At 35.9% G+C, this 227,666-nt stretch overlaps 3 protein-coding genes across 4 annotated transcripts; 2 read left to right on the forward strand and 1 right to left on the reverse strand.

Annotated features, from left to right (window-relative positions):
- Positions 1 to 67,214: 67,214 nt before the first annotated feature.
- Positions 67,215 to 218,405, reverse strand: KCNK13 (potassium two pore domain channel subfamily K member 13). 2 transcript variants are annotated; one of them, XM_031952360.1, is made up of 3 exons: positions 218,279 to 218,405; positions 216,340 to 217,631; positions 67,215 to 69,698 (listed from the first exon to the last, which is right to left on the reverse strand). In XM_031952360.1, exons 2-3 carry the CDS (start codon positions 216,677 to 216,679, stop codon positions 68,821 to 68,823), a joined length of 1,218 nt encoding a protein of 405 aa, XP_031808220.1. In that variant the 5' UTR covers positions 216,680 to 217,631; positions 218,279 to 218,405; the 3' UTR covers positions 67,215 to 68,820. The 2 variants fall into 2 exon arrangements, with proteins under 2 accessions (XP_031808220.1, XP_031808221.1); XM_031952361.1 differs by having other exon boundaries at positions 216,340 to 217,634; positions 218,279 to 218,383.
- On the forward strand, positions 97,605 to 102,631 carry LOC105750241 (zinc-alpha-2-glycoprotein). Its single transcript, XM_012547381.3, has 4 exons — positions 97,605 to 97,746; positions 100,298 to 100,540; positions 101,648 to 101,923; positions 102,369 to 102,631. The coding sequence occupies exons 1-3, from the start codon at positions 97,683 to 97,685 to the stop codon at positions 101,911 to 101,913; spliced, it is 573 nt and encodes a 190-aa protein (XP_012402835.1). The 5' UTR covers positions 97,605 to 97,682; the 3' UTR covers positions 101,914 to 101,923; positions 102,369 to 102,631.
- On the forward strand, positions 111,747 to 120,087 carry LOC100932919 (zinc-alpha-2-glycoprotein-like). The gene is made up of 4 exons (XM_012547351.3): positions 111,747 to 111,829; positions 114,322 to 114,582; positions 115,099 to 115,377; positions 119,759 to 120,087. Exons 1-4 carry the CDS (start codon positions 111,754 to 111,756, stop codon positions 120,037 to 120,039), a joined length of 897 nt encoding a protein of 298 aa, XP_012402805.2. The 5' UTR covers positions 111,747 to 111,753; the 3' UTR covers positions 120,040 to 120,087.
- Positions 218,406 to 227,666: the final 9,261 nt, after the last annotated feature.

A 227,666-nucleotide genomic window follows, 5' to 3' on the forward strand; every position in this document is an offset into this window, starting at 1 on the left:
GAAGGGATTGGTGGAATCTCTAAAAGCCCCCACAGCTGTGAATCATAACACCACTGAAGGAATTGCAAATCAGCCTTTACTTGCAGAGATGTTGCTTGGAGATTGGGAATGAAATAAATCAGAGGCAAGAGGGAAGAGGAGGGAAGTCAGAGAACACAACCGCCTCTCAGCCTCCTTGTATCATTATCATCCTCTCACATGAAGGGATCTATTCTATTAGATCCCCAGCAGCCACTAGCAGGTGGCTCCTGTAACATCTAGTACTCTATCCACCATTCCAGGCTAAGCCAAGATCAGGGAGGCAATGAGTGGCCACTTTGACTGGAACATGGAGTTCATGAAGGAGAGAGAGATGAAACAAGTTTGGAAAGGTGAGCTAGGATCGGATTGTTGACAGCCTCAGAAGAATTTGTTTTTTTACTTTTAATTAATGTATTTTAATTCAGTCTCAAGAGCCTTTACTTGGTAGTTTCATAGCTTGGGTATAATATGGTCATATTTAAGCCTTAGAAAGATTATTTTGGTAGTTATGTGGTGTTTTAAAAATTTTTTAAAAATACATGCATTTCCCCCCCAAGAGAACCAGAATATGCTTACTAGGATATTCCTGAGTACAGTTATTCCTTTTACATCATAGGGATTAGGGACATAGCACTCTTTTGATGTGGAAAATTAATGTTAAATGTTTTGGCCCTCCTTTCATAATAGAGAAATCTGAATTATTATAGTATTAAAAATAAAATAATTATTTTATAATACTACACATATTTTATGCATTTCTGAATTTCTAAACTTTTTTTTGGTGTTGTCTGAAGCTTCTGCAAAACTCCCTCCAAATTCTCATTTAATTTTTTTTGCCGACCTACAATATATCAAAACTATATTGGGGAAAGTTGCAATGTGGAAGGGATAATGGTATAATGTGAGGCAAATTGAGTAAGATGAAAGAATCTTGAAGCAGAGAAACCAATTGGGAGACTATTACAATTGTCCAGACAAGAGATAAAGAGAGACTGAATCCAGATAGTGGATAGAAGAATGGATAGAAGGGGAAAGGTATAAGAAATCTTATACTATAAAGTCCCAGTCATCATTAATCTTAGTGCCTTCTGCTGTTTCCCCTGTGTTTATATTGTTGGTACATGGCTTCTGCATATTATCTCTGCCTTTAAACCATGAATATGTTGAGAATAGGAACTGTGTTTTTTTTTTCAATTTTATTTTGTGTCCCTGGCACTTAGTGCAATGCCTGGCACATAATAGGTGCTTAATAAGTACTAGTTGACTGATAGGCAAGGCTTAGCAACTGCTTACATATAGGGGTAAAAGGGATATAAGTGTGAAGAATAAATCCAATGTTGCAAACTTGAGTGAATGGTAGGTAGTAGTAGAAATGAGAATTTTGAAGAAGGTTAAGTTTAAGGTGGGGTATGTAAAGGGGTGTGTAAAATCCCATTTTTGACAAAATGAGGATATCTAAGAAGAACTATCCAGGGAACAATCTATGAAGGAAGACTAGAATTGGAAAGAGCAAAGAGGCTTAGATATCTAGATGAACAGTCACTATTACAGAGACAAAAATAGATAACACTTATAAGAGACTTTAAAGTTTTCAAAGTGTTTTATAAACATATTTTTACAAACATTATCACAGGAACATTGAGGGGTGGTTTAGGTTATACTTATTTTAAATATGCCTCCTATTTTATTGAGGAAACTGAAGTAGACAGAGATCAAATATCATATAGGATCACACAAGGGAAGAGACTAAATCCAGGAGAGAATGATGATATCAAAAGTTGGAAAAAAAGGAGTTAAAGGAAGAATTTAGCAAGTTAGACATCATTGGTGCCCTTGGAGAGGGCAGTTTCAGTCAAAAAGCAGGACTTGAAGTCATGTCCTCCCTATTCTAGGACAGGTTCACTATCTTAGAAAGGACATTGCCTCAGACAAATTGAGACTGGAAAAGATTTTAATTTAGAAAGACAAAGACCACTGCATCCTAGGATATTGCTAGTTGCTTTGACTTAGGTCTTATCACTGGTCTTTTCTGAGTCTGGAGGAGAGTAAGATTGATGGTTTTACTCAGTTCTGCCTCACTTAAATCCAATTCACTTGAAAGTCAAGATGTCACCCTTGTGATGCCATTGGTCCTCTTCAAGAACCAAGGATGAACAACAATAACAGCTCTTTTCTATCCCATATTGGCTTTGATCAGACTTTATCTAAGAATGAAATGAAAAGTGGTGTAGTACTATTTCCATAAATAGGAGGCAAAAGATGAGGGGATGAGGAAACTATTTCAGGCTAAAGTATTTGTGTAGGTGGTAGGGCTTGAGCTGAGTCAGGTGAGATGGTTTGAATTTGAATAAATGGAGGGGGACTAATTTGACAGACATAATATTTGTCTCTTGGGTTCCAGCTGTTCTCCAAGGCAAAGTGCTTGACCTTTGAAATTGCAAATCTCGGTGGAAGAAGTAGTTCATTCTGCCAACAATGATACAGGAAATGTCTAGTGGCCATTAAATACCCTACGATGATCTGTATTCTGGGTTGTATTCATTATGATCTATTAGTCAAATAATGGCACAATTAATTGTAGGCTACTAAAGTGGCTGTTGAATCCTTTTAATCCTAATAGTACCTCCTATCAGCTTCTGTTTTTTTGTAAGACCTCTCTGGATCTTTAAATAGAAATGAAAATTTATCTGAATAGCAGTCCTCTCACATTCTGACAATAGACTTAATAAATACATCTAAAATGAATTTAGTACTTAGACAAAAACTCAGAAAATGGAAGAAATTCTAGAGCTCTGCTTTCTCCCCATTCCTAAAGTGGAGAAATAGGGGAAAAAACTGACTTCATTCTATCTGGCATGAATAAGGATGTTCAAAATGCTGTTCAATGAAAAAAAAAAAGCAAAAAATTGAAGAGCTAGAGCTAAATAGAACTTGAAATGACACAGAATGTACAACACAAAACCTAAAATGTTAGAAATTGCTTTTTTTATTAACAAGTGGTGGAAGCTAATTGAGGGGAAAGATGGGAGGGAGGAAAAGCTGAATAGTAAACCTGGCTATCTCTTTTCTGATATTGAGCAGTTTGCCAAGAAGTGCAAGACCAGGTGGTCAAAACACTCCATTTCTCTAACCAGGGCTGTGCTGGAGCCAGTTCTAACCACTTGCCAGAAACTACTTTTAAGTTTTCAGCATGAGTTTTCACAGCTTGGACATTGGCAAATGCTATTAATTTACTGTTTAATTAACAGCTTTGTTGGTGTTTAGACTTAAGAATTGATGGGAAAAATATTAATAATGGAAATTAAACTTTAAAGAGTTTCCTTGGAAACTTTTTTTCTAGAAAGCGAATTGTTAAATATTTTTACCAGCATCTCACAGCTCACTGAAGAAAGAATATTTCTATGTAATCCAATTTGCGAGACCCAGGCATAACCTAGCTAAATTTCTAGAATTTTTAGAATACATATGTGATAAAACGATAGCATATCACTAGCTGAAAAAAAGGAAGAGAAGTCATTGCACATGGATAATTTGAAATTGCTTTCAGAGTGGTTGTACCCATTCATATATCTGACAACAGTATATCAATATCCTTGTTTTCTCATAGCATCTCCAACATGTATCATTTTCCTTTTTTGTCATCTTTGCCAATGTAATGGGTGTGAAGTAGAGTCCTAGATTGACTTGAATTTACTGTATATGGAGTCAAATGAAAGCTGAATTCAAATCCTGCTTTAAATGCCTATTAGCTGGGTTTTTATGGGGGAATTAAATCATTCTGCATCTGCAATCTTATGTTTTCTCTTTTGTAATTTGAGGAAAATAATAGCACCTACTTCATGGGCTTGTGAGGATCAAATGAGATAATATTTGCAAAGCATTTTACATGTTAAATTTCTATATAATTATAACTTATTAATAATAATAATAACGCAATTCAATTAATGTATAATAAGTGTCTACTATGTGCCAAGCACTGTGCTAAGCAGTGTGAGTACAAAACTAGGCAAAAGATGTCCCTGACCTCAAGGAGCTTACAAACTAATGGAGGAGACAACATGCTAGGAAATATATACAAAGTTATCTACATTTAGGATAAATAGGAAATAAGGAAAGAAAGGACTGGGAATTGGAGGCTTCCTCTAAAAGGTGGAATTTTAATAAAGACGTAAAGGAAGCCAGGAATATCAGAAATTGGAGTGGAGAAGGGAAAACATTCCAGGCAAAGAGGAGCTGAGAGATGGAATGTTGTCATTAGTTACAAGCTATAGCCTAAATTCACTTCTCATGCATCTTTCCATTGTCATTGGGATTACCAGCAATCCTGATTCTTCTGATACTATGACATTGCATGATTTGCAGTTATATAGCATTAAGCAGGGGCAGCCAGGTGGCACAGTGGATAGAGTACTGGCTTGAAATTAGAAAGATTTATTTTCATGAATTCAAATCCAGGCTCAGACACTTCCTAGCTCTGTGATCCTGGGCAAATCATTTAATCCTTAAGCACCTTACCCATTTTTAAAATTTTTATTTATTTTTTAAAGCCTTTTATTTTAAAAATATGTACATAGATAGTTCCTTGCAAAAATCTTATGTGCCAAATTTTTTTTCTCCTTCTCTTTCCTCCACCCCCTCCCTTAGGTGGCAATCCAATATATGTTAAATATGTGCAATTCTTTTATATATCTATATATATATATTTCCAAAATTATCATGATGCCCAAGAAAAATCAAATGAAAAAGAGAAAAAGTGAGAAAAAACAAAAAGCAAGCAAACAACAATAAAAAATGAAAACACTTACTACTGGGATTATATCCCAAAGAGATTATAAAGAAGGGAAAGGGACCTGTACGTGCACGAATGTTTGTGGCAGCCCTTTTTGTAGTGGCTAAAAACTGGAAACTGAATGGATGTCCATCAGTTGGAGAATGGTTGAATAAATTGTGGTATATGAAAATTATGGAATATTACTGTTCTGTAAGAAATGACCAACAGGATAATTTCAGAAAGGCCTGGAGAGACTTACATGAACTGATGCTGAGTGAAATGAGCAGGACCAGGAGATCATTATATACTTCAACAACAATACTATATGATGACCAGTTCTGATGGATCAGGCCATCCTCAGCAACGAGATCAACCAAATCATTTCTAATGGAGCAGTAATGAACTGAACTAGCTATGCCCAGAAAAAGAACTCTGGGAGATGACTAAAACCATTACATTGAATTCCCAATCCCTATATTTATGCACACCTGCATTTTTGATTTCCTTCACAAGCTAATTGTACAATATTTCAGAGTCTGATTCTTTTTCTACAGCAAAATAACGTTTTGGTCGGGTATACTTATTGTGTATCTAATTTATATTTTAATATATTTAACATCTACTGGTCATCCTGCCATCTAGGGGAGGGGGTGGGGGGGTAAGAGGTGAAAAATTGGAACAAGAGGTTTGGCAATTGTTAATGCTGTAAAATTACCCATGTATATATCATGTAAATAAAAGGCTATTAAATAAAAAAAATAAATAAATAAAACAAAAAACCAAAACAAAACAAAAAACAAAACAAACAAACAAAAAAAATGAAAACACTATGCTGTGATCCACACTCAGTCCCCACAGTCCTCTCTCTGGATACAGATGACTCTCTCCATCTCCAATCCATTCAATTTTCTTGTGAAGAGAGCAACAGCCATCAGAATTGCTCATTGTATAATCTTTTTGTGGCTGTGTACAATGTTCTCTTGGTTCTACTCACTTCACTTAGCATCAGTTCATGTAAGTCTCTTCAGCACTTTCTGAAATCATTCTGCTGATCATTTCTTATAGAACAATAATATTCCATAACATTCACATACTATAACTTATTCAGCCATTCTCCAATTGATGGGCATCCACTCTGTTTCCAGTTTCTTGCTACTACAAAAAGGGTTCTACCAACATTTTTACACATGTGGGTCCTTTCCCCGTTTTTGTGCTCTCTTTGGGATACAAACTCAATAGAGACGCTGCTGGATCAAAGGATATGCATAGTTTTGTAGCCCTTTGGGCATAGTTCCACATTGGATCAGTTCACAACTCCACCAACAATGTATTAGTGTCCTAGTTTTCCCACATCCCCTCCAACATTCATCATTATCTTTTCCTGTCATCTTAGTCAATCTGAGAGGTGTGTAGTGGTACCTCAGAGTTGTCTTAATTTGCATTTCCCTAGAGCATTTTTTTATATGACTAGAAATGATTTTAATTTTTCATCTGAAAATTGTCAGTTCATATCCTTTGATCATTTATCAATTGCAGAATGGCTTGTGTTTTTATAAATTTGAGTCAATTCTCTGTATATTTTAGAAATGAGACTTTTATCGGAAGCCTTGGATATAAATAGATGTAAAAATCCATATCTAAAATGTTGGTCCCTAGATCCTAAATTCTGAAGCCATGACAACCTACAAAACCAGGATAGTAACCTTTCAAAAAGAAAACCATGATTAGTTGAGCTTGATTTGTGTTTGACATGAACACATTATCTCTTAGCCAGTCAAAAGGCATTTAAATATCTACTATAGTTTCTATAGAATCCATCTTTTATTTATTGAAAATTGGGATATCTGCCTGCCTACTAGTCTTTCTTCTCTATATCATATTTTTCTACCAGAAAACCTCTTGACATTTTGATTTACTTCTGCCTCCTCAAAAACTTTTTTATTTTTGATTTCTTTCTTCATCCCTACTAAGAAGTCAGAATGAGAAATTTTCTTAAAACCATTTCATTTTCACTCACAGGGAAAACAACTTTTGATTGGTGCTCACTTTGTTTAACTTCCAGGAAAAACAAAAATATCAGACAAATTAGCTACTGGAATATTCTCTCCAGTTATATAAATTCTTCAAATCTCAAATCTTCAGAGTTATGTATGTGTGTGTGTGTGTGTGTGTGTGTGTGTGCAAGCGTGCACGTGCATGCATACATACATGTCTTCCTGATGACAGCAGAAAATGAGCTTCTAGGTAGTATTTCATTTTTCTGGCACCTAACAAATTTCTTTGTACAACATCTTTTTTGATAAATATACATTGAATTCAATAACTCCTACTGCTTATTGTTTGGGGAAACTGCTATGTATTAGACTTTTTCTTTTTCTCTGTAGTCTAGTCTAAAACCTGTTAGGTGTTAAACAATGATGTTGCAAGTTGTGTGGGCAAATTTTCAGTGAGAAAATTGTTTGTTTTTTTTCCTCCTCACCCTAAGAGATTCACCACTGTTCCCAGAGTGAGAGATTGGAGTCACTCTGTGAGACTGAAAATTCACTCTCTTGAACAAGTTAAACATGAATCAAAATCTATCCATGCATTTAGCTGATTCCATATCTTTGAAAGTGATGCTTTCTTTTCAAAACAACAATGAAAAGGAATTTTATCAAATGGTAAATACTATCTGTTGGAGAAGAAAAATGATATTATGTATTCTCCTTCCCTTTCTGGCCCATAAGAGATTGCCTGAAAGATAGTTACTCAATGGGAATTCCAAACATGCCCTTATGAATGGCAGATGTAGAAACATTGGGATAAGGGTCCAACTTTCTAAGGGGTTGATTATGGAAATGACAACATTAATTTGGATGGGCAAGTTAATACTCATTCATTTAAAAAGGAACCCAGTATTTCCAAGACTATACAGTCGCATTATGTTGAACAGTAAATGAACACAAATCTTTCTCCACTGCAAAGAATTTTTAGAAGTCTCATTCCTCTATTTCAAGGTAATGAGGGGATGGAAGGAAAGGGGCTTGAAGCAGTCAGGGTTACAAAAGAGAAGGCTGCTGACATCCTCATCATTCCAAAAGCCCAATAAACATTCAGTAGCTTTTAGGTTTCATTAAAGCAAAGTTCTGGGAGGGGGAGAGGAGAGGGCTGGGAAGGTCACCACACATAGTGCTGTTTTCATGATAGTAAGCTAGGGAAATTAGTCGGGAATCAGATCTTCTTTTACCCTGTCTTTCTCCATGGAATCGCCTTTGCTCCAGCTTTCATCCTTTGGGGTCTGTGGGATGCGTGAATGCGGTCCACAAGGCCTTGGAAATAATAAGACAATATAGCCTATGGTAGAACAGGTTTCATTCTCAGCTTCCAAAAAGGTCTGGGACCTTAGAGGTCAGCCCTGGGCACCCCTGAGGACCTATGGGCCTCGAGGTGGATGTGGGGGAAGTGACAGAAAAGAGACCCTACTGGGAAAACTTCAATAGCTCTGAGTTAGAAGGCCTGCATTAATGTCCTTACCCTGCTATGTGCTACCTGCATGACCTTGAGCAAGATGCTTCATGTCACTTTCTTGGGCTTCCATTTTTCTATCTATATGATAGGAAGGTTGATTCTAGGTCTCTTCCAGGTCTAGATCCCATGATTCAGTACTAATTGCTACCCATGTTGTGTGTTCTCTCCCTTTAACCAGTAACCAGGTGACCAGGTACATTGTTCAACAAGGCCTGACCCTCTGAAGTAGCTCATCCTGGAGGGGTTTTGATGGATGGCAAGCACTGGAAATGGAAATCAGTCTAGCATAAAATATAATAGCCTTCAAAAAGCTGAGGAGTTATAGAGAAAGCCACAAAATCAACAAATTAATAGGAGAGAAGTTGAGAGAAGGAGAAGATGGAGAAGAGACAAATGGGAACAAAGATGAATATTCAATCCAAATCAACAAATCATTTTTAAGTGATGAAAGTCAACCAACAAGAATTTACTTAGCTCTTATCAGTGATACAAAGACAAAAACAAATCAGTCTCTGTCTTCAAGGGGATTAGAACTGGGGGAAAGATGGACGCATTTAATTACATATTTAAAGTCATAAAAAATAAATTCAAGGGAATTTGGGGAGGGACAGGAATTAGCAATTGGGAACATCTGAAAGGGCTTTGTGTAGAAGATGATACTTGAATGGAAGTTTGAAGGAAACTAGAGATTCTGAAGAGAGATAAGGATGGAGTGGTTTCCAGGCATGTGGAAACAGCTGTGCAAAAGCAAAAGCAAGCAAATGGTAAAAGGGATTTTGTGTATGAAGAACAGTAAGAACAATTGCAGAATGTATTTGGCTGAATTATAGAAATAAACTTATTTTTATGTATATATGTTTTGTTTTTATATTATATTTATATTATACATACAAATATAATTATATTTATATCATATATGTATAAATATAAATACACACACACACACACACACACACACACGCACACACTCCACTGTGGATCTCCCATAGAATGTAAGCTCCTTGAAGGCAGGAATTCTTTGTTTCTTTTTGTGGAGGTAAAATATAAGAAGACTGGAAAAAATCGGAAAGGGCTAAGGTGTAAAGGGCTTTAAATGCCACACAGAGCATTTTACATTTGATTCTGGAGGAGCCAGAACACAAGGAACCAGCCACAAGAGTTTATTGAATAGGGGGCAAAGTAGGGGGAAATCACTTTGGCAACTCTGTGGAAGATGGATTGGAAGAGAGACTAAACTGAGAGACCAACCAGAATTCTATCACAATTGTGCATGAGGAGTGCCTACACCAGGGAGAGGTCTTTGAGTGCAGAGGAGAGGATCAATTTGAAAGATGATATGAAGGTAGAAATAACAAGATCTGAGAACAGACTAGATGACTATAACGGGTCTTTCTGAGACTGGGATCCATACATTGCATTTTGCCCACCCCTTGAGTAATTGAATTAGTAATGTTCTTGTTAGAACTGAAACTCTGTGACCCTACTGTGAGTAGATAAATTCTTTAGTAAAATAGAATAGATGTAGGTGGTTAGAATGATTTATCTTCTGGTTGGGTAATGTTTGGGCATTGTTTTTCATTTGGATGCTTCAATGCATCTTTAAAAATGTTTTATTGATGCTCTTAATTTTTTAACATCAATTTTACTTTCCAAAACTTCTCTTCCCCCCACAATAGGCATACCTATTTATTGTTGTTATTGAATCATTTTAGTCGTGTCTGATTCTTTGTGACCTCATTTGGCAAAGATACTAGAGATGCTTCTCCAGCACAGTTTACAGATGAGGAAACTGAGGCAAACAGGGTAAAGTGACTTGCAGAGGGTAACACAGCTAGTAAATGTCTAAGACTGGATTTGAGTTCTTGAAGATTCCAAGTTCAGATCTCTATCCACTACACCACCTAGATGCTCTCAGACATAACCACAAAGTGCTCTCAAAAGAGATAAATAGTTAAGAAAAATAAACATATTTAATAGATTATATACTGAATTCTGCATGTGTTGTCCACTGCCTCTTTGTTGACAGGAAGGGAAAAATTTTCATCATTAGTAATCTGGAATTAAGATTGTGGCAGTAATCTAAGTTCTGGTGGTTTTTTTTTTAGTATTTTTAGGAGTTGTTTCCCTTTGTTTTATTGTGGTTATTATGTGTCGCAGTTTTTTAAAAAATTCAAATCCAGCTGTGTAACTTTAGGTGAGACATAACTTCTACTTGCCTTATTTTTTCCAACCATGAAAGGTGGCTAATGGTAGTCCCTACCTCTCAGAGCTGTTAGGAATATCAAATGAGATAATATTTATAAAAAAGGCTTTGCATAGGGCCTGGCACACAGTAGGCACTATTTAACATTTATTCCTCCCCCCTTGCTCTCTTGATTATGTTTTATTCACTTTGCTTCAGTTCATATACATATTCTCATTTCTCTGAATTACTTGGTATGACTTGAAGATGCTTTGGGTGATAAGAATATCTTTACTTGAGTGAAATGTTCTAGATTTCCTTGTGTTCCTTTGTGAGCAGGGAGTTATAAATGAGTAGGACTTCTGTGTATGTTATAAGTGAATGAACATATATATATTTATGCAAATATTTAGTGTAATTGGAAGGAATATGTAATAGGTGAGCAGAAAGATACAGAATCAGAGTTGGAGTTGGACAAGATCTCCAAGGCCATTGAGTCTCAGGATTTCTCTGTATGGTACACTGGACAAATGGCTACCCAGACTTTGCTTAAATAAGACTAAGATTTTGGGAATCTCCCCACTCCCAAGCAGTTCATTCTATTTTGTGAAGGTTATAAGATACAACTTCATTGAGAGTCACTGATACAATGGAAAGAACATTGCTTTGGGAGTCAGAGGTTCTGGGTTCATAAATTACTCTGATGCTAACTATTTAGTTGTGTGATGTTGGGCAAGTTAATTGATTACTCTGGGCCTCAATTTTCTTATCTGTAAAATGGGAAAGGGGCATATAGGTGGTACAATGGATAGAATGCTTGGCCTAGAATCAGACAGACTCATCTTCATCAGTTCAAATCTGCCCCAGATACTTCCTAGCTCTGTGGCCCTGAGCAAGGTATTTAATTACTCATCTGTAAAATGAACTGGAGAAGGAAATGCAAACCAATCCAGTGTCTTTGTCAAGAGAGCCATGAAGGATCAGACATGACTGAAAGGAACAAACATCAAAAAGGGAGTTTGACTAGATGACCTCTGAGGTTCCTTCTGCCTCTAAATCAAATCACCTGTGAGATACTGCTAGCTAGATGCCCCCAAGGTATCTAAAACTTAATATGTCCAAAATGGAATTTATTATTTTTTTTCTTATATTCATACTTCTGGTAATTTATATTGAAGGTATTATGATGTTTCTAATTAATTCTAATTCTAAATTTCTAATTTCTAATTAATTTAAGGTCCCAGCCTCTGGGTCAGCCTCAACTCCTTTTTTCTTAGGCACAACACCCAATAAATTGCCAAGTTTTTTTTGACTTTACATTCAAAGACAGTTAGTCAGTGGATAAGAGCGCTGCATTTAGAGTCATGAAATTCTGAGTTCAAATTCAGCTGTAGACACTTACTACCTATATGACTCTGGATAAATCATTTAATCTCTGCCTGCCAGTTTCCTCAACTATACAATGAGGAAGAATAATAATAATACTTATCTAACAGGGTTGTTGTGAGGATCAAAGGTGATATAAAAATTTAGTCCTAATCTAGGAATGTCTAGCCTACATCTCTCCAGTTTGCCCTTAAGAGTAGCATGAGATACTTAATTTGTGTTGACTTTCCCCCAAGTATGTAATCCTCTGCTCCATTACCTCTATCTCTTAATTCTCTTAATTTATTCAAGACTTCATTCAAATCTTACTTTCTGCAAGAGCTAATTATCTAGCTGCTAACAACTTCCCCCTTTCAGACCTTCCTATATTATATGTTTGCCTTATATATACCTAATTATTGATGTGTTGTCTATACCATTAGAATGTATACTCCTTGAGGGCAGAAGATGTTTTGTCTTTCTCTGTACACTTAGCACTCTACATAAATAATCTTTACAATATTTCTTTGATTTATCAGTCTTAGTAACCCCACTGAAAAATGTTGCATCTGTCTTGCTGCAACAGAAAAAGGAAATGAACTTAGTCTGGCCTGACCTGTTTTGGATGAAGCCAAGCTGATTCATTGCCCTTTAATATCTTCCAAAATTTTGTGAGGAATTGAAATCTAGTTTAATGGTTTTCAGTCAACAGACTCTATTCTCTCTTTTTTTAAATGGGACATTTGTCAATCTTGCAATGCCATTTCTGAGATTTTACTATTAGAGCCTTATTGCTTTTGACCTTGAAGATACTCAAAATATTCTTAATATAAAGTAGATATCCTGGTGAGGAGATGGTTACATTATCATATCTCAGATCTTTTGACTAACAGCTAAATTATCCAAGTTCAGAGTAGTATATACAGATTATTTTTAAGAGATGCAATTTGAATGCCTAGCTCCAACACTTACTTGCTGTGTGACCCTGTTCAATTAATTTAATTAGTTTAGTTTTCTCATCTGTAAAATGGGAATAATTTATTCAGCAACCACTATGAGCTGAGTATTGTACTAGGTGCTATGTTACAGAGTTATTTTGAAGAAAGCAGTGTGTAAACTTTTAAGTACTAAACAAATTTTTAATTATTATTCTCCTCACCCTTAAAAAAAGGGGATACTTGGTAGGTCTTTGGAAGGAACAGGGTGACAGAAAGGAAGGAGGCAGGAGATACTGACAGACAGACATTAATAGGCATTAAAGACCAACTTGGTGCTTTCTTCCCATCTTTGCCATATTTTATTTTGTCTCTCCATGGAATAATTAGTCATGAATTTAAAGGTTTGTGACATTTAGACTTTATACTGTGTTCATCCTAATGTGTGGCTAAAGAAATGTTAAGGCTGGCCTCATTCCACTGGTTTAGGGTTGAAATTCGGGTCATTTTGAAAACTTCCTTGTAATTATTCCAGAATCACCTGTAAAACCATTGATTTGCTAAATTCCCTTCCTGACATGATAAGGAGGAAAAAATATTATGAATGGCTACGGTCCAAGTATAACACTATTATCAGAGCTGAAGCCAAGTAATTTTACATGGGATCACTGAGTCCAGTACCTCTAACTTTTGAATGTCTTTTAATGTGGGCAGATAGAACAGACAATTGTAATCCACCAGCAGAGGCCATTTATATCCCCAAATACATTTCTTTTAAGGAGAAAGAATATCTTCTTGAAGTAACACACGAAATTAGAGATGCTCCATGGAAAATCTAATTAGAAGACAGGGGAAGATTCTCTTGGCCTTGGAGACTTGAACTCATGGAGGGAATCTAAGAAAGAGTTCTTACATTAGCTCCTCATCTATCTTGGACTATAATTTTTTCTTAATCATGTTTGTCTCACAGAATGACAGAATTATAGCTAGAAGGAAACCATCTAAATTAACCTCTTCATTTCGCTGATGGGTAAAATAAGGCAAAAAGAATTAAAATTAATTGCCCAAGCTAGAAAGTGACAGAGTAGTTTCTTTTAAGTGGAAGACAAGTGCTTTTCCCCAGGAAATACCAAATCTTTCATTTTATAGATAAAGAAACTAAGGCTTAGAGAAGTTATGTGGCTTGTCAGGGGTTTTGCAACTATCTAATGCAGAATTAACTCAGATCTTCCGAATTGCAAGTCCAGCACTCTATTCACTATATTGCTCTTGTTCATTTGTTAAGGTTGTGGCTGACTCTTCATGATCTCATTTGGCATTTTCTTGACAAAGATATTGAAATGATTTGCCATGTCCTTCTTCAACTCATTTGATTGATAAGAAAACTGAGGCAGAGATGGTTAAGTGAGTCCAGAGTCACACAGCTAGTGTGTGAGGCAGTATTTGAACTCAAAGATGAGTCTTCTTGACTAGTCTCAGTACTCTATCCACTGTTCCACCTAACTGCCCCCACTACACCATTGATTTGCATTTTCTCTTCTCCTTCTCCTTGATAGAAAATAGGAATTGAGCCATTCTGCCTTCTCTCTATCTACTTATCTTCTCTTTCATAACCCAATCAGCAGTTCTGTGTCTTCATTAATTTCCCTGCCTCAGATAAAGCTTTAAAAACTCTTCTTGTAATCCTTAACAAGTTTCTTCAGTCTTGGCTCATCTCAGGCTTTTGCTTTCCTGACACAATCAGTCAACAGGTGTTTATTAAATATTTACTATGTGCCAGGTACTATGCTAAGTCATACAGCCATGTGGCTCTATGGGTAGAGCAACAGAACTGGAATCAGGAGGATTCATCTTTGGGAGTTTAAATACAGCCTTAAAACCTTAGTAGCAGTGTGACCCTGCACAAGTCCCAGTAGGGAATCCTAGTGAGGAATCCTAGTGAATCTTGGCTGTGCCTTTATGTAAATTTGTTTGCTGAGAACATTGGAATGTGCTTCCAGAATATATAATAGACTTTCAGGAAGCATTAGAAGGGTTGGCCACCCTCCTATAGCCTTAATTAATGAATATTCTTCCCTATCTTTACCCCAGAAACCTGACCAGTTCCTGAAATAAACATAATCCTCCTAAAAGGAAGGAACAAATATTCTTCTTGGTGTGGGGCTCTTGCAATGGAACATTCATGTAGTGAGGTATGGCTGCTCTGTCTCAAGGTCACATTTCAAATGAGAATATTTAGTGTAGTGCTGCCTTTGTTCTAGTCTATAAAAACCTCTAAGTAAAAAAGCCCTTTAAGAAACTCAGTTAGGAAGTTTTGTTCTACTTGCCTAACAAGCCTCCCACTCAAGACTCTGAATAGCTGTGACCCTGGATTCTCCCAGCCAAAGAATCCAGATGTTGGTGCTTCCTCCTAGTAGTGATGATGTATGTAATATGTTGTTTGTTTCTTATATTGTCTAGGTTATCATGTTTGTTAATTATGTATTACTTTTAAACTATAAGTTTACTCTTTTCTTATATCTTGTTCAAATCAAGGTTCTGAGCAATAAGCTTCTGATTTTCCCTTTTTAAGTCTGTACCTGTTGAAGGTGAAATCCTCTACACCTAGGTTAATCATACAGTCCCTTTATCTTGTTTGCCTGGGTTTCCTCATCTGTCGAATGAATTAGAGAAGGAAACAGCAAACTAATCTAGTATTTTTGCCGAAAAAATCTCAATGGGATTACAAAGCCTCACACAACTAACAAGAATGAGCAACAACTGTACTAAGTGCTAGAGGTACAGGGGAAGAAGAAACAGACTGACTGTGTCAGGAAAGACAGTGTGCTTAAGGAGTACACATCCTAAGGTGGAGATAACATGTGAATAATTAAGTATATACAAAGTACACATATACTATATGAAGGTCATCTGAAAGGAGTAAGTTATAAGTAACTGGGAAGTCTCCTGCAGAAAATAGAATCTGAATAGAATTTTGATTATAAAGTAGAGGAACTAAAAGACAGAGATAAGAGGGCAAAAGACTCCAGACACTGGGGACAGCCAATGGCAAAGGTACAAACCAGGAGATAAAATGTCATTTCAACAATAGGGCATCTCTTAAGACCCCCCCTTTTTTTCCTTGAGAAATCTTTATGTAGCTCCAAATATGTAGGCATATAAATCAAACATTTACTGGTAATAAATCATAATTTTGTGGTCCCCCCCATTCAGTTATGTGACTTGATATGGGGTTGTGACTCACAGTTTAAGAAGCTTTGGAGCCATTTGGTACTGGCTAAGAAATAGAGTGGTAGATCAGTGGAATAATTTAGATCTACATGACACTGTAAAGGACTGAAACTATTGAGTCGATGCACTGAGGTCAGGACTGCCGAGCACTTGAGGCTAACTACCAATTGGACAATACTCTATGGGCATATGCTTGGACAATGGTCCTTCCCACTGTCCTGTGCTGGCTCAATGATTGGTGTATACAGAGAATTGTAGGAGGGACTGGGGGTGGAGTAAGACGAGCCAGAGTCACACTTTGGCCATAGATGAGGGAGAAGGTAGTTGTGGAGATTCTGCTTCCATCCTGTTCAATCCTGCGTCTAAAGACCAAGAATAAAGACTGAGGACTTTTGCTTATCCTGACTCTGGCTGATTCTGGGGTGTCCTGGGTGCTAGCACAGTGATTACATGACACAATAATCAAGGCCTATAGCAATCTAATATTTGATGCATCCCCAAACTTCAGCTTCTGGAATAAGAACTCACTATTTGACAAAAACTTTTGGGAAAACTGGAAAATGATATGTCATAAAATCAGCATAGACCTTCATCTCACACCCCATACCAAATTAAAGTCAAATTGGATAAATGATTTGGGCACAAAGGATGTTACCATAAACAAATTAGGAGAACAAGGGATAATGTTCCTATCAGATCTTTGGAGAAGGGAAGAATTTATGACCAAAGAAGAACTAGAGAACATTATGAAAGGCAAAATGGACAACTTTGATTACATTAAATTGAAAAGTTTTTGCACAAACAAAACCAACAGAAACAAAATTAAAAGGGAAGTACAAAGCTGGGAAAAAATCTTTACAGACAGTGTTTTTGATAAAGGTATCATTTCTAAAATAAAAAAGAAGCTTTGGAGTAGGGAACATGCCCCTCTTAGTTATTCATTCTTATTTTCATGATCCTCCTTCCATTTTATGCATGAAATTTTGATGGGTGTGCTCATTGTAGAACTGCTCTTCATTAAAGGGATCAGATGTAAGGCTGGAGAGAGAGGGAAAGTCAGATCTGGAGAGCCTTGAAATCCAGACAGAAGAATTTAGACTCAATCTGGTAGGAAATGGAGTCTCTAAAACCCTTTCTGCATGACACCAACACAATTCTGGCATCAGCAGTGGGAAGTATGGTCAGGAATAGGAAAATGGGATGAAGACTGGAGCAGAGGTGATTGGAAATTGCTGCAAGAATCCTAGAATGACCAAAAGATAAGGGAGAGATTCACGGGTGGGGGAGGTTAAGTAATAGCAAGGCAAGTTAAGGAACAGAATTAAAGTAGAAGAGTTAGCAGGGATAGCAAATAAGAGATATATATAGACACTTTAATAAGGATCAGGAGAATTCATTAGAAAAAAAAGTGTGGCTAGTAATTATTGATCACAAAGTCAAACTTAGATTCATTCAAGAGAGAAATCTACATTATATGTTAGCCTTATTAATATTGTTTTAGTTACATATATATGTATACAAAAGTGTGTGTATATCTGTAATGTGTATGTGTGTATATAATTATATGTGTGTGGATATATATGCATATATATGTATTTGTGTATATATATATTCCTCTGCTTAACTGTAGCATGATTGGGGGAAGTAGGATGAAAGGAGAAAAAAAATAGAATAAAAAATTCACAGAAGAGAGTAAAAGAACAATAAAAGAATAACCTACAAGGGAGCAAAGAAATGATGGACAGTCATGAATATATAATCTCTTTTATTACTATATATTCTTTATTGAAATGGAAATTTATTGTTACATATTTTGAATTCTCCCTGATGTTCTTCCAGGCATATGATAATGTTTTATTGTTTTCCTTTTCAGTCTTTATTTTTCTATTTTGTTTTTTCTTATTTTGTATTTAATTCTAAATAAATACAAATTAAAAAAAAAGAATCCTAAAATGAAATGATGAGGGCCTGAAACAATATGGTGGCAAGAGGGAAGGAGAGGAAAAGACACAATGAGATGGGTTTCCTAGGATTTGTAGATTGAAATACTCTATTTTTGGTTCTACCCTAGCCCATGTACCCTTTCCTAAAAGGACAGTCAGGAAACCTCCTTGGCTCCTGATATTTCTCTGTTGACCATAGAATAGCATTGACATTAAGCGAGTTCATTTTGGATGCTATCCAATGAAGCTCACCAAATGAAGTGCCTTGATGAACTTATTACATGATGCTTTAAAAGGTGTTTCCACACAGGCCTCTCAGACAGAATAACAATCAAACTCCAAAGGTTGTTTTTTTTTTTCAGGCTTAATTTTGTTTTGTCTCCACCCTATCCTCATTACAGCTACCAAAATAAACTTCCTAAAGCACAAGTATGAATATATCTTTCTGCTGTTTATGAATCTTCAGTAACTCTCTATTGCCCCTAGGATAAAATGAAAACTCTTCAGCTTGAGAAAAAGAAAATCAATTTATATTTTCACATAAATATTACAAAAATGAACAATTTTAAAGACTTTTCTAAACTGATAAAAGTAAAAGGAGAACTAGGAAATCAATTTATACAATAACAACAACACTGTAAAAGTGAACATTTGTGAAAGTTATATGCAGTACATCTGTGATTCTAGAGAACAGAAGTCCAGGAATATGCTAGAGCTGGCTCAAAGAGGTTGGAAAGAGTTGATTGTTAAAATTTCAGAGTGAGTATACCTTGAAAATCAGCAGAAGCTTCAAATCAAAGTTTGATTCATTGTTTTATTGATTGTCCAGACTTTAAAAAGTAATGTAGAAAATGCTGATGTTTCAGATTAAATTTTAAAATGTATATCTCCTCCCTTTCCCAGCCTCAATTATTGTTGTTCAGTCATTTCAGTTATGTGCTACTCTTCATGAACCCATTTGTGATTTTCTTGGCAAAGATACTAGAGTCATTTGTCATTTTCTTGTCTAGTTTATTTGACAAATGAGCAAATTGAGACAAAAAAGGTTAGATGACTTGCCCAGATTCACATAGCTAGTAAGTATTTGGCACTCTACCTACGTGTCACCTACCTGCCTCCAGCTGGTTGTTAAACATTTGGCATCATGCCACTCCCCAGCTGATTGTTAAATATTTATCAGCAAGCTGCAGCATAAGAATGAACTATATTATCTACTTTATGACAGAGAGGTAAATAATATAGGGTACAGAATAACACATGTATCTGTATCTATATCTATCTAGTTGACAGTTAATGAAGGAATTTGTTTTGCTTACAAAATATTTGCTCTTCTCTCTTTTCTTCCAGGGGAGTGGAAAGTTGAAAATAGAATAGAACAAATATCAATATTGATATCAATATTTGTCAGTACTGTCTGAAATCACACATCTAGTATTATCTGAGATTAGATTTGAATTTGGGCCTCCAGGATTAGTGCATTATCCACTGCATCACTTGGTTTCTTCTAAGTCACCAAGGAATAAGTAGAGGCAGAGAGCCCAATTAAGAGACTATGGCAGTTATTCAGACAAGTGGTAATGAAGGCCTGAACTAAGGTGGTGGCTTGGTGAGTGGAGAGAAGGGGATCTATGCAAAAGATGCTTGTCAACTGTAAGTCAGGTGAGAGTGAAGAATGGAAGATCATCCCGAAGTTGTCAATATGGGTGACAAGAAGAATAGTGGTATCCACAGAAGTAATAGGGAAGTTCTGAAGAATTTTGGGGAATAGATGAATTTAATTTTGGAAATGTTGAGTTTAAGGTCATCTTGTATATATGTCCAATGGGCAGCAGAGGATATGGAGTAGACCTTAGAAGGGAATGAGCCTGAATTCCCTGTTAAGATGGCAAACAACCAAACTCCAACTTAATTTCATAGTAGATTGAATAATGACCAAGCCTGAGGGCACCCCTCCTGTTAAGCAACTCACCCAAAACTTCCAGGGCACCTGCAATCTGTCCTGAGGTAGTAAGATGGGAGGGTTCAGGGGTGTGGATCTTGGAAGCTAGGAAAGCATCAACCATGCTCCTTAAATTACTCAGCATGCATCAGCAGTGCTCTGAGCTGAACAGCTCAGGCCCAGGCACCCTAAAGTCCCAAATACTCTGTCTTGAGATGACAAACAGGACCGGGAAGAGCCAACATTCTGAACTTCTACATCCAGAGGACCCTAACTCTGGTAGGTGGAGATCAATGTAGAAATCCAAATTAGCCTAATCAAAATCAAGCTAGCCCCAAAACCCCACCCCAAAGCACAGATGGTAAAGAGATGGACCCTGGTACAAAATCCCGATTAAGGAATTCAAGTTGGAAAGATGACTAAATCAAAGAAAAGTCTTGCAATATATAAATATTCAAACAAAACAAATTCACAAAATGGCCACATCAGAAATAAATGAATGTCTTTCTTTACTTGTGCCCATTATCCCTCTTGGAAGGGGTGCTTCAACATAGGTCCTTTAGAAAAATGCTACATGTGCACTGAACAGAGTTCTTAAGCCTTCCAAAGTTGTCTTTCTTTACAATGTTGCTATCCTTGTATAAATTATCTTCCCGATTCTTCCCACTTCACTCATTTTATACTGTCAGATTATCTGAAATCATCTCTGTTGTCATTTCTTATGGCATGATAATATTCCACTACATTCATATGCTGATAGTTATTCAGCCATTCCTCAATTGCCAAAGGGGTAATATATATATATACATATGTTTATACATTACATATGTTATATTATATATATATATATTTTTTTTTCTTTACTTTCTCACCAGTTTTCAATGGCAGTGGGGGAAAAGGGAGACAAGGAAAAGTAGCATAGGAGGGTTGGCATGGTAATGCCAAGAAAAAGAGAAATATTCAAATAAAAATGCACTAAAGTGAACAGAGGGAAGTTCAGAAGGAAGTACAAGTAAATAAGACAGTTTTGAAACTTGTTAGATTTTTAAAAAAGTAAATATTTAATTGAGAATCGTTTTTGTGTTCTGTTGCATATACAGAAATGCTCTTTTTTAGTGTTTAAGCTAAGAAAAAAACATTAACAAAATAAGTAAACAGGACATATATTGCCAGACATGGACAATATATTTATTTGTTTTGCTTAATTGTGCTTCTTTGTTATAAGAAAGTTTTCTATTTTGTAAGAGAGAGGGAAAGTCATGGGAAAAAGATAGAAGTTTTTAAAAAAAGAGAACGTTACTAAAAGATTTACTTGTAAAAGAAAGAAAGTACAAAGATCTAGGAGTGAGAAGTCCTAGATTCAAGTGGTGATTCTTTCATTCTGAGGTGAACACTTCTTTCTGAGTCTTTCTGTAAGGGTTGGGATAGATGATCTTTACAACCCTTTCCAATGCTATAACTCTATGTTCCTATTTGGTTGTTTTTTAGATTACACAAAACAACCTTTGCCTTGAACAGACCCCAGGACCCAAGTCTGGTGAACAAGGCAATTACAGGTATCAGCAGGGTGACTGAAGCATCAGAATTAGAAGTGTAGTCACATTCTACTAGCCAAGTGCAAGGCAAAAACAGTCCTGGGGAGTAAAACTGCTCCATACTTTCAAGCAGCAAACTCTTCAGGATTTTACTTCTATTGAGTTGGTGATCTTAGAAATATGCTCAAAGAGGAATGAACTTGGAGAAAGGAAAAGGAAGAGGTGTAATGGGATAAATTATCTCATGTAAAAAAGGCAAGAAAAAGCTTTTACATTGGAGAGGAATAGGAGGAAGATGAGAGAATAAAGTGAACTTTATTCTCCTCAGAAATAGCTTGAAGACAGAATAACATACACACTCAACTGAGTACAGAAATCTATTTTACCATGCAGGAAAGTAGAGGAAAGGGATAAAAGAAAGGGGGATGATAGAAGGCAGGGGAAATTGGGGGAGGAAGGAATCAGAAGCAAAATACTTTTAAGAAGGGACAGAGGGAAAGGAGAGAGAGAATAGAATAAATGGGGGGAATAGAATGGAGGAAAATCGTTAGCAATTGTAACTGAAAGAAAACGTGAAGCAAGTTTCTCTGATGAAAGTCTTGTATCTCAAACATAGAGACCTGAGTCAAATTTATAAAAATAAGAGCCATTCCTTGTAATACCAGAGAAACTGAGGCAAGACAGAGATTGGTTTTTAATCTTTAATGTGGAGAGTTTAATCTAGCCGATCAAATGGGACTCACGTCCAAAGCATTCAGCACCAAGGAACTGAGACAGGAAACTTATATAGGATTTTGGCAAACTAGAGTTTGCCAGCAGGATACAGAAGCCAAGAAGACAATTAGTCTAACATTTTGCTGCTATTATCTTTACTTCAGAGAGCAAGGAGAGAGGACTTAATTTGTTGTTTACTGCTCTGGACTGTGGCTCAGGTTCTGTCAGACAAGGGAAGAAGACCATTCTTGGATAGATGGGGGATATTACATAGGTTTTTAGACAGGAGGCAAGATAGCAAAATTCTATTTCAAGAGTAGTTTTGGACAAGGATAAAGTCAGAGTGGTGGGCACCTAGATATTGTTTTTCTTTTCTATCCTTCATTGTGTCATGATGAAATGTGAACATGGTCAGAGCTTCAAGATTTTTCCTTACTCAATTCTCCCAATCCTAATTACATGTAAGAGGGGGTGGCTATAATTTTTTTGTTCAGGGAATAATATCCCCAATTGATAAATGATCAAAAGATATGAACAGTTTTCAGATGAAGGAATCAAAGCTATCTATAGCCATATGAAAAAAAATTCTTTCACTATTAATTGGAGAATTACAAATTAAAACTATTCTGAGGTAGTAACCTCATACTTATTAGCTTGGCTAATAAGACAGAAAAAGAAAATGACAAATGTTGTAGGGGATGTGGAAAACAATGAGACATTAATGCACTGTTGGTAGAGCTGGAAACTGATTTGACCATTCTGTAGAACAATTTGGAACAATGCCCAAAGGGCTATACAACCATGTATACCCTTTCACCTAGAAATACCACTACTAGCTCTATATCCTAAAAGAAATGAAAAAACTCCAAAAAGGAAAAGGAACTATATGTACAAATATTTTTGTGGCAGTTCTTTTCTGACAACCAAGAATTGGAAATTGAGTGAATGCTCATCAATTGGGAAATGGCTGAACAAGTTGTCGCATGTGCTTATGATGGAATATTATTGTGTTATAAAAAATAATGAACAGAATGCTCTCAAAAAATCTGAAAAAAACTTGCATGGTGTGATGCAAAGTAAAATACATATGCAAATAGTAACAGCAATATTTTAAGATCATCAGTTGTCAATGACTTAGCTATACTCAACAATACAAGGATCTAAAACAACTCTGAGGGACTTATGGAAAATGCTATCCATCCCCAGAGAAAGAATTGGTAGTGTCTGAATACAGATTGAAGCATACTTTTTTCACTTTCTTTATTTTTCTTGAGGTTTTGTTTTTGCTTTTTGGTCTATGTTTTCTTCTACAATATGACTTATGGAAATGTTTTGCATGACTACATGACTACACAAGTATAACTTATATTGAATTGCTTGTCTTCTCAATGGGGAAAGGGAAGGGAGAGAATTTGGAACTCAAAGTTTTAAAAATGAATGTTAAAATTATATATATAACTGAGGAAAAATAAAATATTAAAAAAATAAGAGGAAATATATTCAGGTCTTTGGATATGGGTTAGGACTGAATTAAACAAAAACATCCAGAAATTAGCATTTCTTAAACTCTGCTCTTGAAGTAGCTTCAAGAACATTAGACTTGGCATTTCTCAATTGATAAATGATCAAAGGATATGAATGGCCAATGTTTTGAATGAAAAAAAGCATTTATTAAGCACTTGTTATGTGACAGACACTGTATTAATAACTATAAAGAAACAAGATGTACCAAAAAGAAACAAAATAGTCTCTGACCTCCTTACATCATAACAGGGGGAAACAACACATAAAAGAGATGGAAAGAGAAAAGGTATGCCCAGAGCATCATTTCGAAATGACCTGCAAGTGATATGAAGACCTCTTTCCAGGCAAGATAAGGTAGAAGGTCACTTATGAGGAAGATGATCTGAGTGAAGGTAGTTTGATTTTCATCCAGTTCAAATAGACAAATCATTTTCAGATGAAGAAATAAAAGCTATTTATAGTCATATAAAAAATGCTCTAAATCACTTTTCATCAGAAAAAAGCAAATTAAAACAACTCTGAGGTATTACTTCAGACCTCTAAGATTGGCTAAGATGACAAGAAAAGATAATGATAAATGATGGAGGGAATATGGAAAAACTGAAATGCTAATGCACTGTTGGTGGAATTGTAAACTGATCCAGCTATTCTGGAAAGCTATTTGTAATTATGTCCAAAGGGCTACCAGATTCTTCATACCCTTTGATCCAGCAATATAACTCCTGGATCTGCATCCCAAAGAGATCATAAAAAAGGGGAAAGGGCCTACATGCACAAAAAAATTTATAGCAGCTCTTTTTGGGTGGCAAAATATTGGAAATTAAGAGGATGCCTATCAGTTGGGAAATGGCTGAATAAATTGTGGTATATAAATGTAATGGACTACTATTATTCTATAAGAAATGATGAACGGGCTGATTTCAGAAAAACCCTGGAAAGACTTACATGAACTGACATTTAATGAAGTGAGCAGAACCAGGAGAACTTTGTACATAATAATATCAAGATTTTGTAATTATGCATTATGAAAGGCTTAGCTCTTCTCAGCAATATAGCAATCCAAGATAATTCCAATAGATTTGTAATGAAAATGCCATCCATAGAGAGAGGACTACGGAAACAGAATGCAGATCAAAGCATACTATTTTCATTCCCCACTCTCTTTTTGTGTTTTTTTCCCCTTTTTGTTCTAATTTCTCTTTCACAGTATAACCAATATGGAAATATGTTTAAAATGAATGTACATGTATAACATATCAGGTTCCTTGTTGTTGTTGAGGAGGAAGAATGGAAAGGAAAGAGGGAGAAAAATTTGGAACTTAAAATCTTACAAAAATGAATGTTGAAAACTATCTTTACATGTAATTGGAAAAAATAAAATACTATTAAGTGGAGGGGGGAAGGACACTGAACTTGGAGCCACTTCTTAAGCATTGAATTACTGTTAGGCAAGTCTCTTAAACCTCATTTTTCATGTCTATACAATAGGTATAATAATAGCTACACTAACAACTCAGAAAAACTATTTGTAAACTTTATAGAACTAAATATGAGTTCATGAGATCATATATTGAAAGCTGAAAAGTATTTTGGAGGTTATCTAACCTAACTCCTTCATCTTACAGATAAGGAAACCAAAAATTAAAAAAATTATATTTTTTCCAATATTACATATAGTTTTCAACATTCTTTTTTAGCATTATTTCAAGATTTTTGTTCTTACAGAGATATAGTAAACCATTCCCTATACATAATAAACATATATCCTGTTGTGTCCTGCTTTCTATAGCCCCTATGCCAGGGTAATTAAAACATACCATCTTAGTGGAGAAGTGATGAGGCAGGACGCCTGAGGATGGTGAAAATATGGAGTCCATTTATTCTCAGTTCTTTCACCTTTATATACTCTTATGTAACCAAAACAACACTGGGCATGTTCTAAGTATATACTAAAAGTGTGGGATCTCATGAACAACTTGTTATTGTATGTAGTTTGCCAGCTGGTATCATTCTTCCACCTGGTATCACTCTTCCACTTGGTATCACTCTGCTTTACTCTCCACACAGGTTGTCACTGCCCCCTGACTTTTCAGGAAGATCAAGATTCCTTAGGGAAAATGGGGAGCCCAACCAGACATTGTTAGCAGATTCCCTCTGGGCTGAAGAATCTTATACCTCACCCAGAGTTCCCCGACTATCTGTGGCCCTCTATATCTCTCCCTTTCTTTTGTTTTAATTGAAGCAGGTATACATCAGTGGTTAAATCCATTAGCATGGGAGGAATCACACAGGCAAGTTGTAATATCACACAAGCAAGTAGTAACATAACAGACTATATGAATAAACAAAAAATTATAAAGATTTCCATGAATCCCAGAAGGAAAGGTGTACAAAATAACTATCAATTCACAACCACACATACACCTCCTTCAGCAGCCAAAAATAGTCCAAAGCCAATCTATTATCCATCACTTTATGTGTCAGGGAATCCAATATTTCCTGAAGGTTTTGAAGTCCTGCATCAGTCTCACTGACAATTATTTTTTATGTTCATGAGTTAATTGCCATACACATAGAGTTAACAGCCATGCTCTTTCAGTGGCACATGTAGTCAGAGATGGAACCATCAGATGTTTTTTAGGTCTTCTCCTTTGTTTTGAGGTTCTTCTCTTTTTCCATCTCTCTGATGGACAAGGCAAATATGGCTCATTGGTACCTATCTGATTCTTTCTCCATCTGTAGAGATACAAGCAAACCCTCTTCCCTGGGCAGTCCTTTCCATTCACCACTTTCTGGGTCTCTCCACATCATCTGATGATTATCTAAAGATAGTGGAGCTGCTCACACTGGATACTGTCCTTCCAATAGGTTATAAGACCTGTCTGCTGGAGCCAGTGCATCTTTGTCAAAAATCAAGAAGTTAATAGTATAAAGAGCTAGATTTAGAAGTTCTCTAGGGGTACCTGTGGCTCCCCCTTTCTTTTGTTTTTGGAGGAGCATCTTAATGTCTCTGTTTCTCCTCTCCACTATTGCCTGTCCTTGAGGATTAAAGGGTATGCCAGTGGTGTGTAAAATCTTATACTGTGCACAAAAGTGTGCAAAATGTTTAGAAGTATATGCAGGTCCATTATCTGTTTTTATGGCTTGTGGCACACTCATATTTGCAAATGTTTGTATAAGGAATTCGGTGACCACTCAGGCTGTCTCTTTTGCTGTTGGTATTGCAAAAGTGAATCCTCAAAAGGTGTCCACTACAACATGGATTTTCCAGATTTCTTTTTTTTACCTCAAATAGAGGGGAATTTCAAGGACTTAGAGAAGGTCTTTGGTCAAGTTGCTCCTGTACTATATCTAACAAGACCTGAATTTTATCATTAGTTAAGGGCCACTGTTCTATCCACACTGGATAAAATATGTTTTCCATGAATGAGAACAGGGGAGAGTGTTGTCAGGCCTTCAACAGCAGCCCTGCCTAAAAAACCAAAGTACTCAATTGTAATCCTAACTGTTGTAAGATTCCCCACAGTTTGATGGGGATTTTTTTTTGCTACAAAAGGAGTAAAAACTCCTGCTCTATCCTCACACTTTCATCTCAAAGGAGTAGCAGTAAGTTCGGCTGTTATTGATCCTCCTATGCCAGACATATGGGTGTTTGCCACAATCTTTGGCCAGTGACTGGGACATTAGCTACATATTCCCCAGTTTCCCAAATTAGTGTATGGATGGACACTGTTTTGTAAGTACTCTCAGGAAGTGATATGGTCAAGCCCACTGTGTGTGGAGGCAAGGGATCTATAGGCTGGACAAGGACAGGTTTCAGCTCTCCAGGGGATATCTCGGTAGTCCCAGCTGCATACAGTTCTCTTCTCCCTAATTGCAATCCCCTTCCTCCACAGGCTTGCTTAAAGACTCTCTGGGTGTAATAGCAGTTGCCTTCATGTCCAAAGTGTTTTTTACCTGGGACCCTGGAGCCAAGCCCCCCTCTTGTAATGAGGACCTAGGGGCTGGGCAAAACTGCTGCATGGGCGGTGCTGATAGTGTCATTTCCCCTCCCACTTCTCCTCCTCCTGTCCATAAAGGGGGGAGTTGAGGGAGGAGGGTCAGGAGATGGGGAATACCCTAAGGGCGCATGCTCAGGTGTAGGCAGAATTGAAGCTGAGCTTTGAAGGTGAAAAGCAAGTTCATCAGCAAGGCACTTAATTTATTTTCTGCCCAACAGGCCATGGTACTTAAGACCCTTAACTCTCTTCTTCCCCAACTGTCCATGCCCTGCAAACCTACTAGAGCAATAACAAGCATTATGAGTCAGTAAAATACTAAAAAGAACTTCCTTAGCTCCATCCCACATGCTGTACCCTCCTCAGCTACAGGCAGCAACCCTCTGCTTGTTTTTCTCCTCATACTTCCTGGTTTGACCACCCAGGTTAAAATCTTTCCTTGTTTTAAAACTTGTAGGATTCCTTAAAACCAATTTTACTCCATTGTATTCAGTTAATTGTTCTTCCACTAACTTCCCCATCTCTAGTTCCAAACTCTCCTTACAAAGCCACAGAAACGTGCACTCAGAGCATCAGAGAACTCATTGATCTGTTTTTGAGTTACCAACAAACCTTGCTTCTCTGTTAACCTAGCTAAGCATGCTTCATACTTCCTTAGGGGAGGCTCTTTTCTTAGTATTTGCCTCATTTCAGCTGAAAAATGAAAGTGACTAGATTAGCCCTTACCCATTCTTCCCACTTGGTTATTTTTATACTTACCCTATACTGGGTGACGGGGACTTTACTGACCTTGCTGATCCTGTCAGTTGGGCTGCTTTGTGTCCTTTGCATGGGCCCGCATTTCTAGGTCCCCATGTTTGGGAACCAAATGTTGTGTCCTATTTTCTAAAGTCCCCAAGTTAGGATAACAAAATGTACCTTGCTTTCTAGAGCCCCCACCCTAGGGTGATTAAAATATCCTGTCTTAATGGAGAAGTGATGAGGTGCAATTCCTGAGGATGGTGGAAATATAGAGTCCATTTATTCCCAGTTCTTTCCCCCTTTTTTATACCCTAATATCCAAACCAACACTGGGCATGAGCCCAGTATATACTGAGCAAGTGGGACCACATGAACAACTTGCTATTGTATGTAGTTTGCTCCCTGGTATCACTCTTCCACCTGGTGTCCCTCTGCTTCAATCACAACACAGGTTGTCACTGCCCCCTGACTTCTCAGGAAGGCCGAGAGTCCTTAGGGGAGATGGGGAGCCGAACCAGACATTGTCAGCAGGTTCTCTCTGGGCTGAAGGTTCTTATACCTTAACCAGAGTTCCCCCACTATCTGTGGCCCTCTACAATATCCTATATTATTTTCTTTTTTAGATTGTTTTCCTAGACTGCTCTATTCTTTGTTTTCTTTCTTTGATAATAGCTTTTTATTTTCAAAGTACATGCAAAAATAGCTTTCAACATTCACCCTTGCAAAACCTTCTCCCTCCCTTGCCCCCACCCTCCCTTGCCTAGACAGCAAGTAATCCAATATAGGCTAAACATATGTCATGTAAGTTTTAAACTAAGATTTAACTAAGATCCTCTGACTATAAATCCAGCAAGTTCACTGTATCATTACATTATTTATTGTTATTGTTTATATATATGTGAAATATACACAAAATAAAAATATATGTGGAATATGTATTATGGAATATACATATGATATACATATGTAGAATATATAGAATAAAACTATTACTCAGAATAGTAAGTTCAGACTACGTTTTGCATAGGCTAGGATGTTTTCTCCTTGAGGAGGAAAAGAGGCTGGTCTTAGAACTTGATTGTCCTGGGAGAACAGGACAGAATTTCTGTTCATCTGAGTTTTACTTGCAGGGATTTAGAACTGCTTAAGCTTGACATATTTACTTGCTTTGGGTACTGTTGCCATGGCAAAGCAGAGGGTAGAGAACTATATCCATTCTAATCCATGAGTGTATCCTTTTGAAATCCTTCCTTGTAAGGTAAATTCATTTTTATTGAACTTCGGTGGATTCATGAATGTTTTACAGAGTTCCAATATCAGTCTAAACCATTGGACTGTCTTGAGTTGTTTATTGCTGGATGTCCAAATCTTCATGACACCACTGGGATTTTCTTGGCAAAGATACTGGCCTGATTTGCCATGTGGTTTGCCATGTCCCTTTCCAGTCATTTTGCAAATGAAGGAAGTAAACAAATACAGTTAAGAGATTAGCCCAGGATCACATTGCTAGTAAGTATTTAAGGACAGTTTAAATGCAAGTCTTTTTGACTTGAGGCCCAATGCTCTATTCACTATGCTATCTAGATGTCCTGAATTTACCTTGGCTGAAAACATTTGGCATAAGTTGTGTTACAATGACTGGGTAGGAAAAGGACAATGAAGACAAAAGGGAGTTTCTGATGATAGAAAAAGGCATTTAGCAAAACTAGAGCTGCCATGATTCTGGCCAATTATAGTTGGTTTTATCAATGGAATGGAAAAGGGCTCCTCTTGAGTTTTCAAGATTAGCTTGAAAAATATTTAAGGATATTGTTAGAGGGAGTACAGGTATCCCAGTTTAGTATTATTTGGATTTTAACAGTTTTTAGAAAACTTGATTTCCCAAAATAAACAAAAAGGAAATTAATAACTTTTATTCATTCTGAGCTAAAGATTGGGTAAAAACATACCTTTGATTTTTAAAAATAACACTTTGAAAGCAGAAGGCAACTTATAACTTCAGTAACAGGATAGAACAGGATAGTTCTTTAAAAATATGATTAAAGTCTTTTGTATTTATAGCAATATCATTTCTAAATATTACTATTTCAGAATTTCCACAATTCCCACCCCAAGGAACGTTTTCTCTTAAAAAACAAAGAAAGAATAAAAGAAAGAAAAAAGGAAGAAAGGAAGGAAAAGCAATTTAACAAAACTAATCAATACTGACAACTGATACTTTCTAGTTTTAATACCATATTCATCATCCCTAGTTTCCAAATCTCTGTGTAAATGTGTGAGCTCTGGTATATCCTATTAATCTGGACTGGGAAGATATTGAGTATGGACACTTTCCTGAATTGTAGTCTAATAAAGTTTGAAGAGGGTTATCAATAGGATAAGTTACCAAATGCTGAATTATTACCAAGTCACTATTTAGATTAACTCATGAAGATTGTCTGCTAAAACATTTAGGGACTTTGATCTTTGTTGGTAGAAGGAGTACACATCAGTTTCTCAAGAATTTGCGATTCTATTGACTAGAGAAGCTATCTCCTGACATAGGTTTCAACTCATGTGTAATTTATTGTTGTTTGAGGCTTACAGTGGCAAAGTGATTTCACCTATGGTGACAGAGATTATGAGTGTTAGAAGTGGGATTTGTTTTCTGATGTTTAAAAAATTCAAGATATGTAATTTCTGTGTGATTTAATCACTTTATTAATAAGCTTAACATGTTATCAGTAAAAGAGTTCAGTGTCATTCTCAAATGCCAAAGATACCTCACGATGGGGGGGTGGGGGAACTCACATTTTATATGCCCTCAGAAGAGCAGGTATTCCTCAGGGTGGCAACCAATTTGAATTGATTAACAAGTAATGGTAAAAATGAAGATTATAATGAGAGATGGGCTATGTTTTAATGAGTTACCCAAATCTTGGTTCAAGGGACTTATGAATTTCCATATTACTTGTCTGAGAAAAGGAACAATCCACATTTTCCCAGACTGACTTGTCTGAGTAAAGAAAATGAGCAGGAATCCACCCATTTGACTAAACTCAGAATTTCTTTTATTGTCTTTAATTAGAGCTTAGTCTGGGTAAATCTTTGCCCAAGATTTCCTACACTGGCTGATTTTCAATATTCTTGTTCAAAATCCCAGTATCATAATATTTAGATAAAAGAGGACAGAAGGGTATGGGAAAAAATCACTGCACTTAGAATCAGAAAATTGTCATTTGGATTTTACCCGTACCTCACCCCCTCTACTTGTGCATTAAATATATCATCAAGTTGTCATGTACATAATAATTTAAAAGGAATAGCAAGTTGTCCATTCACAATTTCATGAGCAATCACCTTGAGAGAGAGGACTTCCAGGAATCAAGATGGTAGAGCAAGCAGTGGCCAGATTCCATGTGTTTCAGTAAACAGGTAAATGTCAATACAAAGGGAGCCTAAGAAAACAGGCAGCTGCCAATACTGTACCACTTCCTCATGTTTCAGGAGAACCCCAGGCAAATAGACAATCTTCAGAGGCCAGACCTCCACTTGATTTAGTATAACCCCTAGTCAGCCTCCAGCAGCCAAATCACCAAGTGCTTCAGTGTAGCCCTGAGAAATGTAGAAATACACAATGGTCTCAATGCACACCAGCTACCACCACTAGGAACTGACTCAGTGCCATATAAGCTACAGGCTTCTATGACTTCCAGAACCCTGTCCATGTACAACTCCCATCAATAAATGATAGTCTCCAATAGGCTTTAGGTAACATCAGTGCAGCATTAGATAAATAGCCAGCACCAGTACAAGAAATGTGAGACTGTACTCCTTCCACTTTAGGAGCAGTACTCAAATTTAAAAGAAAGGAAGAAGGCCAAAAAAGATGAGCAAAAACAACAGCAAAAAAAGAATTTGACCATAGAAAGTTATCATGGTGACAGGAAAGATCAAGATATAAACTTAGAAGAGGACAATAATGTCAAAATACCTGTGGGCAAAAGCCCAAACAAAAAATGAGAAATGGTCTCAAGCACAGAATGAATTCATAGAAGAACTCAAAAAAAGCTTAAAAGCATATGAGAGGTAGAGGAAAAACAGAAAAGAAATGAGAGTGAAGCTAGAGAATTATGAAAAAAGTCAACAGCTTGAAAAAGGAAAACAACTGCTTAAAAGGTAGAATTGGTTAAATGGAAAAGAAAATACAAAAATCCACTGAAGAAAACAAATGCTTAAAGAGTACATTTGATCAAATTGGGGAAAAAAGTACAAAAACTAATTGAGAAAAACAACTTATTGCAAGTTAAAATTGGGCAAGGGGAAGCTAATGAGACATCAAGAATCAATCAAACAAATTCAAAAAGGTGAAAAATGGAATAAAATGTTAAATACCTCACTGGAAAAACAACTGACCTAGACAATAAATTCAGGAGAAACAATATCAAGATCAATGGACCATTTGAAAGCCATAATCAAAAGAACTCCTGGACAGCATCTTTCAAGAAATTATTAAGGCCAACTGTCCTGATCTCCTGGAACTACAGGGCAAAATAGGCACTGAAAAAATTCACTGATCACCTTGGGAAAATAAAAAAATAAAATAAAATAAAAACTCAGGAAACATTATTGCAAAATTTCAGAACTATTAGGTCAAGGAAAAAATAATACAACTGGCCAGAAAAAACAATTCAATTATTGGGGAACTATAATCAGGATTACATAGGACTTGGCAGTTGTAGCAGTAAAGGATTGAACGTCATAGAACATGATATTCCAGAAGGCAAAGAAACCAGGACTACCACCAAGAATCATTTATTTGGCAAAGTTAAGCAAATTCATCAAGGAAGGGGATGGAATGGTCATTTAATGAAATAGAAGGATTTCAAACTTTCAGAAGGAAAAGACCAGCATTAAACCAAAAATCTGATTTCCAATATCAAGACTCAAGGAACAAATAAACAGGTAAAAAGGAAAAAGAAAACATAAAAGATTCAATAGAGCTAAACTGTTTGCATTACTACATGGGAAAATGACTTAAAAATTGAATACTAATCATATAGCTAGAAGGAATAGAGAATATAGTAGCAGGTATGGCTATAAGGTGAATTTGATGGAATGATAGAAGACATCCCTTAGAATGGGAAAGGAATACATTAGGTGAAGAAGGAAGGGAGAGATAGAACGGGGTAAATTATTTCACACAAAGAAGCATGAAAGACATATTGCAGTGGAGGGGATTGTGTAAGAGTGGGTGATTGGCATCTCTTGAATTTTACTCTCATCAGGTCCCAGAATATCAGTTCAAAGATGGAGTAATATGCACAATCAGTTGAATATAAAAGTTTATCTTACCCAAAAGGGAAGTAGGAGGGAAGGAGATTAAATAAAGGAGAAGGGTAGGAACTGACAGAAGGGTGGGTAAATAAGGGGAGGTGGCAGACAGGAGCAAAACACTGATGAAGAGGGAAAGAAGAGAGAGGACAAACAGGAAGAAGAAATGGATGGAGAGAAATGCACAGGTAGTAATCATAATTGTGAATGTGAATGGGATGACCTCTCCCATAAAATGGAAGCACATGGCAAAGAATTCTACAATATGTTATTTACAAGAAACACATTTGAAGCAGAGAGAAACACACAGAGTAGAGGGACTAGAGCAGAAACTATTTTGTTTCAGCTGAAGTAAAATAAGTAGGGATAGCAATCTTGATCTCAAACAAGGTAAAAGCTAAAAAACAAACAACAAAAAACAGACCCAATTAAAAGAGACAAGAAAAATATAATTTCATTTTGCTAAAAGATACCATGGCAATGAAGCAGAATCAATACTAAAAATATGTGTACCAAATAGTATAGCTTCTAAGTTCTTAAAGAAGTTGTTAATTATAGGTTCATGACCAAACAAGAGAAAGATTTACAAAATGTGAAATAGTTTTGATTATATTAAAGTAAAAAGCTTTTGTACAAACAAAACCAATGAGAAAGAAAGCAAAAAACTGAAACTATTTTTTCAACAAGTATCTCTCTTTAAGGCCTCATTTCTCAAATAAAAATAGAGAACAGAGTCAAATTTATAAGATATTATTCTCCAATTGATAAATGGTCAAAGGATATGAACAGGCAGTTTTCAGAATCAAAACTATCTGTAGGCATATGAAAAAATGCTTTAAATTATTTTTGATTAGAGAAATGCAAATTAAAGCAACTCTGAGGTTGTTTCATATATATCATATTGACTAATATGACAAAAAAGAAAAATGATAAATATCGGAGAAGATGTGGAAAATTTGGGACACATTCACTGTTGATGGAGTTGTGAACTGATCCAACCATTTTAGAGAGCAATTTGGAACTATGTCCAAAAGGCACCTAAACTATGCATAACCTTTGATCCAGCCATATCATTTCTAGGTCTGTATCCCAAAGAGATGATAACAAAGGAGGACCTACATGTACAAAACGCAAAAAATGTATAAAACATGCATAAAAATATTTATGGCAGACCTTTTTGTAACTGAGGGGATACCCATCAATTAGGGATTGACTGAATAAGCTGTGGTATGTGAATATATGTATATTCAATAAGAAATGATGAACAGGCTGATCTCAGAAAAACCTGAAAAGTCTTTTTCGAATTAATGCTGAACGAAATGAACAGAACCAGGAAAACATTGTACACAAGTTCAGCAATAATGTGGTGACCAATTATGAATGACTCAACTCTTCTCAGCAATACAATGATCCTATATAAGGACAATAGATTTGTGAAGGAAAGGGCTTTCCATATGCAGATAAAGAACTGATAATCTCTGAATGCAGATTGAAACATGTTTCCCTCCCCCTCCCCCCCACCCCGCACTTTATTCTTTTTCATTCTTTTTGATATTTCTTCTTTCACAACTGTGACTAATATGGAAATGTTTTACATGATAGCAAATGTATAACATATTAAATTGCCTATCATTTTCAGAAGAGAGAAAGGGAGGAAAATTTGGAACTCAAATTCTTGGAAAAATGAGTGCAAAAATTTGTCTTAACATATAATTGAGGAAAAAATAAAATACTGTGAAAAAATAAAGCATCAGAAAAATATTATGCTGACAAAATGGCTTGTTAATGAAATTCAAACATCTCTAGCAATCTGGACAAAGGAATCTATCTCTACTAAGATTATTCCAATTGTTCTTCACAAACTGAGTTACAGAATGTATTCAGAGGATTTAGGCAATTTCATCTATCAGCAATGTCCTTTAGAAATGAAAAGACTAGCCTACAGGGGCTAGTCCCTGAATAAGGAAATAGAAAAAACCTCAATCCTAATATTATAGTTGATTATTAATACCATAGAAAAATAATCACTTCTCTTAATGCCCTGGTCCTGTTCCATGACATTATGGATGTTAAATGACTATTCATTTCCTTTGTCATTCCCCATCACCCACCCCCTTTTAAAAGTTCTTTAGGACAGAGAATTCAGTCCAGTATATGATGGAGCCAATATATCTCATCTGTTCCCATATGAGTGGTCAATAAAAGACTTTGTCAGTAAGCAAGACATGGAGGTCAAGGATTTGGGGGGCCTGTTGCAATCTTTAAAAGGATGGCCTTTCCCAACAGACACCAAAGCTTTTGATTTGCTAATGCAAGAGCAATAAAAAATCTTATTGTCACAGAATCAATGTGTTCAACACTGGGTACATACTCTGGGCAGGGAGAGTAACCAAGTTTCTTGGCGTTTTTTTAGGACCTGAGCAGAGAGGCAATTCATTTCAGGATTGTGGGTTCCGAAGAGTACTCTGGGGGAGGTGATTGGTAACAACTAGTAAAAGGAGAAATGGAGACATAATGATTCAGATGTTCTGTTAGCTCAGCATGGATTCAAGGTCACAAGTTACTGGCTTTCAGTGGTGTGATTTTAAAACATGAACAGCAACCACCAAAAAATTCTTTTTCTATTATAAGTAGAGAGAGAAATGAGATTACATCTTCCTTTTTTTTTTTCTCTTTTATGCATGTGTGTCCCTGCAAATAATAAGAAACATTTCACTTTGGTGGCACATCTCCTAACTAAAAGGGTAAATTTCATGCTTGTGTCCATGCAAATTGCAAGTCATGGTCCTCCATCACATCACATGTCTTATCTAAATGGGTTCCAAGCACCCTGACAGACAGCAATCAGGAAATTATAAAACATATAATCATCTCCATTTTAATCAGGCATTTTAGTTCTGGAAAAAAAATTCAACATAAAATGGTTAGATTAAAAAACTCTTTTTATTTCTTTCTGCCTTGAGTAATTATCCTGGCAAGGTTACTGCCCCCTCTCCCAGACTGGAAAGCAGGAATGTGGAGATGCTCAGAGAAAGCCTTTCTTCTCTCTAAGTGGTGGATTTCAATTATCTGTTGACCACCATTCTATGTACCCTCTTCTTCACAAGAAAGTTTATATAGGTTGATTCAGAGAACTATGGTCATTTTAATGTCTTTTTTCAGCACCAACAAATAGCCTTGAAGTCAATTAGGAAAGAAACAGCCTGAGGAAGAACAAAAATACACTTATTTCTATTTTTATACACTTACTTCCATTTACAAGGCCTTTTGCTTGGTGTTGAGGATAAGAATTAGGACTGGATTAGAGAATTCCTACTTGAGGGAACTGTCTATGCAGGTAGCTTGCTCTCTAAGACTAATAATTGTTTGAGAATGTTAAGTGATTTGTCTAATCAATATGTGTCAGAGACAGAATTTGAATCCAGGTCTACTTGGCCCAGAAGTCAGCTCTTTATCCACTTTGCCAAATTGTATCTCAAAGTTCATTCTCCTGTCTAAATTATGAATCCCAGAGGAGTTTGCCAAAATTGCTGCAACTAAGAGTAGTAAATGAATAGCTGGGTGGTCTGGCAGATAGAGCACTAGAGCTGAAATCAGGAAGATCCCTCTTTCTGAATTAAAATCTAGCTTTAGACGCTTACTAGCTTTGTGAACCTGAGCAAATCCCTTAACCCTGTTTGCCTCAGTTTCCTCATCTGTAAAATGATTTGGAGAAGGAAATGGCAAATCATACAAGATTTCTGCCAAAAGAAACCCATATGGTGTCATGAAAAGTAGGATATGACTAAACAACAAGAGAAACTAGTTTAGGAAAAGAGATCCTGGTGGAGTCATTGGTATCTAGAGGCAGGATCAAATTACAAATCTTGGCTAAACAGACAATAAATAGATAAAAATTGTCTATGATGCTACTCTGCCTCTCTCAAACAAATATATAGAGAAATGCTTATCAGTGCCTCCTATTTGCAAGTCCTTTTATCTGAAGCTGAGTATAAGGATTAGAACTCTTATTTTATTGGGATAGAGAACTCCCAAGTGAGAAGATTCTTTTCCTAATGTATTAATTTACTAAAGCACCTTCCCTGAACTTTGTAGGGAATTGATGGACCTTCTAATTATCACACAGCTACTACAGGTTCAGAAGAAAGGCTTGAGCAGAGGTGTTACTTGCTTCAAGTTGCCACATTGTTTTGAGGATATGAAGATTAAAAAGGAATGTCATCCCTCATCTCAAGAAATTGGTCATATAGAGAGATATGTCATAGACACAGACAATGTAAGGTAGTTATAGGAACAAAGGAGAGATCTAGATATTTTAGGAAAAATTGAGGAGGGAGAAAACATTTTAGGAAAAGATGGGGGGAGCGATTGAATCGCCTCATCTCCAGCCCATTCAACTTTTTAAGGAAATGACTGGTCCCTTCTACCAAGTTTATTCAGTGATCACTTAATAGGAATCTACTGAATGCAGCATCTTATTTTAGATATTAGGATAAAGAGTTTTAGAGGTTCTTAATCTATTTTTTATGTCTTGGACCCTATTGGCAATATGATAATGAATAGATTTGGCAGTCTAATAAAATTTATGTATATGTGTGTATGTAAACCCTTCTCAGAATGATGTTTTTAAATATATAAAATAAAACACAGGATTATAAAATATATGAATTATGTTATAATACAGTTATCAAAATATTAGAAAAATCACAAACTACTGGTTAAGAATCCCTTTTTTAGATGGGGAAAAACCGGTTCTTGCCCTCATGTAACTAGTTTAGAGCTGAGGCAAAAGCACAGATAATCATAATAGTGTAGTGGAAAGAGTATAGGAGTTAGAATCAGGTTATTATTGTTGTTGTGTCATGTCCAACTTTTTGTGACCCCATTTTTTGTCTTTATTTTTTAAAATTTCAATAATATTTTATTTTCCAAACATAGGGAAAGATAGTTTTCAACATTTATTTTTGTAAGGCTTTATGTTTCAAATTTTTCTCCGTCCTTCCCTTACCTCTCCCCAAGATAGCCAGTAATGTGATAAGTTAAATATATTCAATTTTTAAAATGTATTTCCAAATTTGTCATGTTGTACAAGAAAAATCAGACCAAAAAGGAAAAAAAATGAAAGAGAAAAACAAACAAACAAAATAAAAGTACTATGCTTCAATCCATAGTCAGTCCCCATAGTTTTCTCTCTACATGCAATTGGCTTTTTCCATCCTAAGTCTCTTAGAATTGCCTTGAATCATCTCATTGTTGAGAAGAGCCAAGACCATCACAGCTGATCATCACACGTTCTTTTTCTTACTGTGCACAATGTTCTTTTGGTTCTGCTCACTTCACTCATTATCAGTTCATAGGAGTCTTCTGAAATATAAATTTTCTCAAAAACTTTTCATATGTTTTCTGAAAATAGCTTACTTGTCATTTCTTGTAGAACAATAATATTCTATTACATTCATATAACATAAATCATTCAGGCATTCTCCAATTGATGGGCATGCACCATATCTTTGCCTCTACAAAAAGATCTGCAAAAACATTTTTGCACATGTGGGTTCATGAGACTGTTAGATCAAAGGGTATGCACAATTTTATAACCTTTTGGGCATAGTTCCAAATTGGGAGTTTTTGAGGTCCTTAGTCTATTTTTTTTTGTGTTATGAACCCCTTTAGCAATCGGATATATAAATTCATCAGTCTGATAAAGCTTATATTGTGTATGTATGTAAATCCTTCTCAGTTTAATGTTTTTAAACTCATAAAATAAAATACAGAATTACAAAGGATAAGAATTATATTATAGAACAGTTTCAAAACACTAGAAAAACCATAGACCACGGATTAAGGAGTTCTGGTTAAGATTTTTTTTTTTAAAGCTTCTTGTCCTAATGTAGCTTCCAGGCTAGTATAAGATTTAGGCACAAACACAGATACATAGTAGTATAGTGGAAAGAGCATGATGGTTGTTGTCATGTCATGTCCAACTCTGTGATCCTATTTTGGGGGGGTTTTCTTTGCAAAGATACTAGAGTGTTTTGCCATTTCCTTCTTCAGTTCATTTTACAGATGAGGAGCAGAATCAAACAGGGTTGAGTGACTTGCCCAGGATCACATAGTTAGTAAGTATCTGAGGTTAGATTTGAATTCATGAAAATAAATTTTCCTGATTCCAAGTGCTATAATCTATCCAGTGTGCCACCCAATTGTCCTGTTGGATTCAGAGGCATTGTATTAAATTCTGGCCACTGTTACCTACTATCTATTTGATACTGGAAAGCTTTTTTTCCTTTGTCTGGGTTTCAGTTTCTCTCCTTTCCATAGGAGGGGAAAGAAGGAAGGAGGGAAGGAAGGAGGAAAGGAAGGAAGGAGGGAAGGAAGGAGGAAAGGAAGGAAGGAGGGAAAGAAAGGGGCAGAAGGGAAGGAAGGAAGGAAGGAGGGAAGGAAAGAAAGGGACAGAAGGGAAGGAAGGAGGAAAGAAAGGAGAGAAGAAAATAAGGAAAGAGGGAAGGAAAGAAAAAGAAAGAAAGGAAGGAAGGGAGAGAAGGAGAGAGGGAAATAAGGGAGATGGAGGAAGGGAGTGAGGAAGGAAAGGAGGAGAAGGAAGAATCCAAATCTGAAAAAAGCTTTAGTCAGGTAAACATTTGTTCTTTTTGTCAAACAGAGAGGTATGGCAACCAAGGGCTACATCAGTATAGAATACAAACTCTATTATAAAATTTTACAGAGAAGAATGGTGGAATATTATAGGCAATTTCTCCACATGAAAGAGGCACCATGGTATAATGAATAAAGCTAGCCTAGGAATAAGTGACACAGCAGCTAAAGTGCTGGGCCTGAAATCAGGAAGACTCATATATCGGAGTTCAAACCTGTCCTCAGAAACTCACTGTGTGCCTCTGGGCAAGTCACTTAAACCTGTTTGTTTTTATTTCCTCACCTGTCAATGAGCTGGAGAAGGAAATAGCAAAGCACTCCAGTGTCTTCCCAAAAAGATTCCCAATTATTTCCATCATGACCAGCTCATGAAGAGTCAGACACAACTGATGTACAGCAATGTATGGAAATGAGTATAGGTAGTGTTTTTCCCCCTAGAGGTTTTCTGTGAAAAGGAGGAGGAATACAGGATGATAGTTATAGGAATTTAATCAAATTTTATTATTTTAAGGATAAAGGAGACAGGCTTGTTTGAAGACAGTAGGGAAAATTTTCTATATGCCAGGAACTGTGCTAAGCACTGAGGATATGAAATAAGGTCAAAGACAGTTCCTGTTCTTAAAGAGCTCACTATCTAATGGAGGAGTACTCATGCAGACAATGATATACAAGTGAGCTATATTCAGGATAAATTGGAAGTAATCAACAGAAGGCTTTCTATAGAAAGTGAGATTTTTGTTCATTGACCCTTTGATGACTATGATCAAGTGGGAGTTTAAAAAGGAGCTTTATCAAGAAGTCAATTAATCAGTAAGTGTTTATTAAATGAATATTATTTGCTAGGTATTGCCCAAAACAGTGAAAGAATGTCTGCCCACAAGGAGCTTACAGATTCTATGAAGAAAACAACATGTATGCATAGGTTAAGTAATGAGAACAGAAGCTAGATTGGAAAGAAAGTGGGAGGAGAAACAATGTAGGAAATGAGTGTAAATAGTTGTTGTTTTTCCTAAGAGTTTGCTGTGAAAAGGAGAAGAAATATAAGATGATAAACTGAGGGAATGTTAGAGTTTAGTCAAAATTTTTTATTTTAAGGATAAAGGAGATATTGTTTGAAGACAGTAGCAAAAGAACCAGTATATTGGAATTTACATGATGGACAAAAGTGATTGCCATTATCGTGGAGATACTCCATGGATGAAGACTGGGTATCTATCATGGAGCAAACTGAGTGTAAAGTACACATTGGAAAGGATTTCTTTATAGATGGTGAAATCCTCCAGATGTTCCTGTTTGTGGATGATATTAAAAAAAAATCCCCTGTTTTAATTGGAAAAAATTGAAGAATTAACTTTTTACCATTCAACAACAGACTTAAGGTGGATCAAAGAATTAAACAAAAACTTAGAAAAATACTAGGAAAATGACATTTTTTTTAATAGTGAAAGGGAGAGGAAAATATCACCTTAATAGTTTCTAAGCAAAGGATATATCAATCTCTTATATAAAATTATACAAAATTCTATGGCACATATGAGCATAGAAATAACTGTTCAAAAGTCAAATGAATATCAACATTAAGTATGGCATAAAATTGGAAAAAATGGGGAGATAAATGTCTACCAAGAGTGCTTTGAATGTAATGGAAGAAATCCTGAACCATTCTAAACAGAGAGATGAATACTCTATTAATTCAATTTCTACTGATATTCTTGTCTACAGACATCCTTGTTCCCATTGCATTGTCATAGAAACAAAAGAATTTTAGTATTTAAAACAACAACAACAAAAAAAAAAACAAACAAAAAACCCACAAGCAAACCTTATCACTTATCACAAAAAATTTTGACCGCTTAAGAAGACATTATAGATTTTTTTTTTTCCTAAGGCAATTGGGGTTAAGTAACTTGCCCAGGGTCACACAAGTAGGAAGTGTTAAGTGTCTGAAGCCAAATTTGAACTCAGTCCTCCTGACTTTAGAGTTGGTGCTCTATCCACTACACCAAAGCTGCCCCATAAATATACTTTTTCTTTCCAGTTAGGTTTAATCAGTAGCTTCAGTGCAAAAATACAAAAACCAAGATAAACTCATTTTCTCTTAGTTGCTTGTTCTGCACCATAACATACCCTTCTAAAACTCATTAAATCAAAGATATACAGTAGTAGATATGAATTTCTACAAGTCAGTCACTTTTATTTATTGCCATAGTGCTTGACACCATAAATGTGAGTTTTTGTATGAGAGAAGTGAGAAAAAATAGGATAAAAAGCTAATAGGATAAAAAAAAGCAAAGCAATTTTAAACCATTTAGGTTAGATTCCTTTTTTTGTTTTAAATACTAAAATTCTTTTGTTTCTATGACAATACATATTTGTGCTGTAAAGCCTCCTAAACCAGTTTTATGAGCATTCAAAGCAGTTGAGCCTAACATTCCACAGAGATTCATTGGAGTATTGGCATATGGTCAGTGTCTAGGAAATAAGAGTAAAGCTATTAGATCCTGGTGATTTTCTAGGGTTTCAGGTTAGCAGACCACAACTTCAGCATGTAGGGGAGGAGAATCTTGGGGAGGAGAAATTTTCTAAGTTAGTGATTGTTAAATCGCCAAAGTAAAGCCCATGAGATCAAGACTAAGTGTAGAGGCAAATAGAAGGAAGTAAATAGACTGAGAAAACAGGGAAAGGCTATGGGACCAGAGGGCATAAGAATGGCAAAAATGGATCTAGTACTTTTTCTTTCTTTATTATACTACTATGTTATGAAAATACTTGTTTCCTTCCATAAATTAAAAGTATATTAAAAATAAGAGGATAGAAGGCTAGAATATGATCAGAGTAGAATGTTGAAAGTTAGGATCTTAGAGATAATATATTTTTATGAGATAATAGTCATCATGGTGTGGAGTTGAAGTGGTTGGTCAAAAAAGTCATTGATATTAAGAAGTTATGTGTTTAGGATGTTATAGAGATCTAAGCAGAGTGACTGTGGATAATAAAAGAGAAGGTGTAAAGGAGATGAAGAATCGTGATGAGATTGCTAAGAAAAGCTAAAAAGAATGACGTTTTCTGGTAGATAAAACAACAAGAAGAAAGAGAGAATTGGTTTAAGTGAATTCTGTATCCTGGTTATAAATGTAAGTCATTTTAGAATCAGCATTCTATGAATAGCTAAGTCATCAACTCCTTAATGCAAAGGACAAAATCAATACAACATTAGAAGAAATGAAATGATGAGATGATGACATTGCATATGGTTATAGCACAACCAAACTTCTGAGTTTGAAAAATGAGAAACTGAATACACTAAAAATATTGACTCTATTACCATTTATTGGAAGAAGTTAACTAATGCAAAACAGTAATTACACTGAAGAGGACAAAAGAACGCAGAAACTGCATCAGCCAGCAAACACTTAATTTTTTTTCCTTGCCAAGAAGAACATGACAGCCAAAGGTAACAACAATTTAGAGTACAGGCTTATTTCCAAAACATTACAGAGAAGGATAGAATATTATAGGCAGTAGACTTCCTGTAAAGGCTTTGATATGAATGGTTTTGGTTAAACATAACTTCCATTAAAGCTATCTTAAGCACAATAAGAAATTGCTATTTAAAAAAAAATTAAGAAATGAAAGAGCTTAATAAAAGAGTAATTCCCACCAAAACAAAAAAGAAAAAATAATAAAAAAATCATAATTGGCTTAGATCCTTATAAGCTTTTCTTCCAAGCCAAGGCTAAAGAAAAGAATAGATTGCCTCTGTCTCTTGGCTTCTACCAGTCCCTGTTCTGAGTCAGACCCAAAGGGAAAGGGTAGAATTCTTGATTATCTTGTTTACCATTCATTCTGGCATTATATATATATATATATATATATATATATATATATATATATAATTAGTATGGTATAGAGGGGAAAGTTCCAAGAAGCTGTTTCCATCCAAATTTGCCAACTGCTTTACTCCAGATCATACAGCGAGAGCTCTGAGTATCTGTTAAAAGTCCTCCACTCCTCTGCTGGGCCCTTTAAGATAGATTAGTAAAAGCAAAGCAAAGTTCAGAAGAAACAGCATGTAAAGAGTAAGGAGAGTTTTACCAGCCATTTTTAGTAGAGAGACTTAAAAAATGAGTAAATATAAGGAAATCACTAACGGAAAAGTGTTTAAAAAATCGAAGGCCAAAACTCCAAAAGAAAAAAAAATGGTAATAATTATATATATGAGACCAGAAAAAATGGTTGACCAGAAGGACTCCAAAGTTTGATAGAAAGTATGCTAAAAGAAGTGAAAGAAGAAATATAAGAGCAGATAAGTCATATTAAAAGTCCTGAGGAAGAATTTAGAAGGAAAATAGTTTGGAGGAAGCTGGAAAAACTTATCAAAATAGTAGTAGAATGGAGGTAACAACTAAAAAGTTCAACAATACAAGGCATATAACAACAATAGCGATAATAACGAATATTTTTATAGTGCCCTAGAACAAAGGCAAAATTGGGGAAATAATTGAAAAACTTTTGATATATGTTCTTTCAAAAATAATTGACCTGAAAAATATTATAAAATTTATTAGGCTCCCCAAAAAGCATGAGAAAAGAAAAAAATGCCTAACCATGGTCTTCTTTTTTTTAAAATGTTAAACATGAACAATTCTTTTTTACCTGTTTCCACAAATATCATGCTGCACAAGAAAGGTCAGATCAAAAAGGGAAAAAAGATGAAAACAAAAACAAAATACAAGCAAACAACAACAAAAAGAGTGATAATATTATGTTGTGATCCACACTCAGTCCCCATAGTTGCCTCTCTGGGTGTAGGTGGCTCTCTTCCTCACCAGACCACTGGAATTGGCCTGAATCAACTCATTGTTGAAGAGGGCCATGTCCATCAGAATTGATCATTATATAGTATTGTTGTTGAAGTATATAATGATCTCCTAGTTTTGCTCATCTCACTCAGCATCAGTTAATATAAGTCCCTCCAGGCCTTTCTGAAATCATCCTGCTGGTAATTTCTTACAGAACAATAATATTCCATAATATTCATATGCCACAATTTATTCAGCCATTCTCTAACTGATGAGCATTCACTCAGTTTCCAGTTTCTTGCCACTACAAAAAGGGCTGCCATAAACATTTTTGCACGTATGGGTCCCTTTCTCTCCTTTCTGATCTCTTTAAGACATAGCCCCACTGTAGATCAAGGGGTATGCCCAATTTGATCGCCCTTTGGGCGTAGTTCCAAATCCCTCTCCATAAGGGTTGCATCAGCTGGCAATTCCACAAACAATGTATTAGTGTTCCAGTTTTTCCACAGCAATCCCTCCAGCAAGTAAAAACTAGAAAGGTAAACAAAGTTGAATAAAATAAAAGAACTAGATGATGATCAAATGTTTACATCTTTAAAAAGAAAGAAGATAATTGTCCTTTTAGAAACCAATAATGTCAAAGAGTCATGAAGGAATTACAACATTTAACTTAGGTCTTGTAAGTTTAAAAATAGAAAGAAAGAGGAGAAGGGAAGAAATATTCTAGGAAAGGAATAAGGAGGAGGAGGAAAGAAGTTAATAGTTTTAATTATAAACCAACACAAGAGAAAAATATCTGAATGTGGAGGTGGAAGTTGAGAGAAGTGGAGACTTCGTGCATCTCATTATCTGTGCCAGGCTCTCTTATCTGAATCAAGAATACAAATATTCATATGGATTTATGATCTCATCAGTTCAAGATTTCTCTTCAAAGATTCATCTTGAAACACCAATGTCTGTCCATCCTGACCTGCTCTTATCTATTTGCAATGTATATAGTTAGCACAGTTTTGTGGTTTCCTGCAGCACCATTCAATGGATACATAAAAAGGAGCAAAGGGAGAAGGGAAAAAAGTGAAGAAGTGAACTAGTTGCCTGAAAAATTGCAAATGGGAAGAAAGGAGAGTGAAGATCAAGGAATTCTGGCCTGGGAAAATACTGAGAGGTATAGGGTTTGGAGGTTATGGTGAGGATGTGGAGAATTTTTAAAATAGTATTTTATAGTATTTTACTTTTTCAAATACATGCAAAGATAGATTTCCATATTCACCTTTGCAAAACCTTGTGTTCCAGTTTTTCTTCCTCACTTCTTCTCTTTCCCTTCCCCAAGACAGCAAGCAATCTGAAATAGGTTAAATATGTGCAATTCTTCTAAACATAGTTTCATATTTGTCATGCTGCATAAGAAAAATTAGATCAAAAGGGAAAAAACACAAGAAAAAAAGCAAGCAGACAACAACAAAAAAGTGAAAATACTATGCTTTGATCCACTTTCTTTTTTTTTATTATAGCTTTTTATTTACAAGATATATGCATGGGTAATTTTTCAGCATTGACAATTGCCAAACCTCTTGTTCCAATTTTTCCCCTCCTTCCCCCCATATCTCCTCCCCCAGATGGCAGGTTGACCAACACATGTTAAATATGTTAAAATATATGTTAAATACAATATATGCATACATGTCCAAACAGTTATTTTGCTGTACAAAAGGAGTCAGACTCTGAAATATTGTACACTTAGCCTGTGAAGGAAATGAAAAATGCAGGAGGACAAAAATAGAGGGATTAGGAATTCTATGTAGTGGTTTATAGTCATCTCCCAGAGTTCTTTCCCTGGGTGTAGCTGGTTCAATTCATTACTGCTCTATTGCAACTGATTTGGTTCATCTCATTGTTGAAGATGGCCAGGTCCATCAGAATTGATCATCATACAGTATTGTTGTTGAAGTATATAATGATCTCCTGGTCCTGCTCATTTTACTCAGCATCAGTTCGTGTAAGTCTCTCCAGGCCTTTCTGAAATCCTCCTGCTGGTCATTTCTTACAGAACAATAATATTCCATAACATTCATATACCACAATTTACTCAGCCATTCTCCAATTGAGGGGCATCCACTCAATTTCCAGTTTCTGGCCACTACAAAGAGGGCTGCCACAAACATTCGTGCACATACAGGTCCCTTTCCCTTCTTTAGTATCTCTTTGGGATAAAAGCCCAGTAGTAACACTGCTGGTTGATCCACTTTCAATCTCCATACTTTTCTCCCTGGATATGGAAGGCATTTTTCCATCACAAGTCTATTGGAATTGCCTTTATTCATCTCATTGTTGAAAAGATCCAAGTCCATCACAGTTGATTACCACATAATCTTGTTGTTACTGTATACAATGTTTTCTTATGCTCACTTCACTCTAGCATCAGTTCACGTGAGTCTTTCTAGACTTTTCTGAAATCAGCCTGCTCAACATTTCTTATCGAACAATCATATTCCATACCATTCATATACCATAACTTATTCAGTCATTCCCTGACTAATGGGCATCCACTTAATTTCCAATTCCTTGCCAATAAAAAAGGGTTGCTACCAATATTTTTGCAATATGGATTCCTTTCCCTTCTTTAAGATCTCTTTAGGACATAAGCCCAGTAGAAACACTGCTGGGTCAATTTTTATTCCTAATTGTTTTGGAGTTCAGACAAACCTTTGCAAGACAAACTTATGAAAATTTTGTGAAATATTTGTTAAAACTATGTATTGGAAGGTGAATATAGACACCTAAGCCAACCAGGTATGGTCATTCATAGACCCCTATAGCAAAATGTTAATTTTTTGGATTGTGTAAGAATGGTACCATATGAATTTTCCTGAAATTCCTTGGTATAAAGCACTGGAAAGGATAAAACCAAGTAACTAAAGCATCAACCCAAATTTAGAACTATGGACTTGGTTATAAGCACCCTAGTTAACTTATTTGGGATAGGGAATATTTAATTTGAGGGGAAAGTGTAGGAAGGTATCACAGTATGTTAAAGGCCTTGCATTAGTGAAGGGGAATGGTGATGAAGATATCTTGTAGAGGTCTTGTAGAAAAAAATAACTGGATGTGTCCTAGTTCTTATTTTTTAAAAGGATATTCCATCTTATCCTTTCCTTTAGTCAATCTAAGACCAAGTTCAAATACTACCTTAGATTTATATACTCTCTTTCATGAGAAAAACTTCAAAGGCTTCACATTGTTTCATTTTGGTTTTTGAGTCCTATACTGGGGAACTACAGAAGATGACTTGGCAAAGGACTTAATCAGATTAAAGCTCACATATTAAACTGAAAGCAGCCTAGACATAATTGGTCAAGATACAGATCTCTGTCTACTTCCAGTCTACTGGAATAGACTTATTGTTGATGCTGGGCTGATTGTCCCAATTCAAATGTCTTTGGCTAGGGCTTTTGAATGGCCCATTGTCTGCTACCTAATCAACACAGCTGCCTCTGTTGAGTAGGTGAGGAAGTGGATGGGAGCCATTCACATCTATTAGAGCATTCATTCATTCATTAAATAAACATGTATTAACACTAGGGATTTGTTTAAAAAGTTGCTGAGTTGCTTAGATAATTTGTTGTTGTTATTGTTGTTCAGTTCTATTTGACTTTTTGTGACCCCATGTATCATAGCACCCAAGTCCTTCTATTGTCTACTATGTCCCAAAGTCTGTCCAAGGTCACATTCATTGCTTCCATGATTCTTTTTAACCATATCATTCTGTAGCACCCAGGACACCCTAGAATCAGCCGGAGTCAGGATAAGCAAAAGTCCGTCTTTATTCTTGGTCTTTAGGGGTAGAAGTGAAGGGCATGGAAGAGAATCTCTACAAGCGCCTTCTCCCTCTTCTACTGCCTGGAGTGTGTTCCTGGCTCACTTTATTCCATCCCCTAGTCCCTCCTACAATCCTCTATACACCAATCATTGAGCCAGTATGGATAGTGGAAAGGACCATTTTCCAAGCATATACCCATAAAGTATTGTCCAATCAGTAGTTAGCCTCAAGCGCTCTGCAGTCCTGACCTCAGTGCATTGAATTCAATAGTTTCAGCCCTCTACATCTCCCACTTTCTTTTGTATTAGAACACAGGTGGTCATGCCATCCCTAACTTCTCAGGATGGTGAGAGCCCCCAGAAGGAGGTGATCACACCCTCCCTGACTTCTCAGTAAGAGAGGTGAAAACACCAAAAAGGAGGTGATCACCCCCCCCCCCGACTTCTCAGGAAGGGAGGTGAAAACATTAAAAAAAGGAGATGATCATGCCCTCTCTGACATCTCAGGAAGGGAAATGAAAAGCACCAAAGGGAAGTGGGGGTTGCTAGTGGGTTTCTGGGCTGATGGGTCTTATTAGAAACAGGTATGCACAAACCCATCAGCATGGGAGGTATTACATGAGCACATAGCAATAACGCACAGGCTATTAGTGATGACTCTCCCCACAGTCAGTACAGGCTCAACGTGGTGCAACAGACATGAATTATATATGCAAGTAGTGATATAACAAACAATATAAATCAATATGGCATTATAAGAGATTTCCAGAAGTCCTAGAAGGAGGGTATGTAAACAACAGTCATACATACGCTTCTTCAGCAGCCAAAAAATAGTCCCAAACCAATCTATTGTCCATTGCTTCACGTGTCAGGGAATCCAATGATCCCCACAAGTTTTTGAAGTCCTGCAACAGTCTTATCATTTCTCAGAAAATCCAATGATTCCTGAGGGTTTTCAAGTCCTACAACAGTCTTATCATATCTCAGAGAATGTAATGATTCTTGAGGGTTTTGAAGTCCTACAACAAACTTATCATGTCTCAGAGAATCCAATGATTCCTGAGGGTTTTAAAGTCTAACAATTTTTGATGTCCATGAGTCAAACGCCATAACTGCCATGCTCTTTCAGTGGTGGGCACAGTCAGCAATGGAACCATCCAATGTTTCTTGGGTCTTCTCCTTCATTTCAAGGGTCTTCTCCTTCATTTCAAGGGTCTTCTCTGTCTCCCTCTGATGGACAAGGCAAATACGGCTCGTTGGCACCCATCTGATTCCTTCTCCCCCTGTGGAAATACAAGCAAACCTTCTTCCCCATGCAGTTAGCCTATCTGGTCCCTTTCATTCACTACTTTCTGGGTCTCTCTACATCCATCTGGTGATTATCTAAAGGTAGTGGAGCTGCTCGTATTGGACACTGCCCTTTTGGTGTAGCAACATTTTAACATAAGCTGATGTAGCCCCATAAAGAGTGCAAGCCTTTTTCAGGTCTTTGAGGATTTTTATATCAAAAGGAGTATATCTTCTACTTTCTTGACCTGAAGAGTCAAACTCTTGAATCACTGGATACATCTCCATTTGTAAATCACTTAAATTCTGGCCTTCTTCCTTGGCTTTAAGTACTGCCTTTTGCAATCTAGTCATAGGAGGGGGTGATTTTTTTGGGGGGAGATGCTGGTGGTGTCACTGACCCTCCCACTATTCCTTCCCCCTCCATCCCAGAAGGTGAAGTTAATGGGGGCGTGTCAAGAACCAGTTTCGGTTTAGGCGGGATTGAAGTTGCTTTGTGAGAGCAAGAATCACCACGCCCTTCACCATGCCCTTCATCCTCACTTAACTCCTCATGCCCTTTGGTGATATCGCTGTTAATCCCTCTTTTGACCTCCTCATTTTCCTCACATTTCCTCATTTGGCCATTTTTAGAATTTTCCTTTTTGCTGTAACTTGCAGGATTTTTTTAAAGGCCAATTGTATTATGTTGTATATCTATAGTGTTTCTTTAGTAAGTAACTCAGAACCATTGTCATTGTAATATTTGCAAAGTTGATCTCCTACAAGTTTCCAATTATCTAGGCTTATCTCTTCTTCCTCAAAAAACCAAGGGGACTTACATTCTAATGTATCCAGGAATCCATCAATCTGCTCCCAAGTCATAAATAATCCCTGTCTCTTTATCAGTCTGAGTATGCTTCCTGCAGATCTTCTTTGGGGTGGCGTTGGGGCTGGGGCTGGATCTTTTTCTCAGTATCTGCTCCATTGCAACTAGAAAAGGTTACTATTTTAGCCCTTAACAAATTAAGTTCCCTGTTTGTCTATTTAAATACTCACCCTATTTCCTGGTCACCAGAGACTTCTTCAGTGAAGTTAGGGTCCTCGGTTCCCATGCTTGGGTGCCAAATGTAATGACCACACTCGCACCCCAGCCGGAGTCAGGATAAGCAAAAATCCTTAATCTTTATTCTCAGTCCTTGGATGCAGGATTGAACAGGATGGAAGCAGAATCTCTGCAACCGTCTTTTCCCTCATCTACGGCCAAGAGTGTGACCCTGGCTAGTCTTACTCCACCCCCTCGTCCCTCCTACAATCCTCTATACACCAATCATTGAGCCAGTACAGATAGTGGAAAGGACCATTTTCCAAGCATATGCCCATAGAGTACTGTCCAATCAGTAGTTAGCCTCAAGTGCTTGGCAGTCCTGACTCAGTGCATTGAATCCAATAGTTTCAGCCCTCTATATCATTCTCCACCATTCCCCTCTCCTTTTGCTTTCAATCTTTTCCAACATCAGGTCTTTTCCAGTGAATCCTGTCTTCTCATTATGTGTTTAAGTTGCATCTTCAGTATTTGACCTTCTAATGAATAGTATGAATAATTTTTAAAGTATTAACTGATTTTATCTTCTTACTGTCAAAGGGACTCTCAAAAATCTTTTCAATTCAAAAAGTGTCAATTCTGAGGTACCCAGTTTTTCTTAGTCCAACCCCCAAAGTCTTATGTTACTACTAGAAAAACGACCATACAAACTTTTATGGGCAAGGAGATGTCTCTGCTTTTTAGTTGGCTGTCCAGATTTGTTGTAGCTTTCCTTACAGGGAACAAACATCTTTTAATTTCATGACTGTAGTCAACATCTATGTTGATCTTGGAACCCAAGAATATGAAATCTGACACTGTTTCCACTTCTTCTTATTCTTTTTGCCAGGAAATCACCAAGTATTGCCATGATCTTAGCTTTTTTTTTTTTAATGTAAGCTTGAAATTAGCTTTTACATTCTTCTCTTTCATTATTATCATGATGCTTCTTAATTCTCCTTTACTTTCTGCCATCAGAATGATATCATCTACAACATCTGAAAGTGCTGATATTTCTCCTGGTAATTTTAATATCAGATTTTGAATCATCCAGCCTAGATGTTGCATAATATACTTTGTATATACTCCTTTCCCAATCTTAATCCAATCAGTTGTTACACTTTCAGTTCTGATCATTGCTTCTTGTCCCATATACAAGTTCCTCAGGAGACAAGTAGGTGATCTGGTATTCCTGCATTTTTGAAGATGCCATATTTTATTGTGACTCCTACAGTCAAAGGTTTTAGTGTAGTCAATGAAGGAGATGTAGATGTTTTTCTGGAACTCTCTTCCTTTTCCCTTAATCCAGCAGATATTGATAATTTGATCTTCAGCCCCTCTCTATCTTTGAAAGCAATCTTTCACTTTTTGGTAATTCTCAGTTCTGATATTGCTAAAGCCCAGCTTGCAGAAACTAAATATGACCTGGTAGTGTGTGAGATAAATAGAATTGATCAATAATTTGAACATTCTTTGGAATTGCCCTTCTTTAGGACTGGGTTGTAAACTGAATTTTCCAAATCCAGTGGTCACTAGTGAGTTTTTCAAATTTTCTGGCTTGTTGAGTGGAGTGCTTTAATAGCATCATCTTTTAGGATTTTAAACAGATCAGCTGGAATTCCATCACCTCCAATAGCCTTATTGTTAGCAATGTTTCTTTTGGCTTATTTGACTTTATTCTATAACATTGGGCTCTAGATCAGTGACTATATCACTGTGGTTGTCAGTGATGTTAATATCGTTCTTGTGTAGTTCTCATCTATATTCTAGCTCCCCTCTTTTTAGTATCTTCTACTTATGTTAATTTTCTACCATTTTGTGTGTAAAATACTCTCTGGATAGCTTTAATTTTCTTGCAGAGATCTCTTATCTCATTCATTCTATTATTTTCTTCTATTTATTTGTATTGCTCATTTTGGAAAATCTTATTTCTCTTTGCTGTTCTCTGGTATTCTTCATTCATTTGGGTATATCTTTCCTGTTCTTTACTTTTTTGCCTTCCTTGTTTCCTCAATTATTTGTAAAGTCTCATCAGTCATTTTTCTTTCTTGCTCTTCTTTTTCTTTGAGATATTTTATTTGCTGTTTCCCACACAATATTGCAAACCTCTAGCCTTAATTCTTCAGATACTTTCTCTACCAGATCTAATCCCTTAAATGTATTTTTCATCTCCACTTCATATTCATAAAACCCTATCTCTAGGGTTTGATTACTTTCCCAGCTTTCTTCACTTTAAATCTGAATAGATAATAAGGAGTCTACCATTTGAGCGATAGTGAACTTCAGATTTTGTTTTACTGGATAGAACTTCTCCACTTTTGGTTGCAAAAGTGGATCTCCATCTGGTGATGTACCTATATAATTTTTTTAGGTTGTTGAAAAAGAGTGTTTACTATGACCAGTGAGTTATTTTGACAAAACTCTATTAGTCACTGTCTTATCTTATTTTGTACTCCAAAGCTAAACTTTCAAGTTATCCTAATTATCCTTTGATTTCCTTCCAGTCCCCTATGATGAATGTGACATCTTTTTTCAGAGTGTGGGTGTGAAGGTGTTATTTCTTTTTTCATAGTAGTTTTTTCCAAAATACATGCAAAGATAGTTTACAACTTTCACCTTTGCAAAATCTTGTGTTCCAAATTTTTCTTCTTTTCTCCCTCACTCCCTCCTTTCCAAGACAGCAAGCAATTTGATATAGGTTAAATGTGCTATTCTTCTAAATATGTTATGCTGCATTAAAAAAATCATATCAAAAGGGGAAAAAGCAAGTAAACAAACAACAAAAAGGTGGAAAATATTATGCTTTGAACCATATTCAGTCTCCATAGTTTTCTCTATAGATATAGATGACATTTTTCCATCATATTCCATCTATTGGAATTACCTTGGATCATCTGATTGTTGAGGTAATTTCTAAGAGCTATTGTAGGTTTTCATAGAATTGAGCAATTTTGGCCTCTTCAGCATCAGTAATACAAGAAAATTGTATTACTGTGATGTTGAATGTTTTGTCTTGGATTTGAACAGATACCATTCTATTATTTTTGAGATAATACTCCAATATTGCTTTCCTCACCCTTTTGTTGTCCATGAGAGCTACTCCATTTTTTCTAAGGAATTCTTGTCCATATATATAATGATTACCTGAATTAAGTTCACTGATACTCATGATACCAATGTTTGACCTTAATCCAGTTTACATTGGTTCCTATACAATATTATCTTTGCAGAATTGGACTTTCCATACATTATGAGACACATCCACAACTGAACTTCCTTTTGACTTTGGCCCAGATGCTTTATTTTTTCTGGAGCTACTTGTAGTTGTTCTCCACTTTTCCCTAATAACATGTTGGAAACTTACTGGAAACTTAAGTTATATTCCAGTAATCTCTTTTGCAATTTTCATATTGTCCACAGAATTTTCTTGCAAAAATATTTAAGTAATTTGCCATTTCCTTCCTCAGTGGATTGTCTCTTGTCTGAACTCTTAACTAGGACCCATCCATCTTGGGTAACCCTGAATAGCATAGCTATAATTTCACGAAGTTAAACAAGTCCTTCTGCCATGAGAAGGCAGTGATCTAAGAGGGATTTTCTAATTTATTAATTTTTTTTACATTCTTTGGTTTTAAATTTTTAAGTTTCAAATTTTCTCCTTCCCTTGAGTTCAAGCTCCTCCACCGACTGAGAAGACAACTATATTATAATAGCAATTATACATTTGAAATCATGCAACATATAAATTTCTATGCCACAAAAAGCAAGAAAAATAAAAAAAATTTTTATACATCAAGTATCAATTAATTTGTGTATTTGTTCAATCATCCAACCCAACAATAGGGACCATTTTATCTTTGTCTTTGTATCTCTGAGTAAATGGTAAATGCTTGTTGATTTGAATTGAATTACCTAGGAATTAAATGGTTGGGACAGGATTGGAACTCATTTTTTTTCCAAATCTAAGGATGAAGTCCTTTCTTCTATATAAAACTGACATCACCACTCATATTTTTGAAGGAATCAATTCTGTCCTTCCAAGACTTCTCAATCAACAAACGTTTATTAAGCATTTGCTATGCATCCATCACTACCAGGAATAATAAGACTAAAATAAAAGTCCCTACCTTCATGGAGCTTACATTCTATTGCAGTAAAGAATTTGATCATATATAGTATGAGGGTGTACAAAACCTACACAGCTTTAATGCAAGATAATTACAGGGAAAGATTCAGGGATCAGAGAAGACCTTATGTAGGAGATGACCCTTGAACTGAGCTCAAGGTTAGGGATTCTAAGAGGCAGAGACTACAAAGCAGAAATATTACCTTGCCAACAAAGTTATGTATAGGTAAAGATAAGCCTTTTCCAGGAGTAACGCATGGCTGTGAGATTTGGAGTGTAAAGAAAGCTGAGTGCCTCAGAAGCGACACTTTTGGACTATGATATTGGAGAAGACTTTTGGGAATTCTTTGAACAATAAGAAGATCAAATCATACAATACTCTAAAAATTAATTTAATGTCAAATACTGAAGCTGAAGCTGAAGCTCATAATGACAAGATAGGACTCATTGGGAAAAGACCTTAATGTGGGAAAGATTGAAGACAAAAGGAGAAAGTGATTGCAAAAATTATATTAGATAGTATCATGGAAGCAATGAACATGAACTTGAAAAGACTTTGGGAGATAGTGGAGGATAGAAAGGCCTGGTGTACTATGTTCCATGGGTTCACACAGAATCAAACATGATTGAGCAACAACAAAAATTTGCAAAGCAAAACCATGGAAGTAAGAAATGGGGTGTTGTGTATCGGGAACAGGAAGCAGGTTAATTTGTTCATGAGATGAGTAAATATACAGATGGACAAATGCAAAGTATAGACAAAGCAGTTTTTTCCCATAAGGAGAACAATAACAACTAAAGATTAGATTCAGGAAAAGTGTCAGGTAGGAAATGGCTCCTGAGTTGAACCTTAAAAAAGCTAGGGATCATAAAGAGTGGCAATAAGGAGGGAGAGCATGTCAAGCGTAGGAGCTTCTGTGGCCAGAGACAGAGATGGGAGAGAGATTCTTAAGGCCAGGAATTATCTTTTGCCTTTTTATGTATCTCCAACACTTAACACAATACTTAGCACATGGTGCCAATAAATAGATAAATGAATGAATGGGTAAATAAATAGCTAATAATTGAATAAATATTATTTATTAATGACTGACAGAAATGACATGTCATATACATGATACAGAGAATGAGTCACTTACTTGCAACTTGGAAGGCATAAGAGGGAGAAATGTGAAATCTAAAAGCAGACTAAAGCTAGACTGCAAAGGGTATGGATTCAATTCAATATAATAAACACGGTACACTTTCTAACAAATATATACAGAGATGATGGTTGGAAAAGGGGAAAGGGAGAAGAATGGGAAGGAACTCCAAACATAATGGCCATAAGGCTTTTATGGAGGGAACACATGGCCAAAGCAAGTCACAACTCTAACAGCAGGACCTTAATAATCTTTTCTTTCTTTGGAGGACATCCTCAAAGGGGCATGTTGTTGGACATGGATAATCAACTTGGCTTGCTCTAATTTTGCTAGAGGGGTCAATGTCCTGCGGGCTGGCTGAAACAGGTCATTTGACTATTGAACTGGTTCCTCATTTGGATTTGTTTGCAGCTGGGGCAGACTGAGAAGGCTATTTGGCCATTGAACTTCAACTGAACTGAGCTTGGTATTATATCCCGGAGTAGCTTAGTGGGCTAGGTTGTATTTTCCACTAAGCTGGACTCTTGTCAAGGACCCTGTATTTGCTGGCAGGTTATTCTGCTTGTCTCCCTTGGTTTCCATATTTACACATACATACATAAACACACACATATATACATATGTACATAAACATATAAATGTATATATATGCATGTAGTTATTCACCATTTTAAGTTATTGACCTGGCTTGGTGCTAGTATATTTTCTTCAGCTGGAGTATTGTAATGCCCTTTTCAGATGGAAGAACTCAGCCTAAAACCTACAGGAACCTTCTTTGATTCCCTCAGATCATCCACATTATTGTCACCTTTAGGCAGGATCTGGAAAAAGTCTAAATTTTCCTTCTGAAAACCTCTCCTGTTTCCAGGATAGATTTCTCAAGCCATTTTATTTTGTTTTATGGTGATCATTACCAATTCAGCCAGTTACACTTCCTGAATATTGCTGGAGCTTTATGAAGATGAGTGACTATAGTTAAAGGTACAAATGGAGATTATGTCCTGGAGGAAAGTTTGTTGACTATGCTGACCTCTTCATATGCAGTTAATTCAGTGAAATTATTCAAGCCATAAGAAATATTCATTTTACATTGGAAGGCCTACCCCTTTTACTTCATCTTTACCTTTTTACTCTCACCTTTCAACATCAGGCTATAAAATTACCTGAAACTGCTTGTCTTTTTCCTGCATTGTAGTTATAGCTATCCATATATGCCATAATCAATAAGTTTTTTCTTTCCCCCTTTCTTTTTACTTTAAAGTCCTTTTGATTGAATTTTCAAGGCTCCAAGAAATAATTTCTCACATAAAGGGCATTCCATCGTTGGACAGGAATAGATCATTCCTATATTTTAAGTCATAGTTCCAAAATCCAAATTCCATTCTAAAAGATCATCTTCTCAACCAATTTTCATTTCTCAAATTTGCCTTTCTCTTCAGCCTTCCTTACCATCAATGGGTAGTAACGTTGAAAACACCACTCATGCTTCTAATGTATTCCACTTCCTTTCCCAAAGCTTCATCATCTTCAGCAATATTCTTCTGCCTTCATCATTTGTGCTGATATGAATTCCTAGAAGCAAGTTCTAATTCTCCTATTTAGTTTTAAAATGTTCTCTGTCATGTCCCAGGAGGAAAGGATAGCTTTCTGTTATCACTGTTGACAAAGTTACCTTGGTAATCCTCATCAGGGAGTCACTAACCACCACTATTTGTCTCTTACCTCTGATCTTTTGGGGATGATTTCTACATTTACAACATCTATGGATCTATCTTGTAGGACAAAAAGTTTCTTTTTCAGGTTGTCAGGAAGAGACATATTCACACATACACACCCCCCCGTACTATATGTCAATATATAATATGTGTGTATGTATACACATATATACACATATCTTGAAATCTTGAAGATTCAGTTTCTTCATTTTAAAGTGGAAGGAACATTTGAGGTGTCAAAATATTAGGAGACATCCTACTTTTCAGAGCTAAGACCCAGCAAGCAAGCAGTGACCTAATCTGGACACAACCAGTCATTTGTGCTCGCCTTGTGGAACTGATGCTCCCTAAGCCTGGGAAAGCACCCAGAAATAAAGCCAGCTGTAGTAGGAACTGACTTTTTGTCACTAGACCACCTTTCCTCTTTGTTGTTGTGACTCATTATTGCTGCAATATACTGTTTATCTCTGCCTAGCCACAATTATATAAATCAAGATTCAGTCACACTAAACTGGATTCCATACTTCCCCTTCTCTCGACCTGCCACTTAGGGGCAGGTGTCCTTGCTTCCAAGCTGTTTCCTCCACTTTAAAATTAAGTTTTTGGATCAACCAAATCATTTCTAATGGAGCAGTAATGAACTGAACTAGCTATACCCAGAAAAAGAACTCTGGGAGATGACTAAAAACCATTACATTGAATTCCCAATCCCTATATTTATGCCCACCTGCATTTTTTATTTCCTTCACAAGCTAATCGTACAATAATTCAGAGTCTGATTCTTTTTGTACAGCAAAATAATGTTTTGGTCATGTATACTTATTGTGTATCTAAGTTATATTTTAATATATTTAACATCTACTGGTCATCCTGCCATTTAGGGGAAGGGGTGGGGGGGGGTAAGAGGTGAAAAATTGGAACAAGAGGTTTGGCAATTGTTAATGCTGTAAAGTTACCCATGTATATATCCTGTAAATAAAAGGCTATTAAATTAAAAAAAAATTAAGTTTTTGTTTGATTCCTGACTCTCCTGTCTCTAGCCTACTTTGCTTGGCTCCAGCCATTCACAGATTAGAGGCAGATTCAATCTAGTTGACAGAGGCCATCCCACATTTTACATAAGAGGAAAATAGGGGGGACAGTGGCTAAAAGATTTACCTGGGTTCTTATAGCTGATAACTAACCATCTGTGAGGCAGAATTCAAACTTGGGATTTCCTGATTACAGGTCCATCCTTTTCTTTTCTTCTGCCTTACCTATCTTAGGAAGGTAAGGAAAGAGCATGGTAAACGTTAGAGCATTATAAAGATGCAAAGTAGAATTATGTCTTATTGTTGTTGCTGCTGCTGTCTGAAAGATATTGAACAGTAAAAATATTATTCTATCTCTAAAGATGCCTATAATAATCAAAATCTCTCAAGAGTATGTTGCAATAGAACTGGATCTTGAAGATTGTTGAATGGTATGGTCTTTTAAAAAATCCTTCAGAATAAATAAAAAACACTATTTCTCGTTTCCATTAACTGCTTACTTGAAGCATAATTTCTATTTGTTATTTTGGTCCTGTGTGATTTAGTTTGATCAGGAATAGCCCCGAGAAGATAATAGAACTTTTTTATTTTTTATTTTTTGCTTCCAAGTAACCTTGATGTTTCTGAGCAGAAATTTAACTGTTATTATAACTGAATGACATTGTTGTGGTCTGGTGTAACAGGAAGTCTGCTCTCTAGCCATCCTACTGGTACCTAGACAAGCAGTCCTATTGTTCTATGTTAGAAGCACGCTCATGGGGTTCTGATAATCTATTGCTCTCTGTAAATACTGGGGAATACCGGGCAGCTTGTCCAGTTGGAGTCTAATTCTGCTGAATAAATTCTCATGAAAAGGAGACCATATTCTAGCTTTGTAGCCCTTTCAGAAGAGGAATTGTATCTGTAGATGTCATTTTCCTTTTCTGATTTTTTTCTCTGAAAATTTAAAATCTCTTTTTCTCTGACAATTTAAATCCCTCCTGGATTATGGTGGCAGATCAGGTATAGATAGCAGAGGACAACTTGTGTCTGAGGTTTGAAGGATACAGACAGTGTTACAGAAGTTCATGGAAGAGACACCACTTTAGGTTGGAGTAGTGAGGAAAGGGTTTCCAGAGACAAGGGGTCTAAAGAGGTGTAACACACCCAGGGGAGATTTGGACCAAGAAATCAGACTGCAGATTCAGTTTAACATAGTTTATTAATTTTCAGGCTAGACTCTGGGCATACAAAGACAAAAACAATATGATCCCCTCAGAGGGACTGGTTAAGTTGCAAGGGATGCAAGTAGAGGGGACTGACAGACATTATTCATCATCCAATACTTTTAGAAGGAAGCACTGTGGTAGGTATGGAAGGGAGGGGGAGGCAGGAAATACAAAGATTAGACAATCTCTGCCCACAGGGAGCTTACACTCTAGAAGGGATACATGATATATAGACAAATTGCTATAATTATAGTACAAAAATTAAGCGTACAAGAGGAAAAGTGCTGTGTGAGGTCTGGGGCAGGGAAAAGACCATTACCAACCCTGGGGATGGGAGGCAAGGGCCCAGGAAGGCTTCAAAAAGGAATTAACATTGGAAACAAGCTCAAAGAATGACTAGATGGGTGGGATTTCAGAAGGCTAGGGCATTCTAGGCATTCCTGAATTTCTTGGCTACTTCAAATAAGGCTGTAAATGGCATACGATGTCATGAATTTCAACACTTAATCCTTGGAAGTCAAAATTGGAAGCCAAAAGTTGGGGTGCAATAATGAGGCTCCCACAGCACTCCCTATTTGGGGGACTGTGGCAATCTGGTCCCAGTAAAATGTCAAAGTTCAGTGATGCTCACTGATTCCTACCATCCTTGAGCTGTTAGAATTATGGAAACCACTTCTGAAATGAGGCTATAAGTTGGAGTTTGAAAAAACCAGGATTTGAACCTCTCCTTCAGTACTTACTAACTCACCCTGGCTATATCACACAACTTCTCTAATCCCGTTTTCCCATATATAAAACTGAAATACTTAAATGAATTCATGATCTCATAGATGTGGTTCTTCCTTCCTGTGATTTTAGTGTATTCATACCTATAAATTTTATGTGACTATTGTCCATATTCTCCCATAACTTGTACTTCTGATTTTTTTCTCTGAAAATTTAAATCTCTTTTTCTCTGACAATTTAAATCCCTTCTGGATGTTTAGAGGGTCTACCCAACATACTGGAATACTTCTTTTTCCTTTGATAGTGGAAGAATGCTGAGAGAACTCACAAACTGCTGTATGAAACTCATTCATAAAATGGGAGTCATAATACTTCTAGTACCTGTTTCTTGGTGGTGGTGTAAGGATTAAATGAAATCATTTACACAAAACACTATATACATGTAGGCTATTATTATTATTATTATCTACATATAGAAAGGCAATGAAGTAACATCATGTATTGAGAAAACCTACCAATATGAGGAAATCCAGAAACGAGAAGATGGGAATATATATATATATATATATATATATATATATGAATGAAAATATAAAATGAATGAATACTCTTCTAGGACATACTATACTATAGACCCCTTGGTCAGAGGGAGGAAATACATAAGGAGTTTAAGTAAATAGTTCATAAATGTAACACAAAACTATGGAAGACCTCAACGATCTGTGCCTTTGCTAAAGCAAAGGAGTTAACAAATTCTTGATTTGACTCAATGATAAATCAATCCATGCTTCAAAAGGTGGCAGAATTGATGAAGGGAGCTCCTGTTTTAGATTCTGATATATATTTATCAGAATAAGGAAAAGTAAATTTCTGTTGGGAACCTTAGGAGGAAGTGACCACTTCAGGTTTGAATTTGTGATAAAAAAGGGGAAGAAATCCAAACACAATCTGACAAAAGCTAGGTTTTGGGAGAGTAGATTTTAGAGATCAGAGGAAATATATATTGGCTCCCATGTCCTAAAGTTCTCAGGGAGAAAGTGACCTAAGAGATGTGAGAATCTTTGAAGAGTGAAATTCCAACTAAACAAACACAGATGACTCTGAAGAGGAAGAAAAGGGGAAGAGATCTAAAGAGAAACAGCATGAATGTACCAGAAGATCATCTATCAACTTAGATTTTTAAAAGATTTGAAAATTTTTTAAAAAGAAAATGGAAGTAGGTAATGAAAAATGATTATGAAAACAGGTCAGTGGTACCAAAGAGGGAATTGAGACCTAAATTATGTTGAAGACAAATGGAAGATCAAAAAAGTGATTGGGCCACCTCTCAGAGTAGATGGGATGATAACAATGGCTGAGAAAATGAAAAGCTACCTCATTGTTTTGTGATTCTAACATACTATGATTGTATGGTCCTGCCAGCTCTAACATTCTATGACCTGTGTTTAGATTAAAAAAAAAAAGGCACCTGCTGTGGGATGTTTGCCTGAATCCCAAACATCTCTTCCTTGGGAGAAGTAGGGATGGCTATGTGCTTTGTTATTTTATCCCCAGAGCTGAGTAAAATGTCTACCTTAATAAATGCTTTTTTTTTGGGGGGGGGGGAGAGGAATTTTGGAATGCAAAAATTTCACTCTGACTAATGCTACTTAATAAACTGCATGCTATACTATTTTCAGATGTCCCTGGAACCAGTGACAAATCTTCCACTTGCTTAACTATAAAAAAGTATTTGTAACATCCCCTTAAAAGAAAAAAAAAATATGCCCCACTCAGGAATGTTTATATCATGCATCCAACAGATGACAGAGGTTATGTTCAGTCTAATTATCTATAAGACTTAAACAACATAGGAAAGACCATAGGTAGTTATACACTAAAATTTAAGTCAATAAATTGACTTATTGCCTGGGCATTCTTTTTCCAGAAGATATTATTCACAGTAGCTCAAAAATCACTCTTGTCTCAGGACTGTCTTTCATCAAATCATAAATTGTGTCCAGTAATCCAATGTGATTTTGGAGAGTTCAAGGAGAAGGTAGTCAAATGGGCAATTAAAGGATAGCATTCTAAGAGAAGTGAAAACTAATTTTAAAATGATGACTTTTCTAGAGTGTTCTCAGGTTTACAAGGCTGATTTGCAGTTGTAAGGAAACACTATAAACCAATTGTGCTGAAGAAGAAACTGAGAGAGGTAAAGAGATTTCTATGATCACAGAACTAGCGAGTATCAGAATTTTGAATGCCTCTTTTTCTGAATTTGATTCAGCACTTTTTTCTCCTACCACCACAGGTTGATTAAGTGACACTAAACCCTAGGGGCAAGAATACAGAAAAATTGGGAGGCTTTAGTCTAGCTAATAATAGGATAGACCAAAGCATAAATATTACCTAGCAAAACTCTCTTCCAATTTTCATCTATTCTCCAAACAGCTGCAAAAGTGATTTTTCTTAAAGTGCAAGTCTATCCATATAACTCCACTATCAATAAACTCCAATGGCTCTCTATTACCAAATATAAACTCTGTTTGGTTTCCAGAGTCTTTTCAAAATCTGCTCCAAATTGTCTTTACAGATTGTATATTACTCCTTTCCCCATATTCTGAAGTCTAGCCTTTGTATAGTTCCCTACCCTAGGCACTCTAGGACTCATCTCAGGACCTTTACTAGAAGGCCCTCCTACTCATCTCTATTTTGTACACACCCAGTTGCATAGATATTGTCTCCTTTGAAAGAACGCAAATTCCTTGAAGACAAAGTTTGATTCACTTTTGTATTTAATATCACCAGAGCTCAGTAGAGTACCTGGTATAAGAAGGTGTTTGGTAAATGACTTTGATTGATTGTAGAAACCTTCTTTAGAATCAGTATGAAAGACAAAATTCAAAGCAAAATTCTCTTGTATTTGTTTATTGGGCATTATTTCTAAAATAATATTTCTTTTTTTAATTAAAGCTTTTTAATTTTCAATATGTATGCATGGATAATTTTCAACATTCACTTTTGCAAAACCTTATGTTCCAAATGTTTTCCCTCTCTTCCCCCCACTCCCTCCCCTTAATGACAAGTTATCCAATATATGTTAAACATGTGCAATTCTTCTATACATATTAAATATTATTTCTAATAATAATACTATTTCTAAAATAATGTCCTGGGAACAATTGCAAGGTTTCTGATCCAAGGACATCAGTTCAATTCAATTCTCCAACAAAAATTAGTCTCTATATTTTTGGTATCTTTTTTTTTTTTTTTTTTTTTTTGTATTTTTGGTATCTATAACCTACTGGTAGGGCTCTATCAATGCCCAGTTATCATTTAAAGACACGTCAAAGCCTGGAATAGCAGTTTAATCATCTTGTTCTTTGATTGTTTCACATATCGTAGCCCTCTCTGCTCAAAGAAGCTGTAATCTGTTGAGAATAAGGATCAATATTTATGATACATTTTAAATAATACATAACCTTTAGTCCAATTTATCTCTCAAGTCTTATGCTCTCAAACAATATGCAAACATATGTGCCAGATACAAAGTAGAAACTCAATGAATACTTGCCAATTAATGAAAACCCAAAATGTCTCTGGTTCCATTGGGATACACTGCCTTAGCGAGGAGGGAGAAGTAGGCTCAAGTCCAAGGAAAAAGAGGCTTCCATTAAGGCAAGGGCAAAGAGATTGCCCAGGACAGAGTGGGTCACTTTAACGAGGGAAGCAGGAGTCTGGAAGGGCATTCTTGTCTGATGGGGAAGTCAGCATGGTGTGGCAGCCATAGCCCAGCCCTGGGAGAGGGGGTTAAAGCCTCAAGGTTAAAGCTTCAAGCACCCTTATGCTAAGGGTGACCTTGGAAAGGCCACTTTTCCCGGCCCTTAGTTCTCTCCTCCATAAAGTGAAGGCTATCTGACCTTCAAGGCCTTTTCTAATGTTAGCATTCTGGGTTCAGATGTGCTCACAGATGATTGCAGAAACCTTAATTAGAATTGCAACAAAGGACACACATTCAAACTTTATGTTTAAGGCGGGATTCTCTTAAATAATGCAGGGGGAGTCTATGCAAGGTTTCTGTTCTAAGAATATCAGTTCAACTCATTTCAACAAATGTTGGTTTTCCCTTTTGTATCTTTGTATACCTGTCATTTCAGTTGCATAAGTCTCTGTGACCCCGTTTGGGATTTTCTTAACAGACATTGGAATAGTTTGCCATTTCCTTCTCCAGCTCATCATAAGAGGAAGAAATGAAGCAAACAATAAAATATGGTTTTATAGGAAAAAATAAGTGTCTTGCCCATGGCCACCCAGCTAGTAAGCAACAGAGGCTACATTTGAATTCAGTTCTTCCTGGTTCCATGCTCAGTGTTCTAGCTGCCTTGCAACAATCTATCAGATTTTTTTAAAAAATGATTTTATTTTCCATGAAAGTTTTCTCATTTATCTTATTTCCCATCTTTCCTTCTTGTGCTTCCATTTTGGAGGGTATAACAGCCATATAAGGTATAACAGATCTTAAATGTTGAAAAAGGTCATTAAGAGGCAATGTGGTTTTAATGGTTAGAAAGCCCTAAGTTACCCCTACTGCCTGCATGACCCTTGGTGTGTCCATTAACCTTGTTACCCCAAGGCTAGTAGCTGCAGGGCTGGCAGGTGTCTGCTCACTGAGAGTTTGCTAGTTTCTACCAGGGGAATTACAGATTTGGTCCAAAGAACAAATACCCCAAAAGGAAAATGAAATTTGTCACTGACCTCAATTACTTGTTCTTACTTCCCTGGAAAAGATTCTCACTCTTTTTCATGATGATGGATAGAGATCTGCTATGGGAGCAGGTGTGTCTTAAGCTGCTTTACAGTTGGGTGGGTTGGATATGCATAGAATCATTTATTCTTTCACACCTTCCACTAATGATCAATGAAATGTACCTGTGAAAGCTTCTTGGTCTAGAGGAGCCTAGATGACACAATGGATAGAGCACCATCTCTGAAGTCAGGAGGATGTGATTCAAATTCAGCCTCAGACAATTACTAACTATGTGACTGTAGGCAAATCATTTCACCCTAATTGCTTCTAAAAAAGAAAGGAAAGAAGGAAGGAAGACAGGAAGACAGGGACTTAGTCTGCATTAGGACCACAGACTGATGACAAAGAACTAAAGAAAAGCTATACAATTCAGACCACTGAACCAATAATAATCTACTAAGCTTTGTCATAAACAGGCTTTGGCAAATGACTATTAAGAGGCAGGATGGGAAAGAGGCAGCATGGAAAAATAAAGAGAAAGCTGGTCCCAGAGTCTGGAGTCAAGACCCAAAAAAATCTGGGTGAGTCCTGCCTCTAGCACATACTGCCATGCCTTCTTCATCAAGGCCTCCAGTAACTTTTTGAGCCTCTGAAGTTGCTGAGAAGGTACAGAACTGCAAAAGGAGAGAGTTTCTACATTTGGTGCTCCCCATACCAAAGGAATTGTCCTCCCTTTCCCCAAAAAACAACATTTTATTTTTAAAAGAAGCAATATGGGAATTTCTAAGTTTTTTTTTTTTTTAAAGAAATGGCACCACGTGATTTCTTTCAGAGCCAAGAGTAACAACAGATCTTCCTATGAGAGATCTTAAAAGTTAAGATATGTCTTATGAAAGCAGTTGTGAGAGACATACTAAATTACAAAATTTTCTTCCTTTCTTCTTTCTTTCTTTTGCTCCCAATCCCTCCTTCTCTCCTTCCTTCCTTTCTCTCTCCCTCCCTCCCTTCCCTTTCTTTCCTCTCTCCACCTTTTTTCCTCTTTTGTTCCTTCTTTGCTTCCTTCCTTCTTTCCTTCCCTTTCTTGTTTCCTTTTTTACTTCCATCTTCCTTTACTACCTCTTTTCCTTCTTTTCTTATTACCTTCCTTCTTCTCTTCCTTCTTTGCCCCCCTCTTTCTCTCACCTCTTCCTCCCTCTTTTTCACTGTCTTTCTCCTTCCTTCATTGTTTCTTCCCTTCTTGCTTCCTCCTTCCCCTTCTTCCCTTTCTTTCTCCTTCCTTTCCCTCCCTTAGGCTTGCAAACCCTATCCAGAAATGAGGTGGTTTTAATATTAAAAAAAGGAAAAATTGAAGAAAGAGGTTCTTTGGAATTTTTTCTCATTTCTGGCAACGTTGAGAAACAGCTCTGAGATGATGTATAGAGAGACCAAAGCATGAAAAGCATGAGAAATGGCCCAGCCTCATTTCCTTTATTTACCTTGCAGGAGTCCTTCTGCAAATACTTAGACATGATGTTGAATGGCTTTTAAAGACATCAGGTGAATGTCACCTCAGCTTGTTTATCTGCCTACAATGAATTGTTCTCTCTCTCTCTCATCCAGGTTTTCTCTTTGCATCCCTAATGTGCTCAGCTAATTTTACTAAGTAAAATGGATTCTTTCAGCATGCATTCTAATCAATCCCCAGTCTTTGTAATAGAAGGACTGGAGCTGTGTGAGCTAGGAAGGAGGCAGTCAAGCTGAAACAGAGAAGTGTTTTGTTTTTGTTTTTTCATTTCAATTTAAAAGCCTGACATGGAATCTGCTGTCTTGTCAATTCTCACTTAGTTGGCTAGCAACCCTATAGGAGAAAACACCATTAAATAAACCAAAACATCAAAACCCAACTATACAAAATAAATGTTTTTTTTTCTTTGTCCTAGACTTGGAAATGCTGCTCTGTCAGCTTCCAGTTCTAAGTAGCAACAATTCCCTTTCAAAAAAGAGTATGAATTATATAGTTCAGATAAGACTGAGGAGGGAGGGAAGAAGAGCTGGAGATTAACCAGTGAGCTAATAAAGAAGACCTAGAATGGAGATAGTTTTAACATTTGTTAACAGGTCAGCAACTCTTAAGTTGCAAAGCAGGAATAAAAATCCTCCTTCCATCTGAAGGATACAAATAGCAGAAATTAAGCCTTAAAACATGCAACTTTCCCATCCCTTTCCTCTTCCCCAATGGAACTGGCCCATTTCTGTATGATACTGAATATTCCACAGAAAAGCTAACCTGGAGTCACAGTGGTAGTTTCATCTCTGCTTCTTATTACAGCTGTGTAAATTTGGTCTGTTTTTTAAAAAGTGGGGATTGGTAATCCTGGCCCTGCATATCTCCAAGGTCTACCCATTTGTGAGGTTCAAATGGGATACTATAAATAGAAACTCACTTTGCAAAGTGTAAAGCACTGTACAAATATAAGGCAATTTTAAGGCATTAGCTGACCCAGAAGAAGAAAGTTTAATCTTCTCTGTGATTATTTTTTAGAGCTGGTCTCAGATTTAAGGAATATAGATATATAAGGGGGGGGGGAGGGGGAAGGACAACAGAAACAGGATGTTATATCATTCAACACAGTCCCTTGGGAGGCAGTTACGTGAGGGAATAAAGTTCTGCTGAGGGCCAAGGCGGACGATGTAAAACTGGAACCAAGGTTAGGGAGCTGTTGCCAAGGCCTCTGAGGGCAGACAGTCCTTCTCTGTCTACTTGGCCCCGGGGATGACAAGGACTCTTCGGGTCCTTGCCCTCTCCCTTGGCTTCCAGCCTCTCTATCTCTTCCCACTCGTTTCCACCAGCCTGTTGTTCATGATTCCCAGGGCTCCCACCCCGCCCGAAAATCCCGTGTGCAGGGCCGTGCCGGGGGGCTTTCGGGGCCCTCCGTTGGCCGCCTCGGAGGGCGGCTTCTGCGGCGTGGCCAGCGAGCCCTTGAAGTCCTTCACGGAGGCCGTCTCTCCGGGGGGACGGTGCTCGTCCGTTTCACTCTCAATCACACCATCCGTCTCAATGGAGATTTCCTGCCCGTTCCGCATAATGCTGGGAGTGACTGCGTTTCTCCGAAAGAATAAAGCTTTTCTCTGGCACCGGAAAAAGTAGAATTCAATCTCCCACACCATCCAGTTAATAAACTGCTTAATGAGGATGGATATCACGTTGAACAAGGAGTAAATGCAGCAGACGCCCAGCAGGATGAAGACGAAGTTGCCGAAGCGGTAGAGCTCCTGGCTGCTGTACTGGGCGTTCTGGCTGCTGACCAGGTCACCAAAGCCAATGGTGCTGAAGGCCACGAAGCAGAAATAAAAAGAATCAAAGTAGGTCCAGCCCTCCACGGGAGTGTACATGGCCGAGGCACAGCACGAGATGATGAGGGAGGCCACGCACAGGATCAGCATGACGTAGTACACCGAGGGCTTCCAGGGCCCCGTGTTCTCCTGCTCCGAGATGCCCGAGGTCCTCAGCTTGTCGGCTGGCAGCAGTTCCCTCTTTCTGATCTGCGTCTCCTGGAATAACCTCATGACGTAGGTGATGACCGTAATCAAGCGCTCCAAGAAGAGGTTGAAGAACAGGATCGTTCCCGAGCAGCCAATGAGACCATAGAATATCAGAAAAACTTTGCCTTCCACGGTGGCTGGTGCAGTCATCCCAAAACCTGTGGGAAGCAAAAATGAGAGGAGAAAGAGTCAATGCCAGAAGGTCGTAGCATTTATGGACCAAGGCCTTAGTTTTGATGGAAGGACAGGAGAGCGGAAGAAAAATTACCTAAAAATCATTCCATTGTCTTACTAAATATTGGTACCCTTAGATTTGCAAAAGTACTTTACCAGTAGCATCTTATCTGGTCTTCATAACAGCTCTGTGAGGTGTTCATCCTTAATTATTATTCTATCTCCAGTTTGCAGGTGAGAAAAGCAAAGTTCAGAGAAAGTAAGTGACTGAAATATTTCGGTCCCATCCTGACATACTCCAGGACAGGAGAGATTCACTCAAGGAAGGCATCTTATAAACTCCTGACTAACTTGAGCATGTTCTCTATTATATGATACTATTATGTAATGGAAAGAACCAGGAATCAGGAAAAGCCGAGTCTAGGCCTGCGGTCACCTACTTGTATGGCCTCTGGCAATTTATTTCCCATAACCAGATGAGGTTCTAGAAGGAAGAGATGACTTCATTCTTTGCATCTGCACTCCTCCCATTCCCCCCCCCCCACTCCCCTACCTATCACAGTGCCAGAAACAAAGAATCCAATTAATAAATCAATGATTGATTGAGTCTTGTTTTCTTCAATCTATTAACTTTGGGGTTGCACAAGATAATATCTTATGTACCTTCTAGCCCTAATATTTAGTGACAGTCTCTAAGACAATAAGGTTGTTTCTGGGTAGCAAGTCTACCACTTAAAAAAATTCATATATAGCCATCAAGACCATCAGTGCTTGAGTGATATGGAGAGAAACCCTTCCATATTATCATCTCTTTAATTAGCATACCACACTCACTCCACAACAACCCCTTAATTGAAAGGTCCCAGAGATCATCTTCTTTTTCTGGGTCCCCTGATCAAAAATGAAAGCAAACCCCAATGACAGAGGTGATTATGTATAGTCTGGACAAAGTGGGTTGCTTCAAGATAAACCCAGGAACTACCTTCAGTAAATACCTGGACAAATATAATGAATCACTCATCAGTTTCCTAACTCAATTAAATTCTCTTTCTCTAAGAATACAAATAGCATTCTACAGAATAATACAGATACACACACACACACATTTATAGCTGTACTTGATAAAGGAAATGAATGGGATATAATTAAGAGATGGAAATAGGTGGCTAATTTAACAATTTAGGAATGTCCAGGTAAGACAGCCACATCAAGTGAATAGATGGGACTAGGACAGTGGAAGAGGATATAGGTAAGCTTTAGAACATGGGAGCCAATATATATTTCCTCTGGTCTCTAAAATCTACTTTCCCCAAGTATTTATTAATACTTGTTCTATCTACCACACAGTATTATGAGTTAGGGTGACTACAGCTAATTAATACTTCTCCAAGGTAGTGCCAGAGAAGTAGAAACTGAAGATTAGAAAGAAAATTTTAACATCATCTAATCTAACCCCTTCCTTTACTACTCTGAGTTTTGTTCTTCCTCTTCCTCCTTTCTTCCCCCACAGCCAGACTTTTTTATAGACTTCTCCTTCTAGGCTGGGAATCAAATGCCACATGTACTATATGGAATATCCTTTCCTCAGAGAACCAAACTCATCATGAGTTCCTCCTGCCTCATTCTTGTTCAGTTGTTCAACAGTGTCTGAATCTTGGTTACCCCAGGGACTACAGCATACCAATACTATTCATAATTTTCTTGGCAAAAATACTGGCATGGTATGCCAATTGCTTCTCTCCAGATTAAGGTAAACAGATAATAAGTGACTTGCCCAGGATCACAGAGCTAGTAAATGTCTGAGGTTGGATTTGAATTCAGGGTTTCCTGGCTCCAGGTCCAACCTTCTTTTTACAGAATCATCCAGCTGCCTTCCTGCCTATTCCATAACTAATTATAGAACAAAATATTCAAGAATGAGGTAGTTTTTAGAACAATTCTGTCTACACCAGAATTTCATGCGACAAGAAGAATGGTTAAAGGGTAGGGAGAACTAATTCAATTCCTAAAACTGTCTAATAATTAAGATGGAATAATTTTCTATGAATTAATTCTTAAGAATCAGAGTGAATTTTGCTTTTGGGATTTTTTAACAACTCCTGATACAGGCAACACCATATGTCACAAAACAAAGGGTGAGAATGTTTGATGTATAGAAATAAAAGGGAAGAGCCAAGAGCTAAGAAAGTTCAGAGGAAAGACAAAGGATCAAACTACTGACAAAAAAAGAGATGAGAAGAAAAACACAAAGCATTCATTTGTCATGATCCTCACACTACCCTCTGAATCTGTACTCTCTCTTTTTTATTCATATCATAATGCCTTTAACAAGATGTATGTAATAGCAGTTTGTGTGTGAGCATCTGTACAGAATCAGAACCATGGACAAGGGCACCTGTCAAACAACTGGTACCCATCCTGCACTACCCAATCACACTCTTCCTTTTCCTCCAAATACACATATGCTCATATACCCTTACAAATTTCTAAATGTGGTCAGTTAGGGCCACTAAAATTCATCACTCTACCCCAAATGTGTCCTTGGAATTTGACATTCATTAGAAAGGATTAATGCTAAAGGGGGCAACTGGTTGATTAGGAATAAGGATAGGATGCTCCTTTTTAGCTATTTTTTAAAACAAAAAAATGAATCACAGACACCTTCAGTGGATAGAGTGCTGAGCCTGAAGTCAGGAAGAATCATCTTCCTGAGTTCAAATCTGGCTCCAGAGATTTGTGTGACCCTGAGCAAGGTACGTAACCCCATTTGCCTCAATTATTTATATGTAAAATGGGGTAGAGAAAAAAAAGACAAACCAATCCAGTGTCTCTGTCAAGAAAACTCTAAATAGGATCACAAAAAGTAGAACACAACTGGAAAACAACTGAATTATAATAGTATTTAAAGGCTTTTAAGGTTAGAATGTTATAGAAGTTCTAGAATAAGGAAACCTGCATGCCTGTATTGTTCTGGCTAGTAGTTCTCCCTGTTTCTCCCCCTTCAAACTTTTCAAATTCCATGCAAGTCTTGTTTCTGAAATCTCCATCTATTTTTACTCTCATTAATATCTTGACACCTCCTGGCACTATCCAAACTGCTAAAGAAGAAGTTATATTAGGATGTCAGAGTCCTACAAAGTAGGCAAGAATATTTTTATTGTATCTACCTCCCAGTTAAAAGTTTTGCCACAGCAAGAGGAGGAAATTTTCAAATTGCTGATGGGAAATAAAGTAGGGGATAGATTCTAGCATGAGCAAAAGGAACCTTTTTGATTCCAAGGTGCTGTACCTGTTTTTGTGATTAGGCTGTGTTTTCTTCTGTTGCATGCTGCAACTGGGAGAAAATTGTTTATAGCCACAAATAAATTCCTAGATTTCAATGATTCAGCCTCCATATAGTCAGGGAGAACATTGACTGTCCCTAAGGATATTTTTCTGGACTCAACCAGGCTGAACCTGGGACATTAATAGAATATGCATTTCTGAATGATCTGATTAATTACTTTGCATTTATTAATCCAATTTTGCATTTATATTCTGAATGAATGCAGGTAAAGCACAAGGAAAATCAAGGGAGAGTATGACCAAATAGGAAAAGGCATGAGTCAGGGATTATATGAGTCATACTCTTAGATGAAATAAGGGGATGAAAAGAATGGGGATATGACCATGCTGGGTTAAGATACTAGCTGGCTGACAGCAATCCTTGTCCACAATTCTGACTGCTCAGGGAGAACCACATAAGTATATTGCTACTATACTGCTTGATGTGCTATTCTTTTTTCTTGGATGACTGTAATGGCGTTTTAACTTGTCTCCTTTGCCTCCAGAAAAGTCTCTGGTCTATTATCATTACAGCTGCCAAATTAATCCTCTAATATAGAGGTCCTAATCTCTCCTTACATCTCTCCTCAAAAATGTTCAGTGGCTTCCAAATGCTTTTAGGGCAACACGAACACTCCTTAGCTTGGCATCCAAAACCCTCAGCAGTCAGATTTGCTTAACACTATTCTTCCTTGCATAATTTTTGTTTTAGACTCTGTTCCACTCCACAATTTCTGAATTATTATATTCAGACTGAAGCATCCTGGGTAATGGACTCCTAGTTACTCCTTGATCTTGTATTTTATTTTCTAGCCTACATGCATTCCATAGATTACTTCCAACAACTGAGATAGACTTATTCCATACTTCTGCATGGTAAAATCCTTCTTTTCCGTCAAGGCCCAACTCACGTGCTACCTCCTCATTGAAATATTCTCTGATTCCCCAACTGAAAGTGACATACACTTTCCCAGTTTCTCATAACTTACTCTCTGATATCTCCTACAAATTTGCCACATTCTAAGTCATATTGCAGTGATCTGTATCCATCCTACTAGACTCCTTCGGGATAAGGAACTAGGATATTTTTAATTTTTGTTTTTCCAACACTAAGCACAGTGCCCTGAATCAACAAAGCAATCAGCAATAATTTATTAAATACTAACTGCATTTGAGGCACTATGCTAAGTTACAAGGATACAAAGAAATGTACTTGCCTCAAGGAGTTTACATTTTAATAAGTGAGACAACATATATAAATCAGAACATTCAAGATAAGAATAGGAGGAATGTAAACTTGGAAGGGATGGCATTGGCAACTGGAGAAACCAGAAAAGGTTGAAGGAAGAAAGTAGTACTTGAGTTGAATCTTAGAGGAAGAAGCCAGGGCACATTAGGTACTTAAGATAAATAATGTAGACAGCATAAAGAATGAACCTAGTTTTTTCACATGAAAAATTTATGCATAAAGAATTAGTGTTCATACAAAAAGAGATATCTTCCAAGCTCAAAGGAAGCCTAAAGGGTGAAAAAGGCAACTAACTTATGAACTTTTGTGGAATATGTGAAGATTAGAACCCTATTCATTACAAGCACATTTTCTTTTCTGGATACTAGTTCCTTTAGAAAAGAGAACTACTTTTTGTATATTAAAATGACATTATTGTCCTCCTATTAGTAGATAAAATGTGCTGAACTGATTTTCCAGGAGTGAGGGTGGGCTACATTAATGCATTCTTGGATAGTATGATGAAAAGAGCAATGATTTAGGTCTCTTGTCCCAGCCCCTACATTAAATGGATCCTATAGGAATCAGACCCTTGACTCTGAATAGTTGAACTGAGTTCTTATCAACTATTAACTCCTACCTGGCCACTGACAGAAAGAGTACATATAAAGTGAGTAGGGAGTTGAATTATATGACTCTAAGGTGTTACAAAGAAAAAAAAGACATTTTAATTGTAAAGCTCTGTTACATAGTGTTAGGTGGCCAAGATCATTTACTTTGGATGTCTCTTAGAATGATCAATCCATCACCCCTATGGACCCAGCAGCCACAGACTGAATGGCAAGGGGAGGTAGAAAGGATAGGATCTCTATGGCAACAGCCATTCTGTTTCCAAGATCACTAAAATGTATTTGGTATCAGGGCAAAGTAAGAAGAGTGCTGAATTAGGAGTCATGGGGGCTGAATTCAACCTTCAGCTCTTACACTTACTACCCCTGTGACTTTGCTCAAGTCTACTGATTTCTCTCTCAGTTTCCACATTTGTAAAATCAGGGGGTTGAACCAGATTACCTCTGAAGTTCCCTTCCAGCTCTAAATCTACAACCCTCCTGAAGATAGCATGACATGTTAAATATTAACTGAAGAAAATCTGGAATAATTTATACAATAATAATAAAATAATAAAGACAAAGAACTTTTAAAAACTTAAGATCTCTGGTCATTGCAATGAGTAACCACAATTCTAAGGGACTAATTATGAAATATGCTATCCACCTCCTGACAGATGAAATTCAAGATACAGAATAAGACATGTATTTTTAGATGAGGGCAATTTAGGAATTTGTTTTTCTAATATTATTCATATTTGTTACAAAAATTTTCTTCTTTTTCCCAATTTGGACTGGAGTAGAAGGAGCTGAGAAGGGAAAAAATAGATGCTTTAATTTAAAATAACTTTTTAAAGGAAAGTAAAAAGGTAGTGTGTAAAAAAAGATAAAGAACCCGAGTTCAAATACTGTTTTTGATACTTACTAAATATATAGCCATGAGTATATATGTTACTTAAGCTCTTTAAACCTCAGCTTCTTCATTGGTAAAATGGGGATAACAATATCAGTACTATTTACTTCATAGAGTTGTTGTGAGAATCCAATGAGATGATACAGTTATGCAAAGTCTTCTACAAATCTATATAAATGTGAACTTACATGAATATTATTAATTACAGACTATAACCTGTTTGCTGAGGTGATTGCTTTGAGTAAAGCAACAAAAAATAATTGCTCTGACTAAAAACAATTTATTTTCTGAGTATGCAGCTTGAAGAACATGTATAGAATATGTATATATTAGACTAGAAGATATCTTAGCGGAGTCATCAAATCCATGTAATGAAATGACTCCTTCAGTACAATGCTTGCTCATACGTAGCACAAAGAGTGAGTGTTTGACTGAGGCAGAGATATAGAATCCAAAATAATTATCTGTTCTTTCAAAGCTTAATGAAGGTTTATTCTAGAAAGCCTAATCCTCCAATAGAAGCTTGGGGCTATATTATCACACAGAAAGCAAGAAATGTTCATGTTTAGATCCTGAATTGAGACCCTGAGGTTACAGTAAGTAAAGGACCAAAAATAGATTAGAAGCAGTATGACCCATATTTAATATATTTATTTTCATCTTTTAAAAATATTATAAATAGTATTTTTCCCAATTGTAAGGACATTTCCCCCTTTAAAATGCTTTTTTCTTATTCCAAATATATGCAATGATAGTTTTCAACATTAACCTTTGCAAAAACTTGTGTTCCAAATTATTCTCCTTTTCTACCCTCTTCCCTTTCCTTTAGACAGCAAGCAATCCAATATGGATTAAACATGTGCAATTCTTCTAAACATATTTCCATATTTATCATGCTGTGTAAGAAAAGTCAGCTCAAAAGAAAAAAATGGGAAAGAAAAACAAACAAACAACAACAAAAAGGTGATCTTTGATTTACATTCAGTCTCCACAATTCTCTCTCTGGATGCAGATGGTTCTTTCCATCACAAGTCTACTGGAATTGCTTTGAATCACCTCATTGTTAAAAAGAGCCAAGAAGGACAATTTTTAACAGTCATTAAAAATTTTGAGTTTTAAATCTGTCCCCTTCCTCTCCCTAAAAAAGTAAGCAATTTGATATAGGTTTTATATGTATTTGCTTTTATCTTAAATGTTTTCATTTGCCATTCTTTCCCCACATTCTCATTAAGACTGATTATCTCCTGATAACATGGTGTTCTTGACATTATTCTCAGGACTGGTTGCACTTTTGCTCACACTATGCTCCCTTCCCTTTATTTTCCTCTCAGTTATTCATTGGTCATGATGGGGGAGTTAGAAAACTTTTTGCTCTTGGCTGCTATTTCTTGGCTCTCTCTCTGCTACCATCCCTCAGCAACTTCCTCTTTGAGGTTCATTCAAAATTCACTTGATCAAGATTCTGGTAGCTGCTATCTACTGATCTTCAGGACATGCCTCCTTTTTGTGAGAAATGATTATTTTTCTCTTGTATTTAATAACTAATTATTTTATCAGGACCAAGGTTTTCCTCCTTGTTTTCCCCCTAGTTCCTCATCCAGAAATCAACCAGTGTGGAAAATCGCTCTCTAAGATATTCCCAGGCTGAGCTAATCAAAGATTGTAAAAGAAAATCTAAGTTTGGGCTAATGTGTGCATTCTTTTTTTTTTATTATTATAACTTTTTATTGACAGAACATATGCCTGGGCAATTTTTTACAACATCATCCCTTGTATTCACTTCTGTTCTGACTTTTCCCTTCCCTCCCTCCATCCCCTCCCCTAGATGGCAAGCAGTCTTATACATGTTAAATATGTCACCGTATATCTTAGATACAATATATGTGTGCAGAACCAAACAGTTCTCTTGTTGCACAGGAAGAATTGGATTCAGAAGGTAAAAATAACCTGGGAAGAAAAACAAAAATGCAAACAGTTTACATTCATTTCCCAGTGTTCTTTCTTTGGGTGTAACTGCTTCTGTCCATCATGGATCAATTGGAACTGAGTTAGATCTTCTTTTTGTTGAAGATATCTACTTCCATCAGAATACATCCTCATACAGTATCGTTGTTGAAGTGTATAATGATCTCCTGGTTCTGCTCATTTCACTCAGCATCAGTTCGTGTAACTCTCTCCAAGCCTCTCTGTATTCATCCTGCTGGTCATTTCTTACAGAACAATAATATTCTTTTTTTTTTTTTTTTTTGCAAAAATATCTGTAGCAGCTCTTTTCTTGGTAGCCAAGAACTGTTTTTTTTTTTTTTTTTTTTTATTTTAATAGCCTTTAATTTACAGGATATATACATGGGTAACTTTACAGCATTAACAATTGCCAAACCTCTTGTTCCAAATTTTCACCTTCTTACCCCCCACCCCCCCCCCTTAAATGGCAGGATGACCAGTAGATGTTAAATATATTAAAATATAACTTAGATACACAATAAGTATACATGACCAAAACATTATTTTGCTGTACAAAAAGAATCAGACTCTGAATTATTGTACAATTAGCTTGTGAAGGAAATCAAAGATGCAGGTGTGCATAAATATAGGGACTGGGAATTCAATGTAATGGTTTTTAGTCATCTCCCAGAGTCTTTTTCTGGGTATAGTTGTCAGTTCATTATCTCCATTAGAAATGAGGTTGATCTTGTTGCTGAGGATGGCCTGATCCATCGGACTAGTCATCATCTAGTATTGTTGTTGAAGATATAATGATCTCCTGGTCCTGCTCATTTCACTTAGCATCAGTTCGGTAAGTTCCTCCAGGCCTTTCTGAAATCATCCTGTTGGTCATTTCTACAGAACAGTAATATTCCATAATTTTATATACCACAATTTATTCAGCCATTCTCCAACTGATGGACATCCATTCAGTTTCCAGTTTCTAGCCACTAAAAGGGCGCCACAAACATTTCGTGCACATACAGGTCCCTTTCCCTTCTTTATAATCTCTTTGGGATATAATCCCAGTAGTAACACTGCTGGATCAAAGGGTATGCACAGTTTGATAACTTTTTGAGCAGAACAATAATATTCTATAACATTCATATACCACAATTTACCCAACCATTCTCCAATTGATGGGCATCCATTCATTTCCAGTGTCTAGCCACTACAAAAAGGGCTGCCACAAACATTTTGGCACATACAGGTCCCTTTCCTTTCTTTAGTGTTTCTTTGGGATATAAGCCCAATAGTAACACTGCTGGATCAAAGGGTATGCACAGTTTGATAATTTTTTAGCCATAATTCCAGATTGCTCTCCAGAATGGTTGGATTTGTTCACAACTCCACCAACAATGCATCAATACCCCAGTTTTCCTGCATCCCCTCCAACATTCATCATTATTTTTTCCTGTCATTTTAACCAATCTGACAGGTGTGTAGATCAATAGTGATTTGGAACACTTTCATATGAGTGGAAATACTTTCAATTTCATCATCTGAAAATTGTTCATATCCTTTGACTATTTATCAATTGGAGAATGGCTTGATTTATTATAAATAGAGTCAATTCTCTATATATTTTGGAAATGAGGCCTTTATCAGAACTTTTAACTGTAAAAATGTTTTCCCAGTTTGTTGCTTCCCTTCTAATTTTGTTTGCATTAGTTTTGTTTGTACAAAGACTTTTTAATTTGATGTAATCAAAATTTTCTATTTTGTGATCAATAATGATCTCTAGTTCTTCTTTGGTCACAAATACCTTCCTCCTCCACAATTATGAGAAGTAAACTATCCTATGTTCTTCTAATTTATTTATGATCTCGTTCTTTATGCCTAAATCATGGACCCATTTTGATCTTGTCTTGGTATATGGTGTTAAGTGTGGATCCATTAATACATGCTCATTGTGTTTGCTCAGACAGATCTGGGAAAATGTGATTCCTTCCTTTTGTCAGATAGATGATATAAAAATTGATAAGTCTCTTTAACTAAGATTTGAATGACCCAAATCACTTCTAAGACCCTCACTGTAACATAGCAACCCTCTCACTATAACACTCATTTTCTCATTAGTTATTGATCAATCAAGAGTTGACTGCCACCCTCAGGACACCCTTTTTCAAAGTCATGTAAATTGTCAACTCACAACCAAGAGGGTTCAGGTCTACAAGGAATGGCCAAATGACCATCCTTTTATTAAAATACTAGCATTATACATAAAATAGTTAAATTATTTAGAAATTATGTATCTGGAAATTTTTAAAAATTTCTCAAAAAGCTTAACACCTAGCTCACAGGATCTCTTTCCTTCCATGATTCTTAAGAACTTCTACATACTTATTGATATTGTGTGACACTCAAACTTCCCAGTTCCTTAATTTCCTTGTTTTTTATTATTTCCTCCACTCCATTTCAGCTACAAATAGAAACAAGTCATATTCTTGCTCATACTATCATATCAGTGCTTCACTTCCATGTTCATTAACTCTGAAACTCTTTTACCTGATGATAATTTCTTCTCATTATATTTTCCCTTGTCTCTTATAATCCTTAATCCTGTTCATTTTCTTATTGTATGCTCAATCATTTCACCCCTCAGTTCTTTCTTAGGCTACCTCTCCCCCGTCCACCTTGGGTGGCTACTTTCTCTTATCTTCCTTATCTCGAACCCTTGACAAATCTGTTCAGCTCTCTTCAATACTGTGCTTTTGAGTCTCTTGCACCCATATCTTATTACTGGTCATGCCTTGCCAAGTCACAATGCTGGATTACTTCAACCATCACTTCACATGATGTTGAATAGAGTGACAGAAACTTTTGAAACTGTGTTGACTGAGTCCATAAAAATTAATGCTAACTTGGTCCTCACTTCATCAAAGTAATTCTTTTATACCTTCCTACTTGATCCACTATCCCACTCCCAAAGACTATTCCAAATCTTTTTATCACCCATCTCCTCAAGTCTCCCATGGTTTCGCACCTTTATTCTCTGCTGAAGTCCTCTTCTCATATTTTCCTGAAAAATACTGAGGCCATGCATTGACAGCTTTCTTTTCACTTTTCACCTGTTCATCTTATATCACTCATATCATTTGCCATCTCTGTTCACCCTTGTGTTATATGACGAAGTGGCCCTTCTCCTTGCTACAGAACACCCTTCTACATGTACTTTTGATCCCATTCCATTCCATTTCCTCAGAAGATTGCCACTTCTTATCATCACCACTCTCACCAGTCTTCAGTATCTTCCTTACTACTGGCTGCCTCCCTACTACTTATAAACATGACCCTGTTCCCCTCATCCTTAACATTGCTTCAGTGGACCTAATTATCCCTGATAGATATTGTCTTATATTTATCTTCCCTTTCAAGACCAAACTCTTTGAGAAAGTGATTTGTAATCATTTCCTCCCCAATTCTCCTCTCCCTCTCTTCAAAAGCTTGCATAGTTTAGCTTCATCATCCAACTGAAACTCCAAAGTTACAAATGATCTTTCTCAATCTTCATACTTCTTTACCTGTCTGCAACCAGTGACATTGTTGGTCATCTTCTAAATACTGTTTCCTAACTAGATTTTCATGACAGTTTTCTTTCTTAGTCCTCCTCCTATCTGTCAAACCATAGTTTTTTTTGTTTTTGTTTTTGTTTTTTGCTTCATTTTCCTCCAAATCATGTCCACTAACTTATTTTTCCTGAAGGCTCTGTCTTTGGTCCTTTTCTCCTCTACCTCTAGCCTACACTGCTTAGTTATCATTCTGACACAAATGATTCTCTAAATCTATATATCTAGCCCTAACCTCTTTCTTGAGGTACAAATCTTTTAGGACATCTTGAAATGGAAGTCCTATGAACATCTCATACTCAATATGCCCAAACATCATTTTTTGAACTTGCCTAACATTATCAACGATACTGCCCTTCTCCCAGTCACCCAGACTAACAACCCAGTTGTCATCTTCTATTCCTCTCTCACATTAAGTCCAAGTTTCTACTCTGTCAACAAATCTTGTCATTTCTTTCTTCATAAAACTCTCTTCTCTCTATTCACACAGCCACAGCTTGTATTAAGTTCTCATCTCTCACCTGGAGTACTACAATAGCCTTATAGTTGGAACCCCAACTCAGGGCTCTCCTCACTCCCATTGATCTTACACTTGCTGCCAACTATTACAATAGCCTGCTGGGGATAGGGGTCTGCTTGCCTCAAGTCTCTCCCAATTCATCCTCTTTTCACTAAAGTGATTTTTCTAAAGTGTGGGTCTAACTATGTCACCCCTTTAATCGATAAACTCCAGTGATTCCCTATTGCCTTGCCTTAAGGATCAAATACAAAACACTCTGTTGGGCATTCACCCACTCCACCCACTCCACCCACTCCAAAATCTAGACCCCCTTATCTTCCTAGTTTTCTTACCTCTTACTTCTCAATATAAACTCTTTGATCCAGAGATACCAGCCTCTCGGCTATTCCTTGAACAAGATATTCAGTCTCTCAGCTCTGAGCATTTTCTCTGGTTATCTCTTCAATCTTTTTCTCCTCTGCTTATCCTATTTTTCTTCATAGCTTTCTCAAAGTTCCAATTAAAATTCTTTTCGTACTGCAATCTTTTCCAATCCTTCTGAATTCTAATGTTTCTGTTATTTCCTACTTTTCATATATATGTATATATATGCATATATAAATACTTTCATTTTGTCTACTCCATTAGATTATAAGCTCCTTGAGGATAGAGGATGTCTTTTGCCTTTTTTTAAATCCCCAGCACTCAGCACAGTGCTTGGCACTTAGTAGGACCTTAACATATATTTGTTGATTGATTTAAATCAATCTTTCCTTGATTTTCACTGGATGTCTGCCATACCTGGAATATTCTCTCTCCTTATATCTATCTCCTGGCTTCTCTGGCTCTTTTCAAGATTCAGCTCAACTCTCAACTTCTGCAAGAAGGCTTTCCTTATCCCTCTCCCGATACCTTCCCTTTGAGATTCCCTCCCATTTATACTGTATATGTCTTGTATATACAAAGAGGTTTGCATGTTGTCTCACCCATTAGGAAATTAGTCCCTTGATAATGTGTTTTTGCTTTTCTTTGTGCCTCTGTTTAGTACATAGCCTGGTACCTGGAAAGTTATTAATAATTGATTTTTAATTGACTGTGGTGTAATGGAAAGGGCACTGGATATATAAGTAAGAAGGGATTTAAATTCTGGCTTTGTTACCCATGACCTATGTGATTAACACACAACCTCTCTAACCTCAGAATCATCTGTAAAATGAAGTGACAAAATTAGGTGACCCCTAATAAAATCCTTTTAACTTATGAGCCAACCTTTGGTCCTCAATCTAGGTCTGAGTTTCTGGCATGTCCAGTGATGAGAATCAATAAGAAAGTAAAAGCTATGATATCATCACTCACCAATATAGATTGAACAATTAACTTTACAAGAGATGTGTGTGTGTGTGTGTGTGTGTGTGTGAGAGAGAGAGAGAGAGAGAGAGAGAGAGCGAGAGCGAGAGCTTAGGAAGAAGAAAATAGGTTAAAAACTTAAAGCATAACAAGATGGTAAAATATAAGACAAGATGGCCACCCAGATAGCTAAATGACCATAAAAGTCTGTAATTAAGTATTGACAAGCAAAGAAAACTGCACTTAATAAAAAAGAAGATCCTGTGGATTTCAGTAGAGTACAGACCGATGATAGGATATTCTTGATTGGTTCAACTGAGAAATTATAATCTTGAAAGAAGTTGAAAGGAACAAATTTCACAAAGTGTGGTCTACACATCAAAAATAATTGTTACTTAATTGTTTTCAATTGTATCTGACTCTGTGAGCTTCCTTGAGGGTTATTTACTTGGCAGAGATACTATAATGGTTTCCATTCCCTTATCCTGCTCATTTTATAGATGAGAAACTGAGACAAATAGGATTAAATGGCTTGCTCAGGTTAACAGTTAGTAAGCATCTAAGGCAAAATTTGAATTCAGATCTTCCTGAATCCAGGCTCAATCTATTGTGCTACCTTAAAACACTTAAACTAAGGCATGAGAGGGTGCAGAAGAAGGAAGAGAGGAGGTAGAAGATAGAGGGGAACTGTGCTTTACCCTAATCAAGTGAACGATAAACAATGGAAGGAAAATAACTTCTATAAGTTTCTGCGAAAAAATAGGGCAACAGGAAAATGCATGAAGGTGACAAAAAGAGGGAATGAAAATAGGGGAAAAGAAATGGGCAAATATTTCACCGGTAGGAGGGTATCCTTTTGGAAAAAAACACTTCCAGCCAAGAGAAATATATTCTGTAATGGGAGATGGGAATTTTACAATTGGCATAATTTGCAGGGATTTGGTGACCAGAGCCATCACTTCCTCTGAAAGAGTATTGTGTCTCCATGGACAATATTGTATCTCAGGAGAAAGGGGAGTTTCTTGGAGGAAATGGTATCCACAACATGGAGCCACATCTGAAAAATATAAAAGAAAATGAACATGGGGAGGAAAAGAGGAAGAACTGAAATGTATGATTAGAGACTCTGGGAAATTTTTACTATTGGGTAATAGTAGAATGCTCTCTACTTTCCACAGAAATTAACAACTATAAGGCAATAACAGAAATTGTTTTGAAGAGGAAATTAAAATTGGTATTTTAGAAGCTTTAATTCTGTGAGGAACATAAGACGACTAAAGAAGTAATGAATAAGTATAAAGACCATGAATCAAAGATTAAAAGTTTAGAATAGTCAGAAATGGAAGAGAATTGATGAAGACAAAAAAGCAATGAACTTCTTTTTAGAAAAAGGCACAGATTTTTTTTAAAGAACCTGAAATAAACAAATAAGTTGAAAGGGAGATAAAGAAGGGAGATGATATAATTGAGAGGAAAAAGAAAAAGAATTAAATTATTAAATAAAGGGAACAAAGAAAAATGAATAAGTAAGTTAAGTTTTTGTTTTTTTTAAATCAGGGAAGGGGTAATAAGCAGAGGTTAAGAGGAGAGAGAATTTTGGCAGTTTGTGGAAGATAGATTAAGGGAATGGGATTGCCTTAAAGTAGATGTGTTGTTTTGTTCAGTCCTGTCTGACTCTCTATGACCCCATCTAAGGTTTTCTTGGCAGAGATACAGGAATGGTTTGCCATTTCCTTCTCCAGCTCATTTTACAGATGAAGAATTGAGGCAAACAGGGTTAAATGACTTGCCTGAGGTCATACATCTACGAAGTGACTGAGACTGAATTTGAATTCAGAAAGAATGAGTCTACTTAACTCCCCTCTACCATCTAGTTTCTCTAAAATAGATTAAATAGAAATAACAAGAGACAAAGTGCTGTCTTAAAAGAGGAAAAGAAAAAGATCCCAATTCAGAAAAAAATAGAGACAAATGAAAAGAAAAAGAAAACCTAACTCATAATTTGATATATAAATGGATTAAACAGGCCAAAAAAGAATAACAAATTGAATTTTTAAAAAGGAAACACATCTATAGAGCAAAGGCATACAGAAAATACAAATGAATGATTAGAACAAAATTTGTTATACTTCAAATGAATCCCCCAAAGAAGGAGTTGCAATCATGCTATCAGAAAAAGCAAAAAATAAAACAAAATATAAATATTTTAACAGGTTATGTTTTCTAAATAATAGCTTTTTATTTTCAAAATACATGCAAAGATAGTTTTCAACATTCGCCTTTGTAAAATCTTGTGTTTCAAATTTTTCTCCCTCTCTCCTCTCCATCCTCCTCCCCTAGACAGCAAGTAATCCAGTATAGGTTAAACAACACAATATAAATATAACTAAACAAGGAAATTATATTACACTGAAAGTTGTTGTTATTTGTCCTTTGTTCTTGAAGAGGACTATGACATCAGGGAAGTGATGCCATGACATGAGGTGAGTTGGATTTAAGTTAGGGAGGCCTGGGCAAGGTCTCCTGCCTCATTTTCCACTCCAGAGCCATCTGGATCCAGTGGCTAAATAATGATCAGGTCCACTAGAGGGTCCTGGATGAAATGGGAGATCCTGGCCTTTAAAAGCTAAGGTCTTCCACAGGTCTCAGTTTGACTGAGGCTACACATATTTAGTGATTAAAGCTAGGTAGAAATCGAGGCAAAGAATCTCCTATTTCACCTAATCCAAAAAAAAAAAATCTAAATAAATAAATGAATGAATCTGGGAGGGAAAGACCCTCAGACTTTCTGACCAAAGCAAAAATGATTGCTATTTACATTCAATCTGAGTCAATTAGGACTCAGCTGCTGTGGTCCCGTGGACCATTATCATGCAAACGAATTGGATTTAAGTGAGGGAGAGATTTAAGTGCAAAGTTACCTGGCCTCACTTTCCCCTACAGAATGGTAGAAGATAAAATAATATCAACATTACATTTATAAGCTCTAAAAGTTATACTATTTAAATTCATAAAGAAAAATTGATAAGACGACAGTGATGAAATAAGAGGAGACTTTAATGTCCCTTTCTCAGATTTGCCCATATCTTACATTAAAATAAACAAAAAGATAACGTAGAATTGAACCAAATGTTTAGAATCTTGAGTCAAAAGTTTTATGATGTCTTTTAAATGGGACTACTGAAAATATACATATTTCTCAGCACCATTTGTAACTTTTATAAAAATTGACAGTGTATTAAGAACAGAGGTATTGCTAATAAATGTAAAAAGGCAGAAACAGTAAATGCATATTTTTTAGACTATAATTCAATAAAAATAGAAATTAGTCCAGAGAGAAGAAAGACAAAAATCCAAACAGAAACTTAATAATGAAATCCTAAATAGTGAATGGGTCAAAGAACAAATAATAGAAACTATTAATACGCATATGAAAGTCAGTGGAAATGATAAGACAACATACTAAAATTTTTAGAATTCAGAAACTAAATCTCCCAAGCAGTCCTTAAGGGAAAAAAATTATATTTTAAAAAATACAGTAACAGACAATAAAAAAAGAGAATTATCACACATTTACAAAATTTAGAATATTAAATAAATCCCCAAATTAGTACAAAAGAGATTTTTTTAAATTAGAAGATAAACTAGAGATAAAATATCTATAGAAATGTTAAACAAAACTCAAAGCTGCTAATGTGAAAAGACTAATAAAATTGATAAACCTTCAGCTAATCTCATTAAAAAGAAGAGAGCATGAGGTACCACTCCACAGCTCTCAGACTGACTAAGATAACGGGAAAAAATAATGATTTAGGAAATGTGGGAAAACTAGCATACTAATGCATTGTTGGTGGAGTTGCAAACTCATCCAACCATTCTGGAAAACAATTTGGAACTATGTCCAAAGAGCTAACAAACTGCACACCCTTTCATCCAGCCATATCTCTACTGGGTTTGTATCCAAAAGAGATCATAAAAAGGGAAAAGGACCTTCATGTGCAAAAATATTTGTAGTAGACCTTTTTGGGGTAGCAAAGAATTGGAAATTGAGTAGGTGCCTAGAAGTTGGGGAATAGCTGAACAAGTTATGGTATATTAATATAATGGAATATATTGTGCTATATGAAATGATCAGCAAACTGATTTCAGAAAAGCCTGAAAAGATTTACATGAACTGATGCTAAGTGAAGTGAGTAGAACCAAGTGAGTATACAGCAACAAGATTATATGATGATCAACTATGATACACTTAGCTTTTTTCATAAATGAGGTTGTTATGCCACAGTTTCCTTGAATTGTTCTGCCTCAGTTTCCTTGAATTGTTCTACTCCAGTTTCCCTGAATTGTTCTGCCTTAGTGGCAACCCTCATTCTGACCATTAGAACTTATATAAATTAGGGCTAGGAGCCCTGAGCATTAGCATTTCATAGAGCCCTAAATTGTACATAGGTTATTTAGAGATAGGTAAGCAAATCTTCTATTTTAGACATCCTGGCTCCTAGGTCCTCCTAAATTATCAGAATTTATGGTCCTCACCCCCAACTTGTCAGAACCAAATTTGTGATCTGTTCCTGAAAAGTTCCCACTCACCAGTGCTCTCTGCCTTCTGCCTTTGTTTACCTTATCACTGAAGTCCTATAAAAATCCCTGGAATTCTTCACTGGTTGCTGGATATTTTAAGATTTATTCAGCCCTAGAGGCAACATGGATCCTGTTTTTCCCTCAGCACAATCTCTCCCTCTCAAATAAAATATTAAAAACTCTCTAATCTCTATCTTGCCTCAGTTTCTTTGGCATTACAAGGTGATAAACTTGTAATCTTGGAACTGCTTGGAGTTCCAAGAGACTTGTGATGGAAAATGTTTTCCATATCCAAAGAGAAAACTATGGAGACTGAATGTGGATCAAAGCATAGTATTTTCACCTTTTTTTCTTGTTTTGCTATTTTTGTTTGTTTGCTTGTTTTTTTTTTTCTTTCACCTTTTGCTCTGATTTTGTGTGTGTGTATGTGACAAATATGGAAATATGTTCAGAAGAATAGCACATGTTTAAACTATATTGGATTGCTTGCTCTTTATGAGAGAATAGGGGAGAAATTAGTTAGCTGGAGGGGTCCCCACTTCAAGTTTCAGTAGAACTAGCTGGAGGTGTTTGGACTTTAGACATGCTAATCCCCAGTTTGGGGTCTTTCTTCAGATCTTCTCGAGTTGTATCTGGAGGATCCCTGTTCTATCCCAAGTCACCTTGATTTTTCTGCAGTCTATGTTTGCCCTGAGGCACAAATTCATTCTATTTGAGGGGAAGCTGGGACAGCTTGAAATTTACCAACTTAGTCTTCCCAGAATCCTCCCTAGGGAATTTTTTTAATATCATAAAAAAAACTGTCTAAAACCAAAAGCAAAAATCATATGTAGTAATAGGCACTTTCTCAATAAATATAAGAGTAATACAAAAAATCAGTCTTTTCACTATTTTTTGATATAGTTCTAGAACTTCTAGCCAGAGTAGTAAGATAAGAAAAAGAAATTAAATGTGTAAAGATAGGCAAAGAGGAGAGGAAATTATCCCTACTTGATGATTATCTGATGGTTTTGTTGGAAAATCCTAGAGAATAAACAAGAATGTTAATCTAGACACTAGCTTCACTATAGTTGCAGGTTACAAAAGAAAGTCAGAAAAATGAAAACACATTTCTGCATAATAATAAGAAAATCTAAGAACCACAGGAAAGAAAATTTCATTCAAAATCAATATAAAATGCATTAAAAATATTTGGGGGTTAGTTTCCCAAACATACAATATACTTTTATGGATTCAATGATAAATTCTTCTTTAAGGAAATAAAGAATAACTTAAATAGGTAAAAGACTATTTGGTATTTATGGCTAGGCCATGCCAATGTAATAAAAATTTTTTTTAATGATATGTCCATCAAACTATCCAAGGAATACTATAAAAACTTAATAAAATAACAAAGTTTATTTGGAGAAATAAAAATATGGAATATAAGATAAACAATGAAAAGAAAAACATAGGAATGAATTGGGAATTGCAATTAAAGAATTCAGATAAGAAACAAAAAGAATATAGGAATCTCCTATGCATAGTTATATACTAACCAAATTAACAATACAAAAGAAATATATGATTACTTTCAAAAATATGAACAGAATACTAATTATTTTAGTCTCTCAAAAAGAAATAGAACTAGACTTGTTCCTGAGTCATGATGGCAAATCTTGTTTCTGAAGAAGAGATTAGAAAATTCACCTCCTTTTTGTTGAAGTTGGGGATGGAAAGAGGGGCACCCTATCATCACAGAATATGTGGTCACACTGCATATTATGTCAGATGTAAGTTAAGTGTTAGCTTTGCTGAATTGCTTTCCCCCCCTCTATTTTATAATCTTTATTATTAGAGATAATTCTTTGAGTAAGGAAAGAAGGGATAATATATTTGGAAATAAAGGTGATATAAAAATATATAAATTTAAATGTTCAAAAGTCACTTGTTTCATTAATGATTTTGATTTTTAATTTATACTTCTGTTTACATTTACTTTGTTTTTAAGAATTTTTTTAGGACATCTAAGTAGCAAAGCAGATAAGAGTGCTGGGCCTAGAGATAAGAAGATAAAAGTTCAAATATAGCCTCAGACACTTACTGGCTATATGATCCTAGGCAAATCACTAAAAATCCAGTTTGCCTCAGTTTCCTCATCTATAAAATGAGCTGGAGAAGGAAATGGTGAACCACTCTAGTGTCTTTGCCAAGAAAAGGCCAAAAGGAAGAGTTGGACAAGACTGAAATCACTAGACATATATTACTCTGATGACATAGATTTAATCACTTCTCCCATGTTAATTTTTATAAAGAGCTTCAGTCAGTCCTTCTGCTTACAACCACCAGCAGGCTCCTCATTGTTCCTTGGCAGTGCCTTCACTTCAGTTGTATAGAAGTTTTGATATTCTATTGTATGTAGCAGATTAATATAACCCAAAGAATATTAAAGTTTAAAAGAATAAACCTTTGTTTCAGGGAGAAATTTTGAGTTATTAAATTAGCTGTGCAACCTCTAAAAGGCAATCCAGACCTTTCTATCATCTGTTCAATTATAGGCCAAGTTATCTATTTTCAATAATTGTTGAAAAACGGGTACTGTAGGATGAGTTCTATCAGTTGGTTATCCAACTACATATCCTAAACTGGACAATAGATCTTCTTTATCCACTTATTTTTACTTCTGTGGATAACTGGTTGAATTCTTTTGGAAGATTATGGATCTCATTAAAGAGGTTCTTCAGTGTTCTGGGATTTAATGGAATCAATATTCTTGAGAATGTACTTAATATGCACTATAGGGAATATTCTTTGATTTGGACCTTGTACTGGACATCCTTCACAAGAGCACATATAGTCATCACACATTTGCTTCCTTTATATTTGATATCAAAAGGTCTTGACACAAAGTTATATTTGTTGACACATCTTTCAATGATTCTTGTGTGACTGGGACATGTATAATAGTCACTTTTGTGAATATGGGCTCTGTAACGCTTGTACTAACTGACTAATTATGTTAGAGCTTCTCTTTTTCCCCAGGGGAACCAGACAATGGAGTAGTACTATAACCAGACAATCAGCAGGACTTCTGAAGCCCAGGACTACTGGACATACCAGTGATTTTTTGTGACAATGCAGAGATGCCTGAAAGCACTGAATCCAGTCTTGATCAGCTCATAAAGAATAGCAAACATCATACTTCTGATTTATTTCAAGGGCAGCAAACATCCTAATTTCTGATTTGTTGTGTTTAAAGATTCTTTTCTCTAGACCCCCACTTTCCTGACTTCCCAGTCTATTTTGTTTCTCTCTCTTAACCTGCATTTAGCCATAAATACCTCAAATATGTATAAATACTTCATCCTTCTCCCACTCCCCTTTGAGCAGCTGAGAACTTTGTCTCTCTGCTCCAGCTTGCAAGCTTCTCAGGCAATAAATGCTTTTATAATCTTTGTAAATTCTGATTGATTCTGATTTATTCCAGTTCCCTTTATCGACCTGGGGTTTCTTCTGTTTTTAGCAGTTCACAGGGTTTTTACTTTATTATTTTGGAGAAGGGACTGGTGTTTTATTTTTTGAATTAATATTTTTTTTTTGAGAGGAGGTCTTGTTATCCTTCTGGAAGTGCAGTGTCCACTCAAGAATCAACCCCACTGTAATTGTCATGGAAGCTTTGACTTGACTTTGACTAGGTCAGTTCAGTCCTTTTTAGAGAGCACTTTGCAAACTATAGGATAATGTGTGGTAAAAATGCAAATTATTATTAACATACATAAAGTTTCCATGCTTCCTGGGGACTCATCATATAGATATTAGACTTAATGCACTCCAGTTTGGCTCTGAGGCATGGCAAGTAGCCATGCAAACAGGGAGCCCTGGTGAAAAGTCAGTTTTTACCTCAGGGATTTATCCAAACCCTAAATGCACCCCAGGGTTGGATAGTTCAGGGAAATTAAAGAACAGTTAATATAGGGAAGTTACGGTTTATGAAATAAATTCTGAATTATCTGAAGTAGAAATCAAGAAGGGAAAATGCTTTGTTCACCCAAAAAAGGCAGCATACATTGGTGACCCTGTCAGAGACACAATGAAATGAGATCGTTGATATAACAATTCTTAAATTTGTGTATTGATAACTTCATTTACATAGCATGCTCTCCTAGAGTTTATAAAGTGCTCCACAACTTGATAAGGCCTAACCCAGAAAACAAGTGGATGGTACAGCTGCCATTTTAGAGGAAGAAATAGGCTGTAAGATAAGTCTGTACTGAGTAGTCAGCTAGTAAGTGTCTGGAGTAAGATTGAAAACCAAATCTGCTGATTCAAAGTTAGTAAATTACACTTCACTAAAAGTGTGTGTGTGTGTGTGTGTGTGTGTGTGTGTGTGTGTGTGTGTTTAAGGAAAAAATAATTCTACTAATTCTTCTCTGTGTTGTCTTTCTCCATTTGATTGGAAGGTGTTTGAGGTTAAGGACTGCCTTTCTCTTTGTATTTATATTCCCAGCCCTTAGCACCTTACCTGGCAAATAGTAAATCCTTAATAAATGTTTGTTGGTTTGGATTGGAAAGATCAAAGACTGTCAATGAACAAAATTGATAGTCTGTACAGAAAAACCAAGATACAAACTAATATAAAGAAAAGAATATTTAAAAAGCTGGAGCCATTTAATTCTCCTTAATCATTTAAGGCCTATTTAATAGCAGGCCAAGTATATGTTGTCAGAATAAGGAAGACTCATGTTTAAAATAACATTCAAAATCCCTTTATTCACTTGCTTTCTCCCAAGGTAAAGCTAGCACTGCTAAGTTAAGAATGAGAGATTTTTGTATATCAATTTCATGAGAATGGGCATTTTGAAGATATTGGAAGTTTTTGCTTTTTCAGTCATGTCCAACTCTTCTTGATCCCATTTAGATTTTTTTCTTTTGGCAAAGATACTGTAATAGTCTTTTCTTTTCTTTCTTCATTTCTTTCTTCAGCTCATTTTATAGAAGAGAAACTGAGGCAGGGTTAAATGACTTCTCCAAAGTCACATGGCTAGTAAATGAATGAGACTCCATCTGAACTTAGGAAGATGAGTCTTTCTGACTCTGTGGCATTTAAGCAAGGCACCAAGAATTGATTCCCAATTCTACAAACAGGGAGATAACCTAAATTGGTTCAACCTATTTCTGTTTTGGGAAACTCTGGTCAGTTAATTATTCCATTAATAGGAAATTTTTAGGGTCTTGGTATCCAGTGTATGTATGTAAATACTAATGGGAGAGGAACAATTTAATCATTTCTAACCAGAATTCTTAATTTTCAGTTTTAGTGACTCCCCAATCATCCATCCACACAAGCCACCAAAAAAAAAATCAATTTCCAAATCTCCCAAAAAGAAAGGAGCCAATTTAGTTTTTTCCCATTTTGGGGCATTGTCAGCAGCCAGTAATCTAACTCCAGGCTCCTGTTCTGAAAATCTAAGTCTATCTTCTATATCTTGCTGGTGTGTGTGTGTGTGCATGTATATGTGTGTACATGAGTGGCTATATGGGCCTTCTAAATGCCTCCTAATGGCATTTAAATCCCTTTATGACCAGACTCTAACTACCTTAAACTCTATAATCCAAAGAAACTTATCCTCTTGTTGTTCATCACATATGACACTCCATCTCCTGTGTTTATACCTTTGTAAGGCTGCTCTGATAATTAGAATACTCTTCTTTCTCACAAGTGATTCTTAGAATCTATGATTTCCTTCAAGACTAGTTAAGCATCACATCCTACATGAAGCCTTTCCTCATAGTGCTTTCCTACCCTTGAATATATTTTGTAGTTATGTATGCATATGTATATATCAGTTACTTTTTAAAATAAAAGATCAGAAATAAACCAAATCAGAAAGCAGACTGGAAAAAAGGATCTATATAAGATATAAATCTTTATTACTAACAGCTTACTGTTCATAGTATTTTATGTAATATATAAAGATTTATATATATATATATATACATATAATAGACTCAATGTTATTTTCAAAGTTGTCTACTGTATTTTGCCTAATTATTCTCTTAAGTTAGACTTCTTCCCATGTACTTCCCTGGAAAAAGGACTCTGGAAAAACTAGCCAAGAAAGTATAGATGATAATAGCTAACATTTTTATATTTATTTAATTCTTATATTAAAGAATTTATAGCTAAACTTAGACCTTTTCATCTCACAAAAACTCTGGGCAGTAAAACCTTCTAAAATTATCATTTATATTTTACAGATGATAAAGTGTGGAAAACTGAGAAATTTGAAAGTTCCTCCTTTCTCACAACACTCACTGATTCTCTCCTTTTTCTTAAAGAATCCTTTCTTCTATATAGAGACCAACCTGCTATTCTGGGAGAATCAGAGACTGAATAGCTCCTCACACCAATAATAGGGGATGTAGAACTACTAAGCTGGGAGATGAGACAGAGGCCCCTGAGAACGTAGGCTTAATACACCTAAATTCTGAAGGGACTTTAGAGAGAATTTACTTTAATCTTCCTTAAGATGCAGGAATACTCTCTACCAAATGCCACAAAAATAGTCCTCCAGTCTCTGCATGAATTCCTCCAGTGAATAGGAACTCATTATTTCACAGAGCACCTAGCCCATTTTAAGACAAATCTTAAGATTCAGCAAGTTCTTCATATTGAGTTGAAAATGCTCTCTATAATATCAAATCACTGATCCTACTTCAAAAACTAAGTCCTCCAGAGTGATACAGAATAAATATGGTCCCTTTTCGACTGGATGACTTTTCAAACACTTAAAGATAATTAATCATATCCCTTCACATCAAACATCAGTTTAAATATGTCCAATTCCTTCAACTTGTTTACCTATGAGAAAGTTTAGAGTGTGACCCTGGATAGGTAATTTAATCTCTTATCTTTTTTTTCCACATCTGTAAAATGGGAATACTAATATCCCCTATCACACAATGTTGTTATGAGGATTAAATGAAATAACACGTAGAAAGCACTCTGCAGACCTTAAGGTACTATACAAATACTAGGTATTATTATTAGCTTTTAAAATTATTATCAATTCTCCTCTTTGTTATTATTGTTCTTCAGTTGTTTCAGTCCTGTCTGACTCTTTGGGGATTTTCTTGGCAATAATACTGGAGTGTTTTTACTGTTTCCTTCTTCAGTTCATTTTACATAGGAGGAAACTTGAGGCAAACTGTCTTAAATGATTTGCCCAGGATCACACAGCTAGGAAGTATCTGAGGCCAATTTAAACAAGGAAAAAGAATCTTCCTGATTTTAAACCCAGTGCTCTATCCATTGGACCACCTAGCTGCCCTATTCTTTCCCTCAGGACTAGGCCCATGTAGAACAGGTTACATAGTGGCCAAGGCTCAGGAAGTTAGGAAACTCAGATAGAGATGTGATCTTATTCAGGTAGGTACACATATTTATTTCCAAAATAAATTCTTTTCTCCATGGCATGAAGTTGTTGTATTTTGTCCCATTTCATGTATTACTGTGAGAATTTGCTCTTCCTTTATGTAGAAAATCATTTACTGGGTGAATAAATGCCCAAGCACAGTAGGAAAAACTTTCTGATGTTATTTTCTCTTGCTTTCCCTACTACCTACATAGTAGAGACCACTTGGTCTCCTTTTCTCAATCCCTTTGCATTATGTAGAGGGCACTGACCTTGCCTTGGACACAAGGAAGAAGAGTTTCCCACTGTTGAAACACTTTCTTCAGGCCTGGCCCTTGTCTCCTGAGTAAGGCAGAATATCTTGATGGCAAAAGTGTGGCTACCAGAGGCCCTAGTCTCAGCCTGGGTCAGCATCCATAGATCTAAAGGGGAAGAAGAAGTTCCCTATTGCATGGATTGATAGGCCTAGTCCTTGCTATAGAGTTCTGAATCATAGCACCATGCTCACCAAGATACTGGGGGCATTGCCATGGGTCCTAGTTGCAGCCCTGATAGCAATTTATGGATCAAGTGGGACAGAATGGACCATCCCATTGACTCACAGAGATGCCCAATAAGGATAAAAACAGGAAGAAAGGTCTCACATACACAAAAATGTTGAAAGCAGCACTTCATGTTGTAGCAAAGATCTATAACAAAGTGTGCTATGAAACCTGCTAATAAAATTATGGTGCATCAATACTATGGAATATAAGCAATTCAGATCTAGATTTCCTGACTACAAATCCATCTATTCCCTACACGGCACTGCCTTATGTACGTGTGTGTACACAGAATTATTATGTAAGAATATGTAGGAACACCTGAATTTGAGATTATCCTACTGTAACACCCAAGTAAAATACCGAGAACTGATTCCTTAGGTCTTCAAATAAGAAGTTTATTTAGTCTTTTTCCAATTTGGGAATTTTTATTCAGGCAACAAATTAATTAATAAGAAGGGTTTTGAGGATCTTGGGCTCTTGTGAATATCTATGAGTTTTCATGGAATAAGAGGAATGTAGGTCTTTATGACCAGGACACTGGAATTCCAGTTTTGGCAGCCAGATATTCAACCACACAGACTACAAAGAATTGACTTCCCAATCTCCCAGACAGAAAGAAGCTAATTTGCTCAGCTTCTTTCCAACTTGGGGTAATGGGGGCAGTGTTAATTGGCCAATTTTCACCAGGAAAAAATTTTAGACTTTGAGCAGGATCTGATATTTTGTTCCGTGAATCAAATGTATTTGTATTAGTTTTTTGAGAAGTAGTACCCCTGTCTTGATGGAAGTACAGAAGCCATTCAGGCCACTCAAACTGCTGCCTGGGATTGGAAGCTTTGCCCAATTCTGTTTCCAACCTAGACCCACTTACCTCTCCTTAACCAGGCTGGTGTCCATACTGTAGGTTCATCAGATTAGTGCCAGATTTTGGTATTGTTCAGTTGTGTCCGATTCTTTGGGACCCCATTTGGAGTTTTCTTAGCAATGATATTGGAATAGTTTCCCAGTTCTTTTTTCCAGATCATTTTATAGATTAGGAAACTGAGGCAAACAGGGATAAATGACTTGTCCAGAATCACACAGCTAGAAACTGTCTGAGGCCACATTTGAACTCAGGAAGATGAGGGTCCTTTATTCCCAGCGCAGTACCCTATCCACTTTTACAACTTGAGCCAAGGCATTTAGAACAAGGAAACCTCTTAAACTTAAAATAACATTCCAAGTTCCTGAATTCCCAGGTTGCCTCCTCAAGGTAAAGCTAATACTCCTCAGGTAAGAATGACAATTTTCTGTTTCTTTATCAATATTATGAAAGTGGTCATGTGAGAGGATTAAGAATAAATCATTTATAGTTGGATCAGGAGAATTTGACTTTTGAAACCTTGGATGAGGTATCAGGAATCACATCCCTGGTTGTCCAAATAGGGATCCATGTGGTTTAGCTTATATCTATTTGGAGTATCTTTGGTAAATCCTTTAGAAGCATTCCAGCTTGCCATCATCCCTCCTAAACTGTATTTAGAACTAGACATATATTGCAAATGTTGTCTGAATTGAGCAGAATCTAGAAGAATGATCATATCTCAGGCTCCTTCCTGTAGATCCCATACTTATGTTCATACATCACAATATTACATTAGGTTTGCTTTAGTTTGATTTGGTTATAGCAATCAGTTGCATTGGCTCATTCTGAGCTTGTTGTCCACTAAAACCCCCAGGTCTTTTTCATATGAAGTGCTCTCTTGTGGGACACATCCTGGTAGTGCTCTTTCTGGAATTTCAGGTTCCATTTGTTTTGTTTCCAGTATTCAGGGGGTGGATTCCACCCTGAAACTTTCATTGGTTATTGGAATGTCATCCCCTAAGGTGAACTCAACAGTATATAATAAAGCAAAAAAGAGAGAACATCCATCATTCAGTTGAGAAGCTGAATCTGACCAGATTTCTGTCCTGAAATACATCTCTCAGTTTGGAATGATGGGAGCCCTGGTCACAGTCTTCTTCCTGTTATTTTTTTCAGGGACAGTTCTTGGACAGGGTAAGTAGACAAGACAAAAGTGAGTAGAGCAAATGGGAAAGATATGTCTGGTTTGGCAGCTGAGAAGTGCAATGAAAGCAGAAAGTAGAGATAAAATAACTAGATTTAGAGTCAGAGATTCCTGTATCATTCTACCTTATTATTTGTGTAACACTGAATTGAGTGAGTAATTTAAGCTCTATAAGCCAAGTTGAGGAAATGGAGGCAAGGTAGAGGGATTAGAGTATATGGTCTCTAAAATGCCTCCTAGCCCTAATTCTATGAACCTATAAGGAGAAGAATCACAGAGGCAGAATGGGATTCTCTAACCTTTGCCTTGGTTGCCAGTTTCTGAACTAGTTTTGGATAGATAAACTCATTATGTTGAAAGAAACAATTTGGGAAGCAGAACAAGAGAAGGGAAATCTAGAGAACAAGGAGAGATGGAATTGAAAAGAGAAAAGAAATGGTAGGAATCCCAAAAGTCACACTGGCATTTCCCAAATACTATATCATAAGTCAGTATCTATTAAGATCAGAGGTCACTGCTCCTCTATCATCCCATGGGAAAGGGTAGATGGGTGTACACACACACACACATGCACACACACACGCACACATGCACACACACAGAATCAACAGGGGCCCAACTTCATTTTTCCTGAGGAATTGCCAACCTATCTCTAGATTCTCTATCAATCTTTTTATCTTAATCTTAAGGGGAAAAATGGAAATGGGAACATAGATCTACACAAATATTGATGTTATGGAACAGAAACACTTGCTGTTGAGGCTGTTGAGTGACATGATGAATGCTTGTGCAGCTTCAAAGGTCACTAAATTTTCTCCAGGGTTATGTAGAAGACACAACCTATGTGGTGTGGCTATCGCCATAAATGATATGAGTGGGGAGTAGAATTGGGACAGATGAAAGAACTGGGGAGCCTAAAATTTAATGCCAGAATTTACCTAGAAATTCCAGCATTCAATGTGCGACTTTTCAGAATACAAAGATCTGATGAAGGAGGGAGGTCTAGAATTTTTATTCCCATCTCTCACTGGTACTGCCATGAAGCTCAGAAATGTGCAAAAGCAGATGATGTAGGGAACTTGGGACATGATGAACTATCTGAGGTGGAAATAATGGAGGAGAGGAAAAAGCCCATGCTCCTTGTCCCTTGGTAACCCTGTCAAAGATATAATCAGAGGGAAAGGATGTTTAGATTGGTCCAAGCAATGAATTTCTATGTTCTTATCTTTGTACATTAATAATAATAATATATTTATACTTTGTTTTTAGAGTTTATAGATTTGCTTATAACAGTCTGAAGGAGATAGTTCAAATCATTTAATATTTGTTTTGCAGAGAAGGAAATTGAGATCTAGAGAAATAAAATGATCTGCTCAAGATTACACAGGTATTGATTAGCAAAACCAGGATCCAAATCTAGTTGTTCTAAACCCAAGATCCTTTGTGTCATAGTCTACTATCTTCAAAATCCTGGGCATTAATTTATTCTAATATTACTATATTCAATTTACAGAGGGAAAGGTGAAGTTTTGAGAGATAAAGTTTCACACAGTGTCCCCTGCTTCTATCCCATTTCTTCAAGCCTCTTCTTCTAGATGGAGATCAGGCTGCTTCTCCAGTTGGAGAGGTAGCCACATCTGTCAGACCAACAGGGAAGAGACATCATGGGACTTACTGGGCTTGAAGGTGGGACAGGGCCCCTAGGGATATAACTTTCATAGAGCCCCAGATTCTTCATTAGAAGAATGAGGGGCTTCAGAGAGAATCTAATGCCAGCTTCCAGTCAAAACAAAATAGTCTTCTGCTAAATGACATTAAATGGTCACTAATCCTCTGCTTGAAAACTTTAGAAGCTCACTACTTCAGGGGGTGGTGCAATGTATTTTAAGATAAATCCAAGATTTAGAATCTTCTTTATATTAAGTTGAATTTGCCTTCAACCCACAGGTCCTCCTTCAAAAACTAAGTCCTCAAGAGTGACAGGAAGAAATATCTCCTATCTGACAACTTTTCAAATACCTGACATAACTGTCATATGTTTTCTAACCAAAACATTCAACAATTCTTTCCTTTTTCTAGGTTAAGCATCCCTGGTTCCTTCAATTGGTCTGGATATAACAAAGTTTTGAGTTTTCTTATCATCTTGTATGTCCTTCTTTGAATAACCGTATTTATTGTGCACTACTCCACTAAGAGTTTGAGATCCTTGAGATCTGAGACTAACTCCTTTGTCTATTTCTAGTCTCAGAACTAAGTATAGAACTTGGTAAATATTAAGCATTTAAATAAAGCATGTTTGGTCACTAGTTCATGTATTCATTATTAGTGTCTAGACTGAAATGCATAGTATAATCCAAATATAACACAGAAAGAGTGCCTAGAAAACCTGGAGAAGATATTCTCAGTGGTTAGTTATTCATCCAAAAATTCACATCAGTACCTTATTTTTAATTAATTTCTTCCTAGCCATCCTCAATAAATAGACTCTATTTGGGAGATTAGCATTAGAATGTCTTAAACTGTTTCTTTGGCTTTTCTTAGATTGTGATTCTTTGATGTATCGGGACTTAATTTCATCAAAACCCCAGTTCTCCTTCAGAAACACTGCCTATTTCAATGGAGAACGTGTCTACCAATATGACAGCAATAACCAGAAGGCAGTGCCTGAACCAGAATGGAAAAATGTGCAGGACTGGGACAAGGAGAGCCAGATTCAAAAACAAAGAGGAGATTTTGCAATAGAGACCCTGAAAGAAATCATGAACAGCTCTAAAAAAGAACGTGGTGAGTGGACATATTTATAGGGCAGGTTCAGGGACTCATTGATTAGGAAAGGGTTCAGGAACCTCCTATAGACTTTTGCCTAAAAAAATCTATCCCTAATTGGGAGAAGGGAGAAAGTAGTTAAAATAAAAGGGAAAAGAGAGAAAGGAGGAAAGGGGGAGAAAAGTAGAAGCAACGATTGGTCATAGCCCCCCAGGTGGGAAGAATGAATCCAGAGAGAGCCATCCTCAAAAAAAGAACTCTGTGCTCTCTTTCTTCCTGTTTCCCCTTTCCTGGTATTCTGCCAATGCAATGATCTCAGTGAAATAGGAATTGGGTATAATTCAATTCTTGCTTCTCAGAAATCAGCTTGGATGTCATTACCTCTTATCCCACGGGACACTTGGGCCTCTTATACAAGGGACCACATGCTTCTGACTCTAGGACTCATAGCATGAAAAATACCTTAGAAATCATATAAGCCTTCCATTTCACAGAGAAAGAAGTGATTAGGATCCTGCTAGAGTGGGAAGAACACTGATTCAGGAGCCCACATGGCTGCTGGTGGTCCATCTGTTTCTATATCTTCAATCCAATGATCTTGGGCATTATTCTCTATTGCTTTTATCAGGCAATCAGAGAGCAGGACAGACCAGTTGTTGCAATGGTCAGTCATAACTTGTAACACCTTGTTGGAACAGAAAGCATTCTGGATTTGAATCTGAGGAACTATTGTAGAATCTTGTCTCTGTTATTTATTGTCTTAAAAGCTCAGGAAAATCAATGTACTCTTCTGGCATTAGTGTTTTCATCTGCAAATGGGACAATGAAAAGACCATTCATTCATTTCCTGCTCTAACTCAACAATTCTTCTACTCAGCTGGTTTTTTTCTCTTTACTCCTACAACAAGGGCATGGATAGAATGGCAGTTAGACTGATGCAAAGAATTAACTTAAAGAGAACTGGTCTTTTTCAAATTTACTTCCTATCTTGTTTTTTCATGCCTTAGTTGTCTAAAGGAAAAGAATTAGATGTAGCATCCTTTGTATCTCAGGACTATCATTATTTGGAAACATATTTTACTCTATTCCTGGGAGCTCACCAAACTTGGGACTTGGATGTTTCAGATTCGCATGTCTTGAATGGAAGGATTAAGTGTGAGCTTTGCCAGAATAATGCCACCAGTGGTTCCTGGAGTTATGCCTATGATGGGAATCCATTCATTAGGTTTGACAAAGACAAAGTAGCCTGGATTGCAGAGCAACCTGCAGCTACTGTAATCAAACAGAAATGGGAGGAAAACCCAGGTGCTGTGAATCGGACCAAGGAATATCTGGAAAAGGAATGTATTGAGACACTCAAAAAATTTCGGGATTACAAGAAGGCTAATTAGAATAAACCAGGTAATCTGTCTATATTTTCCTATCATACCCACCATGGTTGGGTCAATTTAGGGACGAAGTATACTAGGACAGACTGCCATTAGAGGGTCTGAAGATATTTTAAATCTTGCATTGTCCCCAGAATATTCCCTCCTCCTCCTCCCATTTCCACTAATCGGGTGACAGTATGCATCCGGAAACCTCTTTAGCTCTATTGGAATTGGGTCAAAAACCCAAGCCTCTGAGGTGATTTCCCTTTCTATTGGACATTGTGAAAGGTGCAGGGAAAGAAGCATTCTGGAGGAAGTTGGTGGTCGGTGGGACATTGTAGCTGAAGCTGAGAAGCTAAGACCTTCCAGGAAAGCATTGAAGATTCACTTTCCAGATGAGGGAGGATGGGAAGAGAAAAAATAGAAGAATAAGATAAGTAAATAAATCACTTGGGTTAAGTAGTGTGTTTCAACAGGTGGGCAAGATCGAAGGGGCCTTGGGAATGGATTTCCATCTTAATCCCAACCAGAAAGAGGAGGAACCGGGAAGATCTTCATCACCATGACCACTGCCATCACCACCACCACTATACTTAATAACACTTCCCTATCATTGCATTTTCAGAAAAGAGAATTATATAGACACAGATCCTTCCCTGTCACAACTTACAATATGACATAATTAACATTAAGCTGAACTAAATGTCTCATAAAACTAAATAAAATCAATTAGCATTTGCATGTGTGTATGTGTTTGCATATGTGCCCAGGTATCTGATTTCACAGATATAAAGTCATGGCTGGGCTTATAATCTATCTTAAGGGACCTGACATTGGATTTGGATAGAGGGATGCACTGTTGACTAAAAGGTTTAATTACGTGAGTTATTAAAAATTGCTAGTATTTGGCGACCAGTGTCACCTCTCTGTCCCAGGCTTTGATATTGGAGGGGAGGAGTTTGAGAGAGTAAGGTGTAGAGCTCCCATTCCTATTCCTGTGTGGTAGCACTCAAAGCAATTCAGGGATGTGCAAAAGCAGCTGACTTTAGGGAAGTTGGGACTAGGAGATAAAAGTTGAATGTTCTAAATTGACATCGTAGAGGGCAAATCCCAAATTCAGTGTCCCCTTGTGTCATAATCAGGGTGAGAGGACCCTTGTTCTAATTCGAGAGCAATTCTTATATTCTTACAACTGTCCATTTATAATAACATATTTAGAAAACACAATTTCTTAAGGTTTGCAAAACAAATTCTCCACATAAAATCATTGTGCTATGCAAAATCAGGCAATAAAACCTGCCAGGCTTATGGGGGAGGTGAAGTTAAAGGAACAATACTCTAAAACTTTCTCAGTGACACGTAATAATTAGATAAAAACAGACAGTCTAATAAAAACGGTAGCCAAATTTTACAGGTGAAATGATTAAGAAGTACATAAATATAACAATAGATAGTGGCAGTATCCACAGCCTCAGGTTGCTGCTGGGTCTGTGCCTCAAGGCTGATAAGGTCTTTAGTTAAGTGGGAAACCCAGGGTTGGAAGCCATGTCACAGGGTAAGTGTCAGGGTTCAGAGCAAACTTCCACAATGCACAGTGCACCAGAAGATATACAAGAAACATCATATTTTATTTGCAGAATGACCTAAAGTTTGCTAATGGATGTGGGCATTAGAAAGACTGCAGCTCGTAAGTAATTGCACAAAGGTACTGTTTAGTGCATTTCCACTGATTCTCAATGAAGAAATCAACTCTTACTTTAGATTGACTGTCTGACCAAAACTCCCCATGTTGGAAAGGCTAACTCAAAGATCTGAGTACCAGTTTTGTGAAAGTGATAGAGAGCTTGTTATGAATATATTTGTATGCTGTCATTACTCCCTACTTTCCACCCAGCCCCATTCTTTGTAAATTATTTGAGAGCAGGAACTCTCTTTTTGTCTTTTTTTATGTCCCAACACCTAGATCAGCGTCTAGTGCATAGTACACACTTAATAAATATTTACTGATTGATTTATAACTAGAAAACTGGAATTTCAATTTTAGCTTCTAGTTTCCAACCCCACAAGCCAGAAACAACTGTTTTCCAAATTCTGCAAATAGAGAACAGCCAACTAGTTTAGCTTCTTTCTACCATAGGGCCCTTGGGGCAAGAAAGCAAATCCCTTGTTTAGGACACTGACCACCACTTCTCCTTACTTCTTGTATCTATCGTTTCTGGTAGGACATAAAGGACAGGATTCCTCACAATGGTACCACAACACTGAGTTTCAGACATGCTATCTTGTCATTAGGATAGTGCCTCCTCTTCCATCCCTGCACATTGTCGGCCCAATTCTAGAGTTAGCCATCTTCAGTCAGCAGTACGTGGCTGTGTACCCCATGGACCACTTATTCATCACATACTCCTTATAAGTGTATTTGGATGCCCCCAGAGACCTCAGAGACGGAGGAAGCCTCAAATGTTCTCTAAGCTAATCTCAGTTTGAAGCAAGTATTATATAACCTCCTCTCGGGAGGCTTTCAGTAGAGAAAACTCATTATCTGCCTTGTCCCCACCCCCACCCCTCCCCTGCTCCCAGTACATTTCTAGAAGACTTTCCTTCAGTTTTAAATTTATTTCCCTATTACTTCTGAGATCTGAATTCTGGGCCTACTTCTGCCCTCTGGACTGTTGTTTTAAGTTATCATTTTTGTGATGTCATTGGATCTTCTTTGAGAACAAAGGATAAACAACAAATCGCTGGAGCTATGCAATGAGTCTATTCCTTCTTCCTCATGAAAATCTTTCAGTATTTGAAAGCATTTTGTTCTCTTTCTAGAGTAAATATTCTTTGTTCTTTTAACTGATTTTTCCTTGTTTCTGTTCTCCTCTCCCTCTTCTAGAAACATTCAAGCTTGCCAATATTCTCCCCAAAATGCAGCATTTAGAATTAGGCACAATATCCCACATATGGTCTGGATCAGGCAGAATGATGATTATACCCCAAATCCCTTCATCTATACACTAGACAACGTTCAATTACCACAAAGCTGTGCAAGTTTGGCTTTCTTTGGTTTAATTATTGTGGCTGGGCAGTTCTGGCTCAATGGGCAGTTAGGGCACAATGAGGAAGACCTGAACATTACTAGTTGTATGACCTTGGGCAAGTCATGTAATCCTGTTTTTCTCAGTTTCCTCATTTTTAAAGTAATCTGGGGAAGGAAATAGCAAACCCCTCCAGTAACTTTGCCAAGTTCAAATGGGGTCACAAAGACCTAGAATTTGCTGTCCACTAAAATACCCAGATAAATAAAAAATAAAAATATATTTTAAAACATGAACTGCTCTTGGGACACATCTGGTTCATTTTTTTTTTTCTGAAATCCCAAGTTCTGTTGTTTCTCTTTCAATATCCGGAGGATGGATTCCACCCTAAAACTCTCTCTGGTCTTTGGACTGTCATTTCTTGAGATGAGTTCAATTGGACTTAATATAGCAAAAAAAGAAAGCCATAACAACTTCATTAAACATTTACTAAATTTGATTCCTGGCCAAAATAAATTTCTAAGTTTGGCATGTTGAGATTCGATCACTATTCTCCTATTATTATTGCTTTATAGGCCACGGTGTACAAGGAAGCTGGAGTCTGTGAGTAGAGCAAATGGAAAGAACTATTGGTTGGGTTTGGGAGTTCAAGAGGTAGAGTGTAATCAGAGAGTGAGAGGTATGTACTGAATTAGAGATCAGAGAATTTGGGTTCTTATTCTGGCTCTGCCATACTGTGCAAACTGGGACAAGGCATTTAGCCTGTTTAGGTCCAAGTTTCTACCCTCCACTTCCATCCCCAACTATCTCCAGTGAAACCAGAAATTAAAATGCAATTCAGAAATATTTAATAAAATAAAGTGTAATAAAACATAGATATTATTACATTTTAAAAGAAAGTCAATATGCAATCTTCAGAGATCCTTACAAATGTATTAAGGGCCGCTATTTTTATTTAAATTTGATACCACTGCTATAGAGAGAGGAAGCTCAAAGGTTGGACAGGACTCTCAGAAATATTTGCCTTTGGTACAAATATCTGTTAATTTCTGATAAGAGAAATAAGACAAAGAAATGGGAGAGATAGAGAGTAAGGAAAGAGGGAATTAAAGAAGGGAGTAAAAAGGAGGATTCCCTAAAAGTCACCATGATGTCACCAAAATATCAGATCATAGGTTTAATAGGTGCTCAAGGCATTGCTCCTCCAATACCCCCTAAAAAGCATAGGGTTAGCACATGCTAATTTATTCTTAAGGAATTGCTCTCTTTTCTCTAGATTCTCTACTAACTCTACGGTCACAAGGAAGGGAATGAAGATGGAAATACAGATATTAGAAAAGCACTGATACTGGGACTAGGAAAACTAGGTGTGGGAGAACAACAGGAATGACAGGTGGAAGGTTGGGGCAACTTCATATGACACTGGATCTCCTCCAGGGCTGTGCAGTATGACTGTGACTATATTTATATTAGGAGGCAGGGAGTCGTGTTGGGATGCGGGAAAGGGTGTTCCTCCTAAGGTGAAAGTCAGGAGTCAGCTGGTTTTGTCAGCCTTCTAGGCCCTTAATGCCACTTCTCATAGAATACAAAGATTATTTGAGGGAGGGAAGGATGTTAGTGGACTGAGGTCCCATTTATATCCATATTGGGGATCACTCCAAAGCTCAGGGATATGCTTGAACATCTAAAGTAGGGAAATTGGAACCTAGAAGGTAAATGCTGAATCCTCTGAGGTAGACATCATGAAAGGCAAATTCCATGCTCTTTGTACCCTGGTTACCCTGCCAGAAATATAATCAGAAGGAGAGGATCCTTGACCTAACTCAGAAAACAATTCTTAAATTTTTACATTTGTATAGTAATAATAACTTACATTTACGCAAAACATTGTGTGTATATCAATATGGTATACTGACCCACAACTGTAATAAGTTGTTATAGGGAGAAACAGTAGTGGTCCTGTCCCAATATGGGATAGCCTCCTCATCCAATAAGGGATCAAAGCCTTGACTTAAAGACAAAGACATGGAAAAGGGTAGGACTGCTATATTTTAGAGACTGGGACTCTACTTGAATATCTTCTGATATTCTGAATATCTCCTCTCTTCCTTTCACTTTTTTCCCCTTTTATATCATCTATATTTATTACAAATTATTCAACAACTGATTTTCTAATTCACAAAAATACAAAATCAAGTATGACTCTTTGGGAGTAATGAACAGTGATTGTTATTTACTATCCTTAAAAAAACTCAGGAAAATCATTTCCTCATCTGTAAATAACTGGGTTGGAGATAGATAATGATAAAGTTATCTCTTGCTCTAACTCCTATCCTCCTTAAGACTCACCTTTGTGTTCTATTTCTACACTGGAGATCATGAATTGCATAAGATTCAGAAAGATGCAAAACATTGCCCTACATAGGACTACTCCCTTTTTGAAATATGATTGCATGGAGCCTTTTAACTTTAAGAAAACACCCTTCTCTCTTTCTCTCTCTCTCTTTTTAAAAAATAATTATAACTACCCTTTTCCCTTAGTAGAGTATCTGGACATAGCCAATGATTAAGAATAAATAGAGATAGTGGTAAAATCAAAACAGATTTAAAAACATTGTATACCAGAGAGATCACCAAACTGAGGTCTGAAGAGTTCCAGTGTTCCATTCCTTTCATGGACAGTTTGAACCATGCTTAGATGGCATCACCAAGGAATTCTGGAGGTAAAAATATGATGGAAGTTCAAAGCTACAGTAAGTTCAAGAAGGAAATATTGCACCCTGCAGATGACATGATTAAACAGAAGTGCGAGGCAGATCCAGGTGCTGTGCATTGAGCCAAGGCTAATCTAGTAATCTGGATAAGCCATGCAATATGTTTCTGTCTTGTCCTGCTCTCCATGGCTAGGTCAATTGAACAGATGTGCTTGAATGGAGCAGAATGTGACCCGATTGTTACATGGACAGCAAGTTGGAACATTTGACTACTGCTCTTTTCTTTTCTTTCTTTTTCTTTTTTTAATTTAATAGCCTTTTATTTACAGATTATATGTATGGGTAACTTTACAGCACTGATAATCGCCAAACCTCTTGTTCCATTTTTTCCCCTCCTTCTCCCTACCCTCTCCCCCAGATGGCAGGATTACCAGTAGATGTTAAATATATTAAAATATAAATTAGATACACAATAAATATACATGACCAAACCATTATTTTGCTGTACAAAAAGAATCGGACTCTGAAATATTGTACAATTAGCCTCTGAAGGAAATCCAAAATGCAGGTGGGCAAAAATATAGGGATGGGGAATTCAATGTAATGGTTTTCAGTCATCTCCCAGAATTCTTTCACTGGGCGTAACTGGTTCAGTTCATTACTGTTCCGTTGGAAATGATTTTGTTCATCTCATTGCTGAGGATGGCCAAGTCCATCAGAATTGGTCATCATATAGTATTGTTGTTGAAGTATATAATGATCTCGTGGCCCTGCTCGTTTCACTCAGCATCAGTTCATGTAAGTCTCTTCAGGCCTTTCTGAAATCATCCTGTTGGTCATTTCTTACAGAAAAATAATATTCCATAATATTCATATACCACAATTTATTCAGCCATTCTCCAATTGATGGGCATCCACTCAGTTTCCAGTTTCTAGCCACTACAAAGAGGGCTGCCACAAACATTCATGCACATACAGGTCCCTTTCCCTTCTTTAATATCTCTTTGGGATATAAGCCCAGTAGTAACACTGCTGGGTCAAAGGGTATGCACAGTTTGATAACTTTTTGTACTGCTCTTTTCTAACCCAAAAAATGATGAATGGGTCTAAGGAGGAAAAAGAGTCAAGTAGAATAACCAGTCTCCAGAACACCTGCTTCCAGACATTTTGGAATTATTCTTAGTCATTTAAGGTCCAAAGGAAGCTCACCAGGCCCCTCAGTATTTCTTCCACTGATAATTTTCCTAATTCTTTGGCATTAAGTTTTCATTATTGATCAGTTAAATGGTGTAGTATATAAGTGGTGTTAGGTTTGGAGTAAGGAAAATCTGAGTTCAAATCTGAGTTCTCATATGCTTATTAGCTCTATAATCTTGTGTAAGTCACTTAATTTTGTTCAAATTCTCTTTCCTCATCTATAAAATTGGGATAAAATAGGTCTGATTTTATATAAATGCCATCAGGATCAAATGAGATAATGTATGGAAAACTCTTTGCAAACTTTAAAATATAATACTTTATAATAATACTACCTCTTATTAGGTAGTATTATTAATTCTCCCTGAGGATGTCACAAAAAACATTGCCTTGGGTGAATAAATGCCTTGTCCAAGAACCCTGAGAGGAGTTTTCTGACATTTTCCCCAATAGGGGAAATAGCCCTATTGGTTCTTCTCTTGCAGAGATGATGGTTGCTACTCAATCTTCTTTACTAGATCACCATTAGTGTCTTGCCAGTCATGTCTTCAATCCATGGACATTCCTTCTTCAAAACTCAGCCTAGGGCCTTCTTCTCTTTCTAAATCAGTTATTCTTAACCTGTGATCCATAGGCTCCAAGGAGAATCTGTGGCAGATTTCAGGGATTCTATGAACTTAAATGGAAATTTTAGCCTTTTATTCAATTATAAAAGTAGGCAAGAAATATTATTTCAAAAGGGGTCTACAGATTTCACCAAAATGGCAAAAATAGTCTATGACACAGAAAAGGAAAAACCCTTTATATATATATATATATATATATATATATATATATATGTACATACACATGTATTGACTCCCATGTATTCAACTACCATAGAGCTTATCTTCAAGATAAATTAAGAACTGATTGAAATTTATAAGAAAAAGAACAATTCCAAATTGATCTAAGTATATCAACAGGCTAGAAACCTGTGTCACCTACAGCCATATTCCAAATCATTACTAATCATAAAAACACAAAATAAAGCAATTCTGAAATTTCACTTCATACTCATCAGTGTGGCAAAGATAACAAAAATTTGCCAATGATTGTAGCAAAGATGAGGAAAAATAAAATTATGAATTTTGAAGGATATATTAGAAGACATGTACACTGACACACAGCTGATGAACATGTAAGAATGTAGAACCATTCTGAAAAGCAATTTTGAATTATACACAAAATTAATAATGTATTTGTCCCAGATAAGTCTATGCCCAAAAGAGATCAAAGAAAGAGGAAAATGTCCTGTGCAGACAAACATATTTATAGCAGCTCTTTTGTGGTGGTTAAAAAAAAATCCAAAAGCTGGAAAATAAGAGGGTATTCATTGATTGAAGAATGGCTAAATAACTTATGATGTGATAGCATACTATTGTGATGTAAGAAATTAGGAAACAGATATTTCAAAAAGACATGGAAGAGCTATGAATTGGTGCAATATAAAGATCAAAAGTACAATTAATACTGTGATATCAATATTAAAAAATGAATAGTAAATCTCTATTTTAAAGGCTAATGCAGTCAATTGGTTGATATTTTATGAAGATCCTGATAGACTCTAGAACAACAGTACTCAACCTCTTTTATCCCTAAGTTAGCTACTCATTAGATTTCCAGGGTTCACTGGATATATAGCCAGACAAAATAATGACAGTGACTGTGGTGCCTTCAATTTGTAGTACTGCAAGTACCTGGTCTTGTCTCAGCCCTTTAGTTTGGCTTAACTTAGTTGGCATATCTACAGACCTATAATGCTGCAGAGAAATAATTGATTTAATTTTTTTTTTCAAATTTGAACACCTTTGGTTAACCAGTTAATCTATCAATAGGAAGAATTTTTAGGACTCCACCTATCTGCAGATGAATTCTCTCTATTAATAAAATTCTTTTGTTGTTATTTAGTCATTTCAGGCATGTCTCATTTTTGTGACCCCATTTTAGAGTTTTCTTAGCAAAGATGCTAAAATGGTTTGCTATTTCCTTTTCCACTCATTTGACAGATGAGGAAACTAAGGTAAGCAGAGTTAAATGACTTGCTCAGGGTAAAATAGTAAGTGTGAGAGGCCAGATTTGAACTCAGGAAGATGAGTTTTCCTGGGTCCAGGCCCAGTGCCCTATCTACTGTATCACCTACTGCCCATAACTTCTCTTAAAAAATGCTAGTAGAGCAGTTAGGAGTGCCTACTGACACTGTTCCATTTGGACAGCTCTCCTTGATAGGATGTCCCATTTAAAATGAACTGTTACTTCTACTTCTGTGCCTACTTCTTCCCTGTTACAGCAGAGAATGAGTTTATTCCTTCCTTCATACAACGACATTTTAGAAATTTGAAGAGAGTCACTATGTCCTTCTTGTGTCTAACTTTCCAAAAATATGCTGCTTTCAATGGACATTCTTGATTTCTGATCTGCTCACTTTCCTGGTTTCCCTCCTTTAGAAGCATTCCAGCTTGTCAGGCCCCTCCTAAAATGTGGCATTTCGAACTGGACACAATATCTCTTATAGTACCCATGGCAGAACCCTTTCCTTCCATCTAGACATTATATATAGAGTTACCTGGCCTACTTAGGTTTTGTGAATACAACTGCATTGGCTCACATAGAGCTTGTAGTCCATTAAATCCCCAATTCTTTTTTTGTACAAACTGCACTTGGAATTCAACCTGCTTTGTTTGCTTGTTTTTTGCTCTATTTTCAGTATCTATCTGTCTTATTTCCAACACTCAAGGGGTGGATTCTACCCTGAAACTCTCATTGGCCATTGAATTATCCTCTCCTGAGTTGTGTCCATCAGCCTAGAACACGACACAAAAGAAAACCTGAGCCAAATCTGTGCTGAATCTGATTCTTACTCAAAATAAATCTCCAAACCTGGAATGATGGGGTCCCTGACCACTATATTTATCCTGCTATTATTTATGGACACCACAATGTCAAAGAAATCAGGAGCCCGTGAGTAGAGCAAATGGGAAAAAGCTGCTTTGGTGGAGAGGGCTAGAACACTATCACAGAAGAGTCATGAGAATGTTAGATTTGGACTTTGGAGATCTGAGTGTGAATCCCAGCTCTGCTACTGCCATTTGTAGGAATGTCACTTAACCTCTCTAAGCTACATTTCTTTATCTGAAAAGTAGAAGAGTTGGAACTATTTGGCCCTTGAGGTGCTTTCCAGTTGAACCTCAGAGTTAGAAGAGGACTCTGTAAATAATGACTGCTTGTTCTGCCTTGGGATATTATGGAGGAAATATATAAGGAGCAGGAGATCTAAAAAAGAAAGAAGTGATAGAAGTGAAAGAAGAAAGAAAGGGAGGGATCTGCTTCCCATAAGCCATTTTGGCCATAGATCAGTATCTCATAATTCCTCAGGTCTTTCTTCCTTCATCCCCTGGAGAAAGTACAGATAGCAAGTGTTACAAAGCAAAGTATTGCTTTGTTTTCAGAGAGGACCAACGATGATGTCTTGAGTTGCACATAAATTAATTAATGCATGAATTAGATTTAGGTAAAGCAGAATTACACAAACAGCAGGTTGCTCAGTCAGCCAGGGAAACAGACAGACAAATACACATAATTTCACAAGGCAATAGAGATGCCTGCTTCATTGTTCCTGAAGAATTTCCTCATGTTTTGAGACCCTTCATCTACTTTACTCAAACACAGGAATAAAGGGGTAGAAAAATACCATTGCTTGGGACCAGGGACATTACAGACAGACTAATAATGACATGAAGAGGACTGAGATCCCTTAGGAGACACAAGGTCTCTTTCAAGGCAATATAACAGACACAGTATATGTATGCAGTCGGATTTTGTCCTTGAACAAAATTTGGGAGTTTGGGAGAGAGGGAAAATTTGGGCCTATATAACTAATGTTGAGTCACCTAGTTGATCCCGCTATTTATGTCCAGAGTATTTTGGCAATGGATGTCTGAGGTATAACAGTCCCTGTCTTCAAATAGTTTTCATTTTATTGGAAGAGAAGAAAACAAGAATATATAAACTTGTGTCTCTTGACCTTAATGTGTTTCCATGACATCTTGTTTTCTCATTTCGTGTATATGATTGATGAGATATGTGAGTGGTTTTGTGAGGGGTCCAAACTCCTATTTGGCATTTCAGATCTTCCACAACCTAGCTCAAGCCTACTTTCCCAGCCTTGTTGTACGTGACTTTCTTTCATACTCTAGTTTATGCAGCAAAACTGGCCTTCATATTGTTTCTCAAATAAAGCCCTCCATTTCCCAACTTTATGCCTTTCTTCCAAAGCATTGCAGGTTAGACAAATGCTAAGCAGAAAGCTAAGCTAAGTTTTAAAAAGCTAAGCTTTTCCCTATTATTGGTCTGAGAGGCTATTGAATCAATATAATTAGTATAGTCTTTTCTCCATTGAGAAGAAAGGAAGTTAGAAGTAAGAAGAGAGAAGAAGAGAGCATTGTAGGAAAGGAATCAACCTTTCAGATCATCAGTGTCATCTCCTTTGTAAAATATAGGTAATGATATTGGGATGACTTACTGTCCAAGGTCTGTTTATTTATTTGTTTTATTTAATAGTATTTTATTTTTTTCAATTATATGTAAAGATAGTTTTCAGTATTCATCTTTGTAAGATTTGCAGCTCCAAATTTTTCTCCTTCTCTTTCTTTCCTCCCTTTTCCCTGAGACAGCATGCACTCTAATATAGACTATACATGTACAATCATGTTAAATATATTAAAGCTATTACACAGAGAGGCAGAGTAGGGGACCCTAAGTACACAAATTTAATAGAATCCCAAAGTTGAAAACAGCTTTAGAGAAAATCTAGTTCAACCTTCTATTTAGGTTAATAATACCCTTTGCACAACAAGTGGTCATCCACCCTCTGCTTGTCTAATGAATGAAAAGTTCACTCTCTCAGGATGCATCCCAGCCCATTTCCAGAGAACTCAAGAGGAAATTCTCTTTCTTCCTTTTCCAGTTGAACTGCTTCCCTATAATTTCAACTAATGACTATATTTCAGGAAGGACATAGAGAAAATCTGGCTACTCTTTCATAGGACAGTCTTTCAAATATTTAAAAATAGCTATCATATCCCTATTCACCTCCTCTCCTTACCCTGCCTTTAAGGGGATTCCTTCAAGTAGCCTTCTTGTCACAAAGTTCTGAGTATCCTTATCACCTTGGTTAACCTCTTCTGGGACCAATTTGTCATTCTTAAAATCCCAGATATACAGCAAATGTGATCAAGGGAGAAAAGAACAATTGGTCACAAGAGGGCAAAATCTATTGGATGAGGGTCAGACTGAAGAAGGGATGCTGTGGACCCCAGTGACCAGAGCGATTTTCAGTTAGCCCCTCATCCCTGACCCCATTCCTGCCTCTTTTACTCCTTAGTGAACAAACTCCCTGTTTGGAGTATTAGCACTAACCTGTCTCACTCTAGTTCTCCCTATATTTCTCCCAGGATGTTACACTCTGATCTACCAAGACACAGCCCTATCACATCCCGGGCCAGAAGAGTTCAGCTTCACAAACACTGGTTACCTCAATGGCCAAGCCTTCTACCAATATGACAGCAAAAGCCAGAAGGCAATACCACTGTCACCATGGGACAAAGTAGAGGGGATGAATGACTGGGAGAAGGAGAGCCAGCTACAGAAGAGAAGGGAAGATTTTGTCTTAGAGAACATGCAAAACATCACAGACTATTACAATGATGGGAAAGGTGAGTTGGTTCATCAGTGGTAAAAAGACTCTGGGTCTAGGAGCTCACTTCTTAGGAGAGGTTTGAGGGACCAACACTCCTGGCTCCTAAACTGGGGATTTGGTTAACACCACTTTCAGAAAGGTACAAGATATGAACTTAGACCCTTTTTTGTTAACCCTTTTTGTGTCACGGACTCTGGCTGAGAGACAAAGCCTATGGACACCTTCTCAGAATCATGTTTTTAAAAGCATTAAATATATAGGATTACAAGGAAAACCAATTATATTATAGTTTTCAAAATACTTAAAAAAAACAAGTTCATGAGCTCCCCAAAGCTAGCGGGAAATCCAATTGAGAATCCCTGTCCTAGAACTGTTGCCTTTCTGGAACTCGCTTCTTGTCTGGAAGCAGCCTTAGCTGCTAGACTTTTCTTAATTAATGGGTCTGAGATCCTCCAGGTGGGAGCGTAAACAAAATAGTACATTTTGGTGCACTACAGATCTTTAAACATACCTGGGACTGGGATTTTTCCAGGATCCCATATCTTTCAGGGGCGTTTTGGCTGTCAACTTTGTGGTGATAATTTCGCAAAGGGATTCTGGAAGTGTCAGTATGATGGACGAGACTTCATTGAATTCAAAACCACTGAGATACCAGCCTGGATCCCCTTAGATCCTGCAGCTGATGTGATCAAGCAAAGGTGGGAGGCAGATCCAGGTGCTGTGTATCGAGCCAAAGCTTATCTGGAGGAAGAGTGTATTGGGACACTACGAACATACCTGGAACTTGGGAAGGCTTATCTGCACCAGCTAAGTACCTATCTCTCTCGTGTTTTTCTACAGTTCAAGGGAAGAACACCACCTTAAAGACTGGGAACACCTGAAAACACTTCCAGTAGAATAGTTATGCAGGCTCCCAAAATGAAACTCCCATGAACTTGTGTTCATATTTTCAAATCCCCACCGGTCGCCAGTTCTTTCCTCCCCTTTTCATTTACAATAACCAGGAGACAAAGCTCCTTAAAAATGAGATATGGCTTACTCTTGAGCTCTCCTAAGCTCTGTTGGAATGATTGAAATATATTCCTAGCCCCTAAAATGGAAGGCTAGAGTAGGGGTTAAGTCTTAGGGTTGGGGATTTAATCATTAGGACTTGTTGGGAGTATAATTAAGGCTCACATATGGGCTGTTGCCCATCTGAATTTCCTGCTTATTCATGCTGTCCTTGGATGGGCAAAATATGCCTAAGGGAGCCTCTTCATGATTTGGTTCCCATCAACACAGAGAAACTAATCACTTAAGGATTGTCTGATCTGTTGAAGAGGACACAGACAGATGTTTCCCTACTGCAGAGAATTTCTCCAGTTTCTCTCTCACACAGAATTATCCAGATGGTTATGGTATATAGTTTGAGCATAATTGGTCTGGAATGATCCAACTAGGATATTGAGATTAGAACAGAGAACCATTTAATATGAAAACTCAAAAGGATGGTAGAAATTATCTGTTTCAACCTCCTTGTTTACAACTAAAAATGTTGAGGGATAGGGAGATTAAGCATTTTAGGGAGACTAAGCAGCTACTTTGGCTACCAGTCTTAAACCTGAGACCATGGAGGCAGCAACCTCAACTCTGTCAGAGGGGTAGAGTAAGGAAGAGTCATCATAAGCTTTTTATTACATTTCTGCTATACCAGTTTTTGTGCAAGACAAAACTAAACAGTCCCTACCACAAATGAGCATAGATTCTCAGAGGAAGATATGTACACACAGAAGTATGTTCATATATATATATATATATATATATATAGAAAATACACACATGAAGTAACTAGATACAAAGATGACCTTGAAGTACAAGACATTTTGCAGGAAGACATCATGTAGAAGGTTAGAGTTATTTTGAAAGGAACCAGGAATTCTGAGGGCACAGATAAGGAGGAAGGGCATTCCAACAATGAAATCAGCCAATACAAAGATAAGGAGACAAAGGTTGGGAGCTGTGTTGTTCACATTTTCTTTATTTCCAAAAAGGACCAATGACAATCCTCGCTATATGTCATGAGGAACAACAAAAAGGCCAATATGATTAGACCACAAAATATGTGGAAAGCAATTTGCAATAAGGCTAGAGAGGAAGAAATAGGCCCGGTGGTAAAGAGCTTTAAATACCAAATAGAGACATTTATATTTAATCTGAAGGGGAACAGGGAGCCAAAAGTTTTGTGATTGTGGAATTGCTTCCCAATGAGGAATGATTGAAATTTTACTCTCCGTATGGGTGGATCTCTTCTAGAACTTTGTGTCATTATGGAAAGTCAAGGCAAATCAAGGGAATGTCCCAGAACAGTCCCCAAATTTTGACTCTGTTGTATTGTGGGACAGAGTACTCTTTTCTGGAAAGCTCCTATTGCACAATGGGTGAAATACAAGAAAAAACAAGTGGCATCATATGATTGGGAATAGAGTACGAACTTCAAAGTCAGGAAGATTGAGATACAGGTTCCACCTCTGACTGACTTTTTGAATTAATTCGGGAAAGTCCCAGAACCTCTCAGTGGCTCTGAGCAAATATATATGCAAAAGAGTCACCTATTTGAATTGAGAAAAGGAATTGTCCATGCTAATAAAATCAAAGGTTTAAAGCAAAAAATAAAAGAATCATTAATTATTTGGATTAACTGGATTCCATTAGGTTATTATTAACACTCTCTTTAATCCTCTACACTGAATGAATTACTACATTCTGTTGGTTTTCTTTCAAATTAATACCTTGGGTACAGTTTCTTCTCTATACTAATCACCTGAGATCTAGGAGCAATGGATATCTGGAAGTTACAGGGAGGCAGATTTTTGGTTCAATACAAGGAAAATTTATCTTTAAAGCTGTTATTGAGTTATTTTTCAATCTGGCTGACTCTTTGCGACTGCACTTGGATTTTTTTTTTTTTTTTGACATTTCCTTCTAGCTTATTTTATAGATTAGCAATTGAGGCAAACAGAGTTTAAAGTGACTTGCTCACAGTTGCACAGCTAGTGTCTGAGGCCAGATTTGAACTCATGGTTCAAATTGAGTCTTCCTGACTTTAGGGTAGGCATTTTAATTCATTGTTCCACCATCTTAACAATTAGAAATATTCAAAAGATATAGAGAGTTCTTTATCACTATATATCACTACAAGTAGAGATTATGAATAACATGTCAGTCATAAAGAAGAGATTATTGTCAAGGTTAGATCATGTCATCCCTTAAGAACTAAGTATAGAGGTCTATGGTTTTATTTTAAGTCTGATGGTTATACACCTATAGTGTTATACAGTTTCACATCTTGGGTGTTAGAAGTGTGGGCCCTGCAATTGGGAAAATCCATGTAAAATTTTTTGACCCTCCTTTTGTACTAAAAAAGAAGTTTGAATTATGGTATTAAATGATAAAATATGTTGATATTATATAAATCTATCCATATGTTTTATTATTTCTGAGTTTCTAAACTTTCTGTGTCATCTGCTGGTTTTTTTGTTTACTCTGCGGCTTCTGCAAAACTCCCCCAAAATTTCCATTTAATTTCTTATGCTAAGAAGATATATCAAAAATTATAATGGGAAAAGTTTCAATATGGAAGAGATAACTGTAATTATCCAAGAAAGCTTCATTTTCTCTTCCTTTCAAATTCGTCTTGTACATCATTACCAAAATCATGATATTAGAATACCACTTTCAGGGGCAGCTAGATGGTGTAGTGGATAGAGCACCAGCCCTGAAATCAGGAGGACCTGAGTTCAAATCTGACCTCAGACACTTAATACTTCCTAGCTGTGTGACCCTAGGCAAGTCACTTCACCCAATTGCCTCAGCAAAACAAGCAAAAAATAAAACAAATAAAAAAGAACACTACTTTCATTACACCTGTTCAAGAACTTACAAAGAACTTTTTATCATCTTAAATTCTAACTCCTCTGTTTGCCTTTCAGTACTTTCTATAATATGACTTAATTCTCAAATTCCACTGCTTAAACTCCATTCATTAAATCTTATTCTTGAGGACTAATCCTCAAACTCTACATTCACTAGTCAAAAAGGTATTTTCAAGGTCTTATATTCCACAACATAATCACTCTTGCTCTGGGTCTCTGTCGATGTTATTTCTCTTACCTGAAATGCCATTTTTCACTCCATTTTTTGATTTTTCTAAATGCTGCTTTATCTTTCAGGATCCATTTCAAATCCCAACTAACTGATCTAGGAATTCAACTAACCCCATTAAACCTTCCCTTTTCTGAAATCCTTGTCATTTTTAAGCTCAACACTACACAAGTTAACAATAGTCTTCTGATTGTTTCTTGAATGTGAGTGATCAAATCTTTTATTTTCCCATATTCACTGTAGTGCCCAGAAGAGTACTGGGGAGAATCAATAAATGTCTGCACATTCATTGATAATAAACTTTAGAAAGATGGAATAAAAGTGGATTGGTACAGGAAAAAAGATACAGATAGATTCCTCGTGGTGTATTTTCGTGAAAGCAATGAATTAGTTTGGCTATTGTATAGAGAGTTAGTGTGGAAAGTAGTGAAAAAGAATTTTAAGATGGGACAACATTTGGAGGTTGTTAGATGGTGGTAGAACACTGATGAAGAAGCTGAGAAATTGGAATCACATGTGGTGAGCAGTGAAGAATCACTGGTGGACTTCATGGAAGGGGTGACAGACTTGAAAAAGAGCAGCAGAACTTTAGAAATAGATAAATCACCAGAGTGGTCAGCACAGAGAGGAGAGGCAATTCTCTTTCCTCTGATATAAGGATCTCCTTCCTTCATTTCTTATTTACCTTTAATTCCCAACTAAATCCCATCTTCTACAGGAAGTTTTCTCCAGCTTCTATTAATTCCACATGCTTTCTTTTCCTCTTTTAATTATTTCCTATTAGTTTACTATGTACATATTTACATGCAGTTTATCTCCCCCAATACATTGTAAGCTCCTTGAAGGTAAGGACTGTTTTTGCCTCTTATTGTATCCCCAATTCTTATCAAAATCTCTCTTATACAGTAATAATTTAATTGGTAGGACCGAGATTTTAGAAAATTCATGATAATTCTTTTAATGGGTCTAGGAAGAAATCTGGGAGTGTTGAATAAGTGGGTAAGGTAGATCTAAAATTCTACTATTCATGCTACCTTTCCATTTTTTTATAGTTCCCCCCAAGGTGAATCTCAGCCATTACTCAGCCCCTGGAGGAAACTTGGTTTTGGAGTGCCTGGCCTATGACTTTTATCCAAGAGAAATTGAATTGCATTGGCTTCAGGATGGAAAAATCCAGAAGAAAGAAGTTGGACAAACCCAGATCATTGGAAATGGTACTTATCAGGTCTCAATAACTGTTAACATACCTTTGCTAAAGAAAAAGAGTTATTCCTGTCATGTGGTTCATGAAAGCTTGCCTGAGGCCTTTATTGTGGCCTGGGATGAGGAATAAGAAAGTCAGAGATTGACAGGGCCTTACAGATTCAGTTCCATCACTCTATCAACCAAGATGGGAGAGAGAAGCTGGAAGGACCTTAATCATAACCACCCCCACATCACCATCACTTCATTCAACAATTTGGAGATCTGGAAAAGAGAATTAAATATACCTAGACTTTCCATGCCAAAACTTACAATAGGAGACAAACAACATTAAGATGAAGAAATAAAGATCAGTGTATAAACAAAGTAAAATTGTGTAAATCAGTTTTGAGGGGAAGTCCTGGACTGAGGTTTCATTTTATCCCAGTGAGGAAACTTCCCCCAACAATATAACTTACTGTAATTAAATTTCAATACTTAAGATGGCTCAGTGGGGCACTGAGGAGTTAAGTAAGTTGCCCAAAAGTCACACAGTTCTGGTAAGGGCAGAACCTTCAACCCAGGTCTTCTTGACCCTGAGTCCAACTCTGTGTTGCCTAATACACATTATTTCTCAATAAATCACACATATATATGATACACACATGCATCACACATATATATGATAAACATAAATACATACATGCATGCACACATTTATGTTGTGGTTAATTGGAATGTGAGGGAAGAATGTAGGATTACTGTGGAAGGCAACAATGAGCTGAAGGCAGTTTAAGAAATTCCAATTGCATATATGCCATACCTGGGAAAGCAGCTTATTAAAGCTGATGCAAGCAGCAAATTGTATTGGAAAGGGTGGGATTCAAGAGCAATAGGAATGACAGAGGATGGAAGAATGGTTGCAAGTACCTGCAGACCAAAGGAAGATGGTAGGTGACAGAAGGGTAAGAAAGAGAATGACATAGGCTTAGATGCTCCTGAGAGATCAGAATGTGACCCAAGCAGGGAATGGGCATCAAGTGGGAACACTTGGATCTTGCTTGTCCAAACTCAAGAGAAGATTAATGGAGCTGGGGCTGAAGAAGAAGCAGGTGGAGAGAGTAGCGATCCTCTAAAACACTTCCCTTTAGCCCTCCAAAAATTCTCCCCTTATTTGAAGGTCAAGGGAAGGCTTCCCAGCCCCTTACTAACTTTGTCTCAAGTAAATAAATGCATTTTCAAAGAACCCTAATTTAAGTTTTATATTATTCTGCAATATGGTTCTTCTGCCTAGATGAAGATCACTACTCAGTTATGGGACCCGTGTCCTATCTCCCCAAACCTTAAGTCTTGTTCCTTTTCCTTTCCTCCTTGTAGGTCTTAATATGGGGGTCCATGGATCTCTAAGGATCCTGTGGCTAGATATCAGGGGTTCCATGAACTTGGATGGGGTACATCTTTATTTTCAATAACTTCTAATTGAAATTTAGTATTTCTGTCAATTATGGGGGTGTTAACAATAATTCTGAAAAGGATCCCATAGACTTCAGCAGATTACTTATAGAGTCCACATATAAAAAAAAAAAAACAAAGTATTTGCTTCCACTGATTCAGCTACCATATCTATGCTAATGGCTCCCAGATTTTCTCATGAGTTCCTTCCAGTCTCATACCATCAACTGTCTATTGGACATTTCCAGCTGGAAGTCCTGCAGGATGCTCTTTTGCCTAGCTAGGTTACTGCCGGCAGACATATAACTCCTGGAGGAAAAAAAAAAACAAAATAAATTCCCTATGGGGTCAACTAGTAGTGGAAGAGTACCAGCCCTGAAGTCAGAAGGACCTGAGTTCAAATGTGACCTCAGACACTTAACACTTCCTAGCTATGTGACCCTAGACAAGTTACTTAACCTCAATTGCCTCAGCCAAAAAAAAAAGTTCCCTATGGACAAAAATGTTTACAACGACAATTTTTGCACCAGCAAAGAACTAGAAACAAGAAAAGTAGATGCAATATGGAGGAAATTAGATTCATACCAATACTTTATTTCTTCTTATATACAGATAAATCCAAAAGAATACGTGGCATAGATATAAAAAGTAATTTTATAAACAAATTAAAGAAACCTGAAATAAGATTGCAAGATTTATGGCTAAGAAAATATTTTGTGACCAAATAAGGAAAAGAGATAACCACAGAAGATAAAATAGATAATTGTTAATTATATCAAGCCAAAATCTTTATGTAAAAAAAATCTAAAAAACTATAATTGAAAGGGAAACAACTGTCAAAAAAACCCTTTGCAGCAAGTTTTTCTGAAAAAAAAAAGTCTCATTTCCAAAATATATAAGGAACTGATGCACATATATAAAAAAAAGAGCCATTCCTCAATGGAGAAATGATTTAGGGTTATGAACAGACTGTTCTCAAGGGAAGAAACTTAACTATCTATAGCCATATTTTTAAAAGTGGTCCAAATTATACCTTATTTGAAAAATGCAAATTAGAGCCATTCTCTGATTATATTTCAGACTCATCAGAGTGACAAAGATGACAAAAAAATTATAAATATTAAAGGGGCTATGGGAGGACAGATGTACTGTTGGTGAACTTGTGAATGGGTATATAATCATTCTGTAAAGTAATTTGGAATTACACATTAAAATTAATAAATAGCATATTCATTTCAATCCAGATATGCCATTGCTAGGCCTGTTGAAGAAAGAGGAAAAATGTCCTATTACAAAACACTTGTACTAGCTTGTAATAAATGGGGGAGATGCTATAGCTATGATATATTACATGCACTTTCAGAGCCATTATATTATTATTTTAATTAAATGTTTTGCTCTCACAATATAGTAATAATCATCAAGTATTTGCAATATAAAAACAAAATACATAAAATAAAACCAAACAAATAACCCTCCCTCCCAAAGAATTAGAACACAAATGCCTGCCTATTAATTGGGGAATGACCAAACAAATAGTGATCTATTATTGTAATGGAATTTTACTGTGGCTTATGAAACACTGAATACAATGAATTTGGTGAAATATGGCACTGATGTAGGGTAAAATGAGCACAAAGCAATTTATCTAAGGACCATAATAATAATGTGAGGAGAAAGAACTTTAAACAATCTTAAAACTTTGACCAAAGCAATGAAATTATGATTTCAAAAGACCAATGATAAAACACACATTTCACTGCTTGACAGAGAGGTTATAGACCAGACATACCTAATCAGATATGCATTCTCAGACATGGCAAATGTATTGATTTGCCTTGCTTACTGAAACATTTTTGTTACATGGGAGGGATTCTACCTGTTTTTTGGGAAGAGGATGTGTTAATGGGTAGTATAGCAGATTAAAAGGAGAATTATTAATAAAATAGTTTGAAATTATTAAAAAAGGGATAAAACATATATATACATTTATGTATACATATATAAAATTTCTTTTTAAAATTATATATAAGTTCATAGTTTTTTTATATAATCTTCTTTCTCGTTCATTGTATGTTAAAATATTTGTTTTTAAATTCACAATTTAAAAAATATTTCAGAAATGATAATTGTCTTTCCACAGCCCTATTGTGTACTCTTTAAAAAGACTGCTGAATATCTCAAACTCAACATGTTCAAAACTCTTATTTGTTATCTTTTCCCCCAAATCCTCACCACTAACTTCACTTTTTCTGTAGATCCTTTAAGTCACTCAGAATTAAAATATTTGTCTCTGAATCATTCTCAAATTTTTCCTTATGTCACTAACCCAATTAATAGCTACGTCATGTTTTTCTACATTTCTCCATTAATATGTATGCTATGTTAGCAGATTTCATTATTTCTTGCCTGGATTATTATATCTTCTTAATTCATATCTCTGCCCCATCCTTCTTCAAGATATGCTCATCATAACTCTCAAAATGGCATTCCTAAATCAAAGTGATGATCATATGTCGTCATTGCTAAAAATAAAGATTTTTTTAAAAAATGCCTAGTGCATGTTAGACAAATAACATATATCACAACTTATTGGGATGAGCAAGAGTAAGGCATTCCATATTATCTATATCCCACAGGGCATATCATCTTCTATTTCCCCTCCTGTCATTCAGGCACATGGTTTTCAGGTATCTAAAAGCCTTCCCCCATATTTATTCTATTATTCCTAAAACCTCTGGAATCCTACTCTTTTCAGAATGTTTTCCTAGTTGATCAGTATGATTACATACCTCATATTCTAATTAGTCACAACCTGTTTATAGTGACTTTTTAGTAATGCTTCTATTGAAAATCCATGTTTAGTAAGTGATAGCAATTTGGTCTCAGAGTCAGGAAGCACATAAGTAGAAAACACTTGTGTCAAAAGGAATTCTGATATTTTTTGATTGCTAGATGTCTTTTTCTAGCATTTGCTCTTCTTGGTATGTATATGGAGCCTGTTTAGATATTATATGCTTGGTTTTGGTCTACCAGGTAGAACTCTGGGGCAAAAAAATTCTGGCTATATATGATGAAAGGGCTTGTACTATGTAATGAGTAAATATTTTCTAATTGGTTGCAGAGTTGAAAGAATTTTATTTCAGAGATTGCAGAGCTGAAACTGAGTGGATATACAATTGGGCTGCTCAAAATCAAGAAAGTTCTTTTTCTCTATAACTGTGATAAGGCAGAACAAATCTGGTCCCAAAAGTCATGTGGGGAAGATGTAGCATCCTTGTTTCCCTTGGTTAAGGTATCTATGAATATATGACCACTCTTGTGTTTTGTGATTATTCTTTATTCTTTTCTGATCTCAGAGCAAAAAAAGTATTCTAAAATGGTAATCTTCTGAGTCTGGATGAACCAGAAGTCCCATTAGCAGCAACCTTAATTGTAGCAGCAACAGTAGGTTTTAGAGTAGTAGCTTGATATCAGTGAAAGAGGTTGTAGAAGGAAGCAAAAAGACGGTCATAAAGGCATCAATAGCTTCGCAGTGATTATGACCCTTTTAAGAGTCACAGAAAAAATTGCTAGTTCTGAATTTCACAAGACTTTGACACTCAGGGTCAAGTAGAGAGGTATACCCAAATGAAACTTCATGAGGACATTATACATGAAGAAAAAGACATCTAGCAATCAAAAAATATCAGAATTCCTTTTGACACAAGTGTTTTCTATTTATGTGCTTCCTGACTCTGAAATCAATTTTCTATTATTTACTAAACATGGATTTTCAATAGAAGCATTACTAAAAAGTCACTATAAACAGGTTGCGGCTAATTAGAATATGAGGTATGTAATCATACTGATCAACTAGGAAAACATTCTGAAAAGAGTAGGATTCCAGAGGTTTTAGGAATAATAGAATAAATATGGGGGAAGGCTTTTAGATACCTGAAAACCATGTGCCTGAATGACAGGAGGGGAAATAGAAGATGATATGCCCTGTGGGATATAGATAATATGGAATGCCTTACTCTTGCTCATCCCAATAAGTTGTGATATAAAAAGGGTCAAGAGTGCTAAGATTGATAGGACATAGAATAGTGGGTGAAGTGGATAAAAAAACCACATGACCAAGGAAAGGGTGGAAAGAAAGAACAAAAGTATATGCATGGGAGAAAATAGAATGAAGGGAAATAGAGATCAGATAATCAGAACTATGAATGTGAATGGGATGAATTCTCCCATAAAATGGAAGCAAATAGCAGAGTGGATGAAAAACAAGAAACACATTTGATACAGATAAACACATACAGAGTAAAGGTAAAAGGCTGGAACAGAATTTATTATTCTTCAGCTGAAGGAAATAAAGCAGGGGGTAGAATTCTGATCTAGGATAAAGCAAAAGTTAAAAAAAAAAAGATCATATTTAAAAAGATAAGGAAAGTACATCTTGATCAAGAGTACTGTAAATAATGAAGAAGTAACAATATTAAATATGCATGCACTAAGTGGTAGAGCAGGCAAAATCCTAAAGATTTTAAACTAGTTACAAGAAGAAATAGACAGCAAAACTATTCTAGTGGGGGACCTCAAACCTTTCCCTTTCAGAATCAGACAACTCTAATCACAAAATAAACAAGAAAGAAATTAGGGAGGTTAATAGGATCCTAGAAAACCTAGATATAATAGATCTCTGGAGAAAATTGAACAGTAACAGAAAGGAACACACCTTTTTCTTGGCAGTATATGGCATCTATACAAAAATTGACCATATATTAATGCATAAAAACCTCACAATCAAATGCAGAAAGGCAGACATAGTAAATGTTTTCTTTTCAGATCACAATGCAATAAAAATTATATTCAATAAAGGACCAGGGAAAGATAGACTAAAAACCAATTGGAAATTAAATAATCTAATTCTAAAGAATGAGTGGGTCAAACAACAAATCGCAAAAACAATCCATAATTTCTTTCAAGAGAATGACAATAATGAGACAACATATCAAAACCTATGGGATATAGCCAAAGAAGTTCAGAGGAGAAATTTTTTATCTTTAGATAGCTACGTGAATAAAATAGAGAAAGAGGAGATCAGTGAATTAGGTATACAACTAAAAAAAGCTAGAAAAAAAACAAATTAACCCCCCCAATTAAATACCAAATTAGAAATTCTGAAACTCAAAAGAGAGATTAATAAAATAGTAACTAAGAAAACTATTAAACTAATAAATAAAACTAAGAGTTGGTCTTATGAAAAACCAACAAAATGGATAAATCTTTGGTTAATTTGATCATAAGAAGGAAAAAAAAAACCAAATCACCAGCATCAAAAATGAAAAGGATGAATTTACCACCAATGAAAAAGAAATTAAAGCAATAATTAGGAGCTATTTTGTCCAACTGTATGGCAGCAAATCTGACAATCTAACTGAAATGGATATTTACAAAAATATAAATTGCCCAGGTTAACAGAAGAGGAAATAAATTACTTAAATAGTCCCATTTTTTTTAAAAAAGAAATTCAACAAGTAATTAATGAACTCTCTTAAAAAAAATCTCTATGGCCAGATGGATTCACAAGTGAATTCTATCAAACATTTTAAGAACAATTAATTTCAATACTATGTAAACTATTTGTAAAAATAGGTAAGAAGGAGTACTGCCATATTCCTTCTATGACACAGATATGGTACTGATACCTAAACCAGGAAGATCCAAAACAAAGAAAGAAAATTATAGACAAATCTCTCTAATGAATATTGATGCAAAATTTTTAAATAAAATATTATCAAAGAGGTTACAGCAACTTATCAGCAGGATGATACACTATGACCAAGTGGAATTTATAGGATATAGGGCTGGTTCAGTATCAGAAATTGACCATATTAATAACAAAACCAACAGAAATCAAATGATAATCTAAATAGATGCAAAAAAAAATCTTTGGACAAAAACAAACTCATTCCTATTAAAAAACACTAGCGAACATAGGGAGAAAGAGAGCTTTCCTTAAACTAATAAGCAGTATCTATCTAAAACCTACAGCAAGCATTATTTGTAATGGAGAAAAACTGGAGACACATTCCCAATAATATCAGGTGTGAAACAAGGATGCTCATTATTACCACTATTGTTCAATATTGTACTAGAAATGTTGGCTTTAGCAACAAGAAAAGAAATTAAAGGAATTAGAATAGGCAATGAGGAAATAAAACTATTGCTCTTTGTAGATGACATGATGATATAATTGGAGAATTCTAGAAAATCACCCCAAAACCTATTCAAAACAATTCACAGCTTTAGCAACGTTGCAGGATATAAAGTAAACCTACATAAATCATTAGCATTTCTATATATTATTGACAAAACCCATCAGAAATAAATAGAGAAATTCCATTTAAAATTATTGTAGACAAAATAAAATACTTGGGAGTCTATCTGCCCTAGACAAACCTAAGAATTATGTGAACACAATTACAAAACACTTCTCAAAGAAATAAAGTCAGATCTAAACAACTGGGAAAATATTAATTGTTCATAGTTAGACTGAGCTAATATAATAAAAATGACAATTCTGCCTAAACTGGTCTACTTGTTCAGTGCCATACTAATCAAATTGCCAAAACACTTTATAGAACTAGAAAAATAATAACAAAATTCATCTAGAAGAACAAAAGGTCAAATCAAGGGAATTAATGAAAAAAATATAAAGTATGGTGGCTTAGCTGTACCAAACCTAAAACTATATTATAACACAGCAGTCATCAAAACCATTTGGTACAGGCTAAGAAATAGAGTGGTGGATCAGTGGAATGGATTAGATACACATGACAAAATAAACAAGGCCTATAGCAAACTAGTATTTGATAAACCCCTAAACTCCACCTTCTGGAATAAGAACTCAATATTTGACAAAAATTGTTGGGAAAACTGAAAATTAATATGTCAGAAACTTGGCATAAATGTACATCTTATACCCAATACCAAAATAAGGTCAAAATGGATACATGATTTGGGCATAAAGGATGATACCATATCAGATCTTTGGAGAAAGGAAGAATTGATGACCAAAGAAGAACTAGAAAATATGAAAGGTAAAATGGTTAACTTTGATTACATTAAATTAAAAAGATTTTGCACAAACAAAACCAACAGTAACAAGATTAAAAGGGAAATGCAGAATTGGGAAAAAATCTTTACAGCCAATATTTCTGATAAAGGTCTTATTTCTAAAAAATATAAAGAATTATGTCAAATTTATAATACAAGTCATTCCACAATTGATAAATGGTCAAAGAATATGAACAGACAATTGTCAGATGAATGAATTGAAGGCATTTCTAATCAGATGAAAAGGTGCTCCAAATCACTATTGATCAGAGAAATGCAAATTAAGATAACTCTGAAGTACCACTACACACTTCTCAGATTGGCTAAGATGACAGGAAATGATAATGGTAAGTGTTTGAAGAGATGTGGGAAAACTGGGATACTAATACATTGTTAGTGGAGTTGTGAAATGATACAACCACTCTGGAGAGCAATCTGGAACTATATCTAAAGAGCTACAAAACTGTGCATATCCTTTGATCCAGCAGTGCCATTACTGGGTCTGTATTCCCAAGGAAATCATAAAGGAGGGAAAAGGAAAAAAATAATGAATAAACTGATTTTAGAAAGGCCTGGAAAGATTTTCATGAACTGATGCTGAGTGAAATAAGCAGAACCAGGAATACATTGTGCATAATAACTGCAAGAATGTGTGATGAACAACTGTGAAAGACTTGGTTCTTCTCAGTATTTCAGTGATCCAAAGCAGTCCCAAAAGATTTTGGACAGAAAATGCCATCTGCATTCAGAAAAAGAACTAACGGAACTGAATGTAAATCAACACATGCTCTGTTCACTTCCTTTTTCTGTTTTTTTTTTTTTATTTTTCCAATGGTTTTTCCCTTTTGCTCTGATTTTTCTCTGCTCATATGATTCATAAAGCAATGTGTGTTAAAAATAATTTTTAAAAAAATGCTGAGATGCCTCTCCTTTCTGGCTTCATTTCCTCACCCTCATTCAGGCCTTCTTTATTTCTCACCCAGACTATTGAAATAACCTTTTCTTGGTTTCCCTGCCCCAGCTCACTCTTTATTCCAGAGCATCATATGCTTAGCGGCCAAAGTAATTTTTCTAACATATAGGTTTATCCAGCATACTCCCCTTTCTAAATGTGCTGCAATGGCTCCCCAGTGCCTACAGAATGAAACATAAAGACCTCTGCTTGACTTTAAACCTCTTCACAATCTACCTCCTTCCTACAATTCCATTCTTCTTCAAATTTAACTTCCTTCCTTCCTTCCGCATATTCTGATCCAGCTACACACATAATCCTCCCCTATCCCAATTCCTAGCACTTTCACTGGCTAATTCTGTTATAGTCTTAGCCCTTAGCATACTGTCTTTATTGCTTTAATTAAATTTTCCCCTCCTCTCTGATTCTCCATGGTCCTATTTGGGGTTTTCTTGGCAAAAATACTGAAGTGGTTTGCCATTTCCAACAGAGTTAAGAGGCTTAAGGGTCACATAGCTAGAATCTGAGACCTGATTTGCATTCAGAAAAATGAGTTTTCCTGATATTTGGCCCAGCACTCTATCCATTGTACCACCTTGCTGCCCCTAGTATATTATTTGGCTATGGATTAAACACTTAATACATGATTTTTCGATTGAATAACTGACAGATTGGAAGAACAAGAGAATGCTTCCCCAAAATCCCCCCCACCCCGACAATTTTTACATTTCTTTATTGTTAAGTTTTCATCCTCCTCTATGATGTCATATTCAGGACAGAGAAACCAGGCTACTATATAAAGCACAACAGACAAAGGGACACAAGAAGGGACAGTTTTCAACGAGACTTTTGGTCTTTCTCTTGGTTCTCTTCCTACATATGTGATCCCTGATGCTCTTTCTCTTTTACTGATTTATCAGTCATATGTATCCATACCCCATTCAGGGTTGTCCTCTAATCAAAATTTATTCTTGGACCCTCATCTTTTCTCCCTCAAAGTGGTCTCATCAACTCCCAGCAATTTAACCCTCATCAGTATACAGATAACTGCCAGATTTATATTTCCAGGTCTAGTCTTTCTCCTGAATTCCATTTATTCAGGCAGTCAGAATATCAGAGGATATTCTTTGACCGAATCATACTCCTCATAAGCATATGCTCCAATTAAGGACAAAGATAGAAGGAAAGAATCCCTCAAATAAATCATCAGCATTTCTATTTAATACCAACAAAGTCCACCAGCAAGAGATAGAAAAATTCCTTTTAAAATAACTGTAGACTATATAAAATATTTGGGAGTCTGCCTGCTGAGACAAACCCAGGAGCCATATGAACACAATTATAATATACTTCTCACACAAATAAAATGAGATCTAAACAATTGGAAAAATATTAATTTCTCATGATCAGATTGAGCCAATATAACAAAAATGATAATTCTACCTAAATTATTCAGTGCCACACCAAACTACCAATTTTTGTTTTATAAAGCTAGAAAAAAGAGAAACAAAATTCACCTGAAGAACAAAAGATCAAGGATATCAAGAGAATCAATGAAAAAAAAGTGAAGAAAAGTAGTTTAGTCATCCCAGATCTCAAATTGTATTGGTAAGTGGGAATTATCAAAACAATTTGGTACAGGATAAGAAATAGAGAGATCAATGTAATAGATTACGCACACAATTCATCATAGTAAGACACCATACTAACCTACTACATGATTTAAAAAACAACAATAACAACAAAAGGCATCCAAGCTTTCGTAACAAAAACTCATTATTTGACAAAAACCAGTGGGGAAATTGGAAAACAGTGTAGTAGAAACTAAGCATAGATTTCACACCATATACCAAGATAAGGACAAAATGGGTACATGATTTACACATAAAGAGTGATAACATAAACTAATTGGAATCGTTTGTTAGAAAAGGTAAGAATTCAGGAGGTTTTATACAAACAAAACCAATGCAATCAAAATTAAAAAGAAAGCCCCAAAACTGGGGGAGGGGAATGAATTTGCAATAAGTATCTCTGATAAAGGCCTCATCACACCTTTGAGATTGGCTAATATGCTAAAACCCAACAAAACATAAGCATAGAGGGACTTTTAAAAAATATCATAAAAAGCATTTATTTAAAACGAGAACTAAGAATCATATTCAATAAAGATACAATAGAACATTCTCTAACTGATGAAAGAGGGAAGCAAGTATACATACTTTTCCCACTATAATCTGATATAGTTCTAGAGATACTAGGAACAACAAGACAAGAGAAATAAATTAAAGGAATAAAAATAGATAAAGAGGAGATGAAACTGTTGGCTGATGATAGGATGGTTTATTTGGAAAATTGTAGGAAATCAGCAAAGATAAATTCTAAAAAAATTTCCTCAGCATTTCTACATCATAATAACAAAACACTAGAAACAGTAATAAAAAGAGAAATTCCAATTCAAATAACTACAAAATACATAAAATATTTGGAGATCAATTTCCCAAAGCATACAAAAGGCTTATATAGATTCAATTATGAAGTGGTCCTTATCGAAATAAAGAATAACAAAGATTAGTGTAGGAATATTTAGTGTTCAAGACTAGGTCATACTAATATAATAAAAATGAGAGTACTACCAAAATTAATTTATATCTTTAATGCTATATCAATTCAATTATCAAAAAAGATACTTTACAGAATTTGATAAATACAAAATGCGTTTGGAAAGACAAAATATCTAGAATATCAAGGGGAAATGATAAGAAGAAATAAAGACAAAATAGGACTTCCAGACCTTAAACTATATTATAAAACAACAATCATAAAAACAATCTGGAGGACTTCCGGCCAAGATGGGGGCACACAGCTGTGTAAGCTCTGCATTTTCTCTCAGAATCCATCTCATTACAAGCCTCTGAATTAATGCATGACTGAAAAAAAAACCCCACAAACAGTTACCAAGAGAAGACATCCTTGAGATTCGACAGGAAAGGTCTGTTTTTGCTCGAGGGTGGGACGGTTTTAGATAGGGCACAGGCTGAGGACAGGCAGCGGCAGCAAGAGCTCGGCAGGCAGCTCACAACCGAGCAGACCTGAGGGGGTTGGGGTGTGATCTCAGCCGTCTCTGTGGGGAGAGCTTCACTACAGGCTTGGATACTTTGCCCTGGCAGCAAGTCAGTAGCCCAGCAGAGAAGCTAAAAACACCGGGGGTGAAGAATACAACCCCAAACAGCTGGAGTTCCTTGGGACCGGCCACCCCTCCCCCACAGCGTCTCAGCACGCTCTCAGAGTCTCAGAGCCCAGGTGCAGCACAGTCCTGCTAGTGCCTCGCTGCTGCCCCCTCAGTCTGTAGAGGAAGGTCGGTAACGCCACCCAGCCCCTCCCCCAAAAAAGCAGATTCCATTTGGGTTTTTTTTTTTTTTTCTTTGCTAATTTGTCTCTGATTCTTCTCTGACAAAATGAGCAAAAAGTTAAAAAGGACTTTTAACGATTGACAGCTTTTATACGGACAGAGAACAGACTCTAAACCCTGAGGAGACTAAAAACAGATTATCTCCAGGTGAATCCCCACAGGAGGAGATCATCTGTTCCTCAGCACAGATGAATCTCATAGAAGAAATTAAAAAGACTCTCACAAGAGAACTAGAAGAAAAATGGGAAAAGGAGAGGGAGGCTTGGCAAGAGAGTCTGGAGAAGTCATCTCACTCATTTAAAGACAGAGTGGATAAAGAAATCAAATCCTTGAAAAATAGGATTAGTGAACTGGAAACAGAAAATACCTCACTGAAAAATAAAATTGGCAAAATGGAAAAACATTCCATAGAACAAATTGGACAATTAGAAAAAGATGTAAAAAAAGTGAGTGAAGAAAACACTTCATTGAAAATCAGAATAGAACAAATGGAATTGAATGACTCGAGGAGACAAGAAGAATCAGTCAAGCAAAACCAAAAAAACCAAACAATGGAGAAAAATGTGAAATACCTTCTGGGGAAAACAACAGACCTGGAAAACAGGTCTAGGAGAGACAATCTGAGAATTATTAGACTCCCAGAAAAATACGATGAAAAAAAGAGCCTGGACACTATTTTCCAGGAAATTATCAAAGAGAATTGCCCAGAAGTCATAGAAACAGAGGGTGAAATAGACATTGAAAGGAGTCATCGATCACCCACTGAAAGGGATCCTAAAATCAAAACACCAAGAAATATAGTGGCCAAATGCCAGAACCCTCAAACAAAGGAAAAAATACTCCAAGAGGCTAGAAAAACCCAATTCAAATATAGAGGAGCCACAATAAGGATTACCCAAGATCTAGCAGCATCCACATTAAAAGATTGAAGGACCTGGAATATGATATTCCAAAAGGCTAAGGAACTTGGTATGCAACCAAAAATAACTTACCCAGCCAGAATGAGCATCTTTTTCCAGGGAAGAAGATGGTCATTCAACGAAATAAATGAATTTCACCTATTTTTGGTGAAAAAACCAGAACTTAACAAGAAGTTTGATCTGCAAATATAGAACTCAAGAAAAGCCTAAAAAGGTAAAAAGAAATCTTGGGAACTATATTTCTGCTGTAAAGATGTATAAAAATACATGTATACCTTGTTCTAGAAATTAGAGGTGGAAAGGACATTGTATCAGAAAAAGGGTAAAGTGGGGGTACTATATCTCATGAAGAGGCAAAGGAAACCTATTATATCTGAGAGAAAGAATGGAGGGGATGAATATAGTGGGTATTTTACTGCCATAAGAATTGACTTTAAGAGAAAAAATTTTAGACATATTCAATGTGTTGAAACTTCTCCCATCTCATTGAAAAGTGAGAAGGGAAAAGTGAAAAGGGAAGGAATAAGCTAAGCAGAAGGGAATACAGAAACTGTGAGGGAAAGGAATAAGATAGGGGGAGGAACTCTAAGGTGGGGAGGAGTGATACTAAAAAGGGAGGGCTGTGAGAAGCAAATGGTGCTCACAAGTTTAATACTGGGAAGGGGAGTAAGGGGTAAAGAAGGGAGAAAAGCATAAATAGGGGTTAACAAGATGGCAAGTAATACAGAATTGGTAATTTTAACCATAAATGTGAACGGGGTAAACTCCCCCATAAAGAGGAAGGGATTAGCAGAATGGATTAAAAGCTCGAATCCTATTATATGTTGTTTACAGGAAACACATCTGAAGCAGGGAGATACATGCAGAATAAAGGTAAAGGATGGAGCAAAATCTACTATGCTTCAGGTGAAGTCAAAAAAGCAGGGATAGACATCCTGATCTCAGATCAAGCAAAAACAAAAATTGATCTAATTAAAAGAGATAAGGAAGGTCACTATATCTTGCTAAAGGGTAGCATAAATAATGAAGCAATATCAATATTAAACATATATGCACCAAGTGGTGTAGCATCTAAATTCTTAAAAGAGAAATTAAGAGAGCTGCAAGAAGAAATAGATAGCAAAACTATAATATTGGGAGATCCTCAACCTTGACCCTCAGAATTAGATAAATCAAATCACAAAATAAATAAGAAAGAAGTCAAAAAGTAAATAGAATACTAGAAAAGTTAGATATGATAGACCTCTGAGAAAACGAAATGGAGACAGAAAGGAGCACTTTCTTTCAGCAGTTCATGGAACCTATACAAAATAGACCATATATTAGGACATAAAACCCTCAAACTCAAATGCGTAAGCAGAAATAGTAAATGCATCCTTTTCAGACCATGATGCAATAAAATTACACTCAACAAAAAGCCAGGGAAAGTAGACCAAAAAATAATGAAACTAAATAACTCTACATTGAAAGAATGATTGAGTGAAACAGCAAATCATAGAATAATTAATAACTTCACCCAAGAAAATGACAATAATGAGACATCATATCAAAATGTGTGGATGCAGCCAAAGCTGGTAATAAGGGAAATTTAATCTCTAGAGGCTTACTTGCATAAAGTAAAAAAGAAAGGTCAACGAATGCTTACAACTAAAAATGCTAGAAAGGAACAAATTAAAACCCCCAGTCAAACACTAAACTTGAAATTCTAAAATAAAAGGAGAGATCAATAAAATTGAAAGTAAAAAAACTATTGAATTAATTAATAAAACTAAGAGTCGGTTCTATGAAAAAACCAACAAAATAGACAAACCCTTAGTAAATCTGATTAAAAAAAGGAAAGAGGAAAATCAAATTGTTAGTCTTAAAAATGAAAAGGGAGAACTCGCCACTAATGAAGAGGAAATTAGAGCAATAATTAGGAATTACTTTGCCCAACTTTATGGCAATAAATTCGACAACTTAAATGAAATGGAAGAATACCTTCAAAAATATAGCTTGCCGTAGATTAACAGAGAAAGAAGTAAATATCCTAAACAGTCCCATCTTAGAAAAAGAAATAGAACAAGCTATTAACCAACTCCCTAAGAAAAAATCCCCAGGACCAGATGGATTTACATGTGAATTTTATCAAACATTTAAAGAACAATTAACCCCAATGCTATATAAACTATTTGAAAAAATAGGGACTGAAGGAGTCCTACCAAACTCCTTTTATGACACAGACATGGTACTGATACCTAAACCAGGTAGGCTGAAAACAGAGAAAGAAAATTGTAGACCAATCTCTCTAATGAATATCGATGCTAAAATCTTAAATAAAATATTAGCAAAAAGATTACAGAAAATCATTCCTAGGATAATACACTATGACCAAGTAGGATTTATACCAGGAATGCAGGGCTGGTTCACTATTAGGAAAACTATTAGCATAATTGACTATATCAAAAAGCAAACTAACAAAAACCATATGATCATCTCAATAGATGCAGAAAAAGCATTTGATAAAATCCATCATCCATTCCTAATAAAAACACTTGAGAGTATAGGAATAAATGGACTTTTTCTTAAAATAGTCAGGAGCATATATTTAAAACCATCAGTAAACATCATATGCAATGGGGAAAAACTGGAATCTTTCCCAGTAAGATTTGGAGTGAAGCAAGGTTGGCCACTGTCACCATTATTATTCAATATTGTATTAGAAACACTAGCCTCGGCAATAAGAATCGAGAAAGAGATTAAAAGAATCAAAATAGGCAGTGAGGAAACCAAACTATCACTCTTTGCAGATGATATGATGGCATACTTAGAGAACCCTAGAGATTCTACGAAAAAGCTATTAGAAATAATCCATAACTTTAGCAAAGTTGCAGATTATAAAAAAAATCCCCATAAATCCTCAGCATTTTTATAAACCACCAACAAAATCCAACAGCAAGAGATACAAAGAGAAATTCCATTCAGAATAACTGTCGATAGCATAAAATATCTGGGAATCGATATACCAAAGGAAAGTCAGGAATTATATGAGCTAAATTACAAAAAACTTTCCACACAAATAAACTCAGACTTAAACAATTGGAAAAATATCAAATGCTCCTGGATAGATCGAGCGAATATAATAAAGATGACAATACTCCCTAACCTAATCTATTTATTTAGTGCTATACCAATCAGACTTCCAAGAAAATATTTTAATGAACTAGAAAAAATAACAACAAAATTCATATGGAATAATAAAAGGTCAAGAATCTCAAAAGAATTAATGAAAAAAAAAATCAAATGAAGGTGGCCTAATTGTACCTGATATAAAACTATATTATAAAGCAGCAGTCACCAAAACCATTTGGTATTGGCTAAGAAATAGATTAGTTGATCAGTGGAACAGGTTAGGTTCACAAGACAGAATAGTCAACTATAGCAATTTAGTGTTTGACAAACCCAAAGATCCTAACTTTTGGGATAAGAATTCATTATTTGACAAAAACTGCTGGGATAACTGAAAATTAGTATGGCAGAAAGTGCATGACCCACACTTAACACTGTATACCAAGATAAGATCAAAATGGGTCCATGATTTAGACATAAAGAATGAGATTATAAACAAATTGGAGGAACATAGGATAGTTTATCTCTCAGACTTGTGGAAGAGGAAGAAATTTGTGACTAAAGATGAATTAGAGATCATTATGGATCACAAAATAGAAAATTTTGATTACATCAAATTAAAAAGCTTCTGTACAAACAAAACTAATGTAAACAATATTAGAAGGGAAGCAACAAACTGGGAAAACATCTTCACAGTTAAAGGTTCTGATAAAAGCCTCATTTCCAAAATATATAGAGAATTGACTCTAATTTATAAGAAACCAAGCCATTCTCCAATTGATAAATGGTCAAAGGATATGAAGAGACAATTTTCAGATGATGAAATTGAAATTATTACCACTCATATGAAAGAGTGTTCCAAATCATTATTAATCAGAGAAATGCAAATTAAGACAACTCTGAGATACCACTACACACCTGTCAGATTGGCTAAGATGACAGGAAAAAATAATGATGATTGTTGGAGGGGATGCGGGAAAACTGGGACACTGATACATTGTTGGTGGAGCTGTGAACAAATCTAACCATTCTGGAGAGCAATCTGGAATTATGCCCAAAAAGTTTTCAAACTGTGCATACCCTTTGATCCAGCAGTGTTTCTACTGGGCTTATACCCCAAGGAGATACTAACGAAGGGAAAGGGACCAGTATGTGCCAAAATGTTTGTGGCATCCCTGTTTGTAGTGGCTAGAAGCTGGAAACTGAGTGGATGCCCATCAATTGGAGAATGGTTGGGTAAATTGTGGTATATTAATGTTATGGAATGTTATTGTTCTGTAAGAAATGACCAGAAGGATGAATACAGAGAGGCTTGGAGAGAATTACATGAACTGATGCTAAGTGAAATGAGCAGAACCAAGAGATCATTATATACGTCAACAACGATACTGTATGAAGATATAATCTGATGGAAGTGGATTTCTTTGACAAAGAGACCTAATTCAGTTTCAATTGATCAATGATGGACAGAAGCAGCTACACCCAAAGAAAAAAACACTGGGAAATGAATGTAAACTGTTTGCATTTTTGTTTTTCTTCCCGGATTATTTTTATCTTCTGAGTCCAATTCTCCCTGTGCAACAAGAAAACTGTTTGGATCTGCACACATACATTGTATCTAGGATATACTAGGACATATTCAACATATATAGGACTGCTTGCCATCTAGGGGAGGGAGTAGAGGGTGGGAGGGAAAAATCGGAACAGAAGTGAGTGCAAGGGATAATGTTATAAAAAAAATTACCGTGGCATGGATTCTGTCAATAAAAAGTTACTAGAATAATAAAATTAATTAATTAATTAATTTTTAAAAAACCATCTGGTATAAGCTAAGGAATAGAAAGATAGATCAATGAAACAAATTAGACAAGGAAGATTCATCAGCAATTGAATTAGATAATCTAGTGTGTTATAAAGTGGAAAATATAAAGTCCTTAGAAAAAATTCTATTTGATAAAAACTTTTGGGTAAAATAAAAAGCAGTTTGGCAGACATAAGGCTTAGACAAATACACTAAATTCTACAATACATTCTAAGTATACGCACAATTTTAATGCTAAAGATTATACTATAAAAAATTAGAAGACAAACAGATCAAATAATTCACCCAACTATGCATAGGAAATATTGTCTATTTTCTTACTTTCTTTCTTTTTTGCAAGGCAATTGGGGTTAAGTGACTCGCCCAGGGACACACAGCTTTAAGTGTTAAGTGTCTGACAACAGATTGGAATTCAGGTCTTTCTGACTCAAGGACTGGTGCTCTTCCCACTATACCATCTAGCTGACCTTAGGAGATATTTTCTTAACCAGATTTTAAAAAAGTAGCAACAGTTACAGAGATAACTGATAAGTTGAAACTGAAAAGCTTTTGCACAGCAAAAAAATTAATACAGTTGGATAAGAGGGAATTTTTCCCCTCTTCCCCAACTATTTAGTTGAAAGGAAAAAAAAAAACTTTACAGTTGTATTCTCTGATTTGGGATTGGTAACCAAGATATATAAATGATACACACATACAGCACATATGTATGTGTGTGTGTGTGTGTGTGTGTGTGTGTATAAAACTAACAACCATATAGTCAGAGAATATAGATGAACATTTCTCAGAAGAATTTCAAAGTATAAAATAAAATAAAATATGCTCCAAATTCTGAATAACTAGAGAATTAAAAATCAAACAAGTCTGAATTTTCACATTGCAAATTAGCAGAAAAAAAACCCCATAAAAATGTCAACAGTAAATGTTGGAGGGGTTGTAAAAGCATAGGCATAATAATATATTATTGGTGAAACTGTGAAATTGGACAATTCTTTTGGAGAGCAATCTAAAATTATACAGTTAAAGTGACTAAAAATGTCTTAAATCCTTGAACAGATAATTTTCAATTAAATTAGAATTCAATTAATTCTATTAATTCAATTAGATTAAATTCAATTAAATTAGAAATTAAAGCCATTTCTGGTCATATGAAAAAAAATGCTCTAAATCACTATTGATTAGAGAAATGTAAATTAAGACAACTCTGAAGTACCCCTTCACATCTCTCAGATGAGCTAAAATAACAGAAAAAGATAATGGGGAATGTTGGAGGGGACATGGGAAAACTGGGACACTAATACCTTGTTGGTGGAGTTATGAACTGATCCAAGCATTCTGGAAAGCAATTTGAAACTATGCCCAAAGGGCTATCTAACTGTGCATACCTTGATCCAGCAGTGTTTCTACTGGGTTTATATCCAGTATCCAAGATATCCTATATCTTAAAGGAAGGAAAGGGACACCCACATGTGCAAAAATGTTTGTGGCAGACCTTTTTGTAGTGGTAAGGAACATCCACTTGAATGTATGTCCATCAATTGGAAAATGGCTGAATAAGTTATAGTGTGTGAATGTAATGGAATATTTTACATTACATTTTACATTACATTACATATTCTTATTTCATAAGAAATAATGAGCATAATGATTTCAGAAAGGCTTGGAGAGACTTACATGAATTGATGCTAAGTGAAATGAGTAGAACTAAGAGAATATTGTACAAAGAAACAGGAAGATTATGTGTTGATCATCTCTGATAGACATGGCTCCTTTCAACAATGAGTTGATTCAGGCCAATTCCAATCGATCTGTGATGGAAAGAGCCATCCACATCCAGAGAGAGGACTATGGGGACTGAATGTGGATCACAACATATAGTATTTTCACCTTTTGTTGTTGTTGCTATTTGTTTGCTTTTTTTTCTTTCTCATTTTTCCCCTTTTGATCTGATTTGTCTTGTGCAGCATGATAAATGTAGAAATATGTTTAGGAGAATCTCACATTTACTTACATTGGATTACTTGCTGCCTAGGAGAAAAGCAGGTGAGAAGGAAGGAAGAAAAATTTGAAACATAAGATTTTGCAGGAGTGAGTGTTCAAAACTATTTTTGAATTTATTTTGAAAAATAAAGAGCTATTATTACAAAAAAGTCCATATCCTTTGAACCAGAAATTCTATATACCCTAAGGAAGCCATCAATAATAAGAAAATCCTCAAATTTCCTAACACACAACTTTTTAAACTGTAGGTCATGACTCCATTTGGAATGTATAACTAAATGTGGGGGTCATTAAGTTATGATTTATTATCAGCAAATGTTTATATTCTAATTTTATATATCTATATATCTGGATTTGTGTAAAAATTTCTTGGGGAAAAAAGGGGTCACAAGTAGAAAAAGTTTAAGAAGTTTTGCTCTAAAGCATTCCAGCCCTGGAACTGTATCTACAATGCCACTTATAGTTTATAATTTTAGACTCTTTTCTAAAGTGTTTTTTGATTAGCAAGATGAATACAGAGAAGCTTGGAGAGACTTACAAGAACTGGTGCTAAGTGAAATGAGCAGAACCAGGAGATCATTATACACTTCAACACCAATACTATATGAGGATATATTCTGATGGAAGTGGATATCCTTGACAAAGAGAAGTTCCAATTCAGTTCCAAATGACCAATGATGGACAAAATCAACTACATCCAGAGAAAGAACACTTGGAAATGAATGTGGACTACTTGCATTTTTGTTTTTCTTCCAAGGTTATTTTTACCTTCTGAATCCTATTTTTCTTGTGCAACAAGAGAACTGTACAGATCTGTACACATATATTATATTTAAGATATACTTTAACATGTTTAACATGTATGAGACTGCCTGCCATCTAGGCGAGGGGGTGGAGGGAGGGAAGGGAAAAGTTGGAACAGAAATAAGTGCAAGGGACAATGTTGAAAAATTAGCCATGCATGTGTTCTGTCAATAAAAAGCTATAATAATAAAAAAAAAAAAGAAAAGAAAAGGGGAGGATTGGAAGATGGAGGAGTGAGTTGGTAAATTTCAAGCTCTCCAGATTTCCCTCACAAAAAGAAGCAATTTGCACCTCAGGGGTAACCATAGACTGATGAAATATCAAGAAGAGTTGGGGCAGAACAGAGAGTCTTTCTGGTACAACCCAAGAACATCTGAAGAAAGATCACAGAAAGGTGATTAACCTGTGTGAAATGCAAACACTTCTAGGTTTGTTCTGCAGAAACACCAAGTGGGGACCCCACTGTTTGAACTGAAGCCTCTGCTGGAATCAGAGAAACTTTCACCTTCAGGACTGTGTGAAGATTTGGGGGTTTGAGTCTGGAAAGAGGAGTGAACCTTGACTGATTAGGAATTCTAGGCTCAGCTGTGTTGCAGATACAGCTCTGGGCCAGAAGGAACCAGCACACCTGTGAGTACAGAAACAGTGGGGCAGGGATGCTGTTAGCTGCAGGCACTTGCAGAAGGTTAAAGCTCTTGTTTTGGGGTTCCAGGTCAGAGGGGAGAGTTGAAGTGAAGCTAGAGACATAATCCCCCACCCCACAATTAGAGGTGCTTACACTAATTCCTCTTATTTTTAAAAAATGAGCTGCAAAGATAGAATACAACCATAGAAACTTACTATGGGAACAGGAAGACTAAGGTTCATCTTCAGAGGAGGACACTGAAATTCTATCTTAAATAATAACATAAAATGCTTCCCTGTCCAAAGAGAATTTATAGAAGACCTCAAAAAAGAATTTAAAAATCAAATGAGAGGTATTGAAGAAAAACTAAAAAATAATAATAATTTTAAAAACCATCCATGAAAAATAAGAAGATTATGGAAAAAAAGTTAACCAACTAGAAAAGGAGATACAAAGTCTCAAAAATGAAAAAAAAGAACTAAAAAAAAGATTCCACATGAAAAACACATAGGAATATTATTGCTAAGTTTTAAAACCCCAACGTCAAAGAAAAATTTTTGAAAGAAACAAGAAAAAAATAATTAAAATATTCTGGAGTTACAATTAGAATTGTACAGGATTTATCACCCGGCACCATAAAAGACCGCAGGTCCTGGAATCATATCTACTGGCAATCAAAAGAACTAGGCCTGAGGCCAAAAATATCATATCCAGCAAAAAAAGATATACTTTTTTTCTTGTTTCTAATCTATCTTTTTTCAGCCAATTTCATACCATTTTCTATATAACCCCCTCTAATAACTTATTCTAATCACTTCTCTGTAGCTCCCTATTGTCTACCAAAATTAAATGAAGAATAAAAAATAATGGACAAGGTTCTTTTGATTCGCTAATTCTTTGTCTATCTTAAATAAAAGTATTTTCCTGAACACAAAAGTGTTCAAAATGTTTGGAAGTATATGCGGGTCCATTATCTGTTTTTATTTCTTGTGGCACACCCATTATTGCAAATGCTTGTATGAGGAATTCAGTGAGCACTCGGGCTGTCTCTTTTGCTGCTGGTATTCCATAAGTGAATCCTGAAAAGGTGTCTACCACAACATGGATAAAAGACAGACGACCAAAAGATTTATAATGGGTCACATCCATTTGCCAGATTTCATTGGGTCTCAAACCACGAGGATTCTTCCCTGGGGGGAGTGTAGTAGGGTGGAAAGGAAGGCAAGCTGTACAGCTTTTTACTAATTACTGTATGTTTTAAACTATTTTATGTCCATGTTCTATTGCTTGAGCTACCGAGGGAACAATCTTGCTAAAGCCCCATCTATTTCTGTTTCATGGCCGAAAAAGAAAGTGACAACTCAGTTTGACCTTAAAGGTCTTTCACAAGTTGGCTTCCACCTTCTTTTCCAATATTATTTCCTATTCCTCTATTTTTCAGATGCTACCTTCCCAACAACTATCTTCCAGTCTTTCCCTGCCCTCTTCTGCCTGAATGCATTATTGCAGGTCAATTCCCATACCTAGAAGACATTTTCTCTATGCCTTTACCACTTGAAATATTTTTCTTCTAAATCCAGGTCAGGTGTTAAAGCAAATTAATCTTGTTTCTGGGTTAAATCTCTGTTGACCTTTAAGGAGTTTACCCTCTTTTGGGAGACAAATCTTAATACAATAAACTAAACTTCTATTAACTCAGAATGTTGGGAGGAATAGTAGTTCTGCTTACATTAATCATCTGGTTAATTAGAAATTACCATTGTCATAGAATATTAGGAAAGGGTGGGATCTTAGAAAACATCTAAGAATCTTTATATAGCACCTTAAAATCAATAAAACACTTTAGAAATATTATTTTATTTTATTCTAAACTCTTGGTGGAGGTGCTATTATTATCACTATTTTACAAATGAAGAAACTAAAGCAAACAGAAGTAGCTTTCCCAGGATAGCACAACTAGTAAGCATCCAAAAATTGGATTCCAACTCATCTTCCTTATTCCCATTCTCACATGCTAACCACTGTACTATTTATCTTCCTCTAAGCTTAATGTCTTCATTTTAAAGGCAGGGAAACCAAGACCCCTAGATCTGAAGTAGCTTGGCCAAAGTCACCAGCTAGATGTCAAAGGCAGGGCTCAAACTCAAGTTTCCTGGCTCTAAATCTTATGGCTCTTTCCATTACATCATTTTCCCCCTCCTCAATAAATTTCCAAAAAAATGACAAATTAGCAGAGAATCAGAAGTCAATAAAATAAATTAACACTATAATGATATTTAGCTTGAGTGTTTCCTTGATGATTTAAAAGTCACTTCAGAATCTTGTATATCGTCAAGGTCAATCAATCATTTCACAGAACTTAAGGAAAAAAGCCTTGGTTGTTTGAGATTTCCAGCTGTTATGGGGCAGGATATCTCTCTCTCTCTGTCTCTCTCTCTCTGTCATATTCTCTCTCTCTCTCTCTCTCTCTCTCTCTCTCTCTCTCTCTCTCTCTCTCTCTCTCTCTCTCTCTCTCTCTCTCTCTCTCTCTCTCTCCTCTCCCTCCATCTCTCCCTTTCTCTCTCTCTCTCCATATATATATATACATACATATATATAGTAAAAATTCTGCTTATTTAAAATATAAAAGCATACATTTTCCTGATTATTAAACACACACAAATAGGAGTGCATGTGGATTAGATGTGTAGGGATTATTTAAAAAGATGAGGAATAGAGTATAAGGACTTACACACAAGTGAAAGAAAACTATAAAATCTCAGAGTAGAAAAGGTCTCTCGTTCATCACAGAGGTCACTTAGTTCATAGGAAAGAGATCTATGATTTTATTGGTTTAGGAAATTACTTGGAGATGAAACTCTGCCCATGTAGGTAAGCCCTTTCCTCTGAAACTTAAAAATTATATGGAGAGTTTATTGGGGCATTGAGAAACTAGCCAGGTAAGTGGGAGTTCATGACTGAGCTTGAATCTAGATCATCCTGGTTTTGGAATCAGATCTCTCTCTACTATATTAATCTCTCTAGTCCACTGAATCTACAGTTATCTCTTCCACATCTCAGAGTTTTAGGGCATATATCATTTCTATCCCCTCCCATTCCCCTACAATCTGGAAAATCCACATAAAATTTTTTGGTCTTCCCTTCAGACCAGAGAAGTATAATTTTTTTTTCTTTGGGGGAGTATTTGCAGTATCTCATTGTAAAATTTGGGTTGATATTATACAATACTATACATAGATTTCATACATTTCTGTTTCTAAACCTTTTCTGTGTCATATGTAGGCCTTCATGTTTGTGACTTCTGCAAACCCCACCCCCCAAATTCCTGTTTAGTTTCTTATGCTAAATGGTGATATATCAAAACCATGATGGGCAAAATTATGATGTGGAAGGAATAACTGCAATCAGTCAGTAACACATCTATTATGTGCCAGGTACTATGCTAAGGCACTAAGTGCCAAGGATACAAAGGTAAAAGATAGTGCTTGCTCTCAAAAAGCTAACAGTTTAATGAGGGAGACAATATGCTAATAGCTATTTACAAACAAACTACATATATGTGAAAAACAATCAATCAATATTCAAAAATAATCAATAGAGAGAAGGCACTAGGATTAAAAACTGAAAAAGACTTTCTGTAGAGAATGAGATTTTATTTGAAAATTAAAGGAAGCCAGGAAGCTTCAGAAGCAGAATTAAGGAGTCTGTCAGGCATGGGGATTGGACAGTTAAAATGCCAACCTGGGAAATGGGGAATGAGAAAAGTCCATCTCCTGTTCAAGTCTTAAGACCTTCTCCTGAAGGGATTTGCTGAAATAATTACATCCTAGAGCAAATGGTCTGGGAAAAAGTTCTGTCAAGGCCCTTGATGATCTTCAAAGAAGATGTTTTGGCAGGAAGAAGGAGAGAAAGGAAGAGTATTTTACATCCTTTTAAACTATAATTGCTACTATTCACTTCATGTTGTCTAGGTTATGCTTTCTGTGATCCTCCTTATTATGTGTTAAAGGATATGTGTGAATTTTATGACTCCAAATGTCATACTTTCTCATTCAGAAGTGAAAATAAATCATAGAATTCAAATACAGAAATACAGAGCTGAAATGCTCTTTGAGGAATATGGTTCTGAGAAACTATCTTCCTGAGTTCAAATCTAACTTCAGATACTTCCTAACTGTGTGACCCTGGACAAGTCACTTAATCCTGTTTGCCTCAATTTTTGGTAATCTCTAAAATGAGCTGGAAAAAGAAATGGCAACCACTCTGTATTTTTGGAGAAAACCCCAAATGGGATCATAAACACTCAGACACAATTGAAAAGAAATGACTTAACAAATGAGGAAGTAGCCCCAGAAAGGATAAATGCTTGCTGGGGATAAAAGCAAAACAACCTCTTACTCCTGATATCTATCCACCTATATCTACTCATTGATTGATATAAGTAATTACAGATCTCTATTGGTGTCCCCATATCTACCTATAGAGATATACAGATAGACATGAAGAGATAGATCTAGTTTCTTTTTCTGGGTATCACTTTCTTTTTCTGTAAAATGAAAGTACTGGACTAGATGTCTTCTAAGATCCTATGTTCCTAAATCTAGATATATAGATATCAGATGTTGCTTTTTGTTTTCTCCAGCAAGCACTATAAAGGATGTATGTATGAATATATGTAAGTATGTATACAGGAATGCATTTATACATAATCCTACTTTCATCCTGGTTTTCACAGCCATTATTGAAAGGATTGATATTTGTGGGCAGGAACCCACCATTTTTACCATTAGAGACATCTGCAGTTAACTCCCTCTGAGCAACAGGTAACAACTCCCTCAGCAACAGGCTGAGCAACAGCCAGAAGCGCACAGAAAGAGCTGCTTCCCAGCCCAGCCCCTGGATCATCTTTCAGGAAAAGAACCTGCATGGAGACATATCCTGCAAATGCTTCTGTGGGTGCTGAAGTCCCAGGCTCCTCACCAACCACAGCTAGGAACACCTAGAAAACAGGGGTTCACTACCATACCTCTTGGCACTCTCAAATTACTCAGCAACAGAAATGGATATGGTGACAGTGACATTGAAGAAAATGTATTTCCATCAGAAATCTGATTTATGTCTTGTCCTCCCCCATTAGAATGTGAGTTACTCAGGGACATGGATTATACTTTCATGGGCAGGGGGAACTCCCAGATGGGAAAACTCCTTTCACCAATTCAGATCAATAGTTTCTCTGTAATTTATAGACAAAAATGAATTCTTAGGGGGATTCAGAAGATAGGTGACTTGTTCAGGGCCACACAGTTCAGAAGCAGGATTTGAACCTGTCTTCCTGATTCTGAAGACAGTTCTCTACCTACTATTCCATACTGCCTCTGTATTTAGTCCACCCTCTGTCCAAATCACAAACCTGTCTCCTGAACGGATTTGATGAAATAATTCCAGTTATGAGTAACTATTTCAGAAAGATGTCCTACTCGAACTTGGTAGACTCTGCTTTGTATTTCTATTTTCATCTTTAGTAGTTAGCATAGCAATTTGCACTTAATAAGCATTTAATAAATGCTTTTTCATTCATTCATAGAAATAATGCTGGCCTTGTTATCATTGTTAGTATTTTGGAATTCTGTTTCCAGTCTCCTACAGAATCTTCATTAGTGTTTCTAAGTAAAAGCAGTAAGCATCTCCTTTGAGTCTCACTAGAGAGGAGAATCCATTGGCTGCTGTCCTATATTCCTATGTAGTTTTAATTACTTGTTGCTTTGTTTAACTTTAACCTCATAAACCATCCCAATTACTTCCTCAATGTTAACTTCTTGAATAAAATTCCATCTTGGCCCAAACTTCCCCTTAGGACTTAGAATTAAGGAGAAGATCCTTCAACCATTCCTTGTTGCCTAACCTTAAGAAAACTGGGAAATACAGTATTCTAGTCTCATATTGTAATCATCTTCCATCAAATACCATAAATGAAGATCTCAAAGTGTCAATATGGAAGTACAAGTAGCAGCTAACACCTTGCTTCCCACCAATCAGCATCCTGGAGCACTCCTTCCCCAAGGTATTTCCTATTTTTAAAAAGGGGAAAGCTTGAAACCAAGATTATAGCATTCTACCTTATTTTCTAGCCCTCATATGATTTCAGTCAGTTATCTAAAATAACGTAATAAGTTTCTTTGGAGCACTTCAATCTTGGTTATGGGTTTATTCTTTTTCCCCCAACCTTAATGGGATGCTGAGTTACCTCATAGGCCCTACAGGTTACATACAGAGAGCCCTCAGGTTTACCAAATAGCTCTAATTTAAATGGCTGGAGCTGTAATGGGTCAGAGGGGGTTCAGAACACAACCTTCAGAAAAAGGCAACAGATGAGTTTGACTAGATGTGGAGGCAAGATAACAATATAAATTTCCATTCATATCAACTCTACTATTGTGTTCAGAAGTTAGAGTAACTACCATAAGGAATGGACTGCATTATTTATAGAGAGAAGACCAACAACATGTCAACAGTGTAACCAAGTTTTTGGAAGGGAATGTTTCAATTATTCAAGAGAATAATTTATTCCCAAGGTTTGTCAGACAATCAGTAACATCTATTGCAACAGGATTACACATTTAGGGCCAAAGAACTCAGAGACCATCCTAGTGTGTAGATAGATTCAAGGTAGGCAGTTATCTACAGCACAACAGATGGATGGTGTGGTACCAGAGGATGGATACTTTTTAATATTACTTTTTACAAATGCACAGATTTGCAGGAGGAAATATCCTGTTACATGGAGATGTCACAGGATGCTAAGAAGTATAGGTTTAAAGGCAAAAGGGCCTTAGAGGCCATTAAGTCCAACCCATTCATTTTATAGATGAAAAATCTGATGCACATAGAAACTAACTGAATACCTTAGGTCACACAGATATTAAGTGGCAGATTCCATTTCAAACCACTGTTCAAAGCCTTCTGATCTATATCTAACACTGTTCCCACTGACCCATACTGCTGTCCCATAACCAATGTTTATGTAGAGAATAAATTCTCTTATAAAAAGCCTCAAAGTTCCCAGTGGTGAGTAATCCAAAAGGAGTATAATTTCCTTTTTCTTTCTCCTTTCCTTTCTTTTTCTCTTTCTTTTCTTCCTTCCTTCTTTGTTTTCTTAATTCTTTCTTCCCTTTTCTTTCTCTTCTTTCCTTTTTTCTTTTCCTTCTTTCCTTTCTTTTTTTCTTTCCTTTTCCCTTTCTATCCTTCTCTTTTTTCCTTCCTTCCTTCCTTTTCCTTCCTTCCATCCTTCCTTTTTTTAAAAAAGTAAAAATTTTTAAGTTTCTGATATAGATATAAAGGGTAATATTACAGACAAATTAGGAGAACAAAGGATAGTATAACTCTCATACCTGTGGAGAAGGGAGCAGTTATAGCCAAAGAAGAGCTAGAGAGTATTATGAAATGCAAAATGAATAAATTTGATAACATTAATTTTAAAAGTTTTGCACAAACTAAACCACTGAAATCCTGGTTGGAAGGGAAACAGAAAGCTGAGGGGAAAAAATTTTAGCCAGTATTTCTGATAAAAGCCTCATTAAAAAATAGAGAGAAAACAGACTAAAAAAGAATATCCACAGGTCAGAGGATATAAATGGGCAATTTTAAGATATAAAAATTAAAACCATTTCTAAATCATTATTGATTCAAGAAATGCAAATTAAGACTCTGATGTAGTACTTTACACCTCTCAGATTGGCTAAGATGACAGGAAAAGATAATGATGAATGTTGGAGGGGATGTGGGAAAACTGGGATTCTAATGCATTGTTGGTAGAGTTATGAAATAATCCAACTATTCTGAAGAGCAATTTGTAACTATGCCCAAAGAGCTATCAAACTTTGCAGAGAGTGATACAGCAGTATCTCTAGTGGATCTGTATCCCAAAGAGATTATAAATGAGAGAAATGGACCCACATGTGCAAAAATGTTTGTAGCAGCCCTCTTTGTAGTGGCAAGGAACTGGAAATTGAATAGATGCCCATCATTGAGAGAATGGATGAATAAGTTATGGTATATAAATGTAATGGAATATTATTTTTCTATGAGAAAAGATCAGCAGGCTGATTTCAGAAAGGCTTGAAGAGACTTACATGAACTGATGCTGAGTGAAATGAGCAGAACCAAGAGAGCATTGAATACACCAGCAACAAGATTATGTCGATCAACTGTGATGGTTCTTTTCAAACAATGAAGTGATTCAAGGCAATTTCAATAGATTTGTGATGGAAAGAGACATTCCCATACAGAGAGACAACTATGGAGACAGAACGTGGATCAGAGCATGGTATTTTCATCTTTTTGTTGTTTTCGTTTTTGTTTTTTTCCCATTTGATCGGATTTTTCTTGTGCAGCACAACAAATACAGGGATATATTTAAAGGAATTGTACATGTTTAACTTATATCAGATTACTTGCAGTCTTGGGGAGGAGAAAGGGGAGAGAGAGGGAGAAAAATTTGGAACACAAGCTTTTACAAAGGTGGATGTTGAACTCATTAAGCAGATCAATGAGACAATATATATATATATATATATATATATATATATATATATAAAGAATTTTCAAACATCATAGCTAAGGAGAGAAGAGTAAGGAATGTAAGCTTCTTGAAAGTAGAAACAGTTTTTTCCAACACAACTCCTAATACATAGTGGATACTTAATAAATACTTATTGAATTAGACATGCAACTTTTACAAGTGATAAAAAGCACACGAATGTCTCACCATGGATCTTTGTATAAATATCATGGAAAGAAGCAGCACTACCAAGGCAAAATTTTAAGTTGTCAACCTAAAAGGAGGAAACAGTCAAAATAGGGTATCTGAATGAGTGGGGCAGTTCTGGAATAATGAGAAAATGATCTTAAGATCAAAAGGCAGTTCTGTATTTGGAGGTAGAAACTACTGGAAATATAGTTTTGTTTTATTTTTTTTCATCAGCAAGGAGCTGTCACAGGATGGGGAGGTTGGAAACTGTAAAGAAAGGCATGTGTGCCAACTCAGAATCATCATGACAGTCAACAATTGGATCCTTTCTGTCTCATTGATCTGCTTAATGAGTGATCTATCTAGACATAATTTATTTTTTATTTGAATACATCTTTCTTGAAGCACTGTTAGAACCTGATGAATTTATCCACTTTCTACTTCCTTCCCACTCTCCTCCAGTTTTCTCCTTCTATCATTGCCTGGTAAATCAGCATAGTTTACCCTTTTTGATTTCCTGCTTTAAAAAAAAAAGCTTACTTGCTATTAGTATTTTAATTATAGGTTTTGTCTCCAAACTACGATAAGCCAACTTTTATTGTTTTCTGATCTTTGTTTGGTTTGAATTATGAAGAAAAATAATAGCTGGCAGAGAAACAAGTTTCTCTTCAGTGGTTAAGAAAGGGAAGATATTTCTTCCAGTTTGGGAATTCTGAGCCTGCTGAAATCCATTAATATATAGTATAACTTTGAAATAAAGTGAAAGGACAAAAGAGGGAATCTCTTAAGACCAATTCCATATGTATCTTAAAGAGAGAAAACCCTACAAACTTATATCTCTGATGACACAAAAGGGATTTCAATGGAACCATTTATATAGAGCTGGAAGAGGTCTTAAAGAACATCTATTCCAACTCCCTTATTTTACAAATGAGGAAACTAAGAGTTTAAATAATTTGCCCCAAATCAAGTACTTATACATTATTGGTGGAGTTGTGAATGGATCCAACCATTTTGGAAGGCAATTTGGAACTATGCTCAAAAAGTTATCAAACTGCACATACCCTTTGATTCAGCAGTGTTTCTACTGGGCTTATATCCCAAAGAGATACTAAAGGAGGGAAAGGGACCCACATGTGCAGATGTTTGTGGCAGCCCTTTTTGTAGTGGCAAGAAACTGGAAACTGAATGGATGCCCATCAATTAGAGAATGGCTGATTAAGTTATGGTATATGGATGCTATGGAATATATCAATGGAATATGAATTGATCAGCAGGCTGATTTCAGAGAAACCTAGGGAGACTCATATGAACTGATGCTAAGTAAAGTGAGCAGAACCAAGAAAACATGTACACAGGAAGACTATCTGATGATCAATTTTGATGGATGTGGCTCTTTTCAAATGCGAAGTAATTCAGGCCAGTTCCAATGGTCTTCTGATGGAGAGAGCCATCTGTGCCCAGAGAGGACTGTGGGGAGTGAGGGTGGATCACAACATAGTATTTTCACGTTGTTATTGTTTGCTTACATTTTGGGTTTTTTTTTTCATTTTTTTTCCTTTTTGATCTGATTTTTCTTGTGCAGCAAGATAATTGTGGAAATATGTATAGAAGAATTGCACTTCTATACTTGGATTACTTGCTATCTAGAGAAGGAGGTGGGGAGGAATTTGGAACACAAAGTTTTGTAAGGGTGAATGTTGAAAATTATCTATACATATGTTTTGAACATATAAAGCTTTATATATATATGTATATATGTATGTATGTATAACACAATGACCCTGAGGAACCCACAAAAATTTAAATTGTGTTTACTATGCTCCTTGGCAAAGTAGGGTAATATGCAGTATGTTTTAGAAAGATTTCCACCTAAAATGGTTACATTTTATAATATTGTTGCATAATAGGCTCAACCTTGAATTACCCAGATAATTTGTTTATGTGGAGAAAAACCTTGATCACAGTCAAATAAAAAAAGAAAATTGAGGGTCTGAGAATTGCAGCAACATGCTTACTAAGCAGCAAAATTGGGATTTGTGTCTAGGTCTTCCAGGGCAGCACAGTGGATAAAGTATTGGCCCTGGAGTCAGGAAGATTCATTTTTCTGAGTTCAAATCTGGCCTCATATCTTACCAGCTGTGAGATCCTGGGCAATGCCCTTAACTTAATTTGCCTCAGTTTCCTCATCTGTAAAATGAGCTGGAGAAGGAAATGGCAATCCAGTATCTTTGCCAATAGAACCCCAAATTGAGTCATAAAAAGTTAAACATGACTGAAAATGAGTGTACAACTTCTGAGTCCAAATCAATGTGTTTTGTATTATACCCACATTTCCTTCAAAACAACCCTTAACAATATCAGTAATTGCCTACCAATAATCGATAGGCAATTATAAGTATTGTTAGTTCCATCTTGCAGATGAAAAAAACGCTGAGTTATGGAGAAATAAAGTCATTTGTACTTAGTTCACATTGGTAGTTAAGTTTTGGAGTCAGGACTGCAACCCAAGTTTCCTGATTGCAATTTTTCAATTAGCAAACTCTTCAAAAGTATTATAAAAATCAGCTGCATCAGAGCCCAGGTATATATTTCAAAGATTTTGAATTAAAATGGACATTTTATAGTATATATTGTAATCATATATATATAGTAATACTTAAAGCCCTTTTCATATTTGGATTTGCTTTCATTTCTTATCTTTTGAGCAAGGCAGAGAGAAAAGAAAGACAGTGTCATTCAATCAACAAAAATTTATTAAGCACCTATTATGTGGTAGGTGTGACACCATAGTGCACAGAGTCTGAAGTCAGGAAGAAGTTGGAATTGGGGGCATTCCATGTACTTCTGCATGGCTCAGGTCTATTCTATAATCTTTTTCTTTCTCTGAGCTCTCTGGGCCCAAGTTTTGCAGGAACAACTAGGCTGTTAACTAATAACATGTTGCCAGGAGAACTCTGGGAGACTCAAGGATCTATAGACAAGGAGCAATCTCTAATTTCTGGTTAATGACTACTTAATAATAGCATGTACAAATTGCTTTATAAATATGATCTTATTTAGTCCTCACAACAACCATGGGAGGTAAGTGTTATCTCCATTTTATAGATGAGGAAATGTGTATCAGAAATTAAGTGCATTCCTCAAGATAAAAGTGACCAAAGTCCATTGTCCTATTTACTGAACCCCCTTTCTTGTTGTTATTCAGTCCTTTCATTCATGTCTGACTCTTATTGACCATTTAGGGTTTTCTTGGCTGATGACCACTGGAGTGATTTGCCATTTCTTTCTCCAGTTCATTTTACAGATGATGAAACTGATGTAAAACAGGGTTAAGTGACTTGCCCAGAATCACAGAGATAGGTAAGATTTGAACTCATGAAGATGAGTTTTACTAACTTCAGTCCCAGAACTCTCTACACTTTGCACTATCATCATCTTTATCAAGTTAAAGGTTAGAAGACTTCCCCTACAAAATCCATGATTATCCAACCTGCACTTGAGAACCATTGGTAATAGAAATTTATAATCTCCTGAAGCAGTTCATTCCATTTTTACATAGTAAAACTTTTTTATTTCCCTTTAATCTGCCTTTCTGGAGCTTTTCTCTTTTTTCCATTTAATTTATTTTATTTTTAATTTATTGAGTGAAATGAGCATTTTCATGACAGTATAATAGAAAAGATAAAACTGCAAATCTATTATGTTGCTAACCTTTCTCGTGGAAATTTATTTTGTTCTTTTTCTTCCTCCTTCCCTCATCCTAGAAATGGCTACCATTAGACACAGATAGATAGATGTGTGTGTGTGTGTGTGTGTGTGTGTGTGTCTGTGTCTGTGTGTGTAGCATAAAATTATTCTATACATAAACTTCTATTTATCAGTTCTTTCTCAGGATGCAATTAGTATCTTTCTTCAAATGTCCTTTGTAGTTAATTTGGGTATTTATAAAAGTCAGATTCACTTATTCATTTAAAGTTGTTCTTAAAACAATATTGTTGCTGTACACAATGTTCTCTTGGTTCTGCTCAATTTTCTCTTCATTATTTCATACAAGTCTTTCCATGTTTTTCTAAAATCATTGAGCTTATCATTTCTTATAGCACAGTAGAATCCATCACAATCATGTATACATTTCCATTACCAGTTATGCCCTCTGGAGCCAAGAAGAAGAATCAATTGCTCAATCAGTCAACCAACCAAAAGTTGTTTATTTATAGGCCTACATGACAGCCTGTCAAATAGTTAAAGGCAGTTTCTGTGTTCCCTATAAAGATAAATAAATACATTTCTATATAACAAAAAAGAATTGTATATATTCCTAAAGCAGAACTGAAGGAAAAAACTGGGTTAGCATATACTGGAGAATGGCTGAACAAATAAGTTATGGTAAATGAATAAAATAGAATACTTCCCTGTAAGAAATGATGAATTAAGAGTATTTCAAAGAGGCATAGGGTGATATATGAAATGATGAAGAGCAAAGTAAATAATGTAAATAATGCCAGGAGTGTAATATGTACAATGGTTAAGATATTGTACACATAAAGACCCTATAATAATATATTTAGTGACCTATAATTATTATAATGTGATTATTATATATTATAACACATAATATATAATAACACAATATATAATAATAGTAATGATAACTTACATAGCATTGCATATAATAATATATTTCTTATAATAACTAAAATATATAATTATCATCATGTATTTGTAATATATTATATTTATAATAGTGATTATAACCTATAATTAGTATGATGTCTGCAAAAACAGATGAACAAATATATCCCTCTCCTGTGGACGAAGGAGTGGGGACTATGAGTATAGTATGCTACATACATTATCAGATTTAATGACAATGTTGGTTGGTTTTGTTTAATTTTTGTCTTTGTTTTATCAGATGGTAGAGGGATGTCCAGAAATTTCTGTGATGTGACAACAAAATACAATAGCAATTTTTTTTTTATTTTTAAAGGTGGCATCACCTTTTGTTTCTGGCATCAGAAACAAAATACCTGAAAAACACAAGGAAGGATTTTCTCACAATTTGTACTCCCTGGGCACTTAGTGTCAGTTTTCAATTATCTATTTTAAACAAAGTGTAGAGAACTGAAAACCTCAGAATCCTTAAACCTCTTTTGCCAATAATTTCAGTTTCTCTCTGCTCTGAACAATGTTTGTCTTCCACCTGCTTCCTGCCACCATCAAAGTTACTGACCAGGAGACAGATTAATTAGCTGGAGTTGCAGCTTCTTTTTTCTATCCTCTGGTAGGGATATTAATGAAGAGCAAAATGTCCAGAATTGAATCAGCGAAGAAGAGAACAGCAAAGGACCTAAATAATCAGAATCCCTGAATATTCAATGTCCCAGTGCATTATTGTTACTCCTGCCTAATGCCCAGATTAGAGGACCCAGTGGTGGCAGAAGTCTGTCCTGTCTCATTGCCAAAAGCTAAACATCTTGGGGTGGGAAAGGGGGGATTAATCTCTAATGATAAAATGCTTGAGGGCTTGAAAAGGCACAACTGTGTACATTAGCAGTAGATTATCAGTGTATCAAAGCAGTGAGTGGGAAAATGAATTCTGATATTTGCAGCCTTTTTGTGTTAAACACACAGCTGGGAGTCAATTATATGGTTCACATTTTTACAATTCATTTACTTTCTCCAATCTCAGAATAACTTCACAAATTAATAGTTCCTCTCAACTTCATTCCTTTCTCCAGTGCAATCTCTAAACATATATACAAAGAGTTGGAAGATTTCTGTAGACATTGTCCCAAGGTCAGAAAACATGGAGCGAAGTGTAAGGGAAGGAGAATTTTGTTGTTCTTCACCTTGCTTCTCTCAGATATTGCTTTTTTGTTGTTTGTTTGTTTACAAATTGAAGGTTGGGACTTCTGGCCAAGATGGCAGAGAGGACACACACATCTATTTAAGTTCTGTCTTCCTATCAGAAAAAAATTTTTTTTCATGACAAGGTCTCGCAATCAGTACTTGACTGAAAAAAAACCACAAATAATTACCAACAGAAGAAATTTGCCAGAAAAGGTCTGGTTTTGCTCACGGGCGGGAACAGTTAGATCAGGCACAGACTGAAGGCAGGCAGACAGCAAGAGTAAGACAGGCAGCTCACACTGAACAGACCTGAGGGGGGTGAGGTGTGATCTCAGCTGTTTGTGCAGGGAGAACTTCACCACAGTGTGGATACTTTGTCTTGGAAGCGAGCCAGTAGATCAGCAGAGAAGCTAAAAATTCTGGGGGTAAAGACTATAACCCGGAAAAGCTAGGTTCTCTCAGGAACTGGCCACACCCACCTGGAGTGACTTAGCACACTCTCAGAATCTCAGAGTCTCAGAGCGCAGATGCAGTGCAGCCAAGCCATTGCTGTTCCACTGCTACCTCACTGCTACCTCTGGTAATCTGTAGAAGAAGCTTGGTAATACCATCCAGCCCCCTCTCCCCCCCCCCAAAAAAAAAGCAGACTGCATTTGGGTTTTTTGGTTAGCTTGTTTTCTTTGATTCTTCTTTGACAAAATGAGCAAAAAATTAAAGCGAATTCTAACTATAGATAGCTTCTATATGGATAGAGAGCAGACTTTAAACCTTGAGGAGACTGAAAACAGATTGTCTCCAGATGAATCCCCAAAGGGGGATATGACTCAACACACAAGACTCTCATAGAAGAAATTACAAAGGCTCTCACAAGAGAGCTAGAAGAAAAATGGGAAAAGGAAAGGGAAGCTTGGCAAGAGAGTCTGGATAAGTCATCCCACTCATTTAAAGATAGAGTGGATAAAGAAATCAAATCCCTGAAAAACAGAATTAGTGAATTGGAAAAGGTAAACAATCCCAAGGAAAACAGAATTAGTGAATTGGAAAAAGAAAATAGCTCTCTAAAAAATAAAATTGGCAAAATGGAAAAAAATTCCATAGAACAAAACAACTCACTTAAAAACTCAATTGGACAATTAGAAAAAGATTTTTAAAAATGAGTGAAGAAAATAACTCGTTAAAAATCAAAATTGAACAAATGGAATTGAATGACTTGAGGAGACACCAAGAATCAGGCAAGCAAAACCAAAAAACTGAAACAATGGAAAAAAATGTCAAATACCATCTTGGGAAAACAATAGACTTGGAAAATAGATCTAGGAGAGACAATCTGAGAATTGTTGGACTTCCTGAAAAATATGATGAAAAAAACAGCCTGGACACTATTTTCCAGGAAATTATCAAAGAAAACTGCCCAGATGTTATAGAAACAGAGGGTAAAATAGACATTGAAAGAATTCATTGATCACCTACTGAAAGGGACCCTAAAATAAAAACTCCAAGAAATATAGTGGCCAAATTCCAGAACTATCAGATCAAGGAAAAAATACTACAAGCTGCTAGAAGAAAATTAATTGAAATATAGAGGAGCCACAATAAGGATTACTCAGGATCTAGCAGCATCCACATTAAAGGATCAAAGGACCTGGAATCTGATATTCTGAAAGGCTAAGGAACTTGGTATGCAGCCAAGAATAACTTACCCAGCCAAAATGAGCATTTTTTTCCAGGGAAGAAGATGGACATTCAATAAATAGGTGAATTCCATCTATTTCTGATGAAAAACCTGGAATTAAACAAAAAGTTTGATCTCCAAATATAGGACTCAAGAGAAATCTAAAAAGGTAAAAAGAAATCTTGGAAACTATATTTCTGTTATAAAGATATATAAAGAACACATATATAATTTGTTCTAGAAACTAGAGGTAGAAAGGAAATTGTACCAGAAAAAAAGGTAAAGTGGTGGTACTACATCTCACAAAGAGACAAAGGAAACTTATTATATCTGAGAAAAAGAATGGAGGAGGATGAACATAGTGTGTATCTTACTCTCATCAGAATTGGCTTAAAGAGAAAAATATTAGACAAATTCGATTTACAGTGAAACTTCTCCCATCTCATTGAAAAGTGGGAGGGGAAAAGTGAAAAAGGAAGGAGTAAGCTAAGCAGAAGGGAATACAGAAATTGTGAGGAAAAGGGGTAAGAAAGGGGGAGGAACTCTAAGATGGGGGAGAGATACTAAAAAGGGAGGGCTGTGAGAAGCAAGTGATGCTCACAAGTTTAATACTAGGGAGGGAGGTAAGGGGGAAGGAAAGGAGAAAAGCACAAGCAAGGGTTAACAAGATGGCAAGTAATAAAGAATTAGTAATTTTAACCATAAATGTGAATGGGGTAAACTCCCCCATAAAGAGGAAGCAGTTAGCAGATTGGATTAAAAGCCAGAATCCTACAATATGTTGTTTACAGGAAACACACTTGAAGCAGAGTGATACATACAAAGTAAAGGTAAAAGATTGGAGCAGAATCTACTATGCTTTAGGTGAAGTCAAAAAAGCAAGGGTAGCCATCCTGATCTCAGATCAAGCAAAAGCAAAAATTGATCTAATTAAAAGAGATAAGGAAGGGCACTATATCTTGCTAAAGGATATCATAGATAATGAAGAAATATCAATATTAAACATATATGCTACCCTTTGATCCAGCAGTGTTACTACTGGGCTTATATCCCAAAAAGATCATAAAGAAGGGAAAGGGATCTGTATGTGCAAGAATGTTTGTGGCAGCCCTCTTTGTAGTGGCTAAAAACTGGAAACAGAGTGGATGCCCATCAATTGGAGAATGGAATTGGAGAATAAATTGTGGTATATGAATGTTATGGAATATTATTGTTCTGTAAGAAATGACTAGCAGGATAATTTCAGAAAGGCCTGGAGAGACTTACACGAACTGATGCTGATTGAACCGAGCAGGGCCAGGAAATCCTTATATACTTCAACAACAATACTATATGATGATCAATTCTGATGGACCTGGCCATCTTCATCAATGAGATGAACCAAATCAGTTCAAATGGAGCAGTAATGAACTGAACCAGCTATGCCCAGCAAAAGAACTGTGGGAGATGACTAAGAACCATTACGTTGAATTCCCAATCCCTATATTTTTGCCTGCCTGCATTTTGGATTTCCTTCACAGGCTAATTGTACAATATTTCAGAGTTTGATTCTTTTTGTACAGCAAAATAACTGTTTGGCCATGTAAGAATAAATAAATAAATAAACATATATGCTTCAAGTGGTATAGCATCTAAATTCTTAAAAGAGAAATTAAGAGAACTGCAAGAAGAAATACAGTAGGAGATCTCAACCTTGCACTCTCAGAATTAGATGAATCAAACCACAAAATAAATAAGAAAGAAGTCAAAGAGATAAATAGAATACTAGAAAAGTTAGATATGATAGGTCTTTGGAGAAAACTATATGGAGACAGAAAGGAGTACATTTTCTTCTAAGCAGTTCATGGAACCAATACAAAAATTGACCATATATTAGGACATAAAAACCTCAAAATTAAATGCAGTAAGGCAGAAATAGGAAATGCATTCTTTTCAAATCACGATACAATGAAAATTACATTTAATAAAAAGTCAGGGGAAAATAGACTAAAAATAACTGTAAACGAAATAATCTCATACTAAAGAATGATTGGGTGAAACAGCAAATCATAGACATAATTAATAACTTCACCCAAGAAAATGACAATAATGAGATTTCATACCAAAATGTGTGGGATGCAGCCAAAGCAGTAATAAGGGGAAATTTTATATCTTTAGAGGCCTATTTGCACAAAATAGAGAAAGAGAATGAAATAGGGAAAGCCCAATGAATTGGGCTTGCAACTAAAAATGCTAGAAAAGGAACAAATTAAAAACCCCTGGTCAAACACTAAACTTGAAATTCTAAAAATAAAAGGAGAGATCAATAAAATTGAAAGTAAAAAAAAACTATTGAATTAATTAATAAAACCAAGAGTTGATTCCATGAAAAACCCAACAAAATAGATAAACCCTTAGGAAATCTGATTAAAAAAAGGAAAGAGGAAAATCAAATTGTTAGTCTTAAAAATGAAAAGGGAGAACTTGCCACCAATGAAGAGGAAATTAGAGCAATAATTAGGAGTTACTTTGCCCCACTTTATGCCAATAAATTCAATAAATGAAATGGACGAATACCTTCAAAAATATAGCTTGCCCAGATTAACAGAGGAAGAAGTAAATTGGTTAAATAGTACCATCTTAGAAAAAGAAATAGAACAAGCTGTTAATCAACTCCCTAAGAAAAAATCCCCAGGATCAGATGCATTTATATCTGAATTCTACCAAATGTTTAAAGAACAATTAACTCCAATGCTATATAAATCATTTGAAAAAATAGAGATTGAAGGAGTCCTACCAAATTCCTTTTATGAAACAGATATGGTACTAATACCTAAACCAGGTAGGTTGAAAACAGAGAAAGAAAATTATAGACCAATATCCCTAATGAATATTGAAGCTAAAATCTTAAATAAAATATTAGCAAAAAGATTATAGAAAATCATCCCCAGGATAATACACTATGACCAAGTAGGATTTATATCAGGAATGCAGGGCTGGTTCAATATTAGGAAAGCTATTAGCATAATTGACTATATCAATAACCAAATTAACAAAAACCATATGATCATCTCAATAGATGCTGAAAAAGCTTTTGATAAAATCCAACATCCATTCTTAATAAAAACACCTGAGAGTATAGGAATAAATGGACTTTTCCTGAAAATAGTCAGGAGCATATATTTAAAACCATCAGTAAGCATCATATGTAATGGGGATAAACTGGAACCATTCCCAGTAAGATCATGAGTGAAACAAGGTTGCCCACTATCACCATTACTATTCAATTTTGTATTACAAATGCTAGCCTCGGCAATAAAAGTTGAGATTAAAGGAATTAGAGTAGGTAATGAGGAAACCAAATTATCACTCTTTGCAGATGATATGATGGTATACTTAGAAAATCCCAGAGAATCTACTAAAACACTATTAGAAATAATCCACAACTTTAGCAAAGTTTCAGGATACAAAGTAAATTCACATAAAAAATAAAATCAGCATTTTTATACATCATTCCATTGGAATTAACAACACTTCAAAGGAGTGCTTTTTGACCAGAATTTCTAAATGAAACAAAGGCTCTGGCATCCCAGAAAAATAACTTATCTGGGGGAGATATGCCTTCCAAAGAGGGGCTGAGACTCCAAAGGGATCACAGATGAAAAGGAAATAGAGTTTCTTAAAAGGAATACAACTTTAGTAAAGGGAACAGTTTCCCTTCCACTTCAGTTAAACATGGATAATATGCTGGTGAGTTTTGCTGAGATACTTCAACTTCCCTTCCCCCATTTCCACCTTTTATTTTAAAATCTTTATTACAAGGCATACATTTCTGTGTAGTAAAGAACAGAAGGAAATATCTGAAAATGAATGTGGCATAAAAATTAAACATTAATAAAAAATAAGCTATTTTTTTTTTAAAGTTTTTTCTGGATTCCTAGACCAAAGGAAATTACGTTGCACAGTAGATGGAATCCTGACACTGGAATCAGGAAGACTTATTCAGATACTTATTACCTGTGTGACTCTCAGCAAATTACTTCATTCTCATTGTCTCAGTTTCCTCATTTGTAAAATGAGATAAAGAAGGAAATGGCAAACTACTCCAATATCTTTAGCAAGAAAACCAATATCTTTAACAAGAAAATGCATGGGGTCAGCACGAATAAGACATGAATAATCAACAAAACAATGGTAACAAAAATTCCAAATTTCATTAAATTTGGATTCAGCCATTATCTCCATTTTGGGACAGCCTCCTATTCTTTCAAAAGTATCTAACATCTCTTTCCTTTAAAGATACTTCAAAGATACATACATGATGATAGTGCAGGAGAGGAGGAATAGACAAGAATCATACACAATCAAAAAAGAAAGTTGGTGAAAAAGCTTCCCTTTTTAAAGATATTACTTACATGTAAACAAAGAAAAAACCCCTGGGACTTCACCACAGGGCCACAAAATATCTAGGGCATGAAGCAAATGTTAATTTTAATCCCCAAAGAGGTTGGATCCATCTGTTCTTTGATCTTTAAGATCAAATATATGAACTTGACTTCCTGACATTTAAGACTTTTCATGACCTAGCTCCAATTTACTTTTCTCTCTCCCTCCCCGCCCCCATTCTTTACTGTCATGTTCATCTCCTTATACTGGACCTTCCAGCCAAACGGGACCAATAGCCATCATTTAATCTCAACCTTTCTTCTTTTCTTTCTGGGTATTTGTCCAAGCTGACTTCCATTCCTGGAACTCCCTCACTCATCACTGACGCTTCTTGAGAGATGTCATTTTGTCATTTCAAGGTCCATCTCTGGTACCACTTCTTATAAAGCCTTCCCTGATCCTAACACTTGAAAGTCAAAGTCACCTTTCTGCCCTCAAATTTCAGTAGAGCACTTTCTGAGAAAGAGCATCTCTTTCTCAGCCTCATCTTAGAATACAATGTATTATACAATGTATGTAAACTTTTCTTTGTAATAATGTTATCCTCAATTTTAGACTAGAAACACCTTTAAAGGAAGAGATTTCTAATTTCATATCCCTATCCTGCCACAGTACTTTAACCAGAGCATTTGAAAATGTTTATTTACTGAATATATTGAGGATCTCTTCTCTATAATGACAGCAAGCATTTATATAGTGCTTCAAAGTTGCAAAGTACTTTACAAAAATATTTTATTCTCTCAAAACTCTTGGAAGTAGATGCTACTATTTAACTAGCAACAGAACTGAGTTACACAAAAAGAGTTTAAATAACTTGTCCAGGATCACACAGCTAATATGTACCTAAAACTGGATTTGAACTCAGATCTTCTTGACTTGATATTCAATATTTTAATTGATGTGCCACCTAAGTGCCTTTCTATGGCATCCTTCCATTTAGTTTTCTATATCATATCACATAGATGACAAACAATTTTGTTTGTCTTCTGATACATACTGTGATATGACTCTGAATAAGCCATTTAATCACATGTTTCTAAGTATATTCTAAAACTAAAAATTTCAGAATCAGAAGCTAAGGAGGTACCCATCAAATGAGAGTAGTTGAACAAAGTTATATTATATGAATAGGATGTAATACTATTGCACTAAAAGAAATTATGAAGGAGATAGTTTCAAAAAATCTGGGAAGACATATGAAGTGATGCAATGTGATATCAATAGAAACAGAACAATTTTCACAATAACTGCAATACTATAAAGATAATTCAGTAATGGAAGGAACTTACTCATCAGAAAGTTTCCTTTACCAGTAAATCATATATCTAGTCTCTATCACTTATTCTGTGTGGTTATATAAAAGCAAGAACATTTCATAAAAGCTCATATAGGACAGTGTCCATGGCACTGAAATATTAATAATAGTCTCTCTTGATATTTCCATGTTTTGGAAAGACAGAAAAATTGCTTGCACAGCACATTTTACCAGCCATGAAACAATTCAAGAAATCAGTGAACTTTAACCCCTCCCTTCCCTTAGTTATGTGTGAGACAGATATGGAGAAAATGCCACCCCAAGAGAATGGTCACTATTCAATTGCCTTTGGAAGAGCTTGGCTAGGCAACAGATTTCCTTCTTCCCTTTGCCAAGAAATCACAAGGCACATAAATAATTTTCTTTCATGGAAGCCAATCTCCTCTTATCTTTGTTTTCATTTCAAATTAGCCCCTTTGCAGAATTAGTCCCATAGCATTACTGTTTTCATAAGAATAAACTGGGTCAGCAGATGAGAATTGCTGTTCTCTAAAATGAGCCATTAAATCCTTCTTGCTTAGCTCTAATGAGCTTTCAAGATGATCTTTAATGTCTGAGTGAGGTTTGCAGTTAAGATCAAAATATTCACTAGCATTTTTTTCAGGCTAAACACTTTCACAAGTTCTAGTCACACAGTGAATAACAATAATTAAGACCATTATCATGAGAATTCTATATTACAGAATTTCAGAGGTCAAAGGAACCTCATTAGCCATCTAGAAATTCATTTCTGAAACAAAGACTTCTTACAACATACCCAAGAAGGGGCCATCCAACCTTTGCTGTAAGACTAGCAGTAAGAGAGAATCACTGCCTCTTGAGGCAATTAAATAGCTTTAATTGTTAAGACATTTCCCTCCACATTACACCTCAATTTGAACCTAAATTAAATAAATGTATTGCTCCTAATTCTGTTCTTTGGGATCAAACAAGACAACACCTCAGATAACAGCAATCACGTACTTCGCCGTCTACTATTTTTTAAACTAAATATTTCTATTTTATTTCAACAAAATCTTAGATGGAGTGAATTAAAGACCTCTCTCTTCATCTTGGATGCCCTCTTTTTGAGACTTTCTAATTTTTCAATGCCTTTTCTAAAATTTGGAGTCTGTTGGTGGAGATGTGAACTATTTCAACTATTCTACAAAGCAAATCGGAATGATGCCCCCAAACTATTCAACTGTTTATATACCTTTTGACTCAGTGATACTGGGAGTAGGTCTAAAGTCCAAAGAGAGCAATAGAGAGAACAAGGACTCATATGTACAAAAATACTTGTAGCAGATTTTTTCAGGGTAACAAAGAATCAAAAGCTAAGGCGGTACCCATCAAATGAGAGTGGTTGAACAAAGTTATGTTATATGAATAGGATATAATGCTATTGCACTAAAAGAAATTATGAAGGAGATGGTTTCAAAAAATCTGGGAAGACTTATATGAAGTGATGCAATGTGATATCAATAGAAACAACAGTTTTCACAATAATTGCAATATTATAATGGCAATTAATTGTAAAAAATTTAGTAATTCTGATCAACTCAATGGCCTACCACAACTTCAAAAGATTCATGATGAAAAATACCATCCACTTCCAGATAAAAAACTGACAGACCAAGAATGCAGAGTAAAGCATATTTTTTTTCTTTCTTCCTTTTTCTTACATTTTTTCAGGACATGGCTAATGTGGACATTTTTTTTTAAATTTCCAATAGTATTTTATCTTTTCAAATACATGCAAAAATAGTTTTCAACATTCATTTCTGCAAAACTTTATGTTCCAAATTTTTATCTCTCCCACCCTCTCCCCTAGACAGCAAGCAATTCAATATCTGTTAAGTAGTACAATTTTAAACATATTTCCATATTCGTCATTCTGTACAAGAAAAATCAGATGTAAAGGGAAAAAAACATAAGAAAGAGGAGGGAAAAAAGGCAAGAAAACAACAACTTTGTAACTTCTATGCTTCAATTCACATGTAACTTCTATGCTTCAAGAACTATGCTTCAATTCACATTCACATTCAATTTCCATAGTTCTCTCTATTCCATTACATTCATGTACCATAACTTATTCAACCATTCCCCAATTGATGGGCATGCACTCAATTTCTAGTTCATTGCCATTACAAAAACAGCTGCTACAAACATTTTTGCAAATATGGGTATTATCCCCTCTTTTATGATCTCCTTGGCTTACAAATCCAGAAGCGACACTGCTGGATCACAGTTTTACACCCTTTGGGCATTGTTCCAAATTGCTCTCCAGAATGGTTGGATCATTTCACAACTCTCTAAACAATGCAGTAGTGTCCCAGTTTTCCCATATCCCCTCCAACATTTATTATTATCTTTGGAAATTTGTTTTTCATGACTTCATATTTGTAATGATTTTGAAATTCTTATCTTCTCAGGGAGAAGTACTCAATATATAATACTTTTAATTTGTATTTAACTTTTATTTAAATTAAAATATTTTATTGAAATTTTGTTGAAGTTTTCTCTTTCCTACTGGCTTATTTGATTTCTGGATCTTTGCTTTATAAAAATAGAAATTTTTTAATAAAGAAATATAGAATAGGTTTATAAAATAGAAATTTGAGAACTGACTGGAATTCTATGTTTTGTAAGTCAGAGGAAGAAGTATTCAAAATCCTGAGAGCAACCTGGATTATTACTGTTTTGGAGTCACAAGAGGGACCTTAGTCACACTTAAGAGTTTTTGAAAAGACACACAAAGAAAAGAGAAAGAAAACTTAGAAAAAGAGAGGACAGAAAGGCAATGTCTCCAATTCTTCCCAGGATATAGCAAGCTAATATGAAAAACTGAACTAAGAAGCAGCATGTCTCAACAACTTCTAGAAGTCAAAAGGAAATTAAAAAATGGTGGTGCTGAAAAAGAGAAGGCAGAAAATGAAGTGAAACATTAGGTCTCTGCAAGGCATCTTGGAACAGAGAACTCAGGATGAAATGACTAGCTGCATTTGTCTCTTCACTGAGAGAAGTTACAATAAAGCCTACTTTTTCTCCAATTTACCCTCTCCATGGCTGTCTAGTAACTGACATTGTAATACACTCTGTTCACTTTTTTAAAACCTAAATTCTTGCTGGTCCTAATAGAGACCAAGGGTTAAATGAAGATAAATAAAAATCTAAGTTATCAGAAATTAAAACCTCTATTTGAATAGTAGCAATTTCCTGGCTGAATGTTCTGAACTATTGTGATTATACTATTTACTTTTAATTTTATATAAATTACACAAAACATCAGAGAAGGGGACCATTTTGGATTGGAGAGTGATTATATTGCTCCTAATTTAAAAGAGAGCTAATTTTTTTAAATAGAATTTTGTTGATCATATCTCTAAAAATTAGGGATGAAAGGGAGTCACTAAAGAAACCATCTCCCAGAAAGGAGATAGTAAAAAACCTAAGGTTTCAGCTTTACCCTATCCTGAATGGATGAAAGACCAAAAAGTATCAAGTAGTAACCATCCAACTTTACACTCCACAGTGATACCCGACAGTATTATATTTGCATGGCTGACTTAAGCAATGGTAGAGAAGATAGTTCAGAATTAAGCTGTATCATTTCTGTAAAGCTGAATTTATATAAAACCTTAGTCAGATAGAAAAGAGCCCTGAGTTCTTTTACAGAATCAGTGATGAGTTTTTTACTGTCAGACATTTTTTCCACCTGAATTCTTTAAAGTGACCAATTTTAGAAGATGATAGCTAATACAAGAGGTTCAGCCTCTAGCTATAAAACAAACTGAAGTTAAATGATGTATATAAGACTGAAACTATAACCTTATCCTCATTAATACCAACTAAAATTACTAGTCCAGCTCTAAGATCATAAAAATATCCTATATGGTTTTACATCAGTGGTTTACACAAACCAATATTTTGTTTTCAAGAGTAGTGCCAAAGGTTATTTCATGAAAGGAAATTTTTACCCTGCATGATGTGTTACATTATTGATTTATCAGAAATAAATTTATCTAAAATCTTCTTTACTTTGTTTCGAAATTCAGCATATACTATATCATTGATTAAATACTGAGTGAATTAATATACTCTTTTATTAGTTCTAATTAAAAGAAATGGTAAACCACTCTAGTATCTTTCCCAAGAAAATCTCTAATTATATCGCAAAGAGTAGGACATGACTGAAATGACTGAACAATAACAACAACAACAAAATAATTCTAAAGACTCTCCCTCTCTATCAGGTCACAGGTACTTAGTAACTATGTGGCCTAGCCAAGTCACTTAACTTCTGACTTGACTTTAACTGTGGGAGACATAATACCTGATAGGGTTGTGAAAAGCAAATGAGATAAAATTTGTAAAGTGCTTAGCACTGAGCCTGGTCTATATCAAGTGCTTAATAAATGCTTATTTCTTTCCTTTTCTAGTGTTTTAGCAATGACTCCATATTCACTTTAATGATATCTCTCATCATTGTATAAATTTAGCTCTGAGTCCTTCTCCATTTTTTAAATCAACCATATGGCATCTGCTCTTCAATGTGCTTATTTCTCTTGTTCTGTTTGTTTCCTGTTGTGACTATACCAACTTGGGTTGAGCTTACCACAGTGATTCAGAGTTGCATCTATAGATCTCCTTAAAGGATTATCAGGAGGAAAGGGCTTTCCAAATAAAGGATTATATAAACATGAGTTCTTCTTATTACCATCAATGTTATCTCATTTTCTCTTTTTTGGTGCGATTCAAATAGAAATAGTGTGTAGACAAATCACTATAACATCCTTCATTGTTCTTTTATTTTTAATGTTCTGTGAACTATTTCAAACCTGGATAAAATAATTGCCTTTTTTGGTTATTATTTTAATTTATTTTAAGTAAAATAAGAAAAGAAAAAATTGTCATGTACACAGCAAAACAAGAGAGGATTCAATATAAAGCGCCTGGATTCAAATCCTACTTCTGACATTCACTGTGTGTGTAAACTTGGAAACAAGGGGCAGCCATGCGGTATGGTGGATAAAGCACTGGGCTTAGAGTCAAGAAGACCCAAGTTCAAATTTGGAACTTACTGTGTGATCCTGGGCAAGTCACTTCACCCTGTTTGCCTCAGTTTCCTCAGCCATAAAATGAGGTAGAAAAAGAAACGGCAAACTATTCCAGTATCTTTTCCAAGAAAACTCCAAATGGGGTCATGGAGAGTCAAACACTGAAAAAGTTGAACAACAACAAAATATAACACTTTATAATTTGCAAATGAGCCAGAGAAGGAAATAGTGAACTGCTTCAGTATCTTTGTCAAGAAAACCCCAAAAGAGATCATAAGGAAACAACAAAACTTTGGATAAAGCACTGGAACTTTTTCAATCTCAGTTTTCTAATTTATAAAATGAGAAATTAGACTATGGGGTCTCTGAACCAAATAGTTCAGAAACATTTGGATGAATTGGTGACGTGAAAAATTATGAACATAAACAACATAACCAAAAGATTTAAAATTCTAGTATTTTTTAAAGCCACAAAAGTAGCAGGAGAGAAGACTGTCTACTCACACTACCTTAACTATAAACATTTAAAAAATTATTGCTATGTTTAGATGCTAAATCTAAAAAATCCAAGAAATATTAACACTCATATCCCTTACTTTATAGAATTAAGTATACACCAGCTAAATTAGCTGTAAGGGAATTGTTATAAAATGATTCCCATTTTTCCATCCATCTTCTTTTATTCTAAAATGAGATGAGTTCCAGAATGAGCAACAGTAAAAAGTGTTGTTGTTATAGCTGATGATCAGTGGTATCTGACTCTGTGATCCCATTTGGGTTTTTTTTTAATAAAGATCCCAGAATGGTTTGCTATTTCTTTCCCCATTATTTTACAAATGAGGAAACTGAGGCAAATAGGGTAAACTGACTTGCCCAAGATCATACAGCTAAAAGAGGGGTGAGTCTTTCTGACTTCAGAGCTGGCACTCTGTGGCACACTGTGCATCTAGTTGCCCTATGATAAGGAGCGCACATTTCCTCTAAAAACTCAAATGAAACTTTTAAAACTGAAAAGATTATTTTTTTTGGTAATTGATCCCCTAACATTCTAGGCATCACAATGTACCAGTAGTGTCAAGACAATTGGGAACTTCAGTGTCCAAAGAACAGTTCGTCCATACAGTTTCCTGATTTTTTTTCTCTTTCTAGATTTTTACAATGTCAAAAAGAATTGGACTCATTTCCCAGAAGGCAGTGTCAGTTACCACGTGAAGTCACCCTTCTAGTCTTCAGGTATTATGAAATGAATTTAATTTCTTATTTCACCAACACCTTCTATTGAAATTCTGCATTCTGGCTGGGTTTAGAATAAGAGCCACCATTCTCTTGTAATTTGATAACCACTAGGGACAGTCTATACATAAAGCTGATTTTTTCAAAGTGAACACAATTTAAGAAACAGAAGAGCTTTGGATCACTCTTTTGTACCCATACTTTATGATAAGAGTATGGTCACCCTTGTGATTCAAGCTTACTTAGCAGGTACTGTTTTTTTTTTTTGTTTTTTTTTTTAAAGAGCTCAGGGGGCCTGGGTTTGAGTATTAACTCTGATATTATTTAGCTGGGTTGCTTTAAGCAAATTCTTTCTCCCTCTGGGACTCAATTTATTATAGGATTATAGATTAATAGAATCATAGCACTAGAACTAGAAGGCATAACTGAGACCAATTAGTTCACATAGCCTCATTTTACATATGAGGAAACTGAGGCCATGAGATCAAATAACCTACCCAAGAATCAGTAGTATGAATGACTAGATTTGAAAAGGTTCTCTGACTCCAGGGCCAGTTTTTTCACATTAAATGATTATTTTTCTTAAGCAATAAAATGAGGAAGCTAGACTAGAAACTTCTAGGGTCCCTTATAGCCATAAGGTTCTGTGATTGTAAACCATCAGTTATCATTCCAGTTATTTTAACATATCATAGCATTGCAGAATTTCATAGATTGGAGATATGCTTTTGATGAGTTTCAGCCTTCAGCTTTATTATATTAACTGGCCTGGGTTCTAAGCTCTGGTTATTTTTTAAGGCCCAAGAGATGATTTTGCCCAGGAAATATGCACATTTCCTCGCAATCCATTTACATAGTCACCATGCCATGACATAAGCACATTGTTCCAGGAGCATAATGGGGTCACCCCCAAAATGTGGAGGTGGAGTTGGATTTCCTAATGACAGTGGAAAACATATCCTAAGGAAGTCTCCATTTCATTCAAGGAAGACAAAATGAACAGGGGAACCAGTGATAATCTCAACAACTTTTCCTTCCCTCACAACACTTTTTAAAAGTTGTTTTTAACTAATTTGACAGAAACCTTCTGAACAAAATAATTGCAAAAAATCGTGTGATCTATTTCTTTCTCTATAGTTTTGATTTAAAAAATACACACATTGTATGTTTATCCTCTCTGTCCCTTTTTACCAATTTAGTTCTCAGACTTCCTTGAAACCCCAACTTAAATGCCACCTCCTCCATGAAGCCTTCCCAATTGATAACAAGCTGCCTCCTCCCATCCCTGCCCTCTCCACATACCTCCTTAGCATGTAGATCTTTAGCATTCCACCACTATAACATACATATTGTCTATTGCACTTAACTATATCTGTATCCCACTCCCCTTAGTACTCTATAAGCTCAGGGGACAAAGCCCATCTTCCATTCCAAGGACTAGGTCAATGTTTCAGTTGCAATAGGTGTTTAATAATATTTATTGATTCAATGAATGGACTAATTCACAAATTGTGTAAGTATCAAAAAAACAAAAAGAAACCTTGCAAATTCATTGTTTAGGATGTGTAATAGAAATAATGTTGAGACAAATGTGAAAGATGTGGCAGTGAATTGAAACATTTCACAAACACTGAATTCTTGGATGGATTACAGAAACAAAAATGTAATCATCCAGATTGCAGATTTAGAGAGAGAATCAAATTCAACACTCTCCTCTTTCACAAGAGGAAACTGAGATCTAGAGAGTTTGAATGAATTTCCTGAAGTTACCTAAGTTATCAGTACCTTCCCTCCAGGGTTCTACAATCCAGACTGGGGAGAAAAACCTCTACTGTTCAAGACTATTTAGACTCTCTTTATCCACAAAAAGAATCTGTTTAAAAGGATGAATGCCTGTTGGTGGAGTTGTGAACGAATCCAACCATCCTAGAGAGTAGTTTGGAACTATGCTCAAAAAGTTATCAAACTGTGCATACCCTTTGATCCAGCAGCGTTACTACTGGGCTTATATCCCAAAGAGATCATAAAGAAGGGAAAGGGACCTGTATGTGCACAAATGTTTGTGGCAGCCCTCTTTGTAGTGGCTAGAAAGTGGAAACTGAGTGGAGGATCAGTTGAGAATGGCTGAATAAATTGTGGTATATGAATATTATGGAATATTATTGTTCTGTAAGAAATGATGATTTTAGAAAGGCCTGGAGAGACTTACACGAACTGATGCTGAGTGAAATGAGCAAGACCAGGAGATCATTATATACTTCAACAACAATACTATATGATGACCAGTTCTGATGGACCTGGCCATCCTCAGCAATAAGATCAACCAAATCATTTCTAATGGAGCAGTAATGAACTGAACTAGCTACGCCCAGAGAAAGAACTCTGGGAGATGACTAAAAACCATTACATTGAATTCCCAATCCCTATATTTATGCCCACCTGCATTTTTGATTTCCTTCACAAGCTAATTGTACAATATTTCAGAGTCTGATTCTTTTTGTACAGCAAAATAACGGTTTGGTCATGTATATTTATTGTGTAATTTATATTTTAATATATTTAACATCTACTGGTCATCCTGCCATCTGGGGGAGGGGGTGGGGAGTAAGAGGTGAAAAATTGGAACAAGCAATTGTTAATGCTGTAAAGTTACCCATACATATAACCTGTAAATAAAAGGCTATTAAATAAAAAAAAAGAAAAGAAAGAAATCTGAATTATAGTAAAATTTAAAAAAATAAAATAAAAGGATGAATGCCTCGATGGAGGAGAAGGAAGGATATGTTTGAAAATTAATGATATAACTACAAAAAGCACCAATACATCTTTAAAAAGATAAAAAGGTACAGCTATCAGATTCATTTATTTTTTGAAGTTAAATTTTCTCTTTTGTAAATAGAAAAAAAGGATAAATGAAAAATAAGATTGGAAAGGTTGGATCTAGACTATAGGGGCCTTGAATTTCAGCTGAGAATAGACTTTATCCCATAGTTACCTATGGAAAATGATGGAAGAGAACAAGCATTTTTATAAAGCACCTATCAAGTGTCAGGCACTTTACAAATATTATTTGATCCTCACAACAATTTTGAGATGCAGGAAGATTGTGGATCAAAGCTAGTGTTATTTAATAAAATCTATGTTTTAGGGAGCTCAGTCTACTGATAGTTTGCAGGATGGAAGGCAGAGAGATTGTAGGTGAAATTTTTAAAAAAGAGGCAATCAGAATTAGGTGATTTGCCCAAATCACACAATTAGTAAGTGTCTCAGTTTAGATTTGTACTTGGGTCTTCCTGGTTCCAAGTGCTTTTAGATAAGAGAGATTAGAGATAGGAATAGCCATCTTCTTCTTCTGTTTAAGAAAATTAAAGCCATGATCATTATCTTCTATTCACTTTAGAAAGGAGGTAGTCAAAATCTACAATAAAATGAAAAAGAAAAGGAAGAGATATGGACAGCTTTACAAAGAATGAATCAGTATCTTATGCTTCTTTCATAAGATATTAAGGAAAGAAAGAGTCCAAGATTTTGATCATATGAAAAATGGAAAATCATTTGGAAAATTTTGACACTATTACAGAAAAATTATAGTGGAGTTAGGCTTGGAAATTAATTTTTCTTTCTTCCCTTTGATAAATATTTACTACTTTGTCTCTCTGTGTGTCTCTGCCTTTCTTTTTCTCTCTTTGTCTCTCTCTTGTCTCTGACTTTGTCTCTCTGACTATATTTGGCTCTGTTCTTCTGTTCTGTCTCTTCTCTTCTCTTCTCTTCTCTTCTCTTCTCTTCTCTTCTCTTCTCTTCTCTCCTCTCCTCTCCTTTTCGTTCTTCTCTCCTCTCCTTTTCTCTTTCTTCTCTTCTCTGTTCTCTTCCTCTCTTCTCTTCTCTTTCTCCTCTCTCTTCTTTCTCTGTCTTTGTCTGTCTTTCCTTCTTTCTGTCTCTTTCTCCTCTCTCTATCTCTGTTTCTCTCTGTGTGTCTCTGTCTGTATCTCTGTCTCTTCCCCTCTTCTGTCTGTATGTGTGTGTGTGTGTCTCTGTTTCTCTTAAACGATGAAGGACTTCTTTTATTGTAGATATGTGGAATTTGAGGTAATAGTGGGTTAACCAAGTGGCTGGCCAGCAGTTGGAAAAATGAGGTTTAAGCTCAATAATATTGTAAGTCATTTGAGTGGATGAGATCACTAAGGAAGATGTAAGCGTAGAGGGCAAAGGACCAATTTAATTTTCACTATGAATGTTGCTGATTGAAAGGAAGGAGAGCCAATGGAGAAGAGACTTCAGATGCTAGAAATAATTAAGACAACTTAGCTCCCTAGAAGTTAGGAAAAAAGAATAAAGAGAGCCAGATTGGCTTAGCCTAAGGAACATAGAGAAATGCTTAGGATCTCTGGCTCCCTTCAAGTCTCTGTTCAGATAATTGCATTCTCTGGAGATCTTTTCTGGTGCCTTCCCATTCTTGCTATCCCCTGTAAGTTTACCTTCCATCCATCCCAAAACACATGCCTACATGTTTTGCTCCCTCACTATCCTTAAGGACAGGGACTATTTTCTTAAAACTTTACATGCATTTCCAATACTTAGAACAGCACCTAGTTAATAATATGAGCATAATAAAGGCTTGTTGATTGAGACAGAAAATAAAGATAAGAGGAAATAAGTTCAATGAAGAAAAAATGATTATGACCTCAATTTTCTCAGTAAATTCAATTCAGTTCAATAAATAGTAAAGAAGGAGGCAAAGTCATCTATACTGCAAAAGAAGCTATTTAGATGAAGAGTTTAAAGAGAATGAAGAAGATACGGCACTGATACTATGGGGACTATGTAAGGACATTATAGGAATAAAAAGATTTCAAGGAGAGCTTAGTTGAAGTATATTGTTCTAGTGTTCATTTACTTAAATTTCAGCATTTCTACAGTATTTAATACAATATTCAATTTAATCATAGTCACTGATATGGCTCATCCACCAATTTGTCTATCACTTGATTTGTATATGACTTGTTTATCAGAAAAGCACTGCCCTTATTTCCCTTGTCCCTGACCCCCTAACATGGAATATTTTATCTGAAACACACTCTTGCAGACAGGATTTCCTTGAGCTCATGGATGGAAAAGATTTTTTAAAAGAGATACTGTCTGATGGGAGGGAGGAATCACTTTCATATATCTACAAAAATAAAAAAAAATCATTGGTGCCAAACTTCTTGGCTCTTCCCATTCACCTGTGTGAATATTCCCTTCCTCTACTCTGAATGAGATGTTGAGGCAGAATTCACCATTCCCCCCTCTACCTCCAACCAGTTCCTCCTCCTTCTGAACTTTCCTATCACTGTTGAGGACATCACCATCCTTCCAGTCACCCAGGCTCAAAACCTACATATCATCCTCAACTCCTTTCTCTCACTCACTTTGGGGAACAGAGGACATATACCCCATATGTTCTACCTAGTTGTTAGGGAAGATCTCAAGGATAAGATACCTCAATGCATAGTGCCTAGAATGAAAGATACCCTTCAGAAATGCTTTTTAAGTTAAAATGGTGCAGTGGATAGACAAGATAGTTAAAATGGGGTTAGGAGGACCTGAGTTCAGATCTGGCCTCAGAAACTTAAGACTTACTAGCTGTGTGAGCCTGAGCAAATCACTTAACCCCAACTGCCTTGCCAAAAAAAGTCTGTTATAAAAATAAATGCTAGTTAATTGATTGACTAATTGGTATATAAAGTAAATTAATTATATTCACACCATCCATACTCAGTTTTGCCAAAGGAAAGAATCACATGTAACTGGAAAAATTAGATAGACAGATAGATACAAAAAATACATAATTTCACCAATATGTCATTATGACTTTTTATATAATTCTTTACAGTTAGCAAAGTATCTCATATTTATACTATTTATGTATGTATGTATGCATGTATATACATATATATATGTATATACATGCATATATGCATGTATCCCTTATCTAATGCACAACAGATTGATTTCCTATTGACCAGTCTTATTGCTTGTTCCCCACTGCCAACTTCAAGATTTTTCTTCTACTATTATCACTCGTTAATCTCATCTCTTCTGAGGTTCATTCAATAATTTATCATTTGTCAAAATTCTGGCAGCTTTTGCCTATAGACCACCAGAACGTTATCTTTGCTTCTTTAATGAATTCAGTGTCTGATTCACAACTTTTGCCTCTTCTGCAACTTGCCCTCATACTAAGGGACAATTTCAACATACATTTTGATACTCCCTCAAATATCTTAAATTCCTAATTCCTTCATTTATTTATTTCCTATGACTGACTTTTCCATCCAACTGTAGCCATGCATCTCACTCACAAGAGTCCCATATTTCTGTTCATGAGCTCTGAAATTCCTTTACCTGGTCATAATTTATTGTCCTTCCAAACTCTCCCTCTGCTTTGTTTTTCATCCTCATCAGAACCTCCAATTCCTTTGTCCCTCAATTCTTTCCCAGTTCTTACCCTGAACTGGCTACACTCTGTTTCTTCTGCTATCTTGATTTTCTTGTGAGGCAATTCAATTCTATAGTATTCTTATCTTTCCTGGTTCTTTTTTCCCTTATCCTTTTGATGATATTCCCTTCCAAACTCCTGCCTTGGATTACTCCCACCTTTACCCCTATTCACGTGCTACTGGATGAAACTTAATGGAGACAATATCAAAACTCTAAAAACTGAATCTACTACCAACTTGTTACATAATCACAATTGGGTCTTCAGCGTAGCATGGCAATCCTTTTAAACCTCTATAATTGATTCCTTAGCCCACTTAACACAGTAGCTTTTCCAAACTTTTTCATCCCTCTTCAAACCTCCTTGACTCTTCCTCCTCTCACTCTCTTAGCTGAGAATCTTGCCTTATATTTAGCTGGGGAAAAAAGACATTTGCAGAGAATTTCCTCTTTTCCCTTCCTCATTTTACATCACTGAAAAAAATCAATATTTGCATATAAAATTAAATATGCAACATATACAAAGGAATTGGAATGAAAGGAACATGTTTAATAAGAAGACTTGTTAAATGAAAAAAATATGGGTTTCAGAGGGTACTGGTTAAGAGCTGAGTAGAATGAGAGAGATACAACTGGAATTGTGCTGGAGGAAGCTCATGAGAGCTGATTATTAAATTATTTATTTACACTTCAGAAATCAGCAAACTCTACAAATTAAGACAATTTATTATTTTGTTAACTATGTAGACCTAAGAAAGTGATAGAGAAAATATTAGTAACATAGATAAAACTTCAAAATATGTCTAAGCATACTTCTTGTTACTAAACTATTCTGTATTTATCTTCTCATTTGATCTTTGAAGGCAAAAAACAAACAAAACAACTCAATATAATGGGGAATAATTCCATAATAATGCTATAACAGGGATTCTTAACCCTTTTTGTATCATGAACCTTTTCAGCAGCCTGATGGAGATTATGAATCCCTTCTCATTATGACATTATTAAATGCAGAAAATAACTAGATTACATAGGAATACAATTATATTGAAATATTAGAAAAACAAGTTCATAGATCCTACATTAAGAACTCAGACTTACAGTATCAGGATTGTGGTATTAACAGCATATTTGTCTCAGCTCTGAACATTCTCTCAGGTTGTCCCCCATGCCTGAAACACTTCTCTTCCTCAGTTCTGACAACTGATTTCCTTTAATTGCCAATTGAAATCCTATCATTTACATGAGATCTTCCCTAATTCCTCCTAATTCCAGTGCCCTTCCTCTATTAATTATTTCCGATTTATCCTGTATATGGTTTCTTTTGTATACATTTGTTGATGTTACCTTCATTAGAATGTAAGATCTTTGAGAGCAGACTTTTTTTAAAACCTATTTTTATATCTCCAATTCTCAGCATGTTGCCTTACACACAGTAGGTACTTAATAAATGTTTATTAATTGACTGATTCTCATGTTAAAAGACTGTGATTCTCTAAGGTGGTTAAATGGCAAATTTGATTCTTAAGAAATCCAATTCCCTTTTTAAAATAATTGTGATTACTATGTGTGTGCATACATATATATAAACATATACTTTATCTGTCATGTGACTATATATGTACACACAGACACAAACACACACACATATATGTAAATGGATATGTATGTGTGTTATGTATGTATATGTATGCAAATCTATATGTGGTCATCAGGTAATGAATGTGATGTGGCAAGAGAGACTGGGAATCAACTTACAAAATGGATTTTATAATAAGTATAATTGCTTTACACAATGAACACTTAAGGAACTATTGATTAAACACTAAATCTTTAAGTTTAACATATTTTAGAGCCACTAATAAAGTAGAATATTCAGTCTGATCCATAGATATCCTTTTCTCAAATTCTAAACTTTAATCCTTCCACTTTAAAGCCCATGTACAAAACTAAGAGAAAAACCTACTTTTATCTTTAAACTTACCTAAACTTACCTGCTTTTTTAATCCTCTTCCTTCCCCACAAGAAGCTTCCTTTTTCTTTGGTTTATGAACTCTATGGTAAGAAGTCATTTCTAATTTGAGGTATTTTTAACTTGTGTCACTCACAAAGGGGGAAGTCATGTATTTGTCTTTACAGTTTTCACCCTATCAGCAACGGGGACGGGGGGGGGGGGTCATGATGGATTCTTTAATGTCCCTCAGACCTTTTGCTACATTATAATCATTAACCATGACCCATGATTGTGAGCAACAATCTCCTTCTGGCTGCAAAATTAACATCCACCCAAAGTGTGAAGGCACAATGAGATGATAAGAGTGGCCCCTTTCTTTTTAGGAGTTACTATTAAAGTTATAGTCTGAAGTCCAAGTTCTTAGGCAGGAGACCCCATTAGGTGGCACAGAAAAGAACAAATGAATTTCTTCTTTTTTTCCTAAGAATCAGGAAACACAGCATCATAGATGTAGTGCACTTCATTTAACAAATGAGGATCTGAGGTGTAGAGAGGTAACATTTCCAACCAAGGTCACAAAAATAGGAAAAAGTAGGATTTTAATCCAAATTTTCTGATTCCAAATCCAATACTTTCCACTACTACATACACACAAATCCCTTAAATCATTGCTTTTGGAGGAGGTTCCTCTCAATTTTAAAGCCACAGCTTCTTTAAAAACTCCAGATTTCCCCCCCCCCCCCAATTCGCAGATATTGAGATTAAACATATTTCCTAAGTCTCTCTCCCTTTGCCACACCAACACTGGTATATTTAATATACTATTTCTTTTTAATTCTCTGGCTCCGTGTATTTTTGTTGCAAAGAGAGAGGAAAAGAGAAGAGAGAATGTTGGTTCCAGTTCTTATAGAAACCAACTTATTTCACCTCTCCTCAAATGCAATCCTTTATCTGCTTATTTTGAGAATCTGCCTACTAAAGCAAGGTTTTTAACCCACACATATTCATAGCTTGATGAAATTGCAATCACATGTATCTGTTAAATTTGATTTTTGTATTTTACAAAGATGGTAAAGTTGTATTTCTAATACTTGGCTTAGCTACACTTTCTTAGCACCTCATCAAGAGCAGAGCAGTTTTCCTCATAATGTGAATGGGCTTTCTTCTTCTTTTTCTACAGATAGTAATTATGGCCAGCAGCCTCTTTCATCAATCAAAACATACAGCATTAAAGTTCCAAAATCCCAAAGATTGCTGGATTTTTTCCCCTAAATTCCATCTTTGATACTTGCTACCTATGTGGTCTTGGGTAGTTCTCAATTTCATCATCTAAAGCCTTAAAGGAGCTGGTCCAGATGATCTCTAGGGTTCTGTCCAATTCTAAATCCTATGATCCTTGGCTTAGTTAGAAGCTATGGAAATGGTCACTCATCTACTTATCCATAGTAAGGAATAAATTATGCCATGATGTGAATAGCAAAAAATTATGTTTCATTCTTTTTCCAACTGCCAGAATCTCCATGATGAAGGGAGTGACTTGGCCAATGTTATATGTTTAGTTGAAAGAACACTGGGCAGCAGTTAGGACCACTGAGGATCTTTTCCCTATCCAGGTGTTCTGAAGCTTCTCCCCCAATTACCCAGGTGTCCAGGGACAAGTCACCTAATCATAATATAAATAATAACACTAATGTTAATGAGCAACAGTACAACATAGTGGAGTCACTCTGAGCCAAACAAAAAACAAAAAAAAAAACAACTGAGTTCGAGTCTCACCTCTGACATATATTAGCTATGTGACCCTGAGCACTTAATCCCTTTAAGACTATACATTGCAGAAAAAGTGCCAACCTGCATTGGTAAAAATTGATTTTTTTTCTTTGAAAATTTCCAATACTAATGAATTCATGAGTCCAGTTTTTTATTTCTCTTATCCCTCTTCCTTTCCATTTAAATAGTTTTCAAAGCACTTTACATATATTATCTCAATTGAGATTCACATCTCTGTGGAAGTAGATACTATATTTATCATCATCTCTTTCCCATTGGCACAGTGTCTAGCACATAATAGATGCTAAAGAAATTTTTATTAATTGAAAGCTAAGGACAAAAAAGGATCGGGGGATACTATTATGGGAGGATCAAAGAAAGGATAGGACCTTTGCTTAAGATGGATGGAACAATAATAACTGACAACTGAAAGAAGGTAGAGTTTATCAAATATTAATTCTTTTAGTTTTCGATGTGAAGAAGAAAGACTTTTACAATGGAAATGACAGCACAACCTGATATCTAAGGTAAATAAGGAAATATTAAGAGTATACCCGACTTCTCATTAATTCAAAGTAACTGATCCAGATGAATTACATACGACTTCTTGTTCTGAAATAAATGGTAGATGTGATTTGAGGCATTCTCATTTTTATTTGAGAGATCATGGAAAATTAGAGAGGCACCACAAGATTGGAGAAGGATATCAATTTTCAAAGTAGGAAAGAAAACAAGGACTACAAAACACAGGCCAGTGAGCTTGATTTCTACCTCTGGGAAAGATCTAGTATGGATCATTTAAGATTTGGTTGATGAATCTAGAAAGGGAAAGGATGATTACAAAGAACCAGTATGGCTTCATCAAGAAATGTTATGGAGGATGGTAAGAAGATGGTGCTATATTTGATTCTAAAATAGTCTAAACCCTTCACAAATATCCGGTAAACTTCTAAAAATGCAGCAAATTTTAAAAATTAAAACAAGGAGGAGTAGCCATAAATTCCTCTACCAGTAATTCAAGACTTCATGAAAACATTACTAGAATCTATGGAAATTCTATAGAATCTCTGGAAACCTGTAATGGATATATGCCAAGGTAGATGGAAGATGATATAGGAATTGTTCCAATTCCACAAGAAGAGTAATCTCAGAGCCTTAAGCAATAGATGAAAGGCCTGACTAGAGACCAGTGTAGAGGGGGAAGAAGAAGGATAAAGACTAGAGTTAAGGGGGAGCAGCATCTTCAAAGTTCCATAAGAGAGGGAGAAATGGAAGGAATAGAAAAATGTTTTAGAAAGAGATTCCAACAATATGTTGTTTACAAAAAACAAATCAAATGTAAAATTAAAATGAATAATTAGAGGAAAATTTATTATATGAATTTTTAAAAAAGGAATGTTTTTGTATGAGGATGCAGCAAATAAAGACATGATAAAAGACAAAAAATCATAAAAACTTAAAGGCATCTGGATAATGAATGATTAAGATTTAATCTTTTGGAGGAGGTTCCTCTTAATTTTAAAGCCACAGCTTCTTTAAAAACTCCAGATTTAATATATAATCAAGATTTAATATTTATACAGTATAGTATCTAAATATTTAAAGAAAATGTTAATCTAATTGAAGGTAGAAAATAAAGTGGAATATCTCAATATAGTTCTTTTTGATCTATATAGATCTAATCAAAAGATAAACAAGACAGAAGTTAAGGCTTTTATTTGAACATCAGAAAAATTAGAAATGCTAGATCTCTGGTAATTATTAAATGAGATCATAGCATAAAGGAGTTTATATACTTCTAATCCTTGTATGACACCTTTACAAACTAACCATGTATTGTGACAAAGACCCCCAAAATGTCAAAAATATGAATGCTAAACACATCATTTACAGAAAATAATGTATTAAAATATATTCAATAAAAGTTCTTTGAAAAAAAAGAATTTAAAATTAATTGGAAACTAAATAACTTAATCCTAAAGAACTAGTGGGTCAAAGAACAAACTATGTCAACAGTAGAAAATTTTATCAAAGAAAATTACAATAATAAGATGAAACTAAACCGTCCTTATGGGAAAATGTATATATCAAAATACTTTAATTAACAAAAGATAAAAAGAACGAATCAATGAATTGATAATGAACTGAGAAAAATAGAACAAGAACACATAAAAATTTTTTAACTGAACAACAAGGTACAAATTGTGAAAGCCAAAAAGTAATTTAAAGCCACATAGGTTTATAAGTGCATTCTATCAAACATTCAAAGAATAATTCTAGTATTATATAAGCTTTTTAAAATATGAAATAGAACATATCAAATCTATTTTTGTCATAAATATAATCTTAATAATATTTAAACTATGAATAAATAAAGCAAAGAACTAAAACTACAGAATATTAATCCCAATGAACACTTTTTGCAAATATTAGCAAAAAGGCTACACAATATATTAGAAATATCACACAATCCTGATTGGATGTATATTATGAATGCAGGATTGATTCAATATAAAGATGTCTATAATCATAAAAATCAGATTTATAACATGAATATTAAAGTCACACAATGATATCAATAGATGATTTTTAAAAATAAAATCCAGTGCTCATTTTTATTAAGAACACTATAAAGTATAGGAATAAATGGACATGTTTCTTAATATAACAGTAAATAATATCTATTTAAAAACAAAAGCAAACATTGTGTTTAATGGATAAAAGTTAGAAGTCTTGATCAATCAGAAAAAGGCAAAGCAGGCGTGCATGTTAACACCACTACTGTTTATAGGAACGCTATCTGTAGCATTAGGCCAAGAAAGAAAAACTGAATGAATAAGCATAGTCAAAGAGGAAACAAAACCATATAATAGTTTTTGCATATAATAGGATGATTTACTCATAGGACCCCCCCCAAAATAAATTAAAATTAATTTAAACAATAAGTTCAACAAAACTTTTAAATAAAATGAGTTCACAAAATTACCAATATTCCTGTAATAAGATATAAAAAGAGAAATTCCACTTGGCATTAACTACAAAAGATATTAACATTTGGGAGGCTAAGCATCAAGATTATTTGTTGTTGCTCAATCATTTCATTCATGTCCAATTCTTTGTGATCTCATCAGTGGTTTTTTTGGCTAAATATTGGAATAATTTGCAATGTTATTATATAATTCATTTTACAGAGGAGGAAACTGAGGCAAACATAGTTAAATTGACTTGTCCAGAGTCACAGCTAGTAAATATATGAAGCCAAATTTGAACTCAGATCTTCCTGACTCTAGGCCCAATGCTCTAAGCTCTGTCCCACCTAGTTGCTCCAAGATATGTTGAGGAAAACTATGAATCCAACTACAAAGCACTCTTTTCAGAAATATAGAGAGGCTAAAATTATTGAATAAGTATTAACTACTCATGGCATGTATCTATATGATAAAATTACAATACTTCTTAAGTCAATTTGCCTTTTAGCACTATATCAATCAAACTATCATAGAATATAAAACTAGAAAAAAATAACAATTAAATTTTTCTGAGGAATTAAAGATCAAGAATTGCAATGAAAATAATGGAATATGTAGGAGAGAAAGGCAGCTGTATAGTTATCAAATTATATTACAATCAATAATGATTTGATATTAAAAATAGAAGGGCAGATCAGTGGAAAAGATGGAAGTACATACATAAAGAAACAAACAGTTTTGGGGTAAAGATTCACTATTTGAAAAAATTTGTTGGAAAAAGTGGAAAATAATCTGATAGAAATTAAGTATTGTCCAACATCTGACACCATATACCAAGATAAACTCTGAATGGATACATCATTTAAATATGAGATGAAATCATAAGTAAATTAAATGCTAAACTGATAAAAAGAAAGATAGTTCAAGAACTACACGGACATATATGAAATTAAAAAAAAAGAATTAGGGGCAGTTCTCATGGAAATGGGTTAATTTTTCTGTGGGACCTCTTCAGGAGAGAAGACAAGAATTGCCCTGGCTAAGAAAGTATGCATGATATGTGATCTGCCTTGACAGACTGAATATCTACATTGATGTGAGATTCAATTATGTAAATATTAAGCACAAACTTTCTTTCATAAAGTTTCTTTCCTTTGTTCTCAGCTCTGTCCTAATCAGCCCTACCAAGCTTTCAAACCAGGGGTTTTCAAACTTAAATAGAAAATGGATCACTAAACTGACTTCTGGCCCATATTGACATTGAAAAACACATATTAACATTATGTTTTGATGTAATTTTATTTATTTTGTTAAATATTTTCTACATTTTAATTTGATTTGGACACAATAAGGTCCATAAGCAACTTCAAAATGAGCTTATTATCTTTCTCCCTGAACTTATTTCTTCCAACTCCACTATTTCTGTCTATTGTCTTGTATATTCTTAAGATCATTTGTCACTCCTTGTTTGCCCTTTTCTCTCATATCAAATCAATGAGCAAATGTTGCTGAATCTAATTTTACATTTCTCACATCCATTTTCTCCTCTCTAATCTCACTTGTACCACATTATTATCAAACACTTATTACTTCTTGCCTGGACCATGATTGTAGCTTAATTCTAATGCTTCTACTATCTTCACATACCTCAATGCATCCTTTATACCACTACCAAAATAATACCCTTTGTTCATTGGAAAGAGAGGAAAACATTTATTTATTAAGTTTTTGCTTATGTGCCAGGCACTTTGCTAAGTGTTTCATAAATATCATATCATTTCGATATATTGATTTCATCATGTTATATTTCTATTCAAAAAATTTCAGTGATTCCCTATAACCCTCCAAATAAATTTCAAACTCTTCTGCCAAACATTTAGAAGCCTACACAATTTGACACTACTCTACAGTTCCAGCTTTATCTCATATTTCCAGTGAGAAATTCAAATTAATTCCATTCTATAATTGACCTTGTTGCATTTATTTCATATTATAAATGATTCTGTATTTACCTAAGTTGCTTTTCTATTTCCTTTAGCTAAGTTTTCCCCTCTGAAACAGCCTGTTCATAAGTCACTGTAATTAAAGTAAAATGATTTATTATCTATCACACCTTTAGCTCCTGGGAAAATTCTGGGTTGACCTGATATATTTCCACAAGATGTATTGTCCATCTTTGCCTGTCTTGATGCATTTAAGATGGGTCTCATCTCCCTAATAATCCCTCTTAGGAGCAAGGGGGAGTGATAACTCAAAACAACTAACAAGATGGATTCCATAAATCAATCAAATATTCTTTAATGACAGAGAGGGGTGCACCTGGATGCTCGCCCACTTTCCTTGGTGTATCCAATCATGTTGCCCCCACTCCCATGATGTTGTCTACCTTGTAACTCATTGCATTATCTTTGCTACCTGCCCAACTTTGTTCTGTGCTTCCTTAAGAAGTATAAAAAGTGTTGTTAACCTCAACTAGGGTTTTAGCCTACCTGAGGATGCTAAGAAAGTATTTCTTGATAAATGCATACTTTATCAATAAATTGAACACCTTTAGAACTCTGTGTTTCAGTTTATCTCAAATTTCAAATGCAACATCATTCTGTATACACTAAATTCAAATTATATCTGTATACACTAAGACAAATTGGTCTACTCTCTATGCTCCAAATATGTGATGAGCTTTTATCTCTATGTCTCTTCTTAATACTGATTCCTGAATTTAGATTAGACTTCAAACTCTTTAAGGAGAAGAATCATATCTTAGGCTCTTCTTGTATCCCAAAGTGCATAAAACATTGGAGCCAAAAGGAATACTTAAAATCATCTAACCCACTATTATTATTTTACAGATGAAGAATCTGAGGTCAAAAATAAAATAATTTAACAAGGTCTCCCCGTTGTTTAGTGGTAAAGCTGAAACTTAACTTCCAGGTCACTGACTACAGCCCAGGACTCTTCTTTCTCCTAGATCAGAAGTTGTTAATCTGGGGTCTACTAAGTCCCAGGGGATAGATTTCAGAAGGAGGGTATGTGAACAAGGATTGGAAGAAATTACATCTTTATTCTTATTAACCTCTCACTAAAATTCATCATCTTCTTCAATTAGGAATGTAGGCAACAAAACATTATCCTGAGAAGGGATCCACAGACTACCAGATTGTCAAAGGGGTCTATGACATAAAGAGAGTCATAATCCTTTTAATCATGTAGATAAATTACCAGTACCTAGCATTAGTATTTGACACATAATAACTCTCCACAAATATTTTTGAATATGACAAAAATAGGTTACCTTTTATAAATGTATTTTCGGAATAAAACAGGTTTTTTTCTGTTTGTAGGAACAGACAGAAAGTTCTAACACAGGACAAGTTTCCCTTATTAAATAAGAATGATGTGATGATAATATGATAAATGCCATAAAGGACTGGAAATGAGCTTGTTTCTGCCCAAGGATCTCCAATGTCAAAATTTACTAAACATTCATTTTGATGAACTGGCATTATAGAAAAAATTATCTTCTTTTTTCTTACTTTCTTCCTTTTTTCTTTCTTTCCTTACTTCCTTCCTACCTTCCTTCCTTGCTTCCTTTTCTCGTTCTTTTTTCTTTCTTTCTCTTTCTTCCTCTCTCTCTCTCTCTCTTTCTTCCTTTCTTCCTCCTTCCTTTATCTTTCTTTCCTCCTTTTTTTTCTTCCTTTTTTTGCCAGATTTTGCCTCAAAGTACACATAAGATCTTGAGGTTTACACCTTTTATGTGTGGAGTATACAACCCAAGTTCATGTTCTATAGGCACAGGAAGCCAGTCAGATGGCTGGGCTCAAAGATAAGGCCCCAATGAGAAGAAAAAAGGAAATCGCCAGGCATATTAGTCCCTTGATAATGAAGTCTCTTAACCCTGCCAAATCCATCTATTTCTAGGAGGGCATATCACAATATGGTCAATCAGTAAAGAAATGTTTTTTGGACATCTATTATTTTTCTTCTTTCTTGACTCCCTCAGTTTTTGTTATTTCATACTCTTCAAATTCAAGAGTATGAGTATGTGTATGTGTGTGTGTGTGTCTGTGTGGGTGTGTGTGTGTGTGTGTGAGAGAGAGAGAGAGAGAGAGAGAGACAGAGAGAGAGAGAGCCAGACAGACAAACAGATGGTCAGAGATAGACACAGACACAAAGAATTCACCTATTATGAATTCTTTAAGAACAGGGTAAAAAAAACTTTCTTTGTATCCTAAGTACTTAGCACAGTACCTGGCATGTAGTAGGCCTTTTAAATAAATGTTCGTGATTTATTGATTTGATGTGTGTGTAAAGAGTGAAGAGAGAGAAAGAGACAGACAGATAGACAGAGACAGAAAGAGAGAGCAAGAGATAAAAGAGGAGAGAGACAGAGAGACAGAGACACAGACAGAGACTTAGAGAGGCAAAGAGCAAGTCAACCAGGAAAACTGGGATTAGAGACCCCACTATGCTTAGCGGTAAACTGAGGTAATTAAATAACAAAATTACTTGCCAGAGAACTACTAGCCACTGCTTAAAACTCAAAGGACTTGGCGGTACCCTAGACCCTCCTAGCTCTTTGAGAGCAGGGCCTATTTTTGCATTTGTTTTTCTAGCATTTAGCAGAAGGTTCAGTATATGGTAGGCACTTAATTAATATTTGCTGACTTGTGAGGGCACACATTTGTATGTTTAAAGAAAAGGAGTGAAAGATGTTAAGGAATTGAAGGAAGAGAAAATTGGCTGGTCATGTATTAGTACTGAGGATGGGCATCCAGAATGCTACATAAGGTACCGTCAAACATGAAGATAAAGTGAGAAAAGCTTTTAAAACACTGAGCAAAGCCTTTGTGGTGAATTTATTGGAAAAAACATAGATACAAGTCATGCAGGATAGGCTAACACTATTGCATGGAACTTTGAAACAGAAAAGATCACAGCTTTGATAATAAATGTCCAAACTTAGGTTCCACTGGCAAACCATCTAGGAACCCAGCATCACTAGCATACCATAATGCAGGATCAGGAAAAGACTTCAATGATGGAATAAAAATCAAATTTCCTAAGAATATAGCTGGGATATGTCAAGTAATCTGTCTTGAAAAATTGAATGTTTGAAAAGTAAAAATTATTTATGATAAACAAAGAGTCCAGGTGAAATACATGAAAGGACAGGGAATATAAAAGGAAGAGGCATGTTCAGATGTTAGGTGGAAGGAGTTTGAGTAGAAATCAATTAATTAACCAATACGCATTTATAAAGTGCTTATTCTGTACAGGCACTGTACCAAATACAGGGAATATGAAAGGCAAAAACAGCTCCTGTCCTTAAGGAGCCTATAGTCTAATGGGAGAGACAACATGCAAAGAATTATATTTGCATATTACAAGATATATATCTAATATGTTTTATATTATTATATGTAGAGAGAGGACATGAGGGATATATATATATATATATATAATTGTATGTAAAATAGTATACATGATATATGTAGTTATTCTGTGCAAAAACTTGTTTTGGAAAAAGAGAAAATAAATGCTTGTTAATTGAAAAAACAAATTCAATTCTTCAAAAAGTTATGTTTGTTAGATAAATATTGTCATGCTGGATAAATAGATATAGAGAGAAATAGGCCTCTATAAAATAATATGTAAGATATATATAGATATATATGCAAAAAATTTTTGAAGAGTGCTTGCTAATTGAAAAATTAAATTAAATTTTTAAAAAGTTACAATTTTATATACTATATACACACACATACACACACACAGAAAGAGATAGAGAAATAAGAGAAATAAGAGAGAGAGACAGAGAGAGAAAATAGAAGGTAATGTAGAGACCATGATCTGATTGATACTCACTGGTTCTCAAAATTCCACTATCTTATTCATTTTCCTTCTGTTCTATAACCTAAGAAAGATATTGAACAAGAAGCCTGGAAAGCTGAAAAAGAAAGAAATAAAGAGGGACAGGAGAATGGAAGAATAGAAAATTGTGGTCACAGAATCACAGAAGTAAGAGCTGGAAGGCACCTCAGAACCCCTGGTTTATATATACCCAACAAGAGGCCATCCAGCCTATGTTTGAAGACCTCCAAAGAGACAGAATGAACTACATCTTGAGCCAGCCCTTTCTACTTTTGGACATCTATAACGGTTAGGAAGTTTTTCCTGACATCAAGCCTAGTCTAAATGTGCTCTTTGGAGCCTCCACCCATTGCTCCTGGTTCACTGTGACCCAGTCCTCCACTGGCAGTCAGGAGACCTGGATCGGAGTGCCAGTTCCATTATTTACCAGTCATGTCTCTATGGGCAAGGCACTTTACTTCTCTCAGGCTCTGAGTTTCCTCCTCCAGAAAAAAAGGGAGTTGGCCTAAATGTCCCAAGGTCCCTTCTGCTTTCAAGTTCTGTGACTCAGCCCACTAAATTGGAAACACTGTGCTGCTATTTGGCCGAGTCAAATATACAGGGGTAGTAGTTCTTTGGCATATTTTTCAAAACCATTTCCCTATTTCATATACTCTCCTTCCAATCTCCCCTCCCCCCCCAATTCCTGTCAAATAAAAGCTAGGTAAATGGTCGGGCATTAATTGGGCTCAATTTTTTCTTTTTTCTTTTCTCTGCCCAAGTATTACCAGATTGGAGTCTATCTAATATCTTAGGAAATCATTAGACCTTTTCTACCAATTAGGAAGGTCTAATAGAACATAGATCATCAGTTCTAGCTAGAAAATTGACTTATTAATTTTTTTTTTATTTAATAGCCTTTTATTTACAGGATATATGCATGGGTAACTTTACAGCATTAACAATTGCCAAACCTCTTGTTCCAATTTTTCACCTCTTACCCCCCCACCCCCTCCCCCAGATGGCAGGATGACCAGTAGATGTTAAATATATTAAAATATAAATTAGATACACAATAAGTATACATGACCAAAACGTTTTTGCTGTACAAAAAGAATCAGACTCTGAAATATTGTACAATTAGCTTGTGAAGGAAATCAAAAATGCAGGTGTGCATAAATATAGGGATTGGGAATTCAATGTAATGTTTTTTTTGACTTATTAATTTAATCGTTTTATGCACTATCAACTTAGAGTTTGTTCAGAAACTAAGAGTTTGTTTCATGAGGGTCAGGATACCACCCAATGCTGAGTCAATGGCTTAAAATCAGGCAACAGAATGGAGGCCATAATATCTGATTTGGGGGGGGGCACTGTGAATTTATATTGCTGAGTTATTGTTAGTTGAAACAAGTTAGTTGATTGCATTGAAGCAGCAATCAATAGTTGAGTATTGATAGTCTTCAACCCTTCAATACCATGTTGCCTGTAGAAATATTTTATTAGTCAAATCAATCTTTCATTATCTGGGTATCCATTAGTCATGACAGAAAGATATAAGGTGGTAAGAACACTGATTTAAAAGTCGGATGATACTGGTTCTGCCACCAACCAGTATCCTCCTTTCTTTGAGGCTCATTTTCCTCATCTATAATTTATTTTTCTGTAGTAACATGTATACAGATGACACAGTAAATGGAATTCCTGGTATGGGTTTAAATTGCAGCTCTATAATTTCCTAGCTATATGAACTTGGACACATCTCTTAATTTCTCCTCTGTTTATTTACCTTTAACATGGGGATAATTATATTTGCATTCTCTTCCTCATGAGGTTACTATATGAAACATGCTTTCCATATCATACCGCCTAACTGTAGGAGTAACCTAACCTCCCCCCCTTTCTTTTACCTCTACATTTCTCTGGTTTCCTTTTAAGAATTAGCTCAAGCAGACACTAATGCACTGATGGTGGAGTTGTGAACTGATTCAACCATTATATAGAGCAATTTGGTAACATGCCCCAAAGTCTATAAAACTATACATACCCTTTGGCCTAGCAAAACCACCACTATGTCTATATTCCAAATAGATTTTTAAAAAACACAGTAAGGGCAGCTAGTTGGTGCAGTGGATAGAGCACCAGCCCTGAAGTCAGGAGGACCTGAGTTCAAATCTGACCTCAGACACTTAACACTTCCTAGCTGTATGTCCCTGGGCAAGTCACTTAACCCCAATTGCCTCAGCAAAAAGCAAAAAAGAAAGTATATGTACAAAAATATTTATAACAGCTCTTTTCTGGTGGCAAAGAATTAGAAATGGTATGCCCATCAATTGAGGAATGGCTAAACAAGTTGTGGTATATGATTGTGATGAAACACTCTTGTGCTATTAAAAATGATATGCTCTCAGAAAAAAAAGATTTATGTGAACTGCTGCAAAGTGAAGTAAGCAGAATCAGAACACTAAAAAAACAGCAATATTTTAAGATGATCAACTGTGAATGACTTAGCTATTCTCAGCAATACATTGATTCAAAATAACTCTTAAGAACTAATGATAAAAAAAATGCTATTCATCTCCAGAGGAAGAAAATGATAAAAATGCTGATTAAAGCAAAATAGGAAAGGGAAAGGGAAAGGGAAAGGAAAAGGGAAAGGGAAAGAGAAAGGGAAAGGGAAAAGGAAAGGAAAGGGAAGGAAAGGAAAGGAAAGGAAAGAGGGAGGGAGGGAGGAAAAGAAGGAAGGAAAGGAGGGAGGGAGAAAAAAAGGGAGGGAAGAAAGAAGGGAGAAAGTGAGGGAGGGAGGAAAAAAGGAAGAGAAGGAAGGAAGAAAGAGAAAAAAGAAAGAGGTTAAGTGTTATCTGTATATCAGAGTTTTCTTGCTTCCTGCAACTACCTCCCAAAAGATGCCTTATATTCATTTTGATTATGTCCTTATATCTATTATCTGTCTTCTCCATTAGAGTATAAGTCCCTTAAGGGTAGGAACTGTTTCACTAGCACTTAGCACAATATTTCCCACATAGACATGTGTTAGTTAATTGGCTGATTAGTTGAATGCTTTGAAAGTCAATATAAATGTGAGTTATTGTTGTTAAAAACTTTTTTAGGGTTATTTTATCAGAGTAGGAAACTTCCATGCAAAAACTCCCTTTACTGATACAAATCAGCAACCTGTAGAGATTAAGTGACTTACCTTACCATAGTCACAAAACTAGTATTGCTCAGAGTCAGTACTTATATGCAAAATGTTATATCTCCAAAGTCAAGCCTCTTTCCAATAAACCTCACTGACTCAGTTTCCTCCTTTGTAAAAGGAGAAACTAGTACTAAATAGATGGCTTCCCAGGTCCCTTCTAAGCTCTAGGTTTATAAACCAGTTAGTACCTCTTATTATCATCCCTAAAAACAAAACTTAAGGAGTTAACTTGAGATGGATTGAGACTTTTTAGAGTCTCTCTAACTCCAATTCTAATTTTCTGTACAAATAAGTAGTCAGTTCTGCTAAAAGTTGAATATGTATACACTCCCAAAAAGCACAAGTGCTATGTAAAAATCTCACAATCAAAACCACAAGACTCATGGGGAAAATGGAGCTGGGGCAAGATGCTCAAAACTTCATCAATGACACATTTTAAAATGTCAATAACCTAATAAAATGGCTAAATTGTCTGGAAATACATAAATAATATAAGTAGGGTAATGTCTACAGTCTCAGGCTGTTGCTCAGCCTGTTCTCATGGAAAATCTCTGGAACAAGCTGAGCAGGGACACATTACAACTTTAGTCCTGGGGCCAGGGTCCTAGGCAGAAGGTGGGGGTGATAATGGAGCAGATTGGCTCTCCTCCACCCATAATTTCTATTGTTAGAAAATACACAATAAATAGGGCATCTTTATCTTGACCAAGTTCTGAAGTTTGCTTGTGTCAGGGGGCATCAGAAGGGTTTTTAGATTGTGAGTTATTGTGAAGCAGTTTGTTTAATCTCTCTGTTTCTCCAGGGAAAAAATCTCCATACAAGCAAACCCAAATTTGTGCTATTTTCAAAATGTTTCCTAATATATTAATCACTTTAGAACAAATTAGAGTGTTGAAAACAAGTGTTATAGAAGAATTGATCTATGTGCATTCTAAACTTTATAATCTAGTCACTGAACACTTCTTCCTCACCTCCCATTACCATGGTATCATCTCCTAAATGAACAATTAAATTTTGGCCTATAAAACATAATTGAGGAGACAAAACTTCTTTATTGTGGAAGGAGGAGTTGCCATATGATGCATTTCAAGGCCAAATAGAAAAAAATGATACTTGTTTTGTAAGAGGTAGAATATTGTAGTGAGAAAGAAGCAGACTTCAAAATCAACCAGACCTGGGTTCAAGTCCTGCCTCTAAAAATATTGTCTCTATGACTATGGGCAAGTCTTTTAACCTCTCAATAAAAATAATAATAGCTAGTATTTATATAAGCTAGGCATCATGCTAAGCACTTTACATACATTTTCTCATTTGATCCTCACAGCAATAATTTTGGGAAATAGGTGCTATTACTTTTGCTATTTTACAGATGAGGAAATTAAAAAAGACAGAATTACTAGGAATTATTATTTGACTTGTGACTAGGGATTATTAGTGACTTCTCCTACAGTCACACAGTATGTGTTTGAAGTCAACTCTGAATTCAGATCTTCCTGACTCCAGCATTTTATCTATTGAACCACAACCCAGACAGTATTCTAAAACTTTAAATTGGAGATAACGTACTAAGTTGAATTTGTGGAGAAAATTTCCTTACTGGGGACTTTTATAAGTCAATGAAATCACAGATCCTAGCCCAATTCCTGTTTTTCAACTTGTACCCCTACTCTGCCATGGAAGAAAAAAGTTCATTTTGTAGACAGAAGCATTTGGAAAATTTCAGTGGTCTCTGGACCTCTCTCCCTCAAGCAGTTATTACAACATCTTCAAGTCAAGTAACCAGTGAATGATCAATCACCTCTCTTTTCCTTTTTCCCCACTATCTGGAGTCCTAATCATCATTCCGTTTTTGCTTAAGTCTGGCTTCAACTCTTTTGTGCTGATCTAATAATAAATGCCTTTTTTCCAAAGCTCACAAAAGTCATCTAAAAACCATTAGTCTAGGAAAACTTCATACACAATAACAGCAGTATTGTTTGATGAAGAACTGTGAATGACTTAACTATTCCTAGCAATACAATGATCCAAGACAATCTCAAAAGACTGATGATGAAGCCTACTATATAACTCCAGAAAAATAACAGGTATTGACTAATACAGACTGAAGCATGTTTTCTCTTTTTTCCTTTCTTTTTCTCTTTTTTTTATATTCGAGTCTTCTTGTACACAATGACTAATATGGAAATGTTTTATTTAATTGCATATGCACAACCTGTATCTGACTGCTTCCCATCTAAAGGAGGAGGAAAAGAGAAAGATTAAATTTGGAACTTAATTTTTTAAATAAAACTGTTAAACAATCTTTCAATAAAAATAAAAACCATTAGTATTTTTTCTACTGAGTTTTCTCAAATGGAAAGGCTGTAGATACATAGATTAGATGTTAAAACAATTGTATAATATCACCACCTAAATGTTACTCAGGTAACAAATCGAGAGGTTAAATGACTTGCCTACAGTCATAGAGACAATATTTTTAGAGGCAGGACTTGAATCCAGGTCTGGTTGATTTTGAAGTCTGCTTCTTTCTCACTACAATATTCTACCTGGGAATTTCCCTTCTTGCACTTGACATTTAGAAGATAGATTTAAAAAGTTAAGAAAACAAGCTGATACTCAGAACTTACTCTTTAAAACAAAAGTAAACACCCACAAGGAGTTAACCCAAAGTGCCTATGCCTTCTCATATTTAAAGTTTTGTACAATTTAAAATTATTTTTTATAATGGTGACTTGGAGGCACTGTAGGATCTGAATATACTCATCCCCCAAATTAATTATATTTAGTATAATATTTAATTTATAGCAAAATGTAAAGATATCAATAGAGAACTATACTGGAAAAGTATAAGAGCTAACAGGAATGAAAGATACGTGATGGATGGTCCATCATATTCCACTGCTCTCTACATATAACATCAAGGGATACTAGAAGAAAGTTATTAGTGGATTGAATGGCCCTCTGGTGGATTTATGGGAAGATGCAGAAAAACGTAATTCAAAATGAGAAGGTATGATCTATCCTGTTTGAAAGAGAACCCACATCAGTGATCTTCCAGATCCATCAAAGAATCAAAATCCTTATGAAGATAATAAAATGGATTTATATTTCAAAAAGATTTACAAATAGAGTTAAAGCAGACATAACGAAACATAACAACAACATAACAAAAGTTAATTAGTAAAATTACCATATTCCCTAGATGGGAAGCATTACGTATTTCCATTCAAAAACTGCAGAAACCTATTTATGGTTCAAAAACAAGTCACCTATTGATACTATTTCTGTTACAAGTAATCAATCAATAAAAATTTATTAAGCACCTATTACAATGCAAGACTCAGAAGGTACAAAGACAAAAATGAAATAATCCTTGTCCACAAGGAGCTTATATAGTCTACTAAGAGATAACAAGAATATTTAATTTATTCTCTGGACTTACTCTCCTAAATCTTACCTAATACTCCAGAGGGCTTAATATTGATTAACTGGTTGAGATTAATATTGATTTATGAGTTGACTGATTGATGGATTGATTAGATTTGTTCTCATCTCATTTGAGGATCAGATCCTTTTATCACCTTAAGTAGAATAGGATAATTTGATTGATTTACTAATTGACTCCACATACACATAGACATAGAAGTATATCCAAAATAAATATGAAGAAATTTACACGGAAAAAGGTTAGATCCTAGTAGCTGCTGGAATGAAAAAAAAAGTACTTATAAATAGTATTATTTGATTTGACCTTTGAAGACTACAAAAGTAGGCAAGCAAACCAGCACTGGAACTTGCTTCATTTGATTCCAAATGACTCCAAAACCTGGACTTTTCTCTACTATATCTCACTTATCTGAATTTATTATGTCTCTCCCAGAGCATAGGATTACAGATTTAGAGCTGGAAGGTATTTTAAGGGTCATCTAATACAACCCCCTCATTTTACAGATGAGGAAACTGATACCTAGAGAAGTTCAGGGATTTCTCTAAAGTCACATATAAGTGGCAAGAGTACAATCTGAACTCGGGTGTTTTGAATTCCAAAGTCATGTCTTTCCATAAGACTTCTAATGTTTTTTCTGCTGTTCATAATGACAAGTTTAAGTAATCTAAATAATAAAAAGGTTAAGTTTATTCATTATATTCCTTAGAAAAGTAGGGAGTGTTTTTTTTAAAAAGACTTCTACCTAAAATGCTTACATTTCCAAGTGATAATGCCTACAAAATTGATCTTGAGTTACCAGACAATAAATGAGCTCTTACTGAATTTCATATTGACATTCTGACTCTTCATGCAACCTGGAACAATTCATAGCCTTCTTTGGGTTGCCTAACCATGGCTTTATCTGGTTAGGCAAAAAGTTTCCTGTCAGAGGAAGTAAAACAATGTTAAGGTCAGTTGAAAGTAAAAAATACACTTAGATGATACCAAGATAAGAAATGCCCATTGGTAAATCATACAATATCAAGTTTAACAAGTATTTGAGACTTGTTGGATCTCTGATAATTGGGTTGTGTAATATCTAGCTTTGTGTTATATAATCACTAATAGATGAAACTACTATAATTAAGAGGTTTTTGTTTTTTTTTTTAAAAACCCTTCGACTAGATTTCAACAGATGATGGCCAAAGTAGGATAAAAGAATTACAAAGTCAGCTATTTGGCACAATTGCACTTGGAATCAAGAAGACTTGAGTGTGAATATAGCATCAAGTATTTAGTAGCTATGAATCTGAAAAGTCATTTAATTTCTCTCCGATTCAGTTTCTTCATCACTATTGGGCATATAGCATCTGTCTCACAGTGTTGTGAAGATCAAATGAGATAGAATGTTAAGAAAATGTTTTGCAAACCTACATAATTGTTAGCTATCATCATTATTATCACATCCAAGGGAGGCTCAATTGATGCAAATAGAAGAACTTTGAAAGAATTTTAACATGGTAAATTAAAATAGGCAATACAAGAGGCAAAGGGAATAGATGAAGAGCTGGGAAATTGATACAGGTTAAATATTAAGGACCATGCCTAGGTGAAGGGGCAGGTCAATTCCCCGAGAACCTTCACAGCTGGGAATCATAATATCTGAAGGAGTTGCAAGGCAGCCTTTGCTGACATAGGTGTTGCTTGTGGACTGGGAATGAAATAAATTGGAGGCAAAGGGAAGAGGAGAGAGGTCAGAGAATGTAACTGCTTCTCAGTCTCATTGTCGTCATCCTCTAACACGAAGAGATCCATTCTACAGGGCTGAGTTAGACTTCCAGCAGCCATTGGCAGGTGGCTTCCACATCACAACAAAATATTATATTATATAATATCTGGTGGTTACATGTTTAACAATTGGCTTTGGAGGGAATGTATATATAGCATGTTCAAGTTTAATCTACATTATTAACATTTTTCCATCACTTTTTTACATCCAATCAACAAAACTATAAAGCAAGCTTTGACTTTTATCATTTGTTGATTCCCAAGGTGTAAATGCTCACACTGAAAATTTAACAATAAGCTTTTACAAACTAGTATAAGACCTACTCTAGCACATTCCTAACTATACTTCACTTCAAGAAAAAGAATTCAATAACAAAAAATAATTCTTAGGCAATTAATGAATAGCATCCCAGAGCAGGAAGAAACCTTAGAGATATCAAAGTATAGATCCAGTCCATACTTGAATAGGAATCTTCTCTATAATGTCCCTGACAAATGATCATTCAACTACTTCTTGAAAATCTATACTAATGGGGAGTCCTCTATTTGTTGAGGAAGCTCATTCCATTTTTTAACAACTCCGATAATTAGGATGTTTTTACTTATATTGAGTTAAAATCTGTCTCTCTGCAATTCCCACCACTTCCCTTTCCTTCCCAGTTTTGTTCTCCAGGGCCTCTTTAAAAGGACAATCCTTTAAATATTTTAAATGTGCTCTTAGGTTAAACATTCCCAGTTCTGTCTGCTGTTCCTCAGATCACTTGCCAGTGAATCTCCTCATTATCACTCCTCTGGACAAACTCCAGCTTATTTGTGTTTTTAAAACACGGCACTCAAAATATAATATAGGCACTGAGGCAACAAGTAATGTAGCAACATTCTAGTAAAAATAAATAATTGGGATGATTTTTGGAATTCCCTAGGAAGACAGGCAATAAGCACTTAAACTTCTATACTATACTATTTGCCAGGTACTTGACAAATATAATTTGAGACTCACAACAACCCTGAAATCTATTATTACCTCCATTTTATAGTTGAGGAAACTGAGGCAGACAGCAATTAAGTGACTTGCCCAGAGTTACATAGCTAGGAAGTATCTGAGATTGTATTTGAACTCAGGCCTTCCTGGTTTTAGACTTGGTAGCTGCTTCTAGACATCATCCAACTATCCTTATAATAGCTCTTAGCATGTGTTTCTCAACATATTGCCAGGAAAATCCTTTCATTCTGGATTTGGGAAGAGGAAGAAGAAGGGGAAAAGGTCTGCCTGAAAGAACTGAGATAACTAGAGAGATTCTAAGTAAATAGATGGGGGGAGGGTTAGGGACTCTAAAAAATCTTCTACCAACTGATCAAGAAAGAAAACGGAAGCAGATCAATATACAAAATGGCTGTAATAATATTAATGAAAATAATCCTTAAAGGACATCAGAACTCATATTAAGTACAATGACCAGTCTCAGTTCTAGAAGAACTAATAAGAAATATACTTGTCTCTCTCTTGGTCATCTATGATTCAATGGAGAGAGTATGAGCTTTGGAGTTAGAGAACCTGAGATCAATACTACTTCTGTATGTGGTCTTGGGTCTCAGTTTCTTCATTTGTAAAATGAGATGGTTGGACCAGATGTCCTCTAAGTTCATTTCTAGCTCTAAATATATGACATGACATAATATAATGAGTAATTTTAAGCCAAATATAAGATAAAGTTTTTTGCTCTTTATTTTTAATCAACTGTGGGATGGGGAAATAATTTGGAAGAGATTTGTAAAAACAATGTTTCAAAAATATTTAAAAAGGGAAGAAGATGCTTTTTCATTTGTCTTTCTCTGTCTCTCTTTCTCTGAAAGGAAGTTCTAATACTAAAGGCATAGGGACGTTAGCTTTCTACTCTCCAATAAGCATTCCTTTGCAACATATCATATCAGGCAATAACTTTGAGCATCTACTACATACAGGTCATTAGATGATCCTTAAATCACCCACTATCTTATTGATGTGCTTTCAGACTTGAAAACAGAGTACAAATAGACAAGTAAAGCAAAACCCAATAATTTCTATTCCTAGATTCAACAAAACTTAAAAGGGAAAAAAGGAAAACAGACATGGTTATGAATTGTTCCCATCTGCAAGTCATATTTTAAATACATTATTCCTTCAGTGTCTGTTAAACAAACCAGTTTTTTTTTACAAGTAGTCTACCTTTACAGAACTTTACTCGTCTATCAAATGGGCAGTTTAAACTACATGATTTTTAATGTCTCTTCCAGATCTAATACTCTATATTCTAAACTCCCTTTGAATTCCAACATTTTTGTGTTCAAAGACCATATTTGAAGAGCTGGAAATAACATTAGAGGTAATCTTGACCAATCTCCTCATGTTACAGATAAGGAAACTGAGATCCAGGGGATTTGAATCTTGTCCTCTGATTCCAAAATCCAGTATTCTTTCTGTGTCCCTTTAGACTTTAACATTTTCCATTATTACGTTCTATTTTCTAAGTTCCCTTCAGCCCTAACACTCTATTTTTTCAAATGTATATTCTAAGGTCTTTCCCAGATCTAAACTTCTATTCTATTCTAACATTCTATGTCTTAAGGTTCCTTATGATTCTAAGAGTCTGTTTTGTTCTAGGCTACCTCCTACTTCTTAACTTTTTATTCTTTTCTAACATACTGTGCTTCAATATTGCTTCCAGTTCTAATTCAATAATTAATCATTCACCATTTCAGTCCCTTGCTGCATTGAGCACAATGTACTTCCTACTTTTTTCCTAGATGAAGTAATCATGACATGTATTTGAACTTTTTTTTTTCATTTTAAGAAACACTCCATGGCAAGAAACTGGAAACTGAGTAGAAGCCCATCAGTTGAAGAATGGCTGAATAAGTCATGGTATATGAATGTAATTGAATATTATTGTTCTATAGGAAATGATCAGGAGGATGATTTCAGAGAGGCTGGAGAGCCTTACATGAACTGATGCAAAGTGAAATGAGCAGAACCAGGAGATCATTGTCCAGGACAACATCAATATTACAAAGCGATTAATTCTGATGAACGTGAGATCCAATCACAACATAACATTCTCACTCTTTTTGATGTTGTTTGCTTGCATTTTGTTTTCTTACTCATTTTCTTTCCTTTTTGATCTGATTTTTCTTGTATAACAAGAGAATTGTATAAATATGTTTACACATATTTTAACATATATAACATATATTGGATTGCTTGCCATCATGGAGAGGGTAGGGGAGAAGGAGAAGAAAGTCTGAAACACAAGGTTATGCAAGGGTCAATGTTGAAAAATTATCTATGCATATGTTTTGAAAATAAAAAGTTTTTAAAAAGAAAAAAAGAAACTCCATTTATTTTTGTGCTCTCCAGTGTTTTTTTTAAAATAATAACTTTTTATTTTCAAAATACATACAAAGATAGTTTTCAACATTCACCCTTGCAAAATCTTGTGTTCCAAATTTTTCCCTTCCTTCTTCCCCTAGATAGCAAGTAATCCAATATATGTTAAACATGTACAATTCTTCTATACACATTTCCACATTTGTCATGCTGCACAAGAAAAAAAAAACAGATCAAAAAGGAAAAAAAGGGAAAAAAAGCAAGCAAACGTTAAAAAAAAAAGATAAAAATTAACTATGCTATGATCCACATTCAGTCCCCATAGTTCTCTCTCTGGGTGTAAATCGCTCTCTCCATCACAAACAAATCTATATGAAATGGCCTGAAACACCTATTGTTAAAAAGAGCCAGGTCCATCAGAATTGATCACTGTATAGTATTCTTGTTGCTGTGTACAATGATCTCATGGTTCTGCTCATTTCACTCAACATCAGTTCATGTTAGTCTCTCCAGGCCTCTCTGAAATCATCCTGCGGGTCGTTTCTTATAGAACAATAATATTCCATTACATTCATATATCATAACTTATACAGCCATTCCTCAGCTGATGGGCATCCACTCAGTTTCCAGTTCTTTGCCACTACAAAATGGGAGAACACAATGAACTTTCAAACAAACAGGAAAAGCAAAATCCAACAAGTTTTTTTTTCTTATAATTTTTTGAGACTTCACCATCTCCTTACCTAAGAGGTTAATTTTCTCTGATTCCTCAAAATAACTCTGATAGCAAAACTTAATATTTGTATTTTTTGATTAGTGGCTTTAATATATCTAATTAGAAAATGGAATATCTTAATTAAAAGTCTCCTCACTCTTCTTTGAATATAAAGTACTACATTATTAGTAGGAAAAAAAATAACCCCAGCAAACCTAATGTCTTAATTTCCTTAGGCAAAACAAAACAAAGGAAGGTCTCTTAGGAGAGGAGAGAGGAGAGGCAGCTCTTGGAAAAATTCCAGAAAACATTTTATCAGATTCAGGTTTACACAATGATTCCTAAATTGCCTCCTTTCAAAAGAGATAAAAAAATGTGTTTTATAAATTGTTGAAGTCATATTCTTCCTCGGCAACAGCTAGTGTGTTTTTGTCTTTTATTCTGATCCCAGAGTCACTTTATTCCCTCTAAATCCCCCCTTCCCAAATTTCATATTTCTAAATCACCTGTAGATAAAAAAGAACAGTTCATAACTAAAAGATTTTTTCTAATCCATGAAGGTGCACTAAGAGTATAAATACACTCAGGTACATTGATCAAACACTACACCATTAATAATTGCCTTTTATTTTCTATTCTAGGATATTCTAACATGAAAGTAATCTGTCAACATCTCTGAAATAGTTATTCTTTTTTTACCATTGTGTTATTTTCCTATTGTATGAGATAGCAACCTCTGCTTCCAAATGACTATTCAGAGATCTCTCAAAGTGAAGATTAGGATCTTTGGAAAAGCTGGCATTTGGTTTATTTTACTTCAGTCTTTTCTCAATCAACAAATAGAGAAAGCCAGTTTGGAGACTTCTTAGATATCTCCAGGCCATTAAACAATTGTTCAGGTTCTTCTCTAAGCAGTTGAATAAAGGTCAAGGAGTTATCTCTTAAATGTTTTCTGCTGGAAGAGCAAATGTTTGCTCTTCTTCCCATCTCCTTGTTGCTGAGTTTTGAATTACCTAAAGTTATTATTTTGAGAAGTCCTCAGTTTCCCCTTTCACTCAAGTGTTACAAAGTGTTACAATGTTTGCTAAATTCCAGTCTGTTGCAATGCTTACTCAAACCTATATGGTTGACTTATTACAAATGTTCCCTGGAGCTTAATTGGTCACAATACTTAAACTACTTTAAGTTCTTTATCATGATACTTACACAAAGAATTTTATTTTCCCAAACCCATAAATTTACTTCATAAATTAAAATCTAAATGGTAGGTTCAATCTACCTTAGTTAATGATTCTTAAGAGCAATCACACTCACTACTGTACACTATGTGATATGCTTTTAATCAATCATTGTTTCCCTTTATAATTCCTTACTTTCATTAGGTTTAGTCATTGGATCGTATTCAAATATTTATGGGAAAACCCTTAAAAAAACACATACACACTAGCTTGTCAAAATGTTCCTGATTTTTCTGCACAATAAATTCTATTATTACTGATTGTTATAATGCATTATAATAATTATTGGCACAATCATTATAATTTATTCTAGGTAGAGTAGAGAGGCAACCTGACATTATTATATGAAGAGCTAGCTGAACTGGTCTCAAAGCCAGGAAGACAAGGATTTAAATCTCATTTGCGCATATATCATCAAAGTAACCCTGGAAAACCCATTTAAATTCTCAATGATTTAGTTCAGAGATATCAAACTTGCAGCCTGAAAAGAATATTCCTGAATGCACCAAACCAAATAAAATATAATTGAGAAATATTTAACAAAATAAATATACAATAAAACATAGATAATATTAGTACGTGGTTTTCTAAGACAATACATAGCCTATAGAGATCCTTAAGTATAGTTTGCTGGCCTCCATATCAAAGTTTGATACTATTACTCTAGGGAACTCTCAGACTACAAGTTATAATGAGGTGCCTACCTTCATTGGTAGAGGGAATCTGCTCTTTGAATACTATTCATCTTCTTCCTACTAAAACTTTGGATTCTACCCTTCAAGTTCCATGATCTAATGGGTGAGCTGTTGCCTTATCTTCTTGGCTATAGATGCCACCAAGAATGTGCCTTCCTTCCTCCCTTGATTTTCAGCTCCACTTGATATGTTATTTTCAACTATCAGAATGAAAGCTCCTTGAGGTTCAGAACTATCTTGCTTGACACAGAGAGAGAGACAGAGAAAGAGAAGAAGGAGGAGGAAGAGAAGGAAGAGAAGAGGAGGAGGAGGAGGAGGAGGAGGAGGAGGAGGAGGAAGGGAAGGAGGAGAGCAAAAGGAGAGAACAGAAGAGGACAAGACAGGAGAAGAGAGAAGAAAGAAATGGGTCTTTTACCTACTGAGATGGGCAACTGGAAAGTCATAGGAAACAGAATAAAAATTTCCTATCAGAGATCAAAAGAATTTTGACTGCCCTATTGATTCAAGCACAGGCTTACAGAATTATGATTGGTAGGGACTTCTGAGATCATATTGTTCAGGCCCTTCATTTTACAAATGAGGTAATTGAGGCTCAGAAAAGTAAAGTAGTTTGAAAAGATCTACTAGGCTAAAAAAATGAACAAAATCTAATAAGCTACATATTTAATAGAATTAATTACAACGTCCTATACCTAGATTGAAAGAAAAAAAAAGACCCGCACAAATACAGAATATGACTAGTAAATAAGTCATGGGAAAAAAGGAAAAAGTTTCAGTAGTTTGAAAATTCTCTGAGTTAACAGTGTGACATATCAGCCAAAAGGCTAATTAGTCAATCAACAAGCAATTATTGTGTTAAGTATGTTGGTGGGGGAAAGAGGGGCACTGTGCTAAGAGTGAAAATACAAAGAAAGGCAAAAATAGTCTTTGCCTCAAGGAGCGTATTTTCTAATAAAGCAGACAACAGTTAGGTACATACAAAAGGCAACAATTAGGTACATATAAGCTTCAGGTAAAGTAGATGGAAAATAATCTGAGACAAGAAGGTATAGACATCTGGGGGAAAGGAAAAGCCTCCTGAAGAAGACAGGATTTCAAATGTCTTAAAGAAATCCAGGGAAACAAAAAAGCAGACTTGAAAAGAGTGAACATTCCATCAAGGGGATAGTCACTGCAAAAGTATAGAAATGGAAGTGTCATGTTTTTGTAACACAGCAAGTAAGTATAGCTAAATTCTAGCATTCATGGAAGGGAAAGAAGCATAAATAAATAGGAAAAGTAGGAACCGGTCAAGTTGTGAAGAGCTTTAAATGCAAAACCAAGGTACTATATATATATATATATATATATATATATATATATATATATATATAACATGGAACTACTGGAGCTTATGAATAGGGCTGTGACATAGTTAGATTTATACTTGGGAAAATTACTCAAGCATCGGAGTGGAGGACAAGTTAAGTTGAAGAGAGATTAGAGATAATGAGACCAATTAGAAAGCTATTTTGATGATCCTGGTGGTAGATGGGGAGTATAATTGCTATATAGTTGGAGCGAAGGTAAAATATTTGATATTGTTATGGTAGAAATGCCAAAATTTAGCAATAGATTATAAAAAACAACAACAATGAACAATCCAGTTTGGTGACTGACTAAAATTTATAAAGGGGAATTCTATGAAATAAGATTAAGAGTAGTTTAGAAAAACATGTCATCAAAGTTAAATTGAAGGAATTGAAAGACATATAGTTAAGACAGAGAAAATAAGATGAATTTCTACAAATATCCACTTGGAGTACATGGAAAAGGGATTTTACTTTTTCTGTAAGGCCACAGAAGGCAGACAAAGAATAAAGAATAGAAATTATAGACAGAAATATTATTCCTCAAAATTAAGAACAACTTTCACAATTAAGAGCTGTCTAAAATTAAAGCATGCTGTCCTGGAAGGTAGTTGAATATTCCATCATCAAAATTCTAGGGTGAAGGTTAGATGAAAATTCAGTGTAGATGGAATCCAAAATTTATTCAGGAACTCTATGGCTTTTAAGGACATATATAAAATAATGGAATAAATAAACTTTAAACTATGTCTTATCAATGTGTTGGTGATATGTTGATGGAATCAATTGATTCCTTTAGATGCTAACATTAAGGTGTCGGGGGAAAAGAGCAATCATCTATTAAGTACATACTATGTGCCAGGCTCTGTGCTAAGAATTTTACTTTCTGATATAATATTATATTAATTAAACTACCCAAGAGAGTTCTTTCTAGTGCTAGAAAAAATAAATTTGGAGGAATAAAAGGAATAGAATTTCAATGCAGATAATTAGGGGTAAAGGAGAATTAAGTTGTAAAGCATTGTAAATCATTAAAACTATTTTATTAATTAAAAATAGGAAAATGATCCATAAAGAAGACTGGATAATGAAGAATTATAAGTCATTAAAATCAATAATGGGTAATTGATAAACTATTTGAAGAAAAGCTCCCTATTTGACAAGAACTGTTGAAAAACTGAAAACAATTAGGTAGAAATCAGGTTTAGACCATCATGTTTATATCATATATTAAAATAAATTCAAATATATACATTTCTTGACTATATAAGATCATAATATTAAAAAAGTAGAAAAGAATAAAATCAGATCAAGTACCTCTCAGCCAAGGGGAGAATTCTTAAACAAACAATGAGTAGAGGAGATCCCCCCAAATCAGGAGATCATTTCAATTACATTAAATAGAAAGGCTTTTGTTTATATCAAATCAACATAGCCAGAATAAAATAGTAAATTGTAAAATGGGAAAAAAATCGTGGTATTAACTATTTCTGATAAAGGCCCGTTTTCCAAGATTTTATATGTGTGTGTTTATGTGTGTGTATACATATATGTGTACATATATATAGAGAGAAAGAAAGATGTATATGTATATATATGTATAAACAAATAGATATATATGCATACACACACACACACACATATATATAAAATACTCTTATATGGAACTTATACACACATAAAAAGCTAAGTCCCGTTTCTCAATTGATAAATGATTTGAGTATCAATAAGGATTTTTTAAAATAACTGCAACTAGAAGTGAAACCTAAAGGAATTCCAAAATTTTATTTCATACCCAGAAAATGAACAAAGATGACAAAAGATAGTCAGTGTTGAGGGGGCTGGGAGAAAACTGGCACACTAACATACTATTGGTAAAACTGTGATTTGATCCAGAATTGGGGAAAGCATTCTGGAATGATGGTTAAAAAACAAAACCAAAAACAACTCCATCATAATGTACTAAAATGTGAATCTTATATCTCCTTCAATTTCAAATCTAACAAAGATAGAATGGTCCCATTAAATGCTGAAACATTCATAGTAAAAGTTTTTGTGTTAGCAAAGAATTAGAAACAAAACAGATACCCATTGATTGGGAATAGCTAAACAAATCATTGTATATGAATGGAATGGAATATTACTATCCTGTAAGAAATGATAAGTATTAAAAATTCATGGAATCATAGGAATCCATAAAAATTATTACAGAGTAAGTAAGCAAAAAAAAAAATAAAACAATATATGCAATGAGTGCAATGATGGTATTGCATATAAGAACAGCAATACAAAATTGAACTCTGTAATTAGGAGCAAGTTTGGTTGATAAAACATATCTCCCTCCCTTTGTTTAAGAGGAAGGGGATTGTGGGTATGGAATATTGCATTCAGTTGATTGCTAGGTGATTTGTTGAATTACTCCTTTTCTTTATATATAAGTTTAATTTATTTTAAACTAGGGATGGCTCACAGGAGGCATATATTGGAAATGAATGGATATAATATATTGATAAAATCCTTAATTTTTTTTAAGCAATGGTCAGTAGATGACCATAATGATGACCTAGAAGCAGTGAAAAGTCCCAAAGAGCCTTCTGAATCATCAAAGGAATCTTAAATTATTTTCAGTAGAATTTTAGCATCAAGTGTACCTTACCGTATGCCAGTTTTCAAAGAAATGCAGGGACTAACGCCCTTGCTTGACCACATTGGAGAGCAGAGAGCTCACTGTATATTGGTTACTATGGTTTCAGTTTACCCTTTTCCCTTTCATTCCAAATCATCCTGATCCTATTTTAATTTTTTGGTTGTCCTGCCTTCTTGGAGCCAAGTGTCAGACTTAATGTCCTTGCAGGTGATGATGAGAAGAGAATGGAAAATGAACAACTGGTGCTGAGTATGGCTATCTCACACTTTTTCCTTGTTACACACCCAAGCTGGCAGGGTAAGCTATCAACCCCTAAAGATCTATGCTGTATCTACCAGCGTCATTATAAAAATGCATTGGATATAGGGAAAGTTAGAAACATTAAGAAATAGAGGGTAGGGGCTATGCAATTTTTTTCCCCATTTTACCTCTTCCACAGGTTTTTTTTTAAAGTTCTGATCACAGCTACAGGAACTTATGCATCAACTGGCATGTTTTGGTAGAGGCAAAAAAAAAAAAATTTCATCAGAAAGCACCTAGTCCTTTTCCTTAACAAAAAAAAGCCTTTTTAAGAATACCAGCTTTATTAACCTTAAAAAGAAAATGATGTATGCAAATTTTTTCCTAAAATTATAAGGCAGAATTTGAAAAAAAGCCTGATTATTAAAGTATGCATTGGACAATGTGGCCTCTGAAATCCCTTTCAACTTCAACACTCTACAAAATATGTGTAATATCAGAAGCCCAAAGGGAAGCAAAAGCGCTGTAAGCAGCAGAGCCTAAGGGTAAGCATATTAGCTAGTTGCTTAGGGAACAGCATGCAGTTGAGGCACAATGTGGAATGTTTTAAAAAATTTTAATAGACATACATAACAAGAGGCACAGTGCATAGAAGGACAGCCTGGCTTCAAGTCCTGCTTTTGACAAATAATAACTGTGTAACCATGGGCAAATTACCTAATCTTTCATCACAGATGAGTGGCTGATTTACAGTAGAAGTGAATTTCTATGCTGGTAGTGCTTTACGTCCATGAAATATCGAGTGTGGACTACGTAAACAAACATGCACCGGGAGATAAACATGCCCTAAAAAATTACCATGAGATGTAGATATTGGCCATTATGTTCCAATACCCTCTTTTAAAGATGAGGAAATTTAGGCACATAGAAGTTATATAACTTGATTTGGCTTACACAGCTAGTAATTGTTTGGGGGCAGAATTAGAACTCAGATTTTCCTGACTACACATCCATCACTCTAGAAAATATCTCTTCAAATCACAAGCTATACAGGGGAGGACCAAAGCCACCGATGGATACATACACACATGAACTACAATGTTCCAGTCTTGCTGGAGGTAAAGAAACATTTTATCCTGGATTTATAAAAGGCCAAGGGTAACACAGCTGTGCATACAATATACCATGTAAAGATATTTATACTTGCTTAAGTATATGCATTTTATTAGTTATTCTAGGTCAAGTAGTGGGTAGGGCCCAAGCAACTAAGGACCACAGCTCTGCTCAAGTTCAAGAATACTTGAGTGAACTGATTGCCTTCTCATTCCAGAACAAAGGAGAGCTATCCACAATACAATGCAAAGTCTTCAAACTCCATAAATGCTTATGATTATTTATATATCCTATGGTGAAGAGAGAGTTCATCAACCAGCAAATATTCAGTAGTCTGTTGAATAAGTGAATGAGAGCAAGCTAAAGCTATGTTAAATATAAACCACTATTTTATGACTAAAGCCTTGACAAATAGCTAGATTTAATAAGGGACATTAGAAGACTTAATGGCTCATAAATATACATAGCATTAAAGCTGAAAGGGATTTCAGGGATCATCTATTTCTGTCTCTGATTTTTTAGAAAAGGAAACTGAGTCCCACTACAAAGTCAAACTACTTGTACAACATCACAAAGCTAGTCAGATGAACTAGAATCAAATCCAGGTCTTGATTGCACTGCAGTGTTTTTCCTACTAATCTACATTCCTCTAGTTTTAAGGACTATTTAGCCTAATTCTCCCTGTCATGTGATAGGTAGGAAAGTTATTTGGGTTTACACAGGTGCCAAAGGAAAATTTCCTTCCACTTCCCTAATGGCCTTACAAATAAGGACAAAAGCATCTTTATTAAGTGACCTTGGAGGATGTCTTACATAACCACTCTTAAAAAGACTATGATGAAATTACTCTAAACCTCTGTGGGTTTCAATAACTTTCTTGGGGTGAATAAACTTCTTGTTAGCTAAATCCATAAGCCAAAATATATGAAGTCATAATTTTCCAATCACCTTAAAATTCCAGAATCATTTTTGATGTCTCTCTTGGCCGTGTCTCCTTATTGACATTTTTTACTATCATCCAAGTCATTTTATTGATTCTTCTTTCACAGTACCTTTCCCATCCATTACCTCTTTTCATTTCCCACTGCCACCACCAAAACTGGAACCCTTATTATATCTCTTCTGGACTGTTACAGTGATTTTCTAACTGACTTCACTACCTCTTCTAAGCAAAAAATCTAGGAAAGCAATATGGTGTAGTCAAAAGAATTCTGGTTAGAATTAAATCTTGGCTTTGACATTTTTTAGTTGTGTAACCTTTAACCTCCACGAATCGCAGCTTCTTCACTGATAAAATGAGGGTAATAATATTTTTACTATCTATACCACAGAGTTATGATAAGGCTCAAATGAAACTATGCACTTAAAATGTTTTGTAATCATAAAAAATACTATAATAATTCTAAGGAAGGAGGCCTTTTTTGGTGAGGTAATTGGGATTAAGTCACTTGCCTTGGATCACAGAGCTAATAAGTGTTAAATATTGGACCAGATTTGAACAGAGGTCCTCCTGACTCTATGGCTAGTGCTGTATCTACTACACTATCTAGTTGTTCCTATAATAACTCTAAATAAAGTTTTTTTTCCCCCAAACCTATTGTACCAGTCTAGTTCCTATTTCTCTCTGTGCTATTCTAATAATCTCTTCTTGATCAGGGCTTCATTATCATTATTTTCATGATCATTTATTTAGTCCCTACTGTATAGGGAATGTCATATCAAAATTGCCTTTGCCCAACTCAATCTTCATTTAATACTTCATGACATAAACTTTCTTCATTTGGTTGTACATAATATGAGTACTTAGCTACTTGATAAATGTCTCTAAAACATATCTGCCTACAGAACTGCTCTTTTTGCTTATAGATGGTTCCTAAAAGAAAGAGACCATTTTTAACTCATCTTGTGTCACGCCAAATGAAATGCATAAACAGGTGCTTTAAAATGCTATTTGGGACTGGATGAGCTGATAATATTGGATGTAAAGAAAAAATTCATTCTTCTACCCTACTACTAGAGTTGCAGCCACACCAGTGAAATTAGTTTTGACAGAATTTAGAGGTGATGATAGTATTTACTTTCTTCAATCTCTAGAATTAAATTTACTTGGTGTCTATCTAGTAAGGATTTTGTGGTAGTGGTTGTTCAGTTATATTTAACTTTTCATGGCCCCATTTAGGATTTTCTTGGCAAAGATATTAGAATGGTTTACCATTTCTTTTTCAAAATCATTTTACAGATGAGGAAACTAAGGCAAAGAGGATTAAGTCACTTGCTCAGGGTTAAAAAGCTAGGAAGTATCTGAAGGCACTAGCCGAACTAATAAAGTCTTCCTGATTCCAACCCTAGGGCTCTGTCTACTGCACCACTTAGTAAGAAAAAATTAAAATGGGAAATTATCTCCCTCTGGTGGCTACACCTTAGCTGACTCTCAAACTAGCCAGTATTGGCCCTTCCCTGAGGGGTCGATTTCCCCCATACTAGGCGCATTGTCCTAGAATTTCCTACCATTGATCTGAATTTGTCTTTGAAAGCTGGCTTCAAGGCAACATATTATTCTACAAATATGCAGATATGAAGATATGCCTCTGCACTCCACATCTCTGCACTCTTACATCCTAAAGAAATTGACTCCTTGGTGGAAATGCCAAAATACCAGCACACAAGTCCTATTGACTTTGCCAAGCATGAGATCTCAGAGTCCAACTGAAGTCATAACCAGTGATTGTTATGGAGAGAAGTCCAAGTTTTGTTTTATTCTTGAGGGGACTGAATTACTATTTAAATTTCTCTTTTACTGCCACTAGATTACACTCAGAGTTTCTGAGTCTATAACCTTGTAGGTTTTTTTTGATAAGATATTGTTCTTTCTCCTGAGTTTAACAAGAGGCAATGAGAGGCAATAGGACACAGTTGATACAGTACAATACTTATATTCAGGAAGACCTATATTCAAAATTTGCCTCTGATTCTTAGTAGCTTTTTGACCACACCCAAGTGACTTAACCTTTCTGTGCCGGTTTCTTCAGGTGTAATATTGTTTAAAATAGATAATATATAAAAAGTGAATTGTAAACTCTAAATCACCATATGAATGTCACCTATTGTTGTTGATGCCGTTTTGTTATTATAGCAACAGATAAAGATAAAATTATGTTATATCTTTGTCTGGTGGTGAGTATCCCAGTCTATCATTCAGGGCACCTGATTTTGTTTCCCTGATGGGAAGCCAGGGTCAGCTATATGATATAGTAGATAAAACAATGGGCTTGGAATAAGGAGTACTCAACTTCATGAATTCAAATCTGGCCTCAAGATTAATTAGCTGGGTGACCCTGGGCAAGTCAATTAACTATATTTGCATACCTTTCCTCATTTGTTAAATAAGATAGAGAAGGAAATGGCAAACCATTTCAGTATTTTTGCCCAGAAAACCCCAAATAGGGTCATGAAGACATAACTGAAATGACTAAACCACAAAATTATTAATATTAAAATGGTATCCAGAGTGAAAAAAAGAATGGTCCCCACTATACTCTGCACAGGTCAGATCTGACTTGGAGTACTGTGTTCAATATAAGATTAATGAACTAGAAGGGAATATAATGTTTGAGGTTAGATTTGGAGAAGGTTTAGAGACTTTGGTGGTATAATAGATATTAAGCATGAGTTAGGAAAATCAGAGTTCATGTTACTTCTGAAACATGATAACTATGGGATGCAGGACAAGAAGTCCCCTTATCTTCTCAGAAACCCTAGAAATTCTCTTAGACCATTAATTGATAGAAGGGATTCCTTGACAGAAGCGCTTTACCAGTGAAATCAGAGTCCAGTTCCTTAAAACTGATAAGTGAGGGTAGGGTATTCAGAGAGGGGTCACTGGTATAGACAATAGAACATTGAAAACAAGGTCACATGAGGTTTGGTTAAATAAACTTGTAAGAAGAGTAATAATGATAACACCCACTTATTTAGTACATTAAGGTTTACAAAGCAGTTTGCTCATAACAATCTGTGAGCAAGAAGAACTTCCAAGAAATGATTTGTCCAAGGTCCTGCTAAGTGCAACTACATCTTCTGACACTAAATCCAGTATTCTTTCTATTATATCACACTATCTAGGAAAGATTTAGGGGAAGATGCTATTACTATTCCCAAATATGTGAAAGGGTCATAGTGAAGACATGGAATTAGACTTCTTTTATTTAGTTCCAGAGGGTAAATCTAGGAACTATAAAGATAGATTCCAGTTTGGCATATGGAAACATTGTTTGACAATTTTTATTGTGGTTTAATCATTTTCAGTCATATTTAACTTTTCATCAAATCATTTAGGGTTTGTTTGTTTGTTTTTTTTTTTTTAAGAAAGATACTGGAATGGTTTTTGCCATTCCTTCTCCAGCTCATTTTACAGATGAAGAAACTGACTTGCTTATGGTCACAGAGCTGTTACATGCCAGAGATGGAACTTGTATCAGGTCTTCTTAACTCTGAGACTATGATGTCCTTTTACCACAATTATCACATCTACCTTTCAAGTAGAGAGCATTCTGAGGGGTTCTGCATAAATACAAGCATAAGCTAGATATGATCCTGATAAGCAAGAGATTGCCCAAGGTCAAAAAAGAAAACGATAACAAGGAGTAAAAGGACAGGATCTGTTTTTAAAGAGAGTTAAAATATTTCTGTAATAGGATAAATGGTCACAGGAAAGTGAAGCACTGAATGAAAACAATACACTCACTTGACTAGCGCAAGGTTAGCCCTCTATGGAATAAAATAATATAGCAAAGTACATGAATCAACATTTGCAAGCTTCAGGGATATGCACAAGCTTCAAGGAAAAACCTATTGATTTTATAAGGTAGAAAACACAAGGAGTGATTAGCCAAATAATGATGATGATTTTTTGATGATGATAGCTGGCATTTATATAGCAATTTGTGGTTTGCATAGTATTTCACATATTCAAAAGGAGAAGAATGGGCTCAAACCCTTAAAGCTGTCACCTAGAAAAACTTCAGGGGAGGAAATAGAGATAGGAGATGAGAAGGATATTGACTAAATGCAAAACATTCCCTTCCCTGATGTTACTGAGCCGCCCCAGCTCTGAAATAGCTTCTGAGTTGAAAGTTTGGATCTCATTCCCTGAAAGTTAGTGGTGTTTCCCAGTCCAAATGCTAAATCATGGAGCAGGGGAGGGTGGTGTCAAGTCTGGGGCTAAAGGTAAGAAAACAAAGGATATCAGTAAAACATTTTCACCACAAAATTATGAAATTATATTTTAAAAATATCAGGGAGTTAGGACCAGAAAATAGTTTGGTCTCCATTAAATGAATATTCAATGAATTGGATATCAATGGATAACAATATCAGGGTTCCCAGAAATTATGCTACAACTCCTCCTGGAAGTCTTCTAAGATGGACTACACACAGGGCAGACAAATCTTCAAATGACCTCTTAAATGGACTGGAAACTTTTTCCTACCTGTTTCCTCTTTGTTCCTTCTCCCGGGTGAATTTGCACATTCAACCATGTTCTCTGACCTTCAGACTATGTACTGCTGACATGAATATGATGCCTATTATTCCAAGGAATTAATGTTTTATTGTGTATTTTAATATTATAGATCAGTCATCCCACTGTTTTTGGAATTGGAATTAGTATAATTTACAGCTTCCCTTTCCTCTCCCCCACCCCAAAATCAGTGATTCAAAATACATATAATAGTATCCCAGGCTACTCAAAATGCATCCATGTCCACTAAAATGGAGAATACCAGAGCTAAAAGGGATCTTAGAGGTTATTTAGTCCAACTTCAATCTGAGCAAAAAATTCTTTCATAATGTCTGTCCCCAACAAGTAGCTCTCTTGTCTCTACTTGAAGACTTTCAGTAAAAGAGCAATGGAGCTGAAGTTAAGAAGACCTGCGTTCAAATCTAACATCAGATGGATACTAGCTGTGTGACCTTTGGCAAGTTCCTTAACCAATGTTTGCCTCAGTTTCCTCATCTGGAAAATGGTGTTGATAATAATAGTACCTACCTGCCAAGACGGTTGTAAGGATTAAATGAAATAGTCAAGTGCTTTGCAAGTCTATAAGTACTAAGTAAATGTTAACTTTCATTATCTCCTAAAGAATCTTATTTCAGTTTGGTGGACAGCTCCAATTGTTAAAAAGATCTGGAGCTGAAATTTGTCTTCTTTTTATTTCTATTCTAATCCTACCCTCTGGGTTCAAGAGACAACCCTTCTTCCACATGATAGCCTTCCGTCATTCAAAGATCATGGATGGATATTTTCCTTTCCTCACTGCCAATTTTTCTCTTCTTTAGGCTAAATTCTCAGTTAGCCAGTTTTCCTATGGCATGGGTGCCAATCCCCTCACCATCCTGGGTGCCTCCTTCTACATGTGCTCCAGCTGGTTAACATATCTTCAGCCACATAAAGGATTTCCACTATACTTTTAAAATTAAAAAAAAAAATTCTTGAGAATGTTATCACTTCCCTTAAGTAACACACAACTAAGCCAGGAACAAGAAGAGCTTCTGTAAATTCCAAGAACAGGAGGCAAGCCTGAATGATTCTCTTATTATCAACAATAATTACAAGACACATTTATACAGTCTTCAAAAATTACAAAGCACTTCTTATACATTACATCATTTGATCCTCACAGTTTAGCTCTGCGGAATAGTGAGTGCAAGAATTACCTTGTCTCCATTTTAAAGAAGAGAAAACTAAGGTTCAAAGAAGTGAATTAACTTGACTCAAGTCACCCAGCCAGCAAATGGTCACACTGGATTCAAACCCAGTTGTTCTGGCTCCTACTCCAATGTTCTTTTTATTTAAATGGAGTGCTACCATATTTATCTACCTTCTAGGACTGTTAAGATGATCAAAAGAGATAATATATCTAAGTCATCTATCTTCTTGCATACTCCCCTGAAAACAATCTCATCCTTTTTCTCTGAATCTCTAGGGACTAGCATTGTTCTGGATATAAAGGCAACCTGGAGTGAATTCATGTCTACTAGTTAATGAATAAATGAACAAAATAAGGTAATTATGGGTTTTCCCCATCAATTTGTCCTGTCTATCTGCAGGCTGTCTGGTCTCCTCTACCTCCTCCACAGCTACACTATTCCCTACCGGGTCCCATCAAAAAATTCACTTACCTATAGTGGAAACCACAGTGCCTACAAAATAGAAAGCACCAGTAAAGTCCCACCGGGGCCGGCTGTCATCAATTCGGATTCCAGCAGACTTGGCCTCCTCATAATTCCGGAGAAAATCTCCAAGCACATCGAGGCTCAGATTGTGAGTCAGGCTAAAGTTTAGTAACTTCTCCCTCCACAATTCCTTTCCCCTGCACTCATTAGCTCTCTCGATCGCCGAGAAGACAGCTGCCCCACACACCATGTATAGGACAATCAAGATAGCCAGTATCAAGAATCTAACGTTGTCCAGGTTCAGGTGCCCAGCAGTCCAACAGCAGCCACAGCCCTGACTTGCCATGGCTGGCAAGGTCCCTAAGGAAAATCTGCCCAATCAGGTTCTTTCCAAACTGCTGTGGTAACAGGAAAGGAGTGGGGCGGGAGATAACTGATGGAAAGGGCAGGCAGCCCAGTGATGAAAAAGGATTTGTTTTTACAACGTGAGGGTATGGTCCGATGCCTTATGCTAATGTCGGTCTGAACCGGGATTCCTGGCGCTGCCCATGGTAGTACTCGCTTTCCAAGAACTGTTTATTTGTTTGGTTTTCTCTTCAGACCCGTGGCATGCTTAAAAAAAAAAAAAGAAAAGAAAAGAAAAAGAAAGAAAGAAAAAAAGAAAAAAAGGAAAAAAAAGCCTTAGACCAAAAGTTTTAGGGTGACTTTGTCTCTTAGAGGGCAAGTCAGTAGTCTCGTCCAGAGTTCATTCCCCACCAGATGTCTTCCAAAGACCAACGTGCTGCGGTTCTTGAATATTGCCTCTTCCCCAAGCCCGTTTGTTTTTGCTGCCCAGTTTCAGATCCTCCTTCTCTCCCCCTCCCTAGTTCCAGTGTTCTCAGTATTTCTGGCACTTGGTGACAAGAGGTAGGGAGGAGATTTCTTGTTTCCGCGTGGTCAAAGGAAAACCTCAACCCTCCTGGATCTCCAAAAGTCTCATCCTCTGCTGCCTTAAGTTTAGGCTCTTTCTTTCCCCCCCCCCCACCCCCCGATTTGAAATTTCTACCCAGCAGTATCTTCTTAAAATAACGGGTCAGGCTCTAAAGTCCCCTCCAGATCTAAGCGCGTATGACCCCAGGCTTTGCCGCCCCTTGAAAAGAATCCTTCCTACAGCACCATCCTTCAGCACCACAGTTGACTTTTTCTTTGCTCAGATCTCAGATTCTTCTAATTTTGGAGTCTCTTGTCCAGTAGAAATACTCTCGTACCCTAGAGCTACCCAATCTCTCTTCCACGGAACACAGACTTTCGAGGGTCTACTGCTGAGGTCACCGGAGAGAGAGAGAGAGAGAGAGAGAGAGAGAGAGAGAGAGAGAGAGAGAGGGCAGGGGAGAAAAAAATAAATCTGAGTTTAGTGCTCGGTAAGCCGCCGCGGATAGCAAAAAGCAGGTAAATGAGAGAAGGTCTGGAACTAGATGATGATGAGAGACATCATCATCAATACCCAGAAGCCAAATGAGCGGGTGGGGAGGTGGAGGGCCCGGGGAGGAGAAGGGAGAAAAGAAAAGAAAAAAGGGAAGGGGGGAGGAAGGACGCTCATGAAAAAGCCTATGGGACACAAGCTCATATTCTGTGTTCTCCCCCATTCCAGGGACCCACTCAACGCGAACCCCATCCTCCTCTTACCTCCTCCCACTCACAGAGCTCTCTAACGGGATTGTGAACGCATCCCGAGGGGCCCGATCACAGCTCAACCTCCAGGGGAGGAGAGGTTCTTGAGGGAGAACCGGGGCAAACCCCGGACCTTCCTCCGTTTTATCCAGAGCTGTGCTAGCTTTAAAATGGTCTGCAGTCTCGCTCTGTCCCCTTTTTCTTCCCCCAGAGAAACAGACGCGAAAGGTTCTTCCGCAGGGCCCGCCCCCTCCCTCCCTCTCCGCCAGAGTGCGGCGCCCCTGCTCGTTCTTACTCAGTCGGGGGCTTGGGGCTGCTTTCCCTGGCGCCAGGCTGGGAGCGGCAGCTGAGCCGCGGTCTCCTTCCCCTCGGAGGGCTCCCCGTCGAGGGCCCCCCCCCCCCCCCCCCCCCCCCCCCCCCCCCCCCCCCCCCCCCCCCCCCCCCCCCCACCTCGGGCACCTTGCCGGGCGCCCCCCCTCGCTCGGACACGGAGCTGTCAGTGCCACCTTCCACGCTCGGCAAACTCCGCCTCCGCCGCGCGCACTGAAACGCAACAGGTGGAGGCCCGCGGACGCTGGTCCCCCTAAGTGCCTCGGCGGGAGGAGGAGGCTGCCGAGACCCCGCCCCGCCCGGCTGGTCCTCCTCCCTCCTCCCTCCTCCCCCGCTCCCCTCCAACGCCCGTCCCCCGCTTCTCCCCCATCCAGGCCGCACGAGTGCGGGGAGAGCCCGCCGCTCGGCCCGGATAACTGTGGGTCCGGGCGGCGCTTGCCGGCCTGGCGCAAGCGGGGGACCCGGCCGGCTCTTCCCGCAGCTGGGAAAGGGACTAAGTGTGTGTGTGGTGGGAACGGCCCGTCGGTGTGTGACTCTACCAGGCCGGGAGGGGGCGCCTCGTCCCCTGCAGACCTGCCTTTCTGTCTGCCCATTCTCACCTCCCCTCTCCCCCGGAAAGGACCCTAGAAATAAACCCCACGGACGAAGAAACTGAGAAGACCAAAGAGACGACAAGGAACTCATCCAATGTATGCAATTAGCTGTAGGCGTCTCGAGAGCCTGCTTGGCGGTGCGTCGGAGAGAAGAGCCGCACCGGCGTCCGGGGGGACCTGATGGGGGCCTAGAAAGTCACCGGATTTCCCTCTGCCTCAGTTTCTGTGAAACCCTCCAGTTTCGTTGTGAGGAGCACACGAGGTGATCATCCCGAGCGCTCGCAGAGCCATCCAAGTGCTTTGTGGTGGTCAACAGCCCTGGACCCGGAATCGGGGAAACCCGAGCTCAGATTTTCTCTCAAACGGTTCCTTGGGGGGAAATCTGGCTCTCTCCCCTTCCTCGGTGTAAGATAAGGAGCACAATATTGCTGATTTCTCACCGTTATGTCGAGGATCGAATAAGATATCCACAAAGCCCCCCCTCCCCCCCTCCCCGATGCAGCCCGTTCCTCCAGTTAGAGCACAGCTCTTCCAGCGTATTGGGGAGAGGGGATTCGGGGCGGGAAAATCTAGATTTGGCAATGTAGTGGGCAAAAACGTCCGTGGGCCTCGCAGGGGACTTCCATGGCCTCGGGTGGGATTCTCTTCGCCTGTGGTTACTCCTTCCTTGACTACTCTGATCTGTCCCAGCAACTTCCAAAGATTTCCTTGATAAGGCGTCAGAACGAAGATGAGTGTCAAATAGACACCTAGACTTGAATTCAGGAGACCAACATCCTAGTCTGGGCTTTGCTAAACTGTGGTCCTATGTAAGGCATTGCCTCTGCACACCCTGCTCTGTCATAAATAGGGATAAGATCTGTATTACCCATTTCACAGAGCTGTTGTGGTAAATGTAATTTATTTCTAAGATAAAACATATTCTTTTGACCTTTGGTACAACCTTGAAGTCTCAAATTGAGTTTTCATTAATTTAACACAATATTTTCATTAAGAACCTGCTATGTGCAAGGCATTGTGTTCAGTGCTGGGCATACAAAGGCAAAAGTACAAAATAGTCCTCTCAAGGAGCTTAGATACTAATTCTTGTTTAATTATTTTGATTCTTTCTAACTAGTTGTGAGCTCCTTTGGGGTTTTCTTGAAGTAGTTTGCAAGTTTCTTTTCCAACTCATTTTGTGGATGAGGAAACTGAGGCAAATAGGGTTAAGTAACTTACCCAGGTTCATACAGCTAGTAAGTGTCTGAGGCCAGATTTGATGAGTCTTCTGACTCTAAGTCCAGCACTCTATCTACTGGACCTCCTGGTTTACTCCTCCCAACCTGTCTTTGTGTGTGTGTGTGTCTGTCTGTCTCTCTTACTCTGTCTCTCTGTGTCTCTGTGTATCTCTCCTTTTGTCTCTCTCTCTGTGTATCTCTGTCTCTCTGTGTCTCTGTGTATCTCTCTCCTTTTGTCTCTCTCTCTCTGTCTATCTCTCTGTCTCTGTCTTTCTGTGTTTCTGTGCATCTCTCTCCTTTTGTCTCTCTGTGTATTTCTCTGTCTCTGGCTCTGTCTCTCCCTATCTGTTTCTCTGTCTCTGTCTCTGTCTCTCTCTCCCCTTCCCCACTCTTTCTCTACTAGATGGAAATAAGTAAATACAAAATTATTTTAGGAAAGAAAGCACAGGGGGTAGCTAGATGGTGCATTGAATAGAGCATCAGCCCTGGAGTCAGGAGGAAAGAAAGCACAACTAACAATAGGAATGTTTTTATGTGGACATAGCACCTGACTGTGGCCTTGAAGGATTGTGTAATGAGAAAAGGAGGAGAGAATATATTTCAGACATAAGGACAGGGAGCACAAAGGTGCAGAAATGGGAAATGGAATTTTGAGTTTGGTCATTAAGATGGCCAGCTGAAGATGGAACATAAGTATAAAGGGGAATACTTAGAAATCACTCTAGAAAGGAAGTCTGAAATCAGATTTTAAAGAATTCAAAAGGCCAAGTTAGTGTTTTTATCTTAGAGGTAATAAAGAATAAGTAAAATTTTTTGAGTAGAGAAATTACAATGTCAGGCTTGTACTTTATGAAGATTATTTTTTTAAATAACTTTTTATTGACAGAACCCATGCCAGAGTAATTTTTTACAGCATTATCCCTTATACTCACTTCTGTTCCGATTTTTCCCCTCCCTCCCTCCACCCTCTCCCCAAAATGGCAAGCAGTCCTATACATGTTAAATAGATTACAGTAGATCTTGGATACAATGTATGTGTGCAGAACTGAACAGTTTTCTTGTTGCTCAGGGAGAATTGGATTTAGAAGGTATAAATAACCTGGGAAGAAGAACAAAAATGCAAGCAGTTTACATTCATTTCCTAGTGTTCTTTCTTTGGGTGTAGCTGCTTCTGTCCATCCTTGATCAATTGAAACTAAGTTAGATCTTGTCTTTGTCGAAGAAATCCACTTCCATCAGAATATATCCTCATACAGTATCATTGTTGAGGTATATAATGATCTCCTGGTTCTGCTCATTTCACTCAGCATCAGTTCATGTAAGTCTAACCAATCCTCTCTGTATTCATCCTGCTGGTCATTTCTTACAGAACAATAATATTCCATAATATTAATATACCATAATTTACTCAACCATTCTCCAATTGATGGGCATCCATTCATCTTCCTGTTTCTAGCCACTACAAACAGGGCTGCCACAAACATTTTGGCACATACAGGTCCCTTTCCCTTCTTTAGTATCTCTTTGGGGTATAAGCCCAGTAGAAACACTGCTGGGCCAAAGGGTATGCACAGTTTGATAACTTTTTGGGGCATAATTCCAAATCGCTCTCCAGAATGGCTGGATGTGTTCACAATTCCACCAACAATGTATCAGTGTCCCTGTTTTCCCACATCCCCTCCAACATTCCGCATTATCTTTCCCTGTCATTCTAGCCAATCTGACAGGTGTGTAGTATCTCAGAGTTGTCTTAATTTGCATTTCTCTGATCAATAGAGATCTGGAACACTCTTTCATATGAGTGGTAATAGTTTGGAGAGTTAAATTGGGAAAAGAAAAAAAAAAAGAGCTCAATTAGCTAGCCAGGAGATTTTTACAATAGTCTACATGAGAAATAATAAGGTGTTGAAGTATGAAGAAGACCAGAATATAGGTAAGAGGATAAATTAAGAATTGTTGGGAAGAGGGAATCAATAAGACTTAGCAGCTGAGTAGATATGGTATGTGAAGGAGAGGAAAAGATGGCAGATAATTCTGAGATTGTGAACCTGAATGATTTGGAAAGATGATTGACCATAAAGTCATAAATCTAACATATGAAGTGATCTCAGATGTCATCTAGTTCAAACTCCTCACTTTGAGGAAAAATAGGTCAAAGAAATTTGAAACAGCAAGCAAGGAGACACAGATAGTAAGCATCAAATATAAGATTTAAACTCAGGTCCTCTGAGTCTAAGGCAGCTAGGTATTACAGTAAATAGACCACTGCGTATGGAGTCAGCTAGTCTCATCTTCATGATTTCAAATCTGGCCTCAGACACTTAGTAGCCATGTGACCTTGGGCAAGTCACTTAATCCTGTTTGCCTCAATTCCTCATCTGTAAAATGAACAGAAGAAGGAAATGGCAAACCACTATAATATCTTTGCCAAGAACTTTTGCATATTGTTATCCACAGGGTCACCAAAAGTCAGACATGACTGAATAATAACAGCCTCTGACTCTGACAAAAATGAAGTTTAGAGAATGAGCAGATTGAGAGGGGGAAGATAATGAGTTCTGTTTTAGACATATTTAGAACAAGAAAAGAGAAGTGTCATGGAACCCAGAAGAGAGATCCAAGAAGAGTTTGTCAAAAGTATCAGCAGCTATACAGGACAGGTATATGAGAAAAGTTTCAGTTAAATTCGTCAACAGTAAGATTTGTGTTGGGATGGTATATAAGGGGGAAGAACAAAATCCATTCTAGGAATGCATAATCATGTATCAAAGATTTACAGTAAGAGGGACCCTAGCATCTATCAAAAAAATTAAGGCTAACTCCTTTATTTTACAGATGCAGAAAATGAATTACAGAAAGGTGAAATCATTTGCTCAAATTATTATCCAGCTAATAAGTGGCTGAGACGATATTTGAACCCAAGTTTTTCTGACTCCAAGTCTAGTGCTCTATTAACTATACCATGTTAAATCAGACAATATGTGGCAATATGTGGCAATATGTCCCATTAGGTCTATTAAAGTGTGAATAGATGAAACTGATAAAAACAATTTCAAATCAAGGAGACAGGATATTCTTCACTGACAAATGTTCAATAGAGGGTTTGAGACAAAAAGAAAAAAAAAAGAAAACATAAGTACTTTGATAGTCATTTTGAAGAAGGTCCCAAACTAATGATCCTTTCTTCAGATTTCACCACCATTCTTTTTAGACAGTATCTCCTCTTCCCTCCCCCTTTTTAGTTCTTCACTCTGAGCTTTGTCACCATGATTCAGCTGCCTTCTCTTTCTATTCCTATAGAGTTCTTCTCTTATCAATAAACCTCGACCTTGAGGAAGGACTCAGACTAATGACCCTTCTTTCTTCAGATTTTACCACCGTACTCCCAGGATTGTATCTTCTCTTCTCCCTCTTTTCAGTTCCCATTTATGTATGATCTTCCCTTACTAAGATGTAAGCTCCTTGAGGGCTGGGACTATATTTCTTTGGTTTGTATCTAACCCTTCAGGTTAGATAAAGTAAATGTTTAATAACGTTGATAGTTTCAAAGTGTTTTTTTTTTTTTTTTTTTTTTTTTTTTTTTTTTTTTTTTTTTTTTTTTTTTTTTTTTAGCTTATCCAAGATACTCAAGGTGAAGTGGGTGGTAGTTTTTCTTAATAACAATAAAAATAATAATTTGCATTTCTATAGGACTTTTAAGATTTATAGAAGACAAAATATTTTTCCAAACACAAAACGATTAAAGCAGAATTTTCCATAATTGAATGAATTAGATATTTTATTAATTTCTGAATTTTTCTCTAAGAAACACTTTCTTTTCTAGGCTTTGTTTCCTTTCCACTTTTCACAAAATCATAACCCTGCTAAAATTTCATGCAAAAAAAAAAGACATCTAGGTTACTGTGGAACAATATGATTAGAAATGATATAAACACACTTGTTATTAGCTTTATTTTCATTCATTCAATAAACATTTGTTGAGCACCTATTATTTGCAAAGTATTGTGAGGCACACGAAGACAAATGACATTGAGGTCCTTGCTCTCAAGGGATATGATAGGGAAGGCAAAACTTGGACATAGATAACTATAAATAGGGAATTTACAGAGTAGACATTTGTTGGATGAATGGGGGAAAAAGAAATAAATGAATGAGTGCAACAAAACAGAAAAGGTTAATGTAGGAAGCCCAAATTGGACTGTGCTTTGTAAAAAACTAAAAAACAAAAAGCAAAAACTAAAGATTTCAAAAGTAAATAGAAAAAACATTCTAGGAATGGAGAACAACATGTGTGAAAGCAGGAGATAGAAGATGAAATATTATCTATGAGAAACAACAGGTTGGAAACAGATAGTAAAGGACCTTAAAAATCAAAATGGAAAAGCTGCATTTTATCCTAATATCAATAGGAAACTGCTGAAGCTTCTTGAACATGGGAATGACACAATCAGGTATACACTTTAAGAATATCACATTGGAGGGAGAAAAGGATCCACATGTGTGGCTCTTTTTGTAGTGGCAAGGAATTGGAAATTGAGCAGATGCATATCATTTGGGGAATGGCTGAATCAGTTAAGGTATATGAATGTCATGGAATTATATTCTATAAGAAATGGTGAGCAAGCTAATTTCAGAAAATTTAGGAAAGACCTACAAGACCTATATGAACTGATGCTAAGTGAAGCAAGCAGAACCAAAAGAACATTCTATACAGAGTAACAAGAAGGTTATGGAATGATCAACTATGATAGATTTGGCTCTTCTTAGCAATGTTGTGTTCCAAAATAATTCCAAAAGATTTTGGATGCAAAGTACTATGCACATCCAGAGAGAGTACAATGGAGACTGAATATAGATTGGGAACTGAATGTGGATTGAAGCACAGAATCCTTAACCTGAGTGTTCATAGTAGTATCCATGATAGAAATAGGGAAATTTCAAAGAAGGATACAGTTTGGGAGAATCATAGGATTTTTAAATTTTAGAGCTGGAAGGGACCTTAAGGACAACTAGTCTAACACTTTCATTTTATAGATGAGAAAACTGAAGTTGAGAGGTTAAGTGATTTACCCAAAATTAGAAAGAAAGAAGTGAGCTATTTGAATGATAATTTAGCACACAGGATCCCTTTGCTTTTTTCATTGTCCCATACTAGGAGTCTGAATGTACTGAGTACCTGATGAGGACTGTCATATAGTTAGAGATGGACAACAGCCAGTTTGTTGTTGTTCAGCCATTGCAGTTGTGTCTGATCCTTTACAACCCCCACCCTTTTTTTTTTTAAAGGATTTTGTGGCAAAGATACTGAAGTGGTTTGCCATTTCCTTCTCTATCTCATTTTACAGATGAGGAAACTGAGGCAAACAAAGTGACTTGAGTTGGATCATACAGCTAGTAAGTATCTGAGGACAGGTTTGTGTTATGTAGCAGCCCAACAGCTGATAGGTGATAGGAGATCAGAACTTGAGATGGATAAGAGCTAGATATGTAGATATAGAAGTCACATGCATACTTGAAAATTGAATCTATAGGAACTGATGCAGTTCTGATAAAGAGAGAGAGTACAGAGAGGAAGGTGGCCCAGGACCAAGTTATTCTGATCTGGTGGAGAGTTAAAGGAGTGAAGAAATGATAGAAAGCAATGTTAGGAAGCTCAGGGAGGAAGGGGAAATAGTTAACAATTGTTAAAAGTTACAGAGAGGTCAAGAAGGACGACTGAGAAAAAAGCCATTGGATTTAGCAGTTAGATTATACATCATTTTGGATAGAACTATTTTATGAGTAATGAAATCCCTTACAACAAGGAGACCAAATCAGTCAATATTTTAAAAATTCATATTATTCACTGAAGGTCAAATTCTGAAGCTGAAGCTTAAATACTTTGGCCACATCATGAGAAGATGAGATTCACTGGAAAAGACCCTGTTTGGGGAAAAGATTGAAGGCAAAAAGAAAAAGGGACCACAGAGGATGAAATGGATAGAAAGTATCACCGGAACAAAACTACATGAGCTTGGACAGACTTTGGGAGAAAGTAGAGGGTAGAAGGACTTAGTGTGCTATGATCCATGGGGTCATGAAGAGTTGGATGTGACTGAACAACTGAACAAAAATGAAGTCAAAAGACAGATTACAAGAGATTCAAAAGTGAGTGGGAGGTGAATGAAGATAATGTGTGTAGAAAGAAATTTGGAAATAAAAAGGAAGAGAGAGAGGATTATTGCTTAATGGTACATCAAAATGAAAGATTTTTATAGAATGGGAGAACTCTAAGGAGCTTTTTGTATAAAACATAAAATAGTCGGAATATACCATCATCAAGGTCTTAATGCTATAGTTGTAGCAATCTATGTCCTAATGTCCTGTCCAAGTCTAATTTTATATGATTATGACTACTATTATGAAGCCTGAATTCTTTGGGCTCCAACATCCTTATCTGTAAAAAGAAAGGATCAAATTATAGGAATTTTAAGAGCTCTTCCAGTCCTTGAATTCTATGAAAACTAAATTCTTTGGCCTCCTCGTTTCCTATTTGAAGAATCAGCCAGTTTGACTACCAAAAACATTTTATAAAGAGAGGGAGAGAATTAGACCAGAGTATAATATAACAATAAATATCTGGAATGTTGCTATTTTAGTGGAAAGTCCTATAGATCTAATAATGATAATAAATTCTGTAATTTATAATCATTTAATAGGATTATCTTCAGACATAGAAATTATGTCTACATAAAGAAATCTAATATGAAACTATCTCTATATTTAAAAATACAATTTCTATAAAGGACCTATTGATAATTTTATCTTAGTAACTATTCATACTCATTACAGCTTAAAGGCAATGTGGTGTGGTAGAAAGTACATTGGATTTGATATTAGAAACCTGGGGGCTAATTTCATGCTTGGGTAAATTACTTCTCTGCATCTCAGTTTCCTCATTAGTTAAGTGGAGGTGATAATACTTGCCCAACTCAAGATTGGTGTGAAGATCAAATAATGCATACAAGAGCACTTTGAATTAGTAACATGCTACATAAATATTATCATTATTACTTTTGCTAATTATCAGCTCTCCTTCATACTTATACTGCTATGACACTTTGCAATTCCATTCATTCTTCCAACCCAGTAAAGAGGACTCCTTCCTAAAAACTGATCAATTCTTTTTTATTGTTTGTTACTTCTTCCTTCCAAGTTTTTTTTGTTGAAACTGGGGATGTTCAGTTCAAGAACAGAAACAAAATTAAAATGTCATATGCAAAAGAATATAAAATATCAAAGTAGAAAAATGTGCTAAGGTAAAGAAAATAGCCCCAATATTTTACAGTAAGCTGAAAATGGAGTTAAGGGCCCTCATCTTGTCTAATGAATTGTATGATTCTGGAAAATTCACTTCTTTTTTTAATAAAGCTTTTTATCTTCAAAACATATGCACGGATAATTTGACAACATTGACCCTTGCATAGCCTTGTGTTTCAGATTTTCTCCTCCTTCCCCCAATTCTCTCCCCTAGATGGCAAGCAATTCAATATATATTAAACAT

Source organism: Sarcophilus harrisii, chromosome 2 (assembly GCF_902635505.1).
Source record: "Sarcophilus harrisii chromosome 2, mSarHar1.11, whole genome shotgun sequence".
Lineage (NCBI taxonomy): Eukaryota > Metazoa > Chordata > Mammalia > Dasyuromorphia > Dasyuridae > Sarcophilus > Sarcophilus harrisii.

Bases quoted from the DNA above. Each gene is read 5' to 3' on its own strand.
- LOC105750241 (XM_012547381.3), top strand. From the start codon at position 97,683: ATGATGGGAGCCCTGGTCACAGTCTTCTTCCTGTTATTTTTTTCAGGG. The intron at 97,747-100,297 runs GTAAGTAGACAA...GGCTTTTCTTAG, and splicing joins AGGGACAGTTCTTGGACAGG to ATTGTGATTCTTTGATGTAT. The intron at 100,541-101,647 runs GTGAGTGGACAT...TGGATGTTTCAG, and splicing joins CAGCTCTAAAAAAGAACGTG to ATTCGCATGTCTTGAATGGA.
- LOC100932919 (XM_012547351.3), top strand. From the start codon at position 111,754: ATGATGGGGTCCCTGACCACTATATTTATCCTGCTATTATTTATGGAC. The intron at 111,830-114,321 runs GTGAGTAGAGCA...TATTTCTCCCAG, and splicing joins GTCAAAGAAATCAGGAGCCC to GATGTTACACTCTGATCTAC. The intron at 114,583-115,098 runs GTGAGTTGGTTC...GGATTTTTCCAG, and splicing joins CTATTACAATGATGGGAAAG to GATCCCATATCTTTCAGGGG.
- KCNK13 (XM_031952360.1), bottom strand. From the start codon at position 216,679: ATGGCAAGTCAGGGCTGTGGCTGCTGTTGGACTGCTGGGCACCTGAAC. The intron at 69,699-216,339 runs GTAAGTGAATTT...TGCTTCCCACAG, and splicing joins CACTGTGGTTTCCACTATAG to GTTTTGGGATGACTGCACCA.